The 207,089-nt window shown below is 40.2% G+C and overlaps 12 protein-coding genes across 24 annotated transcripts; 4 read left to right on the plus strand and 8 right to left on the minus strand.

Annotated features, from left to right (window-relative positions):
* Positions 1-4,192: 4,192 nt before the first annotated feature.
* kras (v-Ki-ras2 Kirsten rat sarcoma viral oncogene homolog) lies at positions 4,193-15,709 on the minus strand. 2 transcript variants are annotated; one of them, XM_051382775.1, is made up of 6 exons: positions 15,419-15,709; positions 12,804-12,921; positions 11,368-11,546; positions 10,697-10,856; positions 8,937-9,061; positions 4,193-6,697 (listed from the first exon to the last, which is right to left on the minus strand). In XM_051382775.1, the coding sequence occupies exons 2-5, from the start codon at positions 12,912-12,914 to the stop codon at positions 8,942-8,944; spliced, it is 570 nt and encodes a 189-aa protein (XP_051238735.1). In that variant the 5' UTR covers positions 12,915-12,921; positions 15,419-15,709; the 3' UTR covers positions 4,193-6,697; positions 8,937-8,941. The 2 variants fall into 2 exon arrangements, with proteins under 2 accessions (XP_051238735.1, XP_051238736.1); XM_051382776.1 differs by lacking the exon at positions 8,937-9,061 and having other exon boundaries at positions 15,419-15,705.
* A 3,201-nt stretch (positions 15,710-18,910) lies between these two features.
* LOC127353512 (ras association domain-containing protein 8) lies at positions 18,911-34,863 on the plus strand. Of its 2 annotated transcripts, none has more exons than XM_051382769.1 (6): positions 18,911-19,291; positions 25,445-25,646; positions 27,048-27,850; positions 28,036-28,233; positions 29,843-29,987; positions 32,697-34,863. In XM_051382769.1, the coding sequence occupies exons 2-6, from the start codon at positions 25,544-25,546 to the stop codon at positions 32,813-32,815; spliced, it is 1,368 nt and encodes a 455-aa protein (XP_051238729.1). In that variant the 5' UTR covers positions 18,911-19,291; positions 25,445-25,543; the 3' UTR covers positions 32,816-34,863. The 2 variants fall into 2 exon arrangements, with proteins under 2 accessions (XP_051238729.1, XP_051238730.1); XM_051382770.1 differs by having other exon boundaries at positions 27,048-27,844.
* Positions 34,864-35,868: 1,005 nt separating this feature from the next.
* Positions 35,869-40,256, minus strand: bhlhe41 (basic helix-loop-helix family, member e41). Of its 2 annotated transcripts, none has more exons than XM_051382771.1 (5): positions 39,494-40,256; positions 39,333-39,399; positions 39,044-39,154; positions 38,828-38,939; positions 35,869-38,581 (listed from the first exon to the last, which is right to left on the minus strand). In XM_051382771.1, the coding sequence occupies exons 1-5, from the start codon at positions 39,553-39,555 to the stop codon at positions 37,635-37,637; spliced, it is 1,299 nt and encodes a 432-aa protein (XP_051238731.1). In that variant the 5' UTR covers positions 39,556-40,256; the 3' UTR covers positions 35,869-37,634. The 2 variants fall into 2 exon arrangements, with proteins under 2 accessions (XP_051238731.1, XP_051238732.1); XM_051382772.1 differs by having other exon boundaries at positions 39,044-39,151; positions 39,494-40,252.
* Positions 40,257-41,106: 850 nt separating this feature from the next.
* On the plus strand, positions 41,107-47,785 carry sspn (sarcospan (Kras oncogene-associated gene)). The gene is made up of 3 exons (XM_051382773.1): positions 41,107-41,558; positions 43,343-43,429; positions 45,504-47,785. The coding sequence occupies exons 1-3, from the start codon at positions 41,331-41,333 to the stop codon at positions 45,861-45,863; spliced, it is 675 nt and encodes a 224-aa protein (XP_051238733.1). The 5' UTR covers positions 41,107-41,330; the 3' UTR covers positions 45,864-47,785.
* A 2,825-nt stretch (positions 47,786-50,610) lies between these two features.
* On the minus strand, positions 50,611-108,306 carry itpr2 (inositol 1,4,5-trisphosphate receptor, type 2). Of its 2 annotated transcripts, none has more exons than XM_051382768.1 (57): positions 107,889-108,306; positions 103,487-103,557; positions 103,076-103,194; positions 102,899-102,985; positions 101,589-101,747; positions 100,725-100,823; positions 100,210-100,293; positions 99,922-100,068; positions 98,845-98,940; positions 98,471-98,515; positions 96,409-96,560; positions 95,525-95,624; positions 95,256-95,416; positions 95,027-95,168; positions 94,690-94,848; positions 93,092-93,264; positions 92,000-92,119; positions 91,591-91,773; positions 91,178-91,429; positions 90,947-91,094; positions 90,709-90,856; positions 89,727-89,914; positions 89,497-89,620; positions 89,332-89,389; positions 89,031-89,196; positions 88,557-88,724; positions 87,902-87,988; positions 87,690-87,815; positions 87,437-87,559; positions 87,011-87,211; positions 86,641-86,892; positions 86,375-86,500; positions 86,071-86,199; positions 85,618-85,738; positions 85,131-85,312; positions 84,825-84,967; positions 83,499-83,607; positions 72,253-72,373; positions 71,770-71,954; positions 71,468-71,648; positions 70,584-70,837; positions 70,293-70,493; positions 69,353-69,463; positions 68,799-68,894; positions 68,574-68,693; positions 66,685-66,819; positions 66,386-66,578; positions 66,056-66,181; positions 64,174-64,349; positions 63,898-64,062; positions 63,561-63,744; positions 61,947-62,033; positions 60,678-60,799; positions 60,325-60,490; positions 60,070-60,230; positions 53,739-53,900; positions 50,611-51,985 (listed from the first exon to the last, which is right to left on the minus strand). In XM_051382768.1, exons 1-57 carry the CDS (start codon positions 107,978-107,980, stop codon positions 51,905-51,907), a joined length of 8,067 nt encoding a protein of 2,688 aa, XP_051238728.1. In that variant the 5' UTR covers positions 107,981-108,306; the 3' UTR covers positions 50,611-51,904. The 2 variants fall into 2 exon arrangements, with proteins under 2 accessions (XP_051238728.1, XP_051238727.1); XM_051382767.1 differs by having other exon boundaries at positions 71,770-71,957.
* A 4,026-nt stretch (positions 108,307-112,332) lies between these two features.
* plekhg7 (pleckstrin homology domain containing, family G (with RhoGef domain) member 7) lies at positions 112,333-125,410 on the plus strand. The gene is made up of 17 exons (XM_051381415.1): positions 112,333-112,594; positions 113,266-114,055; positions 114,852-114,874; positions 117,132-117,250; positions 117,948-117,988; positions 118,365-118,466; positions 118,918-119,067; positions 119,373-119,468; positions 120,654-120,752; positions 121,156-121,269; positions 121,698-121,872; positions 123,073-123,188; positions 123,587-123,674; positions 123,760-123,839; positions 123,940-124,093; positions 124,300-124,397; positions 125,129-125,410. Exons 2-17 carry the CDS (start codon positions 113,408-113,410, stop codon positions 125,237-125,239), a joined length of 2,214 nt encoding a protein of 737 aa, XP_051237375.1. The 5' UTR covers positions 112,333-112,594; positions 113,266-113,407; the 3' UTR covers positions 125,240-125,410.
* A 498-nt stretch (positions 125,411-125,908) lies between these two features.
* On the minus strand, positions 125,909-145,792 carry eea1 (early endosome antigen 1). Of its 3 annotated transcripts, XM_051381411.1 has the most exons (30): positions 145,623-145,792; positions 142,616-142,693; positions 142,349-142,461; positions 142,196-142,250; positions 142,036-142,101; positions 141,879-141,909; positions 141,694-141,798; positions 141,290-141,411; positions 140,501-140,656; positions 139,581-139,595; positions 139,186-139,302; positions 137,420-137,758; positions 136,971-137,120; positions 136,470-136,589; positions 135,965-136,168; positions 135,604-135,804; positions 135,348-135,461; positions 135,063-135,218; positions 134,769-134,908; positions 134,241-134,571; positions 133,987-134,088; positions 133,706-133,904; positions 133,328-133,506; positions 132,875-133,060; positions 132,114-132,245; positions 130,960-131,145; positions 130,611-130,849; positions 129,134-129,254; positions 128,890-128,988; positions 125,909-128,797 (listed from the first exon to the last, which is right to left on the minus strand). In XM_051381411.1, the coding sequence occupies exons 1-30, from the start codon at positions 145,644-145,646 to the stop codon at positions 128,675-128,677; spliced, it is 4,203 nt and encodes a 1,400-aa protein (XP_051237371.1). In that variant the 5' UTR covers positions 145,647-145,792; the 3' UTR covers positions 125,909-128,674. The 3 variants fall into 3 exon arrangements, with proteins under 3 accessions (XP_051237371.1, XP_051237372.1, XP_051237373.1); XM_051381412.1 differs by lacking the exon at positions 139,581-139,595; XM_051381413.1 differs by lacking the exons at positions 142,616-142,693; positions 145,623-145,792 and having other exon boundaries at positions 142,040-142,101; positions 142,349-142,440.
* An 88-nt stretch (positions 145,793-145,880) lies between these two features.
* Positions 145,881-159,349, minus strand: nudt4a (nudix (nucleoside diphosphate linked moiety X)-type motif 4a). Its single transcript, XM_051381416.1, has 5 exons — positions 158,880-159,349; positions 153,755-153,865; positions 151,301-151,345; positions 150,893-150,980; positions 145,881-147,545 (listed from the first exon to the last, which is right to left on the minus strand). The coding sequence occupies exons 1-5, from the start codon at positions 158,976-158,978 to the stop codon at positions 147,316-147,318; spliced, it is 573 nt and encodes a 190-aa protein (XP_051237376.1). The 5' UTR covers positions 158,979-159,349; the 3' UTR covers positions 145,881-147,315.
* A 3,516-nt stretch (positions 159,350-162,865) lies between these two features.
* ube2na (ubiquitin-conjugating enzyme E2Na) lies at positions 162,866-169,970 on the minus strand. The gene is made up of 4 exons (XM_051382384.1): positions 169,855-169,970; positions 166,224-166,470; positions 165,625-165,765; positions 162,866-164,821 (listed from the first exon to the last, which is right to left on the minus strand). The coding sequence occupies exons 1-4, from the start codon at positions 169,882-169,884 to the stop codon at positions 164,775-164,777; spliced, it is 465 nt and encodes a 154-aa protein (XP_051238344.1). The 5' UTR covers positions 169,885-169,970; the 3' UTR covers positions 162,866-164,774.
* A 4,796-nt stretch (positions 169,971-174,766) lies between these two features.
* On the plus strand, positions 174,767-177,659 carry c1qtnf13 (C1q and TNF related 13). The gene is made up of 2 exons (XM_051381851.1): positions 174,767-174,882; positions 176,053-177,659. The coding sequence occupies exons 1-2, from the start codon at positions 174,852-174,854 to the stop codon at positions 177,123-177,125; spliced, it is 1,104 nt and encodes a 367-aa protein (XP_051237811.1). The 5' UTR covers positions 174,767-174,851; the 3' UTR covers positions 177,126-177,659.
* Positions 177,660-178,272: 613 nt separating this feature from the next.
* nr1h4 (nuclear receptor subfamily 1, group H, member 4) lies at positions 178,273-191,961 on the minus strand. Of its 7 annotated transcripts, none has more exons than XM_051382784.1 (12): positions 191,778-191,961; positions 191,156-191,203; positions 190,847-191,020; positions 188,805-188,837; positions 186,935-187,312; positions 184,819-184,959; positions 183,427-183,593; positions 183,225-183,323; positions 182,763-182,862; positions 182,458-182,604; positions 179,420-179,533; positions 178,273-179,321 (listed from the first exon to the last, which is right to left on the minus strand). In XM_051382784.1, the coding sequence occupies exons 3-12, from the start codon at positions 190,941-190,943 to the stop codon at positions 179,083-179,085; spliced, it is 1,515 nt and encodes a 504-aa protein (XP_051238744.1). In that variant the 5' UTR covers positions 190,944-191,020; positions 191,156-191,203; positions 191,778-191,961; the 3' UTR covers positions 178,273-179,082. The 7 variants fall into 7 exon arrangements, with proteins under 7 accessions (XP_051238744.1, XP_051238743.1, XP_051238742.1 ...); XM_051382783.1 differs by having other exon boundaries at positions 191,156-191,250; XM_051382782.1 differs by lacking the exon at positions 191,156-191,203.
* A 2,365-nt stretch (positions 191,962-194,326) lies between these two features.
* slc17a8 (solute carrier family 17 member 8) lies at positions 194,327-204,968 on the minus strand. Its single transcript, XM_051381845.1, has 12 exons — positions 204,400-204,968; positions 202,716-202,971; positions 202,447-202,565; positions 201,357-201,471; positions 200,545-200,632; positions 199,716-199,802; positions 198,451-198,593; positions 198,197-198,346; positions 197,960-198,092; positions 196,978-197,088; positions 196,261-196,388; positions 194,327-195,827 (listed from the first exon to the last, which is right to left on the minus strand). Exons 1-12 carry the CDS (start codon positions 204,498-204,500, stop codon positions 195,498-195,500), a joined length of 1,761 nt encoding a protein of 586 aa, XP_051237805.1. The 5' UTR covers positions 204,501-204,968; the 3' UTR covers positions 194,327-195,497.
* Positions 204,969-207,089: the final 2,121 nt, after the last annotated feature.

Consider the following 207,089-nt stretch of genomic DNA (forward strand, 5'->3'; position numbering starts at 1 on the left):
TCCGCCTCCATCCCTCCATTCCTTTATCTCTTTGCCTGTTGACTTACCATCATTACGAGGAGATTGCTGCCTGAACGGAACAAAGGATAAACATTCAACAGCATGCCATTACTGTATCAATCTGTGCTGATGCATACTTTGAAAGATATTATGAACCTTGTTTATCCATCTCGAAACATACCATGCTCACAGTTCAAAGCATTGCACGCTGTTCATTAATTTTGTGTCCAAACATCCCTTGTTGAGTGATTGCGATGCATGCAAGAAAAAAATCCAATCAACTCAGTCAGCCACTCCTCATGAATAGGGTCATTTGAATAAAGAAGGGCATCTGAAATTGCAGTGTTTGTGTCAACATAACAAGTTAATGATCTCAGATGATAATTGGTAGTTGGATGCTGGGGCGCTGTGTTGTGGCCCGTGAGGTTCAGTGGCAAGGACCTCCTGTGATAAAAGAAGCAGCATGAGGGCTTTCAAAGTGGCACGATTGCTGGAGGCAACACAATTCATCACCGCTCCATGAATATTCATCCAGCTCTCTGTTTCCTCCAGGGCTGGTGAAAACACGTCTGTATTAAGTCTCTTCTATGTGTTGCAGTTTTGAAGACACCTGAACCTGCTGGCCTCTCATTACCAGACTGCGGTCTTGCTGCCCCGCACTCAGCAGCCTGCCAGGGAGGGAAGCCATGCTTCATTAAAATAAAAAGGAAATTCTCTCGCTCTGTGCACTAACAAGGCACAGGTCAGACAGTCAGATGATTGTGAATTCACCCCTCTGCACACATTCACAGGGGTCAGGACTGGTGATTGTGATTGAGCTCGTTCCATAAAGTGAGCACAGGGCAAACGGGCAGATGGATTTGCCAGCCTGGGTTGTGTGGTTTCTGAGTGGAACCAGTCTGAGGCTTGTTGTTAGCAATTTAGGAACATTTGCTGTGTCTTTTCCTCCCCTGCCCTTCTCCCTGACAGGAACCCAAAGTGTCACAGATTGGCTTCTGGGGCATCTTTTCAGCGCTTTATCAGACCTGCAGGCTTCTCAGTGCTGTCCCCAGATTACAGTTTAGGGAGGGGGCGCTTGACTGACAGGCCTTGGCCTTGGTGGTCCCTGGGGGGTAGGGGAGGGGGATTTGTGATGGCTGCACTGACTCGTACTTCTCTTACAATTTTCTCCAGGCTGGTTTCAGACTGTCAGGCTGAGAGAAAGCTCTCTCTGCATAATTCATTAGATCTCCTCTCTTTTTCACTCTTGGCTGCTATGTGGCAGGCACCGTAGCCCCATTGTTTAAGAAGACAGAGTAATGGAGCTTGTCACAATATGTTAACATAGTTTATTGTTCACAGCAACAGTTTGGAAACAACTTAACTTCCTTTGAAACAGGCCATTCTGCCTCTCCAGTGTAGCATAATTTGAAGATTCAAATGGGCTATTAAGACAAAACAGCTAATAACACTTGCCACTTTTAATTCATAATTGGCTAACGGCACAAAAATGATTCAATGATGATCATCATAACTGCAATGTCAATAGACAGATTTGGCTATAAGACAGTAATCAAAAACAGGATACAGTTGTACAGGTTGCCTCTTGCAGCCAATTATCCCAGCATTGCCTGTATATGACACATACACATCCCTGTCCTTTTGAAGCTTGTATACTGTCTCTGGTCATGATCTACCAGGCATTTATTTCTTGGAAAATCTGCAAGGGAAAATATCTCATCTTTGATGTTACATGACATTCCCCTTCACAGAATATGACTAAACAAGCACATCCTCCAACAACCAATCCTGCATGTTTAAGCAACTTCTGTCACTGTGACAGTAAATACAGGCTGGTAGGAAGGGACTTCTATGAAACGGTGCCAATACACGAGTCATATTGGCCTCTAAAACACCCCGCGTGAATATAATATGCCAAGAAATTCCACAAATATGTTGACAGTGGTGTTGTTTTTAGATATTTTGTCACTGTGTTGGTATAATTTTGTACATATAAGTCATACAGGGAGTGGTAAGTTTAAATGCAGGTTCAGTTTGAGGTTATAATCAGAATATTCAATGTATGTGTGATTAAATTGTGCAATTAGCTAATTTAGTTTACTTGCTTTTATGCAATTGTTAAATACCAGCTTACTAACAGCTACTAATAAATATAAAGCTATCCTCCAAACCCCCACATATATCCCTGTTATTAGAATTAGAGCCCACAAAAAGGGTCATATATATAAATTTTTTTGCTTTTCTTGTTCTTTTTAAATTTATAATGTGTGAAGTCTTCTGTCTATTTTTTTATCTGTAACTGGTATATTATCTTTCCTGTACTGTTGTCTTCAAGCTAGATGTTTTGTAAACAAACACTTTTTGAAAATCCTAGTATTCCTAGTAAAGATGAATTTCATTAACCATGAGTTATGCTTTGCTTGACAGAAGGGTCATAATGTAACCACAGCCAGCAGTTGAACATTTCATTTTAGATAGGAAAATATGAACAAAAGAATATGCCCCAGAGGAAGTTCTGTACATTTGTTAACATGCAGAAAATAGGAAGAAAGAATTTGCACATTAATAAGAAAGTGAACAGAACTTCTCTCAAGTTTACAGTCTGATATTAGTATTCTGATGCTACTGTGTGAAACACTCTTGGCTTCTCATTCAAAGTTATGGATTACCTTCGCTTGTAGAATTAAATGTCTCTCGAGCTATTTTCTGTGTTGTTTAATGCTGAACATGAGCCTGAGAAGTTTTAAAAGTTGTACAAAATACATTTAAACTATGTCAGTCACAGACAAAAATAAGTTAGAATTAAAGAAATGGAAAACATCAAAAACACAAATAAAAAAGCAAAAATCGAAATGATCCTTGAATTGTCCTTTAATGCCCCTGGTAAGCTGTACTGGTGTTGATTCTACATTTACCTTAAAAATAATACTTTCAGACCTGTTTTAGTCTTGGTTCAAATGAAGTGTCAGGTCAGATGCTGACCCATTCAGACTAACAGCAAATGCAGGTGTATCTCTGCTCACTGCACTGATACATACTTTTAGACATACGTTTCTTAGAGTTGTTTGTACGTTGGATTTTTGGCTGAATTAGCCAATGTTAATCCACTTTGCACTAAACATCTAACTAATAAATATCTAATATATCTTATTCATCTAAAAAGGTATATTATGGCTATACTGAACCTGTGTCATGAAGGGAGAATAACATGAACAGTTCATCTTGTTGAACCTGTGCTATGTTATTCCAAAGGAGGGCAGGGTGCTGGGACATAATATGAAGCAATGATGCATATAATTAAAGTTTCACAATTTCTGACAAGAGCTTCACACCACAAATATTCCCTTAATACCAAGGGTAATTTCTGCAAAACAAGCTGCTAATGGGCTTTTATTTTGAAAGTTCAATATTGCCTATAACTCATTTGCTAAAGTTTAATGATTCACCTTTAAAACCTTTCGTGAGGCAATAAAATGCTTATGACATACTGGTTATCTGGGCTTATCATTTTCATGGAATTTAAGCTCTTACAAACTTAAACGATAGTAATGAAAATTTAAATACCCCGATAATTGAGTACTTTCCAAAGTCAGATCTTTCTCTTTTTGTGAGACAGGAAGAGTGATTTATTTACAATAAGCCACGACAAAACACAACAAAGTTCACATGATTCCTTTCCTCTAAACCTCAAAGATAATCAACTTGACAATGCATGAAATGATTTTTTCACCAAAAGTCACTGCTCATGCATTTTATAAAATGGAGGCATTTCTGCTTAGAATACCAGTCTTTTTTTTTTTTTTTCTTACTGGCTCAAATGAACACATTTAGTCCTGGTTTATTTTGGAAAATATACACAACTTGTAAAAGCTAAATCTAGGTTCAGTGTGGGCAGCTAGAGAATAGCCCCTTCATAGATGTTGTGGTCTTTCAGAATCAGACCTGCCAAAGTGAGTGAACAGTGCCACCTGCTGGGGGAACACTGGTGTGATGTTCAGACATACAGCTAGAAAACAATAAAATACATAATTTCTTAAAAGTGTAAATACAGGTTTATGATAGTGGACAATATAAAAATGGCATCAGTAGTTGGTGCATTATCTATGTGCAATGAGCTAATCTGAGTCTAAAAAAACAGTGTTTTCCATAGAATGAGAAACAAAACAGTTTCAAAAAGAAAGACAAAGTTAAGTTCCTCTTTACTTTGTTCTTTATTACACATTAAATAGGAGTGGTGAGATTCATGGCAAAAAATAGACTCATTTGAGATCAGATCACCACTCTACACTGCCACAACAGGTGTGTTGTAAAGTGGTCATTCATTCACTTCCCTAGACCTGGACCCAGTCACACTCTCTAGTCACATACACAGAGCGGAGTGAAACTCCATTAAAGCAACATTCATTTAGACACACCAACGAAATGAAGCACAATTTACAAAATATGCACCTTTCAGTATCACAACTATACAAAGGTTGTTAAAATATGATCCAGGTATAAATGATACATTTCAGAAATCAGCTGTTGGCACACAATAAAGGAAGAGGAACAGTAAAACTACTTTTGAAACTGTATTAGAGGGTTCCATAATTAAAATTGCATTAACAGTTATTATCTACTTCATGAAAAAAAGAGGTAATAATAAACTGGGTCAAAATTCATTAATCCTGAAAGAAAAATGTATCATGTCTGGATTTTCTGTGTCAATAACTTTGCTCCCCTAAAACAGCATTTTGTGTATTTCTTGAGCACAGAGGACAAAGTAAATGTTGTCTCAGCTCTTTCAACCGTTCAAATTTAGCACCTAATGCAAACATAAAGGCAAATAAAACATCCCCAGGGGAACAGCTTGTAAATATGATGGAAAAGGTGAAATATGGGTTGACCCGAGAGAGCAACCAGGACTTTTTTTTTTTATAAATTCAGACAATTTTCTCTAAAAACCAATTTTATGGCAATTACTGCCTCATTTACAAACATCAGTTCCAGTTACGTCACCATGATACACAAGCTTTGTGAGAGAAAATGACAAATTACTCTGCTGGACAATCATTTCTGTTGAAAGGCAGCCCACCAAATAATTTCTACACTTTAGGAAGTAAATCCAAAAACTCTTTTAAAAAGCTCTGCCAAAGGAAGAATCTGAAAATCCTTTTGGACAACATTTTGGAAAACCTCTGTGACACCACACCAAGAGAAATATTCCTGAAAGCTGCTTAAAAGATGCATTCTGCGTTATAGCCAGTCACAAGCGAAGGAGTCAACAGCTTGGGAAAATGTGCAAGGCATGACACCTCTATGGTCAGCTGGAGAATCACAGGTCCTGATAAAGGGTCCTCATACTGTTTAAACATGAATGCCTCAAATCAGGAGGATGTTGACTGGAGTACTCCATCATTTTGTAACAAACGGCAATGAAATAGTTATTGTCAGGATGAATTAAAAACAATCCTGCAGTCAAGTCTTAAGAGTGAAGAAAAGCAGGAAATATGTGATCAGTAACGAGCTGTTCGACATTAGACTGTGAGGAGGCATGAATCCCTGCAACATGAAATGACTCTGCACAGCCAAAACACAGACATGGCTGCTAGTCCCATTTTATCATCACAAAACGGGTATAAATCTGGATCTCTGAATGTGTCATTAATGAAGCAAAAGGGTGGCTGATTTCTTTCACACAAAAGCAAGTACTGATTAACTTTATATAAACCTGAAAAAACTAGACTGTATGATGTCCACTTGGGTCAGAGTTCCTCGTTGCGGGCTCTGTTAACCGAATCGACCAGAGGCAGTTTGCAATACCCATGTCATCTAGGACACAATGCATGCAAAAAGAAAAAAAAAAAAAAAATAACAAAACAACAAACATCTCATGTAGGCAAGAAAACACTCCCCACACAGTACAAAGCATTGACAAATTTCAAATTAATTAATAGCTAATTAGGGTGTTCAAACATTTGGAGAAGAGTAGGAGTTTGCATGCATACTTATATCAGTGACATAACTAAGTCATACCTAGAGGTCATTAGAGATGGGGACATTACACAGTGGCTGGGACATTGGGATCTCATCTGGCTGAATGTTGGTCCTTTCTTCATATCTGTATTGTCTATAAGAATCGGGATGAAAATTCATTCTTTGGCATCCCATACTTTTTTTTTTTTTTTTTTAAAAAGGACAGAACTTTTGCAGGTCATGACCTTTTAAGCAAATGGGGGGAAAAAAACCAAAAAACCTTTGAATTGTTAATGAATAATTTGTCAAACATGAGTTGCGATGCAATTAGCTCACAGTTCTGCAGTTATATAAAATTATCCAAATCAACATAGTCATCCTATCAAATGAAACAGGCTGTTGGACCAACACATGTGGGCAACTGGCACTAAACTGAAAATAAAGCTTATTGGTGTCCAAGTAGCAAATAACAGAAAGGCAGAAAAATTGGATCAGGCTTAGTATTCAGTATGGTGGGTATTGAGAAAGAGGCTAATAATTTAGTGTAATGTACAAAATGTATTACTTAACTGTTCAACATAGTTCTTTTTTTTTTTTTTAGTCTGTCTTGAAAACGGGTAATAATTCACATAAGTGTACACTTTGTCTTGGACTTCTTTTTCTTCTTTTTGCCCTCCTTGCTCATCTTCTCCTTATGCTTCCGGATTTCTCGCACTAATGTGTAAAAGGCATCATCAACCCCCTGGAAAAGAAATGATAAAAAGAATGCATTATTAGAGTTACAGATTAGCATTTTCATACCAGAATACCAATAACGTTTTTAAGGTTATTGTAGAGCCTGACAAATTAATACCACTTTATTAAACAATTACTTGGGACAGAATAAACGGTTAACGCGCCAATGTTTAATATCCAACCTGATGTGTAGCCTTGACATCTATGGCAGTTGAATTGTCTTATTTCAATTATTTATTCCAATTCAAAACCAGGAATAAACCTAAATCTATGAGAAATAATCTTCTATTTATATCCATTTTAACTAAATGAGGGTGACACACATCAAAGTGCAGCTAAATTCATCAATCCAGTTAAGGCTATATGAGAAGCCGCTGAATAAAAGTGCATCAAACAGAACTGTAATGTAATGTTTTTCAGATTAAATGTCAGCAGTGTTCCCACTGACAACTCGACAGACAGTAGCTGCAGTTACGTGAGCCAATTTATTTACCTCTGAATGCAAACAATCAAAATTTACAACTCCCATGTGTTTAAATGGCTGCTAAATAAAGTGGCAGAACAAGTTGTCCTGTTTATATTCGCAATGGCCTTTATGCAGTCCGCCAACACAAGCAAACGGTTAAAAAAAGAAGGACCTGTACCGAGCGCTTGGCACCGATACTGGTTTACTGCTGTGGGTTAGTACTCAAGCAACAGTTTTGTAAAAAAAAAAAAAAAAAAAAACTCTAACAGAGTTGTTTAACAGAAGGCTCGCCTGCTGTTTATCTCCCTAAAACTAATAAACAAACTATTTGAAGATGGTTTCCCTGGGAAAGATGTAACACTGAAATGGTAGAAAACTCTCATAAGCAACAAATGAAAGAAGAGAGAGACACATCTTCCTCAGGTGAACAGCTTTGATTTAAGCCAGGAAGCAAAGAGTGTAATATTCCAAAAATATTAAGTAATTTAAAACAGTTTATAAAAAGCCAATTTATATTGACTGGGGTGTTTAAATTAGGCTTTTACATTTTAAATTTTTTCTGAGCTCTTCAGATTATTAGTGAATAAAAGGCTCCATGTTAATGCAACTGGTGTCTGAAGATGCCACACTGAGTAAGGGGGTACTGGAACAGATGCAATAAATAGCATATTTAGTGCAATAAATGTCACGTTGAATCTGTAAGGAGCTGCACAGTAAAGAGCCCGGGGTCACTTAGGTTGTGACAAAGACAGCAGGAAAGGAAAGAATAAAAGACTAAAGGGATCTGTGACCACAAGAAAAACTCTCACCCACAAACACACAATTTTTTTTTTTCACGACATATCTGCCAATTTCTTCGACCACATCCTCCTTGGAAACATTTCAGCACATGATTTGGTCCCAGATTCACCATAATCTCCTTTAATCACACACGTTGGCTCCCCAGCCCATACGCCTTCCTTCATTATGATTTCAACAGATTAGGACGCTTTCACACTGGTTGTCAAGTTCTATTCTGGGAACGATTAGACTGGAAATTTTTTTTGTATTATTATTATTATTATTATTATTATTATTATTATTATTATATAATAGCGGTTATTCTGAACATGAATGGAGACCAAGAAGCATTTACCAAGTCATCTTTTTTTGTATTTTACCAAAAGAAAGATAAGATAAAAATACTTGCTGGTGTATGAGTGGAAACTAACAACCCCAAATGTATGCCATGCTTTCCCCTCCTCCAGTAGAGTAGTAGGGGAGCTTGATTTTTGTTTCTCCCCCTCCCCATTTTTTCAGCCCATTAAGATGGTTGCCTGCTTGTACACCAGTCTCTATTTTTTTTTTGCACATATCTAAATGTGCAACGTCATCATTTCCTTGTGGAAACGAGGGTAAACCTTGATGAGGAAAGAACGGAAACGTACCTCCAGATCGGAACAAAAGTAGACAAGTGTCAAAGCAAGACCAGCGGGGTTAGCGGAACGGGGGGCAGGGGCTCAAGTAAACGAAACCCAGTGTGAAAACGACCTTAAACAATAATCAGCCATGATACACAGAAACACTGAAAAGGGAAGAAATCATCAGCTGTTTCAGCCTCCTGTTAGAGCTTCACCACAGCCCCAGTAGAAAACAGCAAGTTAGCTTTCAGAACCCATGAAGCACCAGCTCTCATTGTGTGCCTTCTCTCGACAGTCCCCACTAACAACACACACACACACACACACGCACGCACAAGCACACACACAGAGCTGGTGGGCGCGCGGGTGCATACACTTACCCCTTTCACATCACAACACACTTTTTAAGCTTGACACACCGCGGAGTCTTTTCTTCCTTGCTGAGCTTATTGAGCCGGTACAGCCTGATCTCCCGTACCAGAGTGTAAAAGGCATCTTCCACTCTCTGCAGTATAAGACACAACTTCCCTCAATGTGGAATGAATGAGGAATACAGGAGGACATATGGGTGCATGTGTTACAGCTTACAGATACAAAAGGAACGAAGCAGATTGGTATTTGGAGGTGGGTCTACCTGCAATGTCTGGCTGGCCCTACATAAAGTGGTACTCCACCCGAAATCGATCTTGTGAATACCAAGCACACACCTCCTGTAAGCTTGAAAGGGTTTGCGGTTTCCTTTCCTCTCAATGAAGAGAGACTGCGGCTATATTGAATTCCAATGGTGAAAAGCACCCTTAAAAAGATTAAATTTTCCAAAATGTTGCCAACTACACCGTTTCTGTGCTACACTTTTGCCCTCTTTGAAGCTGTGAGAGAGGCAGTGTATTTAGCTGTACTTGGGCAGAACAATAATTGTAACACACGGAGCATTCGCATGGACAGAGAAGAAGTGGATTACGGTGCAGTAGTGGTCATTGGAATCCATTTAAACTAAACTTTCAAAAAACACTTAAAAAGTGTGACAGTTAAAAGATCAGGGTGGAGTATCACTTTAACTGTATAGCCTAATATTTAAAAAAAAAAAAAGGAGAAGTGCATGGATTAGGAGCATATTTTGATTGTGCATTTTACTTCATGTAGAAGTCAGATGAAATTACTTAGATATTTTGGGAAACACTGGGTGGCTTTGAATGCAAGAGACAGTTGCTGGTCCAACAGCAGTGGGAGGGTATGGATAGTTAATTATTGGTACACCCGGGTAGGAATATAGGTGAACAGAGCTGTAAGAAATCAATTATTGTGTCATTAATTTCCCCGCACCAGAAGAAGCCGTGATTCACCCCAGGTCAGAGAGACCAGGAAAGTATGTGTTTACAGATCACTGCGTCAGCCGGTCAGCCACCTAAGGCCATGCTCACCACACACACACACACACACACACACACACACCACACACACACACACACCACACACACCACACACACACACACACACACACACACACCACACACACCCACAAGTAAGCAGAATCATTAACCACCCTGGTAAATTACCGACACTTTGTCCTTTCATGCAGACTCCTTGACACACATTTACTGATTTGCTTATTATTTATAAAGCAGGATCCTTTGAAGATGACCCTAATGATGATATAATTTCACATATCCATGGCAACGTAGCATGCAATGATTACATTATCATCCATAAATAAAAAATTCAATTAACCGAAGAGGATTTAACGATGCGCAGCGTATTGCCCGAGACATCTCCAAGCAACATTATTACAAAAAGAGACCATTAGAGCCACTGAATGTGACACAAATCAACAGCACCACATGACCAAAGACTTTTTCTTGTGATCCAAGTGCCAAAGATAATCAAGCCTTTTTGCGAGGACATTTTCAAATTTACTAAGAGCTCAATCTCTCTGGAAAAATAAAATTTGATTTTAAAGTGAAATTTATGGAAAAGGACAGCTGTGTCCATCAAGCCAGTACCACTGAGACCACATGCAGCTTCTCACCATTCAACATGCTCTACAAACCTGCAGTGGAATACTCCAGCAGTTTAGTGACAGACTGAAAAGTTAAATTGTTTTGAGTCTTGAGGGTGCGGCCGTCCCTGGCTGGACTCTCACCTGTCTGGTTTTGGCTGAGGTCTCAATAAAGGGAATGCCGTAGCTGCGTGCTAAGTCCTGAGCCTGCTTGGTGTCCACTGTCCGGGACGGGAGGTCACACTTGTTCCCCACCAACACCATGGGGACGTCCTCAGAGTCCTTAACTCGCTTAATCTGTTCTCTGGAAATTGACAGACACAACAGAAATTTTGATTGATATTGGTCACTTAATACAATGTTAAAAACCTTTTATCTGTTTAGAGTAACCTGAAGAGGGTCATATTCAGAGTAAAATTAAGCTAAGTATCTGTGTTTTCAGACCATAAACAAATATATAATAAACTTGTTCTCATTTATTTAAAAGTTAGAATTGTGACCTATAATATATCAATAAGAGAATTTAGTCACAAATTCATAATTTTGCATGTCAACTTTACATATCTAAAAGGCCATCAGCCATGAACAACGTGGTGCAGAGAAGTGAAGTGGCAACAGATTTTTAAGCAGTGGACAGTAGAACACAGGAAATAGAGAACAGGAGTGACATGTAACAAATGTTCCCAGCCGGTCTTAAACTAGTAACATTGCAATAACAGCACCTCACACTCCGAAACGTTACACTTTAAACAGTGATTAAACCACGGCCTTCACAAGGGGACCAAAGACCGCAGAGCTTTAGCCTCTCAGCTCACCTATAGTGGTGAATGTCCTCGAAGGACTTGGTGTTGTTGATGGCAAAGACACAGAGGAAGCCCTCCCCTGTCCTCATGTACTGATCCCTCATGGCGCTGTACTCCTCCTGACCTGCAGTGTCCAGGATGTCCAGCAGACACGTCTCTCCGTCGATCACTACCTGCTTTCTGTAGGAGTCCTGGAGGAGGAAGAGGTCAGAGAACAATCAGAACTCTGGGATTTAGCGGGCCGAGTGTCCAAATAGCAGCTTAACAAAAATAATATGATGGCATTAATTTAAGAATTATTAGTTATTATTTATACATAAAAGGTTATTACAAGTGTGTTTTAAACATCAAAGGGTATAATAATGCGCAACAATTTTTGACACTGCATGTTTTCTTCAACATTCAACTTTTCTTTATTAATAATAATAATAATAATATTCATGGCTAGGTGTTTTGAATTAATGTCACAATTAGTGATAATTAATTAATTGGTTGGCTGATTATTCTGGCCAATTATGTGGCATTTTGAGATAATTGGCATTGGCCGATGTCTGTGCTCACAGGGCCGATACACAAAACATTTCTTCAGATATGTTAGCGTTTTGCGAAGGTGGTGAAAAAGTCTGTTTTGAGCAATGTACTATTACTCTCATACATCCTGCTGTACACACATGCCTGAATTATGTAGAACAAAATCATACATGAATTCTCTTTGTTTTGATATTGGCATTATATATATCAGTCATCAGCAATTGAAAACCCATATCAGTCTGCCCCAATAATTAAAGGAAATGTAGATATTTATAAATAACATAAGAAAAACACATGTTCAACATAGTGGACTGTGGTAAAAAGTAATACCATTTTTAAATTATTAATTCAAAAAGTGTTTACATGGCTTCATCATGACAAGGTTACTGAAAGAGATCACTACATTTAATTATTGCCCTACTCTAGCTGTAGTAGGGCACTCCAGTTTCCATCAGATCTCAAATGATAATGAAGGTCCCAGTTTCCACTGTGTCAAAGCACTCCAGCTTTTCATCACACTGATGGCCACCACTTGATCTGATCCAACACAAATAATTACCATCAGATCCAGTGAGCAGCTATTGTTTCAGATGTTATCTTGTATTCAAACAATCTTTAGTGGAGATCTAACCTGCAACAGCACATCAATAATTGATTGAAATCATAGTGAGACTGCGTTCACTCAGCACATGTCGGCCCCTTGAGAAAGCAGGCAGGCAGACATGGAAAGTTATTAAAAACCTGTTTGGTGTCTTTTTAAGACTTCAACCAGAAGAACCTGCTGCAACTCCTTTTTTCTGAGTTTCTCCTTGTTCTGCTCCCATAACAAAATACACACAAACCATGGACACAGTCACCGACTGTGCACACACACTTTCACACATACATGTACATGCAGGCACACAAAGTTTCTTTACCTCAATGGTGGGATCATATTCATCCACAAAGTGATTCTGGATGAGTTGAATAGTAAGTGCGCTCTTGCCAACGCCACCAGCTCCCACCACTACCAGCTTATATTCTGTCATGATTCACCTGTGGGAGCAGAAAAAAGCACATTATACTAAGATATTTCCACAGATACAGGCAGTCATCTGGCACAGCATCAATTCATGTGGGGCACCATCAAGCCTTAAAAAGACTCTGAATACTGCTTCACTAATACGGAATTGTCGCTTAAAACTATTTTGTCGACTGGCTCTTCATTTCTATCTGACAAGTCGTTGGTTTGCTGGGAAATAAACGTCCTCAGTATTGGCAGAATAAAAAAAAATAAAAAAATTCATGTAACACTTCTAGTCAGTTACTCATACCACCTTATGTCCTAAAAAGAAACTCAACTATTCTTTTAATAACAATGCTGATTCACTGGAAAATTAGATTTCACACCACTGTGTTTATTTTGCTTTTCATTTAGAAAATATCCATTTTGGTAGAACACGAAGCAGAAGAAAGTAAAATCACAAACAGAATATGATGGTTCACCTGCACAAGATTAGGTGTAAATGAGGGAATATAAACAATGAACAAGAAATAGCAGAATAGCAAATAACAGGCCTCATTTCACAAAAAAACAGGTACTGAAGCAACAAGAATATACTTATGAATCACTATTTTCTAAATCCAGAAACACATTCAATTGTGTCACTAGTAGCAGCCACAACACAACAGAAACTAACTCCAGGCAGAAATCTATGACATTACATTTAGGCTCCAAAATTGACAAGCAACTGGGAGACTGCTGTCTGTCTGCTTTGTGGAGGAGCACCCATCAATAGTGGCAGCTGGCCTTTTCAGAAGTTACAGTACATGCTGCTCACAGCTCTGCACAGCCTGCAGACAGGGAGGAGTTCCACTGAATATTATTGCCTTTTCTACACAAACAAAAACGAGAATGTGGTTTGATAGGTATTTGGCCAACAATGGCATTCTTTTATTATGCTCGTTAGTGCTCTCAATACTTTTTTTAAAAAAAGCATCTGCCACATCTTATATACATTACACCCAACACAGTCTGATTTATACACATTACAGTGGGGCGGCCTTGTCCATTAGCAATAGACCATCTTATCTTTACCTGAGCAGATAAGATTACTGAAAATGTGACAGAACATTCCTGCAACACTTTAAAGTTGTCTGTCAGATACTCGGCATGCCGATAGAAATATTATCACTTGTCATCTTATTAGACAGTGAAAGTGGCTTTGGATGACTGAATGTAGTGCATGTGCAGTTAGCTGTCAAGTCTATTCAACAGGTTTATTGTCACATGCAAAGTGGTTTATACATAGAATGAATCCTTTGCTGGACTTACACAACAGTACAATAATAAAGACAAATAAACAACACAAATAGAAAGATTAAATATAACTTAAAGTGCAGAACCGTCAGGGACAAACAGGGATGTAATGGAGAAAAACACCTTATTTATGGTTGAATAATATGTATAAATCACCTTCACTCTCATTAGGGCTGTAATAGAGTTAAAATACAACCCCAGTGTACATTACAGCTTGCTGAGTGTGGTAAACTTGTGATGCTGTGGCATTTAAATGTAAAATAAATAAATAAATAATCATATCATGGAAATACGACTAATCCAGTCATAGTTGTTGTTTCCCCTTCATGTTGACATTTGAATGGCATTGTGTAACCACCTTTATATTTACTACATCACTACAGACAACAACAACATTACACCAGATGCAAAAATTGCATTATTCTCTCTTTTTTTTTTTTTTTTTTTAAACCAAAACAATTTTATAACAATTTCATCGCCGACCCAAAAACGGGTGAAGAGCTACTGCAGAAAATGTGCGGTTTGTTAGCAGCCACATAAACATCAGCTTACTCTCCCAACAGTGTGTCACCTTATGTGAATTAGCCGAGGTTTTAAAAACAGGCCCCACTTTTCAATGAAAGCCCCTAGCGTTGTGTTTTAAAGCAGTCAATAACCACTAGAGCTTAAAACACTGAAAGGCATTAGGTTTAAACCCACTGCTGTGTGTGTGTGCCCCCCTCCCCTCTAACAGGGTTGCCAGATAGGTTGAATGAAACCCCCTCTGAGCAAGTGTGTTTAAATAACCAAGCTACTCGCTGCTGCTCGCTAGCTTAGCATCGGTAGCTCGCCCCTCACAGAAAGTGAGCTAACTAGCCGCCTTGTGCGCTAACCTAACGCGATTCACGACTGTAACTCATTAATGTAGCGTCGTCTGCAAGCCTGTGTCCGGAAAAAAACAAAACACACTCGGTATCATTCATTCAAAAGGGGAAAGGTGCAGATTTTGTGAAGCCGCCATTGACAAGGCTAGCCCAAAAGGTCTGCATTGCAGGGCCAGACGTTAGGTTAACAATTGGGCGTAGTTTTGCACTCACAACGAAAACGAACATTTCCATTACAGGGGTATTGTTCGGTGGTTACACGGCGGACACACTTCACATATCAATTAAATCAGGTAGCACCGCGTTGCGACAAAACCACCCCCCCCTTAAATCGACACACATGTACGAATCTTATCCGTTTTGTTGTTACCTTTTTAGCGAGTGGAGTTCCGCGTCCGAAGTAGCGACCAAATAAGTCAAGCTGATAATCCTCTCGTTTCACACGATCTCTGCATTTCCTATTTCACGCCAAAACGCCCGCATTTAAGGTCGGTCTACCTCGTTTTCCAGAAGCAAGTGGGAACATGCAACAACAAAAAACAAAACAAAAAAAAAAAAAGAAAAAGTGGGCGAATTTAATCGATTGAACTTTCCATTTGATCCAGCGTCCGGCCTAGCTGCTCAGGTTGGCCTCCTTTAAGCGAATATGGGCGGATACCGGGGCGCACTTTACCCAGAAAGCATAGCTGGGGATTTCAACCGGTTTGGGGCATATCTCTCTGCTCTGTGTCGCAATATGGACAGAAATTAATCCGTCTTTTGTCCTCTTATAAACGTGCTATTTGTGTTTTTTAATTCATATATGGGTTATATAAACTGTAAATGCCTCTTTTATTAATGCACACATTCGCTTTATGCTTTTTTTTTTTTAACTCTATTATTATTATTTTAAATTAAATCTAAATTTGAAGACAGACACTGATTCACATTTATGCTTTGGTGATCACAAACAGTATTGTAACTATGTAGGTCACATGGTCGTTGGTTTCAGGACCTTCTCCTTCCACTTTCGGGAGCTCCTGCTGCTGCCTGCTGCAGAGTCAACAAAGCCTAGGGGGCGACTCCACTATATATAGGCTCTAAATATAACTGAATTGTGCTGGAGAGACGTCATTCCCAGGCAAGGAAATGATTTGGCAATCCCTTGTCAGTTTTCCAAAGTGTTCACTAGGCTGCCTCCTGCGCACTTTATGCGCATACAACACAGGAGGTATGGTCTGTAATAAAAAACACGAAACTAGAAATTCAGTTAAGGATTATTAAGGAGAAAGTGTAAATTAATCCACTTTTTTTTTTAATCAACTTTGTAAATGCATAGTTATTTTATTATAAGGATCCGATCCAGGGAATGTCTTTTTTTTTTATTTAAATACGCATTAACTCTATGATTAATTTAAGACATTATCTGAGAACTCTAATAACCTATAGCGATAATAAAGGTGGGAAAAAACGAGTATAAAAGAGTATAAAATATAAAAAGACGATAGAGTATTTTCACTTCATACACCAGACACGCTAGAGGTCACTATTGACTTCTTGTCTGGCAGTTCTCCAAGCTGCACAGCCTCTATTGAGACCACAGCTATGTTTGTGATGTAAAAGGAAGTGAAGGCCAATTTTAAGCCAGAATCATTGCTCTGTGTTGTTTTCATTGAAGAGATCCCACGTCATCCAAATTTTTGGGGAGGCTTGCCCTTATAGGCAGTAATGAACATATCAAAGATGTTGAAATGAGCACCTATTGTGTGCAGAGATTAGTAATCACTGTTGGCTTCCATTTTTGAGACTGGAAAAATCTTCTTTTATCTACAAGGAAATGCAGTGTGCCTTTACCCCGCTGCATTTAGTAGTAGTTACAGAACACAAAAACAATAAATAGTACAGCATTGTTAGAGGTGAAACAGTCCACAAGTATGTGGAACAACCGGTATCAAAAATGATTTTACAGTTAAAGCGTCAGTAATTTCACTTTAATAATGGAAAGTATCATACTATCTACTATCTATAACCACAATATATCGGCCATTAAACACTATATATTTATTTATATCTATATCTCTTTGGATATACAGTTTTATATCACAAACATAATTCAGTGTCAGTTATAGTTTGCAGACGTTAATTTAGTGTAAAGTTAATCTGTGACTCTCTCGTTTCCCCAGTGATGTGTTTGTTCCCTCTGTAGGTTTACCTGATACAACACATCTAAAAGCTTCAGTGCAAGCAGTAAATCTATAAAGTAAGTAAATCTCTGCCTTAGAACAACAGTATTTGTATTAAAATGACTGAAATCACATAAGTATAAAACACTTTCCAGTGACACATGTTACAATATACATAAAAAACACTTTTCACAGCAACCCTTTTTACATGAAATAATAGGGTAAACACAGGTGTCACCAATGATAGTAGTTAAGGCTCTGTTGCAGAGCCTTTTCAGTGAGCCTTAATTAAACCTAACACCTGTGTTTACCCGACAATTACATGTCATAATGCCTGCTGTGAAAAAGGTCCATTGACTTAACAACAGTTGGCCTTTTTGTTTTTTTACAGCAGACACTTTGATACATCCTAACAGGGAAATCACAGGTGTCTCTGATAACAGTAACAATGGCTGTGTTTCAGTAAGGCATGTTGAGTCACTGGAATGGCTTTGTGGGACAGTACAAATCTATCATTAAATCATCATTAGTCACACCTGCTTGTTATAATGTCTGCTAGGAAAAAGGTCCATAGTGGCATAAGATAAAAAATAGTTGTTATGAAATGATTATTTCACTTAAATAAAATGCTTTTTAAAAAATAAAATGAAGCTCATCTTTCAAACTTTAAGAGTCTTCATGTTCAGAGAATAAAACTGTAATCCTGACCTGTAGTCTTCAACCAGACTTGATGACTAAGCGCACTTGCTGCTGATTGCACCACCCCTACGTCCTGGAAACCAACCAGATCGCTGAGAAAAGACCTGACACTTCCAGCTGACATTTTATTATGACAGGAACCTCTGTGCTGTCACAAGAGGGCAGTAAGCCTCCATTTATACATCCCCTTGCCAAAGATCCATCAGCAGCTCCAGTTGGATGGTGCCTACAGCATGTTTTAATTCATCTAATTTGAACAACATATGTATTTTTGCATCAGGCGGAGTGAAAATACTAATTGTTTTTACATTACCTCCTGTGTAAATCCACTGTTTAGTCCACTAGTGTCTAATCTGGGGTGCACAGAGTGAGAAATATAGTAAGCCTGAACTGTTTTCCCTACTTTCTTTAGTAATATCTAATAAAAAAAAACTTTAGATGTTGTTATTTTATATCACTAACCAATACATTAATTACACCAGACACTACTTATATCCTACTTCCAGCCATTATGGTATGTCTATATGATGTGAAATATGTTACTGTGTTTCAACTGCATGGCATTTTTTAGCAAGTTTAGTTGCATGTGCTGTAATTGTGTGTATACTTCGGTTTTTATAAGAGCAGCTTTAATGGTGTTATCCTGCAGGAGCTTTAAATGGACAACTTTAGATTACATTATGATTATGATTTCTCACTACATCTGCATCTACATCTTACTGTGCATTAACACATTGTTTCTATTTCTATTTAATGTTTCTATTTAAATTGAATCAACTTAACGATTTCTTTTGCAGTAAACTTGACCCCGCCTGGCTCACACACACTGCTGAAGTATTGTAGTTGAGGTTATGTCAGTATGTTATTGTTATCTGAAGTATACTGGTCTCATTCTAGTGTTCAGATGTCCTGCATGTGTAAAAGTTGGCTCTAGGTAGCCCCTCTCTTTTACCCACCCCCCTTCAGAGTGTATTGCAGCTTTAAACAGTCCACAATGCCTTGCGGTGTCCCAGTTCCAATGCGATGTATTCACCAGCAGGAGTAATGAAACGGGGAGAGGGGGCATTTTCCGCAGCTTATTGGTGAGACCGCAAAAGACTAGCGCACAGAGAGGACAGACACAAACTTTCGGACAGAGGACCAAAACGTCATTTATCTGTCTTTTTCTCTGGACGCGTCTGCGGCCTTTTTTTTTAAATTTCTATTCCTGTTGTTTATCCAGCAGCCTGAAACGTTACTTTGTCGCAGTTCGTTGGAAGTGATTTACTGGGCAATGGTGAAGGAGGACACATTTTGCGGAATTCACGCCTTTACCTGTGTTTATTCCCTAAACTTCACTCCAGTGAGGGGACACTGACTTGGATCCTGTGTGCGGCATAAAGGTAAGAGCATTGCACAGAGCCAACAATGGCAGAATGTGCCGCAGCTTGAGCCCTGCTGTAGTTGTGAGGCTGAGATAACGGAAACATTTCTGTAGTAGAATAGTTGGGGCTACTCTCTGAAGCCCACTACAGCCCCTTATTATCGCCATTTCTCCAGCCTCGTCCCACTCGACACCAACACTTATGAGGCAGAGGTTGCAGAGTATTACTAAAAAGGACAAATGTGTTATGTCTTTGAGGGTGTTAGGGGCCGAAATATCGAGTTAATGCTGCGTTTAATTGTGCCTTTATCTGTTAATTTGGGGAAATAAGACTAGTTAAAAGCATTTTTAAAAGTCATTATGTAATTATCTTGCAGTATTATCTTTACAGGCCCAGATGTTTTGGAGAACATCCACTTAAGAATGTTGCTGGTCCCCCTTTTCCCCACTGTTGTGTCTAATCAGGTTCAGCATCTTCTGTAAATACAGCGAGCTCTCATGGTCTCAAAAGCCTTTACACCTCAGTCATCTTAACGGAATCTGCATATAAAAACCACTTTGCAGTTCATACTATCTAAAGCCCCACTGCTCTACACCACTTACAAACACCAGGTGTAGCAGAACCAACCTGTGGAGCGGATGCACTCAGCCAAGGTTTTTATGTCTCTCAGTCTTTGTGCTTTGTGATCTGAGAGGAGAGGACTGCTTTAGTCTAGAAATAGAATCATGTAATTTAATGGTCTTTGCTGGATTTAATGCTGTCATAGCACCATGAAGACCAGGCTGCAAAGAACTACCTTACAGTCTGGTAAAATAAATAAGTTTTGCCACTTTCTGTGTGTGGCTGCCATTTCAGCTGCAGCTGCAAAACCCTTTCAGTTCTATAAATGTGATTGTGAAATGAGTGTGATTCAGCACCAGATGATGTTTTACAAACCGCTGTAACATGCAAAACCTTGGCCAGGGGCCTCTTGTTGCCCCCAGTGTGTTGCTGGTGCGCCCCGGTGCAGAAGCCTGTTGCCTGCCCCGCTGGCTCTTCAAAGCTGGCTAGTGAGCAGTGAATATGGCAGGGGAACAAAGGCGGCATTATTGCTGGCTGAACGTGCCGTCCAGATGTTCGAGATCCTGCCAGCACTGACCTCCCAAATGGGGGAGGCTGCTCCAGCGCCTAATAGTTTAATATCAGCCAGGCAGAGAGAGAGAAAGAGGGCGGCTTGCTCCAGGGCAGGGGCTATTGGAGAGCTCTCAGGAGCTGAGGGAGTTTTCTATAGCGTGACGGGGAGTGGGTTTAATCCCAAACACCCCAATCTTCAGATTGTAGCTCGAGTGAAAATTTGGAAGAAGCGCTGGATGATTGTTCCTTCTTTGTATATATTTTGGGGTTTCTTTGGTGCTTTAGGTAGTTAGACTACAACATACTGGAGATATTTTTCAGAGGCTTTACACACACAAAATAAATGTTTAATACAATACATTCCCTTGTGCCCAGAAAGTTTACAACTGTGTTTTAGCCTCTGACTAAGTGGTGGTACAGTGTCACCGTTAATTGCTCGTTAATTAACAGTTCTGTATATTTCAGGCAGCAGGCCTGTCATTTTGCAGAGACTAATGCATTGAAGACACTAAATTAACTGAGAGGGGACATTGTGCACAGCAGTGGCTTTCAGCATGTCCCATTCAGAAAATAATAGAAAACCATTGCAAACTTTTTCTTTTATTCATCTGTTATGTTTTTCATATGTCTCAGCTTAAGGACTGTGGTTATTTCAGTTATACAGAATGTTGCAAACACACTTTTGATGATCTTTTAATGATTATTCAGTTTAAACACATTTTAAAATGGGATGCAGTTTGTTGTAAGTGTCATAGCTGTCGTCTGCTGCATAACCATCAAGATCACAGGGCGGACAGACCCATAGCTTTCTTGTCACTAGTCATGGCCCGTTGCATTCTCACAGCCCAGGAATGCATACCCTGGATGTTATCAGATTCCACTCTACAGGATCAAGGCCTGTCTCTGGCAACAGTCTTTGCTCTGCTCTGTAACGTTTGCATTTGTAGAGGCTGGCGTACTGACAATGAGGAACTTCTTTATCTGGTTCCCACTGCAAGACCTCTTTTAACAGCAGGGGTCCGATCTTGTCACCATGTCTTACATTAATATTATATTGTAGCTACCTACGGGGATTATACTGGGGCTGTATGGAGGAATTGAAAGCAAAGAAAGATATTTCTCCAGTTTGTTCCAGGCGAGTCACCAGTGCCTCCACAATAAACCAGCGCCTGTCTTTGGCTGCTCACAGAGATCTGTTTCACAACAGATCTGTTACCAATTACAGCAGAATATAAATTGCTAGTAATTACATGTTGCACTACAGGGAGTGCAATTTGAATTAAAATTTGGTTAGCAATAGGCAAGGAGGTTTAAGTACTAGAACAGACTGCTGTTGCTTCAGTCTGTCATAAGTATCCCATTGTCTTTAATTTAACAGCAGTGTGGGGGAGTTTTGCATGTCAGAAACCTTCTATAATAAATTGGTTACTAGTTTTAATTACGTAGCTACTTCCTTCAAACTTAGAATGCCTAAACTTCCGTGCTTTGAGAAGTGACTGTATTGTTTTCCACCGTAGTGAACAATGGTCAACAATTTGGGATGTGGTGTAATAGTAACTAGCGTGTTCCTGTGAGATCATTTTTCTCGACTTGGTTGAGTAACTCCCCTACAGGCTTTCTCCTGTGTCAAGCTCAATCTTGATTTAGTTTTAATGTTATGAATGCCCCCATTTTGTTTTCCTCAAATACCCCCTTGTTCAGCAAACTGCTAAAACTGCACAATCCCGAGGCCAGTTTGTGATGCTTGACAGACTGTAAATCCCCAAAAGAAGCGGTGCCATATTTAAGCTCCTTCAGTAAAAACTCCAACAGTATTTCTTCGTGGTGTATGTTACAGCAGTGGGTTGGTTGTGTTGGAACACCCACAGAAGCATATGGTAGGTTGTTTACACCAGCAGCCAGTCGAAGCCTTTTTCCTGCCAGCTCGGTGTGCTCCTGTAGGCCTGGAGAACTGTCATCAGCAGCCAGGGCAGGCAGGCTGCTCAGTGCTGCTCAGTGCTGCTCACACACCTCACCGCTCTGAGAGGAATGCATCTTGAGTCAAAACTACTGAACTAATGTGAGACCGAAACAAACACGCTCTGATTGAGTTCGGCGGTTTGCTGCAGTTGATCATCTCTCAACTGAGCTTAAATAGAATTCAAAAGAATTTAAGCCCTCCTCTGTCTCATAAAATGCCTCTCTGGCATAAGACGAGCTGCACAAATCAGAGAGTGGGCATCTCCCCAGGCTGTGGCTTTGACAGGCCAGAGGAATGGAGCTTGCAGAGCTCAGGATGGCACTCTGCCCCACACCGCTGTGCCTGTATCATCAGTTGGGTTTTCTGGGTTAATGTTAATGAATATAAATGTTACAAGTCTGAACCAGAGCAACTGACATTTATAAGTCCCCCGCTGAGTCTTGTGCTTGTGGAAGGAAGAGGCATTGAATCAGCCTGTTTTATTTGTCTCTTTTGTTGCAACTATTGTTAATGCCAATGCAATATACAGTATTCCATGTAGTCCCTCTGACGCAGTGTTGTTATAGGTAGTATTTTGTAGGGCCATTCCCCTTCCCCCTCCCCTGTATCCAAACCTTTCCCCTGGCTGGTCCACTATTTCTGCTTTGCATCAAGACCTACTCAGTCCCCATTACTGTTTCCAAATCCCCCTCGAAAAGGGGTTAAACAAAATGGTGACAGTGTTTTGGGTCACTGCAGAAAAATCTTGCAGTGTGCTAGTGTGTGACCATTTTTCCTGTTCCTCTCCATCCTTCAGCCCTTAATGCCATTTAAGGGCAGTCTGAATGAAGGACAAAAGCACTTTCCAACCAGCTGTGAATACTCCAAGAATAGAGTGATCAGAGCCAGGTTACAGACAAAGGTGCCATTCATGTACAAATTCACAGACAGTACATGCTGGATTAAAACAAAATGAGACACGCATGCACAGCATTTATGCACTTAACACACACATGAATATGACTCCCTGAATCTCTGATAACTGCCTGAGGCTTGGTGTTGTTTGTTTGTAGAGCTAAAGTGATTAATCAGTTAGGCAATCAACTGAAAATTAGAAAACTATTTTAATACTCTATTAATCCTTTAAGTCATTTATCAAGCAAAATGCCAAACTGCTGATTTCACTTTCTCAAATGTGAGGATTTGCTTCTCTTCTCTGTTTTATGTAACACTTTTGGGTTTTAGACTTTTAGTCAGGCAAAAGAAGCTATTTGAAGATGTCACCTTGGGCTTTTGGGACTTGTGATGGGTATTTTTTTTTCCTCATATATGAGTACAGGGTAGGTCATTCATTTAGGAATCATGGCATAAACATATTATGATATGTCACAGATAAAAAATAAAATTGAAAAAATAAGATAAGAAATATGGGGGGGGGAATCCAGTCTACAGAAGGAAGAAGAAGCTATGCTGTATTTAGACTCTGATTTCTTAGGCTGAGTTTTCATTAGTCCTTGTGTAGGTCCAGAAAAGATCCCAAGAGGTCATCCCATCCTCCGTGTTAGCTGATAGTTTGTGAAGCAGACCCATAAGATGCTGTCTCCACCATTGCATTAGTCCAGTCTTTCAGATTAGGAGAATAAAATAACTCTGGAAGCTGTGACCAAGCCCACCATAATGACAGAAAAAGTTATTTTTGATATATTCGTTATTTGCAATCTGTCCCTTGGTAAACATACGGCAGGAGTCAGGGGAATCACTGAGCCTGACCAGTTACTCAAGAAGTCCACAAATCTAACCCAAAATGGACTCACTAATGCACATTTCCCATACACAGTGAAGAAAAGTTCCTATATCTGTTTTACACTTCCAACACATTATCATTCATCAATTTCATTCATATAATCTCACAGGGGTATGATAATATCTATGTATGATCTTATATTGAGTGAATGTGATGGGTATTTTTGACCTTTTCATAAAATAAGCACTTGATCAATCAACTGAAAAAATTATAGAAAATATAAAAAAAACATTAGTTGCAACTCCATCTGTTTGTCTAACAATACAAAGGCTACCATGCAGCACTGCCTAATGTCTTTACCATATTTAGAGAAGCATTTGGTGGAGGGTAGGACAGGCTGGTGTGGATGACTTTGTGAATGTGGATAGGGAATACGCGGGCTGGGGGAGGTGTAATTGGTGGGGGGTTGGTGGTGGGGCGAACAAAAGGACCTTTTGACTCAGTAGTGTAGGTGCAGTGAAGGTTAGATCCATGGAAAGATGCCATTCATTCTCTCCCAGTACGCTGTCCTTGAAGAACGTTTTGAAGGATCCCTCCCCCTAGATGGGTATTTCATATACTGTGACAGTCAGTAGTTTTTGCATATTTGCATTATTTTGTGTTTTGTAAATCTGGTAATGTGAGTAACCAGTTTTCCTCTTCATCATCATTTACATCACTTTACATGACAGCCTATCTCTAATAGTTTCTTGTATTTATACTTTCATTATAGTATCGACTGATGTCTAATGACTCTGTAGGTAATAGTCCTTCCAGTGTGTCAGTGCACAATGCAGGCCATAACTACATGTGTTACATGTATCAAAAACAAAACCCTACTCTACTCCCACGTGTTACGATTCTTCCAGCTCTCGCTTTTCTTTTTCACGGGAACTTTCATAAATTCTCTGTTTCACTCTCTGTTCCCGTCCTCTCTGTGTCAGTGAGTCTTCCTGCTCTGTCTTCGCTGCTTCCATGTAATTCTCTGTACAAAAGCAGGAACTGGATTTGGGAATGTCTGCTGGCACACTCTTCCTGCACCCCCAACAGACATGTACCTATTCATAGAGAAGAACAAAACAACAGCGTTATGGCCAGCTGGTCCTGGCAGGCTTGGCTGTACGAGCTCGAGAGACTGGACTATCCTTTTCCCATTAGCTGCTGCTGAAATAGTTGACTATTTGACTACTGGTGTTAGCAGAAGTGGAACTGTTTGCATCTCTGTGAGTCTGTTTCTGTGAAGACTTTATCCTTTAAGGCGAGTGCACATTATAACCACAGCCTTGAGCACATCCTGACTAACTGCTTCCTGTTTTTCCTTGTGTTTCCTCCCCAGTGAAGTAGCCAGAGGGGCTTCAGCTGCCCTGCACCACTGGAGCCTTCAATAATGTCGGGGCCAACACACCGCAACCGGCCCCCTCGCTTCTGACCCAACATGGAACTCAAGGTCTGGGTGGATGGAGTCCAGAGGGTCGTCTGCGGGGTCACTGAGGCAACCACCTGCCAGGAAGTTGTGATAGCTCTGGCACAGGCTATAGGTAGATCATTTTCCTACTATACCACACACAAGCACACCTGAGATATAGACAGACCTGTTGGAGAAGAACTACTCTACTCCGTTTATTTATGACTTCTTAATGCAGTGAAATTTGAATGCCCCTCATACCTAGGTGATTAAGTATGATGCATCAGTAACTTGCTACACACTTACATCAAATAGATCCTTCAGCTGGTTTTAGAAATCTTTCTCACATATGAGAATTAATCAGCTCTTTTTGTGAATCCAGAAACCAAGAATCCAAAACATTGGTAGCTAGCTGGCAACAATAAGCAAAACTTCTCCTTGGCTAACAGTGTTGTGTACATGTGGACCCAAGGATTGTATGCTACTGGTGTGTTGGTTTCCCAGGGGACATTAAATGACAATTTCCAAATCTGCCTTGCCGGATTCCTGTTCCAATGCCGTTTTGTCACTTAGTTACTTAGTCACAATGAACTGCTTCTACACATCACATTCAGGGAGTGCTGGTGAAATTCAGCCAACACATTTGGTTAGAAAAGGGTGCAGACAATCCTGGCTGTGTGCATCATTTAAACCAGTGAAAGGCCAAGCGTAGCTCTTGTGTGCTAATGTTAACCCTTTTATAATACTTTATAATACTTCAACCCACAGCTATAATCTATGAGTATATCGCTCTCCAAAAGGCCAAATTGCTTGTTGTTACCTGAAAAGAAGTCCTTATGAAGTAAGTATTTGAGTCACCTGCCTACATGTTAAGCTCCTGCTGAGATGTAGTAGGTCATAGTCAGGCTTTTATTGGTACTTTCTTGGATCTAAGCACCATATGGCTCCTTCAGGAACGGGGGCACTCGAACAGACTGTATTGACATCACTTCCCACAAAGCGCAGGGTAGGAGGAGGAACGTCTGACTCATCCCTCAGTCTCCTGCCAAACTGAGAAAGCAGCACTTCTTAGCCCCTTCCTCCGCCTTTTTTTTCCTATTAAAAACATATACACCACTTTAAGTGATCAGACATGAATATTGATTTAGTACTTTGGCATTTTAGTGTTTTTCTCTACATAAAACTACAAGTGTTGTGTCTAAGTTCTCTCGAAACAGCAGTAAGCAATTGATTTCTTTTAAACATTAAATGTAATGTAATGTGAAAGGGTGACTTGTAGTGCCGAACCCACTTAGAAACACCCAACACTGCAGATCTATGCAGTGTAGCCTCTTTTAGCTGACTGTTCGTTTTCCAGCCCTCGTATTTACAGTATGGTTTAGACTTAAGGGTCTCATCTCACTTATAAAACCACGGTGAGCTGTTTTCAGAAACCACACTCATACAAGCTAATGGAAATGTTTAACTTTTTAATTCTGAGTTGGCCAGAAACGTGACACCAACTGGATGCTAATAAGTGTGTTGGTGTTTGCAGGTCGTACTGGGAGATACACTCTGGTAGAAAAATGGCGGGACACTGAGCGTCACCTGGCCCCTCATGAGAGCCCTGTGGCTTCTCTGAACACCTGGGGCCAGTATGCTGGTGACGTCCAGCTGATCCTGCATCGCACCGGCCCCTCCCTGACTGAACGACCACCCTCAGAAGGACCCCCTCTCAGGGGACCTGAACGTGGACTGCATCGACAGAGCCTCCCGCCCCTTGCAAAGCTGCGTCATCCCAACGATCGCTCCCTCCGACGCCGTGAACCGCGCCGCAAGTCTCTCACGTTCACTGGTGCACCCAGAGGCCTTAGGGAGATACTGAGCGGAGGACGAATTGGCGAGGCTGAGGCTAAACGAAGACTCCTCCTGGGAAACGGTGGAAATCACCACCATGCAGGACCAGCCATCGGGACTGCATCGCCTGGCATCTGGGCCTGTCGCATGGAAGATTTGGTCAGATTGGTCGGTCTGCAGAGAGAGACCCTCAATGTGCTGGAGAAAAAGCTGGAGGCCTATGAGGCTGAGTTGCAGGTCTGGGCTGAAGGGCGAGGGGGGCGAGGTGGAGGGTTCATTGGGGACCCAGGAGGAGGAGGAGGAGGGCTGATAGAGGAGATCCTGAGGCTGGAGAAGCATCTGAGGAAGAACGAGGTGGAGATGGAGGAGGAGGAGTTTTGGGCCACTGAGCTGCAGATTGAGATAGAGAGTGAGAGACAGCTGGAGGAAAGACTGCAGGAGCTACGAGGACGCCTGCAAGGCTGTGAACTGGACATAGAAGAAAAGCTGGCAATGGTACAGGTGTGCTATGTGTGGGAGATTTTTGGGATATAGAATTTTAAAAAAAAGTATTTTAATAGTAATACGTTTTGGGAAAAGATCAAAGTAAAATAATGATAATAAGAAGAATCAAAGAATAAGAATGCCATAGTCAGTTTTTTTTTCATCATTGTTGTTTAGCTACTGGTTTGTCTCCTTCCCTTCAGAGTGTAGAGGCAGGCCTGGAAGAGGAGCGGCTGCAGAGGGAGCGGCAGGAGACCCAGTGGGTCAGCGAGGCAGAGGCTCGGGCTCAGGTCCTCAGAGTCAAAGCAGAGCTGAAAGCCCAGGAGAGACAGGCTGTCCAGCTGGAGAGCAGTTGCAGAGCGGTGGACAGGTCACTTGGACAAAGCAGCAAGAAACTGCAGGTGAGAATACTCATTTTTCATTGCCCTGAGTTTCCTAAAAAAAATAGTACTGTAGGGTGATGTAGTGATGAGGGAGACCATCAATCAGTAAGAATGCATTAAAGCATCCGTCTACTTGAATCGTTCCTCAGCATGGTGCTGAATCCCTGCCAGTTTAAAGGGGAACTCCACCTATTTGTTTTTTTTACACATCAAAGTCTGTTTACAGGACTTGGGGAGTCTGAAGGAGTTCTTGTAATAGATGATTCACTCGTAACTGAAGAAGCTCTCAGGAGACATTGTAGACTTGCACAGCAGTATTTATTGAAGTTCAATTGAGGAGAATAAAGATCAGCAGCACAAGTCACTCTTAGATGTCAATCCAATTCTGAAGGTGGCCTTTTGTTGGGCGATATTTAACTCAAACCTAGACTCACAGGATCTACTATCATCCCCAATGTGGTCATACCTTACCCAAAATGTGTGTGGAGATCCAGTCGGATCAAAACAAGGAACTATGCCCACATAAGCTATCCTAAATCACATTGAATGACACTCATAGTCACTTACAATGCATTGTAAGAAGGAGACATTCAGTGTGTCTATTTAGATTTGTCTCTCAACCTTGGTCTTCTGTAACAAAGTGGAACAATATGTTGGGGGCTCAGTGTTCAACCTTAGCAGCTGCTGTGGGTAGTCGGCCAAATAGTCAGAGAGGAGGCACAGAGTTAACTTATTGCCTTGGAAGAGGCAGAGGCTGTGACCTCTCCACATGACCGTAACTTCACCTGAGGAAACCCTGCGTGATATTACCTTTTAAAGAAGGAAAATTCCATCACATGAATTACTATTGCATATGTGAAAAAAGTTGTATATGCCCTTTGTGACTCCAGAGGGAGCTGTTCAAAACCTAATATGTCAATTGCCTCAAGTGATGTCATTTGAGTTCGTTGGTCGGGTCTGAAGACTACAAGTGAAAATCTGGGGGTGTGGATTTAGAAACAAGTGAGCTTACCAGACCTCCATAGCCCACATCTCTGCTGGAGGCTACATTAGACACTACCAGCATAACAATTTATGGAAAGAGCTCAACAATAAGACAATGCCTGATTGCCCGGGGGAAGAAAACTGCCACTTTCTAACTGATTTCTAACAAATCTTTTTTTTCTGAAAAAAAAATGAAAACATTGAACCCTGATGCAATTAAAAAGACTGATCAGTTTTTGTCCATCATCAGTTTGACAAAGTTATAGAAATATGATGCTAAATCAGTGGAGTACTCTTTTAGTAGTAAATAATGCTCATCATTGTCAGTTATGTGTGTCTGATGTGTTGGCTATATATGAAATGGGGTGTGACAAATAGTGTGGGACATGGTCAGCTTTGAGTAGTCAATCTGTGTCTCACTTTGAGAGGTGGTTAAACAAAATGATGTATGATCATGCTCATGTGTTCTCCTGTAAGATAATAAGGTTGACCTGGAGATTAAAGTAATATTGCTGGTGTTTGGACATCAAAATACTCAAACACATATTATATGATCCATAACCGGAAGATGTCAGTCAATTTCAAGCTGCTGTTAATGCTAATGTTTGCTGAAGAATCACTCTCTCTTGCTGTTTCATTGAAGGACATGCAGCATGAGCTGGAGCAGCTGACCAAGGAGCTGAGGCAGGTTAACCTGCAGCAGTTCATCAAGCAGACCGGCACCAAGGTCACAGTACTGCCGGCTGAACCCACTGAGGATGAAAGTACTCACAGCAGTCACGGTATAGGTAATATCATTTTGTTATAAACATACTAAAATGGGTGCACTTTTTACTTTCGAGATATTATCTTAAAGATTTAACTCACTCCACAGGACAAATCAAACAGCACTCTGCATATAAGAGTACAGTCACATATAGTATTATGTATGCCCAGATATCTCCTTCTGTTGACATAAATGACGAATAGGGAACTGACCTTGTAGGTATAGTATGTAGGCTAGCCAGGGACATAGGGGTCAGGTAAGTCTAATTGATCTGAACTAGTCTGACCCAATACAGTTATTATAACTTAATTATATGTCATAGTGCATGCTGTTGAAGGATAAATGTGGCTTTTTGATTGCCATTCACACTGGCTAATTTGTCTTTGAGCCTGCCCATGCTTTAGTAAAGTCATTCTGTTCCATCAGGGCACTTATTATTTTTCTACCTCATGTCTTAACACCCTGCTGTGAGAAAATGACTCGGCTTTTTTTTTTTGTGTGTGTGTGTGTGTGTGTGTGTGTGTGTGTGTGTGTGTGTGTGTGTGTGTGTGTGTGTGTGTGTGTGTGTGTGTGTGTGTGTGTGTGTGTGTGTGTGTGTGTGTGTGTGTGTGCATTTTTGTTAGCTATTGGGGACGTTTGCTAGTATAAACACTGACCTTGTCGGGACCAGTACTCATGGGGACCAAACACTGGTCCTAACGCAGCAAAACATAATTTCTGAGGTCCCGGTTACGGTTAGGGGTGGGCATGAATTGGTTATGCTTAAGGGGTAAGGGGTTGGGTTAGGCCGTCCATAATGAATGTAATCAATGGAATGTCCTAACAAGGCTAGCTATGCAAACACTGTGTGTGTACAAGGGATTGTAATAGAGAAACTGGCGAGTGGCGAGTACAGTATTAGTTTTTACCCATTCCATTGGCAGTTTTAGTCTCCATGCCAACAGCTGCCTGGATACTGGGAGACCTGGCGTCATTCAATCACCCCACTTTTTCTGTCTATCCATCACACTGCCCCTCTATCACATGCTCAGCAGTTTCTGTGATGGCGTTATTGGACCAAAGCTCTGACACCCTACAGGAGACTAGCAGAGAGCTGAATAATGGGAGGGCTGTCAGACAGAGGCTATCCACATCAACAATCGGCCAGCTGGTTATGAAAAAACTACAATAACGTAATTAGTGACATATAGTCATTAAGATTGACTTTCAGGAAGTTTGAGGTGAGACTAGACACTACATTATGTGCTGTAATCGGGTACATAACCACCAGCTTGCAAAATAAAGCTTGGAAGCAAAGAGCTAGACTTCCAACTTGCAAAACAAAGTTTAATGGCAGAAACCGAAATGTACAAACTTAAAAGAGATAAGCCTGCAAGCACAGAAATGAATATATGATATAAATCCAAAGGCACAAGCATAAACATTCAGTTAAACCTCTATTTTTAAAGCCCCCTATGAATAATTTTGGCATGCTCACTGCCTTAAACTCATTCATTTTTTATGATTTTTATTTCATGTTTGAAATCCAACATAAAACAAGTTTAACTTAGTCTCCTCGTAAATGTAACATAGACAGGGATATTGAGAAGCAAGTGGGCGCAGTAACAATGATGGGTAACACCTCACAGTTTACACCTAAGAGCTTTAATTTTACAGTTAACACAATCTTAACTTGAATAACTCACCTCTCCAAAGAGCTCAGATATTTTTCTGTTTGCAGAACATGTACTTCATCATTGCACTGTTTAGAGCTGTGACTCCCTTTATTGCACTCAATGGTAACTATGTAAAGTAATGAACTGAGTGTACATGTCCTTCTTGTAACCTTCCTGTTCCTGTGTGAAAAATCAGCAAGCACTTTTGTGCCTGGCCAAAAATGTCACTGCGTTGGCAGATTCTCTGCATGGCTCAGTACTGCCCCCTGGTGGCCCCAGAGCCGAAGATATCATGTTGCATAAACAAAGCCCTGTATTTTTTCAGGTGTTAGGTCATTTTATGAAAGCACTCTACCTAAAATGCCCTTTTAATTCGATCAGGGGTTCCAATGTTTGTTTTTTTCATTGAGAGACCCTTTTCTATCTTTTAGTAAGTGACGACCCCGCACTAAGTGACATATTTTATGGATATTTCATATTACATTCAGTGAATAACAATAATAGTACAGGACAACCGATAAACTGTACAATTAACTGCAGGTTTGTGTTTAAAATGAGCAATTTGGATGGATTTTGATTATTTCCTGTGATTACATCAGAGAACTTTTTATACAATTATCTGTATAATATCTTATATTATGTATTTTTTAACAGTCATACATACTTAATAGGCTTCTTTTTGACAAATTGAAATTGAAGTTTCTTTTTGTCCCTGACACTTGGTCATTGTTCTATTACCTCTTTGGTTATTTAACTGCATACTTTGGTCATGCAAGATGTGGCTGTTTAGTGAAGTGTAGGCTCTGTGAAAATAGCTTGTGTTCAGGTCTTCTTAAATAATCATCTTAAATCATTTTTGTCAAAGAATTTTAAAAAATTACAATTTTATAGTCATGGAAAATAACGAAATGCTGAGCTATAGGCCTACTGTGTTTATTTTTTACGTTTTCTTACACATCTTAAAATCAAGAAGGTCTTGTTACCCCCCACAAAGCTATGGCAATGCCTAGTGGTTGGGAACCACTGATTTATATTATGTTTCTAATTTTCTTTCTTTTGTGTGTTTTCATTCTCAGATTTAGTTCCCCTGTCTGGCTCCCTGAAGCGTCCTGTGTCGTCACACTCGTCCACTCACCTCCGGGTCCTCCAAAACCCTCTAAGTTCTGGTCTGAACCCAGAGGGAATCTATGTGTGAGACAATTCTGCTTAGAGTGAACACGTCCTGTCTCCCTTTCAGAGCCCATTTCACCCATGAACACATTTGTAAGTGGATATCTTTGTACAGGATACCTCAGTAGCACACTACTATGCACTGTTGTCTCAATTAGATGAAGGCAACCTTGAGTGTGACAACTCAAACAGAAGGAATGATGCTGATCTTTAAATGGAAGTCATGGAGCACTTGGTGGGATGAAAGATGGTTAGAAGCGATAGCCTGAAGAAACAACACACGGCAGCAGCACCATGCGTCATGGTGCACCGTCTCTGAACATATTAGGACTTTCTAAACATCAAGCTGTTGTGGACTTCTTTTATAAACATATCCACTTAATGTACTTTTACTCTCACTTTATTACCTGCTGAATGATTTATATTGTTTCTCACTAGCATCATGATTCAAAACTATGGCCTTTTGAACAGTATTCTTGAGAATCTTAGTATGTGAATCTACAAACTATATCTCTAAACTCATATGTAATTTCTGCAATGAATACATTTTACCCAGCATAATGACTGGTTCTTATATAATTAATGAAGGATCCACTTGTGTCTATAGTCAAACTGTCATGTTGCATATCAGAATTTATTCCTGTAGCTCTGACTCTCTGTTCATGTTAAAACTATGCACAAATGGTTAATAGTTTTGTTACTGAAGAATGTTACTGTCTGTACGTACCAAAATGATGGCTTATTGTAAATATGTTTTCTCACTTTACAGCTTTATTTAGTGAATTATTATATTTTATTACAAAGCTGTGCATTCACAGTTACACGATGGAGTGCCCTCATTCCCGCAGTAATGTCTGCATAATGAAACAGTGTTATTATCCTCTTAAGCTGATTTTTCTTTTGTATTCTTTTTTTTTATGTTAAGATGCAACACAGTATATTTTTGCCAAATGTATTATGCTTGTTTTCTGGAAGGATCGGTGGCCAAAGATTAGCAGGTCTTTGCATGATTGTGTCGTTGATATAGCCATATCTGGATGTGAAGAGCACCCACAGTATAGTAAATCACTTAGTTGAGTCTAAAAATGGTGGCATGTAATAATACAATGGATAGCTACAGCTACAGTGCGTGAGTCAGTGATTAAAGAGGTGTGTGTGTGTGTGTGTGTGTGTGTGTGTGTGTGTGTGTGTGTGTGTGTGTGTGTGTGTGTGTGTGTGTGTGTGTGTGTGTGTGTGTGTGTGTGTGTGTGTGTGTGTGTGTGCATGCGCGCGCGCGCAGAGTCAGAAGCCCTCGTAGGTTGTAGTTCAGCTGCTAATCACATCAAAGTGCCTTATATTCATTCCACAGTTGGTGTATATAAAATAATGTACAGTGAAGCAATGATCAAATGTCGCTAGATGTATTAGTGCCACATTTCTGCACAGAGAGACATGCCAATAGTGCAGCAACAAAGAGGAAACTATAATTATGTTTTATCTGTCAGTATTTTGCTGAAATGTCAGTGGAAAGAACATTATTGATAGTACTTTCCACTTTGCTACTGTATTATTGTCGCCATAATAATATGAGCTGTAAAATGCATTGACATGTAATCTGATTTATTTCATCATGCAACACATAGCATAGTCACCAGTTTATATCAGTACTGTCATCCCAGAATAAATAGTTGATGTAATACAGAAGGAAAGTCCACCCTGTATGATTCAGTATCTACAAAAACACAACAAAATACATCAGCGCTACAGTGTGTGTCTCTCGACTTGCCAGTTAAAGGAGAGACCTGTTAAAAAAACTCTTAGGGTTTCAGGTCATCGATGAAAGTCTATATATTGGGGTGGATTTTCCCTTTAAGAAACCATTTGTGTGCATTTTCCACCCTGGGATGAGATGTAGCTGTGGTCACTGTTTACAACCATATTATGTTCTAGAGAACTGTAAGATGTCAACTGTACATAACCTGTTTTTATTTTATTTTTCTGCCTTAATATACTGCAAAGTGTTGACAGACGTATGGCTGTAACTGGCTGCTGATATGACATGGATTGCATGATTCAATAAACCATCAGACAAAATTTGATTGTTTGTAACTGTTTGCCTGTGGGTGTAAATGAGAGGGAAATTGTACTGTATTGTACAGTATGTGTTGTAAATGTTTTCACCAGTAGATGGAGACCTTTACTTACTAATGGTAGAAAGCTGGACAAAACATGGCTGAGAGAGAATAAAGGGAAGACCACTTTTTTCCCCACAGAAGAAGGAAATGAAGAAATGTTGTGTGTAAAATACACATTCTTGCCATTAATGGCTAATGTTATTTGGCTTTGTAGAAGGTTTCTTAGAGGATGGTATTTGGTAAAATAAAGGAAAAGTGCATTTTCTCAAGCTTTCAAGTTGCTCTCACTGGTCGATTAAGATACTGACAGAATCCTGTCATTTGAGCTGAGAAAGAAAAGGTAAAGTTGTAAAGACTGTTGGTGCAAATGGGGGCTTTGGTCCATCACTACACTACACCATGACTTTGCTGAAAAAGGGCTGCACCTAATGGCAACATGCATGATCTTTGCTAACCTTGAGAGGCATATACCGTAAATTGGCAGTAATTGGATTTTGTTGTTGCCAGGATCACTGGAAAATGTAAAGTCACACACTGGAGTTTCAAGACTGATTAAACTGTTCATAAAGATTGAAATTATATTGCTCTAAGCCAGTTAATGGTAACAACAAAGACTGGATTTGATCCCGCTTAAAGATTTCGACAAGTTGGGAGAAGGCCCCTTGTTTTTCATCAGCCTGTACAGACTGAGGGTAATCTCACTTCATCATCCTTTTATCACATGACATTTGTTTAAATCCTTGGCTTACTGTACATTCCTCTGTTGTGACCTGTCAGCTGATTAGAGTCTTAGTAACAATACACTTCATCTACTGGACTTCCAGTATTGTTATTAGTACTACTGTACTCTGAACATGTGCGCACATAATTTGGTGTCTTACAGTGTGTGTTGTTTCCCCATGACCTAAATATGTGTTTATTTGCTGGAACACAGCTTGTGTTGTATAAGAAGAAGCCTGCAGAGTTTAGTTTTGATATTTATTTTACAACTCATCAGCAATAATTTAGAACAGCATATGTGTAAAGCATTAACGAAATGTGCAACAGTTGCTCAGTTAAATCTTTTAAAAAAAATCCATAGACTTCTACAACATTGACATAGACAAGTATACTTTATGGTATATTCACAAAAAAAACTATTTACAGATGCACATGCCACTTTATATAACAGTTGATAACAGATTTGAGGCAAAACCAGCTGAAGAAAACTACAAAAGCAATGTCATGTATGCAAAATACAATGAAAGTCTCTTTATTGAGTCACATGTGAAACTTAAAAAAGCTAAACAACACTACACTTGCAGGAATTAATCTCTTAGAAAACAGGCCAAGATAAAGTTAAAGTTGCTAAAATCGTAATGATGATAACTGATGGTCACATGACCACAGCTTCTTCCCCAACTTTTGTCAAATATTTGAAAAGCAAGGTTTTACATAATGATAGCATATGACACAGAATCGGGGCTAGTCTGGCATGGTGTGAGGTTTTCAAATCTGATTATGATTTGAATCATTTTGCCCTGAAAGAGCTAGAAATAAGCTGTGTTTTGTTAAACCAGGCAAACTGCTTAATCACCACTTTACTGCATGAAATCATCACAAAGCATGTGGTGTCTCTGTTCTCACTTTTGAAATGGAGTCTGTTTTTAAGACAACACAATAAAAAGGTTCAAAGAGAATTACAGTGATAGACTTAAGTGATGAGGTGACTGTTGGGGAGGGAGTAAAAGCAGAAAAAAGTGCACTTTACGTCTCAAAGAGTAAAGATCATCCTATACAAACTTTAACAGCTGGGAAAATACAGGTACATTCAATATCAAAGATCTATAAGGTGCTATCCTACAATGTTTCCTGGAGGTACAGGAGGTCACTGCATTTCTGTGCTGAAATGCTTCATTCAGGGGAACGTACAATATGCTGGTCAAGCATCCCCTTCTGAATGAAGGGTTTTTTCTCTCTATTATTCTGAATGATCTCAGTGATTGTTTTTTTCTTTCCTCACATTGAAAAACAAGTAACAAGAAACCAGAGTAAACTCTGCAAAAATTAGTTGAGGGCAATCAGGCATAATGCCTCTCCCGTAATTTCATTATTAGCAAAGTGTAATGTTAAAGTAGGTGATTTTTTTGTATTTGTTGTTCATGATGGAGATAGGTGTGTTGGGGGGGGGTACCAGTCACTTCTTCTCAAGTGGGACAGTAATGTGCCTCCCAATCAGCCTACCCCATTCAAAGACGGGGATGAGGTACAGAGGGCGTTACACTTCCAGGAGCACTTCTTTTATAGGCCCGTTTAGTGCACATTTACATGTTCATGAATCAGACTGTCCAGGTAATAATATTTACAGTCAAGCCAAGCTCTTTATAACCATGGCAGAGGTCAGTTGCAACTTCATACATCCAAAGCGACTCGCTGATTGGGTTATTGCGCACTGTTGTAGTACTCAAAGTTTTGGCACCAATGCTGCCATTTCAAAATATTTTATCAAAGAGGATAAAAAACTAACTCCAGCACAACACCGCCGTGTATTAGTCAATCATTGTCGATAACCATTTAGATTGATTAATCTAGCATAAGTGCAAAAGGCACACGCCGTCACAACTGTCCCCTGTTTCGCCAAGATATTGTACATGTGAAACTCTTCTGTGAAACCTCGTTTTTAAAACTCGCCTAATTAAAAAATGACATACATAAACTCCTAAGAATGCACGGAAAGGTAATACAGACAAATTAGCTCGTTTGACAGGCGGAAAACTGATCATGTGGGCTATTCTTGCTCTCCTGGAACGTATCAGCTACGTCACCCTCCCCGTCGTCACTCGCGGGACTTTCCTCGCGCTCCTCAGGTGAGCCTGCCTCAGCCTCGTGTGACTCGTCGCTGTCTGGACTGTGGGAGTCCTTGGACTGGGAAGAGGCTCCGAAGTGCGCAGACAATCCGGGGAACGCGGCTGCAGCCGCCGCGGCCGCCGCCGCTGACGCGTGTGCCGGGTATAGCCAGGGGAAAGGGGAGGCTAGAGCCGCCGCCGCCGCCGGGTACATGTACTTTTCAACGTTGCTTTTATCGAAAAAAGGCATATAGGACGCCGCGGCCGAGGGGTTGATGAAGTAGAAAGGCATGCAAATAGGCGTCTGCTGTCCCACACTGCTTATTCCCATCAGAGAGTTCATTAACGCCAGATCGGGTCTGGTGGGGTCTGTGCCCCCTAACCCGCTCCCAGGCCAGTTCATCTTTGGTTTTTTGGCAGCGCGATCATCTCCAAACTCTTGCTTGATCTTCACTGCTTTGTGTCCCTGCGCCTTATTGCGCTCACATTCTTTATCTTTGCCGTCGCTCTTTTCAGCCTCGCCCCCGTATCCACTGTCCGTGTCTGTGTCATTCTCGTTAAGCTCCCCGCCTTGGGTCCTCTGGATGACCGGGACACAGTTTGCTTGGCTGTCGACTTTCTGCCCATCCTGTGCGTCCCCGGCGGGTAGCTGGTGCTGGAGCGGCGGCGCGCCAGGCTGGAACTGCGCCAGCACCTTGTGAAGGTGGTTGATGAGCTGCGCGCACCTCTGCTCTCGTGTCGTCCAGTTCTCAAACTGACTCAGGTACTGCAGGACCTCTTTGGCACAGGCCTGGAACCCGGAGTGGAACGCATCCAGATCTGCATGAATAGAAGATTTCATCGACCTGTCCCCTGAAGAAAAATGAAGTTTAAAGATGATTAGATCAGTATTCTGTGTTCGGAATAAAAACGGACACGTCTCAACAGCACGTTTTATTATTCTGTTATATTCTCAAAATGCGCATTATCTCAACACACCATGTATCTGTTCTATTCATGAAGATTTTCTCCATATAGGGACTAATAAAGTTTCATACAATCCAAGCAGTCTAATAATGCCGAATGCTCACTGTAAATAATCAAGTTTGTTCATCTTACCATTCTGCAAAGCAATGATCTTTTGGTGCTGTTGTTCGGTGACAGCAGTCAGCGCGTTTAAATGTTTCAGCGTTAACTCCAGGACAACTGCTTTCTCCAAGTGTCCGAGCGTCTATGGAGAAAAACAAAGGTTCAGTTGGCCGTTCGCGGGATCTCTGTCATGTACAACCAGGTTCGCCGAACAAGTAAAAACTTTTCGTAGTGTCATGATCTCACCGATAGCTTCAGATGTTCGGGTAACAAATCCTTCAGCTGCCCGATACATTCGTTGATTCTGTCTCTCCTCTTCTTCTCTATCAACCGGTGTGGTAACTTGTATGCGTCCTGCTGGCAAAAATAAAAGCGAGTACTGTATTAAAACACAAATATAGGCTATATGTTTTTTTTTTTAAAGTAACTTTACTATACATATGAATTCTGTTGAGTTTCATGAGCACACAGGTTGGTTAGTGACAACAACAAACAAAATATTTAGATTTCCATAGTATAAGAAAACCACGCGCACCTTCCCACCATCCTCTCGTTTTATTCCTCTTTTGGACTTGCACATGTAGAGAGAGGGGTAATCCACCCTAAAGTAAAGAGGAAAGTGTCCGATTATTCACCAGGTTGTCACGACAGTTTATTAGACAGAGTTTGACAGAGTTTGCCAAAAGCGACACTCACCCCAAGAAATCTGCGTGCTCCATGAACTGCCTGTCCTGCAAATGCGGTATTCTTTCATCCATCACTTCTCTGCTGCTTGCTTGCTGCTGTTTGCTTGCTGGTGATCCGCTCCTGAGCTTCTTTGGGGGAAACGTTAGTTATTCCACGACCCGCAGACGGACGGCTGAGGGAGATGATGCACAGTGCGTGTCCTCCAGTGGAGCTGCGATTCAGACTGATGTCTATAGTTCCCTGAGCTGCTGCCACTTCGCAAAGCCGTCGGTGCTGTGGTTAGAGCGCACGCGCGCCTCCGGTAGGGAACAGCTTCCGACTCACGTGTAGCCTGCACCAGCACAAAGTCCGGTAATTAGACCTTCTCTGTGATATAGCAGCTAGCGCCGCTGTTCCTATAGCGATGTAGTGCAAACACTTTCGACCTGGTTGTTGAAACGTCATTCATGCGCAAAATGTAGCAGAGGAAAAGGCGCACATGCGTGAAGAAGAGAGGCAAACAAGCGTCAGTTTACTAACGGTGGCTCATCTGATAATGTGTATCCTAAACTTCGCAACTCGAGCCCGGGTGATAAGTGATAGGCTGTGACATCTAATGTGATAAATAATTAGACAGAAATCCACAGGTCCTAAATGCTCCTTTTAAAAGGCTGTTTTTCCTTCTGTTCCTCCATTTAAATAAAATATATGTTCCGTTAATGTGAAGTAAATACTGAGTGCGTGGGACCACTTTCAAAATATTCAAGGGCGAGTCTGTCACTCCGTGTTGTGGTCCGGAGCAGGGCACGGTAACCTATTCATGCGTCTCCAGTCGTTCAAAGCTGCGTTGTCAGTAACCATGGCACCGGCCCAGCTGTGTGCCCAAACACGTGCACCGCGGTTCTTTATTAATGTCAGCAACAGAGTGCTGCTCTTCCACCTTCACCCGAGTGTCTTTGGGTAATAATGAAATATTAACAGTGATGTGACAAAGATTGGAGGGATAATTGCGTAATGAGGTTTTATGACTGATTTTTTTTTTTTTTTTTTTTTTTTTTTTAATTTGTCTGATCTCTTAAAACAATTGATATCCAAAGAATGATTAAGTTTCCCTAAAATGAGTCACTCAGTTTGTGATGTTATTGCCATATTTACTCGTGATAAAAGTGAGCATGATCCAGAATTTATTCCATTTATTTCCAAGTTTTATAAATGACTCCAGGAAGTTAATCTGATCGTCACTGACACCTGTTCCCCTCTTGTGAACATTAAAGAGCTCCAAAACAGTAAAAATCTGAGCCCCTGTAATGCCCTCACATGCCTTATGATCACATTACTTCTTCCTGTAAGTCATGTGACTGTTTGGCTGGCAGCATATGGCTCTCTTGTGTAACAGTGCTGACAAAGAACGATCCAATCACTCCTGCTCTCAAATGAAATGTGACCTCCTCTGTGCTGGCTTTTCATTAACTCATACCTGCTGATTTGCTTGTGTACTTTCCCTTTCTTGTCTTAAATGTAAAGATAAGTGAGATCATCTCACAGTCGTATGTTGGAATCCCCCTTTGTGTCTTCCTGTCCCCCCCCCCTTTCCCTCCTCTTCCTTTCCTCCACAGTATGCTGCTTGCTCTATATGTGGCACTGGAGCCGCTTTAGGAATCCAGTCCAAATGTTTTCCATATTAGTTCAGAGCCTTCTCTGTTTCCAAATAGCAGCCGAGCAGGGCTTATGGTGAGAGGAGGCCTTGGCAGGGAGGGGAAGGGAAGGGGAACGAGGCAGACGGCAGACAGGCTCATCCACCCCAAACACTGCAACAGTAAAAGTCGAGAGTACAGAGAGGGAAAAGAGTGCAAAGAAAGCAGGAGAAATGGGGCAGGGGCAGAAAGGTTCCTCAGACAAGAAGGAGGGCAAGAAGAAGAGAGATGAAAGCCCAGCGCCAGAGGACGGCCATAAGTGCAGAGTCTTTCGCTTCCCTCTGCTCGTCGCCCTGCTCCAGCTGCTTTTGGGGGTGGCCGTCACAGCCGTGGCCTTCCTTATGTTGGCCATCAGCCCCTCACTCCTGGCCAGGGAGACGCCACACTGGGCTGGGATCATTGTAAGCTCCATCCTTACGCTCTTACATCAGCCACTACATTCACATGTTTGCATGGACCCTGAGTCTCTCATTTCTGGTACTTCTGCATGACCCTCTGCTACATCCCAGCAATATGCGTTGTCCATCTTCACCACACTGCATGTAAGCACTGTCCCTTACCCACCTGTCTCAGCCAGACGGTCACTGTAGGCATGGGAAATCACTGGTATTGTCATGTTCTAATAAATCTCCATCTGTCACATGTGTACACCTGAATGTCCAATCCGTCTCAGTCACTCAGGCCTGCTCGCACCTTCTGTTGTTTTTGTTGTGTGTCCAACAAATCCTCAACATGTGGCCTGATGAGACAAGCCAGCCACAGCGTGCCATACTCTAGCTTGACCTTTGAACGTCTGAGTAGCATCTAAGTACCTTGGTATTATTTGAAAAGGTGCATGCATGCATACTGTACCTGCTTACACCTCGTCATCATTATCATCTGCCTTAAGAATAAAGCACACACATTTACATTTCATCCAAGAGTTTGAATTTGAGTATACACAGAGTTACAGATAAGCTGTATACTTTGATTCGGTTTATGTGTGTAATCATTTGTGTAATTTCAAAACTTACCAGTTACCAGGTCTAAATAACACTAAACTTGAAATGGAAGTTGCAGTTTGTTATAGCTAAAATCATTTGATCAGTTAAACTACTTTTACTTCAATTTAACCACTCAAAGCCTGTGAAATATTATATAGAAGTTAAAGTTTTAGAGTTGAAATCAGTTGTAACTGTAAGCACCGAAAGCATATGAAATTTCAGGTTTAGCCCTCGAAAGTTGTCAGTTTCAAAAGCATCTGAAATGTCAGTTGACATATAAGCATAGAGAGCTGAAAGCAGTTGAAATCAGTTGAACTGTAACCATTGAAAGGAAGGAAGTTAAGTTGTCGGGTGACATGTAAGCACAGAGTGTAGTTAAACAGCTGAGGAGCATTAGTTGAAGTGTAAGAAATGTGGCACTTGAAGTTTACTTTGAAGAGTCAGAGAGTAACATTTAAAATCCAGTTAACTGGTATATCAATTATATAATGAGACAGTTAAATGGTATTTTGCAGGGTGTTTTTTATATAAGTGAATCATGAATCTGTGACTGTCTCTGTGAAATCTGTAATATAAAACAACAAAAAACAAAATGTTCCTTATCACCCTAATTTAGAGTAAGATTTAAGGTCACATTTTGGTGATTGAATAAAAACGTGTTGTTCCTGTTTGGATCCTATCCTAGCCTATCACAGACACCATCTGCTCTCGAAAACATCCCTGGACACCAACATCCCGAGTCAGAGCCTCACGAGATTCATCCGAGAGAAAAACACTGAGGTCATCAAGACTTTTCCAGAGAATCCTGAGCGCTTAAGAACCTGGGAAAAACATTTCAATAAGATGCTGCATGTTAGTCACAAGACTCCAATTGCACTGAAGAGATCGAGTGTGAGCGGGTCCGTGTGAGAGAGAGGGAAAGATAATAATGTAATCAGATGACAGTTTACTGCTGAATCATGCAATATTGAGACACACCCCTGAAAACCTGGACTCAGAATATTTTCTAGAAAAGACTCCTGTTTCTATACTTTCTCACATATACTATATAATAGCAACAAAGTACAAATGTGATAACACAAGTGCATGGCTAGATTGCATTCTTTGTGATACTAAAAAGACTACAAAATGAGGATTATGTTAAAATTTTCATTGTCCTGATATGAGTGAATGTCAAACATTTTTCTGATGTATTGTTGCAGCTGTGTTTAGTTTCCATCATGGGCTTTATCCTGTACTGTGTCACCTACCACCCTGATGAGAGAACGTCTATGCAATTCATTGGCAAGGTGAGTCTACACACATGCTGACATTGTTGGCAGAAGTGAACAGATTTGTCATTATAACACACCATGCCTCTGAAAATTACCAAATGCATGTAGTAGAATTGTAGCTGCAGCAGAAGTATGGTATGATCAGATGGGTCAGTGTATTTTCCAGACAGAGAAGACCTTTGCAGAGAACAATGTTTTACTCACTGAGATGCTGTAATTGTTAGATGGCTGTTCTTGGGGAACTGTAACTGTAAATGGCACACAGAGAGGCATTTAACTGCAAACCTGTTTAAAAGAGCTCTGTGGGGATTCCTATGAGTGGATGAGTGCATTCATTAATGTGACTTGGCTTAATTAGCCTTACAATATATGCAGTTGGAATTTCAAGGCAATTAAAATCAGTCCACCATTGTTTGCAGCTGAGAAGCAGGTCCTTGGAAGCAGCATCTTCTTTTTTTTTTTGTCTGGCTCGTGTGTGCATACCAGAATCAAATATGTACATACGCTGTGTAGAGAATGTGTCAAAACACTTCAATAGTATTTTGCCTTAAGAAGTGCAGCTAATTTGCTAAATGGTCTTTGCAGAAAGGCATGATAAAAAGCCAATTCCATGCATGTCTGTATTGTGTCTCTGAATCGGCAGTCTGAGTCTGAATCACCAAAATGACAGTAATTTTTTTTATTTGCATCTTAATATACAACGTTTTCAAAGTAGACTATGGAAATATTAAATGGTCTTCTAAGAAGTTGTTATCAAAACGATGCATATTTCTTTGTTGTTGAAATAGGACTGTTGTTTAGTCGTACTGCAGTAAATAAATCAACTAAATAAGTTTTGAGGACTGTATGTTAAAAATTCTTTAATTCATTTCTTTCTTTCTTTAATTTTAATTCCTTACTTTTTCAACACTTTCTTATCCATAAATGCTGTTGTATCAAAAGCAAAGCCAAATAAAGTTCTCCTTTATAATCAATTAATAATGTGTGTGCCAGAACAGCGGAAATCTGCTTTAATTTATTAATGTCATTAATTCAAACAGCTCAATGATCTTGTGGCCTTACTATATTCATTATTAGCTAAAGAATTTATGGCTTTATGGTCGGCTCATTTATTCATTTCAATTGCTCTTGGCTCAAGGCGAGCCAGAAGTCGTGTGAGTAGAAAATGTGCTGCGAGAGGAGACATTACTGAAGCCCAGTGTTACTATGTTGTCAGATGAAGGTCCTGGCTCTCTGATAACCCTTTCAAATAATAATCTATTCTGTCAAGACGCTCAGTTTCTCAAATATTGGTTCTTTTAGTTTCTAAGCGTTCACTTAAAAGAATTTCTAGGACACCAGATGGACAACAGTAATTTGAATGTTGACTTCTTGCAGTTTCTATCTGCTTATTGGCTTCAGATCATCAACATTTAGTGAAGTGCATTATGTTCAAGCAAGTTCTTGTTTATGCACTTGCTGTATGTACATTTCTCCCGTAACCAACCATACTCCACACTTCACAGCTGCTCCAAAATTAACATAAATGCCTTTTTAAATCAAGCACCACTCATCACTTGCATAATTCCATAAGCAGCATGTAACTGAGATCAAAATACGCCAGCGAATGAGGGCTCCTGTTATATAACTGATGGATTAAGATGAAGGTTTAGTGTTATTGAGATTGTGCAATTGCATAAACAACACAAAGCCTCTGTCACATTTTACAACTGTATTTTTAGGCACTCTCTGTTGTTCGACATACTCACATAAGGACATGCACTAAAGGTGGGAAGCGGCTGTAGCTGCAGGGCAGTCTTGCATGTGCTGTGTCTCATCTGTGCTAAGAGCTGGGCTCCTACTCTGAGGGTCAGACCTTTCCCTGTAGCATCGTGGGTAATCTCTTTAACTTTCCATAGGCACTGAGCCAGCATGTCTGTTTCTAAGCTACAGTTCTGGCACACTGGGTTAATCATGAGACAACAGACAAAAGCAGGAGCCAGACTTTAAGTAAAAGAAACACAAAGAGTTGGAGATGAGAACATGTTGGTCTGATCAAAGCTTTCAAGGTAAAAGAACACAACCATGACTTGTCCTCTGCCCCCTACAGCTCCTGTACTTTGTCCTGTGTACAATCGGCCTGGTCATTTCAGTGCTGGTCATAGCATTCGCTGGACACCACTACTCACAGGCCAGTAGCTTCAGCTGTGAGCAGGTGGGAGAGGACTGCGTGTGCACACTGGATCAGAAGGACCCAATAGCCCGCACCTTCACCTACGAAGGAGTCAGCGACTGTGAGGTGATCACCGGGACCCTCACACTCTACTTCCTGCTCCAGATCGTGATGAACCTGGCCCAGGCACTCGTCTGTGCCGTCGGTGCCTTCATCATGTGGAAACACCGTTACCAGGTCTTTTTTGCTGGTCTTCAGATTGGTTCTCCCTCTCCCAAGCAGTGGCAGAAGGTTTAATGTGATGATGATGATGAGGATGATGATGATGATGATGATGATGACAGAGTTGATGGGAGGATCCATCAGATGAGGACGGGATGCCCGTGTGATTACACTCTGGACTTGGGGGGTGGGTTAAGTGTGTTTTCTTTGATGACAGTTTTTATTAACATTTTCTTGTAGTTATACCACAATGGCTTTTTGCATACATTTTGTATACCTTATAAGTAACTTTGTTCTTCCAGTGTCCGATGTTATAAAAGAACAAAATAGATGAAGAGGAGCCAAAACAAGTGTCTATTTCTCAAAAAAGTTTCTGTTCCACAATAACACATTTTTCACAGTGTTTCTAATTATCTTGACATTTGCTCATGTGACATACAGCTCACATGCAGTTGCACTACAAATTATAAGCACAATGGTAAAACCAAAATAGCTCAATTGTTTTGCACTTAACTCCAAAAATGTCCATGGTCTTGTAAAATGCCCTTTGGTTTGAGTTATTTAATAATCTAATGATCATAATTAGGTGCTCCAGTGATGCTTTAGATGGAACACTGAATCACTTTATTATCAAATGGTTAGTAAATGTTAAATGACACTGCCTCTAGCTCCAATAAACCTTATAAAAGTCAAATATTGTTGAAATGCAGTGGCAAATATTAGTGAGACATTCTTTTTAATTTTAAGTTAATGAAAAGTTAAAAGTCCAGTTTGTTGCATTTTGAAGGATCTATTTGCAGAAATTGAATAAAATATCCATAGGTATGTTTTGATTATAATCACCTGAATATAGGAATCGTTATGTTAGACTGAGACGTTCTTATCTATAGATGCCGCAGGTCGGCTTCCATGGAGGCCGCCATGTTGAACCACCATGTTTCTACAGTAGCCCACAACGGACAAACCAAACACTGGCTGCAGACAGGGCCTTTCACAGCCACCGTAGTTTATTTTACACACTTCACAGCATGTTCTCATTTACAGGTGATCAAATACCAGTGGTATTCAGTTAGTCGCAATCTGAATCTTCACCTCAAGATGCCACTAAATCCTACACACTGGTCCTTTAACAAATTCTTAATCAGTTTATTGCCTTTCAATCAGAAAATAACATTTTATTGGAGTTTTTAACTATGTTTGTAGCTTTGATTGTCACATTGTTTTTGCTACACAAAAAAAGGTGGATTAATTCCATGAATAACCTCTGTTTTGTTTCTTTAGAAATGTATGCAGCTCTGTAAATATGGCCCACAATCCTCGATGAAAAACAAAAACAAATTGCTTTTCAGCTGATAGAAGTTATCCTGCAATACTCTAAACAGTGCAGTTATGAGCACTAAAAACAAATCCTTACAGCAGTAACACAATCTGGGCAGAGTGCACTTCATGAGACTGGATCCAGACAAAACTGGGCTGTGGCTTGTGAAGGTGGATGCCAGGCCAGTAGCCAGCATGACTCAAACAGCCTGTAGGAGTCAAACTACAGCAGCCACAAAGGGAGGGGAAAGGGGCCGGGGCGAGGCAAGGGGGACTCAGACAGGCAGCTGGACTTCATCTTCATCTCCCTCTGTTTACAACATGTCAAAACAGTTGTTGTCATTCAGACAGGACAGAGCAAAATGCACGAAACAACCACAACATTTTTTGTGTTTTCCTTTGCCTTAGCCTATGCAGGGGTGCAGCTTTATTTTATTCCTATACTTTCATCTCAGGTGCCGACAGGGAATGGTAAACATGAAGCAGTTTCCATAGCAAATTAGATGAAGCATGTGCCCAGAGGGAGAGTGTAATTAGTGTGCAATGTTACATCTATTTTGTCAGTGATGGAAATTTTCACATAAGCCTTAAATGTGTTGTTTGAGGAAAAAAAAGATGCAAACATGCATTTGCTTTTCAAGACTGTTTGTGGTTACAAATACAAATCTTTGTTTCAGTTTTCTGCAGTTTCCTTTTTCCTGTTTTATCACATATGCACTTAATACACAGACAGACAATTTAGACTCAAAATGTCACTCATGTTCAAATGGATGGATTTGCTTTTGGGTTTAATTGCATTATTGTTAGTAAAGAAGGAAAACTGAGCAGAAAGATAATCAGTGAGCATCTCTAACGGCATCCTCCAACCATGTTTATGCTGCACAAAATGCAATATACTTAAACATGAGGCCAGCACATCATGAAAATGAACAACTATATAGTTCTCAAAGTAAGGTAACGCATGACTTATATGTAACATTAGCAAGAGACAAAGTCGCCTCCGTCTGAGCCAGGTTGTGATTTACTTTCATCATAACTGTTAAGTCAGACAAGTTAACTGCTCAAAGTGGTTAGGTAGCCTCAATATCTGTCATGGCAACACATTTAAAATCTTTTCTCAAGAACACATTATTTTTTTTTAGGTGATGATGGAGCTCAGTTGGATAACAATCAAAGCAGGGAAACACCAGGATATTAAAAGAAGCAGTGCATCATTATGGGAATGATTTATCCATTTAGATTAATGGTGCATTTCACACACTGTGGAAGCTCACACTGTACATACTGCATCTACATGTGATGGAGGGCATGCCCGTTTGCAGTATTTTTCCGTGTGCTTGCTCAGTGTTATGATGTTGCATCATGTGACTACAAAGGCTCAATCTCGCAGTCAGACACAGGAAGTCACATGCCAGTTATCACAGGGTCATGTTTATTTATAAAATTGAGGAGGGACCTTCCACCCTCCGCAACTTTCTGTGTAGTCAATTGATCTTTCAAGGCAAAAAAACACTGAATAATATTTGATTCTGGTCGCCACTCTGATGCAGCTGTGAGTCTGTAGAGGAGACTGCAGAAGACAGAAGATCAATATGTGTATTGACACAAATCACAACAACTTGGAAACAACAGACTGAACTCTCAACCAGTGTTTTAATTATGCAGCTAATAATGTTAATTTTACACGTATATACTATTGTATACAGTTTATATTCAGTTAAATAATAGTTTAAAGCCAAATAAACGTTCCTTATGGTCTGGTCCTTTCAGTGCATCGACTCACTCACACTGGGTAAAGCACTGCTTCCAGCCACAGAGGTGTTTGGGACATTGCCTTGTATTTATTGACCTTCTCTGGGTGTTTTCTCACTACTGAATACACAGAGGCTAAGCACGTGACTCTTGACTGGTTTGCAAAGAGGTGACTGTGATTCAAATGTGTAGTAAATAAAAAAACAGCCCACATGCATTTAAAGGGTTATCTGTGTAATGAGAGGATGAAATGAAGCTGACCTTCTTGTGTATTATTCTGGGCTGATTTCTTCCCCAAGTCATTTAAAAAGTTTTTTTGGGAAGTGGACACCAAAGTTGACTGTTTTTTCTCCGTGATCAAAATCTCAGCTGTTTAGGAAGTGATGCAGACTGAAGCAGTGCATGTTTGTCTGGTATCACACTATGGCATTAAGACTTTTGCCAGACAGTAATGATGGTCCTGGTATTATCCTCTCCCCTCCCTTCCCTCTTTGAGTCCAATACATTCCAGTAATGTTGCACTTTACCCTTCTTGTCTACGCAGTGACAGCTGCTCACCATTATGGCACTGCGTGAGCTAATTTTAATGGCTGTCACAGGCAGCAGGAGAAAATGCAGGCCTGCCAGCGTAAACAGCGAACTGAAGCCAAGAAGGATGGGCTTCTCTGCGGAGGGTAAATGACAGAACGGGATAAAAGACCAGTTGAGGCCTTTCTGTGATTCGTTTATCATCTCAAATATGTTACACAAGCACAAACATACAGACAATCAACCAGCCACAGCTTTGAATTATCCATTTTCACAGAGTGCAAAATGTGAATGGATGCGTGGATGACAGGCCACCGATAAATGCATTTAATTTCTTTATGAATAAATGCATTGCATCGCAAAGCACAGCCTTTTTAGTAGACAGAAACACATGGTAGTAACTTAAGATTTCTTTTTTCATCTTCTACATCAGTAGTTCTCAGGTTTTCTGTCAAATGATGAAAATCATCTCAGAATGAGTACCTGGGCAGGTACAAATAGAACAATCACCAGACAGAAAAAACCTTAATATACATGCAACACTATTACATAGTAACTATCACACTAACCATTAACAAACAAATCTACAGGCATACATCAGCATATACATATCAGCACATTTATCCACACACACCAAATCATAATCATGATCAGATTAATGTTGACATGACTGGTTGCTGGTTGTTTGTTTTTTTGCACCATTGGAAAAACAGTTAAAGTCTGTGTAAGTTTAAAGCTTTTCTTCATAACTTTAAGCTATTTCTTCCATTCATTTGGAATTACTGTTCCAGAAAACTTATTTAAACTTATTATTGATTTACTTATTTAAATTTTAAAAAGAGCATTAGGCTCATGAAGTAGACTGATGTAAGAACAAAGGTTAAATTCCAGAGTCCGGTCTAGTCTATGTGCATTATATCAGCTATTAATTAGCTGCAATTAAACGTCAAGATGAGACACACTAAAGCAGCACAGCCACAGCGTGCCTACAGTGTATATGTTAACTTTACTTTTAATATTAGATAACTACTCCCGCTGTATAAGCTGAAATATGACCCTGTCTTCTCATAGGTCCTGTGCTCCCTTCATGGACAAGTACGAGTGTGAGTAAATACTGAGTGGGTGGGTGGGCGGGTGCAAATGGGGTCAGAATGCTCATTCATCCCCAACAGCAACAAGGACTGAGGCAAACATTACTAGAACAGACCCAAAGCACAGCAAGGAGTCTTTACAACGTTATAAATTTATTACAATAGCCAACCACATAAAAGACATTTTACTATACACTTTGTTTTAACAGAAAGTGTCACAGGACAGTTACCATCAAGTGCATGCACTCATAATCTGCCATTATTTTGTGCAAGTTTAAAACACAAGTTCAGACTTAACAATCAGTTGCAGTCCAAGAGAGACTAGTGAGGATGATTTACACTAAGACTTTAAGAGACAGTAGAACACAAAGATGATATGAGCAGATACAGTAAATATTACAGTATTAGCTGACATCTCTACAGACACGAGGATGTTCATATTGTAACAAAGAACTGTAAGCTTACCATCTCCAGTCGAAACTACATTATGTACCAATATAAGATTTAGACTTAAAAGAAATTTCAAGTAAGTTCTCCACGGGTAATCATCATCATTTTTATTCACATTTCTGTTACTTATATACTCTGTAGAAATCTGTAAAAGGGAAACTAAAATGGTGCAGTGAATGCATTTTTTTTAAACACAAAACTTGCAAAAATAATACCCCAAACTAATCAATGTTTTCAGTTACAGGCTTAAATTGTTTACCCTTTTTAAAAGTGCACTTTCAGCAATTGCAATGTATTGTTTATAAAAGTTAAAGAGTAAGGCAGCATGATTCCTTTTACAAAATGCAAAAAATAATACTCCAGTTATGAACCGCACATTTTCTTATAAATACCATCAGAACTCTAAAAGGTAAAAGGGAGAATACTTAATGTTCTTCCCCTGGAGGCCAATTGGTGATGCAAAAAAAAAAAAACCCAACTTCTCTGTTCGCTGCCAATCACTGACCTCTGTGCAGCCAGTCGGTCCGCTCTGGCACATCGGCACAGGCGAGGAATGAAGGTTGAGACATAGTCGTCCACAGACTTGACTAAACTTAACGATTAACCTCACCTTAACATTTCCCTGACACTACACGGGCAGATGTGTGCTGTGCCTGGCCAATTATTCTCAAAGACAAGTTCCTCTGTACGAGGGTGTGTAGAGGCAGCCAGTAAACCATGCTCCTAGTGACCAAGTGAGCACATAAGGCACAGTTTGTATCCCATAAGGCAGTGCTTGTGTCACAGAAAAGGCACTATCTCAAAAATGATGCGTCTACACTTGCTGGCCTCTTGCATATTGACATCAGCAATTGTAAGTGTACTCTGAGTACATGTATTGTTCTTAAGGCAGGAGTTTTTGTGTGTGTGTCTGCACGTCTATCTGGTTTCTACTATGAGCCTGCATTTAGACTGTGATCTGTTTGAGCCTTGAGCCCCTCAGTGGGCCGGGATGTGATGGTTGGGCTGAGGAGGACCCAGAAATCCAAGCCTCTGCTTGTTCTTCCTCTGTTCTGTCATCTGTGGAAAGAGACGGAGAGGAAAACTGATCAACCTGGAGTGGCTTTTAATTTAGCATGTAGCATATATTATTGTTCTAGTGGGCACTTATTATGCAAAACACAACGTTCCCCACTATGTTCATACATAATTATTACATTCCAGAGATGAGTGTTTATCTATCTGAAGTTGGAGTGCAGGTAAAATTATGCTCTAAATCTCTACTCTAAGAGCAAGTAAATTTATTTAGACGAAACAAAATGAATCTTTGGCTCATTACGTTAAGAAATGAATCTGGATTAGCTGTGACAAAAATACTGAATACCACGAAAAGACTTCTGACATTAGTCACTTCAAACACTGCAAACAATTACTTTGTGAGAGTTTTCCTATTTACTTTATATTTTGTATGCAAATCGCTTTGTTCAACCGATGTTATGACTTGAAACTAAACCTCCCCTTGGAGAACTGTGGATGGTGTATTAGTGTGTGTGGGGTGGTGGTTCATGAATCAGACGGTGCTGGTTTCTCACATCAGACATATTTGCAGTGGTTGTCAGTGTTGATGACAAAGGAAGGCCACTGGCTCTATTAACCAGAAGTTGTACATGCAGATGAAAAGAAATCAAGTACGCTGTGCAGAACCCTAAAACCCACACAAACAAATATTAGTGGCACGTGCGCACACACAAACACAAACACACACAACACACACACACACACACACACACACACACACACACACACACACACACACACAATCTCAGCTGTGATAGTGTAAAGTGCCGAGGTCAGCAGAGGTTGTAATGAGGGCGGAGCTGCAGGAGAACTTTCCTCTTAGTCAGAAACAGTGTGAGACCTGCAGGCCTCCTCTTGTGACTGCAGACCTGTGGTTAGACCTGCATAAACACACTCACCTCTTGCGGTGTACACAAAAATTTCTGTTCATCATAAAAGGTGGAGTGACATCCTTACTAACCCCATGACTCCAAATTAGTCATTAGACTGCTGTAAACCTAGATTAGAATAATAAATATCGCCTGCCCTATAGCCTGCAGTTTCCCAAAACTACAGACTACAGAGATGAGGCTTCTGTCTTGCTCAAGGGCACTTCAACATCGCACAAACTTTGTAGTCACAGGGGTTACACGAGGGATCCCGGCCAGCAGGGAGATGTTACAGACTTAAATGTTTACTGAGGTCGACAGAGGTTGTTGTTTTGTTTATTAGAGTGCTATCCTCCCACAGTAGGAGCTGTTTTCACACATCTGGCAGAAGAGGAACAAGGACAGGCCTGTGACTGGAATCACATGCAGGGGAGGCAGGTGATGAGAGTGATCAGTCACACTGCAGCAGCAGAGCTAGTCATCCAAACAGCCAGAGGCTCACTGGCGGCTCTCAGTCCCGTTGATCGCTGACGTGATAGTCACCTGTCGTGCTGAGTTCAGGAGCATCCAGAGTCTGATAGAATTAACCTCAGTACAGAGACGGATAGCTAGAAGAAGGCTGCTGACAACCCTTATTCCATGTGACCTCTTGCCCCCTGCAGGTGTTTTAAGGTGAAAGGACTCTCAAGGTCAGAAAGCACGTGGAGTTAACAGCCCATGTGCTACAGCTGACTAAACAGCAAGCATCTAAATAAGATGTCACTATGATACATACTTTTAAAAACAGGAGGATTTTGCTTTAGATTATTCATCAGGCATTAAGTTCAGACTACCAGAGCTCAGCTCACCCACCACAGCATGAAAAATTCTCATAAGTGCCACTCTACCTGTTCCTTGAGCTCAGCCAGCTGGCCTGACAGCTGAGCCACCAGAGTGACAGTGCTGTCCAGTTTCTCCTGCAGAGAGCGCATCTCATTCTGCTCGTTGTCTCCCTCGCTGCTCACCAGAGACATGGCTCTCATACGGGGGAACCAATCCAAGTTCTCCTCCTGGGAGGAAAGAGGGAGAGATGGGATGTGAGCGGAACAGTGAGAAAGGTGAAAGGCATAACAGGCTGAAATAGAGCTGACTCAGCAGGTCAGGGAGACGGCAGCAACAGTATGTTGGCACAGACAGCGACAAGGAGGATTTGCATAGACATGCAGGGAGCATTACAGAGCTAAAGCCAGACTGCAAGAGGAGAGTAAACAGAGAGGTATTGTAACTGGAGACCGGCATGGAGGTTTAATATTAATCATTCCATCAGAGTAGAAGCTGTTCTCTGTTTTGCACTTGACAGTATAACATTTTTTAAGCAGCACTGCTGCCTCTCGGATACTGCAGATAGCAATTATACACTAAATGAACAGCAACTGGCATTTCAATTCTCACCCACTCCATAAACACACTGTTGATGTGCGGATGAGTCACTGTCGTCTATCGAGAACACAACTGGGAGTATAGTGTTATCTGTGTGTGTGTGTGCCCTCATGCAAAACTGAGACATTTAGTTTATTATCTGTTTTTCCAACAGTGCAGTGGACAGAGCAAACCATCTGCAGTGATGCTATGAGAAAACAGTGAGCAAAAAGAACCTATAGCATTATGTAATGGACTTAAGTGCGTCTGTGTTTGTACATGTGTGGGTGTGTGTACTGTTGGTGTGCATCTGCATGGATATGTACACAGCAGACTGTGAGCAACAGTGTGTGTTTTACAACACGCATGCTCTTGTGCGTCTCCGAGAGTGAGATAGGTTTCAGAGACAGACTGCCATCAGCTGATCTTATGTAATATTCCTTTGCCAGTTCTTCTGATAAAAATTACTTAAAAGGTGCCGAGAGTGGGATTTGACTGGCACCACTATAAGTCCAGTAGGAGGGAGTGAGGTATTCTCCCACCTACTCTTATATAAGAATAGACTACAGGGATAGAAAAACTGATCAGAGTGTGAGACGCTGAAGACAGAGGAGGACATGAGGAGAGGAGAGTCTGAGGGTGTAGAGGAGTGCGGGGTGTGTGGGTTATTTGTTTTTGTTTCTTTAATTAATGAGTTTATCACACTTTCCTGAGTGCAACATTAATGGCAGCAACCATCCAAATATAGATCCACTCTGTCTGTGAAATTCATGAAACGAAGTTAAAAACCAAACAATTCTAATCATTATTGATATCACGTATTATATAATATATTATATAATGACTAGACTGACAAACACTTGCTTATTTTCTAAAATGTAAGTCATTCAAAATCTGGAAAATTGTTTTCCATTTGTGGAACACTGGCTATAAAATACACAGCACACATGCCATATTTAATACTTTGTATATAAGAACAGAAAAGTACTGTAAAGCAGCTTCTACCACTCATTTTAGGTTAAAGGTAACAATTAGGAGGATATATAGGCGGAAATGGATTATAATAGTCGCAGGTTTGTTTTCATTAGTGTATAATCCCCAGAAAATATGAATCGTTGTGTTTTTGTTTCCTTAGAATGAAATTTTTTTATCAACAGTTGCCTTCCATGGAGTCCACCATGTGCCTACAGTAGCCAAGAACAGACAAACCAAACACTGGCTATAGATTGGGCCTATTGTGTTCTTTTAGGCTGAAGCAGAGGAAGGGGCCTTCTGAGGCAGACAAGTGAGGACTGGAGGAAGGAGTGGAAACTAATACAAATACACATATTGTTGTTACTTAGTCGCTTTTTTTGAATGAGGTTCTCTACTACTTTTGCAATTGTTTTGACATATTTAGACCCTCTTTACACTGATAAAACAACCAACACTATGTGAGCTTTTCATATATTCTCAGTGGGGTCGCTTTATGTTGAAAGTTTATAGTCAAGATGCCACATTGGCTATTTTGCAGTTATCATATGTAACCTAGTACATATATATATGAACATCTGACTCAGGTTACTCTGCAAAAATGTCCTTTACTTACTGAGTGTACTTTAATTTTGGTTGTTTCTGACGTAAATACTTTCCATCGCGGGCTACAGGGAAAGCCATTAGACTGATTAAGTATGACTGCTGAGCTACACAGTATGAATCGAGTCATTCTATAAGAGCTTGTGTGAAAATCTTGGGCTAATTTGGGCCTCAGGCATCAAGGGGCCGATAGAATAAAAAAGAATAGTTTCCTTTCTCACAGCTTTGAAAACACAGCGAAGGCTCTGTGAGCTCAAAGACAAAGCTTCAAAATCACTAAAACTGAGAACTATCTGATGCTTGTTTTATCAAGTCATCCATAACTGATGGATTAAGTCGTATCAGTCGTATCGGTTGAAACATCACATATAGATTAATGAGAAGTTAAACAGTGATTGTACAGAATCTGAACTATCCCACTCATGTCTTGTTGCTATTTGTTAGACTGTACAGTGTCCACTGTGTGCGGTGCGGTGCGGTGCGGTCTAAATGAGTCAAGGCTTTAGTGTTGCTTCACTGATCCATTTAAACACCTAAGTGAGCATGAATTTTACAGACATTCATGTGCTCCTCACATTCTAACATATGACCTGTTCTCCTTTTCATACACAGCTTCTAATTCAAATATGTTTGGGTTTTTTCACTGTTGGTCAGACAAAATAAGAGATTTGCAATTGTTACAATTGGCTGCAATAACTCCAGTAGCGGCTGTGATTGTTTTAGACAGTTTGGAGACTGTAAACTGAATTAAATTGAATAATCATAAAATGAATTTACTATGAAATTAGTTATAGTTATAGCGGTATCAGTGTTATGCTTTTGATATTCTCACCATATGTCAAGAAAAAACTTAAAATAACTAATTAAAAATCACATAAACATCACTGTAGCTCCCTGCATGTTGGAATGTGTCCACAGTAATATACAGTGTTTTCCTTATATGCAGTAATGGACACTGAATATAAGCTAAAAATGTCTGGCTGTTGTTCTTTAGTTCTGGTTGTTGAATGATGAGGCTGTACAACCCCTTGTAAACAACAACCACAAAAGATACAAAAGAGTGTCAAGAGGTACAACGACACAGCACACAGAGAGTGTACCAGATGAGTCTGCAGATAGTATCACTTACTACAGTTACCAGACACACATACACCCCCACGTGCAGACGAACACACACAAGTTCTTCAGCTGAGCAGTGTCTAAAAGAGCCACAGTCCTACTACATCTCATAAAGCAAAATCTGACCTCTCCCCTCATTTTACATCTCAAGTGCAGGCTCCTTTTCTATTCACACACCTTTGTTGTTGCTTTTTTTACTGACAATGTGTCACATGTGTGTGGTAAAGTAAATGAAGGGTTGATAATGTGACGGTGACTCAGTATCTGTGTGCGTGTGTGTGTGTGTGTGTGTGTGTGTGTGTGTGAGTGAGAGAGAGAGAGAAAGAGAAAGAGAGAGGGAGAAAAAGAGAGAGAGAGAGAGAAAGGGACAGGAGAGCACGTGCCAGGCAGGGCTGAGCTATTAGCAGGCCACTTGAGATGGGTTATGTAACAGCGTTGTGGCTGCTGCAGTACCTGCTAGGCCTGTAGTCGCTGTCATAATTTTACACACAAACACCCGCACACTGATTCACATCCACATGTACAACGCGCCAGCAGAACAGACACTCGGTGTAACACGATCCTTCTCTTTTGCTTGGCACTGCATCACTCTGTCCTATCTAACCAGATGCACTCATTATGAGAGTTACTGTGTGTGTGTGTGTGTGTGTGTGTGTGTGTGTGTGTGTGTGTGTGTGTGTGTGTGTGTGTGTGTGTGCGTGTTTGAGGTCATCAGGTTTCAGCTCTTTTCCAACAAGGAGTGGGGAGGCCAAAGTTTCTATTAGTGCAGTAGCTTCATGTTGTCGCCCCTAAAACTGCACTAGTGCAGCAGATTAGAATACAGCTTGAGCTAGAGGACCCTAACCCCCCACCCCCACAGCCCACCTCCCACTTACCCTCAAACACACACACTTATCCCTACCTAAACATCAAGTCAAAGTCTACTTTAAACTGCGTTGTGAGGAGGACAGATGGCGCAGGCTACTGCAGAGATCAACATCGCAGACTTCTCTACTTTCTAATTCAGCTGTTTTTCCATTGCAGCTTTCTATCGTTGCACCTAGACTCTCTCATCCAGAGTAACTTGTGAGCAGGTTAAGATCTTGCTTGAAGGTTAACAATTTTTTATTAAATTCTTTTAGAGCCTCCTCTACTTTTCTTTTTGTCAGGGTGCAGGCATTTTTTTTTTCTATGAGTTGTGACTTCCAAAAAGTTGGCTGACTAACCAGAGACAGGATATTTATGTTGCACTTTATTTCTGCCAGCTGCCATTGTTTAGTCATTATTGTACTGTACATGTTTTTTTTGTACTCCACACCATGGAACCATGATTTCAAGTCAATAAAAGTCTGAATCTGAAAAAAGAGAATCGAAACAGCAAAGACAGAGAGTCAGTAATAGGGGCCATGTCTGAAAAATGCTGGATTTCCCCATAATGAAACCGATAACATCTTTTTCTTTCAAACACCACATCCTCACTCTGTCAAACAGGCTTTCTGTTTGGTTGGGGTTTAGGAGTGCTTTCCCTTGTTCATGAACATTGCAAATAGGGGAAGCTTTGGTGGAAACCTCCACTGTGTTGTCTAATAATAGGACAGCTTCTTTAATTCTAATACTTTTAAAATATGTTTTATGGGTTGCAAGGTCCTAGATGCACACAAAGTAATCTGCCAGAGTTGGACCAGTTTGTTGTTTCACATGAGACATTTCTCTCCGTTCTCTCTGTGTTCAGTTATAAAAAAGGTACATACTGGAAAGACACATAGTGCAATGCATCAATCAGAATTTAACATTTAAATCAGAATCTGATTACAGATGTGGGGCTGTTTGCGTCTGCTGCCACTGTCACTCAAATCTGATCACACAACACCCACACTGTCTTGATGAAGCTGACTGTTCTCTTAATAGATAATGACTAACTTTAATTGTTTCTTATTTAGACATGAATATTCATTGTTACTGAGAATAAATTAAAGATTTGGGACCAGATTTTTAGGGGCTTTCAAATGATTTCACCATTTTCAAATCATGCAAGAATATACTTGTATATAATATACATATATGTGCTACATGAAGTAACAAAATGGGAAGAAAGGTGGTTTTAGACCAAGTCTGCTCCTCCTCTGTGTGTGTTTCTGCTCTGCAGCATATTAGAAGGTGTTAATATAAATTCCTGAGTCATCATTACCTCATCACACAGCGATACTTTGGCCTGGCATCACAGAACCGACCTGTTGGAGGACCTGCTGATGCATATTAATTCAAAGTCTGTCACCTGTTTGTTATGCAAATTGTTCATTATAATGCCACCATTCTTATGCCCATCATGGCCAAATGTTAATCACGAAATGTGCCATTGTGCTCTGAGGCTTCATTTGAATCCATTAACCTAACGGGAACACCTTTAGTTGCCCTTACATCCTTCAACTTCTTGTCTCTGTGTCAGTGCAGCAAGTTGGTGCATTGATGATAATAGAGCTGGACTGGGTTTAATTACTATTTAACCACACTGTGTCCCAGCAGGTTAGAAGCTCAGCATAGTGACGACAACCTGAGCAGAGAGACCCATCTCTCTCCAGCAGCAAGGAGGGGAAAGGAATAAATTGGGATGCTTGGCACAGGCCTAGAGGCTCAGTCTCATTTTTTCGATCGCTTGTCTGCTGTAGAGGCTCACGCTTGTCTAGCACACTGTGCAAGTCTGCAAAGTGAGGAAGGCTGCACAACTTTAAGACTCCAACACTGAGACATCTGTATGCTGATTGGTACGGCTCGCCAGCAAAATATGAATTAGGCAGTGAAATGCGCGTGTTTGTTTGTCCATATGTTCCTGGAATAATAAACTAAATATCTGAGGCCTGGATGTGTTTATGTACTTATGTGCCCTCTTAAAACAGTGCAATGCAGTTTCATATTCCTAAAATATTACATTGTTGTATATCTTGCAAACACAAAATAAAAGTGCCTTACTGTAACCTAAGCTTTTGATAACAGAGCAGCTTGTGTGATGCAGCTTTTAAGGAGCAAAAAAGTGCATTACAAAGGTATTGTGTGACTATTTCCTGTGCGTGTGTGTGTGTGTGCGTGTGCGTGTGCGTGTGTGCGTGTGTGTGTGCGTGTGTGTACTGGATGTTTGTTTGGTCTACTGACCGCAATCATCTGGGCCACATAGCTCTCAGGGCCAGTGTACTCGGTCGGATCCTTCACCCTCACCAGAACTAGGAAGTAAAGGTAGTGCCACATGCTGTGTTCGGATTTGATATGTTCCTCGAAGGACACCGTCTTGTTGTCAAATTTGTCTCTTTCCAACCCTGCAAGAGATTAGCTCTATTTAACAGGAGTTCTTACAAAAATTCTGTCAGTCGTTTGCATACAATATTGGGTGAACCACAAAGGTGTACGCACCACAGATGAAACAGGTGGTTTTCAGGATCTCCTCCTTCCTTTGTTTCTCGCTTCTCAAGTCGGCAAAGGTGTCGATGATTACACCAAAGATGAGGTTAAGAACGATGATGATAACGATGAAGAAGAACAGAAGGTCGTAAATCACGCGGGCCGCAAACAGAGGGTCCTGATATGGAGAAAATGCATAATTTAACTTTCACCATAACTACAAATTTAATTTTGAACTGTTTTTCCTTCACACTTTGAAGGGGCAGGTAGAGCGAGGGAGTTGCAATCTGCAACTTCACCACTAGATGCCACTAATTCCAACAAAACGCAAACCACTTGATTTGTTAATTTTGAAACTGTATTACCTCCTTGGAGGGTCTCCTGAGAATGTCGCCCACACCTCCTCCATTACGTAGGCCGTGGTTCAACACTGTGATTATACACATGAGCAGCGTGTCGCACACCCTCTCTGTCCCATTGTCTTCATCTGTAAACACACAGGACAACATGTGAGAATAGACAGAATAGGACAGAGAATGAAAAATATCAATCAAAATCAAAATGATTATTTCAAGAAATTGTATAACAACAGTCGACAATAAGGGAAAATGTGCAGTATTGGCTCCTAAATATTGACATTTGTGTTACAGCAAGTGAACAGCCAGTGAGCAATCAATATCCTTTAAGCTACAAATGACACAAGATTGGCCTGACATACATAAATGTACAACACTTCTGTTGTTGTAGCTCCTTTTCATCACGTAGTTCTCCTTATTTAATGACTAAGCGCTGAATTTAATTCATACAACCCTCATAAGCACAGCATCCAGTTTTATTATTATTACTAATCTGAATTTAACTGAACTGAATTAAATCCAATTGTGTGAAAGGTTTTAAGAACACTCAAGTTATGGGAAAAAAAACTCAATACAGTCTGACCTAATTAAAAACACGACTTTCACAATAAGGTGGTAATAAAACACCTTTTATCAAAAGCAGATAATGGTGTGACTAAAGATCAAATGGATACCTTTAACTCCCTCGACTCCTCAAATGTGAGAATAAAACAGAAACAAAGAAACAAATTAAAGCTCTATAAACTATGAAGAAATGTACTATATTATTTATGTTACATATGAAATGTGTATATGTACAGTGAATCGGAAATGGCAGGCAAAGCTGGTGAGGACAAAGAGGTGGTGAAGGATGTGGATAAGATCACGTGCATGCTCCTATGGTGCAGGTGATCCATGGAGACGCAGGAGTACAAACAGGAGTGTGAGTCACCGCCTCTGCCTCATCAAGTTTCTTTGTATGCGTGCCTTTGTGTATGTGTGTGTGTTTGAAACAGTGTATGATTGCTAGTGTGCATGTCCCAGTGTGTGCGTTTGTGTGTAAGTAACCTTTCAGGAAGTGACTACTGCTGTAAAGGTCACATATACACCCACACCCCGGTCAAACAACAAAATCTTAAAACTGGTCAACTCAACAGTGACTTTCACAAATGGCAGGATTTAAAGTAAAATAAAATAAAATGTAGGGAAATAAAATAAAATAAATTTAATAAAACAAAATGTAATGTAATTTAATTTAATTTGGTTTAAAAACTAAATTAATTTCATTTAAAAACTTACCAGGAACAGATTTAGATGTTGAAACAGGGCAGCTGTCTTTCATACATGAGTCGCCAACTCCTTTATTACTCAATAAATCCTCTTTTCCTTTTCACAGAAAAAAAAAGAGAAAGGGAAAATGTGTAGTCGATTAATGATAACTGCACACAGAATTTAAAAAATGAAAGAAGACGGTTATATTGTGGTCTGGCATTAAAACTCCTTCCAACTAATTCTCATCAGGGCCGGTAAAATCGGCAAGAAAGATATAGTCAGACATTATGTAAACTGAGGCAGCAGCTGCTGGGTGGGCGGTGAAGTGTTGCTGAAAAAACCTGAACAAATCATTTGCACATCGGCAAAGCCCTGAGCAGCAGTGGAGCTGTACTTGAGTGTGATCAGCTCAGGCAGACAGGCAGAAGGAGAACTGTACACCTGGGTCAGAGTGTCACTAAAAGGGCCTTCTTCCTTGACGGGCTGGAGGACAGAAGGCAGGGCTGGGAGACAAGAGCCAGAAGAAGAAAAAGATAAAGAAGAGAGGAGGGGACAGGTGGGGCTGAGACTGGGGGGCGCAGGGGTCACTGCCCAGAGGCAGCAAGCAGTGTGGACAGGCTGCTCCTCAGCTTTGATGGAGCTCCGGTTGTGCCTCGGCTCACCCAAAAGCTAACAGATAGACAGGCGTGAGCCCAGCTGGTTACATAATCCACCACTGCTCTGCTGTGTCTGCTGTGCTCTATCCAGTAAAACACAGGATGGCGCGGCCACCAGGTTATGCAACAGGTGCACATGTGCTAGCAGGTTGTCTCCCTGACCATCAGTGCACTGTGTCGGAGCTAATTCAAACTCCCACGCTTTACACAGTGTTTTAAAAACGTGTCTGGGTATGTATATGCAGTACACTGTACATATTCTACAATTCTTTATGCATGGATGCAAATGATGATTTACAATTTTTATTGAGAAACTGAGTAATCCAAAAAGGTAAAAAAAAAATAAAAAAAATACACACAATACAGTTACATTCAATATGGTGGATCAACGTATGACAGTAAAACCAAGTTGGGTAATGAATTTATTCTGGGTCAAAGAATGCTTTTGGTGACTGTCCTGACGGTTCAGAGGTTATTTTTAACAATGTTGAAGTGTATGATATATACAGTATATAGAGCTACCGACTGCTGGGCCTGCCAGTTATCTTTTATATTGCTTTGAAACTCATTAACTTTTAGGATGTGCAATCTCTAGATTATTGATAAGTTCAGACCAGAAAAAAGAACACACAGACAACACAGAGATTTACGAGAGTAGTGTAAAAGAGTGCAGGTTAGGTCATGAAGCAGTTACAGCATAAAACAAATAAGTTTAAAGTTACAAGAATTAAAAAAAAAAAGAAAACTAGTATTTTAGAGATATTTGATAAAGCATACACCTGACAGGGAATGAGGGGGGAAAGATGAAAGATTACATGCAATAAAGGTTCTTACCCAGACTCAAACCAGGATATTGCAATTACAGGACACCAGGATGCCTCGTAATAACAGACTTTTATTTTGCCAAGACAGGAGTCAAGTTACACGGCCTGGGCCCTCAATGTGCATGGCACAGTAAAATGTGTGTTTTAAGTTAAGTTCTGACCTGGTGCAGGAAGGCGGTCCACCTCCAAGCGGAAGTCGTCCTTGAGGAAGAGGAAGCCAATGATAGAGAAGAAGTAGACAAGAAAGATGGCCAACACAGCTGTCAGAATAATAGAGCGACCATTCCTCGTCACACTTTTAATCACGTTGAGCAGCGTCTCCTCTCGGATCAGCAGGTCGAACAACTATGGAGGGAGATCAACATCAGTGAGACATTAGCAAAATTGATTAATTCGGAAGAACTGTTCTTGCACAGTCAGAGTGCTTGTCTCTAAAGTGCTACGCTGATCAATCAGTCACAATGTAATGCAAACAAAATATGTTAAGAGACTTCTTACCATTAAGCTGTAGAAGAACTCGTGCACGCAGAGGCCCAGGACGCAGATGATGGCATAAGCCAAATGGAAGAAAAAGAGCATGTCCATAACAACTGCTTTATAGCCTCGAGTGAACGTCCCCTGGTTGCCCACAAAACTCACAAGAAAGATTAACTTGTTGAACAGCTGAAAGAGAATAAAAGAAGACTCAGGTATGAAAAAGAAGGCTTTGATGTCTGAAGAGAAAAGAGTGCACATGTCCCTCAACAGCACTGGGTCAAATCTTCCATTACTTACATTGACAGTGCCGAGCAACAACAGAGCAGGACCCAGGCCCATAGTGTAGATGGCACGTAGAATGAGGGAGACCAGGAAGAACAGGATGCCCCACGGCTTTGGTAAGACAGGAAGTAATGTGGTGAACACCCCCAATGCCACCCACAGTAAGATATTCCAGAATGGGGACAAGGTTCCTGCACAGAAGAATAAAGCATCAATCAAGGCACCACACACCAATTCTCTGAAACATTGTGGCATTTCTCTAATGAATTATTCACCGGAGCTAATAGCTTAACTTAGCACAACAAAGTCAGAGGCGACACTTTAAAATGTCAAACAGTGGTCCGTAGGGAGGGACCAGGGCAACTTCTTCTTCAGGTCGCTCTCTAAACCACTGAAGTGAAGCTCACGATTCATTAGGAAACTGCAGTGTTCTGATCATTAACTGATAAAAGAGACTTTCAGGAAAATACTCATGTTCATGTTTCAGTGAGGCTTAAACCCTTTGATCAGACTATGCCTATTACTTTTGTAAACTTTTGATTTGTGACTGATGATGTCTGACAATGTGATTCATTAAAGAAAAGAGAGATGCATGTAAAGTGGGAGAGTAGGAGAAAATATAAACAGCGGACCTAGCTTCTGATTGGACCTCAGAGTGAAGTTGGGTGGAGCTATGCAGGAATTTACATCTCAACATACCAATAAAGATAATTAAAGTCTAAGTTGTCTGACCTCCAGGTGCAACTAGAGCATGATTTCAATGAAGCACATTTTGTCCGATCAGGCAAATAAGGGAAAACACCTGTGTGGGGGGATTGTGTGTGTGTGTGTGTGTGTGTGTGTGTGTGTGTGTGTGTGTGTGTGTGTGTGTGTGTGTGTGTGTGTGTGTGTGTGTGTGTGTGTAGGAGCTTTAAATAAATACAACCTCAGGTGACATAGGACAGCTGTTCAGAAAAACAATTGGTCTTTTCACTGTAAATTTTGACTTGTGATAGCTCAGGTGTTAAGTAATAACATTAACAATGGCACTGTTCTGTTCAAGCGTCCCAGTAAGTCCTGACAGTGTGATATCAGGACCAACAGAGGAACAGAATTCAGCCATTGTTAACTTTATTACGCACACTTGTGTTTTTCCTACTGTGACATATCAAAGGTTTTAATAGTCAACACATTTTAGTTTTGGCCACAGACCAAGTACATCATTGCAGTCATTTATTTGACTTTTTCTAAATTTGCTAGGATATAAAATAGTCAGTGATCCTTCTTTGGAACGTAAGAAAATAATATCTGTTTGTGTTTCACAATTTGTTTTTGGTTGAATAATACTGATGATTAATTGTGTTTACATTTGAATTGAATAGATAAGGCAGTGTTTAATTAAAATGAAGTGGTTATATTTTTCATCTGTGACTTCTTTGTTAAGTTTATTAGATCTTATTCAAGCAACAACTGCTATGACCCATCAAACAGCCAAGACTCGGTGGCTGGTTTCCACATGGCTGTACTGAATATTTGATGGTAATTTTAAAAGTTGAAATGGAATTTAAATGTGCTCAACATTTATATTGTCATATCTACATCAGATTTTAAAACATGTATAAGCTTAGATGTAGTTCAAAAATGGAAAATCATTTTGGGGAAAGTCGATCTATCACCAAGACAAGGAAAAGAATACATGGGTTTGAGAAAGTACGAGACTTATTCAGAGAAGAAGTTACAGCTCTAACAAGCATGAACAATGTCTGTCTGTCTATCAGAACCCAGACTAGCTCTAGCTTCACCACATGACCAGGACAGGTTGGATCCATGCTCACATCTGTAATTCATTCTCGAGTCAGTTTATTGTTTATTGTAACTTGTAGCAATGAAAAAAACAAAAAAATTAAAAAATTCTTACCCTCATCTCCATCATCACCAAAGGGGTAAAAAACAGCCACAGCGATGTTGAGCAGACAGGCCAGGTAAAAGGAGATGCTCCCCCAAAGAGAGATGTGGCGTGAGAACCAGAACAGAGCCTTATTTTCTGCACGAACACAACAGGAAGCATGAGTACATGGACCCAAACTCAGCATACAAACACACAAAGCTGCTGTAGGCCCTTCAATTTATTCTGGAATAACAATAACAGGATACTCTGGGTGATAATCATCATTTACCCTGCTGCAGCCTGCTTCTGCTGCCACCATCATTATTTTCCAAGAGCTGGATTCGGAATGTAAAGACTTACTGCGGATCTTCTTCTGCCACCTCATCTCATTGTAGAGGTTGCCAAACTGCTGGAAGAAGTCGTTAACCTTGCTGCCCTGGTCGTCTCTCTCGGTGGTGGTGAACACGCGCATCTTGGACTCCTCGGTGAGGTACTCGCAGATGTTGGGGACCGGAAACACGATCTGCTCCATGGTGCGGTCGTGACGCACAATCTGGCAAACAGAGATCCAGTAAATGCTCATTACAGGTTTATAGAAAAATGCAATTTGCTTGTTGGATAAAGTTTTAAAATTCAGAGGATAAATTGATGAGGTGTACCTCTATCTGAGCTGTGTGATTAGCATAGTAACGAAGGGCGTCGTCCTTCTCATTGTCGGTGTCCACCCCTGATGCCGACCCCAGCACCGACCCTGGCCTCAAGCTCTGCTGCAGGATCTTACTGTGTCGGGCCAGCTAGGATCCAAAATCATAATTAATTTAATTAATTAACTTACATGGCACTCAAAGAAGGAACTTACACTGGACTTGAAGGAAAAGATTTCTATCAATCCGAAAGCCTTAAAATAATAATGGTAATGGTAATGTGATTGACCCTGAGGGGAAATTCTTCTCTCATCCTGCTTATGATTCCCAAATCTAATCTCAACACAACCATCTTGCGACACAGTGATTTATCAGACAACTTAATGAGAATAAAAACAAGACAATGCAACTTGACAAGACAATAAAGAAGACAGAGGAGCAAAAAAGCCAAATAATGGAGAAATTAACATACTCGCTAACAGGATACAAAGACAAGACTTTACGTGAAGACAATTATGTTACTTATCTATATTTCCACTCTCAGTCCTATGTATATAGTTTTGTTAGGTAATATCAGATGCTTAAACCTGACATGATAGCAAACAGTTGCTTTTATACATCCAGCAAACAATGAAGCAACATTATTATTCATTTGGAGTCTGGCAGATGTTTCTGGCCACCTGGTGAATATAAGTCCAATATTCACGCTGTTTGAGCTCTGTTTTGGTCTCTACCAACTCCTGAGGGAAATACATGGTGCTAAACGCTACCTTATCTTCACCAGCTAGTATTTAATTGTGTCCGTCTGCCGTTTGGGAAGGAGCAAGTAATAAAAACAGCTGCCTGCTGCAGCCGAAAATGGAGCAATGTAAGCAGTGACAAAATATTGCCTTAAATATGTGCCACAGTGCCACAGGAGGAAATTATAAAGGAGAACAATAACAATAGAAATAGTCGTTGTGTCACAGTGAAATATAATGGACACCGAAGTTTGATGAGTTTTGTTTTTCTTCCTTTCTTCTTTTTAAAATTCTTTCAACCTAATATATAAACTATAAACCTCATGGTCACCATTAAAAAAATATTTACAAAACTTTACTTCTGCATTTTTATGATCTACTGTTTATGATTCTTTCATTTATTTAGTTACTCATTATTTATTTATCACAGACACCAATTGCAATGAATGGCAGCTGCCCTGAGGAGCAAATACCAGATAATGTCTTCAATAAGATACTTAGTTAAGCTCATCTCTAAGTTTGTGTGTCATCTGTTGATCTGTGTGTGCGTGCGCTTGTGTTTTCACTTTCTAGGGTTAAAAAAAAAACACAGTCCAACAGTAAAAAAAAAAAAAAACAACCCTTCCTTGTCATGATGAAACTAGTCTGTTAGGTTGGACAAAAATACCCTGTTTGACACATAAGAGGCAGAAGTGAAAACCCGCTAGACTCCGTCTGCCCTCTCCAACTGACATAAACTGAGAAAGGCAGACACACGCAAGATGCACACACACATGCACACTACAACTACTTTTTTTTTTAATGGCACAACACACTAATTTCACTTCTTTACTGTTGATACTCTGGACCAGGCAAACCACATTTGTTTAGTAATACAGTGACTACCGCCTGCTTCAATGAACACCCACGTCTGCAGAACCAGTGTCACATCCTGAAAGCTAATTTTAGAAAACTGGCAGAGCAACGAGTTCATAAAAGAGCAGTCTTCCATCATTTAGCACTGAGGACACACTCCGATAGAAGCATGCATGTGGACACACACGCACGCACGCCAACTAGCACAGTGCACGGCCGTGATGTCAGCAGAAGGTCAGACAGACATAGAAAGAGGAAACACAGTAATGCCTCTGTTCAGACAAAAACAAGCTCAGGCATTTTTATTACCTGGTGAGCCAGAATGTAAATGTTGTGTCCGACATCTTTGGGCTTGATCTTGTCTCCAACGTTGTCCTCACCCTCATCACTCTCCAGACCCTGGGCGTAGGCTTCCTTCATTACATCCACCTGATGCACAAAAGTTATGTAAGGTTATTGCTACTTCCAGTGTATTCACTTGAAAACTGATTTTACATGGGACCTAGCTATACGTGCCGACACACACACACTTACCAGTTCAGTAGGTCTCATCTTGTAGAGAATTTTCTCTGCGTTCTCGCTGTCATGGCGGCTCTCCATGATGGCCAGTAGGAGCTTGGAGGCGTTGTTCTACAACATAAGGCTTCACCAGTGAGCTTTTACATTTTGATGTAGACACTGCAAAACTAAGTAATTAAGAAATCAATGACTTGACGGATGCAATTTTTTTTTAGCACAATCAAACCATTTGATTGCTATAATTTTCCTTATGAGTTGTAAGATTGAAAACCTCAGCAGTCAAACAGCTGGACATAATGTGTAGCACAATAATTGGCAACAATAATTGGCCATCAAAGAAATATGGAAAGAAGAAGAAGAAAAATATGGCTCCAATTACTCAATAAAGCATTACTTTTTTTGCCATAGCTTTTTCTGGGGAACTGTTAAGAGTGCCTCCAGTTGTCTTGTCCTAAGCCTCTAGCACTAAAGTAAATTATTACTTTAAATCTTTAAATTTATACTAATGGTTACAGCCAGCATTAAAAGCGAGCGGCCTCTCAAGGCTTTCAGAGACACCTGCCGCTCACCTTGAGCCCCAGCACCAGGTCCAGCCGATTCTTCCCCAGGGGGTTGATGGAGTTGACAATTAGTGCTATAATAATGTCAATGCCATTTGACTCATGCCTGGCTATGCAGGTCTGGAAAAAAGAGGAGTATGGTTAGAGTGACAGTGAGTGAGTCAACAACAAAATTAATTCAAATTCACAGAGAACAGAATAGTGTGATATGTAATATGTAATATTAAACCACAGCTGAAACATCAGTGCTGTGCATATTGAAGCCAACTGATGGTTTGATGATTCATCTGAGTTTTTAAAAGTCGGTTTAAATGACCCCTGCTTCAAATGTAATGCTTGCTAAATTCATTTTTCTTCTGGGTTTGATTTTATGACAACATAGGTCATGAATGTACGATTCAAATGTCTGATGTTGAAAATCCACAATATGTTCACTAAAATAGACTGTCAATCTTAAGCAAATATGAAGTCTCTGCAAGTTTATTTTGATTACAAATTGGCCTATGACTTCCTGGAAAAACTTAAACCGACATGTATGCTTACTGCTCAGTAGTAATGCTTAACAAACATACACAATGTACAGTAGCACATAGCCTTTGAGTTAACAAAGACAAAATTCATGCTATAATATCAATATGTAGGATACATAATCCTGTTTAATACTTAAATATATTAGCTATACTATAAGGTATATACTAATCTACATAAACAAACAAGGGATCATCACAGAGAACATTAGCTATTTCTATAATTATTCTTGATGCCTGCCACAGGGTTGGATTCAGTCAGTTTCCCCTTGAAATCAATGGAATCAGATGGTAGAAACACTACCTCTTTTGTCCAAAGGGGTCGCCAGAATCAAAGTCAATCAAAGTTCCTTGTAATGGCTTTAATTATTCACTAAACTAAACTTACCATGAACTCTAAACTAACCAATTCTTCCCCCTACCTGGTTTTCATGGCAGGGACCCTGGCAGTATTCTGTGATGGTTTCCAGGGTTTGGCGAACCAGGTCCACATTACTCTCATTTATATAAAGGCCCAGCAGCCCGAGGCCTCCAGTGGTGCTTCCACAAATGCAGTCCAAGAACTGAAGAGTCTCACAAACCAGATTGTAGTTGGTCTTGTTGTTCTGGTTGCGCAGAAAGTTCTGGATTCAGAGCAGAAAAACAACAGCAGTCAATTTAACAGCCTTTGCACTTCAAGATTCTTACTCTCAATCACAAAGAGGGACCAGTACCTGCAGGTCTGAATTATGGTTTTCACAGAGCAGCTGCAGGTAACGTAGGATTGGTTTCATGATGGTGATGGCTGGGCTCATTTGAGTTTCTTCTAAAGCCTCTTCGGCCCCGATTATCTCACTGTTCTGGCCGAGACCTTCAAGGTCAGGATCCAGCTCCTTTCTGAAGGCACAGAAGGCCTTTGAGGTCACTGTGGAGGCCTCCTTCAGTTGCCCTCGCATGTCCTCCCTCATATGAAGCCCAGAGTCTTTCCCTAGAGCAGAGCAGGTATAGAGAGGTACAAAAACAATTCACTGTTTAATTATTGGACAGAACAACAACAAGTTTGTCGGAAATATGCTATAGGTTATGATCAATGGTAGCCTGCACCATGACCTTCTAGACATATTTTTTAAAAAGATTCAGACCCCCCTTGATGAGCAGGAAACTATCGAGTGGGGTTCTGTAGCATGAAAGTACCCGATCTTGATACAATGGCCTTTTGATAGGCTTGTGATGTGGGCCGTCACATGGCCTCTGACATGTGACTGCAGGAACTGGGAACAACAGTCTGCACAGAGGTCAGCGGAGCAACCAAGATCATTCAGAATTTATCCTCCGCTATTGTTTAAACTAAAGGCCGAGCTGAACTTGACATGACCACACATACAAGAAAAAGGTTCTGAAGTTTATATTTTAGCTTATTTTGTAGCTTTGACTCAGTCCAGGCCTGTTTCTATGGAAATGCTCGGCTCTGCTCAGGAGATGACCCCATGAGATGGTTCACTTTACATAAACCCTACTCTATAAACCTTACTTACTTTACTTTCGGCTTTGTTTTGACAGCACAGAAAGGTTCAATTTTACTATTTATCATTTCAAATACATCATTGCTTGACTGTACCTTTCTTGGACCTGATGCTACTGACGTCAGTGTCTTCGTCCCTTTTCCTGCAGCTGAGCTCAAACATATTGACGGACACGGTGGCTCGGATCTCTTGCTGGGCCAAACGCATGCGGTCGTAGAAAACCTTGAAGAACCTCTCTGACTTCTTCTGCTTGTACAGTTGGTTATAGAAGGAGTTCTGAAAGGGAGGAGGCAGAGTAGTAATAAATATAAATATAAATCTGGATCTGTGAGGTGTGTGAGTTTCAGCTGATCAACAGGCACAGAAAAAAAAGGATCTGAGAATCTGTGTCGCCCACCTGTATTTGGGTGTTTCCGCCCTGGAGAAGGGCAATGCCCAGCAGGATGCTTTCCTCAAACACCCGGTCGTTCTTGGTGTTGACGATGAGATCAATCACCAGCTCTGATGCGCCAACATTGTCCAAGAGACACTGGATCTCCACCATACTGCTGCCTGGCTTGTCAGAGTCCAGCACGGGAGAACCTACTGCAGAGACTGTATATTAACATTTGACATAATTGTGCTCTTAACCAGATAACTGCACATTACTGATAATTTTTTATTCTAATCTAGCTATATTTGGGCATAATTAATGTGTGTTTATATATATGTATATTTATGTGGTGGTTAAGGAATCGTTTTGGTCAGATTAAAAAGTGTCAGCAATTGTCAAACAACACTTCTCCTAAGAAGCAGAGTGCTGTCATGTTAGCGGCTGTTGTTTCCTCTGCAGTGAGTAGTTATTGCTGTGTCTACTGGGTTTATTTGGGGTTCTCAGTACCTCCAGATGACGGCTTGACAAAGCCGCCAGATGAGCTGCTTCCACTCCCAAGCTCTGACTTGGAGAGAAGCTTTTGATTTCCAAAGTAGCGTGTGAGGAGAATCTTTCTCAACTCCTTCCCCTGTGGAGACAGAAATCATGATGTTAAATCCATATCACAGTCTGAGAGAGTACTAGCCTCAAACCAGGAAATTCACATTTTAACACATTTTGAGAAAAGTAGCACTTTGTGAGCCACAAACATAAAAATAACATCACAATGAAGGACACGTTAAAAAAAGTTCCCATCCAAGAGAACATTTGTGGTGAGGTGCATTCACTGTAATGAAATTCATCCAATCCTTCAAACAAGAGGGCTGAGCAGATTTCATCTTACACCTAATAGGAATGATCACTGTCATCCCATGATGCATTTCTTTCTTGATGTGAGCGGTGGCTTCCAGGATGATAATGCTCTTATCAACAAAGAAATTGGAGCCTCTCATTGAGGAGCATGACAATAATAGTATTGTCCAATAACAGGATCTGTAACTGAGCATTCATGAAAGATTTGAAGCTGGCAGCCAGGACATAGAAAAAGTTAAGCTAACCTATTTTCATCTTAGGTTTGTTGTAATTACTGGATGTGTCAATGCTGAAATCTTTTATATTCATGTTCTTCTTTATTCTATTTCTTTTTTCTTTATGCTGTCGTGAACATGAGACCATTACAGTTTGATGTCATTGTGAGTGGACAAAGAGCAGTAAATGAACATGAACTCTGTCAAATAAAAAATAAATGCACATACATCATAGACACAGAAGCACTGTAGTGAAAACTAATTTGTGTGACATGATGTTGTATGTATAAGCACAAAAACAATGCATTACACAACACCAGTTTGCTTCTAGCTACACATTTATCCAAAGACTATATTTATTTTTATTTCCATCTCTCACAAACATCTCTGCGTGTCTCTTGTGACATTTGACGCAGACAAGCAGAAATAAGATTAAAGGATTCATGGAGATAATCTCCCTGCGGTGGTTGTGTAATCGAAGTGCGAGAGTGATTGACAGGTGGATGACTTGGCATTGTGCTCATCGCCACCTATATATTTATTGTGGAAAAGCAGGGAGCGATGGATGGATGCCATATAAAGAATGTATGGACACTAAAAGGTGGTCAGCATCAGTTTCTATGGCAACCTAACAACTCAAAATGGCACCTCTCCACCATCATTATTGATCATCAGAGTGGAGGGATGGATGAATAGATGGACAAACAAATTGATTGAAGGGTGGAGCAAAAAGATGAATGAACTAGCGAGCCACCTGTAGTTTCCATGGAAACATGTTAGTAGGACAATCAGACTTCCCATTTCCGGAGATATAGGTGGTGGACACAATAACAGAAACACATGAAAATACTGGAGCTCTGCAGTAAATGCGGTTTTGATGAAGGTCAAACTGTGGTGGTACGGAGGCGTTTCAATTCCATTATGATTGTTTAGGCTGTAGTTAGCTGGGAAGCAAATTACTGCTGAAGCAATTAGTCAGTTCATCAATTTAGTCAATCAACAGAATGTTAATTGCCAGCAATTTTAATGTGACTAAGCATTAAATCATTTAGTCGTTTATCAAGTAAAAATGAGAAAACATCTTTTGGCTCCAGCTTCACAGATTTGACTATTTTCTCTCTTTTTTTTGTTTGCTGTTTGAATTGACAAAATAATAGACCTGAAGATGTCATCTTGGCCACTAGAAACATTAAGAAATAGAACACTAGAAACACTAGACATTTTATAAACAATTTTTTTGTTAGCCTTTATTTAACCAGATTTGTCCCATTGAGATTAATCAATTTATTGACTAATCAAAAATGTTCTGGTCAGATTAATCAATAACGACAATCCATTGTTCCTCTCAGTTAATGCAGTTTATCTGTTTGGTAAACACTAAGTCAAGTTTTTAACCTTTTCTATTTTTTACATTTCATAATGTTTATGCAGTGTTAGCAACTGTCGCTATCTGGCCTCTCTGTCCCTCTGCAAGTTCCCTTATTGTGGTTGTCACACTTCTATTAAAGCTGACACATACTGCTAATTGGTATTCAGCTAAATATGACTCATTTGTGTCGCCTTTGCAAGCGTTGTTTACAATAGTTGCTGCTCACAGTAAATTTCTGGTGCATTGCAAACACTGCAAAACCGGAATGTGAAACTGAATTATCAAACAGAAATAATGGCCACTATTGATGGTATATTTTCAACAACCCTCCAAACGGCTCCCTTCAAAAAAAGACCAGATCAATATTTTGACAGTGAGAGATCACACAAATGAGGCACCTCCGTACCTCGCCACAAAGGCTGCCCAGGTACAGTCCAGCTGAAGAGCCTCAGACTAAGTGCACTGAAGAGTGAAGATATGGAACGAGCACGTGTAGCTGATGCTCCCTGTGTCAGTAAACACTCCATCTCATCTGCAGTCAGCAGAGACACTTGTCTGCCTGCACTGTCTGGCTGAAAGTCACACACACACACACACACACACACACACACACACACACACACACACACACACACACACACACACACACACACACACACACACACACACACACACACACACACACACACACACACACACACACACACACACACACACACACACACTTCTTGAACTGAAGGTGAGCACCCATTGAGCTAGCCTCTCTTATTTCCAGCAATGCACACATATTCTCAGTGCAACTAAAAACTCAGCACTGCACTTTATAAGCTATTCCAATGCACGTTCTTTGATTGCAGATTGAATCATGTTTGACTCAACATTTCCCCTTTTCTGACTGAGGACGTGTTGGTTTTGCGCTACTCTCAAACACTAGTGAAAGAAGCGCTCTGGTGGGGGAAGTTGAAATGGGTGACAGGTTTGTGCTCTTGTTCGCCTCCCTTCTGGGTGATGCAGTCTGCTGGCTAGGTCTGCAGAGAGAGAGTAGAGGAGAGGGGAGGCAGGATGGCGGTAGAGGAGAGTCAGCCCAGCCTGACTCATCTACTTGCTGCTGCATTGACGAGAAAAAACTCCAGTCAGGTGATGTAAGAGCCACGAGAAAGAGAGAGAGATAGAAATAGAGGTAGAAGAATTGACAGAAGTAAGAGGAGGAAGGAGGGAGGGTGAGGAGGGGGGGAGGAGAGGAACAAACAAAACCTAGCGAGGAGCAGACAGTCGTGGTGTTTTAAAATGTGCACCGGCACGCCACACTGCGGCTCTGGTGTCCAAGCTGAGGATGAGCTGCCGATCCCCAGCTCCGGCATCCTCGCACCTCCCTTTTCACCCCCTCCCTCCTCCAGCCACCGCGCAGCTCTGCTGTCTGCAGATCTCTCCGACTCCGGAGAGATGCATGGAGAAAAAGACAAAGACAACAGCCTGCCCTATGCTTCTTTAGGTGGTCTGAAAACTCACACAGGCAGCAGCGGAGGGCAGCACCAGCTGTGAACAAAGACAGACAGTGCCAGGAACGGGCGGGGGGAGGCTTGAGCCGCTCAGGTCAGACAAGGGCGATTATAGAAGAGACTCAGGCCACAGAGGAGAAAAATGTTACCCAAACAAGGTTCAGAACAGGAGGGCTAATAGTTTTCTTTTCTGAGTTAGTTTCGCCCACAACAGAAACCTGAGCGGACTCTGGGTGTGTGTCTTTTGTAAACAGTGGGGAACACTGGTCAAATACACTGTGACACAGTACAAGAGTTTCCCCACGGGCCGTGTCAGGGCTAAACAACAACTTTACCATCAGGAAGCAACCTTTAGGTCCCCGCAGTAACTGACACTCTATCTTGTATTGTTGTTGTTACTAGCACATGATACTAAAACTCAAACTGAAACTCAATCTGAACATGTACAGTATAAAATGATGTTGCATGTTATCTAATAAAGATTCCAGCTGTCTCTAAGGAGTCACTGAGCAGGACTGTAGGGAAAATGAAAAGCTTGGAGCCTTGAGTAATATAATACATATCCATATCAATGTGTTTTGCAAGGCTTTCTCACCAACTGGGTTATTTCATGAATAGGACAAACTCAGGAAATCAACACACATACAGTCACATTATCCTGCTTAGTGCTGACACTTTGGGAACATGAAGTGGGAGAGTGAAGACAGATGTGGGCAGGGCTGTAGCTACCATTCAGGACAATCATGTCATTTGTATTTTTATTTTTGGAGTTTAGATTTTTCACTTAAAAACATTTTTCAGTGTTTTTAGACAAACTTTTTTTTTTTTTTTTTTTTTAAGTATTTTTTGGGGCTTGTATTGCCTTTATGATAGAGACAGCTGAAGATAGGCAGGACAGGGGGACAGAGAGAGGGGATGACACGCAGCAAAGGGCCGCAGGTCGGATTCAAACCCTGGGCTGCTGCAGCAAGGACTCAGCCTCGGTACATGGGTCGCCAGCTCTACCCACTGAGCTAACCGGGCGCCCGACAAACCTTTTTTTAATGACTGAGAAAGAGGACTTTAAAATGGCAATGAGGCATTCACATTTTGAAATAAAGTTGGTTACACTTTACTAAGCAGACCATAATTTCCAATAATTTCTAAGGGAGTTCTTAAATTTCCTGGAAATAAGTATGTAATCTGCTACTAATTATAGAAGACAGGGAAAAAGTTCATGTTGATTTCAGGAATTTTCTTGAAAGAACTGCTCTATTTGAACAATAGAGCAGGTGCGGTGGGGTTGGCTTTGGCTGACGACCACATGATTTCTAAAACTCTGACTGTGACAATTTAGTTGCATCTTGGAACATTTTTTGGAGACAGGGATACTAAATGTTATAACTGGGAGCTCCAATGCGACTTGCAAATATGCTTTTTATCATCGTGTAAAAAACTGGGGGAACGAGAATTGCCGTGTGTGCGTTAGTGGTGTAAATAGTATGCATGCAAACCATGGACTAATCACATAATTTACCAATCATAGTGTGAAACTGTTCTGTTTCAAATATTTTTTTATATGTTTTTTAAACAGCAAATGGTTATTTCTGTAAATTATCATCAGCATTTGTCAGTAATACAGTTAAGATGGAAAAAATATTGGGTGTTACATGTCGATTAAACTGATGCTCATAAATCTTGTGCTGGTGCTCCTAAAATCTTCATTAGGTATCACCAGTGTTACTAGTGGAAAGAGTTAGTCTAGAGCCCTATACAGGTGGAGTAAGAGTTGGAGATATATGCTGCTACTGTTAATCCTGGAGTGAATTATTATTAATGCCCTGGGCTGTGCTATGTTAGGTGATGGTGTTCGATATAGGTAGAGTTAGGCAGACAGAACCATTTCTAATACATCTCTGCTCTCTTCTGTAGGACCCACAGTCACTACAGATGGCTCTGCTGCTTTGTACACAGGGCCAACAGTCTGCCATGGTACAGCCATCCATCCATTCATTATCTAATACCAGTTATCCTTTGCAGGGTCGTGGGGGGCTGGAGCCGATCCCAACCTACACTGGGCGAGCAGTGGGTTACACCATGGACAGGTCGCCAGTTGTTTATCTCAATGTGTCAGCCCTGTGATGAGCTGGTAGATGGTAGATGCATCTGATAAAAAGACACACTCGTGCACGGAGACATGCATCATGTGCCGTCATTTACAATGTTTTCAAGCTGCAATTCCACAGCACATAAAATGCTTTTACCCAACAAACAAGCACATCAGCAAAACAAATTAAGCCCACATGTGAGAGCAATTGGTGAGACTGCTTCAGCGAAATACAAGACCAGCAGGGTAAACAAGCATTCAGAAAAAGGCCAACTGTTAGCCCGTCGGTTCACTGTGGAAGTGTTACATGTGATTCACTAACATTGTTAAGTGCTTATCTTGGTTGTTAGGGAGACTGTAATGTTGAAGATGTTAGCTGACAAGATACAAGCGAGGCCTGTTTAGCATTTATACATGGCGGACAAGATACAAGAAACACCAATAAAATAGATTGAAAAAAATTTTGCTCTAGTCTTGGATTTTAGCCATGTTTGTGGCAAGTGTTAGCCTGTCAGTATGTTGGTCAACCACTTTGGTTCAGAGATAAATATCTCAACAACCAATTAATGGATGAATTCAATGAATTAAATCGATTAATATCCCCCTAAAGAAGGAATTTTAATAATTCAGGTACCTAACCTTTTATCTAGTTCTATGTAAAAAAAATGTATTTGCCAAATACCTGCAAAATAATGACATTCCCATCAGCCTCAGCTGTATTTGTGTTTAGTGCTAATTAGCAAATAGTGTTAGCAATTTAGGATTGTTATTCTGGCCATGTTAGTATGGTGGTGATATTTTTATAAATGCGCTACCACAGCAACAAAAGGGAACTTAGAGAGAGGCCGAAAGGTCAGAAAGCTGTTACCAAAATTGCTAGTGCATCATTTACAAACATTACCAAATTATGTAATGTGGGCAAGTCTCAAACTGATGATGACAGTATGTGTCAAATGCAGGAAAACTGTGTTGGTTAAGAGGAACAATGGTCACAAGTCAACACTGATGAACACTGACTTAAAGACACCAAACGGGATATTTAATGAATTTCACTATAAAACAACACCCTCAGAAATGACCGCCTTGGACAGTATCAAGAAAGATCTATTGTACGTAATTCTGAGGTGTTTCTATTACTTGATGATTACTTGATAATGTGCGTTAGGCATTAGCAAAACTGAAAGCTAGAAGCAACCATTCCAAACACAAGTTGCAATTCATATGATTCATCCTGTCGCCTGTCATGTGCCTCCCTGAGCACAAGAGACCTAACACACATGCAATCAGATTCAAATAACACGCTATGAACTGTGTCAAAACACTGTTCACAATGACAATTAATCTCATTCATAGTGGCCCTAAAGTCAAGGCCTTTTGCATTTTTACAAGTGATTTTTACAGGACGTCTCTTTCATCCGTGGCTTGGAGCTAAAAGAGTTCGGCAGACACCGTGCTCCTGGTTTGAAGGTATTTCCACACAGGGTACACAGACTTCCTGTGCCCAGTCACAGCCAGACCAGACAGACAAACAACATGTGCTAATCCTTCATTGCCATGGAAACCAAAACATAATACTCCTCTCACAGAGACACCTGACTGACGGATCTGGGGAAGTGAAGGATAGAGCAAGGAAATTAGGAAGGAAGGAAGGATGGACCGACCACAAACTTTAATAGTAATACATGATGAACAGATTTCCACACTGACATTACATAGACATGATTTGATGCAGACAGGGCCCAGATTTAGGTTCTACCTTTCCTAACTCCAACTTTCTGACTTGACTCAGAATGCTGTGTCAACCTGAATCCAGCCAAAGGTCAAACTACACAAAGGTATCCATGAGCTCACCCAGCTCTCTGCCTGCCTGCGTGACTAGCTCCCTGTGGATGAACCTAAGCCATGTTCCACTACTCCCATGAGAAGACAAAACAAACAGGGAAAACCCTGCAATGAGCTCACGCAGGGACAGCCAGTGTGGCACTGCATGCCTGGGAGTTTTTTTGTGTGTGTGTGTGTGTGTGTGTGTGTGTGTGTGTGTGTGTGTGTGTGTGTGTGTGCGCACGCGTGTGCATGTGTGTTTGTGTCTGAGCAAAGCTTTCCGTCTACATGCGTCCGTGTGATGTGCTTAGCATTGAGAGGGTGGTAATCTGTAAATCTGCTTTGCCTTGGGCAGGTGGTGTGAAACTTGGCAAGCAAGAAAGAAAGCGAGTGAGAGAGGGACGGGACGGGACGAGAAAGACGGACAGAGACAGTGTGTGAATGACAGGAATGAGTGTGAAAGAGAGGGAGGAAAGAGAGTGAGAGTGGTTTATATTACATAACTGGCTTTTTCAATCCTCTGTAAACAAGAAGACACGCTTACGTGCACGTACACATGACTGCACATTACATACATATTCATGCGCTCAGAGCAAATATCTAATAACAACCCAAATATACACAAGTTTAAAAAAAACACTTGAGCTGCTGTGATTAAAGGATAAGTCTGGTGATATTCAATATTTTCTAATTGTCATCTAATCTACAAAGACAATAAAACCCAACAATGAATTGATCCTGTTATCAAGTATACATTTTTGTCCAAACACTATAAAATAAACTGGTTGACATGTTCCTTTATTCTCAATAACATACAGAGATTACTGTAGTTCATTTTAAGTTTATGCATATTGAGTCAATTTTGCCCAGAACATATACAGTACCTTAAATATACATTCTATGGAAATATATTGGTGGCATTTCTTAAGTATTTTGTGGGGCATTTGTCACTTTATTCAAAAGGTGGATGCTAGAGAGGTGACAGGAACCGAAAGATAAGAGGTGTGATATGCAATCAAACTGGGGACTTTGCAATCATAGTACATTGTATGCATCTTAGTGACTAAGGCCACTGTGATGCTCTGTCCTGGTTAATGTTCTTGAGCCTGACAACATACGTCATCCTGGTGCTTTAAATACTTAGTAGTGCATCAAACATGTATTAATGATGTATGTATTAATTAGGTGAAAATAGTCCCCAACAAATGAATTATTCATTCATGTATGAGTAACATTTGTGGAAAAACTACAGTGCCCAGATGATTTAAGACATTGCATAGCCTTTCTTTAAAAATCAAACTAAATATTTGTGACCAACTTTTAAAGATTTACGTCTTCAGTAGCAACAAATGCGCTCGCAGTTGAGTATTGCAGACAGGGAGGGGAAGTTGGAAAGTATTGATAGATGGACTGATGCATTACTGGCCTGGTTTTTCATTGGATTTGACCATCAGAAAAGTATAGATAAAGCCAGCCTTATCTTTTAAGAGCCAAAGTGCTTGAGAAGAGATAACATTTAAGAAGTCTACAATGGTATTTTCTGCATTTGCCGTGTAATGTAATGTAATGTAATATATGTATACAGTATCAGTATGCATGAAACATTCTTTCAAGTTTTTTCCCCCCGAAAAGCCTCCCCCACCCGAGACATCTTGAGGGCAAGTGGGGAACGCAAACATTTATAAAACTGCCCTTATCTGACAGCCAAAACAAGTGAAGTGCAGCAGTAAGAGCCAACACATCTCTAAACTGTGACTGCTGCAGACCTTCCCCCGCTGCCCAACCAGTGCTCCTGGCATGACCCAGGCAAACAGAGAGCAGGGGCCAGGGTGGGACTGGAGGGAAGAGAGATAGAAAAATAACTCGGGCGGGCAGACTGAATGCGATAGACTGAGACAAAGCGTGGAGGGGGCAAAGGAGAAAGAGAGAGGCAGCGAGCGGACAGAAGAGTGAGAGTAAGGAGGGAGGGAGGGAGGGAGAACGTGATGGTCCACGTGACGCTGGCTCAGCCACTGCAGGCTGTTACGTAAGCGCACCCCCTGCCCTGTCTCCTCATGGACTGAGCAGACTCGCTTCTCTCCAATCCCTCACCCTGCAGCCGCTGCCCACTTTTTTTTTTCCCTTCCACTCACATGGCTCCTCACATGGCTGCTTCCCTCCCTCGCTCCCCTCCCCTCCCCTCCCTCCCTCCCTCGCTCGCTCCCCTCCCTCCCTCCCTCCCTCCCTCGATCACTCTCCCTCCATCTCTTTCTCTCACTCTCCTCCACCCACTCATTGCACCCCAGGGGAGCCACCAACCTCTGCTGCCTATGCTGTCACTCTGTCTCTCTCTCTCTCTCCCCTTCTGTTTTTTGTCTGTCTGCCTCTCCTTCTCTCATTATTTCCATCAATCGTTTCTCTCTCTCTCCCTCCCTCTCTCCCTCTCTCTCTCTCTCCTGTGCAGTGAGGCTGCAGCTCCACGCTCAGGGCTACAGGGATATGACAAAGAGAGGCCACAAATACATGCTTGAGCACACTCATGCACACCTACACAAACTGACATTTCACATATCGTTACCGCACTGTCTGGCTTCTCGAATGCGCTGAGCCGCTTTTAAAAAGTGACTGTTTTTCCACTTTGAATTCCTCTGATCTTGTTCCACACAACACACAACTGTTGAATAATTTGCCTTTCGAAAAACAGCTTGGCTGACTGACACAAGATGCAAACACAAATAGGGAAAACAAAACTCTGACTCCTCAAGCAGCTGTAAGTGACACTGGCTGACATGTACTATATTGAGCAAGGTAGTCTTGGCTGTATTACTAATGCAATTACACTGAAGGAGAGGGTAAAGGCACATACATACACTCTATTTCAACAAATTATGTTCTGGTGCAACAAAAACAGCCTTGAGTAGGATAGCACTGTCAGCCAGAAATTATCATGCTTGCATGAAATCCCACACGGTCAGAGGACAGCCACACATGCTCTCTCCCAATTTACGTCAGAACGTTTAGTACAATAAACTGAGTTCCAAGCCATGCACAACAATGACTCTTCTTATGCACACTGATTAGAGTTTTGACTGGAGCAGAACATTTTCTATTGTCTGAATTACACAACTTCACCTCCTCTCACCACGTAGCTGGAAAAAAACTCTCCTAAAACCATCCGAAGGTGATCACACACCTGACCTTTTTTGTACTTTGGCCTTCCCACTCCATCCCCTTGGTGTGCACAAACACACACACACACACACACACACACACACACACACACACACACACACACACACACACACACACACACACACACACACACACACACACACACACACACACACACACACACACACACACACACACACACACACACACACACACACACGTCTACCAACTCTTATCATTCACTTTGCAAGGCCTCTGGCTGAGAGGGGGTGCAGCAGAAGACAGGCTCCTGCACCCTCCTCACTCGCTGCAGTATTGATTTGTTTGTTCAGTGCTTGCCCCCCTCCTCCTCCTCCTGCTCCCCCTCCCCCTCCTTCCCTTACTTCCTCCCTCCTATTCTCCCTCTCAGTGTGAGTGTGTCCTCAAGTGCCTCCCTGCCTTATGTAACATAGAAAGACCCACAGCATACTGATGAAGGGGAGTCTGGGCTCTGGGCCGACAGACCTGGGAGAAAACAAGGACTACACTGCACTGCTGATAGGAGAACAGCATTGCTGACACTTGAAGACAGGTTTAAATCCACACCAAACTTTTAGATAATGTTACCTAACTAATGTCTTTTTAATGTAATAGTAAGAGATTCAGAGGTTATAACGATTTTCTTGTAGAATCATATATATGTGTACATATAAAAGTGACTAATAACTTAATGAAAACCATGTTTCAGCGACATACTCCCATATATGGGGTCAAGTACTCACAGAGTCCTCAAAGCATTCCTTCTTGTCCAGCATCTCTCGGAGTGTCTGCAGGATCTTGATACACAGCTTCTCCTCTTTGTCCATAAGCTTCTTGGTGTGTTTGATCAGTCTGACAGAGTGACAAAACAAGTGCTTTATCATTTACAGCTGTGTCCTGCTAATGCAGTCACTGGCTCACAGGTAAAACAAAGCAATACATTATTGATCAACACAGGTGAAATCTACTTTTCTGCTGTACGGGGAGGTCAGACAGCAGCAACAGAGTAACAGCACCCCTGGAGGTTTCATGATGTATCTATTTTTTATGAAATATTGAATATATTAGTTTCAGTAGTCCACTGACCAGAGATAAGTAAATTAACTTTTTTCTTTATATACACCACTCAGTCACAACATTATGAGCACTGACAGGTGAAGTGAATAACACTGATTATCTGGTTATCATGGCACCTGTCAATGGGTGAGATATATTAGGCAGCAAGTGAATATTTTGTCCTTAAATTTGTTGTGTTAGAAGCAGGAAAATGGGCAGCGTGAGGATTTGAGTGACTTTGACAAGGGCCAGATTGTGATGGCTAGACGACTGGGTCAGAGCATCTTCAAAATTGCAGCTCTTGTGGGGTTTTCCCAGTCTGCAGTGTTCAGTACCTATCAAAAGTGGTTCAAGGATGGAAAAGCGATGAACCGGAGACAGGGTCATGGGTGGCCACGGCTCAATGATGCACGTGGGGAGTGAAGGCTGGCCCGTGTGGTCCAATCAAACAGACAAGCTACTGTAGCTCAAACTGCTGAAAAAGTTAACTTTGCAGTTTGTTGTGTATGGGCCTGCGTAGCTGCAGACCAGTCAGGGTGCCCAGGTAGTCCTAATGCTATGGCTGATTGGTGTATTTACTATTGTTCATTTCAAAACGCTGGTCTTTGTAATGTTGCTAATTGAATTTTTTTATCTTATCTAATCTTTAAGTTAACATACTGAATGTCAGCAATGTCTTCTAAGAAAAACCCCATGGTGGAAGCATGAATTTAAATAAAGATAATTATACAAAAAAACTAATTGATGAAATGTGTGAATTGTATGGCACAAGTAATACGTTTAAAAAAATAAATAATAATAATAATAATAATATAATAATAATAATAATAATATAAAAATAATAAAATAATACCAACAACTTCTGTCAAAAGTCCTAACTTATCCAATACCAACCTAAGACGTCAGTCATGTCTTCCTTGTAACTAGACTAACACTTTAAAATGTGGCCTCGATGTGTGGAAATTGAGGATTGTGTTCTTTGTTCCATACACAGGTTATGGACAGTGACTTACTTAGACATGAAAGCGCCGCTCTCGCAGCGTAACCGAGCAGCCTCTGGAAACAGCAGCTCGGGGCTGTGAAGAACATCCACTAGCACAGAAAACTCTGCTTGAACCTTTGGACTGAACTGCTCCTCCAGAAGAGACACGACCCCCTGTAGATCACACACAGACCCACATAAAGGCTCGATCAGATGAGAGAGATTGATACTGCTGAAGACCACACTGACTTGGACTCTCCTGTTCAATTGGCATTTAGCCTGTTCAGTCTCAGAGCCACCATGGCTGTAGACTCTAGTCTTGTTAAAAAGTATTAACCTGCAGCTTCTCAATGATGTTCTTGTAGTCGGGGCCACCGAGGGGCTCCTTACGCGGTCGCGTGCGGGCAGAAATCCTCCAGTCTTTGGCTGCTCGCTGCACCATGTTGCTGTGGACCTTGAGAGACAAAGTGTTGACCTGACTGTCCAGGTCCACTGGGATGGCAATGGCCCTTGCCTTAGCTGTGGAACAAATGAACGGTTAGATGTTGGTGTGAGGTGTGCAGCAAACACGACACAGGCACCTAACCAATTGATACAGTAGAGCTTCTCAGTGGTTACTGTGCAGCTCATACTTACACTGTGACAAGAATTTGTGAATAAGTGAGCCATCTCTGAATAAGTACTGGCACAAAACAATCAATACATTTACTATTATATTTATCATTAATTTACATTTTAATAATATATTTTAAATGTATTTCAAAGCTTCTATGTCTGTCATTGTTCAAAAACAAAAGGCTGGACAGCAGAGTAGCAACACTCACCAACGTCAGCCAGTGTTTTGATACAGCTCTCAATATTAGCCTTCTGAGCTGAGTTGATCCAAGTGCAGCTGTAGATCCTAAAAGCAGACTGGAGCAGCTTGATGAAGACAGACTGGTTTGTCTGTGAAGAGAGAGAGCATGGAATACTGTTTCTTTTTGAAAGGGCGTAAGTGTACACAAAGACAGAGATAATCCTGATGGGAACACTTGAACATTGTTTCTGATAGGAAACATTAGTACAGATTTCTGCGTAAAAAACACATCAAGCAGCTGCTTTAGGTACAAATGTCTGCAATGAAACAAGAAGGTTCCAGGCGAACGTGCAGTGAAGGAGGAAGTGTTGATATTTTACTGTAAGGTAGCTAAAAAAGTTGGCAAAGGATTTGGACGCGCCGAGAGTGAGCCTTCCTTCTGCGGGCACATTTCACCTACTTCAGAGCTGAAAAACAATACCTGCAGGTTGGAGTGGTTGACAGAGAATGGGGAGCTGAAGAAACCCTTAACAATGGCCATCACTGTCTCTGTCACATACTTCTCCAGGGCAGGATCGGCATGGTTACGGTCTGTGGTAGTGTTGCACACCTTAAATGCAAAAATGAAAGAGAGGCCCAACCTCAACATCTCTATCATCTTTTCTGCTCATGCAGTGTGTGACTAGATTTAGCATACACGTAAGCCTCAATGTAGCTTGACACTTACACTTTCTCATTAGAAAAGTATCAGGCAGACATATGTGACCTTTAAATCTGAGACTTACCCTGGACATGTCTACCAGGAAGTTGTCAAAGAGCTTCCAGATATGGTTGGAGGTATAGATCTCCTTCATTTCTACCTCTGTGTCCACATAGCAGTGATTCACAAAGTTCACATAAGCAGTTTTCACCTGGGGTATAAAGAAATAAGACATAAGATGCCTAACAAGAGATTGTACACAAAACATTTCTTCAAAATGTATTTATTATTTAGCTACAATATAAAACTCAAGCTATTTTATTATTTCTTGTAAAACTGTGCAGCCTTTACCTCTGGTATACAGTGGACATCTGTGACAACTTTGACAATGTCATCCAGTGGTAGCAGAGAGTTGCATTTCAGCTCAGTGTAGACGTTCTTGCCCTCGGTGCAGGCAGCCAGTAGTTCCACAAGTGTGTTGTGGTAGGCCAGAGCCCCATCTTCATCTGTTCGCTCTCGCTCTGAACCCATCATCTGCAGCAACACTGGGAAGGAGGAGCGGTCATTGTAGAACACCAGCACATCCTCGCCTCCGTTCACCAGCTGGATGTACAAACAGAGACCCAAAGAGTTAGTTACGTGACATAAATTCAGGGTGCACCTGCAGTCCTGCCAAGTATCATGTGGTTTGATGTTACGTGAAAAAAAATGTTATTCATACCTCTGTCATGACTTTGTCCTGACATTTCTTCACATACTTCCCATCAGCTTTCACAATGGTTTCCAAGAACTTGAGGTACTGAACATGTCTCCCATGTGTTTCAATACAGTGGACAAAATGATGGACCACACGGTCACTGATCTCATTGCACAGCTGGAAGTTGTTCATAAAAATGTGGCGCATTGTCTCTGCTTCCAGCAACTGGTGAAAAAGATTATTCAGAACTAGATGAGCTTCATAAAAAACAGTATATTGATTCATTTGTAACACAGGAAAAAAAACAGTAGGACAGCTATCACTTTTCTGCTATCAGGATGCCGTTGTTTTGGAACTTGTATTTTTCCATTATAGGCTAATTCTGCAGACGCTACTGCATGTTCTGCTAGAAAAGAGGACATCCCTAAAAAGTAAGGCATATCAACATACCCCTGGAGTGAGGAAGAGGTTCAGGTGTTTATGTAACAGAACTTGGTTCTGAGGGTTTCCTCTGCAAAAGTTTTGCAGAAACGTATGTGCCAGGGTCATGATCTCATTCATCTTCTCATCAGTCTGTGGAACGACAGAACCAAACAAATAAAAGGAAAGACTATTAGAAAGAATGCAAGACAGAAACCATGTTACATTAAGATTTCACAGAAACATCAAGTGTGACGGGTCATTCAGTTGGCCAGTTGCTTACCTTCTCATAGGGGATCTGCAGCAGGTCCAGCACCACAGTATGCGCCCCCATGTTCTTCAGCAGCCTCTGCTGCTGCACACGACTCTTCTTACTGGGATAACACAGCTTACTGAGCCGCAGTAGGATCTAAATATCAGATACACACGTCTAGTACAGACACACCACAGAACAAAATGACTAGGATAACCTGGAAATAAAGACAAAAAGCTCACCTCTTTGACAATGTTGTAGTTGTTTGCTTTGTTGCTGTCAATTTGTGGTTTATTATCTCCATCCTGTACTGGGCTCAGCACAACCTCCTGGCAAGAGAAATACATGAAGAAAAAACCTTTAGCAACTACATTAAATTATCCATTTTGATTTTATTAATACACTTAATAGCATATTAAGTATTTTAATTGCGGTAAGGTTTTAAAACATTTGACTAAAGCGCCACAATTCTTACACATTCACTCTAAAAATCAACAACCTCCACATCCAGTCTCTAATTTCCAGGCATTTGTCACAGTGTGGTGGGAAAAGTCCCTGCAATGATCAGCATCATTCTTAGCATTGCATTATTGCATCAATAATGATAAAAACACTATATGTTACAGGCTTGACAAACAAAAACTGATTTACAGCCGGTTCCTGTTCCGACAGATATTGTTATATATTATTCCTAAGTACTAAGCTAACAAAACAGCTTTCCATCCGCTTCAATGAACAATAAAAAAAAACCAAGCCATTTACAGTGCAACTGAATGACTGATTGGATGTTTAAGCTAAATATATTAACTTCCTCGGGCAAAATATATATCACACTAAAATCGGAAGCGTGAACTTTTGCTTTTAGAAACTGGATACCATTAAATGATGGTACAGCACCTCAATGTTCTGTTCTTTGCCCTGTCTGACCCCCAGGTCTTCACCACTGTAGACTCCACTCTTCTCCACCCACAGCTCTGACTTCTCGACAGTCAGACGCAGCTGATCAAGGTCTGTCTTGATCTGCTTGTAGTTCTCTACATCCTGCTCAGACACAAGCAGCTGGACCTGGAAAGAACACACACACAGACACACACACACACTGGATGAGAAATAAACCAGACATAAAGGTATTAAAAGAAACAAAATGTGTGTGAAATCATATCTCTGCCAAGAAGTCTCAGTGCACCACTTTGGAAAGTTAGCGCATTGTTAAACTTGGAGTTTGTGCAGCTCTAGATTCCAGCTGAGGAAGCTCTTAGTGAAACAGTTTACAGCAGCTGCTGTTTTTGGAGAACCATCCTAATCCAAACTGATTACATCAACAAAAATCACTTAACTCACGGAATGCCTCATGCCACACTATGTCTCTACCTGTTTAAAGGCCTGCAGCACTTCAGCTCTTTGGCTGAAGTGTTTAAAGATGAGTTGCAGTGAGCCAGACACCAGTGGGGGGTAATCTTGCATGATGAGATGGATCAGAACCCTCAAAAACGTCCGTCCACCTTCATCGTCCAGCTCCACTGCACTTAACTCTGAGCTGAAATCATACATATGCGTGCAGTCAATCCACATGCACAATTACGCTTAGACTGGAGTTTTTAAGCAGGTATTATAATTTCCAAAGAGTGTAAGGGACCAGATCAGCTTACAACTTGAATGTAGTTTCACCTACCTGCCAGCAAACATGCTTTCTGCTTTGGTTGCAATCTCATCTATGTCTGGGTCAGAAGCTGGAGACAAAATAAAGCAGACAGGTCATTACGTATGGCAGGCTGCAGAGGTAAACACATTTACAGTAGAACAGAAAATAAACATATTAAAGAGAATAAAGTCTCACGTGTCATTGGGGGCATATCCGCCAATGAGACGGAGCTGTCAGTTATGCTCTTGTCCCCGAACTCTTTCTTGTAGATGGACAACAAGTATGTGATCCTATAGTCCAACCTCACACTCAGGATGAACTAACAGGGGAAACAAACACCCAAAAATACAATCAAATAGTTGAATAACACCCAAAACATTTTTCTCATTGCATCACTAAAAGCACATCAAGTGGGTGGCGCTCACCTGCAGGATCTCAATGATCTTCAGCTTGGTGTCCATCACCATGACATCCTCATTGTCTGGCAGGAAGTGTCCTTTCCCGTAGCGCAAGGAGGGAGAGGTGTCAGGGAGGCTGTGCGGCACACCCCGACTCATCACCATCTGAGTCATCATTTCTCCAACTCCGTGGATCGTACGCAGGACATTGTTGCCTGAAGGAAACATTCATCTTTACACATTTTGCACTGTGCAGGTGTAAAGTCATTTACATCTATTCACACAGTTGACTATATTTCAGCTCAAGCCCGAGAAAGTTTGACTATGTGCAGTGTCATAAAAGCCAAAGGACATCAAAATGCCCAGAAACTTTGTCCACTTATATTAAACATTTCCAAAAGAGTTTTTCAATCCAATTTTCCTGTCCTGAATTATTTCCAAGAGCAAGATCTGTCCTTTCTGTTTCTGATCTGCAGAAAGTAATTTTTAACCTTATATCGACATGTCTCTAACTTCATATTTTGGTCCCACTGACATCCAGGCTTCTTTATCTGGTCCAAAAAACCTCTTCTAACAAGATCTAAGAACTATTACCCCATTTCTTTTCTCACTCTGCTAGTTCCGTGTTACTTTCACAGCTGAATTCTAAATTATAATGCTTTTATGCGTAGCCTTGCTCCTGCATATATTTATTAACTGCTGCATCCATATTTCCCATCTAGAATTCTGAGGACTACTGACACTGGGCTCAATGCTTCACTTGAAGAAGACAAATAATTTTGTCATATTTTAAAGCTGAATCATTTGTTTTTTATTAACTTGTTTTTTTATTAATGTTGTTACCCAAATTACAGATCAGCCTCCTCACTGCTCAATTATCTTGGTCCCTCAAAGAGGAAAGAACAGTTCTACTCATTAGCTTTAAACTTTCAAGCTGCTGTTTAAAGCGAAAAGCCTTAGTCGACTAGTGCAATGAAATAATGCACTTATACTGTTTAACTGCACTGACCAGCCTCTGGGCTCTTGTTGAGCTTGTTCATGAAGGTGAGTGGGTGCTGGACAATATCCAGGATGGCCAGCAGAGTGCGTGTGAGACGCAGCAGCTCACTAAAGCTGTAGAAACCAAAGTAAACCAGGTTACGAGCCAGATTCACCACCTGGAAGAGAGAAGTAAAGCAAGCACGTCACTGAAATAGCCTAAGTGAGAAAATAAATGTGTATTTGCAAAGATTTTGAGTTTATTATACCTCTAGTGTGAGTTCATTCTTGTCTTTGTCACCAAATGGAGAAGGCTGGCTGACCACATCTCTAAGGTATTCTTCCACAAACTCCATGGTGGGAGCAAACTTCCTCTTCATCTCATCTCTTGAGGTGTCAGTAGACTCATACTCAAACCTGTGGTGAAGCACAATCACAATCATAATCACAACAATCACACCCCGTGCATAATACACGTTATCGAACAGATAGACGCTCACTCATGGATGGTTATCTTGGAGGGGATCTCGGTCCAGAGGCGGGCGTAGCGTACAGGCACCACAGCTTCCTGTGGGTCACGGTCCACGTGCATATGCAGCATGAGACGGCAGAAGGAGGCTCTGAGGTTGTAGGGTAGGCAGTCGTCAAACATGCAGCGCAAGATCAGATCCACAGGTAGCTGACTGGAGATCTGGTTGATGGCTAGGTACTGACGGTCCAGACACATTTTAGCAAACAGGTTGAGCTGGTACCTACAGAGCAAGCAAGGGATATGTGGCAAGAAAAGAAAAAAACATGGGGAAAAGGGGCACAAACATACACTTTTACACTTGGTTGTATCAGCTATTTTTATTTTACTGGGGAAAGAAGGTGTAGAACATTGGGTCACTAAATGCAAGAATCCCACTGTCACCTGTAATAAGTGATGATGTCTACATCCATCTTATGATTGCCCTTAGCATCCTGGGCCAAGTGGCGAATGGATTTGCCATGAGGCTCCTTGTGGCTGTCTATCCAGTAGAGCCAAACCTCCTCGTCCTCTACCTCCTCCTGCAGCATAGATGACTCCAGGGTGGTCTCTGTGTTAGGGATTAGTCTGGGGGGACGGGGGAGCGAGAGGGAGAGAATGTGACATAAAGCAGTTACTAGAAAAATTGCTCACATTACACTCTGATGTAGAGCTGCTGTTGAGGCACACTGGAGGAAACATGCTGTACAGAGTACTGTGTGTGCGTGTTTATACGTGTTTAAAAATGAACGATTGAAATATGACAGGATCAGCTTGGATGTTTTAAATATAGATACCACGGGGTGTGACTCACTTGGTCTGGATGAGGATATCTGCGTTGGTGGGGTTCAGCATAAATTTACAGATAAGCTCCTGTGTGACGGGGATGGCAGTCTTGTTGGACACACAGAGATCAGAGAGATAATCCAGGAATCTGGGAGAGTAGACCAGACATGAATCAACACAACACAATCAATGTTGTACACACAAAAAGATTCAGCATAGGAACACATGAACTGGTTGCACATAAAGAAATGTGAGTGCGTTCCTGCCTATGTAGCATCACTGACTGTTACGTTGTCAAAATGTTTTGGAAAATTCTTCACTCTTCATTATAATTACTCTAATTAGTTCTTTGTATCTTACAGTATACACCGATCAGCCACAACATTATGAGCACTGGCAGGTGAAGTGAATAACCCTGATTATCTTGTTATCATGGCACCTGTCACTGGGAGGGATATTTTAGGCAGCAAGTGAACATTTTGTCCTCAAGTTGATTGTTAGAAGCAGGAAAAATGAGAAGCGTGAGGATTTGAGCGACTTTGACAAGGACCAGATTGTGATGGCTAGATGACTGGGTCAGAGCATCTCCAAAACTGCAGCTCTTGTGGGGTGTTCCCGGTCTGTAGTGGTCAGTACCTATCAAAAGTGGTTGAAGGAACGAAAAGCGGTGAACTGGAGACAGGGTCTTGGGTGGCCATGGCTCACTGATGCACATGGGGAGTGAAGGCTGGCCTGTGTAGTCCAATCAAACAGCTAGTGTAACTCAAACTGCTGAAACAGTTAAAGCTGGTTCTGATGGTGTCAGGACACACAGTTTGTTGTGTATGGGGCTACATAACATTATAACCAACAGGACACCAAGGTGGTCATAATGTTACGGCTGATCGGTGTATTATTTTAAACATTTAAATTAACATTTTTAATTGCACAAGAGTCGGATTAAATAGGTAAGATTCACATATTACATTGGCTAACAGTATTCTGCATTAGACTGTATTCTTGTGATAGTGTATTATGTATGACTACTAATTTTCAGCACATGGTAAGCTTCTTCCAATATTTTCTATTATTATATTGTTCCCTTGGGCTATCTAATCTTTGGGAGGTGTACATGTCTGACCTGGGCTCCCTGTTGCGCCTCAGCAGGCTGACGAAGGTCTCAATCTCTCTGGCTGTGATGTGTTTTTCCAGCAGCTTGCGGTTATTGTGCAGCAGGGCAGTGATTGTGTCCTCAGCCAGAATCTCATACCCAATCTGAGACTGCATGATTGTGAACTTCTTGGCTATATATTCCTACGCAGAAACAAAAAACATATGGTTATAAACACTTTTTATGTAAGTGGTATTAAAGTGAAGTTGAGAGAAAAAGTCTGCATAAAAATGTGCAGAATCACTGAATCTAGTGTCTTCATTCAATCATAATACAGAGAGAACTTGTTGAACAAGATAACTCTTGGAAAAAAAACATCCTGATTTACATTCATGAAGTTGAGTTACACCTGAGAGCTGCCTAACACATTCACAGCCTGTTAACCACTGAGCAGCTCAACATGAGCTATATGTGATTAGTCAAGAGCTGCAAATGATGACTATTTTCATCATCAATTAATCTACTGATTAATCAAGTAACTGATGATTAAGCATCTTATAAAATGTCAAAATAACAAGTACACTTAAAACTTATCGAAGCCCAAAAGTGAGGTTATGCAAATGCTTAATTTGTTAGACGAGCACAAACCCCCCTGAAAAATATTGAATTTGTTATGAAATGAAATTGAGAAACTTCAAATCTCCATATTTTCAAAGGCGTAACTAGCAAATGTTTGGTTATTAAAGCAAGTATATGGTTGTTTTTCTTTACACAAAAACAAATATTGTTGTATTAGAAAAGCACAAGTGATACGAATAACATTAATAACGGCTCTGTGAATGTGTCCCAGTAACAGTGTTTTAATGCATTTTATTATTTACACCTGTGCTTTTCCTTCCGTGACATTTCAAAATATCTTCTGTGAAAAAGGCCTGTTGCTTTAATGAAGTAATTATTAGGTGACATGACTAACACTGCAGGGAACGAGAATGAAAGCAAGGAATTTAAAAAATAACTTCTAGTGAGATACTGAGTGTCTACTTCTTGTTTTACTCACAAATGTTAATCTATGACACGCTAACATGCAGGACGACAGTAGCACAAGCAGAGTCCAACGTCAGTCAAATAACTGCAGATGCAGGTGTATCTAGCTAAAGAAGTTTGCTTAAAAGCTAGCTGGCTAATAGCTAGCATCAGCCGAGAGCTATTAGTCGTACCTGGACAAGAAAGACTGTAGCAGCAAAAGCCACAAGTGTACTGAGCTGAGAATGAGTGCATTAAATAATGCGAAAATTGGTAAAAAAACCAACAAACTTGGAACTGGAAGATTATAATCAACTCATTTTCATCATGAAATCTTTCATGAATTATTTCTATTGATTCACTAATCAATTTAAAAGACTGTTTGAGCACAACATTGTTTCCTTGACCAAGGGCAGCATTACAGCAGCTGTAGTCCCTGAATAGATTTTTCCAGACAGTCTGGCAGGATCTATGCTGATACTGCCAAAAGCCACCTCTCTATCCTTAAACTACCCCACATCCCCGTGATAATGAGCACGTTAATTAGTCTGATGAAAACTCAATGAATACTCAATATCAGACTTGTGTAGAAGGCAGAAACATGCCTGGTTCTTGCGATAGTCCTGTTGAGAGTGGCGCAGCACCCTGTAGCAGAGTCTCAACATGTACTTGAAGTGAGCATAGCGCTGGTCTCCCAAATCCTCCAGCTTTAGCATTGGACCTTCACCCTGATCTGTGAATGGAGCCTTCAGGATGCCAAAAATCTGGAGGAACAGAAAACCTTCTTAATTTGTGGTAATGGTAATGAAAATAGGACACAATCAAACAGTCCTGAACCCTTATGTTAAACTTCAGATCAATCTGCACTCTGTCCAAACATAAAGGACAGAAAGGACAGACAGAAGCATGTATGAGCGTGTGTGTGTGTGTACTAATGCTGACCTGGGCGAGGATGTTCTGTTCCCTCATGAGTTTCTGCCTCTCTCGGTTGGGTGTAGAGGTGACCACTGACAGAACATCCTGGCCATTGTTTGGTACCACACACACAAAGAAAACCAAGTCCTCCAGGAGCTTAGTCACAAACCTGAAATATACAAAAAGTAACATGTGAAATCATAAAATATGCACGCCATCTTGTGCCGCCTGTGTCGTCACGCTCATGCGTCAGTACCTTCTCTCATTCTGAAAGATGTTGCCGTACTGAAGCTTCCTCACAGTGGACTCCAGGACCTTGCTGGCATCATTGGCAAAGTCCAAGTCTCGGACCTCCGACAGGGGCACAGACACGATAGCAAAAGCCTCTTTGTCCTCTTTAGTGGGACAGGTGCCAATCTATTGTGACAGCCAGAAGAAATGTCCAAATAATGCATCCATGTATGTGTATGTGCGTGTTTGTTTGTGTGTGTGTGCATGTGTGTGTGTGTGTGTGTGTCTGTGTACCTTGAGCATAACCGGACGCTCCTCGTCTGCATCGATGGGAACGTTGGTGCTTGTCACCCAGGTGTTGGTGCACAGGTGCCTAAGTCTCACATAGGAGTTTCTGAGGAAGGATGGGACAATTAATTTACACCAAACATGATGTTTAAATGGTTGCATATTTGCTGCCTCATATCCAGTCTTAAAATTATTATTATTTTTAGCAATGCTAGCGGGGCAGCTTTCGGTTAGGTTTATATCAGCAACTATTGGATGGATGCCATGACATTTTTAAGGACATTCGTGGTCTTCAAGGGACAAAACCTAATAACTTTGGTAATTCTCTGACTTCTACTCCACATTACTATTTTTTAACTATTGGATGGGTTACTATGAAATTTGGTGCAGACACGAATGTGCCCCTCAGGATGAATTGTAATAACTTTAGTGATTCACTACTTTTTCATCTAGTCGAATCACCAGGTCAACTCCATCCAAAGCTTTGGTTTATGACCAGATACCTGCAAAACATTCATTCTCCCATCAGCCTTAGCTCTTCTTTGTGTTTAGTATGAACATTAGCATGCATGGTAAACATTACACCTACTAAACAATGAGACACTTCCATTTACTTCTATTTCAGCTGCACTTGTTTGTGAAATTATCCAGTAACAAGTGTCAGTAAATCGTTCTGCTGCAAACAAAATTACATTTAGTTGAAGAAAATTCACAAAAGCAGATGGTTTGGCGTCAAAAGGAGTGACATTATCTCACCTTAATGGCAGCTTTTCTGACAAGAAGTGCTCTGCTATGTGCTGTGAACTCTAGTTAAAAATGCCCCCTGTGTATACAACTACAGCAGATGTAACTTGTTCATTGTTACTGTTGCCCCCATGTGAGTGACTGACCTGGGCACGAGACAGTCTGCCCGCTGCAGGGTGGTTGCATCCAGCTCAAACAGAGAGGCAATGTCATTCCCATGGGGAACAGAAACCAGGGTGAAAGCAATCTTCTCTGCCGCTTGATGCTTCCTCTTGGAGAACACAATATCTGTTTCATTCTGCAGCACACACGCATATGAGAGAATACACACAAAGATTCACACACACACACACAAACACACATGGAGGAAGTAGAAATTAGTGTCAGCAGTCTAAAAGCTTATGTGGCAGACAGTGAAGTCGTTTATCACTACTCACAGTGTGGATTTTATACTGTCCCTGCAATCTTTAAATGTACATACATACACAACACTATATCCCTTTGTGTGTTTAGTCCATATTCAAGTCTATAAAAAGAAAGAGGCATGCAGAGCTTGGTAACACTGTTGCAAGTCAATAAACCTCACTTGGAGCAGGACAATTTGCTTGTTTGGTTTGCAAACCATCAAAAGAGTCAAAGTCTTACAATAAGACCATTAATCAATAAGTCAATCAACAAAAAAAATTAGCTTTTTATATATTTTTGTCTTTATTTATAATTGTCTATGTTATGCACTAATTTACCTACAACATGACGTTTCTGATAACTGATAAACCATTTCACTGGTTCCAGCTACTCAAATGTGCTAATATGCTCTTTTTCGTTGTTGTATGTGATCGTAAAATTATTAAAAATTATCTTTTTTCGAACGGTTGGTTAGATAAAAGAAGCAAAATAGTCACTGTGGGCAATGGGAAATTACTCTATTACACTATGTTCTCACATTTCATAGACAAAATGTATAATTATGAATAATTCAGACTTCAACCAGCGCATATTTGGTATATTACTTTAGATTATGATACTAGACATATAGACCGGTACTGGATATTGTAACACAAATGTTATGATAACTAATAACACTGAGAGGGCTGTTCTGTTGGTTCCTATTAGATTGAGTGAGTGTATATCTTGCTATATTCTAAAGATTCAGCTTCATCTCAGTGAACAAGAATTTCTATGTTGAGTATTAAGTCTATGTGAACAAAAGCTGAGAATAGAAACGTTTATTGTCAAGTTGCCATGACTTTTCGACAAATACTCACATAAATACTGATAAATGAGACCAACTGTTGATAAAATCTATAATTGAGGACAGATGGATGTGAGCCAAACTATACTGTCACAGCTTCTCACACTAATGAGGTATCAAATTACATAGAAATGTAGCCAGAGAGCCATGACTTCTCTGTGTGGTGTGTCAGACACTGCAGTACGTAGGCTGGTACAGTCTGCACTGTGCAGATGCAGCAGATAATGGCGAGGGTTAATTTCTCCCACTGTTCTCTGCATGTCAATGGGAAGCTCCCCAGAGCTGCCTCCACGCCTCAGCTTCTCTATCCTCCCACTCCCCCCACCCCCCCCTCCGCTGGTGACTCACCCCACCAGCTTAGCACAGGCGAGTGGAGCAGAGCAGACAGCACGTCTGCCTCCCCTCCATCCCCTCTCGCAGGGCACCCCCACACCCAGACGTTATGTAAGGAGCCCCCTGTGTGTCTGAAATTCAGCATGTGCATGAGAAAGTGTGTGAGGCTGAGACAGTTTGTGTGCGTGTTCCTGTGCATTGCCAGAATACAAATGTGCAAGGTAGCTAAGAGCTGAAAGAAATGTCTAGATATAGATTCAGAGTTTGTGTGTGCATGCATGTGTGTACAAGCACTCTGTGGGTGTATTTGCTGGTGGTATACCAGGGGAGGGGAAGATGGAGAAAGGCCTGAAGTTGGACAGACAACAAATAACTGCTGAGATAATTGTTCTTTCTAATGAAACACTCATACAATCTTATCTCCTGTTCACTAACTCATTTCAGTCAAGTGCAGGCTGACTCGTCTGTTGTTTAAATGAAAAAAACTATTTGCATTGCTGATGTCTTGAATTATAAATACCCCCTTAGTATATAAAAAAAGGTCAAAAATCTGTCTGTAGTAGCCAGTCTGAGGTTAGGTACATGTGACTTTGCAGCTCAATGTGCTTGTTTTACTGACTTACCTCTCCTTTGGGCTCCACCGTGTTGTCTTTGAATTCAGGGTTCACCTGCAAAGAAACTGAGCGGTCAGTGACCTCAATCTAAAAAGCTCTGATGGTAATCCTGTCATCATCACCCCACATCACCCAAATCCGAACTATTCAACAGCAAATCATGGGCGATAGTGGCCATATCAATGAGAATACTGCCACCTACAGCACATGACCAAAAATCCCATTCAACTGTGCTTATTCAGAAACTGACTGTGAGTGCAAGCCACTTTCTAAAAGTAATTGTAAATGTAAATTCTAAATGTAATTTAACACAATCGTAAGCAGCTGCAAAATGAAATGGACGAAAACAGAAGCAAGAAGAAGTGTTTAAGAGTCAAACTCACCTCAGCCGCGAGGTAATTCCCAGTCGCCAGGTGTTTGAAGCGGAAGAGACTGTTCCACTGGCCGGCTCCGCCTCTACAGGGGTCGTAGTGCACAACCTGAGACAGAGACATGACATAAGGAAATATTTATACACCTAGAGGCATCAGTTTTCATCCATCTTGTTATGAGATTTTCTGTTTCCTGCAAGTATGTGGCTTAATGTCAGACTGTGATCGCCTCCATGGGTCCGATATAGTGCAGAGGGACTTTTTAAACATTATTTAAATATATGTCTGTATGGATATTACAACACTGTTAATTAAGTTTTAGGTTTTGTTTAATAGACATAGCAGCTCCATGTAGGATCGGATTGGTTCAACAGCAGGTGGCTGATTTCTTATTTAAAGTGACAATAATTCACAAATTAAATGAAACGGGGACACGTGGACTTCATTTTCAGCACTTGAAACACCAACGTCAGATTAGCCTATCACTACGGAGTCAGAATGAGTCAGAATAATAGTCATCCTCAGCGCCAAGTACAACAGGAATTTTTTGTTCGTCATTCTGACAAAACAACATGTCAACAACTGATACGGCAACATAAGTACATTGTGCCAAAAGCAGCAGGAACTTCCATTTAAAAAGCTGATAAGAGGAACATACAGTACAATAGACAGTGGGATACAAAAACACTAAAGGTTAAAGTGGCAGTAAAGTAGAAAGTATGAAATATCTTGATCATATAGTTCCCATGAAAGAAGAAATGATGGCCTAAATTTGTGTGAAATGGTCCATAATTATAACAAAACCATACATTTAAGTGCTTACAAATACATCATTTGTTGATTTATGTTTATTTAAACTGAGCTGGGCAAACTTTATGGCTCTTTAGCAAGCTCTTTGTTTTGTTGATGTATGGCTGGCTGTCAAGTAAAAGGGACCACAGATATATTTTCAGTTTAACTTAGTCCATAAACTCCACTCAGGCCAACAAGATATATGATAGAAAAATACTTGTTTCTAAAAAGATTTTAATAATGTAGCACTGATGGTGGTAAAGAGCGATATTGTTCATTCCTTTTTTGTTTTTTTACCTCAATCTCCCAGAGAGCCTTGGAGCTGGTGGCGGAGGTGGCAGACTGCCGCAGTGTGGTCCTGAGAAAGATGTGCTGCTGCTTCTTGTAGTCGTCACAGGTCAGAAACTTCTCCTGCTCAGCGTGAAACAGCCTCACCACATCTCCCTAACAGAGGACAGGTACAGAGCATGAGGCCACTGAAAGATAACCGCATGCTGTTTGCTCTAAATACATGCAAACTACATGCAGCTCTGCTAAAAATCATACACAGAGGAAACAGACCTAAAAGTGATAAAAACAGCATACCCCTTTTAAAACATCTTCCCTGTAGTCACTAAACTTCATGAACAAGGCGACCTTCCAGCTGGTGTTACAGTTAACAGCATTGACCTGCAGCAGGAAGGATAGTGTAAGAGGAAAACACAACATGGTCATGCACATGTTCCAAAGGATCAGATTTTGTTCTGTGTACTAGGACGATATATCAATACATTAAAAACTATTAGATAAACTACAGCGTCAAAGTCAAAGTCAAAGTCAAAGTCAGCTTTAATGTCAATTTTTTCACATGCACCAGACATACAAAGGGATCAAGAGGACGTTTCTCACTCTCCCACGATGAAACAGATAAAGTGCCCAGGCACAACAGATAAGACAAGACATTTCCTAATACTAAAAGTAAACATTCTAAAACATTCCAAAAGTAAACATAGCTTGAAGAGAAGCTAGAGGAGTTTCTTGGTGAAACGTTATAAGTTTTTATCTGATAACAGTAAGACATTCAACACTAATAGAAACAACATTAAATGAACTAGTCCCACCTCTTTGCAGCCAGGGTTGTCCAGCAGCTCGATGTTACTGGCATGAAGAGGCTGCCCTGCGTTCACTGGCATTAGCACCACCTTGTCTCCAACCACCACCTTGAACCCAGTTAGAGACAGTCATACTCCAGCAGGAGACACAGGTTGGTAAACTTCCAGCAGTGTTCAAATGGGACAAACAGAAAGTCAGAGTGTGTCCATGCAAGTGGTTTTCCTAAGGTCTGCAAAAATCCCCTTATTCAAAAAAACAAAAAAACAAAAACAGTGCTATGTGCAACAGCAACAGGCTGAGCTCCATTTGGGAGAGAGTAGTTGAGCTCTGCACGGAAAACAGGTTTATTCAAACTATGGCGAGTGGACATGAATGAAGCATACAGCGATATGGTGACTGAAAAGTATTTCATGTTAACCAGCCACACACAAGCACACTGTGGCCTCGGAAATGGGTACACTAATTCCAATGTTATGTGGGAATATTTGAAAACATTTTGAATACAATGAAGCAGTATCAGCAACACGCGGTAAATAGAAAGTAACAACTGACTGGATGCTTTTAAAGCTCAACCTAACAGCCTACATGCAATGGGAAGGCCGGTGCATCCATGCTTCTTAGATGATATTCTGTGTCTGACTGAATAATGCACAAACACCATGCACAATCAAGAGCAATACCTTTAACCATAGGATGCTAAAGCCAAAGGGGGAAGGACAAAATCAGAAATGTTACTGGAACAGGACAAACAATGAACTGACGGTGTATAGGATGAAAAAGTCGGATCAAACACCAAACGACATCTGCTTCACTTGTATCAGAGACCAATGTCAATTTGTTGTACAGCACTTCCTGTAGATAGAGAAACCTACATTATCTCCTTCACTGCGGAGCTTCCAGAAGGGCTGAATGTAGAACCAGGAGCCCTCATTCCCGGCTGGGTCCAAAGAAACTCGCATGGCATTCTTCTCAAGCAGAGCAGGCAGACGCTTGTTCACCGTCAGGTATTTATTGCTCTTAATGTGCAGGAGCTGAGACAGAAGGATCAGAGTGTTTAGACACTATAAGACCAGTGGTGGAGGAAGAACCTTAATTAAAAGTATTAATACTATACTGTGAAAATACTTCATTAAGAGTAAAAGTCTGTGACACAAGAGTAAACTTACTCTGTATAACTGTAAAAGGAGGATTTTACTGCTGTAGTTGGTTGAGGTGGAGCTCATTTGAACTATTTTATATAGCACTGCAACTAATGATTATTTTTATTATGATGGATTAATATCCTGATTATTTTCTCAATCAACCGATTGCTTGTTTAGTTTGTAAAAGTTCATAAAATTCAGCCCAGTGCCCAAAGTGACAACTTCATAATGCCTGTTTTGTCCAACCAATAGTCAAAAACTCTTAAAAATACATTTAAAATACTTAAATATTTTAAGGAAAAGCAGCATTTTTGCATACAAAATGATTTAAACGATGATCAAAATAGTTGCCCATTCATTTTCTATCAATCGACTAATCAATTAACCGACTAATCCTTTCAGCTGTACTTGTTACTGTTACTGGTGGGTAGTTTAACCTATAACAAAGCAACATGTTTTTTAAGCTCTTCATATGTTTTATGTTAAGTACTTGTAGTGTAAAATGGCATACTCAAAATACTGAGCACTTACAGTACTTAGTACAGTGCTTAAGTTAATGTACTTCAACCACTGTACAAGAATAATAACAGATCCACCTAACCTCTTGCTCGATTTTAAAGAGCTGGTTTAAAATTGTATTCAATTTGACCTCATTAACATAAGTGTGTGTAATACCACACAACCCATTTCCTGATTCATTTAACAAACAAGGACTAAATTATACCAGTATATATCAGGTCAACCCTAACAAGTAGCTTATTGATACGGCCTATTTACTGAAGCAATGAAACAATAGTGACTGCCCTGAAGGCGTTTTGAAACAGCAGTTAAATATGTAGATGATTTTCTCAATTCAGTTCCCTAAAACAAGAGTTTAGCAATCAGCGAAACCAAATACTATCACTGGCTTCGACAACATTCCCAGAGGTATCAGGGATTGAATGACAGTAACACAACCTTGGTAAACAGGAAAACAAAAACAGGCTCCGGACTTAAGACAATCTGGTGCCGCAGGTGTTTGCTGAAGAGATGGGCCGTACCTGGACGACATTACTGTATTTGACAATGTCTCCAAGGAGCTTCTTGTTCTCTGACTCGTTCTGCTTCTGCTCCAGTTCTGCTGCATGCTGAGTGGTGAAACAGAGATTTACATAAGCTTTGGGAATAAAGAAAAATAAGATATAGATGCAGATTGTGATTAAAGAAAACAATTATACCTGTAACTTCTTAAACAGGTCTCCCTGTGTGTTGTTGTTTCCTTGTTTTCCTTGTTTTGCCTTCCAGAACTGCTTCTGGGCCGAGTATCTGTTCATGGGACACATCTTGAAGAGGCAATCTGGATAGGAGGAAAAGCATTCAGGAACATAGGAGTCGCTCTCAGGATGTCAATTCAGGGTCTTAATGTGGTGAAACTAAATTTTTGAGGTTAATGGTTATTTACCCACCAGAGGCCAGTGGAGCCACTTAAACACATGAAAGCTTCTCTAAAACCACAGTGTTGTTTTATATGACATTGGGTGCAAATGATCAGGTGACAGTCTAAAAGTGTGTGTGTGTGTGTGTGTGTGTGTGTGTGTGTGTGTGTGTGTGTGTGTGTGTGTGTGTGTGATTAGTGTATTCCTACACACCTCTGAACTTTTTGGGAGGGTTGGCCAGGTCTCCAGCATCAGGCTGGATCACACACCTGTCATCGACAAGCCTGCAGAGAAGAGCACAAAATGATAATAAAATCGCTGCAGGTCATTTTAGCCTTCATGCAGTGGCTCTGTTCAGCCAGAAAATCACTTGCCTTGAAGGTAAAGATTTACATAGCACAAACTGTAGTCTAACTGTGGTATCACAGTCAAACGCAAATACACAAAGCAGAACCTCTGTCTAGTATTAAAACCAATCATTTGAATACACGGTTCAAAACCACACCGGCTCTACAGCCGACTGGCTACCTGCAGGATGAAATGCTCTGCTGGCAGCACAAGAAAGAGTGACAGCGCTGTTCACCATCGTGTCCATCTCCGCAGAGCTCTCCCAGTATCTGGGCTGATGATCTGAACATTTAGATGGATGAAGTTCATTTAATTTAACACAGCTTTGATCTACACTTTCCAGCCCAGTAGGAAGGAAGGTTTGGGGGCGCGGGAGGTCTGCTCAGTCTTGTGGTTTGTATCAAGATAGATAAACTGGGGGTAACATGACATCCAAGTTTGGTTGACAGCCAAGGTATGTCCTTTCTGGGTAACTGTGGAAACATGGTGGTTCAACCGGGCGGACCCCATTGAAGGCGGTCCGCAGCTCATTCTAAGGTAATGAAAACATATACCTAGACTTTTTATTATAAGTAACAAAAACATCTATCAACATGGTATGTGTAAAATGTTGTGAATTGTGCTTTTACTGTCTGTAGGCACAGGCTGACGTGAGCTGCTGCCACCAGAGGAAACTATGTGGTTTCTGTGCAAGGTTGATTAGAGAGCTTTGGAAGGGTGTCATCCAGTTAATAACTGCCTTGTTTCCCCACATCTAGCCTTTTATATGCTTGTTACTGACTACTGACAGTTTTAGGGAGGCACAGAAGGTGAGTGAAAATTCTCACTGACTTTTGGTTAAACTTCTGAAACCGATGACAAATCTCTAGAACAAATGCTTTGGTGCACAAAAAGCTAAAAGGGATTAATGTTGCAAAAGAACCTTCCTAACACTGTGCAAACGGTGCACATGGTTGGTATTCATATTCATTTCAGCCGCCTCCATGTTAGTAGTCAACGCTGAGAAGACTGAGGGTGATGGTGCTCATAAAAGCTGTAATGGCAGAAAGCCCATTACTTAGTTGAATTGGAGGAGTAACAGCAGGCAAAACAATGGAGACGGAAAAGAGCGGGTTTACGAACAGAATACCTAAACCATTAAAAGCGGTCAGAGGGGGGTCACAGGCTTTCTTACTTGTGACTCAAATGCAAGTCGGAGCTACAGCAGTGAAATCATCTATTCTGCATTTGAAAATGTAGGAAAAGATTAGAAGCCTTGTTTAGTTGCTGCAACTCGTTGGTGTTTAAACGAACCAAACCAATCTATTAATCTGAAGTTATATCTATCTTGGAGGTTTTATTTGAGGCCGTATTTAGTGTGGGAGTAAACTCTAATCCTCTTTCAGGAAATCGGTTTAGTTAAGTCAAGACAAGGCAAAAGCCAGACAGACCATGTCTGAGAGAGCTAATGTGAGACAATCTGGTTTAAAAGTACAATTGAGTTGAGAACTATGTTTGAGTGGAAAACCAGTTCTGTGAGGGCAAAGGTTGCAGTGTTTGAGGGAGTTTTTGTGTGTTCTGTTGACCACATACAGTGTTTGTAGTCTTTACACCTGAGAAAATGTTGTAACTTAAACTTGTTGAAATATATTCTATGACACCAGCTATGAATTTATATATCAAAGACTCCATATCATCCCATTCCCCTTATCCCATTTGCACCAAAGGCCGAGGTGCACAAGCACATCCATTCATCCCGTCCACTGAGGAGAAACATAATGCAATGCACAATTCCACCAATTCATGCAAAGCTGGCAGCCTCTGCTGAAGTGAGCTGAGCCATTTCCTATTTATACCACAGCACCCCATCAGTGTCAATCCAGAGCATGTGTATTATTTCCTCAGACTCTGTATCAGACTTGCATCTAAATGAGAAACAATAGAGGCCAACAGGAAGCAAAATCAAGTGCTAAATGGCTAAACAGGAAAGGATCTCTGGAAAAGTCCCTCGTGCTCATAAATAAGTAACCTTAAGTCCGCAGAGAGCTGGGCTTTAGTTCAAACAGAGAGGCTTTGACGGAGGGTGACACTCACAGTCAGCGCAAGAGTTTGCTCTGTAACCGAGTTAAACATGAACGAACGATATATCTACCAGGCTGGACACAGGCAAGCTAATTTTAGCTCCATTGCTTGTGTTGAGCAGAGTAAGACAACAACGCAGGAAAGAAAAATACAGTATGTAATACAGAGCAGCAGGTCTGATATGTTTCTTCTGTTGAGTGTTATTTTAATAAGGAAAAAGTGAAGGAAACAGTAGACTCACTCATCTGAAAGAAAAGGTGTACATGTGTGAAAGATTTTACCACCAGTCTGCTATTGCATGTTTCAACTTGCATCTAAAGCAGTCCAGTAATCTAACTGAGTCATACACTTCCTCATTAAATGCATCCTATCATTATTTCACTTCTTATGGAACATAAAGAAATGGGAAACTAATAGCCTTCCAATCAATGGATACAGAATCATTTTATATTTGTCTTACTAAAAAGTCAAAAACTTATACCAAAATTAACCTTTCTGATAATCAAAAATGTGAATCGGCACAAGATCCAAAAGGGTCAAGGTCATTAAAGGATCTGGATCGGCCAGAGGACCTCATAAGAAACTCAAAGGTCATTTGAGTGTTTACAATGTAAGGTGTGTGGGGAGATTCAATGTTATCCTAAGCAAACATGGGCATGAGTAGCCTTGTGTAGCCGAGGTTACATTGTGCTGACAGGGGCTGTGGCTCAAGGAGGTTCCTGCAGGGTTTTTTTTTTGCTTTGGATATGGTTGTTCTCTCTGTGGGCCTTGGTGAGCTCTGGCACAGCACAGCTCCTGTCAAACTACATGAGTTATTGAATCGCTGATAAGAGTTTCACTGCTTTGCTTCACAACAACAGGAGCTGTGAACAATCGTCACTCTGCTCTTTTGCATTTTGAAATTTACAGCCCTTCTGTGTATGTGTGTGCCACTGCTGCTTATATTTGCACTGGCACAGCTCTCTACAGTTATGGGAGCATTTTCAGCAAAAGAAAGTAGGTTGGCTGCATGCACTCCTGCAGATAGCGAGGAGGGGAACAGTGTTACATACAAACCAGGTTGTAAGTCAAGGTACTAACTATTACGATCCTCCACAGCACTAGGCATTAAAGAAAAGGTTGTAATATGCCAACTGTGGTTAAGTCACAGTTTGCAAGAGGAATTTACGGAAGAAAGAGTTGAGAAAGAGAGTGAGAAACAGGGTGAGGAAAAGGGAGAGGAGGTGGGTGGGGCAGACTCATTCCTCAGGGCCAGTTGAACTTTCCACGCTCGTTCTGCAGGCTCAGAGGCCAGAGTGCACCCGGAACCACCGAGGCATTCAGTTCAGGAGGAACTACAGACTAACTGCTCATGGCTTAAAGCACTTATGTGTGGAGACACATTAAAAAGAAGTTTCCATCACACCTACACACAGCCGTATATTTGAAGTCAAACTGACAACTGACTGACTGTGTGAGCTAGGACATAAAAACTTCACATTACATTTTAAACGCACCATAACTCATGGATCAGTGTCTTGAAAACCCTCATCACAAGTTAAATATGTGGGAGAGCAGTCTCACAAAACTCCACAGATCATTTCATTGATTAATTATTAGCGACTGGAGTATTAAAGAGAAAGATCAGTAAAAAGTCTGACAAATTTCTTATACATCTTGATGTTATTCCTTCTTTCCTATCCAATTACTTATCATGTGACTCACTGGAGGTGTGCCGACCCCCAGATTGCTTTAAATGGTGGCCCAGTCACTGAATATGGCAGGAACTTTAACGGATTGTGAACTCAAGATCTTTCCTCTCCCCAAATCAAAATGTGTCTCAGATCCCATCAAAACGAAACCTCATCGTGGCTCCCTCTGGACCCTAGTTTAAAGACCACTACCATTTCTCTACCTGGCTTAACGCGCTGCTTTGCATTCCTGCTACATTTGCGTAAACGTGAAGAATTTCCTGAGAAGCTGCATTTAGCGCGCTGACAGGCCTTGACCACAAGTTGCACACTTTAAGTTCAGACTTGAGCAGTTGCCAGTGAACGTGTGTAGATGAGGAGGGTGTGTAGAGGAGGGTGTGTAGATGTGTGTGTGTGGGGGGGTGAGATGAAGAGAGTGGTGTGTAGATGTAAAGTGAAAGTAGTAAGATACGAGGATTAATCCATATGGGCTCCCCAGTGAGTAGAAAGTTAAGAGTCAGACCGGAGGAACATACCCCAAAGTGCTGATGAAGCCATGCACCGAGCCTTCCGCGTAAAGAGACACAATGTCTCCAATGTGAAGAAAACTGGATCTGTGCTCTGACATTTTCACTGTGTAGATGTCTCCTGATTTCCCATTTAATAACCCAATGGTACTTCTCTTCGGGTGAAGTGATCCACGCGTTACAGCGCCTCCAGTTTAGCAGCAGTCCTCGGATCCACCTTCATTCTTCCAGATCTACATTTCAGCAAGTCGATTGAGAAAGTGCACAAAAACAGAAACAAAAAAAACGGTGGCGCTTTTCTCTTTCCTTTTTTTTTCTTTTTTTGAGAGAGAGCGAGAGAGAAAAACGCTGTGTTTTAGACTTATTCAACTTCTTCCTGTATGTCACACAGACCGGAGAGGGCTCTTCTTCACATCCACTTCAGGGGGAGGAGACTGCTGCTGTCAGGGCTGTGGGCAAATTCCGTTCAATGACATGTTTTTGTTTTTATTCAGAGCGCGGCCCACTGAAAAAGTCTTTCACTGATCACTTTTAGTTGTGACTTTACATGGCAATACAGCTATAGTTGTAGGTGCAGACATGTAATGCATATTAAAAATATTATGGATCATAATGTATCATAAAGTCTGCTCAATAGACTACAAGAGGTGAAATATCCTTGTTGTTTCTATTGGAATAGTGCATGATAAGATTTATGTGTGAATATGTGAGCATAAACATTAATATATGTGTCTTTTATACTCCTGTACTAGATAGATAGATAGATAGATAGATAGATAGATAGATAGATAGATAGATAGATAGATAGATAGATAGATAGATAGATAGATAGATAGATAGATCTTGGTAAAAACAACAACATATAACAAACAAATAATGAATCAATCAACAAAACTGAAATCACAACAGTATTTCACCAACTGCAGGAGGTGCAGCCAGAGGACACAAAATATATTAAAGCTGGACACAATTCATGATGAGCATGTACTGCAGCAGACAAAGAAGACAACAGAACAATAGAAATCATAAATCACACATTAATAGCCCTTTTTCACATGATCTGATTTCTTTTCATGACTGTGCTTAGTTTTGGACGCCAACAACAGCCACATAAGGCCAGAGTGGGTCTGACAAAAAAAATACAGACAAGCTAGTAAATGTTTCACTTTACAACAGAACCACACATGGTAGTGGGGTTTCATTCCCATGAGGGTAGGTGTAATGTCTTTGTGTTTTCTGTTTTGTCTATTTTTTTGTGTGTGAAATGTTTTGCACTCCTGGGTCACCATACAGGTTTCAAAAGGTCCACAATCTTCTTTCACATCAGTAGCTTCAAGCCTGAATACACAATCATCATTAGTGGAAAGTAACTTAACACATTTACTGTAGTTTCTGTTACTTTATGCTTCTACTCCACCATGTTTCCATATTCTTACCACACTACAGTACATGTATTTTTTTACAGCTATAGATACTAGTTACTTTTCCAATTAGGATTTTACATATAAAAAAGCTTATAAAAGCTGTAAAAAGCACTGTCAAAGTTAAAACCCTTACAAAAAAACAAAAAACAAATGGGGCTTGGGCTCCCTGTCACCTGATGTCAGATAAGATGTCTCTGAGTTATTAGCAGTTCCACCCAAAGAGACATTTCCCCTCTAAACTTGTCATTTAAAGAACGATTGAACAGCTAAAAGAGCAAAAATTATCTAATGTTTTGCAAAAGGGTAAAAGATTAGAGAAACATCCAAAAAATAAATGAAAATATGTATATCAGAACTTTGCTTTTTCTTCTTTCCTGCCCCATTAATCATCACCTCAGAGGACTCCTCCCCTGGGTTTGGAACCACTTGACTAAACTACTAAACTGCATATAGATCAAAGTAGTTCCACCTTAACCAGCTACAGTTAAATACTACATACACATTGATGTATAGGTATTAACGATTTAATAATGTCAAATATTACTAATAATTAGTCACAGGGGACATTTTTTTGCAGGAGAACTTTTGATACTTTGAAGTAGGAGATCTGAATACTGCTGCCACCACTGACAGTGACTATAATGATGACAATGATGATGATGATGAAAGCGATGATAATTTTTCTGTGGAAACTGTTTTTGGTTTTGAAACTTAAGGCCACAAAACGTACCAATTGCCAACTGTGCACCAGGCAGTGAAAACAATTGAAAGCACCACCATTAATCTAATGTTAGCTGGTGTTTACCCTATTAGTTACCTAATTTATTGGAAACTTGGGATTGGAAAACTAAATGACCTACAGAGAGACAATGACAGAGGCCTTTAAGGAAGAGAGATGTGGTGGTTTTGGACATGTACTACCTGTATTCATACAGTAGGGGTCGCTAGATAGCCTCAGCCTCAGCTGCACTGTCATACAGAGGATCCCATTATCTGACCTATATCGCCCTCTAGTGTTCACTTGTGCTCAACCAACAGGTAATTCTGCTGCTTCCCTGACTTTGTCTGTGTGTTAAATACAAACAAATAGACAAAAGGCTTTTTTTCATACTGGTGCCAACGACTTGTTCCTCAGGCATATAAACAGTCTGCAGGTGAGACCCAGTGACACACATTTAAATCTGAATGGGCTCGTCCACAGGAAGAAACCAAGCACTAAACACTGGTGGATGATTGTAGACCATAGAAATTAAACTAAATATAAATAATATATATATATATATATATATATAATTACAAACTAAAATAAAACCTATATGAATGGTGGAGGATAGGATAGGATACAGCTGCTTAATGTAGACTCATGTCCAGGAGCCCCTGAAGACTCTTCCATCACTGATTACTGCTGACCTTTTTATGCTGTAAAATGATCTACTGTTGCCACACAAACTGGTCTATGTCTGCCTGGAGGTAACTTGTTTACAGCCTCGATGTGCGTAATAATCATTTTGATACAGAAAATAGGAAGTGATGTAGTGTAATTTACAGCCACAATATCACATAAGGCTAAATATATCATAGCTAAGGCTTATACTGCCCTACAAAGCCTAAAATGCAGTAACTACTTATTTATTTAAAGCATAATTAAGACCAAAATCTGATTTATTTAGCCATATAACATTTTTCATAAAAATTCAGCATGTTAATGTGCCGTACAAAGAAAAACACTGCTATATGGTCAACTACACAGCTAAAGAAAGAAAGTGGTATCCTGCTGTGGAGATAACCACAGTGTAGCCTTGACTCAACCCCTCTAACTGTTAAATAAACTGATGAATATATACATTTCGGTGAACTAACAGCTTGATAATTTAGTTTGTTATCCCACATAAATAAGGCAGAAGCAAAATCCAGTCATGGAGAATAAAAATCAGCTAAACCAGCTCCTGTTGAAGAGATAATAGTTATAAATGTTTGCTTAGCAGCGGAGCTGTAACTGCTGACTCAATGTGGTGTAGTGAAGCTACTTTTAAATCACTTATCTAAACATATTAAGGTGTTCATGAATTTATTGTATTAATTTCAAGGTAATTCTTATTAGTAGTGTTAAAAAAAAAAAAAAGTAGATGAGAAGCTGATACTGTGTTTTGCCATTGATTATTTTTCCAAAGCTTTACATTAATTATCTTTTGTTGTAAAATAGAAACAGACACAGTCAGTTGAAAACTTTAAACCCTCTTTCTATTCTAACCCCTTCTGAAGTTACAGCTTTCTGCCTCATAGACTTCAATGGTAGGTGTTGATTTGTTTCCATCTCCTATGATACTATTGTGACAAAAATAGATTGGTACATGTCAGTTAGTTTTATTGAACAACTTAATGTTCCTGTGTGTGTGTGTGTGTGTGTGTGTGTGTGTGTGTGTGTGTGTGTGTGTGTGTGTGTGTTTGTGTATGTGTTGGGTTGGGCAGGGCTGGGAAAAAGAAACAATATGCAGTGTTCACTGCCGAATATGCAAATATGTCCCTTCCTGCCATGCCACTATATATAATATATAAATATATATAGGCAGACAGGTATGTAAGAGATGAGATCAGTGTCAGTAGGTAGAATATAATGTATAATAATGCCCAGCTATGCACAATCCAGTCCATTATCAGGAATTAATAGACGACTGATAATGGACACCTAGCTGGGCATTATTATACATTATATTCTACCTACGGATACCATCTCCATTTGTTTGTTTGTTTGTTTTAAATGACTTGGTTTTATTGAATAACTTGATTACTTCTATACTGTATATATACATATCATCATCATCTATATCATTATCGATTTTATTTTATTTAATTTCTATTCACATTGATTTTTGTCCATTTTTGTTCGTTTTAATGTTGTTAGTATAATAATTGTGCATGTCAAATGCCAATAAAGCCTATTGGATTGAAATGAAAGAGAGAGAGAGAGAGAGAGAGAGAGAGAGAGAGAGAGTGAGTGAGTATTGATGTTACCATGCAGTGCACTTGTACCTCCCCACCAGCTCCACTCCCTCCTCCACTCCGCACCACACAGACCTGTTTCCTCGCTCCGGTGTTTTGACAGAAAACTAAACGCCGTCGGACCGTGTGACTTTCTTTCTCAAAATTTGTGAGCTTTTTTTTTTTTTTTTTTTTAACCTCCTAAACCACAAGCAGGAGCAGCAGCAGTAACGGCACCAGGAGCACCACGACTCTCTCCCCGGGTCACACTTCACCACCAGTCGTTCAGGTTGTCGCGAGGCACCGGCGCATGTAAGTAAACCACATCTATCAAATTTTAACGAGCTTTGTTTTTTTCCTTTCCAAGCACGTGCGGTTTGTGCTTCCACACAGGTGATGTTCAGTACAGGTTGCTTATGGCTGGGGAACTTTAGGATACATGTGTTTGTTACCTTTGTTACCTCGTGGATGTGCCGAGTTAACTGGCTCGCGCGGCTTTGAATAAACAATGGCATGAACCTAATATGGTGGAAAAACAGGGGGATACTAATATCTTTTTAGTGAGGCAACCACAAGAGAAAATCAGTATCAGTGAACAAACACTGGGACAGACAGTAGACTGAGGACAGGGGAGCTCAATAAGGTGCATGGCTTCCTTTAGTTCTTTGTCTCACACCACATTGTCAAGACTTAAATTGGCTGTGCAGTTACTGTACATTATAATGTGTTGTAGCATTATTGTCTTCTTCACCTGGTCTCCCCCCCTTCACACACACACACACACACACACACACACACTCACATAGATGTGTAAATGCACACTAACTTACACTTTTTAATGCCACTTCACTGCCAATAAACCATTTTCATCCAAGTTAAAATCCCCCGATTAGGAGGTAAGTTTGTGCTCACCCTGCTTTCATTTTGCTCGTGGCTATTGACATATTTTCTACTCTTTTTTTTTTTTTTTTTTTCCTCCTCAGAAGCTTGAAAGGTGAACGTGTGAACAGTGTTGGAATGCAACAGGATTATCATCTGACCTTAACTCAGAGGAGACAAAGCAACCAGACCTTTAGATCACACATTTTCTGATCCTTGCTGCACTACAATGCCTTTGAGGTTATAATGTCTACACTGAAGCACGTTATTCTACAGGATAAAGACCAGGATGTTGAGAAGCAGCTGGACTGGAGTTACATTGAGTGGGTTGAAAATGAAGTTGTCACCACAGGTGTGTCGGATGCACAGACACAAACTGACTGTGGGACTTTTGAGCACAAGCAGAGTCAGACCAGCAACCCGGTCATAATGCACATAGATCTCACACGGACACACTCCAAGCTGAGACATTCGTCCCTGGTGGACACCGACGGCTTGGTAGCGCCTCTCTTCCAGTTTGACCGACAGGCCCCTGGACGCATCTCCACGTCTCCCACCTTGAGGAGGATGAGGAGCACCCGGCGTCCTCTGACGGGTACCTGGGATCCTGTCAAAATGGGGAGCACTCAGGAGGAGCCTTCCTCTGAGAGCGCAACCTCCCCCGTAAGCCCCCTGTCCCCGGGACACAGAGTCAAGTCTCCCCTTGCAGCAAACCCGCTCTCTGATGGAGAGACCTGTCAGGATCATCAGCCCATTTCATCCTCTGGCCGACAGAGAACCAGATCACACAGATCAATGACTTTTGACAACGGCATCGCCTCTAAGAGAAAAGAATGTCACAGTGCTCATCCTACTCATTCTAAAGAATTTGGATTTCCTGATAGTGAAGTACAGGTGAGCAGTTTTTTTTGTGAAAAATCAATTAAAGCATGTCTTGTAAACTCATTCTGCAAAACCTCTTCCCACCGATCGCCACCAGTCATGTGCTGTGGTCTGGTGGAGAATTTTTTTTTTTTTAATCTATAAATTAAATGGTTACACATTCCTTCCTTTTGCGGAGACCTTCTCTCCCTCATTCTGCCTTGCCTCCTGTGGTGGTCACTCACAATGCAAGCTTTTGACAGCAAATGAATCAGCAGTTACATGCACTGACAGGTCTGACCAAGCCCACTGCCTGGAGAGCCCTGGGAAGTGCTCTCCTTGGGCCCCTATTCACCGCAGTCAGCAGTCACCCAATAATGGAGGGGTCAGTGAGCGATGGAAAAAGATAATGGGCAGATCTATTCATCAGCTCGTGGCATTCAACCGAGCACATTCTCAATAGAGTCCCGACATTCTCCTCAGATATCAGAGGCTTTTGAATCCAAGCGGCCACTTAAAACACTGACTCAAATTTGAATGTGTTTGAAAGTGATATAGCAGGGGCCGTTATCAGTAGGAGGTTTTTGCACCCTCTGTTTAATGCTGAGTGTACAGTAAGACGGTGCTTATATGGCATGTAAATAGTATGATTATTACATCTGATTTGAACTTCTTTTGATCTATCCTGTAACTCATTTTCACAGAGGTTAATCATCTCAGTGCATTTACTGTATGTTTCCAGAATGCAGTGATGTATTGGTGTATAGAGTAGTTGCAGTTTAAAGTTTTCCGTTGACTGATTCAGTATTTTCCCTTTTTTTTTGTGCAGGAGAAAGAGCATTGCCATAATAGGTGAGTGTACCTTGGACTGTTTTGCATGTTGTCCGTGTGTCCTGTCAGCATAGCCAAAAAACACCTGGACTTGACATTTGTCAGAACATGTTTGCATATCAGGGATTTAGTCAAACTTTCCCTGCGACTGATAAAACTGGACCACTGATCTCACATTTGTTTGTTCTTTTGTCACTATGTTTCATCTCTGATTTCCATATTTTCCACAATATCCGTGTCAGATCATTTCATTAGCACAAAGATTTGAGCTATAACATGTCACTGCCATAAACTCCTGTGCACGCAGGACATTCGTGAGCGATGATGATTGGACATTTAAGGGTTTAAGGAGCCCCATTGTGCATTCATTGTCACTCATGTCTTTGTTAATGGAGCATGAGCTTGGTGAGTTAAGTTTTGAGAGTCCCATGGTTATATATGGGCTAGACAAACCCTCATTAAGGCTGTTTTCTCTTACTGCCACCCACACCCTTCCTAATGGGCTGCTGGGCTCTTCCCCTCACTGGATAATTAGGCAGCTATTGTCCCCGTAATTACACCCTGGCACTGTGCCTCTTACAGTGGCCGGTCCCTGCGAGCCATTGGTTGGGACAGTTTTGTTTTTGGGCATCATTATTTCTCTTGTTGTGCGGGAACAAAACACCCATTTTTACAAGTTCTCTCGGTGGCAGGGAGGCTGACACAGAGAAAGCTTTCTGAGCGGCCACAAAGCAACAGGATGTCATTGTGAGGATGCCGTGGAATGAACTGCAAGGAGGCACTGACCTGGTTTAGAGCAGTAATGGTGCCTTTCTTACTGTCCCATTAGCCACGTATCCTCTACGGCACTCAGGTGCTGCTGACTATTATGTGTTCTACTGTTACCGTTCAGTTGTAGACTAACTTATGCGTTCAGGTCGGCCCTGCAGCCATGTGGCCTACATGTGCATTCCAGTTAGTCTCGTTTGCTGCTGCTTGTGCAACGGTGCAGGCACAGTAGCAGAAATGCAGCTCCTATTTGAGGGGATATTATGAGCTGTAAGAGGAAGAAAGCCTGTGAAAGATCATTCAGTCTTACAAAGCAGAGTTTACGTATAATATTAGACAAAAACAAACAAGTACTAATATTGTTCCTCTTACTTGTACTTCTGCTCCAGTTTTATTGTACTGTTATCATAAACAGACATGTTCGCCCTCATCTGTATGCCAGGCTTCCTTATGGTCTGATCATGTCCTGATAACCTTTTATCAGACAGAAAATGTGTTGTTTGAGCCTGGTGTAATGAGGATTTCTTATTATTTCTCCTTTATCTGATCCTTGATCTGTTTACCTCTGAAAACCATGACCCTGAAATATTTGGAAGTGAAACTGCAGCATGTTGACATGAGTTACTGACCAGCTGTCAATCAGTGTTGGCGTGCTGAAAGTGAACCTCACCTTTGGTAAAACCAGCCTGTCCGGTTGCAGTGCTGCTTATGTCGGCTGGCTGTAACCATATTGAACGCCTTAAAGCACCTTGTTGGTATTGGCACATTTTGGATGGTGACTGTTGGAGTCACCGATCAAGTTGGAATATTTTTACAATATTTTTATTCTTGTAACAATTGAAAACAAATGCGGCCATGCCCTTTTGAGATATTTATTATCACCATCACCCCCATAACAAAAGAATGTCCATTTTTTACTTTTAGCAATAATCCCTGAAGTGCAACAGCAGAGGATAAGTCAAAACACTTGAGAACAGTGGCTGTTTGAGCTTTGCCTGAGGCAAAAAGGCAGGCCTGTGTTTTTCCAGCCTCAGCCATGCCTCAGTTACTAACTATGAAAAGGAGACCAAGAGGATTATAACTGGCTCACACTGACAGCTCGCCTCCTTCCACACAAATAGGGTGATCCATTAATCAGCGGCTATCCACACATAAGCCAGACACATAACACTTATCCTTTATAATTTCAGCTACTCATGTTAATCGCCAATTTGCTGCACAATGCAGATGGTATTTCATTGGTATTTCAACCATGTAAAATTACAAAAGGAATTCTTTTATTTCCTGTGGCTTGCACCAAGTCTATTCTCTTTGTTCTACACTATATTTGTAGTAGAATAATACTGTTTCTGTTTAACAGTGAATCTCAGATGTCCACTGAGGCTCATTTGAAAATGTCAAGCATTGCTTCCAGGTTTAATCTTTTAGTGTGTTTGGCAGCCAACAAAAGTGGAATACCGTCTGAAGACGTTCACCTGTTCACTGTTCACTGTTCAACGTTTCCCCTCAGGCTTCAGGAAAGGAGACGGAGCTCTGTGGTGGTCAGCTTGCCTGGATTGGACGTTTCACCAGGAGACCTTTTTGTATCCAATGGAGCGGCTGACATGTTAAATGGTTCAAACTTCTCTGGTAAAATCCTGCATTATATTTTATATCAAGTTTAACCTCATCAGTGCTGGTGGTCTGACCTCTGTTTTGAGTGATGCTTCCACATAAACTGATTAGTGTGTCCGGCTATCAGTCGCCATATAAATAGCCCTAGTCCGGAAGAGCAAATGTGTTATCATGCTTGGTAGTAACGCCTCCTTGCGTCCAAGCAACAGGTGATCCTCACAAAGCTGTTTCCTACTCTCCGTAATGACAGAAGTTCATTTAGCCAACTAAATATTAGTTATGATGCTTTAATAAACTATTCGCAGCCTGGGTGTTGGATTCAGAATGGTTAGTAACATGGTTTAACTGAACAAAATTAAGAAGTAAATGTTTGTTTTTGCACTTTCTAAATTTCAGCTTATATTATTTTTATTTTTATGAAAATCATTAGAATTTTCTAACAAGCCTGGTTATTCTGGAAAAGAGACTGTGCAACACATCATAGTTGAAGCTAATTAGATACTCTTAGAGTGTCTGTGATGCAAAACCACAAATTAGGTCCAAAAAGTAAAAGGCAGCAACTTTCATACTTGCACAAAATAAGTGAACCATTTGAACTCCCACCACAGTTTTTATCCTAACACACTGTTTTGTTTGTTTGATTCTAATCCCATCTGTACACATTCCTGCTTGTTCTTTTGTAGATAATCAGTATTGTTTGGGATTCTTACAGATACCAAGAAGTCAAAATGGCCTTTTTCGAGGCGTAGTACGGTAGGTTCGTCATTTGTCTGTTAGTTGTTGTTGTTGTGTGTGTGGATGGTGGATGCCAATGGTGTGTGCTTGTGGTTTGTTTTGATGTGCTTTGTTTTAGCAGTGGGCAGTTGGTTTGGACATTGTTCTCTGACCCACTTCTCAAAGCAGATTAATGTGGTTCCTCTTATCCCATTTGGCCCTTTTGTAATTGGTCAATGCTTGAAATGCAGAACTTGAGCCAAACATATTAGTTTTAGCTTTTCTGCATAGTTGTTCGGCGCTGCCATTTGGAGACGTATTTGAGCAAAATAACAAATCTACAGACACTATTTCTGTCTATTTCCTCTTACAAAAGAGCCTAATGTAACCGTGTGTCCTTTCCTTCACCTTACAGACTAAAGGGAAGTCACAGACAGGCACAGCATCAGATATAGAAAAATATCTCTCAACATCACAGATACAAGACTGGAGAAACTCTGACCTTCAGAGGTACAAGGTGAGGAATGAACACTGTCAGCAGCAAAAGCCCTCAAACATCCAGGCTGTTTGTTTTATAAATCATCATTTTAGTTCTGACTCTGCAGTGACAACTAATCCAGGCAAACTCAAGAGTTTGAACAACAAAGAAATCCAGATTTACAATCAAATAGATCTCAGTGTTTAACAAGTGACTTAGAAATAACAGGACTGCAGTTAGAGGGAAGCTCTGCAACGTTTAAATGACACAAGTTGCGCAAGAACCAGAATTTCTTGGCAGTAACCAGACCCTACAGCCTTACATAAACAAACACTGACATATAGTACATTTCAGTGTCTCAGGAGGGTGGCTGGAACTTTACAGTGACATAATGTACAGTTAAAATACAGACACACTTTCTAAGTCACACAAGTCTAATTTCCTTGTTGTAAGTTGTTGTTTTATTTTTCTTATCTGATGACTTGTGCAGGACTACTCTCTGGCAGACTTCCTGCGGGACCAGTCTTCCCAGGTTAGCGCCACCTCTGACCCTCAAAGCTTCAAGAGACAAGAGGCCATCTGGGAACTCTTCACCAGCGAGTGTGTTTACTTCCTGGATCAGCTCATGGTTCTCAAAGAGGTGACTGTCCGTACAAAGCCTCATAATGTGCGCGTATATACACACACACACACACACACACACACACACACACACACACACACACACACACACACACACACACACACAAATAATTAGACCAAACCCAAATGAAACCCAACACCTGCTGTTTTGTTTTTTCCTCTTGTCACTTAATTCCTGTCAGTGAGGTTCGTGTAAAAGTCTCTTTTGGTTGTCCATTCTTTACAGCGGTGGATTAGAAATTTAATGCTAGCACAATAGATATCCTGAGCCTATTCTCTCTCTGACTTCTTTGTTGCTTTTAGGTGTTTTTGGCTACACTCTCAAACCTGCAGATGAGGAACTGCCTGACTGATATCGACTCCTGGGGGCTATTTGCAAACCTCAATGAGCTTTGCCTGGTGAGACATGATGCAAATAAGTAGCACGAGGCCTGCTAGTTTGAGGTGTATTATGTAAATGATTACAAACAACAGAAGCCTTTCATAGCATTATAATATCACTGCTTGTTGTGTAGCATTAAATGTAAAAGACTCTGTCTAACTCCCTCATTAAGTGCACTAAAAATCTCTCTTTCAATAGTGCCTTGGTCAAGAGGCACCAACAGCAAAGAGTGACAGATAAACAACCAAAGACAAATAACACAAGATACAGTTTGCTAGAAAACTGGCACTCCTCTGGCAGTGAGAGTAATCACACAAAAAACACACAAGAATATAAAGTCCACCACAGTGTATTTTACAGTCAGTGCTCAATACAAACTCCACAGTTCAGCTAACAATGAATGAATGAGTCCTCATCTCCACAAACTCTCCTTTGGGATCCAAGGAAGCAAACAAAAATACCTCTTGCATCTAATAAACAACCTTCAGTAGTCCAGCAGGTGCGCTGCTGTTAGCTTCAGGGAAGGTCCAGGCTGGGAGCCGGACTCCACGGAGAAGAACGTGAAAGTAATTGAAGAATAATCTGATTTTGTTGAACAGATGAAATATGGACTTTTTGGCCCGTTGTCAGGGTTTGGCAGTCTAATCAATCACTCTCAGGATGGACTGGGCCTCTTCACCTGTAGATGTGCCCTTACTGGTTTAAAACTCCAGCATTGCTGTCTGATGTAAAATGCATCAATACTGGTGCTCCATCACGGGAAAGTGGCCACAGACACAGATTTAAAAACTCAATGTTCTGCAAAAAAATGTTTGTTTAAATTTAAAAGTCCTGCAGTCCCGCTTTAAAACAATGAATAAAATCTCTAATAAAATTATACAAAATATTTCATCCTGGGCACAACCTACATGCTAACCTAAATGAATTTGCCACAGCCTTGTCACAGTTTCACTTCAGCTACTGGTGAAAACAAAGTAACCTGTGACACTGGAGGATTACATCATTCGTAGTTATACTTACTTATTATATATGGAAGAAATTAAAGAGGGAAATGCATCTCTAAGGGCTGAAATGTTGCAAAAAATAACTTGTTTTACTTGAATTGTGTTCAGTGCCTGAGCTCTCTTTTTTGTTTTTCTATTTTTAACTGTGTGTTGCATGGGTGTGCAGTGACACCTGACACTGAGTGTTTTCTGCTGCAGGTGAGCTTTGGTTTCCTGACCAGTCTCCTGCGCGTCATCAAGGACACATTGGAGATCACTGAGGATGACGGGCCCACCCTGCTGGAGCTGCTGAGCAAGGCAAATGTGACTCGCATATCACAGACACACACTGATTCAAACACACTCTGACTCTGACTGCAGTGTTTATATTTAGTTGTAAAACTCCACTGATAAGATGTTTGACACAAAGGAAACATTTCACACTGTGTCTTCATTTTCTAACTATGGCCTTTCATACTAATACAGAACTTACGTTAAACCTCTTCATCGTAGTGTTAAATTATGTATCACAAGAAGCAGCAGGGAGGAAATAATTCACCTCATGCTAGTCGGAGGGTATATTTGTCAGACAGGTCAAGTTTTTGTACCCAGATTGGCATCTTCTCACCCTTTTTATGGTCTGTTTATCTACAGCTTAATTGCTGATGTGACCCAGCAGTGTGTATCCTGATGTTTGTGTAACACTACTATCTGTTGGCAGGCTTTCCAGGAGAGCATATGCCACTGCCTGCAGAAGTACTGCCTCAACTACTCCACGGCTCTGCTTTATCTGGACAGCCTGAAGCCCAGAGAGGACTTTGGATCTTACGTGAAGGTACAGGAGGGAACTCTGAGAGCAGCTGAACTATGTGTGCGAGTTAGACCGGTGGCAAGAACGCCACATCCCTTGACAACGCGACAGGCAGTGCCAAGTATAAGAGGACACACAGCAACATTGCGGCCTAAACACCAAACAAGCAGCTCAGTGTCGCAGAGGCCTGCCAAAAAGAGGAATGCGACCATTTGTCCCTTGTGTAACCTTCACTGTCATTGTGCTTATGTATTTGTTAGTTGTGAGGCCTTTCATTGTGTTTTGGTCTTAGATCTCACTTCTCTTCACACGCTTTTCACTGACCCTCCTTCACCCCTTCACCCCTCTGTTCTGACAAACACTGACAAGCTCCCCCCCCGACCTCCTTCTTTTCCTTCTTTTTCCTCCTCTCACCATGTCCATTCTCTTTCTTCCCGTTTTTTTGTCCCCAGTGGTGTGAGAGGAACCAACAATGCCGGAGGCTGCAACTGCGTGACCTGTTGGTGGCGCCGTTGCAGAGGCTAACTCGATACCCGCTGTTGTTGCGTAACATCGCGAAGAGATGCCAGACGGAGGTCGAGAACAAAGGCCTGCAGGTTATAGCGGAGCAAGTGGACACATCCATATGTGAGCAGATATACACTGAATTACTGGTCAAAAAAAAACCCAGCGATGTTCTTTACCAGCTGAGCATTTCAGCCCTGCCTTATCAGCAGACTCTCACTGACTGAGTAAGCGTGCTGTTAGTGTGAAGGATTTAGTGGCGCCCAGTGGGTTCAGATTGCAACAAACTGAACACTGCTGGCGTCTGTATATGACGACCTGGGAATGAGAACAGGCTGTGATGTGAGAAGGAGAAACTTTCGATGGCTGCGAAACTGGAGAAAAACATGAGAGACTCTATCTAGAGCCAGTGTTTGGTTTGTCCCTTCTGGGCTACTATAGAAACATGGTTCATTGCGGCGTCTGTAGTTATAACGTCTCATTCTAAGGTAACAAAAACACAACAATTCCTGTATTCATCACACTAATAGAAACATACCTATGAATATTATATCCCAGTTAGAGCCTCCTAAATGTTACACACTGGACCTTTTAAGCTCTTCCACAGATCTTTCAGCTGCTAAAGGCAAGCAGAGCTTCAAGTGTCACTGAGCTGATTATGACTGAAGTGTTTACAAACACACTAAGACACAAGAAGCATGTTAAGCAGATGTATGTGAAGTTATCTCCGTCAACACAAGCAAGACTAGTTTGTCTTTCAGAGCAGTCAGCCTAGGTGTTGGATGGCAGCCAGGAGCCCTGACCATTCATTCCTCACAGCATGCCTGTGCCTGTAGACCTGTTGTGGCGGTTTACTTTGTAACCAGGACAGACTGTGGGAAATGTGCTGCAGAGCTGCACGTCAATGTCATTTTGTTGTGTTGAACAAATAGTCATCCAAAACTAAACGGCGCAGACTCACAGATGTTTTAATGACACGATTACCCTCATAACCGTTAAACAGGTGTGGCAGAGCGGCACAGGTGACGAGCAGTATCTTGTGTAAGGCAATGTCCTCTGGGCGTGGGGGCAGATTTACTGTAATAGTTGAGTGTGCTGTAATCTGTCACGCCTGTGTTTGGAAGCCAACCATCACTATAGATGAAGAGTGATAAGCAAGATAGCAAGATAATAAAGTTGTGCTTTATTTAGCCATGTTGTTATTTAAATTTTAAAAGGGTGTTATTAATGTGACTAAAGCATTTTCCTAAAAGTAATTAATCGTTTAATCTTAAAACTGTGTAGTACATTCCAGTCAGAGTCTTTGTCCCTCTTGATTTCCAGGTGATTTAGAGGGAAAGGTGAAATGGCTGGATAACTACCAGAAGGTGAAGCAGTTGAGAGACGCCCTGGTGTGGCTGCCTGTTTGGGAGAGAGACAAGCGTGCCTTCGTCCCTGAGGTCTGTCTGCTTGTGTGTGGGTGTGGGTGTGGGTGGGTGGGTGTGGATGCGGGTGTGCGTTGGTGGGTGTGTGTGTGTGTGTGTGTGGGTGTGTGTGTGTACATATTCATGTTTGTTTGTTTCTGTGAGAGCTTTGTTAATAGACCAGAGCGTAAAGGTCAGATATGCACCAGCATTTCATCCTCCAATACCTTTTGTGTGCAGATAAGATGATCCAATCATTTATCTGGATGTGCAATCAGATATCATGAAAAGTAAAGAAAACTATTTTAAAGTATTCACATTTTAACGCGCAGTGTGTCATTGGCTGTTGCTTTGGTATCACAAAGTCGGATCAGTTTACATTGTCAAAGGATGAACATGTTTCCTTCTAACCTGTCTGACTGATTGTCTTTCAGAATCTGAAACATCTCTTAAAGGCCGTCACTCTGGAGAATCTCATTTCTCACAGAAGTCTGCTGCACGAAGGGAAACTGGTGCTCACAGGTGTGGTGTAACTCCGACACATTGTACATGCTTAGTACTTCCATTTGAGTTCAAGTCTTACCGTCTTTCTTTGGTTCATTACTAGAGAATGCAAAGCTGATAGATGTTTATCTGTTCCTGTTTGATGAATTCCTGCTGATCACAAAGATAAAGAGAAACAAGAAGGTATGTCACTCTGTTCTCGGCCTGATCTGAACCGCGGTATTGAGTTGTCACGCTGTACAGAGGCGTCATAGCTTGTTGTGTGTCTTGTCCTCCTGCGTAGCGGTCCATCGGCCCAGAGCAGAATCCTCTGAGGATGCCGCAGAACCTGGAGCTGGATCAGCTGCTGAAGGATGGATGCACCTTCATGGTTCTGGACCAGCCCGTCTCTCTGGACCGACTCCAGCTCAAGAACATCGATCAGCTCAATGCCTCAAGTAATAACACTATTTTAGTCATTCTTCATACAACCTTTACATGAATTATTTTTGTTATTGGATTATTTATCAGATATGAGTGGGTATTGTCGAGAGCACACAGCAGAGTCAAAACCTCATGCTGGGTCTTGATAAACCTCTCTCTGTGTTGTGTGTTACAGTTTTGATGTTAATGGAAGAATTGTAATTTTGTGCTTCCTTTGTAGCATCAGGGCTGCCTCATTCTTTCATAATCATGCACCAGAACCGCTACCAGCAATGCATCGGTGCATTCATCCTGCAAGCTGCGTCAGAGACTGCCAAGGTACGTTCACTTTGATTATGAATTTTTCTAATTCATGCAGTCTTCAAAAAGCTGGCAGAGCACTGGTTATATTCTGTTTACGCAACTATTATATAGTACATACCGTACAGATGTGCAACATCATGCGTGGATTGGTTATTTATGTACAAACATTTCTGCTTTCTGTGTAGCACAAGATTTCACTGGGAACAGAGAACCACAAAGAATTCTTTTAAATGTTTTGCTCAAGGCTGAGTTTAGAGGATTTTTTGCTCGTCAATTACACAGTAAAATAGATTTACTTCGTATGCTTGTGGTTACGTACTGATACAGAATATTATTGGGAATGTGCCAGGGGTTTACTTTATGAAAATGGACTTAGTTTATAAAATATACATGCGCTTTATCTGCAAGTTAAGTCTTACACTTTATAAATTGCCGTGCAGTTAGGAATTAGGGATGGGATTTAGAGAAGATAAGATTTTATTGATAGCAATACCATCATCAGTTCTTCTTATCTTTCAGCATTGTCCTTTGAATGTAGGGAAATTGTTTGAGTCACTGGCTAGAGATTATCTTACAGGTATGAGACATGAGCTGTAGCACAAAATGAATGATGAATCAGCAACAAACTTTACAGATAAAGAGTTACACAAATAAGAAACTGAATGCCATATGAGCAAATCCTCCCAAAAAATCTGCCAATTGCTGGAAAGTGAACTTGATATTTCTCCTCATGTGACTTTTTCCAGAGAGTGTGGATGTCAAAGATAGAGGGCGCTGTGACGGCGCTGCTGAAGCTGGACTCTCAGCAGCCGCGAGTCAAGAGCTCCTCACTGTGGCTGGAGTCTTCACAGATATGACCCATCAAACAGCAGTTGAAGCCATCTGAAACGTCTCTGCTGTCAACGTGCACTTCACTGTCTCTTGTAAATGACTGTACTTGGCATTAGGATCATTTTGTAAACTACATGTTTGCCTTTAAAGGCAGCTACAGCAGTAGTGTACAATAAATACCCGATTATGTAGTAAAAGTCGTGCTAGAGTGTTTTTCCTTTTTTAATTAATCTACTTTTTAAAGCTTCTTCTGCTTTTCCATGCATACTAAATCACATTCAAGGACTTAACCAGCTCTATTTAGTTTGATGCTCACATGCTCTTCGTCAGCAAATTGAATTTGCTCAGTTGCCTCCACTTTAAAGCACTTCTCGTTCATGTTGGCTTAAAGATTAAGTATGAACACCCGTAATTGTGTAACAACTGGGCAAACTCCATCTTCTGACCAAGCTCGTATGAAATAGGTTGATTTGCCACCTTTCTGTTTCCAAGGATCAATAACAAATAAACTTTAAATTAAAGGCCTTGCTGGGTGGACAAACGCAAATTAAAACTTTTTTTTTTTACTCCAGAGAGATAAAGCATGTTAATGTGAATTGGTTAGTTGTATTTATCAAAAATATTTACTTTAAAAAGCAAATTAACAAACTTTCAGTACCTGTAAAAAAATAAATAAATAAAAAAACACGAGAAAATAGAAACATACTGTAGGTTTTATTTAGGTTTTGTCATGATGATGAATTAGAAAATCAACTAGTGCATGTGAACAAAAACTACATTATTTCTTTCATCCCTTCAGGTGAACGGAGGTCACCCCCAACTGTGGTAAATACATGGTGCATGTCACCACTAACAGTGAGCAGTGACCGACAAGACATTGGCCTAAGGCACACCTTCACGACCATCAAATATGATGACTCTAAACATGGAGAAAACGTGTGAGCCACAGGCCAGTTAGGTCATCATGCATGATAACTGACAGCAACACGAAGCAAGCCACAATTCAGTGTGCACAGGTCTGTGGTGCCATTTTGTAAAAATGAGTAAGACACTGATGAGTCCACACACATTTTCACTCTTGTCATGTTTCTACTTCCACAAGTGTTATACATTTCCTTTTTCTCTCTTTCATTACAAACATTTACAAAGATAATTATGACAGCCTTAGTATTAATGAGCAGTTAAGTACATCAGGGCTAGAAATGCTGAAGCCTGTATAAAGTTGGTGGTCCTATGTCTGTGGCTGGGTTCTCATACGTACGAGCCCAGAATAGAATAAGGTGCAAATCATCTCTCTAGGTTGTAAGGGACTGTACAGCTTGATAGATTAATCACAAATCCTTGATCAAATGCAGGCAATGACACAATACTTGTGATCTCTATGGTTTAGAAATAGTGCTTTTCCTGTGCCAATCTGAGGTAGACATAACAAAACCAATGCAACACAAAAAGAGACAGGTGTTCTTGGGAGCTTGCAACTGAGATGGATTTTTTTTTTTTTCATACAAGCAGAAAGAGCTAATTTGGTAAGCCAACGTCTGAAACAAGCTGCTTGTTTGCAAAATGCCAGAACAGCCTGCATTGTCACCTGGCTTACAGTGTTTCCGCCTGCTCCAGTCTTTAGACAATTGCACAAAAAGATCTTACCAATGTTTGTCAACAATTATAAATTATACAAAGCAGGAATTAACTTTTACAGTGTCCTCAGCTGCAAACGGGCAGAACAGATAACCGAAGGTAACTGCCGCCACCTGAAAGCAGCACCGACATCCCCGAACAACGTGCCAGAGAGATACTGAGGTTCTGAGCAGCCAACATTCGTACAGTGCGTCTCAGCAGACAAACAGCAGGCCTAAAAACACTAAAACACACACTCTGTTACAGCAACGTCACACACTGCCACATTTATTGCTTCAAACGCGCGCACACACACACACACAGACACACACGGCTCCAGCAGTAGTCAGTGCTGTTGAGCGGAGATGAGCAGCAGGAGAAAAAACAAAAATTAAAATAAACATGCAGGCATCTTCAATGACTGCATCACCAGTCTGCAGAAAGCACCAAAATTTGCAGAAATCAACATGCAAAGAGAAATGTGGCACAGCAAAACAATAACTGACTGTACATAAAAAAAGCCTCTCATGTCATCATACATGCTGTGTTCAAGATAAAAATGTAGGACCCTGTCATTTAAAACTGAAAAGCTTTCAAAGAGACACTTAGAAAAATACTGAAATATGAAGCAAACTCTGGGTTTTCATCTCGGCTGTATTCCTGCTGCAGACATTCTTTGGTCATGAAATTAGGCTAAAAACATTAATTTCAACAAATAACACAAACACGCTGCCGCACAAAGGAAACTGCAGTAACTGATTTGACGTCATGGTTGATCTCAAGTCCTGTACAGATAATCGCTGGTGCATAAATCCACTGATGAATTGTTTACAGTTGAAGATTTATAATACGGGAAATGACGCTTGACCCTACAATCTCAAGCTGTGGGTACCTTTCTCTGTATTATACTGATAACACAATTTTAACAATAAAGGATCTAGTGCCTTTTACCAGCATGGATAATATAATACATAATACATATTTTTTAAATGGAAAATCTCCACTTTACAGCTGCGTTAGTTGCCTTGTTTTGGGGCCAAATGAACTGTCGACCAAGTGTAATTCTGTTTAAGCACAAATAATGAGTTCCTGTAGGCAAATTTGAAGCAGGTTCCTGAAAAATAAAATTTTTTTAACACACCTTTGTGTTCACAAATCTGCATTACACACATTAAATACAGTGCATCAGTTAAACTGAAAGAATATCTAAAAATATTTTTGTAATTACTGATTCACTTTCTTGCTATAAAAATCTAAACTTGAATTTCTGACTGATCAGATTGATGTAGTTATACACAGAAAATATGTCACTTTGACAAAATAGGTACTTGCATTTACCTTTGTAGGGCGGCAGTGATTTTCAACATCACTTTTACAATATTTACTTCCCCAGTCACTCTGACCTTACACCTCCTGATGCCAAACATATTACAACATACAGAGCAACCACCTTGCAATTGCTAATGATGCCAAACAACAATGGAGAATGTGAATATGAACCTAAAAGAGATGGATGGTGTTTAGTTCTCACTGTCTCCACTCTGGCAGTCCACAGGAGTAGCAAAGGCACAAAAACAGATACAGACAATCCCAACCAATCCCACCAAATTCCCATCACATGACTCTGGAGTCTTCATTAAAACCTTTCCAGTTATTTCCCTCCACACCAGAGCCAGGAGTCACATGCAGGTGGGAGGTTTTGCACTGGGTCTGTCCTTTATAGTGCACATTAAAATATGACAAAGACACGCCTTCTTCTGCCCGCTGGAGTAAGGAATGGGGAGGGAAAGGGAAGCAAAGAGCAGGGTTGGTTTTGGGAGAGGGAAAGGGATGGGAGCGGGCAATCAGCCTTGGAGCTCCTCGAAGCATGTCTCGCAGACCCGTACAGGCTTTTTAGAGGACGGCGTGAGAGCGTTCCTCGATGAACACTCGGCGCAGAAAATGTTTCCGCAATGTCTGCAATGGTGCTGGATATTCACAGAGGAGGAGGAGAGAGACAGTGTATGTTACAAAGTTAGACAATTAAATGTGAGTCCTGTTTGTCCTAAGTCATTCTTACCTTCCTGATAGTAACAGAAAAGCCCTTCCCACAGGCCATGCAGTTCTGTACTTCGTGATCCTCGGCCCACTTTCTGGTCAGAGACTGCGACTGCTTGATCTAAAAGCACCAAAATCAGAACATCTAACTTTATCTGCACTATAATGCAAAAAAAAAACATCCCTAAAACAAACTGCTGACAAATGTTTGTACACCACTGGCAGACATAACTGAGCTTTAAGACGTCTGGTGTTTCATGACTGACCTGGAGCGACTGGTTCTCTCTGCCGAGCTCCTGCATGGCTGCCGTCGTGTCGTCCACCTTCCTCCTCAACTCCACCACCTTGGCCTGCAGTTTCTCTATCTCCCCTTCGCCCTTTACACACCTGAAGCACAACCACAGGACACTGATGATTTCTGTGTTCTTCATTAATTAGTGGCTCGGGAGAATCTCCCACAACCACTACCACTACTTGTCTGGCTGCATAATAGGTTTGTTAATTAATGCGTAGTGTTTAGAGGAATTACAGTTGGGTCTTTTTTATTTACATCTCTGTGCCAAATTCCAATTCCATTTCATTAATCTCACTGCATCCCTCTCCTCTGAATGCAAACCTCTGCCATCAAGAAGACTTTGTGTGGCAAAATGAAGCTATCTTGTGTCCCAGCCTCCATCAAGTGGTTGAAGTGGTTAATATTAAACCTTAAACCTTAGTGCAATAAAGAAATTTGCAATAAATATAACAGCACTTTAACACTCCTTTTAATCCGCCGTATTGTCAGTGTTAAAAGTATAGTGAAATGTCTCTCTCATGTTGGTTTTGTGATGTTTTCCATATAAAGCAACAGATTGTAGTATTGTGCCTAAGACAAACTGTGCAGCGCCACAGTCTAACATACACTGACATGCAAATACAGACTTGTGTATTGCGTATAGCATGTGAAGCATATAATAGACATGATAAGTGATAAGTTAACAGTACAGAACAATGACATTCCCTACATTTGGAAGACCACAGCAGCAATTTGTTTAAGCGATCAGACATATATACAGTGGAGTTGAATCCGCTGACTCACATTTAGTGTCTGTTCACTCCATGGTCTGCTACTTCTGTGTCTAATGGATGATTTCTTGCTTCAACATTTTCCTTTTTACTTTGTGAGTGTGCTGCAGTTGGCCTATAAATGACCTAATACATAATAAATTTCACATGATAATTTTAATTATCATTTTTTATGCACGAGGAAATGAAGTTCTTTAAAAATTGAGACTCTAAATGAGTGAATTTAAACTTGTAGGAGAGATGGGGACTTAACTAACCCTGAAGCACTGTTCAGCAGTGCAGAATGACTGGCAATGAAATAATCAAAAGATTTTAATTAATGTATTAGACAAAATTAGTTTCACACAGCCTAATTGGTTCTTTTTCCTAGAACAGAAGGCAAATGCTTATTTTAAATGGAAATGTTAGACACATTGGAAAACCTCCTTCTTAAAAAGCTCAACATAAGAAAGTCCTGGTGACTTCAGAGGCCCACACTGGATGCACATGGTTTTAATAATTTAAATTAAATTAATTAATTTAAAGCCATTCCTCTCTTTAATAACCCCTGATACTACTTGTTACTTTACTCAACATACTTCAGTGATCTGCAAAGCCAATCAAGAACATTCAAAGTCCTTTTCAAAGTCATTACTTGCAGGGCGACATGTTCGTAAAGGGAAACGATTATTAACTCGCCTTTCTAAAAGAGCCCGTCTCTCGTCCTGGTTGTTCTGGACGGTGGCCTCCAGGACAGCGATCTCTCCTCTCAGCTCATCTATCTGCTTCTCCAGCTCACCGACTCTCCGTTGGCTGCCCTGCCACTCTCTCTTCAACGTGGCCACGTTTTCATTCAGAGCCGTCACCTGCACACCCATCTTCGCTTCCGCCTCCTCTCCACGCTTCACCTGCTCTTCTCTGGCTCGCTTCTCTGCCAACTGTGGTAGGAAGCATTGATTGTGTCACCAAATGTGATCAGAAGTGGGAGTGAACGACATTTAATACACTCATTTAAAATTATTTGGTGGGATTTGCCATGTGGGCCTACCAATTTATCCTGGAAATCCTTGGTTTGGGCGAGAAGCTGCTCCTCTCTCTGGCTCCTGCTGTCCCTGGTGGCCTGGTGCTCTTTCTGCTCATGCTCGAGGGCACTCTGTGCTGCCTCCACCTGACCCTGCAGCTCCAGTTTCTGCTGAATCAACAGCTGTTTGGCTTCCCGCAACTCACCTAGCTCCTGAAAAACAACAAATACATAAGTCAATGCGCAATATTTGGTTGTTGAAGCTGGGGTAGGCAGTTTTAACGCACACAATGCACAATCTTCTGCCTCTCTCTCTGCTGCTTGTATCAATCTGCTAAGCCCTTCCCACCAAACCCAGAAGTTAAACGGCAGCAAGGAGCCAGTTGCCCTCCAAAAACCTGCTGCATGCTACGGTGTGAGCTTTGCCAAGACAACTGTCCCCCCCTTAAAAGTTATTCCCCACTGTTGCATATCATTATGCCTCTGTGCCATTCATCAATAAGAGCACTATGGCACTGAACATAAGCTGAGACAGGAGCAGGATTTTCCCCACTGAATCAAGCTTTCATAGCCACGTTCTCCAGCAATGGTACATTAAATAAGGTGTCCTTTATTGATCCCCATAGAAAAAATTATTCTCTGCATTTGACACATCCTGCCACTGTGCGACGCCTGGACCAACTCTGATCTGACCAGTGCCTTGGTGGAGGCTCCACTGACTGGAGAATTAGCCTTCGGAGATCTAGCCTACGCAGCACCTAGAGGAGGCTAATAAAAACCTAATTTCTGAAAATTAGATCACAGCTTAACCTTTCAAAGGCTTGAGCAGGTTTGAGCTTGGAAGGTTATTGCTTCGACAACAGCTTCAGATCAATTTTAAGACAGCTTTGAATGACTGAAAAATCTAGGCTTGTGTCGAATTGTCGACTCAGGCACGCTAAGTTAGAACTTTGAAGAATGTGGCCCTGATGACCTGTAGTATCCCTGAAGTAAGCTGTTTACATAAGACACAAGCATGGGAAGCAGGTCATGTCAACCAGTATGGGATATACAATGGCAGTCATTAGCTCAGCCTCTGACACTTGGTAGAATTACCCTGAGGTACATTACAACCTCTCACTTCACCTTAAACTCACAACAAAGAAATTGTTAGTTGTTGATTCTTATGAAAAGTGACTGACCTTCTCGCTCTTCTCTGTGAATACTTTTAATTCTGAAGTCAGCCTTGTGTTGTTCTTTTCCAGGACACTCTTGGCTTTGTTCAGCTCATCCACTTTACTCCTCTCTTTCTCCAATTCCTCCTTTACTTGACCCTGGATGAGTTAAGCACAGTTTAATGTATATGTACTTCAAGTCAAATACACCAAGCAGCCATAATAAATAACACTGATCTCGCTATCGTGGCACCTGTCAGTGGGTGGGATATATTAGGCAGCAAGTGAACATTTTGTCCTCAAAGTTGATGTGATAGAAGCAGGAAAAATGGACAGCGTGAGGATTTGAGCGATTTGGATTTTAAGCAAGGACCAGACTGTGATGGCTATACGACTGGGTCAGAGCATCTCCAAACCTGCAGCTCTTGTGGGGCGTTCCCGGTCTGCAGTGGTCAGTACCTATCAAAAGTGATCCAAGAAGGAAAAGCAGTGAACCGGAGACAGGGTCATGGGTGGCCATGGCTCACTGATGCACATGGGGAGTGTTCGCTGGCCCGTGTGGTCTGATCCAACAGACGAGCTACTGTAGCTCAAATTGCTGATAAGGTCAATGCTGGTTCTGATAGAAATGTGTCAGAACCCACAGTGCATTGGTTTGTTGGCTGTGGAGCCGCAGACCAGTCAGGGTGCCCAGGCGGTCATAATATTATGGCTGATGGGTGTATAGTAAACTGGATATCAAGTCATACAAGTGTTATTGCCTGTGTGTGTTCATCTGTTTGTCTGACCTGTTGCTTCTGTAGTTCCTTCAGGGTTTGCTCTTGCTGTTGGAGCTTCTGGTCACGTTTTGCCAGCTCCTGTTGCAATGAGCCGTGGCCCGTCTGCAGTTCTTGGATCTGGGACTCTAAACCTGTCTGATGGGTTCGGTTAGCAGCCAGCTCTTCCTGAGCCAGGTTCAGCTTCTCCTCAGATGCCTACGGAGAAAGGTCACAAGTCACATACTGAGGAGGGTCACTAAAAAAAACGGAGGGACCATGGGAACAGCTCAAAGGAGTGTGTGATCATTTGATTATCAGTTGGCAAGTCCAGATTCAATCGACACCCCTTCTTGTCCTTAATCCATCTCTGAGAATTAGTTAAAAGTCATGCAGCATCACAACTTCTCTGAAAACGTTACATAACCTCTTAAAATGAAGAAAAGATTAGTCTATACTCCTCCAGCCCTTCCTGCATAAACCTACCTTCAGGTCTTGACGCATGGCAGAGACTTCAGATTCCTTGCCGTAGAAGTCAGACTGAAGCTTAGTGAGGCTTTCTTGGCTTTGCTCTAAGGCCTTCTGTACTTCTGTCGCCCGACTCTTCTCAGAGGCCAGCTCCTGGCTGAACCCTGACACCTGCGCCCTCAGCTTACTCTCTTCTTCTGCCTGGAGATAAAGAGACAAATACAAACATTCAGAAACTTAGGACACAAGACTGCCACTGCATTTTAAAGATTTCTTCACAACAGATTTCTTCACAAAATTTCAATCCTCTCAAACTATAGTAAGATTAACTATGTGGTTAAGTAGGAAAACAGTTGCAAAGGTATGCATGTCTTTATTTTTATGTAAAAACACTACTTGCCTTCTTGACATTAACTTCTTGTAACTTCATCACTTGGCTGTTCAGTTTCTTCATGTCCTCCTCAAAGGACCCCTGGGCCGTCTTTAGTTGTGCCCGCAGCTTCTCCAACTGATTCTCTTTTTCCTTCAGTGCCTCCTGAGTCTTTGAGTTCTGCTGCTTCACTGTGGTCAGCTGCGCTTTCAACTTTTTCTCTGCCTGACATTTGTCAACACAACAGGTCTTTAGGTTACATTCGAAACAATAATGCTTGATCTTCCTTATTTTTCCAGAAGCTTACCTCTATCATCTGCTCCAACTGCTCTTTAGAGTCTTTCATTGCCTTGGTGATGGCCTCGTTATTCTTAAGAAGCTCCTGTTTGGCCTTTTCATTGGACTTTTCCTAAGGATTAAGACAGATTAATGTTGTGTCCTGGTGTTGTAATTAGGTGGGGGGTTTTTTGTTATTCTTTAAGACAAATTACCTAAAATTTAAAAATATAAAAATAAGTGGTCTAAACTGATTTGTTCTTGATTGCAGCTTACGGGACCTACCTTCTCCCCCATGGCGGACTTATGGTTCTTCCTCTCTGTGTCCAGCTGACCTTGACACTCTTTCAGTGCCTTATTAGCCTTTCCTAAGTTCTCCTGGGTAGTGGCAAGCTCCTTTCTTTGAGCTTCTTTCTCCTGTTGGGCCTTCTGGAAGTCTGCTGCCAGGCTCTGAGCTTTTCTGTCCAGTTCTGCATGCTTAGTATTTCCCTCCTGGGTCACCTTGTCCAGGTTCACTTTCAGAGCCACTTTGTCCTGCTCACTGCGCTCCAGCTGAGCCTGAATGTCACTTAAAGCGGCTGCTTTTTTATTTAGTTCCTCTTGTAGTGTTGTAGCCCTTAACGGTGGAAAGTCATTTATGTTGTATTAGGGGTAATTAATTAAAAAGCAGTGGAATAAAGTCAAAAAACTAAAAAATAAAGTTGTGCCATCACTGAAATATAGTTATAGAGGTTATAGATTAGTTACAGTTGTATTTACATGCATTTATTACTTACTTATTACCTAATAAAGCTAATGCACAGTTTATCTCACCCTGATTTCTCTGTCTCCAGCGAGCGCTGCAGCTCCTTGGCTTTCCGTTTAACCTCTGACCCCTCCTTCTGCAGCTTCTGCACTTCTTGTTGCACCTGGTCTCGTGTCGCCTGCAACTCCCCAACCTGTGACTCCAATTTCTGTCAGATTATATCACAGCACCAGATTAATTAAAAAGAAACAACATGCATGTATACTGAGGACACTAGAGAAAGGACAGAATTATGTCTAAATTTAGTCCTCTTAGAGTCCAATATCACATACTCACAATAAAGACTCAATAAACTCACAAACCTTATTGAGTCCCTCCAGCTGCTCTATGCGCTGTTCTGAGGCCATTAGTTTGTCTTTGCATTCCTTCAGACTGGTTTCTAGCTGTGTGCTCTGCTCATGTCTCTCCTTGAGCCTTTGGGCCTGCTCCTCGACCTTCTTCTGGACTTTATTCAGCTCCTATAATAAGATGGTGGGAGAGGGTGCAGGATATGGGGGGGAAAAGTGAGTAGAGTGAAATGAGTGACAGATATTTCTAAAGGAAAAATGGTACATTACAAGGGATGCTGTGCATTCTAACATTCTAACCTGCTGCTTGTCCTGCAAAGCATGCTGAGCAGTCTCCAGGTTGTTCTCCAGGTTAGCCTTCTGTGCAGCCTTGGCTGCTTCTGCAGATAACAACATCTCTGTCTTTGCCTTCAGCTGAAGAGAAACAGACCCACAGAAACTGTTAAACTCTGCAGGACAACATACTGTTTTTGCTATTACTAACTGGAGAAAAATACGAATATTATTAATATTAGAATTATTATTATTATATGTTATTAAATCTACATTACATTACCTGAGCGTCCAGCTGAGCTACTTTCTCCTTGCTGTCTGCGAGGTGAGCGGTGAGTTCAGTGACTGAGGTCTCCAGGGTGTGGGCTCGGTCTTGGGCTGAACGCAGCAGGGTCTTTTGCTCCTGGACCTGCTCATGGAGGTTATCCTGGGCTTGCTTGTTGCTCTCTGACTGGTTCTTCAGCTTGTCTGTCAGCTGTGTGACCTTTAAGACCCACATAGACCCAAAGGTTACTAGCTCAAAAATGACGAATCATTTCCTGTCATTATTGTACATTATAGTATACATCTTAGTTCATATCACTTTTGCACAACTGACTGCAGCATGAAAGTGGACTTTTGAGAGTGTTCGTGTGTGCACTCACCTGTTCTTGTAGTGCATGGTTTTTCTCTTTTAGCTGGTTGAGCACAGCCGTCTCTCCTTCCCCAGCCTGGATCTTGGCACACAAGTCCTCTCTCTCGGCTTCCAGCTGGCTCACAATGTCCTTACTTTTCTGCAGCAGAGCCTCCAGATTCTGGATCTTCTGGTCCTTATCTCCAATCTGACGCAGCACCTGCTCCAGGTCATTCTGCAGCATGAAGGCAAGTTAGCATAGCAGAAAGGTTACAATAGGTATTTGGAACAGGTAGGCTTGTTTATTCATTTCATGAGGTATACATTAAGATGTACTGATAACCACACCAGTTTTCACACAGGTATACTGCACCCGTTTTTGTTTGTGAACGGACAAAATGTTGTGCCACTCAAAGTTATATATAAAGGCAACATTGTCGTGCCACTTTTGTTTTGTTGCAGTAAAATAATATTTAACAGAGCAATAGGTATGCTTTCCAATATTGTTACCAGAGGGTTCTTCTTGTGAAAATTACCTGAGCCTCGCGGAGTTTGCCATTGGTGTTTTGCTGCAGCGCCTGCAGCTCCTGGTGCTGCTGCTTGGCTTTCTCCAGCTGGTGCTGCAGGTCTGTGTTCTTACCAGCACTCTCCTTTAACTAAAGAAGCAAAACCCAGAAGCACTTTTATTTCTTTTTTTTACCATAAACTTAAATGCATTGTTAATTTCATTTTGTGTATCTTACTGTTCCCTGGTTTTTATCTTGATGTGTTTGCCTCAATGAGGTCATATATTATCTCACTTTTTTTTTTTAATCTCATCTGCACAGATCATTGATTCGCTTGTGTTTTAATCACTCTGCTTCTCTGTTTCAGCCTAATAAATAAACCTGAAGCTACACTTGCATATCTTACAGCATACATTATATGTCAAGACGCACACTCAAGGATCAGACACATTTATGTACAGATGTTCTTTCTGTTCTATTACGCTAATTATTTTTCCCTGTAGCGAAAATTAAGTTTAATCTGATGCCTACCTGTTCTTCTGCACGGGACAGTTTAAGCTGCAGGTCGGCTGCTTGCTGCTCGCGGTCTTTTAGCTTCTCCCCAGACAGCTGCCTCTGTTCTTTAAGACGACCTTGCACCTCGCCCAGCTGCCTCTCCGCCTCCAGCAGTTTGGCGTGCAGCTAGGAAGAGCGCAGGGGGAAGGAAGATGATTAAGATGGAGAAAATAGCAAGAAATACAGGAGATACTGTATGAAGAACGTGGATGCCTGGAATTCTCTTTGACTTTGCTTTTTAACAAATTACTGCAGAAATCTGTTTTTGCATCCAACATTTATTAAATGATGTAAATGATATGCTATGACCCTCACAGTCACCAGATCTAAACCCAAATGAACACCCAAGATTTTCTGTTAGACAATGCACTCATCGTCATCATCATCAAAACTGCAGTAGTCTCTGAACTTTCTGTCCTACTCACCTGACTGATCTCAGTCTGCTGCTGAGCACCGTGGCTCTCTTTTTCTTCCTTTTGCTGCTCCAACTGTTTCCTCTCAACCTTCAGCTCTGCATGCTTCACCTCCAGGTCTCCAATCTCACTCTTCAACTTCACAACCTCCTCAGTCCGCTCTCCAAGCTCTGCCTGGGCCTTCTGCAGGGAGGCCTCGGCCCCTGTGGCCCGAGCCTGGAGCTCTTGAACCTCCAGCTCCCTCTCCCTCAGGCTGCTTTGAACTCCCTTCTTGGCAGCCTTCTCAGCTCCCAGACGCTCCTCCAGCTCCTGATACTCTTTCTCCTTACGTGCAAGCTTTTCAGATAGGCTCTGTGAGAAGAGGAGAGGGCAACATAAGAAAGATGATCACTGGTTGCTAAGAGGTTTGGGAATTACGAGGGTGAAAGATGTCCCTTAGGAGTAGGATTAAAAACCAGAAAGGCAAATAGGTGAAAAACAAAACAATAACAAGTAAAATCATCGTTTTCTGCCTGCTTGAGGGAGCAGGGTCTGATGGAAAACAATACTGACTGACAATGTTTGAGAGGTTAAGCGGTACTGTTTGAGTCATTTATTCTCTTCTAAATTGAAACAGTGTGCGTGATAAGAGCTGCAACACGGCACAAACACACATGCCTCATGTGATATAAGCTATGGAAAAAGGACACCCAGCTGTCAAGAGTAAAGTCAGGTATGACATTCCTATAGGAAGGTTTATGACACAGGATTTGGAATACCATGTTCTGTGTAGAGCACTTTCTCCAGAGCTGGCAGTAAACCTGACAACAGGGTGATAAAGAACAAAATGCTGTTAATAGTGGAGTGTGCTGCTAACTAGGGAGTGTGACAGGGCACCTGGACTTCATAGACGTTCAATAAGCCTCTGCAGGACACCACAGCAGCTGGTCGACATTAACAACCGTCTCTAAACACGTTCTTCTTTTTGCCCACCCTTTTTCTGTTCAGCTCTCTCCTTCTCATGGCCTTGATGCCGTCCTTCTCTCGTGTCATTGTCACAGCTCCCTGCTGGGTCTCTCTTCTCTAATCCTGGAGTTACAGACCAATGAAACCCCTGTTGTTGTTCACCTGTCTGTTCTTAGTCCTGATCCTCTGTGTCACACTGTCTGCTCCATCACTTTTGTCTCTGTTCTCATGAGACTAGTATCTGTATCAGGTCTCAGGGTATCCTGTTGCGTGGAAAAGCATGGGGCGGGGGGGCTTCACACTGGAGACCCAGCTCTGTGATCCTCCTCTTACCCGGAAACCTACTTGCCTGGGCGGGAATTTACGTGCCTGATGTGGGAGGATTAAATCTCTGGCAGGAACCCTGTGCCTCCACTCCCCAGAGCCCATTTCACCAGCGCAGTTACCTGTGATTGTATTTCACCTCGAGTGTTAGAGCTGGCACGGCAGAGATCCCCCCCTGCTGGTTTAATTATAGGTCTGCGTGTGATTTTTTTTTTTATCAACATGTCTGGGTTGCCAAAGAAGGCTGGTGACAGCAGGTCATTGTGACAGGGCCTGATGCCGAGCTACAGAGGAAGGTTTACAGAAACTGAGATGTGCTTTAGGAGCAGCTGGCACAGCTCGTTAACATTAGTGTAAAAATAAAAAAAGTAAAAGCAAATCCTACACAATCTTATAAAACGTGGCAGACCCTGTAGCAGAGATGTCTTTGCCTGCAGTAATCTAATTTGATCTCTAATCAGAATGTTGCAAGACTATAATAATTGTTTGGTTCTGGTGGTGTGTGTTACCTGGCTTTGCTGCTGCAAATTATTCAGATTGCTCTGCAGCTGGTGGATCTGTTGTGTGTAGACGGCTGCTTCCTGCGGGCCCTTCTCCAGCTCTGCTTTGAGTTGGGATATGGTCATCTGCAATAACATTACACAGACTTGTTACTCTTTTTGCAAGCCGTTTATTCTACATTCAAAGAACTGAAGCACCACTGCGAAGGACTGACATAAAAGAAGATAACAAACCAACATGGATTAGTAACAACCAGGCATCAGTCACGCAAAAACCCAACAAAACATGAAGAGGTGACACAAACTGTTACAAAAAAAAACTTTCTGAAAACCTTTTTCAAACTTAGAGACACTCAAAAGGATGAAACCAAACTTTGGGCCCAACTTGAAACAACGTGTTTTACCTCAAGTTTACGAATCTTGAAGAAAGAGTGAGTGTTGGAGGATACAGTATGTGAGGAGCAGAAGAAGAAGGGGAGGGAAAGAGAGACACAGACAAAAGGTAAGTAGTAGCACAACAGCTAAAGGCCAAACTGCAACACAGAGCAAGCTGCTGCTGGGGTGAGAAAATAAATAATCAATTTATCACAAATTTACCGCAGTTCATTGTCATAACATCCTGGTATGGCAGCATTAAGCAGAATAGTCTACGCAAAAAAGGGTTTGGTTTGCTATGTACTTAACATAGGTACGTAATTAACCTAAATGTAATGTTAAATGATGCCTTATATTTTAGGCGCAATCTTAACATTTCGCTGACCGACCTGGAGACTGGTTGCTGACCCACAAAACCTCCTACAAGTTCACACTGTAGAACTTAAACCTCAGTGAATTACAACTGTTTTCAGATATATTGAGAATGTGGTTCCTCAGTGTGTAAAAATGGGAAAAAACTATCTTCTGAGATAATTTGCAGAGATGTGCAGAAGGAGACTTTCAGGGTCTGGTGCTGCCTGACAGCACCCTGGATCAAAAATGCAGGGGATAAGGCTGAATTATTCACTGGGCATTAATTAGTGAGAATTAGGCACAAAGCCATCTGGTATGACAACTTATTTCAGAGCTATTTTTGAATTAAGAATCTTAAGGGCTGTTTTTTTTGCCAAAAGAGCGTGCGAGTGTGGTCTGAGCACACGGCGGGTGAAATGGAAAGAGGGTAAAATAGCTACACTATATTTCACATCAACACTACAGTCTTCTAGGTGATAATGTAAACTGTGAGAATGTTTATGTGCTTATAGAAACAGAAATACAATTTAGTGGTGGAAGAGTGGGGCTTGTGTTGCAACACGCAGGGGAAAGTTAGGTGTTTTGTCCCCCTCACCTCTGAGGTAGTATAATTAGCCTGCAGCTCCTCGTAGTGGCTTTTGAGGCGTTCAGACTCCTCCTCCCTCTCACGGGTCATACTGTCCATCAGAGTCTGGACCTGCACCAGCTCCTTCTGTAGTACCTCCACATCCTCCACTCCCGGTCGCTGCAACTAGGGGGCAGAACAGAGGCACTGTGGTAAAGCCATGAGGCAGAAGGTGAGGACAACAGGCCTTTTGGTATTAATTTTGATCAAAACTAGATGTCATTAATAAACACTGTTTGTGTATTTTAAATGGATGTCTCCAGCTATGTAAATTACAGGATGTTTAATATTTGAGCAATCACATCTATGTTGTGTTGCGCCTGGAGCCCAATAAATCCAAGACTAGTTTGTAAAAATGTAGCAGAGGAGACGTCAACAGAAGCTGCTGCCTCTCTGTGAAGCACCAAACCTGTATCTGTATAAACCAGAACAGTAAAAAAAAAAAAGTAAGGAATCTTTTCTTACGTTTTTTTAAATAATAACAGCAGCCGCACAACTTTAATTCAAAGTACACTTTAGCTCTTTTGATATAAGTTCTGTTTTGCATTTCCATAACAACAGTAAAGGGATTGTCTGAGTGTGATCTGCTTTGATTCTTCCACCAAACAGCTCAGAGCCAAACGGATTTCATGGTGTCGATTCAACATTATTCTTTCAAACTCCAAAGCATTCATGAAAGGTCTATACAAAGTACAAAGTATGTCTCAAGCCTAGTCGGAAGAGAATAAATACCAACAGAAACTTAGTGTGTTGCTGTACCAGTTCTGTTTGGAGTCTCTCATTCTCCTGCTTCTCCTTATGTAGCTGTTCGTTCAATTTGGCGAGCCTCTGGTCGGCAGCCTCCCTAAGGCTCTTCTCCTCATCATAGCGGGACTTTAAGTCTGTAGGATTCAACAATTCAAAATAAAGTTTAATTATATCTAGCTATAAACAACACAAATAAATCCGTGTGATAACGGATTCGAGGAAAACACTATCAGTGTAAAATGCCTTCAGGCTGTACCAAACAAATGTTGAAGAATGAACAACTTAACAACTTACGCAAGATAAAACACAATGGATGGATTGAGCTTAACATTGATCTGGTAAAAGAGTACTTTAGTGTTGTTAAATGATGCAGACCCACAAACACAGGCCTCCCAGTTCCCTGGACCCACACTAACCTACTATCTCTGTGGCCAGCTGGGCAGCCTTCTGCTCAAACAGGTCTTTCATCTGCTTGATGTTGAACTTTTCAGTCTCCGCTTCATTCAACTTCCTTTCAAGGACTGAGAAAAAGAGCACCACATATTAGAGATTGATGTTTGGTATCTTTTTCACAGGGATTTCAAACAGAACATCCCCCTACCTGAATCTTCTGAGTCCATCTGTCCGTCGTTCTGTGGAATCGAGGGAAAGAGAGAAACATGTACAGTAAGAGTAAGCATTGCAATCATCATCATTAAGCAGTTTTACATTCAGAATATGATTGTTATGATACATATTAAACATCTTGAAGGAATTACTTGCTTCAGTTGTCCTTGGACTTTGTCCAACTCCTTCTTGAGTTCTCCGGAGAACCATCGTTCCTCCTATTTAAATTAAAACACACAAAGACACACAATCAAGTCTTTGTACGAACAGACCTTTTACGCACCTCTGTTTGGTTCAGGAACTCGACTATACCTTGAGAGAAGCATGCAGATCTTGAACCTCTTGCCGCAGCATTGTCAGGTCTTCCCTAAAAGGAGGGAAAAGAAAAATCCACAATGTAAAATTCTGTCAGTTCCACCATGGGTTCAAACTTCAGTCATAATGAATGCAACATTAATATCTCACCGAGTGGGGGCCACATGAGCGGGCAGGTCTCCAGTATCGTGGAACAGATCATAGTGCTTGAACAGCTCCTCTGCAGAGTTGTGAGACTTCATGCACTGAGGACAGATGAAGCCCTGAACACAGAAACACACAATTAGAATCAACCATGAGATAATAACTTATCAGACAGCTGTAGCTCTGCTTGCAGGGTAGAAGAAAAAAAAAGGCTACCAATTAGGATAAACTATTGACAGTATATATAAACCATAAACCAAGCATCCACGTTACCTCAGACGTCTGATCATGGTTGAGGTCTGTGCTGGGCTGCTCTGACTCCGCGTTCTGGGAGCCTCCCTTTCCAGGAGTCTGAGGAAGAAAACATATACTTGATAAGTCTGACTTTATAAAAGCACTCTGTACACAACAAATGGTGGGAAGAAGATTTATATCCTTTTTTTTTTTTTTACAGTTTTCTCTAATAAATGAACTCACTTTATTCCAGAGAGACGTTTGAATGTTAAATATACTGTACACACCTCTGACTTTGATGCACGTGGTCTTTACTTGTATTGAGTTCTTGGTATATGTTGGATCAGGTGAACAATAATTCATTTCAGAAAGGAAATGCGAGGCTTCCAAGAAAAGAGGCCTTACAGCAACAAAACAACAACGCTAGGGTGCGCCTTATTAGCCTTGAATTATATGTGAATAATTAGCTCTTTCCTGGAATGTTTTTGTATTCTGCTTTAGAAAGGATGTTTAATAACGACTGTAACGACAGCTGTATCATGAAATAACACTGTAGTATGTGGTCACACCAGTTCCTCCAGCTGCTGTATAAAGCCTTTGACTTTTTCCAGGCTTCATTGCTTTACAACTTTAAAACACAGTGAATGTAATTAGGTTTTACTGACACTGAACAGGAGACTAATACATTGGCACCTTTGGCAGTGATTAGAGCCTTCAGTGTATGTGGATATTTGTGTGTAAGCTTTTCACATCTGGTCAACTTTTCCTCATTCTTCTTTGCAGAACTGCTAAAGCTTTGTCGTGTTGCATGGACGTTGTGAGTGAACAGCAGTCCTCCACAACACTAACATTATTGTTTTGCAACTGCAAGATGTCTCCATGATTATTTTTCCCACTTCCATCACAACCATTTTTGGTGCCGCCTGCAGAGAAGCACCCCCACTGCAAGATGCTGCCACCACCGGGCCCAATGGTGGGGATGGCGTGGGTCTGGTGATGTGCCAAACATTCAGTTTGACGCTCAAATTAAGATGTCATCAGACCATAGACCTTCTTTCACTTTGTTTCAGAGTCAAGACAAACAGCCCAGATGTCGTATGAGCATCCCCCCCCCCAACAGCCACAAAGCACCCAGGCCAAAGTATGTGCAGTGTCTCCCCATCTGTGTGTCCGCAGGCCTCTGGTCAACCTCACGCACAAGCACTTCTCACAGATACACTGTATGTGAGGTCAGCCTGCTTGGGACAGATTTATAGCTGGGTCATATTCTTTTTTTCCTCCACTTTCTATGATTAACCTTATGATAGGGATTTTCACTGCCTTATATCCTTGTCCTGACTTTGCTCCGTGTGTTACTGTCCAATAACGTTGTTGCATATATGTTTGTTTTCATGATACAGCTTTAGAAATAGTCAGCTTTTGGACCTTCCAGATTACTGTGCACCGAACCAAAGGTATTCTCTTTGTGGTTATCAAACATTATTATGACTCAATGAATACACTGCCTTTGTCTTAGTATGTTATATATAGAACACATAATACATAACACATGAATTACCATTGCCCCTCTAAATACTATGTGGTCAAGTGACAAGGTTATGTTAAAAAAACACACACCCTGTAAATTAGACCACTGAAGGCTGAACGTGTGACTGATGAAGAGGCTGCAGCACAAACATGTGAAGTGGATGTGCCACTGGTGGTCCATTCACAAAAAACAGTTTGCATGAATGAATCAGGTGAATACGTGGTGTGTGTGTGTGTGTGTGTGTGTGTGTGTGTGTGTGTGTATTGGGGGGACTTTGAACTGAGTCATCTCAGAGGCTATTGGAGGGCTGACAAAACACATGTATCATGACACAACTCACACAAACTGCATACCTAAAACAGACTCTTCACCAAAATAAAAGTATACATCACAACTTAACTATTTTTTTTTTTTTTTGGGGGGGGGTTATTTTACAGTCTTGAAATAGACATTACGTTTATCTCCTTACTAAACCATTAAGCCTTTAAAAAGAGCTGTAAAAATAAGGCACATTCTGGTCAAAGGTGAGCAGGCGCAGCTCTGGCATGAAATGATAGAGCCATAAATTGCATTGTAATCATTATCTTGTCACTTCTGAGTGTTTGACAAACTGCCAGTGGTTGCCATAGTGTTTCATACAGAGGACATATTCACATTAAAGAAAATATTCAGATTGTTTCCTATGAGCCTGTATTAATATTGATATGTATTTTTTTTTTTACTTCGTTTGGCGTCTTAAACCTCTTTAACACAATCTTTTGGAGGTTACAGGTCTAAATGCACATAGATGTGAACACAACGATATGCCGTTAACGTTCGCAACGCCCCATGGGAAATGTAGTACCACATTAGAAGCGAGCTAGGTAGCAAACCTACAGTACACCCACTGGAGCTTTAATGGCAAACTAATCACAACCGTGTCACTATTTATATTAAAGTGAATCAAAGCGCTTGTGTTTCTCTCGTGTTGCGGTCAGTCGTCGGACACACTGGGTTCCCCGGTGGTCAGTCTGTGAGCTAACGGCAGCGTTAGCATGTGATGAGTGGACGATGAATTAACCCACCGCTATAACGTTAGCTTAGCTGAGCATGAAACGGAAACCGTTAAAAATAAATAAATAAGACGAGTCAGTGACCAAGCACTGAGCAGGCTAACCCCGGCAGCACGGACACGCTAGCCAACCGGTGTTACCACATTAAGGAGGTACTAGCTCGCTACATCTCTGTCAACAGTAGCATCAACCCACAAAACCAAGTGTTAGCATTTAACGGCTAGCTGTGAAAGGAGCGCTTGATATGTCCACTGCGATCGGACGCGGGAGCGGATATTCTTCCCGATCGAATCACTCCCGTCGGCTACGAACAAAAACCCCGCCCACCGGCAACACTCTGTTTTATAAAAGGTGCGCCCCCACCATGAAAACAGACAAGGATAGGCCCCTGTGTCTCCCGAGGAGAACGACTCGTTTTAAGCACACAAAAGCGACACGGCTGGCTGTGGGACACCATAACGCTTACCATTTGAAGTATCCGTCTGAGCATGGCCTTAACTGTGTTTGTCCGGACACCAAATCCAATCAGTTTGGGGTTGTTGTTTTTTTTTTTTTTCCTCCCTCAAATGTAAAGTTTACGTCGCTGTACAACGAACACCTGACCAGGCTCCGGAGGCAGCGGCGGATGGGCGGGGTCATGGAGGAGGAACCAGCCTGGCTACATTCAAGATTAATATACTGCACTTATTATAAAAACAACATGTGGCAATGAGGATGATCAATAAACTGTTTTTGTTTTTTTATTTTGCGGTTTTTATATACAAACATGATGGTGCACAGCAGACTATTACAGTCACACATGCAGAAATAGAAAAAAAAAAAAAATAATAATAATAATAATAAGGGTTAATCCGTTTTTGTTTTTTTTGCCAAGAACCAATGATCAATAAACTGAATTTATCACATCATTTGCACTTTCTGCTCTCTACAAAAAAAAAGTCAGGCCTGCACACTGACCATGACTTCCTGTCATAGTTTCCGGTTTATGATGGGAGGAGGGACGGGGGGGGAATCCCCTCCATGAAACATAAATAAATAAATTTAATCAATACTAAATAATGTACATTTAACTGTAACATTGTTCTAATCTTACCACAGCTGAGTAAAACAAAGGGCTGGTTTTGTGTGTGTAAGGCAGATTGTACTGCAGGTGCAGTGTCCAGAAGATAAACACAATTTACTAATGTGTTTGTGAAGGCACTTCGAGGTCTCTGAATAAAACACACTGTAATCTAAAACCTCCTTATTGTAGCCTTGGACATTAAAAAAGGACTTTGTCAAATGCACTTAATATGGTTCTTCTTGTAGTGCTGAATAATGTCTTTCTTTGGCACTATCGCAATTGTTATTATTATGCAGTTCTGTTCCACTATAAGAACGCTGATATTTATCTAACTGTGCCAATATACTGTAATTTACTCAGCCGGACAACATTAAATATATGTACAAATAAAACAATGTTTGAGGAAGGAGTATTTAAGTCTCCATTTCAGTGTCACCTAGGCTTTATTACAGTGTTACACTGTTGCTAGTGATTAGAGATGATACTGTATGTACCTTTAAGGTCGTAATTACAGGAGGAGAAATGTTGTTCGCACTCGTTGCATCAAAGCAGACTTTGCCCTCAGCTCTCTTTAGGCAAAATACCTCACCAAATCTGAGCTGTAGTGAAGTGACAGTAGCTTTACTCCCAAAAAGTGCCCTAACAATTCACAAAAGGGCATTATTTGGCACTGAGTCACTGTGGGGATATGACTTCCTCTAAGAGCAAACACTTCCCAGTACTGGCCTCCAGGAAACCACCCAGACACTTGGTGCAATGCAAGGCAAATATTCAGCACGTAGGGCTAAAACGGACCTTTACATTGCATAAGTAGCACATTGACAAAAACCCACCTAAAGCTTAACACTTTACATGAACACATTTGCTCTATTAGCTGGTGATGGTTGTTAAAAAATATCCTTAAAAAAAAAAAAATCATAAATATATACGTGGAAAACATTTTAGCAACTCTTCAAGCCCACTCGAAATCGCTTTCAAAATCCCATACTGTACATATTAAGAGGCTGCGTTAGTAATGCAAATCAATGCAGAAGTCTTTTTGCACATGATATGTCCGTCCTGGTGTCCTGCTTGCTGCGGGGGGGGGTTGCGGTCCCTATCTGTTGACTAGATCTGAGCCCTGTGTGGAGTAAACAACATAGTGAGGTGTGTTGTTGTCCATCACTTGGGAGCTTGGGGTGTTGCCGTTATTAGTCGGGCTGCACACAGGACCGCAGGTGGGGTTACAGGTGTTTGTGAGTCTGCGTAGGTACTCTGCGTGGACAGGCTTGTGGCTCTGCAGGACCCTGATGGCTTCGTCAACTTTGAACCACATCCTCTTCCTCCCTGTGTAAACATTCAGAGAAAAAAGACAAGGGCAGGTTGTTGGCATATGGCTCACACACTGATCACACTGTAGATCATAACCTCCCAACAGTCCCGTTTTTTCCCCAGGATTTTCCCGTATTTCAAGGCCATCTCCTGTTTTTCTCCCATAATTTGCAGCATTGCTCTTAAACTTTATTATGAATAATTATTATATTAAGAGTTTGTCTGACGTCACTGAAGTTGTCTAACACAATGTACACTGTGTACACACACTAGATACAATTCAACCTGTCTATCACCACATTTACAGTAACTTAATTAACAAATTCAAGACAAGTTGGACTGAACGGTTTCAATTTCCTGTCATTGCTGCTTTATTGCTTTACTGTGAAGAAGACAAAAAACCTTGTATTTGTAACATAAATGTTGGCAGGTATGAGGCAGATGTTTGTTGCTGTAATCATGGATTACACTGAGCATACTGGCCATTGCTGGGATTGACCCTGACTGTGACCTTGGGGTTTCGGGTCTGTCCGAGTGTCAGCTTTGCAACAGCTGTAGCGTTCCCGTATTCCGACATCGGACAGGTGCGGGTTTCGGAAACTGTGCCACAAGCCAACAAGCACTTTGTTTTAAGCATATTGGCCCCTTTAAACTAGGCCTCCACCCTGCTGATAAATATATAACGGATGGTAATACATGGATATTAAAGGTCCAGTGTGTGATATTAAGGAGGATCTTTTTGCAGAAATAGAATCTTATATTCATAGGTATGTTTTCATTAGTGTATAATGTAGTGTAAAATAAGAATCATGGTGTTTTTGTTAACTTAGAATCTACAGAAGGAGCAGAGGCTGCAATCTTGAACCGCCATGTTTCTACAGTAGTCCAGAACGGACAAAACAATGCTTTGAACATAATAATCAGTAGATACAGTAATCTGCAACTACACTGCTAGATGGCACTAAGTCCTACACGCTGGACCTTTAAAGTTTGACACAGATAAGCAAGAAAACAAAGTATTTCTTATAGTCACACCATGTCTTACAACATAGTATGTCAAGTGGACTTGCCTGAAGTCTGCTTTGAAATCAATGAGGTCATTGGTTGTTCAAGATTGTGATTTCCTTGCATAACACATCAACACGGTGCACTTCCATTTTTTAATTTTCTTCTATTTGAGTTGATCTTGTTTGTCTTCCATCTGTGGGGTCTTTCTCCTTCTCTGTCTGCTACTTGCACTCCTCCCTCATTCAGCTTTGCAAACACTTTGATTTGTTTATTTAGAGAGAAGCTTGGTCTTCTTGGACATTTTAATGAAACCAAGATGAAACTGCCAAGGACATTCTTCACTAAAAAGATCTTCAGCAGTGTTATTGTATGCCTTACTGAGTGGGGAGTAAGATTGCTCAACAGGTAAAATAATTTGCACAAGTAGCACAACAATTAAACTGCTAGACCACAGTATTATAAAATATAATGTAATGTAAAAGTGCAGCACAAAAGTCAAAGTGGGGCTGGACATTCCTAACCTACCTCAGTTAGTGTTTATGAAGCCCTCATGTCATCAAACCTTCCTAAAAAAAGCACCTTCCATAAAAAATGATCTGTCCAGTAACCCGTCAGCTGGGAGTGATTTATACACAACTTCAAACCTATCATCTCCTCGCATTCCACACAGCATTTTGGTAAAAGGACATCGGCGTGGCGTGTGATCATCAGAGGGTGGTGTAAAACTTTATGTTGACACCCCGAAGTACACCACCGCTGGCCTTTCAGCAGAGGGGGAGAGTGAATTAAACCAGCACCACCGAGCTCTTTCCGCTCAGTCGCAGCCCTCGCGCAGGGCATGAGAGGACAAGTAAGGAGGGGGCTGTGGTGAGTGATGATAACTGAAAAACAACTGGGCACAGCAAACATTCCTCCCCCTTGTGAACAGGCTGAACTCTATTTCTGTGGGTGAAGGGAGTAAATTATCACGACCACTTTTTTTTTCTACACCAGTTAGAAATAGTTTAAGTTTCGAGTTACAAAGTCCCCAGAGAAGCATTAGATTTAAAATACCAAATGTATTCAAAACCAATAGTGATCACATGTCAGTGAGTCATCCAGATTACCGGCAATGGGGCAAAAAAATGAACAAAGGGGGGGAATTAATTAATTTAATTTTAGGGCTGTAAACAAATGATTATTTTCATTAGAAATCAGTCCAGGACAACTTCTTCAAATACCTTGTTTTGAAAAATTATAATAATCAATTCATCGACTAATCATTTTGATAACTGTTTTACTGTCTTTCTATTTTAGGACTGTAAACGGTGTAGAGCTTTGACTTAATCAATAAGTATGTGTCCCAGTTTCTCAGCTTACAAAGTGACCACTGGAGGCCTCAAAAGTCTTTCTCAATGGATTCCCCTTTATGGTTTTTACCCTTACTCAATATTCTGACCAGCGATCTAATTAATAAATAAATAAATACGTTTTTTACTGTCAAAAAGACAACAAAATAACTTAAATTAGTTTGAAGAGTCAGAATATTTTCTGTATGCCATTATAATTGTCACAATATTATTATCTGTGTAATAATGTGATTTATTCACAACTGTTTCAATTTGCCATAAAACCCTTAAAAAGTTACTCTGCTGAGTGTTTTGACCAGTCCTAGCGCTAAGGAATGGTGTTTTTGTGGGTCCCCAGTGTGTTTGTATGGCACAGCAAGAGGACACATACTGTGTCCACCAAATTAGCTCTGGTTCTCAAACCTTGGTGTTATCTCCCGAACCAGCCGAAGTTGGTCAACAGCCATCAACAGAGGCAATAACGTGTAGAAAACCTGATATTTTTATATTTTTTCGTTCCACCTGGGAACCAACTTTTCAGGTTTCTAACTAATTTATTTGTGGCCAAAATGCTCTGAACTGTTAACATGTAGGTGCCCGAACTGGAACGGAGCCGGTTCCCTGTTGGTGGAAAAGGCCTAATAGTGACAAGCATGTAAGCGAAACATCCTGCCACTGGTTTTACACCAGTCCACAAATCAACAGTTGGTGGCTCTAATATGCAAAGAACCAACAAGGGCGAGGAAGAGAAAGACATGAATGTCAACAGACTGTGATGGTACCTTTAATTTACCTCTATGGATGAGGGGCCCTAATGATTTAACAAAGAGTGAAAGAGTCTCATGTGAATAAAGTTGTCTTACCCAGAAAACCAAGATATATGGGTTTGATAACTTCAATAAATTCAGGTTACTTTCAATAAACCCCCTGGGACAAGACTCGTTCTTGTACTCGTGTGGGTAAAAACCTGCAACATGATTTATGTAACACCATCGGTAATATGATGACAAAAAACTGGAGGCATACCAATGTTGACAGAGTCCTCCCAGTCTTCCAGTGTCTCCGTCACTATGAGGGTATAGACGTACGTCCGGTGCTTTCTGTCTTGATTGTGCTGCAAAGGTTTAGATGAAGACATTACTTTAGATCATTGCAAAAAGCTGGGGCAATGAAATGTATGCAAAGCTTTCATATACAGTAAATAAAGGATGTTAACTGTGATTAAATTTAGTGTTTTACAACAAGAACAAAACATCTTAACACTCTCGCCGACTGAGGACTGGCACATAAACATTAGGCATGCCTATAAAGGTATTCTAGGCACGATAGTAGGGTTACCAGTTAAGTTGATACAGAATTTTAAACAGTTATATAATGTATTATATGCCAAGTGAGAATTTATTACAATTTTCCATGACAGTTTGACAAGCTTACCTCAAAAATACCTAGTAGTCTGCCAAGCTTTCCCTTCACACCAGCCTGCACACACACGGAGAAAACTAATCAAGAGTCATTCAATACATTTACATTTGAATGACCACACAGTGTTGTATATCACCAGCACTGAATATTACATGTTACTCATTAAGTCGATGTTCTGTTTTTATTAAGTTCATAGTGACCTTCTGACAACAAGTAAGCTGAATGAAAACAGTCACTGTACGACATTTTCATACAGCTGAAACACAGCGAGGAACGCGTGACCTGGTATTAGGAACAGCTTGTCTCTGTTCAAATGTGTATGCACAGTCTCAGTTGAACATTCGTCTCATTTAGGACAGGAAACCCTGTGGCTTAGTACCATCCCAGCATGGCCACGTGCCTGTAAGACAGCATGGCAGAGATGACCAGGTAGACCTAAACATAGTGACAGCATGACGAGACAGAAGGGCTTAAGTAGTGCACGAATAGAGATCCATTGCTGCTTATGCACGGTTTGTCACAAATTTACTTTTAGAAGACTTCAGCTGTGGAAACGTCAACTCACATGTGTCCTAGAGCAGTGATTTCCAAGCTGGGGGTCGGGACCCCCCCCCACACACAAGAAGTTCCAAACTTAATGAGGTCGCGAGATGATTAGTGGGGTAGGAAAGAGAGAAACAAAACCAGCTTTAAAAAGTTACGTTTAATTTTCAGAAAGCTTTTTCTTGTGAAATCTCATCATTCTTTAGTTTAACTAGTCACAAACTTATAGAGAAACTACTCCCCGAGATGTGTAGGGGCTCGATCCCAACCTTCATCATTATATTAGAGTGAGTCAGTAAAGCTAGGCAGCTTGTGGAGCAAGTCAGCGGATACTAATGGTATGTACAATCGACTTTTTGTAAAAATAAAAAAAATAAAAGATTTGCTGGCTGGGAGACACAGAGAGGCATTCCAGGAACATGTTTCAGACTTGGCCTCTCTGAAGCCCACAACAGACACAGACAATTATTCCATACTACATACGCATTCTACTGAATACAGTATGTGCTATTATACTTAAATTTATAGTATTTTGTTTTTGAAGTAAATATACAAATAACATTCTTTAAGCTTTCTTTCTGGAGAGGTTTAACCACAATTTGCAATTTATTTAATTTTTTGCAGCTGCACGTAATTCTAATTTTCCTTTGTGCGTAGCATTGTGGTGAAATGCTGGAGAACAGCACACTCAGTTATTTTTCAGTTTGGATGCTGTCTTTTGAGCATAATTATATAACTGTAATTTTGTCACTTTTGCATGGTGAACCCATGATGTACTCAAAGCCTGCTAAGAATTAGTATGTAGTATGTAGTATATAATTGGGACAGCACTATTGTGTATAGTAAGGGACAACAAACTGCAAAATCACTGTCATGCTTGAATTTGTAGTGATATTTCCCAGCATTATTATCTTTCATTGTTGTATACAAAAAAAGACACTACAATTAAATTTGAAATCTCCCATTTGCAAACATTTAAACCTTCACGTGGGGCCCTGAGGGTGATGTGTAGAACTTGTCAGCAGGGTATTAAACATGACGTTTTGAATTGTTACCTCGCCACAGTGGTTGGTTTGCAGCTCATCCATATTCAGATACATGTCTGGTCTGAGAGGCACAAGATGTGGGTAACTGGAAACCCTTCCCAAATGTCACTGCCATACTTCAAAGCTGTCAGCACCACTACTGTCCATGGCAGAAGCTCACCGCTCACCCCACGCCAAACACTCTGGCCAACTACCAGCAGCCTCCTTCACTAAACCACAGAACAATTAACTGGCCATTTATGCATCATTGCCAAATATTTCTATCCAGGCCAATGCAGGCCTGGGCTGGGGTTTTTCTTATTGATGCGTTTAATTTCAGTTCAAATTCCAACATCTGAGTGTTGTGGAGTTGGCTTCCACACCAGAGACCCTTTGAACAAATGAAATGACCCAGTTCACGACATTCTTTTCACAATATACATGTTTGCTGATTGTTTATCTTCCACTTCCATTTTATGACAACATAGCTTGTGAAAGCAACGCTGGTCATCAGCTGACTCTCACTTGTTGGAAATTCCCACAGCGAGTTGAGCAAACATGAAGTCCTACTTTTACCTGCATTATCGTGCTACAGTATTACAACTTTGACCCCCCCTTAAGAAATAAATAAACCAAGTCCAAAATGTCTTAAAGTTTTTTTTTTCATATTGTACTAGCAAAAACAAAACAGTGGCTCCCTCAGAGGAAGAAAATCCTCCAAATACATACAGTACACTCTGGAAAATGGTCAGCAGTACTGCCAAGTGTATGCAATCTGTGGTTAAACAAAATCACCCCTATGTACATTTGATGGTTTTACTATATAGTGCTAACAACAAAATGTAAAAGAAGAACAATTACATGATGTAACTGTGTTTTCTTCATTTTTTCAGCTCACCTCTTCATACACCTCCCTGACGGCGGCTCCACAGGGCTCCTCGTCAGGCTCCATTCCTCCTCCTGGCACGATCCATTGGTCTGGATGTCGACTGCTGCTCACCAGCAGCACCTTCCAAGGAGAAAAGGCCTTCGTCAGATCTCTGCTGCAGAGTTCAGATGGTGCCAAAAAACACGCCAACGGCATGCCCAGGTTTAGAGTCCCTCACCACTAATAGGTGTCTGGTGGCGACTGAGTGTGGTGCTATTCATTCAGCAGGAAGTGTATCGAACATCTCACACGTAGTTCCAGTCATTCACTGCGTTTCCTTAATGCAATATGAGCGTGGTGCAGATTAGGCCGCTGAGCATGACACACTCTTTGCCACATAATTCAAATAGGTGAATGAGAGTAACTAGTCAGCCTGATGTTCAAAGTGTATGTTCCTGAATTAAAAAACATTATTTTGGATATATGTTTAATTGTCCAACACTTCAACTTAACTCACTTTTCCTGCCTGAGATGTGACCACAGGGGGAAACAATAAAAGCAACACCTGCCAGGAATACCTCATATTTTAGGCAGACTACGTAATATAATGCAAAACAATGAAATATGAACCTTAAAATTGAATGCAGTTGAAAATAAAAAATAAAAACCTAGTGGGGTTTTTTTAAACTGACAATGATAAAATATTAAAAGCTGAAGGAGGCTATAAAACATGACAGAAAAATATGGCAAATCAGCAGTCTAATCTGAAATAATCAACCTAAAGCCCACACACTATGTTTAACTGACCTCAAACACATGCAGTTTGGTCTTTTTTGAGCGCGGTGGCCCTCTGGAGAAGCACTCACTTGTCACTTGACCTTAAACCCTATCAGGCATCACACTGACCCACATTAAGTTCACGTGTGAACGCTTTTTGAATTCTACTGGACGTGTGCTGCCACTACGTCCCTCCCTGTAATAGCTCTCTTGACAGCAAAGATTGGCACCAAAAGTCAGCTATTTGCATATCAGGCACTGCAGGCAAACACAGACCCATCTGAGGTTTCCCAACGTTAAGATGTGTCCACATTCCTGCTGAGACCTGATAGTGGAAGCATGGCAGTTTTGTGAAGAGCACTAATGACAACATCTTCCCTGCCGTCAAAGCTGGTCTCGATTGCACAGAAATGACTGCGATGAGTGAAACTTCACGCTGTGTGGCGGTTGGCTGTAACTCACTAACTTGTACGCGGGTCAAGAGTAGAAGAAAAACCCAGAAGAAATCTCAGGACATTCTTGCTGTTAACTGAGCTTATTCAGTCATCAACTTTGTGAATTGCAGCACACTACAAAACTACAACTTAAGTAACTTTGAGTTAACTTAATTAACTCAAAGGGGGCTCATGTTTACCTGTTTACAACCTTTGGCTCTAGATATAAATGTTTAAATGTGTGTGGGAGTGTCTCTGTCCTTGCATTGACAAGCTCTCAGGAGACTGTATGATTTATTCTTAACACACACAACTCTGTCTCATATTTATATATGAATTACAGGCCAAGTTATAAGATACAAGTGAAGTGGCTGTCATGCAATTATCACATTCAGTGATATTGAATCTGCAGTAGTCACTTACTCACTAAAACATGCAGAGTTTAATCTTTACCTCACCGATTCACTGGTCCTGGGGATGTAAAGATGTATCGTGAACCAGTTAAACCGTGATGCAAATATGTGAGGATTAAAATCAGTGAGATGAAAAATTATTTGTAGTATCAAGGGGCAAAGACGAGAAAGAGGAGAGGAATATGCATTGTTTTGCACAGTTTGTACCCTACCTCATAGATACAAAAGGCTCTAAAATTGGATAGATTTTGTCTTCTTTTGCAGTCATAATTTGTCTCCCATCTCATTTTGTTAAACAAATTGTTAGAAAATAATATCTTGAACCCACTATTGTGAATTATATCCAATTGTAAGTTCAGAGTATTGTTATATCCCTTACTAGTCCTACTCTTATATATATTTAAAGAAAATACAAAATATATATGCAAAACAATGGGGCATCTTCCTGCTTTGAGTTATTATTCAAATCAACAATGTTTTTTATATAATGAATTTCTTTCAGCTAACCAAGAAACAGTGCCAATGAAAAGTATGGTCAGTTGGAAGTTTTTGTGTTTTTACAAAAGGAGATTTCAGGCTCCGTTCACACTGCCGACGAAAGCGGCCCAAATCTTTTTTTGCCTTTATGTGACTCAGTTCCGATTATTTCATGATAGAACAGCACAAATCACAAATCTGATCCCTTCAATTTTGAGTTAGACCGCTTTCATGTGTGGTCCAAATCAGGTACAGGTCTGATTTTTGCAATGCGAATGCGACCTCAGTGTCAAAAGCCAGATCAGAATGAATGTGACTTTTATGTGACTGACATAACGCAGGTCACTTCAGGTCAGTGACCTCTTCACACTGGACTCTAATGTGGGCCACATTTTAAAAATAATATGAACAGCACAGCAAAAATATAAAGGCTCTAGGGCTTCAACTGCTCTTGACACCTCGTCAAAGTGATCTACAAAGTGGTCTAAATTAATGAAAAATATAGGCGCTGTAGTAATTTATCTAATGTCCGTGTATGTGTCACATGGTGGAAAAAGTTTGCTGCGTGATGACTGATGATGAGGTGGTAAATTAATAGCTGCAGAGGAGGAGAACAGTGGTGAGTCTCATTTGAAAGTCTGCCTGTGCAGGGCCCTGAGGGCTGCTGAAACACTGGCAGCTGTCTCACTGACACAAATGCACACAAACACACACATGCATGCGCAATTTCACACAAACGCCACGTGAAACACGTAGGCACTCAAAAAACCACTGGATCAGCAGTTGCCTTTCTGTATGAAAACAAAAAGAGCTTAGCGGAGGAGGTTAACGACCCCGAACCGGCTCCACACAAACACCTCAGTGAGGGTGAGGAAGAGCTCAGAGTGCGCGCGTCCACATCCGCACAACAGCTTCACGGTGGTCAACACCTGATTACCATCCAGCTACAGATATTACACTCATACTAAACCTGATGAGGCAAGAAGGTAAAGCAAGAACACATGTAGGGGTTCTGTTTCTTTCAGATTATTATCATTTCTGGTGCTGCAAGTATAAAGTGACTGGATACAATAATGTAAACTCCTGTCTAATGTAATGCAAATCAATACAGCAGCATTACTACAGATACTCTCCTCATGAAGCTTTCAGTATAACTTTAAATTGTTTGATGCAACTGTGTCACAGATAGGCAACTTTCAGCAAAAACAGTGTGATAACATAAACATTTTACATAATTCCAATTAGTTAATTGTAACAATAAACTTGTTTTTAGGATTTTACACTGTGTATTGCCATATTGTGATACTGATTTCAACCTTATTGCCCAACTAAAATCACAAATTTGATTCTAAATTTGGTTTTTGTACTAGATTGCATTATCCTGTAAGACATATTTCTTATTTTCCAGGTTATTATTATTAAAAACACACTAGATGCCAGTTACACAAACATTGCATACCTTGTTTTCAATGGGTGAATTGTGGGGGGGATAAGGGTGGATGTTGTTGACCAAATGAATCCCCTCCCCCCTGCATTGATAAATCCACACTATAGGGTTAAGGTTAGGGCCATCCCTCATGTTAAAAAAATAACAAATCAGCCACTGCTTGTATTGAAAGGTAAAAAAAGTTTTGTTTAAAAACATTATTGTTCAGAGTACAACCAATATGAAGTCATCCTGTCCAGTATATGTCTTCCTGGACTCCAGCTGACACGCTGAGGAAGTGACTATAAACCAGGCATGCAGACAGGACGGATAGTTTACCACCTAATATACAATCAAAAGGAAAGACAGTGAGAATGACAGACGAGATCAGCATGCCAATGGACATGAGACCATTTAATCATCCTCCACTGCAATAATCAATAATCAGAGTAACTTTTAACATTAAGGCAGCACGAGGAGCAGGAAAGCAAATCTGTCAGGGGGACAGCAAGTGCCTGCACCTTGTTTCTATAAATTGCAGCTGATAGGTCACTTGGTGTTTAGCACACAGTGTAACACACACAGCCCCCAACCAGGCCCCTACGACCCCACTCCCCCTATCACATGTGGTCCTGAGATGGGTTGCCGTCACTGGGCAGACACGTTGTGATCTAGGGCAGGCCCTCCCGCCCCCAGTGTATAACTTCCTCCATATTAACTCTCAATTATTACCCCAAACAAACAAAAAAAAATTAACTCCAGTAGCATCAAATGAAGATATTATACTACATACATATATACATAAATATAGATATACATATTTTAAGAGTTAATGTTAGCTGCAGAATGAGTGTAATGAGAGACATATTCAAACCTCTGTAACGTCATTATTAGCCACATCACTACTTTTAAACATTTATGAGCCGGTGTGTGCAAACTGAGTAGGTGTGGGACTACTCTGATGTGCTTTTTTAATGATGTATAATTGAATACAGACTAAATATGAATGAACAATACAATGCTGCAGCACCACATTGCAAACATAGTTCAGTTCAGAACAAGCAAACAGGTTCATTACTCAGCAAAGGATTAGTGATAACAATGATGTGTTGATATGGAAATTACCTGAGCAATAAAACCACATCAGCTGACTTCAGTGTTAGAAAACACAACAACACCTTGCAGGTGAGTGAACGTTGATACAAGACTTTAGAAAGACAGGTGGTCTATTTAAAGGGTGGCACTAAAAGCTTTATGAGAATTAGAAACATGTAATCAAATAAATGTCAATGATTATTGACTTCATCCAGGGACATAGCGAGGAAGCCTTGTCCCTATGAATTATGAGTTCCTCCTGGACAGGAAATGAAAATGATGGTCTCCTGCTGGGAGCTGGTTGCAGTGGGTGCCAGCTTGTAAGACCCCCCCTCCGGTTGTTTAATAGGTAAAATATTTGGCCCTTCAGCCAAGTCCACACACACACACACACACACACACACACACACACACACACAGTATTAAACCCAGTCTGTGTGTGTGTGTGTGTGTGTGTGTGTGTGTGTGAGAGAGAGAGAGAGAGAGAGAGACAGGTTAACCCTCAGCTGCAGCCGTCGACAGACACATCTTACCTCCTCCTCGGTTTCGTTTTTGAAGCACAAACACGCCGCTCTTCTCTTGAACCCTTCCCCGTCGTACGTCCTGGTCTGGTTGGGCTTAAACTTCATCATTTATATCAGCAACTGTCGAGTGTATAAACGGGGGAGGAAAAAGAAAAAGCGACAATCTGGATTCAAACAAACAGCTGAAGAAAGTGTCTCCCGGCTGTGCCACAGAGTTTGGTGGAGGTGGAGGTGGAGGGAGGGAGGGAGAGGGTGAGAGAGAGCAGGAGCGGCTTAATCTTCCGAAATCTTCCCACACTGCTTCTTCAGATAGTCCCAATCACCACGTGTGAACTCCATTCATTCCCGGGCAGTGTTAGACCAGATCTCGGGGGTCCTACCATGTACCTACCATGGTGGATTTAGTGCTGCTGTCATCAACCACGCATGTTTCAACAAACTGGCTCACATCTGTGGTTTGTCCTCGGTCCTCCTCCTCCTCCTCCTCCTCCTCCTCCCTCCTCTGAGAGCTGCGCAACAGGCTGCCTCCTGTCGATAGCTTCCTGTTCATCATTAACGAGGCTGATTGATCCGGAACACGGGGATCAGATCAGGTCTTTTTCTGTGTATTTGTTACAGTTACTCAAAACATGTAATGTATTACTCATTAGTGTTTTAAGAAGTCATATATTTACTTTACTTATTACTCCCTGCCAACAGTAATTAGTTACACTACTAGTTATATTACTTTTTCTGCTACTCCCCCCACAAAATTGGTAATTGTGCCCCAATATTCAGACTTAAGACAGTTAAAAACAATGTTAAAATCGATGTAATGTATTTATTTCCATCTTTCAAACAAGTTTCCTCCACGGTTACAAAAATAAATTCAAGGATGAGACTGAATTGTTGGATTTAAAATCAGTAGAGGGTGACAAGAAAAGTAATATTGTAACTAATTACTTTTTGAAGTAATTAAAAACAGTAAAAAGTGTAATAGTATTACTGTTACACTACTAGTTTCTGGGGAAAGTAATGTTTTTTACCGCAATGTAATATTATTACTAGTAATGAGTTACTAAGTGACATATTTTATGTTTATTTTATATTATATTCAAAACTGTTAACAATGAACCCAACAGTGAGCTCAGTAACTGCAGGAAGTTTGTGTAAAATGAGTGATCTGGACCCATTTTGAGCAGATTATTTCCTGTTTAGGGAACTTTTTATTCAATTCATTGTCTGTAACAATCATACACACCTGATAGGCTTCTTATTTGACAGATTCAGTGGTTTCTTGTCCCTGGAGCTTGTTCATTGTTCTGTTAGACAACTTACTTAACAATTTACTTTACATTTACTTTTCCTCACAGAAGTTAGTTTACTTACACGCATTAAAATCAAGAACTGAACTAAGGTACTTGATAATTTGAGTGGTTTTTCAACAAGACACGCCATTGTAAACTGACTATTTGCGATGAGGTTTTATGTCACAAATTATTATTATCAGCCGACATCCTTGATCCCATATTTTATCATATAAATCTTACAACAGCATTGATATTCCACACTTTTATTTCTCTTTACCAGGGGCATTTCCAGACTTTTTTGACTCAGGGGTGGTACAAGTGGGGCACTGGCTTAATGCAGGGGTGGCTTGAAGTATGTGTCTCAGTTTTCCAGTCATTCCCAATGTATGCAATCAAAATTTAGGGACCTCAGTATATTCAAATACACTTGGCAAAAATAACACATTTATACCACATGCAAAATAACTGCATAGGATTAGCATAACGTGGCCATGTCTACAAAGGGAAACTTGTGGTTATCCATAGATCCCATTTTCATTCAGATATCTTGAGGTCAGAGGTCAATGGATCCCTTTGAAAATGGCCATTGCTGTCTTTCCATCGGCAAATTTGAGCCTAACTTTGGAGCGTTATTTAGCCCCCTTTCTGACATGTTAGTGTGACATGGTTGTGTGTATGCATTAGGTCATGTAGATTCATATGATACCAGTATCTTCACAGCTTTAAAACAGAGCCCACTACAGCCTCTGAACGACAGAGCGGAGTGGAAGAGCTAAGGATAATGGCGGGGCACTTTGAGAGGCCAATCAGAATTCAGGGGTGGCTACCCCAGGACCAGAATATATAGAGAATTAAATTATTCTTCGGGGGGGATGGTAGGGGATCGACAGTTTCCTAATTGACACCTACATAAACAAAAACAAACAAATACACCTGAAACAGATGACAAAACACAAATAAACTCTACTCTTTACCACCATGTTGAATTACATTATAATTATTGAGTTGCTGCCTTTACTCAAATCTTGGCAACTCAGGGTACACGTGAGAAAAACTATCTTTACTAGTTTGGATTCTCACCCAACTTCCCACAAGGAAGTGTAAGGACGTTCCCTGCTGTTCTGAGGGCAAGTAAAGAAAACAATGCCAGTCTGAAACCCTGTTCAGTTCAGTGGAGCCACCTGGTAATACTCTCACAGGTTTATTTACAGCAGCATGCTTATTGGGTCTGTAATGTACTGCTGAGTATAGAATTTACAAGGCTCAGGGCTTCCCTCTGGTGGATGTGGATGTCTTTAAACCACAGGATGCGTTCAAAGGTGGAAATGTTCAGAGGTGTTTAAAATGACAATGCACGATTAGTTGGATGTGTATTCTTTATTGTAGACTGTTTAATCAGGGATATGGACTTTAATAACTGTAGGACACTAATATCTGACAGCAACCAGAACAAGAGAAGAGCCTCTCTTATATGAATTAATGAATGAATCCTGACCCACATCCAAAGCAGCCCTATGGCTCACATGAGGAGTACAATGTTTGGGAAAGATCAAGGACCATACCATGCTCTGCAAAGATAATTGCTAAAATCAGGGGCATGGGAGCATGCAGGCTTCAATTTTCCAGGCCAGTGGGACAACTCTGAAGACCCCTTTGAACTTCTTTAACTTAATCTGACTGAACCAGACCCATGTGCCCGGAGAGGACACACAGCTCCGATTTATTCTGTTAGCTGTGTGAAGGTTTAGGCACCAACTTTAGGGACCAGGTTCAGATAAGTGTCTTTCAGTGCACAGAGGGAGAGTTTGTAGTTTTTAGATGGTTTAAATCAGCAACATTGTGTGTAATTAAAGGACCCACAATGGACCCCCAGGACACACCTCCAGTATCAGACTGTGTGTCCTTAACCTTCACACACTGATTAAATAATAGTCTACCTTGAAGGAGGGAGGAAACAACTTGTAGCTAAATAGTTAATATTAAAGTTAAAATGAATGTTCAGTACAAACTTAAAGAAAACTCGCTATTTACACAATAAGCAACTTACATTGTTCTGAATAGTATAATCTAATTGATAAATTATAAATGGTAATTATTAATCATAATAAATGTATTTTGTATTTTATAGATCCATGGATGTGCAGTCTAGAATAAATATACCTAATAATAATAATATATGCTAAATCTTAGTTAAGTTATAGCATTTTTCAGTGGTTGAAAGTACATTTAATCAAGTATTGTACTTAATTATATTTTATTATATTTACTTGTACTAGTATTTAATTTTTTTCTATTTACTAATTCACAATTTTGTACTTTTAGTCCACCAAATTTAACTAAAGTTACTTGTTTAATTTTATACATATGATTAACTTACAAAGTCCTGCACACCCACACAGATGTTTACACTTCTTGTGGTTGACTAGACTTATAGCTGCAGTTGAGCTATGACATGAATTATGTGGTTACCAAAATCTATGTACTAATAGGCGATAAAGGTGTAACCTATCCCCCTCTGTACCAGTCCTGACCAAACCGGAGACCTTTGTGGTCCCTTAAACTATCCAGCAATTTCTTAAATAATATAAACTGGCTCCACGTCAATAATATAATATACAATAACATTACCATTCTTAAAAACTCCTCACAGCATTCACAGTGGTATCTACCACACGTGTCCCATCAAGAATGACACCCAGGCAACTGTTTATTAATCAACAGATTTTATTTACAGAACATAACAGTATGCAGGTGGACTGTTTCATAGTATTCTGAAGGCAGGTTCACACCTTGTTTGGTCCAGTTGAACCGAAACCAGGAGCATTTACCCCCCAAAAGAATCTGTTTGTTTGGGTTGGTCTGAATGCCGGACTCAAACTCTGGTGCAGACCAAACCTCGGCCTTCCGGTCTTGGACCGCTTATGGAGTGAACCCTGGAGCGGTTAATTTCTGGTGTGAACACTATTCGAACATGTGTCATTTAAATGATTAAAAAACATTTTTCACTTCCTGCTTTGGTGAACTAGTATCCAGTCCAGTTTGTTGTACTGCCCCCCCCAGTATTCTGTGACCTGTAGTATTAAACCAAAGTGTCACATGCATAATACCACCAAATCTGGTGTAAGTTCATAGACTTTTTCCTGCCAATCAGGACTGAATTCTCTTGAGTTTCTTTTCTGGAATTACAAATTTTAACAATCACTCCTCGGTGAGCTGCCTCCTCAACAATCAAACACTTCCGCCACAGGTCTTTAGTTTGAGTTTGGACCAGTTGTAAACAGTTAAACGATGTATCATCCCCGCACTGGTTCGATTCAGGAACCGGACCTTTCGGTGTGAACCCGCCCTGAGAGCAGGAAAACATTTCCTCCCCAGATTAATAGAAAGAATGAATTTACAAACAGTGAATTGAATACAGACTTTTTCAGCCAAAGACCAGTCATGACAGAGACAAAGCCTCCATTGATCTTCTGGAGTTTGATCCAGCATCTCCTGTCATACAGGTCACCAACCCCCACCCCTCACATCATCAAACAACCGACTGCTGAAATGTAACCACAGCCTTGTGAAATAAATGCCATTGGAAGAAGTTAACCCCAGAGTCTTGTAGCATTAGACTGTGATGACAAAGGAGGGGGGGAAGCAGAGTGGTTAGTATGGCAACTGCAAGAAAGATTCACATATAAAAGACTGGATACGGTAAAAAAAAAAAAAAAAAAAAAAGTCTAAAACTAAGGAATGGTCCACAATGTCCACCTTACCCTCCACACTCTCTCACAACATCCACAATCCAAGTTTCCACTGAGAGAGGTTGTAAAAGGTAATGTGACTGTGACAGGCTCAGTTTAGTTTTTAGTCATATTTTGTATTTACTGCAGCCAAATGTGACTTAAAGAGGAAGAAGTATTGCTAGGATTGTTTAGCGTCCTGCTCGGCCATCTACGCAGGACGAAACACTGGTCCGCCTCCAGGTGAGTGTCTACATACAGTGGGCTAGTAGTAGTTAGCTGCTTTTAATAAACAAACAGCGACATGAGAAAACAAAGTTAAAAGATATAGTATAGAATATTGACCACTTCTAGCCAGTGTCTCCTCCACACCCTACTCCACAGCTCTGGAACGCCCCCAAAACCCACCAAAAATGTGGGATGGAGGTCCCTCTTTCCTCCCCTAAAACGTGCTTGTAAGCAGCAGTTGGCGAAAGCCTCCCAAAATCAATGGACAAAGAAAGCCAGGTGAGAAGATCTAAAACCTTTGCCCATGCATTTAAACAGTAGTGAGTTAGGACAACGACGAGTGATTTCATTACGAGTGTGCATTTAAATCACCAATTGTCAGCAGTTGTTCTTTTTTCCTTTACAATATATTCATGTTTATTTCATAATATATATGTGTATATATATATATATATGTGTGTATATATATATATATATATATATATATATATATATATATATATATATATATATATATATATATATGTATATGTATATATATCAATATACATATATTTATTTAAGACTGTGTCCTTTAAATGCAAATGAAGTTGGAAGAGGTCTTGGCAGAACGTGAGAAGTTGTGTTCACACTTCACTTCCACTTGTTGTTAGGCTGCTCTACACTTCGTTTTTGCTTCCAGCATAAAGCCTGGTCCATGACTTGGCTGTAAAGTAAAGCAAAAAACATAAGTCATGTAAAAATTTACCAACGTGGGTTGTTACAAACTCGCATTAAGAAATGTGTACCATTTTTCATCATGAAAAAACTCAGATGAAAACCGCATCAATCAGGATGGTTTGATATGCAAAGGATGCAAAGCATTTACAAAAGGTCATTTATTTCTGATTACCTGATATATCAATAGATATTTTTATACATTATGTTGATGAAAGAAGAATAAATCGTTTCAGTATTGTTCTTTTTTTATCTTGAAGGTTTCACCAAATGTAGGCCCAAATAACTTAACTCATCACATCACATTGATTTTATCCACTATACTATAAAACTACTTTCATCTCTTCTATAGTTTGTTTAAATTCAACCAAAAACTGCTGTAATACGCTTTGTCATGAATTTAAATCCATCAAACTGAATGATACATTCTTGTCCAAAATGATGCACACTTAAAACATTCCTTTTTCCTTTCCCCCAACGTAAAACACAAAGAGAGACGAAAATGTTGTGGGGAAATAGAACTGCCTTTTCCGAAAATGTTTTGGTTGTAATTTTAATGTTCATTAAACAATGTTGGTGTATTGTAGTTTCATCACATTTCTTTAACTTATATATTGTATAAAGTGAGGATGCGTTATAAATAATTAGCGCCAAAAAACCACACCTCATAATGTAAAATAAACTGTACATAGTGTTTTTGTGTATTTAGGCCAGATGTTCCTTTAATTCAAACGATGGAGGGGAAAGGCAGCAGACTAGCTGAACCCAGCCAGGTAATACAGTAGCTCTCACCTGTTTCTATGGCTTCAGCTTCACTGGACTTCCACTTCTCTGCAACGTCATTTGCTAGGGGATCGTCAGGGTTGGGTGCACTTAGTAACGCCTGGATTGAGAGCAGCACTGTACGAATCTGCAGAGCTGGCGACCATTTATCTAAAAAGATGACAAACAGAAGGATTGCTCAGACTTAAACAGAGACAAAAGAAAAGCAGAGGGACAACAGAGTGTACGTCACTGAAAAAGAAGAAGTAGTTTATACTACAGGGGCAGTGAAGAGACAGTTATGATATGCAATATTAGTGGTACAAAACTCCAGCTGGGGGTCACATGTGTAACATACGAGGCCCTTGATCTTTTGAGCAAGATGAAATTGGCAAATCCCTCACTTCATTCACAGGCCGAACATCACAGGACACAATACATATAGGCTTTGCAACAGTGACAGGCCTGACTGAACGGACCAAAGACAGTCACTGAACAGATGCAAAAAGGCTGTAAAAGCTCACGTTAAACAAATTTTCAGCCAATGCAAAACATGTCATGTAAAGCACAATGCATACCACACATAGCTGGGCAAGAATAAACTGTGACACTCTAAAGCACCGACTTACCTTTCAAAATGTCTAGACATATTCTTCCCAACTTGTCTACATTGGGATGATATATTTTGGTCATGAAGCGTACTTTAGGAGCTGCCATGGGATATTCCTCTGGTAAAAAGAGTTCAAGTTTAAATGTGCCCCCCTCGAAAGGCGAGTCCTGAGGTCCAGCAATGACCACATGAAAGTAGCGGGCGTTGCCTTCATCTGGCTCTGCCTTGATGCCTGGGACAGGCTCTGCCAGCAAACGCTGAGTTTCCTGGTACAGAAAAAGACAGAAAGAAATGAACTATACATTACTATATACTACTATAAGGCCTCTTTCAGACAAAGATGTGCATGTTAGGGGAAATATTTCTGTATATTTCAATACATAAAGTGTTTTTATGTGACAATTGTTAGACATTTTTATAGAATAAAGCTATTTTCTAACTTTCTGTGCGTTTGTGATGACTGAAAGAAGCAGACTGTCATCCTTTGATATAAAGCAAAATCAAGATGTGCATTACATGTTTTTCACACTTTGAATCTGGGTGAAAGTATTTTATGTTACTCCTTCAGTGACTGCAGACACTTGGAAACAGTGTAATACTTACTTATGACAGCTACAAATAGAGCAGTGATTTAAGGACCTGTACCAAACATTACAGTTAAAATGTTGGTGGAAATTACACATCACACTTAATGGGGGAATTTTCATTTGACTTGTTTATTATTATATGAAAGTTAGTTGTGAGTCATAACTAGTCTAACAACGGAGATGGTAGGCAGAAGGTGGACTGTAGTGAGCTTGTTTTTTTATCATTTAACACAGAGGGGAGGGAGGCTGTGGCTGCAATATTGGCTCACTGCTGTAATCCTGAAGACTGTGTGCAGTATATATAACTGTCTTTTAGAGGTGACACTGACTCAGCCACCGCACCACAGGACACCATTACTTCCATCCCCATCAGCTACTGCAGCAAGGCTTCTCCGCAATCATAGTGACAGCAAAGTGACTAACAGAAACACACAGCGTTACTGAGAAAGAGGAACAGATATCTGACATCTACTGAGGCATGCATTAACAAGAAAACTACATTTAAGTTCAATGCTATGCACATCATTATATAAACCAGAGTGTTCATATATTGCACTGTACATTTGTCTGCATTCTCCAAACTGATAATACAGTAAACCACCTCTATTAGGCTCTGATTATTTTCATAATCTAAAAAATATATTATATATCCTGTCGAACTGTGTGCATCACACTTGACAACAACGGAGCAATAAATAAATAACAGCATAACTATGTATGAAATCAAGTTAAGCTTGCCAACGGCCGGCACTCGGATGCAACTGGGAGTGAGATTCCTGAAATGTTTCAGATAACCCACAGACAAAACCGTGCAGTGAAAACACAGACGGGAGAGGGGCTCCCAGTCGCAGTCACACGCTCTGAGGGCTCAAGGGCTCGGTCCTCTAAGTACTGTTCCCAGCCCTGCCACCTCTCCCCACCAACACTAAGTCTGCAGTCTGCTTACTCGCCCACCTGTGCAACCTTCTCTTCTACACCTTTCTTTATAAAACTCAGACTACGTACTACTCCTTTACAAATCATAAGCTCTAATTCCAGTAAATCTGGTTAATATACACAAATACACAGAATTAATTACTTTTATTTGCTTACTTACAGAGATGCACTGTGAAAGTTAATGGCTTCTGTGAGGTTTGACTGTTACCACCAAAGCTAAAGTAATAAATTGATGATGATTCGTTACTTATTATTATTATTATTATAAAGCCTGATTAATACTTCTGTGTCGAGTCGATGCAGGTTCACAAATACAAGACTGAGCTTCTCTATGTTTCATAAAAGTATAAATTAAATACTAATATGTAGCTGCTGGTCAGACGCTGAAAGCAGTTTCAACACATCATGCTGGTGTCTGGGTACTTAAGGTGTTTGACATTTTACAGTCCAAATTATTAATAATTGAAGAGTTTAATTTCTTTTAATTAATTTAATTAATAAATAATGAAAACAGAAATTAAACTGAACTTCATAAGTAATCAGAGCCCCTCGTAAAACTTGGTCCACTGAAATGTCATGATGATATAGACATAAAAATGTATTATTACTATACTATTTTTGTCATTACTTAAGAAGAAACATTTTTACTGAGGACAACCACTCTACCCAGCTTAATCTTTGCTAAGGTGCACACTTAGATCCATATAATAAATAACTTTATTAAGCAAGCTTTGGGTCTATCTGCATGGTAAATCATCAAAACATACAGATATTGTGATATGATTCACGACTAGAGGGAATGATTTAGGATTTCCTTTTCATTGAAATAAAAACCCAATTAAAACTATGGAGGATATGACATTTATATATGGAGAACAAGAATTGTGGGCCAAGGCATCTCTTCAACACTACAATACTATATTATAATACTGTTTTGTCACAAATTCTACCTTTATCAATAATTATTGTATTGCACTTGGTCATATTGTGATTTTGATTAATTGTGCAGCCTTAATCAGAGCCTATAAAATACAACTGGTGAAAGGAAATGTACTTATAATTGAGCACATAAAAACCTACCATACCACACAAGGCGTCACTTTATACTACTATAAGGCCTCTTTCAAACAAAGATGTGCGTGTTAGAGGAAATATTTCTGTATATTTCAGTGGAAGGTGTAAATAAAAAGTGCATAAAGTGTTTTAATGCGACAATTGCTAGATATTTATATAGAATACGGCTATTTTCTAACTTTCTGTGCTTGTCTATAATAACTGAAAGGAGCAGACTGTCATCGTTTAATATAAATACATTTTAATAACACTAAAACACTATATCACAACACTGTTTTATCACAAATTCTACCTTTTTAATCACATATTGCAATTGAGGAGGCCCTGTACACAAAACATAACTGTCAGGTGTCTCAATCATTACAATTAATGATATTGATCTCCAAAGCGCTGTAATTATGGGTTTGCGGTGACAACACTGTACCATAATTGCCCCTCATATAGTTTAAAACCAGGTGGGAGCAGCACAAAGTGATTTCTGATCCAACCTTTCCCCCCCGCCACTCTTTTTGATGGGTGTGTCAGTTGCTAAGTTACCGCAGTTACCATAACAACTGTCGTTACTGGCTCAGAGGCGGTTAACTTAACTGACGAACGAAATTAAGAGAAAGCGTGTAAATAATAAACAAATAATGAATAAATAAACAACTATAAGAGGGCAAAACATCCCAAATTTAAGCGTGCTTATGCTTCAGTTAAAAGTATTACTCTGGGTGTGAAGCTAACAGGCTAACAAACTAGCCGGGGAGGGCGGTTAGCGTCGTTAGCATCGTTAGCATCGTTAGCATCTAGGAAAAAAACACAACACAGCAAATTTATCCGCCATTTTATTTCCCTTTTTCTTTTTTAACAAACCGTTGGTGTATTTTTATTTTTTTTAACCCCCATCTGGTCACCGGGAATAATAAAAACGGAAGTTAACGTTAGCGGGCTTTAGGGTTTAGGTTAAAGTGTTCAACCACACACACACACACACACACACACACACACACACACACACACACACACACACACACACACACACACACACACACACCCACACACACTCATTACCTTTATGATCCTGCGGGGCAGTCCGGTCATCTTGTCTTCAATTCGGGCTTTTTAGCTCTCGGTGCCTGCTCTCTGTCGCTGGAACACTTCCGGGTTCTCTGCGTCATGACAGCGGATGGAGGAGCGTTTAATACATAGATATAGAATACATAGATATACATAGATATAGAATACATAGATATACATAGACATAGAATACATAGGTAATATATATATACATAGATATTATACTATACATAGACATATATATACATAGATATACATAGATATATTATACATAGATATTATACATATATTATACAAAGACATATAATACATAGATATACATAGATATAGAATACATAGATAGACATAGATATAGAATACATAGATAGACATAGATATATAATACATAGATATACATAGATATAGAATACATAGATATGTAATACATAGATATACATAGATAAAGAATACATAGATATACATAGATATAGAATACATAGATACATAATACATAGATATATTATACATAGATATAGAATACATAGATATACATAGATATAGAATACATAGATAGACATAGATATAGAATACATAGATAGACATAGATATAGAATACATAATACATAGATATATAATAATAGAGATACATAGATATAGAATACATAGAGATACATAGATATATAATACATAGATATACATAGATATAGAATACTATATTTATTACATAGATATATAATACATAGATAGACATAGATATATACTACATAGATATACATAGATATATAATACATAGATATACATAGATATATAATACATAGATATACATAGATATAGAATACATAGATATACATAGATATAGAATACATAGATATACATAGATATATAATACATAGATATACATAGATATATAATACATAGATATACATAGATATATAATACATAGATATACATAGATATATAATACATAGATATATAATACATAGATAGACATAGATATATAATACATAGATATACATAGATATATACTACATAGATAAACATAGATATATATTATACATAGATATATAATATACATAGATATATAATACATAGATATACATAGATATATAATACATAGATATACATAGATATATAATACATAGATATACATAGATATATAATACATAGATATACATAGATATATAATACATAGATATATTATACATAGATATATAATACATAGATATACATAGATATATAATACATAGATATACATAGATATATAATACATAGATATACATAGATATATTATACATAGATATACATAGATATATAATACATAGATATACATAGATATATTATACATAGATATATAATACATAGATATACATAGATATACATAGATATATAATACCTAGATATACATAGATATATTATACATAGATATACATAGATATATAATACATAGATATACATAGATATACATAGATAATACATAGATATACATAGATATATAATACATAGATATATTATACATAGATATATAATACATAGATATACATAGATATATAATATAGATATACATAGATATTAATTACATAGATATATTATACATAGATATACATAGATATATAATACATAGATAATACATAGATATAATAAATATATAATACATAAATATACATAGATATACATAGATATATAATACATAGATAGACATAGATATATAATACATAGATATACATAGATATATTATACATAGATATACATAGATATATAATACATAGATATACATAGATATATTATTCATAGATATACATAGATATATTATACATAGATATACATAGATATATAATACATAGATATACATATATATATAATACATAGATATACATAGATATATAATACATAGATATACATAGATATATAATACATAGATAGACATAGATATATAATACATAGATATACATAGATATATTATACATAGATATACATAGATATATAATACATAGATATACATAGATATATTATTCATAGATATACATAGATATATTATACATAGATATATATCATAGATAGAAAAAATACATAGATATATAGATATACAATACATAGATATACATAGATATATAATACATAGATATACATAGATATATTATACATAGATATACATAGATATATAATACATAGATAAACATAGATATACATAGATATATAATACATAGATATACATAGATATACATAGATATATAATACATAGATATATAATACATAGATATAATAGATACCTAGATTATAATATATACATAGATATACATAGACATATAATACATAGATATACATAGTATACATAGATATATAATACATAAATATACATAGATATACATAGATATATAATACATAGATAGACATAGATATATAATACATAGATATACATAGATATATTATAATACATAGATATACATAGATATATTAATACATAGATATACATAGATATATTATTTATATATTATACATAGATATATAATACATAGATGTATTATACATATATACATAGACATATATATACATAGATATACATAGATATATTATACATAGATATTATACATATATTATACAAAGACATATAATACATAGACATATTATACATAGATATATGTTATACATAGATATATTATACATAGATATATATATTATACATAGACATATAATACATAGACATATTATACATAGATATATATTATACATAGATATATTATACATAGATATATTATACATAGATATATTATACATAGACATATTATACATAGATATATATTATACATAGCTATATTATACATACACGTATTATACATAGATACATTATACATAGGTCGAGACAGACGACCACCCACCTAGAGCCGGAGGATCTGTCCTAGGTTTCTGCCTTTTAACAGGCAGTTTTTCCTTGCCCTTGTCGCAAGTGCTTGCTCATGGTGGTACTGTTGGGTCTCTGTAATTAATGTTAAAGAGTTCGGTCTGGACCTGCTCTATTTGAAAAGTGTCCTGAGATAACTTCTGTTATGAATTGGCGCTATACAAATAAAATTGAATTGAATTGAATTGAATTGAATAGACATATTATACATAAATATATTAGACATAGATATATTATACATAGACATATTATACATAGATATATCATACATACACATATTATACATAGATATATTATACATAGACATATTATACATAGATATATTATACATAGATATATTAATGTAAAGGGGGGGAGGACCAAACAGATAGATGATATTATAGCCCTGCACATAATTTGTCACAATACCAGAGAAATGTGTTTTAAAGGTGCAGTTTGTAACATTTAAGAGGATCTATTTGCAGAAATAGGAATATAGTATTCAAGATTCAAGAAGCTTTATTTATCTCGAGGGAAGTTACTGTGCAACCGTTTCAATACAAAGGTGGTAAAGTAAAGTACTACAGGGTTAGAGTAACAATAAGGTAACATAAAATAAAATAAAATAAAGGCTAACATAAAATAAATCAAACAATTAACTAAATGCAACAAAATTTAAGCACTTAGAGGTAACATAAGTAGAAAAGAAGAAACAAGTAACTAAATGTGAGAAAGTGCAACAAAAATTGCAGTTAAACGTAGATATATACAATATACAACAATACGCACCGTGCAGTTTAGCAGCATAAATTAAAATAAATGTTGAACCGCCATGTTTCTACAGAGACAGACAAAACAAACACTGGCTCTCATTTGTCCTACACCCGCTCTCATTCACAGCTCGTCAGACACAGATACAAGCAGTGTTCAATGAGTTGCAATCTGCACTGCTAGATGCCTCTATAAGCTGCACGCTGGTCCTTTAAGATCATACATTTAATTTACCAAACAAACCAAATTAAAGAAATAGAGTGACATATTTGGATTTTGTGATATTGGTACAAACTATGTGAGACAAAGATACATTTACAGATTTTAGGAAAACCATATTGACTGTAGTCATGTTTTAATTTAGGATATTGAATGTAAAGTTTTATATCCAAAAGCTACATGGACACAGTAAAAATAAAAGTATGTGTCCCCGACCTTGTCCTTGTTTATCCTTCAGGGTTTTGTATGACTCACCAGTGTTGGGCTAGTTCACTCAGTGTAATTTATTACTCATTACTCTTTTCAAAAGTAATATTATTACTTTACTTATTACTCCCTGTGAACAGTAATTAGTTACACTACTAGTTATATTACTTTTCTGCTACTCTCTACAAAATTGGTAATTGTGTCCTTTCTTCCCAAAATTCAGACTTACTTTGTTGGTTAAAATCACAGTAATAGAATATATTAAGTGTTATCTAAACTAGTTTCCTCCACAATTAGTAACTGAGTAGTAACTGTAATATTATAACTGACATTTATTAGTAATTAGTTACACTACTAGTTACTGGTGAAAGTAATATTATTACTAACTAACTGGCTCCAACCAGTTAAGACACACATGATCAAACATTTGGGAAAGACGAGTGAGAAAGTTCTTCTTCTTTATTAAGATTCTTAAGATTATTTTACAGCCAATATTTATGTTATAGTAGTATAATAGTAATGAGTAGTGGTAATAGTATTTAATTCATACATTACAGCACCTCATAAGAAGAATTATATGGCAGTGTGTTATTTAGCAATTTCATTCATTTTTCTTGTGCACTTTTCTAGGACTTGTTCATCAAAATTGACTTTGTGTCCTAAAACAACTCCACCTGATTTAGACAAAACAAAGCCTGAGTTAGACGTAACTTTCCCACGGGCCAATAAGGCTGTACGGTACAGCTGCATTTCTACTCTGCAGCCTGAACGGGGGCGATAGATTTGAGGGCGTTCGGGGCTCCTCCTCCTGACATATCTACATGGACAAAAAGCATTGTTCCTTTTGGTGTCAGGCCATGTCAGACATGGACATTAGCACTGCAGCAAACTAAGAGGAACTTTATTTTTAAAAAAGCTGACTAAGAAGAAGACATCCAGCATGCAATTTCTGTCTCAACGTAGCCCAGCAGGTGGGTTTGATATTTCTGTAACTGGTTACTCTTTTGTACGTAAAAACAGAAGTTTAATAAGAAAGAAGTATGTTCAGTTTCATCAGTCTCCAGACACTATAGAGATTGCTGTTATATAGGTGATTGTCTGATCTTGTTCATTGTATTCACACTTTATTTTACAGTATTGTTAGACAATCATAAAGTCTACTCAAAAAGAGCACACTGCAGATTGTTTTGAAATGTTAAAACATTTGATAACTTTATTTAAACACTGACTTTGGCATTTCCACCACAGTTTAGGGCTTAAGATCTATGATGAGTGTTATATGTATATATAGATGTATATATAATATGTATATTACAGGCAACAGAGGAAACAGGGGTAAAATCTAGTCTGGATTATGGAAGATATTCAGACCAATATGACTTTAAGGCATTTTAAATTGATCCATATCTGTGTTTGTGTATATGCAAACATTTAAAAATATTTTTCTAATATATTGATTTCTAATATATATTAAATTTCTAATATATTATGGATTTCTAATATATTGAAAAAAAGTTGAAAAACTATAATTTCCATAAAAAATAATAACTAATTTTTTGCAATTTATCCACTTTCCGCTTCAAAGTAATGTTTCATTGACACTTTGCAGAGGTGTCTTTTAGCGTTCTACCCTGCCTCACCTCACCAACCCTCCAAAAAATTTCCATTGTTCAACACACACAGGAACAGATGAACCAGCACCTAATCTAGTCCCTTCTCTCAGTGCACAGAGAGAACAGACAATATCAGCCACATTAGAGTGCTTGATTTGAGTGGCAAGAGCAATCTCGACAGGGCTCAGCCAGACTTCCTTATCAACTTGCAGTATTTTATATAAACAAAAGGCATTATGGGTTACACTTAGTTGGCTACACAAAGACTGAATCTGAGTCTTTTTCTTTGATATTGACAGTAAAAATGAAGCCATGTTTACTTGTAACCCGTTCATCAACTAAATTAGGTTTATAACCTGTTCACACTGGAATCTGATATGGGCCACATTTTAAAAATAATGAGAATAAAATAAGAATAAGAATGATTAGAACTGAGCGCTAAGGCTTTCAGTGTGAACACAGACTAATACTTTAAGTGACTTTACATTTATAAATGTAAATGTGATTTCTTGTAATTTTCTCTTTTAGCTCAGCCGAGCACACATTTCTTCCTGGCATGTGTAGTCATCATGATCGCATGCTCTGGACCAGTTTCCCCCATTCATGCTCCTCCAGTGATGACGGGTCTCCGCTCTGCTTTCTCTGCCACCCGAACCAACAATGTAGTGGGAGGCAATCAGAAAGCAGTGACCTTCAACCGGCTCATGGTCAACATTGGAGGGGACTTTAATCTAGACAGTGGTCACTTCCGCTGCCGCATCCCCGGGGCTTACTATTTCTCCTTCTCCGTGGGGAAATTTCCAAAGAAAATGCTTTCTGTGATACTGGTGAAGAATGGAGAGGAGGTGCAGGCGATAGCGTATGATGACTACCGCAAGAAAGGGAGGAAAGTTCAAAGCCAAAGCATAATGATCAGTTTGAAGGAGATGGACACAGTGTGGTTGCTTTTACAACAGAGTCCTCAGTATGCTTTGTACAGCAATGCTGGCCCTTACATCACCTTCTCCGGTTACCTTGTCTATCCTGACATCTCCCCAACCAGCTACATCACCAACCACCTGTCCCCATCAGGCCTATCCTACCCAAACTGCCCCCCCCAGGCTGACTCCTGGGCCAGAGATCAGACATCAGAGCCACCACAGTCTGCCTTCTCTGTGGCACGGACATCCACACTCATGGGTCAGAGTAGCAGGCAGCAGGACAAGCCACCTCTGACCTTTGATGTGGAATATGTCAACATCGGAGGGCATTTCAACAAAACCTCAGGCTTGTTCACGTGCCACTTCCCGGGTGCGTACTTCTTCGCCTTCACTGTGGGGAAACACCCCCGCAAGGCTGTGTCTGTGAAGCTGATGACCGGGAAGGGTGAGGTGCAGGCGATGGTGTTTGATGAGGACACGTCGAAGAGACGGGAGATGCAGAGTCAGAGCTTGCTGCTGTCTCTCCGCCGGGGCGACAGTGTGTGGCTGTACAGTCAGCAGGATGAGCGTTATGCTGTCTACAGCAACCAGGGGAGGTACACCACGTTTTCTGGCTTCCTGGTTTATCCTGATGCAGAAAAACTCCCACCTCCCACCACACAGGACAGAACTCATATCTAAATATCTTAATGGTGTCCTTTAAAACAAAAAAAGTTAACAAAAAATCTGTGGTCAGTATAGTGTACGTACATGTACTTTGCTTTGTTTGTTTTCTTTTTGTTTATTTTTTTACAGTAAATAATAATAGGGATAACGTTTCTTGCCAAATTACTCCACAAGATGGTGCTGTGATACAATTATGGACACCAACCTGCATGCAACATTGTTATTTTTGTCCTTAAAGTGTAATTAGCTATAAGGTATCACAAACTTCTTGATTAAGTAATAGAATTGGGTTTTTGTTCACAGATTACTTTAAAATTGTTTGTGTTTAGAAGTTTTAAAAAGCATTTTTTACATGTAAAAATGATTATTGCATGGCAAGGATGATTATGTAAATGATGTATAGTTTATTAACATTTACTTACTGTAAAAATTTGATTTAGAGATACATCATGGTCATGTTATGGAACTTTTATATTGTGGATATATATCTGTATCTGTTTTTATGTTTCATGTGCATTTAATGAAAATAAATTCATACACTTGAATGAATTAATGTTTGTATTTCTTCTATTAGTCGAATGCTAGAAGAAGAAGCAGAAAATTTACTTTATTAATCCCAAATGGGGAGTTCTTTTTTTGCACATATTGGACTGAAATACAATCACACACACAGGCCTTATAAACATACAAATGTGGAGAGATGGTGGAGTGATAGGCTGCCAGGTAGCGGTGCCCTGGTAGCAGTCAGGGGTTTGGTGCCTTGCTCAAGGGTGACACAATGTATTGCACTGAGTACAAGCTAGATTTACTGCCTGTTAAGTTTATATTGTCAGCACCGAAGTGTGGGGTAACTGATGACATCTTCATTACTCCAATGAATGCCTTGTCTTTTACTGCAAACCAAATCTACCTACCGGTACAAATAAAGTAACCTTAAACCTCATTAGTACTACTGCTACTCCAGGTGATGGTGGTGCTGCTGCAACTAGTAAAGCTTCTGCTACAGATCCATTGTAGTGCAACAACTACGGCAGTAATAGCAGTATACAAGAAGAAAGAAGAAAGGAAGAAACAGCTTTACCAAAAGGGAAAATGGAGGAACCAAACATTCAAAATTCAAACCAATTCTCAATTGTAATGGTGTACATTAAAATGGTCAAGATAAATGTTAAATATTCTTTAATTACAGAAAATGGGCTAAACATGCAAAAAAAATTAAATACTAGCAGATGGTTAAACTTAGATAGAAACAAGACAGAAAAAATACTTGTTTCTGTTGTTGCAGCTTGTACAATGAAGCTCTCTATTCCATCAGGAAAACCCAGACATTAATAGACATTCATATTTTAATATCTATTCAATATTTTTTATAATTAACTTGAACATGTTACAGTTGAGTTTATTGTAGTGTGTACCAGCTTCCTCTTTGCTGACTACAGGTATGAAAATAAGCATAAGAATAGTCCAACATCAGCCTTTTTCCTGTTAATCTTGTTATTTATTGAGGCAGAACATACAACATTTGAGTATTTACAGTAAGCACTATTTGTTTTACAAATAAAAAATAAATGAACCTATTATTAAACTCAATGTCATCTAAACTTTACACTTCTAATGAGCACCATCTTTGCTTTGAATAATTTCCAGTGTTCACGTTGGGACACAATAAAAATAAGCCATTTCAAATGTCTCAACAATGATACAATCTCAAGACTCACACAGTAAATAGACATGATGTTGTGAGTCATAAAAAACTCCATGAGCAGAATAAACACAGACAATACTCCAAACCATTCACAGAGTCAATACACGACTAACAAGGCCACACAGAGGCAAACATGTTGTGCAAGGATTTAATTCCAAATTGTCAAATCATCCAATATAAATATACAGTTGAACCATGACTTTGCCTTGCAAGCTGAAATGTCCATATTATCATCCATATCTTCCCACCCTCTTCACCTCTGGTGTGTCACTGCACATCCCAGATCTCACAGAGCAGCGGGGTAAATTTGTGGTCGTTCACTCTCCAGGATGTGAGCATCTCCGCGTGGTAGTGGCTGAGCGTTCTCAGCTCCGTTAGACGACCCAGGAGACGAGCAAAATACTGCGGCTCCTGTGGATGCTGCAGGACGCACAGCTTTCTCAGCACGTCCAGTATGGTCTCCTGAAGTCTCTCAACAGCCTGCTGATCCTTCACATAAGGCCGATCTGGAGAGGAATAGAAGGAACCATGAAGATAAATTAGCCTTTCAGAATATCCACACAAAATACTTGTGGATCATAGGAAGCTGTTGAGACTGGCTCACCTGGTGTCAGGATGGTTATGGTGGTGAGGAGAGCCTGTTCCTCCTGCATCATGTGGAGTTCACCAATGCTTTTGTAAAAGTTGAACATGGGTGTGATGAATTCCTCTGATATACCTGCAGAAAAAGATATGTTCAGTTTTCAGGAAATATCAACAGTGAATGGGCACCAGCAAGCTTACCTTAAAAACTCTCTGATAAGGTGAAGTTAAGAACAGACCTTGGATCAGTGATAACATGAACAAAATAATGAGCTGTCTTCTAAGCCTTGGTTTAATTAGAGTTGTTTCAGAACATACAAAGTACCATATTAATAATGCCCTAGTCTACATAAAAAAATATGTGGTTACAACACACACAACAGCAGGAACAAAACTTTAAGGGTAACTTTTGTTCTTATCAGCGATGAGTTTCTACCCGTTGAGGTTAAATATTACAGTTTTAAATCTGTTGTCATCTCCCAGATGAACAGCAATCTATTTTTTTAGATGTATATTTACTAGAAATCTTTCTGATATCTGATAAGATTACACCTGAAAACTATAAACTAACTTTCTCACATGATTACCTTTCAAAATAAGAAGTGATCTGTTTCTGTATGCAGATGATGTTAGTCTGTATAGTGCAGCACCTCATGTGAACTATCTGATGCACAATGGAGCAAATACTGTGTCAAAGGCAAAGGTGGGAAGTAATGAAGTACAAATTTTGTTATTGTACTTTCTGGTATCTGTATTTTATTTTTTGTCGGTGCATATCACGCATGACAGATGTAACTGCACAGAAGTGTCCTTCGGAGACCACAGTATATTTTAATCCACTTTTTTCTGAGCAAAGAAGTTGAATCAGTAAAGAGAGCCTTCTGTGCTATTTGTACTTCTACTTGAGTAAAGGATGTGTGTACTTTTGCCACCTCTGGTCATAGGTGGTGCACAACAGTTAGAACACTGCTAAGAACAAGTATAATTTTATCTGGTAAAATGGATGTATAGAACAACACAGAAGGAAGAGCTTGTCTTGCATAAGAATCTGCACTTTGAGCCAGGACAGTTATTCAACAGTCCTCACTAATCTGCATTATTGTTCACCTATACAATCACCAAGACAATAAACTCTTCCTCTCTGTGTCTTGCAAACGGGGTATATTTCTGAGCATTTCTGTACACCTATCATTGAAACAGTACTAGTTGTGTAAGTCATTTGACGGCAGCCAAATTTCATCAGACAAATTATCATCTACAGTACTTTTAATTGCCAATAAATGTCTTTTATGTTTTACTGTGTATATATTTTGTTTACATGGATAACAGAGAAACACTGTGTTCAGATTCAAAGGGCTGTCAGGCACAATAAATAAAACTACAATTAATAGATTGCTAGGCTGATTGCTCAACAGTTCAAACACTAACTGAGGGTCAAAGGTGTGCAGTGTTGTACTGTATTGAGGACAGTATTAAAGATGAACTGGAGAAGAAGAGGAGGGAGGGGGAACAGTAGGAATACATGTAAGAGGAAAATTACAAAGGGCAGATAGAAAGAACACAGCGCAATATTCTTCACCATGTTTATGAATTGAATTGATTAAATAAATTGTACATTATATTTACAATACAGTCTCATAGAAATGATAGGTCTATATTAATCAATTGTTTTCATAATTAGGTTGTGGTGACAATATAATACTTGCCCGGATTATATTCAGAGACAACCATGTGTATCTATATTAATGCAAAATACTAAGTCAAAGGAAAAAAAGAAGTGGATTTGAGAGAGATAAAATTCATTTGTAACTGTAAAATGTATAACTGTAACAAGGAGTCATAATTTTAAAATGAGGGCTTGGATCAGTATTATAATGTACATCATTGCACAAGAATATTGCAGCTGAAGTCTTTTGATCATGTTTCCTGGTAATACACTTATAAAAATACAGTAATTTCAATTTGGTAGGATGAGGATCTGCCTCATTCATCCTTAAACAGGAAAAATGTATGAGGACTCCTTTAACATATAACAAATAAACTTCTCTGCTTTTCTTTCTTTAGGTAAAAGGTTGTTTCAAACTGCTCTCTATATAATTTCAAATGTTTGCGTTCAGTTTGTTCTTGCACAACAGTTCCTACTCTCGACGCTCCTCAAACTAGCAGAGGGTGTCTGTCTGCTCGGACACATCATCAAGCATTCAGAAATGCCAGTGGGGCTCAGAGGGAGAGAAGTGGACAATAGCACTCTTGATGTTTTGATAAGGAACAATGGTCTCTTCAGACAGCTTTGCTCCCTTATTTTCCCAGACTGGCCTTTAGTGTGAATATCTCTTATCCCCACCATTCACACCAGAGCTCCGCTGAGGGACCCAGTGACTCACACACACTCCTGCCATCACTGCTGCTGTCTATCTAACTGTCCAACCTGGTTGACATAATGACACCCCACATACATATAGATGATTTTTTTCAAAGCCATCAAGCAGGAAACTGTTTAATATCTGATATATTTGTAAATAGAGAGGCTGCAAAAACAACTTAAATATCGGTATGTATGTTTTAATAAATCAAACCCAATGCCCCTAAAGAGCTCGGTTTGCTCCCTTTTACTTGTCAGCATGCCCACACACATAACTTAAACAGAGTGAAACTGTACCCAGTGAGGGTTTGTGTGCATGTGTAACCTAAACCCAGCAAGAGATCAACAGGTCAGCACACATCACCTAGCTGCATCACACACAGATCAGGCAGATCAATTATTAAAGGTGGATCTGACTAGACCAGGCTGCTTGGCTGCAGGTGGAACTACAAATGTCATGATGCGGCTGGTGGAGCAACAGATCAAGACTCCTGAAGGTCACGAATTAGGTGTTAAGATACTCTAGTTCCACACTTTTAGACACAATTACATGGATCATTTTGGGTGATTAGAGTTTAGGAGGCCATAGTTTTTACTATAACTACATGGATTAATGTAGCTGAGCACTTTGAATACCATGAAGTATGTTCTATGAGACTGTGCATTACATTTTTATGCATCACTTCATGTTGACTCACCACTCTTGCGTATCCTCTCCTCCAAAACCTCTGTATGTCCGTTGGGCATCTTTCTGCTGAAAACCTGAGCTGAGCGCAGAAACATGGCTTCCACAGCTGAACCCTTCAGCAGAGCGATCTGATCCTCACGATCCAGAGTGAGAAACCCTGCCAGAGGCATCAAACTGCTCGTTACATACAGCAAAGAACACTGAGGCATTTTAGTTTTTTGTATTTGTATTTACACTGATATCTTGGTCTCAGCGTGGTATGTATCTCTATTTCCTGTCTATATTCTATAAGATTTGCAAAAGAAGAAACAATACCTGGAATATTTTTTGTAAACTCCACCAGAACTTGAACTTGACTTGTTGCCATTTCCGTCAATAAGAGGAAGTTTTCCTCTGCGCTGTATTGGTCTTGAAGCTGGAAACAACAAGTAAATACAAGTAATGCAAGCTGCATAAACTCCACCAGCAGTATGTTTTACTACATTTACTAGCGATTGTAGCATCAGAGGTCAAAGCATGTCATCATGGGAACTTTAGTAGTGGAAATTTAGGTATGGTCCGAGTGGGGCATCTTTTTGTACTGGCTCAGTGTATAAAAGCTGCACTCGCCAGTTTTAAAGAACTCATCTGTTGGATCTTTTAACGTCGATAGTTGAAATAATACCGTACATGGTACCAATAGTACCAGTGTGTAGGATTTAGTGGCATCTAGCAGTGACCTCAGCACACTGGACCTTGTTGTTGTTACAGAAAAGTAAAGTTTGAAGTGATATGTACCAATTTTTTGGCCATATCTTGAGGAATCTGATGTCTGTTGTAAGCATCTAGGATGACCTTCATGAGTGCCTGCTGCTCTTTGGTGATTTCAACTTTTTCCTGGATACAGACAGAAAACAAAAGCAACACATCATTACGTGGTGGCACGTTTCTTAGAGTTTATATAAAATAATTTTATATTTTGGAGAATAACTTTGATTACCTTTGACAGCTTGGTGGTTGAGGTGACCTGTTTGTTGTCTGTGTTGTCTGCCCCCTCTGTCTCGTCTCCCGTCGACTGTCCCGGGGAAGCCTTGGTGTTCTTTCGCAGCCTTTTAGATTTACACTGGATCTCTGTTAGCAGGCCTGCCAGCGGTGATGAAGGCTTCACTATGTGTGTTAAATACCTCACAGCGCTTTATTCAACAACATTTGTTAAATGTCCATTTTCATTTATTATGAAGCCGTATTAAAGTTGTAATTAATATTAGCACCAATACTAATAGTGAGAATCCTAATTATTTGTAATTTTCTTCTTATTTTTAGACCATATATGATATCCACTGTAACATGTCAGTGATCCTTAAGTCACAGTTTACATTTAAATCTCTGCATAAATGTTTCTGTTACTTAATTGATTTATTGTCTTCCATTTTATAGTTTAGTTTGATTATGTGTTTATATAAGTGCCTTTTTTACTTTTGCTGCTGCAGTGGCGACATTTTCAATTAACATATTTTCACTTTACCATCCTTATCATGATAACTTTTTCCATCAATAATGCATTCATGTAAAACCTTGTTATTTATTTACATTCCTTTTTGACTTTGTAAGTCCAATCAAAAAAATTAATGAATTAATTTTCTTGAGAGGACAGGAGAGGTGAGTAATCAAAGAAATCAAACAGAAATCAACCTCTCTGGTGAATTAGCATCTGTCTTTTCACGCCATGACCGAAAAAGTCGTATTTGTTGAGCTCTTATTGCACCAGCTGGGAGAGTCATGAATGCCTGCCACCCTGCAATATTCATCACAACTACCCTGCACTATTTATGAGCAACAGGAGTCCAGTCTGTTCTCCTGCTCTTTTCAACAGACAGCTCTTAATAGACCCAATAACTAATAATCCTCCGAAGACTCTAAAAGTACATGTTCGTATTTACAAGTTCTGTCTTCACATTGAGGTTTGCTCAGCTTATTGAAATACAGAAGACTATTCCCAAACAGCCAAAGGAGCATAATGACACTTTGAAGCTGTTCATTTTTCCTAATGAAGCTTAAGGTGTGTTTAATTGCTTCTATTCCTGTAACAGTAACAAAACCTGGACCTTTCTATTGTGTGATATGTGACATTCAATCCCCCAGTAAAATGCAACAGGCCATGTCAGAATGGAAAATGAGGGATCACCACGGCAGCTTTTGACACACTCTCTTTACTCCACTAAACAGCCAGTGTGTGTGCATGTGGACGGTATAAGTTTTTTTTTTTTTAATTGATGCATGATAGTAAGTAGAAACATGCCCACAATCCATTCCCTCTCCATCTTATTGACTGCTGATTGTTCCTGTCAGCAGGAACAGGAACCAGAGTCTCTTAACGATCAGTGATACTCACATTCAGCCAGCATGCCCATCTGCTTGCACTTTCTTAGCCGACACTCCTGGCATTTCCTGCGCATATACATGTCCATCTCACAGTTTCCGCCACTCTTGCATTTGTACACGGCGTTCTTTGTTATGCTCCGTCTGAAGAAACCTGAACATGGTTGACAGAATAAGGCATTATCGTGAGCCAGGTACAGAAGATGGTGATACACAAAGCCAAGACATTTTGGACTATAGATATGGAACAACATGCAGTGTGTTCTGTTGGGTCACACTACAATAAAGTGGTCAAAAATATCTACGTATATTCACTTAAGTACTGTATTAAAGTCATTTTTTCAAAGTACTACTACTTAATCATTTCCATTTAATATTACTTTATACCTCTGCTCCACTACTACTTTTTACACATTTTTCTAACCACATTTAATGCCAGTTATAGTATAATAGTAACCCTGCAGATTAAGTTTCTACAGAAAAACACATTTATCTTATAAATATGATGCAATCTCATAAATTCAACTATATAACATTATAGAAAGTCCTGTAAATTATCTCCACCTCAACCAACTGCAACAGTAAATGGCTGCTTACACAAAAACATATCAGGGATAATAACAGTGATACAAATATATATTATAATACAGCTGCTGAAAGAATCCATTCTGGATATTATATATATAGATCAGTTTTGATACTTAGATCTGCATTAACGGCGAACATGTTAGGAATGTATTTGTGCATGTACATTCGGCATACACAGAGCAACATTATTATTCAATTGAGATATGTCCTGACCACCTGATGAATGGAAGTCCGATATTTTGGCTCTGTAGCTGCTAAATTCTCCAATATATTAACCAGCTTGTCTCTAACTGAGTTTGTTTGTCTTTTGGTGCTGAGATGTTAGTGTACAGGGGAGTTAAAGACAACGCTGATGAGAGCGGTGTGAGTGAACCAAAACACTAAAGTCGCAGGCCAGGAAACTAAAACAAGACACTAAAATGCTCTGTAGCACTAAGGGGAACAGCAGACATTACATAAAGTCATTTGAGTTAAATACACTTTGCAGATAATCCTTTTGCAGTTTAACTTGAGCCAAACTTCGAATTCAGGACTTTCAGGAGTTTTGGTGCTACTACTTTTACATAAGTAAAGGTATCTGAGCTTTTTTAACCAGAAAGGATAAACGACAAGTTGATAGAAATGAAATTTGTAGGTTACACACTGTTCTAATAATGTCACAGAGAGAACCCAGCTGGCAACGTTACAGACAGGGAGAGCAACAGAGCAAAGCACACACACACACACACACACACACACACACACACACACACACACACACACACACACACACACACACACACACACACGCAGCGAGCACAGAATAACTTTGAACGGTTATTAGACATTCTGACATAGAACATCAAGCAGAATAGCATGCATTAGCGTAACTGAGCTCAGGTTGCTCCTGCATTGTACAGCAGAAAGCTGAGAGGGAACCCAATCTGGCAGCAGTACCATGTAGACCTGAGCCTATTCTCAGTCAAATGGCAGTACAAGCCAGCTGCTGCACTCCTGGCATTGTCCAGCCTCACAGTGTGGAATTACACTCATACCCGTTCACCCTGTGGTTTGGCAGGAATCACAGCAAATTCACCGTGCCATAAAAACATGGGGAGAAGCTGCTAAAGGCCACGACTCCACTGTCAGCAAGAGGATAATCTTTACATGGAGAAGGGTTGTAAAGCGTAAAAGATTTCCTCATATATCCTTTGTTCTCTTTAAATCAGCCTCAATCTTTTCTTCGGCTCAAGAACTCCGACCTGAGCTTCACATACTGCATGATTGCACGGATTTACTGCACCTTATTAAATATGGGATCAACGGCATTGCCCCACAATGCACAGCAGTAGTAGTAATAGTTAAAGTAGTAACAATTAAAGAACCAGTGTGTAGGATTTAGTGGCCTCTGGTCTGTGAAGTTTCAGATTGCAACAGGCCCCTATCTACAGCCAATTGTAGAAACATGGCGGTTCAACATGGCGGACTCCACAGAAGGCGATCCGCGGTGTCTGTAGACATAAACAGTTAATTCTAAAGTAACAAAGGTCATTTTCTCTCACCTTTACATCCCTCACAGGTGAGAGCATTATAGTGATATCCAGAGGCCTTGTCTCCACACACAACACACAGTTCCTCCCCTTTGACCCTTCCAGCCTGCGACATGTGCCGGGTCCTCTTGCACACGGCGGGCACCACAGCGGTCACCTCCTCCATCTCAGCATCATAGCTGACCTCCAGGGGTCCTTTCCTCAGTTCATAAATCCCCGTGTGTGAGTACCATTCGTCTCCGTTGTACGAAGGGTAGTAGTTCTGACTGGAGTAGTATGGTGTGGAAGACATGGTGGGCTCCATGGACATGTACTGCATGCTGGGATAGCTGTTGAAGGGCAAGATGTCAGGATCCTGAAGGAGAGGACTGCCTTGGTCTGCCAGAATATCTAGGATAGGAGAGGGATTATAAAGCATTTTAACATGACGAATGGAGATGTGGAACCAAATAATGACAGAATAATCTCCATGTCTGAGTCTGTCTGTCTAATCACCTTAAGAGGTTGTTATGTTTCTGGCCAGCTGATGAATGATAAGTCCAATATTCACTATCTCTGAGCTGTCCAAGGGAAATATCTGGCTCTTTAGCTGCTAATAGACCATTTTCATGGAAGCCATTTCGGCAGAATAATGAGGTAAACTCATGTGTCACCAATGATATTTTACTTTTTGATTAAAGTCTTGTTCCATTCAGGTCTAATAGAGTGCTGCTATTGTGCATGTTGGCTCACTGTAAAGGCTCATTAGTACCATTGGTAACACCTGAGTTTATCCTACTACTTCATGTCAAAATGGTTGCTGTGAAAATGCTCTATTGCTCAGTATTGTAAATTCAGTCGTTAACTTTGTCTGCTGTTTTGGTGCTGGGCAGGTAGTGTGTTTGTCATTGCCTTTTAGCTGAAACAATAAGCCTGCTGCATCAGAGCAAAGAGAGTTAAACCAAAACAGTAAAGTTGGAGGCCAGAAAACCAAAAGACAGTGTGTAGGATTCAGTGGCATCTAGCAGTGAAGTAGCACATAGCTGAATACCAGTTGTCTCTCAAGCATTTGGAGCGTGTGAAACTCATGAAAAAGGCAAAAGGCCCTATCAAGTACCAGTGTTTGGTTGGTCTGTTCTGGGCTACTGTAGAAACATGGCAGTTCAACATGAAAAAGGAACCGCTCTCTCTGTAACATAAACATAAGTATTCTTATTTTCAGGTGATTATACACTAATGAAAACATACCTATGAATATTATATTCCATTTCTTCCAATAGATCCTCCTAAATTTTACTCACTGGACCTTTAATAGTGAAGCATAAGTGTCAGAAGCAGTAAGTTACCAAAGGAAATCCACTTTGAATAATGTCAAACCAAGTTCATGTACCAAAATCACACATTTGAATCCGGGGGCTTTACAGTCTGCAACATGATACCTCCTGTCATTAAAGTGCGTTTCTGATAAAGGAAAAACTTTCAAGTGCTTCCTGGGAGTAGCTTGTTAGAACAGAAACTTGCTCAGCTTTAGTTGGTAACCCACACAACACATACTATAAATCCATAAATCATTAACGGTTCGCTTGCACAGAGCACACTGTGTCTTTTAGAATAACATGTAACTCCAAACAAAACAAGTTGACACTTTTGAAACAGAGTGTTTAACAGGGATTACACTGTTGTTTCATCATGATTTCCAGAGCAAGTGTGGTATATTTATAACTTCTTTTTTTTAAAACAGCAAAGGGGTGATGAGTACCAGATCAAACACCACGTGTAGTCCACAAGAATAATCCCTCAACTGTACTGAAATACTGTCAGACATTCAAATCTGTTATTAAAACAAACGGACACACTCAACACTCATGCAACATCTGTAAAGTACAGTATACGTAACACTGACCTCTTGAAGACTTGGTCTGGACCATAGCCATGTCTGTGTGATCAAACACACAAACTATTCAGATAATTCACTCTCTGATCCTGAAAATCCAGCTGTGCTTTGTAGCTCAGTCCTGAGGCGTCTAACTAACGAATCATCTTCCATTTATGTCTTCTGATGGGAAACCTTCCTTTACAGACGTAGATCAAGAGCTAAACTACTTGGTGGTTGCTTGAGAAATCCCAAGGGGGGGGCAAAGGTTGCCCACAGCTACTCATTAACCACACAGTCACATTTCTTTACATCATTACAAGTAGCTGGCTAATGTGTGTAAGTAATTTCCAGATCTGGTTCCAGCTGAGTGCTACTGTGTGGTTTTGTTTAGGTATCTGAGTGTCCAGACATGGGGGTGAGGTTCATGCAGTTACCTGGAGGTACATGTGCATCCTTGCATGCATGCTTGTTTATATTTTCTTTAAGATGTAAGTTTTGATTTGTTACAGTAGATGAACTCTTTGTAGATATCAGGATTTATGAATAGCAGCAGTTAGTAAACTTCACATAAGTTAACCCCTCCCCGTCACCAATCATTATATTCTAAATGTATTTAGTTGAATTGATTGTAAAATTAATATTATTTAACAAAATTAAGTGGATACAGTTATAATGTTTTCAAACATGGCATACAGGGATCCTGGAATTAGGTTATGGCTCCTTTTTTATATTTCCATTTGTTGTTACAACCATTTGTGGTGACAGAAGCTGACATTTAAATAATGTACCTGTTATATTTAGCTTTCTATTTCACTTCACCGCTTGCTTATTAACTAGTTTTTACTCTCAAGTACAACACGTGTTGTTTCAACTCACTCAGATCAGGAGGAGTGTCCTGTACAATCAGCTGGTATTTGATTGGTTGTTCTGACAATAAATATGCAGATCAGTCTCACACCACACTGTAAACTGTAATCATATCTGCATGTTTATATTCCACAAAACACAAATATATTATATTATAAACACAAATATGTAAATATAAATCTATAAATTCTTTTACCTTTATCATAATTTATAATTTTTTTAATTCAAATCACTGATCGACGACACTCTAAAACTGCTGTTATGGGATTAGTTTTTCTCATTTCTTTTCGTTTGGTAATAAGGTATCAATGTGTTTTTTGTATGTTTGCTTTTCATTTATTAGGTAACTTAAAAACATGAATATAGCTAATAAAGTAATGTTGGTCCAGACTTAATTATCTCAACAAATGGATGGGCTACCATGACATTTGGTACAGGTATTTATGGCAGCAGTGCTGTAGTACTTGAGTGCGGATTTGAGTTGAATGTTTTTTCTATTGTCTCACACTAGTTGGTATTTGAACTTGGACTCGTCTTGAACTCGGCCATTGGTCTCGCAAAATGTTCTAGAGTGCAGAAACATATGATATTTTTCTGAAGTAACTTCCTCCTTCAAAACAAAACCATTGATGAAGCGCTCTTGTTTCAAAAACGGGTATTGGTTTAATTCAACATCCATCTAGAACTGCTGACCAATCAATGTCACTTACAATTGTTTATCTGGCTGCAAAAATGCATCTCATTGGCAAAAGCATACATTTTTTTCTTTCTCGTCTTGACTCTACCTCTCTCATTTGGACTTGGTCTTGATTAGTCCCGGTCTTGAACTGGTGGTGATCTTGACTACAGCACTGCGCTCAGGATCAATACCTGTTTTAATAACTGTTTAGGAATCACTTCACTCTAGCACCATCAACAGGTTCAATTTGTCCAATTCTTTGGTTTATGCCCAATAGCCTACCTGTAAAACAAATGACATTCCCATCAACTTCAGCCATGTTTAGTACTAAATATCAGCTGTTCACATGCTAACGCACTAAATAAATCTAAGATAGTGAGCGTGGTAAGCAATATGTCTGTTAAACATAAGCATGTTAATGTTGTCTGTCTCTGTGTCTGTGTGTGTAGCATTCTGCTCACAGCACCACTGTGTGGCTCTTGTTATTTCTTTCTGTGAGCTGGTTCCTGCCATGTAGACTTACCGAACAGGTGGGAGCTCTCTGAGATGGAGAATTCATCGCTGGGTGGGATTTCCAGCGGTCCCACCACATTGATGTCGGGGCCCACCCAATCATTCATTCAGGAGGGTCGTCAGGCACCAAGTCAGAAAATGGGTTGGACTGGGCCACAAAGTTGTAGCAACCCTCTGTTTATGTCTGTAACAAGCATAAAAATAGTGTGATTTGTGAACTTGAGGATCTCTTGAACGCCAGTGCAGGTCTGCAGGATCCTCCGAAACCTGCACCACAGTGTAATTAAACATCAGCACGGGAGTTTCTACATCAACACACCTGACAGGTCTTCTCTCCCACACAGGGAAGATATGTTCAGTAGCTTTCCTGCAGGGATATGAGGCATGAAGGTCAGGCCACAACAACAAGGCCTCCTGAAGAAAAAGTCATGGGAAGAGTCTTTTTTTTCTACCTCCTGTCAGAACAGTTATTTCATGTCCTCCTGTGTTGTTAGGGGGTGACTTGACCGGGTGTATATTCAGATCAGTGTTGTTTTTCTTAATGTAATTTTACTAAACACAATATATGCAAGCTTCACTCTTAGATTTAATGATATGGATAAACCTTTCTAGATGAGCTTGGAGGTATCTCATGAATAACAGACACTTTTTAAAAAAAAACCTGTACATTGCCTTTCTGGTGTCAAGGCCACAAAATGGGTCACATGTGAAACATAACTTTTATAGTCTTCATCGGCCACATTTTTGTAATTAACTCAGCGTAATTTCCCCTGAGACCCAAAAGCAACCCACGAGGACTCAGAAATGTCCAGCCGCCTCTCACAACCCACACAACAGCCAAACATACCTCAGACACAGTGGCACACCGCGGACTCATAAGAAAGTCACCTGTACACCATGTGAACGTGAAATGTGTCCTGACTTGATCTCATAATTCTTACCTTATATCCTAGTCAGTGGATGTTGAATTCCTGCCTGCTAACTTTCCTCTTTTTCAGCCTCGATTCGGAGATCCACACTGTGAGCTCAATCAATATTTGCTAATGAACATTAAGCTGCTTGTGTCTGGGCTCCAGAGAGAGCATGTGTGACCAGCTGAGGTCAGGGAGAAATGGATGGTGGTTATTAATTAAACTGTCCATTCCTGTCCATGTCACACACCCCCCCCAAAAAATCCCTCTTTATCTCACCAAGACAAGAGGCTGCCTCATGAATTCTCCAGCAGAGTAAAAATCCCACCCACATACACACACAAACATCACACATAGAGCATACAACCAGTCATTAGCAAATAGTGCGAGCCAGTGGAGTAGAAGTGTTCAGTTTAAATATTCTTTTTATCTTTTATTGAAAACAGAGCATCGTGGTGTTTTTGTGTCTTCTACACTGACTTTTGTATAAGTAGGTTATCATAGAAGAACTCTTAAAGCAGCTAATTTAATCCGTTTTATCATGTCCCTGCATGGTGCAGGATACACCAGATTTGTGTATGTTAGCACTTTCATACCTCAGTGTACCTGCTCTGCTGTCTTTACCTACTCTAGGATGAATAGAAATCAAATTCTTCTTGTCTTTATGAGCCTTAATTTGTTCAAAAACCAGAAGTTTAATCATTGATGGGATGTTGCTTCATCTAAAGAGGCCCTTCTGAGTCAACAGACAGTCTCTCTGAAATAAACAGAACCTTTGCCATTGGCTGCCGGCTGTTTGTGGACTATCTGGTCTGTGTTTGAGAGCATGTAGGGAACGAGCTGGCAGCCTCTGGGAAAGGACGGACACAAGTATTTAACAGTTACATGTACAGTAGTCAAAGTACTGATCATTTCATTTAAACCTATTTTACATATCTGTCTTCATGTGAGAACAGATATTGGATGTTGCGTTTCACCTTTGGTGTTTTGTTACTGATTCCAGACTGACCTTATTGTCAGTGACGTACGCATGAAAAAACAGAAACACACCTTGGAAAGTGACATAATCGCCCACATGTTCTCAAGGACTTGTAGCACTGCGAGGACGACCGGCGACAAAGTCCATAACCTTGAAACTTTTCATCGCGTGCAAGAGGGAACAATCATTAGACTTTTCATAGATCAACAATTTGCACAAAAGGCATCGGTTTGAAGTGTTAAACATCTATTTCACAATAAAATGACTCCTTCTAGCTGTTATCTTTTCAAGCTGCAGTTTTGGAGAAGTGAGTCTGACACTGGCGAGGAATATCCTGTCCAGTAATTATCTTCCGTGGTGAAAATGAAGCAGGCGGGTGAAGGCAGATAAGACAGGATGTTTACCACATTGTGATGGGAAACAGAGCAGTCTTTGGAATATTTAAAAGTGTCCAATTTGAGCCCACTAACATAAACACGCAGCATAAGGACATCCTATTCTGACAAGTAGTTACAGAAGACTTTGGTAATCCCCTGACTTTTCACCGCCGCAGCAGCAGATTGGCTTTTCTGGATTTGGGTGAAAGCTCTTGACAAATATTGAATGGACTAAAATTAAATTCAGTCTAGATATTCATGTTCACCTATGAATTGTAATAACTTCATCTAGAACCATATCAGTTTAAAGTTTCAGTTGATCCAGTACTTTGGTTTAAATGAACAGAGTTGGGAAGTAACAAAGTACAGATAGTGTGTTACTGTACTGTTTCTTTCAGGTATCTGTATGTTGTTACTTTAGTTTTGATGCATTTGATTTGATTTTCAATTAGTAGTTTGCATCATTGCACAGCTTCCCAACAATAATTCATGCATGACAGACGTAAGTCGAGGGAGGCAGACTCAACCCAATTTGAAGTTTCAATTAGCTTTGCACAGAAACAGCCGGTAGAAATGTCCTTCAGAGAAAGCAAGAGACTATTTTTACTTTTACATTTTGAGTACATTTTGAGCCTGTACTCATTTTTACTTGAGTAAAGAAGTTCAATCAGTACTTCTACTTTTACCAGAGTATTTTTTTACACAGGGGACTGTACTTGAGTACAGAAGTTGTGTACTACCACCTCTGAAAATTAATTACATTCCCATCTGCCTGTGCTGTCAGGTGTTTAGAGTGAATTAGCAAACGTTAGTATGCTAACTAAACTAAGATGGAGAACATGGCAAACATTATACCTGCTAAACAGGGTCCAAAATACGGGGGAGCAAAGGAGAGCTTGGTTCCTCTAAAAGACTCATATGAGAAATTCAGGGGGAGCTCAAAAATGTTTGCATTTTTTTCCTGTACATTCATATTTTCCTGTACATTTATCTTCCTGAAATAAATAATACATTAATTTATAAACATTTGTGTCTATTAAACAATGCTGTCAATTCCTGTTGTTACATACTGGGTATGTTCACGATTGGGAAGCAACCTATGGCTGTGGACTCATCTGAACAACTTACAATTTGATTATAGATTAGTTTTATAATTTTCTGAATACACAAAGCAACACGAAATGTTGAATAACCTCATGCAAAGTACTCAATAATTCAAAATCTTCAAGCTCTTCAGGGATTTTATGTTTCTAAACAATCTTAATACAGAATGGAAATGTAGTTAATTACATTTCCAGTGTGTTCAAGTAAAGTGCAAATCAAATCAATGGTTTCTCAAACAATAAGATAATTTACTGTACAAAACTGATGTTCTATTCTTTAGCAGTAATGATAAATAGTGAGTGTAAATTTGCCCATACTCTTTTATGATTAAAGCGAAACATTACAGTACATTATTTTTAGAAACAAACTGGGTCTCCATGTATCAAACATTGAGAAATTGTAACAACAAAAAAAAAGACAAACACCAGAAGAATAAATAGAGTTACACTAAATGCTTCATGGAGTAACGTCGGCACTGAAGTCACCATCCATTTCATCCCATTATGAGCTCAGAGCACAACAAATGATGACGTAATGCTGGAAGAAGTGCATTACAAACAGATGGTGAACAAAGACCGCTCAGACAAAGGAGAGCGAGCTAAGCAGCAGACAGAGTGCAATCATTTAGCAACAGCAAATACATACAAGCAAAAAAGAAACAATAAGCCATTACATTAACACTGTGGTCTGCAGTCAAACCCATTATTACATTCCAGAAGCAGGTCTCTTTTCACGTTGCATAGCTGACGCAAAACATTTCAAGAAACTGTGCACATTCAAAGTAATCTAAGTAAAAGTTCAGTCGACGTTTGCTCGCACAGACGGAGTACGATCAGGTTTGAAAGTTGATATGTGTTTCTGATGTTCTTTTAGCACAGCACTAGTTGGTTCATGAATGGTCTGTGGTTTAGTTTCCATTGTACTATTCATACTAGTAGTCTACCGTATATGTCAGTGTAGATTAAATTTATAGTTCAATTTCTAGTTATATATTTGTTTATATCTTTCTCTTGTTTTGCTCCAGTTCTGATAGAAATTATGTTTGATTTTAGCAGTTTTATTTTAATTTTTTTCTTGTTTCCAGATGATTTTGTTTTGCGAACGTGACAGTACACCACAGTTAAACTGGAGTACTGACCAAAACTGAAAAAGGGGCCATCTTGAGGTACATAATGATGCTGCTGCTTCTGTCACTTCTCCGATGTTTCTGACACCTCCACAGGTGTGAAATAAAACCTTCAGCCTTGACCAGATTAGAGTGATTGGAAGTTCTTCGCCCCACAGGGCATCTCACTGGTACTTGTCTTGGTAGTCGCCATTCCCATAATGTTCCTCCTCCTCTTGCATGGTCACCCCTCTCTTCTTTTTCCAGCCCTGTTTTCGACCAGATGAATTGTCTGTGGTTCCGTAACTCTTTTTGGGAGCAATCATGGTCTCGCTGTTGAGCTCCGACTCTTCAGCCAGCTCGTCCTCATCGAGAATGCCACATTTATCCTCGCTGGTGCTTTCAGGGTTGGCCCATTCCTGCTGCTCTCCCGAGGCAAAGATAGCGTAGAAGATGACCCCTGAGTAATGCACCATGGACGCAATAACAAAGACATTCTGCCACTCCAGGCGAGTCTGTGGGGAGATGAATAGAGTCAATGAATTTACTGTCAGTCATGTACCACTGAGGTAACACTGTAAATCCACTGCCTGTGGAAGAACTACAGCTGCAATGTGTGTAATAAATTTTATAGGGCTATAAATTATAGGTGCAAGATTACACACTGTGATTCTGTGACTAAAAAGCAAGCCTGATATGTTTTATACATACAATGAGGGAAAAGCCTCTGTGAAGACACTCTTTCTGAGTTCCCTTTGATATTTTATACACTTATAATTAAAAATAAATGAAAGAATTTCAACAGAATATGAGATGATCGAAGGACCTAAGCACTGATCTTCAGTTATAGTTAAGACAACAGCAAAAAGATGAATAAGTGGTAAGACAACTAATCAGTGTATGAATGTGTATCTACAACAGTTAGTGTTAGGAATCAACCTGTTATACCTTGTTTTTAGTCAAGGCTCCGACAATCAAAGGACACACCATTCCAGATAGCGTTCCCACCCCGTTAGAAATGCCCATCAGGATGCTGGCATAGCGAGGAGCAATATCCAAATGATTGACATTGAAACCTGAAGACACACAAGAACATTTGATTATGAGCAAAGAGTGATCCAGTTACAAAATTATTTCCATTGATTGTTTTGCCTTTTTAATATTTTGTTTTAGATCTACACGCTTGTTTTGATTTTTTTTGGTTGCCTGGACAACAGTCTATAAAATATTCAGCAGAAGTGCCTGTGCAAAGGCCTGGCAGGCTAATGCATGTATACTGCATCGCACCCAAAGGAAAAGTAGTACTGCATTTCATTTTTCAGACAACTCTTTCATAATTTAAAAGATAGGAGAGCACAGAGAAAAGGAAAAAAAAAGTTTATCTGCAACATCCTGAGCGTTGTGTCTTCAACTGACACAGTCGTAATGTTTAGTGTTCAGTCTACTAGAAAACTAAAAGTATTCAATTGCAGGTTATACGCACAATTAATCAAAATATTACTGAAATCCCAATTTGGCCAAGTGCAATATGTGAAATTTATTGATAAAGGTAAAATGTGTGACAAACAGCATTATAATGAAGTACTGTAGTTCTGCAGATGTAAGAAAACGTGTGTTTGGTACAGCCCTGACGCAGGTGTTTCTTTGGTGCAGATGTGGTAATACCTGAGATGGCGAATCCACTGAACCCCACAGCCAGAACTAAGAAGGAGATGGCGACCCCTCGAGTGTGAGAAAAACCAACCACCAACAGCAGAGTAGCCTCCATACCAAATCCTGTGAAAATACAGGACCAGAGAAAGTGAGTCAGTAGCTCATTTAAGAAACAACATACAACATACATATACATACACATTTTTAAATCATCTGTGAGAAAAGAGTTACAAAAAAGGTCCTGCAGGGTTCTTTTACAAATGAAACATGTTAATATTAACATTAACACTAACATTAACATTAACATATACAGCTCCTGAAATTTAAACAGAACGATAAGTTGACGAATAAATCTGAGTTTTTAAAACTGAATTGATATGGCTTCTCTTTTTTAAACCAATAGAAATATTTTAGCACCAGGTGAAGTTAAGAGAGCTCAAGAGGCTAATTGCTATATGGAGCTTATGACATGATATAATGTTACTTAAGTGTTTAAAGCTGAAACAATTCAAATCATAATATATATATAATACTGTTTGGTGGTAGAAATGTCTCCTCAAACACACTACTTGATTTTGTTCTTAAAGTCAGTCCCTCCAGGTAACTTTTCAAAAAAATTGCAATGTTTTAGGCATTTTTTGCCATAAAATTGTGGGAGAAAGTGAAAATTTGTAGAAAAAAAAAAATTTTTTTCATTTTATTATTATTTTTTTATTTTATTTTTTGTATTTAAAAGCAACTTGTTCCGGCGAGAATAAAATGTTGGTAAATACTAGTAGTTTGGTGACATGTGATTCAATGTTTGGCGCAGGGGACTGTTATGATTGGTTATAAATTGGTGAGACTTGCAAGAAACTACAATGATTGGTTAGTTGGATCGGTTGAATTTGTGATCACAACATTGCAACTTTCTGGAGAGACTGCATAATACAGTAAAACCAGGGCTTCCAGTATCAAGATATAGAATGACAAGATCTAGTTCACCGTGACGTACCTCCACAGTTCATGAGTTTCCTCACATTGGTGGTAGACATGATCTTGTTACTGCGTAAGAAGTCCGCCAGCTGTCCTCCAATAGGTACTACAATTGTCATCACCATGTGGGGGACAGCAGACAGGAGGCCCACCTGTTGGGAGACCATTCATTCAGGAAGCCATAATGTAAATCAGTCCAATTATCTTTATGGATATTTGTCAAATAGAATAGCTGTAGTGAGACTGTGAGGCCAACCTTGCTGATGGGGAAGCCAAAAACTTCCTCAAAATACGCCGGCTGGCTGATGAGGAGCAGGTAGAAGGTCCAGCTACGGCAGAAGTTTGCCACGATGATGGCGTATACGGGCATGGAGGTAAAGAAACGACGCCACGGAGTCTTGAATTTCTGTGATTGGGGAGACAGTCGACGTCAATGCACCCAGTTTATACTGTGTGTGTTTGTTTGTGTGTGATACCCTGAAACTGGCTGCTTTCTTTACGCATACACACCTCAGTCGCACTCAATTGCTTGATTGTTTCACCGATGGTGGTCTCGATGTATATCCTCTCCTCCTCAGTGATTGTGGGATGTTCAGCAGGACTTCCATATGCCAGCAGGAGCCACATGACATACCATAGGATCCCAAAAACACCTTTTAATGAAATGACAACAATAGAAAGTGAATTAGTTCCTTTGTACATATACACTTGAAGATGTCTATATTTGTAGTCAAGAATTTGTGGGGCGTTGACAAGCAGCTTGAGGACAGGACAGACTAATTAAGACAACCCCTGACTTTCTCTGGACCACAAGAATTTCATTATTAAAATGAAATGAACAAGGTATGAGTCACAGAGCCCAGACAGGATAATGCTAATTTACATCAATAAATCATGAGATTATATCGCAGCAGAAGCAGAGTACATTTTTATTAAAACACGTTTGGCAAAGTATGAAATTTATGTCAGTGTTAATCATTTTAATCAAACTCTAAGGAAATTCAGATAACCCTTTATTGTGCAGAGCATACGAAGTACAACCACCACAGAGCAGCAAGCCTGTCAAGGATTGTGAAAACCACTTTGCACGTAAGGAACCTGACACCCAGAGTATTTAATGACTCAGCGCTTGACGAACATCCTATATGACACTGTTTGAATAATATATGTTTTCTTATTCACATAAAATGCATGTGATACTTTGAGGTTTACATCCATTTGTTAAAATGACAAGAAACTTGAATGCAAGGTGTTGAATTATTGGCAAAACAAAGAGACTGTGCAGATTTCAACTCCCTCACTTCACCATCCCCTTCCAAGCCCTTATGATAAACTATAGTGGATGTAAAATGCGCTAACATTTTGGGAAATATTAGAAGATCTATTTCACTTTTATGTGTGTCTGATAAACAAGAAGTTACTGCTGGCAGATAGCTTATCAAAAGCTACCCTGGCTCTGTCCAATGGTAAATAAAAGATCCTACAAACACCTCTGAAGCTCAGTGATCAACATGTGGTTTGTTGCTCGTTTAAACTGTACAAAAACGGAAGTGTATAAGCGGCCCGTTATTTATGTGGGGTTATGTGCTGTATTTTTTAGATTGCCTGTACATAAAACAAACAGAAGTATATTTTGGTTTTATTCCAAAAAGCCATAAAACAGCCAAGGTAAGATCAGTGTTTTGCACCTTTACATTGTTTTTTATGAGAGTGAGTGATTGATATGTTTTTTGTGATTTTATGTTTGTGATGTTCATTCAAGCAATCAGTCTTACCATAGATATAGAAGACCGAAGACCAGCCGACATACTGAACAAGCACTCCAGCTAAAGGCATGGCGATCACTGCTCCTGCATAGGATCCTGAGAACATCAGATTTTAATGTCAGAATATTATTATATCAGTAATAACATCAGATTTTAGGGAAATATATCAAATATTCGCACAAAATTGTTGAGTTGTCTCTTAACTATATTTCAAAATGTTTTAATATTTTACAACACATATTTAACTTTATATCGATACAGTGCAGTAGTAATGATACAAAAACAACCTATACTGTATAATACTGTCCTAATAAAAGCAAAAACATATAAAAACACAATAGTTTCATTGAATAAATGCTGTCAAAATGGGTCATTGGCACTGCTGTGACAGAGAGGGTGTTTTAATGTGTTTTCTATTATCAGACAGATTCATGAACACCGTTGTTTTGAATAGAGCAGGGAGCATGAGAGTGCTTTTGGTCAGTAAGCAATGTGACACTTCATTTAGGTGAATAGAGAGAGAGAAGCTCCTTTAGTGTACGCAGGTGAGCCGTGTTCATTTACAGACAATGTCAAGAGGGTTTTGATGCATGGGTTGTCATGGTATCAGTATAAAGTGCAACATGGTTATTTTAATTTCGGTAGAGGCAGCAGTGGACGAAATCTGCAAAACAAAATAAGCTCTCTCGCGTCCATTTGCTGACCGGTCCCGCTATGACTTATAAGGTGGATTAAACTGGAGAGAAATAGATTTTCTATCAGTGGAAAGCTTTGTGTTGGGGAACGTTCATTGAGTATTTTGGAGCATTTTGACTGAGGAGGCGGAGGCACTGCTCACCACAGAATGACGTTGTGGCCAGTCGACTCCGCTCAAGAGGTGGCGCCCATTTGGACCACATCCCATGGCATGCTGGGTAGGTGACACCCTAGCAGAAACATGCAGAAGATTGTCAAAGGTTGTAACCTGAGATTCATCTGACAAAGTGGAAATGCTTTAAAGGACCAGTGTGTAGGATTTAGTGGCATCTAGTGGTGAAGGTTCAGATTGCAACTAACTGAACACCACTCGCAGGAAATGAGAACAGTCTGTAAAGTCTGTAGGAGAAACTACAGTGGCTGCGAAAGTTGCAAAAAAAGGTCTTATCTACATCAAGTGTTTGGTTTGTCCCTTCTGGGCTACTGTAGAAACATGGCTGTTCAAGTTGGCAGACTCCGTGGAAGGAAACCTGCGGCGTCTGTAGATAAAAACAGCTCATTCTAAGGTAATGAAAATACAACGATTGCTACATTCAGGTGATTATACACTAATGAAATCATACCTATGAATATTATATTCCATTTCTGCCAATAGAGCCTCCTAAATGTTACACACTGGACCTTTAACCTCTTGTTGAGAGTTAAGTGAGACGACTGATACCGCTCTGCAGTAGTTATGATAAATATGAAGCTATACTGAACTGAACCAGTTGGCTTAGCTTAGCCCAGAACCTGGAGACAGTTAGCCTAGCTCCTATAAAGATTACTAATTTACATTGATGTCTCAGTTGTTTAATCAATATAAAACAAATTAAAAGTAAAAAACAAAGTAAACAGGAGGTTATTTCCTACATCCAGACCCCTTTTTTGTCCCCCCCCCACTTTTTTTCTTACCTCCACTAAGCCCTGCAGGATGCGAACAAACATGACACAACCGTAGTGCACCCTCGCTGCTGATGGGATGAACATATTGAGCACTGACGTCAGGAAAATAGCAGCCCCAAACACCCTGCAGAAATACTGAAATGTCAACATATTGTGTGTGTGGATAACAGGTGGAAACATTAATGCCCATTTGAATCACTTATATTACAGGCTTGGGGGGCGGGGCTATGTAATTTCATATTGATTATAGGAGAAATAGATAATACTATAATACTACACAGAAGAAAGAAACATCCTTAGAAATGATCAGGAAATTATAACCTTGACGTATATTGTGACATTTTGTCAGATCTGTCAGTGACAGGTAAAAACAAACACATGCTATTCAGTGTCTGAAAGCTGGTGTAGATGTCTAATATTGGCAGGCAGTATATCTCCAAATATCTCACAGTCAAAGCATCTCAGTCAGCCTTATAATGAGACAGATCTCACACCTCTGCCTTTCATACGCTGAGATAAAGACATCCCATTTAATCCAAAAGTTTCTGCTTCATCACCACGGCGCCGCTTAGCTCCCTTCTCTTTTCTCCTTCACCTCATCCCCCCTTCCTTGTCTTTTTCCAAAACAGTGTGTAAGTGACACTTGTAATATTCCAGTGGCTGGTGTTTCAGAAAGAAATCAGACGCAGGATCTTTCATTATTAACTCTGTCAGTGGCGTGTCCTCTTTTCCTGTGAAGCTTTTATTACAGGACTGCTATCTGCTCCATCAGCACCGCTCACCACACCGTACAGCTTTAACCCTTTAACCACACAGGCTGAGGAGAGCCCCCCCCCGACCACCACCACCACCAAAACCATTCATGGATAAATATCAACAAATTACAAAAACTGATCTGTCTCTGCACACCTCACATGAAAGCACCAGCTTATGTCTCATGTGCAACAGTATCAGTTGTCTCTGCACTGTATTGAGGGCTGCAACTAATTGAATCCTTTGATCTATGAAATGACAAGCTTGATCAAATTTCTTACAACCAACCAATAGTCCAAAATCAAAAGTTTATAATACAGTGGAAATATTGATGAGTGTATGTTACCTGTTGGCAAACAGCTTGTTGGAGATGAAACCTCCAGGGATTTGAGTTACAATGTAGCCCCAGAAGAAGGAGCCGTGGATCAGCCCCACTGTCTCTGGATCCCAGTTAAACTGAGCTCTCTGGAGAGGGAGAAAATACAGAAACAACCCCCATTCATTCTATATAATCTACCTGGCATATCCCTAAAAGAGTTGATTAAAATGGTTAAACTACAATTGTAAAAAACACACAGATTATACAAAGTCCTCAAAAGTCAACCACCCAGCTACCTGAAGCACAGGTGTCCCATTGATATAGACAGTGTTGTTGTTAACCATCTCCACAATGGCCACGCCGAGGTTGCAACGGATGCCGAAGGAGATGCAGAAGCCAAGGCCGCTGAGGATGGCGATGATGTACCGCTTGGGCAGACCGCCACAGCTACAGTCCAGCAGTGGTGCAGGACGTGGTGCTGATGCCACGGGACGCCCATCCTCTGTCAGTTCAATGTTGTCCTCTTCTTCTACATTGCTACCATCGATTTTCCTAAGAAGCAAATATCAGTACTAGTCAGTTAATCTGTTACAAGTACAGGTAAGAATATTTGTCTTTATCCATATTTTCCTCTTCCTCAATATCCCATGTACCAAAATTATGTGGGGGGCAGTTTTGGGAAACATTCACATGACTTTTGTTTAACTTTATAAAAATGTGACAACAAAAATAGTACAGTAACACGAGTCTCTCTGCTCTCTTACAGAGGGCAGGAGGTGAAACCAAGACACACGACTAAAAAGGTCACAGAACTGCTGTTATCAGGTTGCTTTCAGGTGCATTACTCTCCACACCTGTTCCACTACCCAGAATCTATCTCTGTCACTGTCCCCCCGGCTCCCATGAGCTACCTGCAGCAGATCTAAATATACTGCACTTATCCCCCAGCAAGACAGCAATTAATTAGAAACCTGGATCAGTTTTTGATATCAAACACTCAAATCCTCATTGTTTTACAGCTGGTTTGTCCTGTTGTATCATGCATACTTTACTGTATTGTATTGTATGATTTATATATATATATAAATGTTAGATGAGATTTATTTGTGAATTACTTTACTATGTTTATTGAATTTGCATAAATTAATTAAGGGTAATTACCTATAAGCATATTTGTATTCTGTTCTGCAGTGTAGATGAGAGACTACATAAGATGCATGCTACCTGGAATGTTATCAATGGTTAAGATTGGCGGAGTGATATGATGAAAAGTAGTGTTCAGTTGTCCTACTGTTGAAACGGACATTAAAGTGGATCGAGTACCCAAGATGAAGTTGTCCCCGTGCTCTTGCTTCACCCACGACCCAAAAAGGTAGTTAATATAGTAACTATCAAGTTATAGTTAACACTAAGAGTAAAGAGCGTTACATATATATATAATTTTGCAAAGAAACTGAACAAATTAGATTTATTATTTTCCTCTCTTATATCTATAATGATCAACAGTAAAGACTAAAAATATTCCCATTTTCCATATGTTGATTATACATGGAAAAAGTACATGCAGAAAAATTTCAGGAAATTGCCTACTTAGTGCTCTTTATCTCTTAAAATGACAACAATCTTACATATATACAGGGGCACCACACACATCGGTATCAGATATGAAATATGTATTCATGTCTTAAAATAAAATCTGTGACTACATCACTGACATAGCCTGGCAAGCACAAGAATCAAATATTTATTTATCGTCAGGATCTCTGAGAACACGTTGGGCTTAATGTGCTCGCTTCAAGGCTCTCCACACATCTCTCTGACAGTCACAGCCATCAGCCGAGGCGTTCTTACAAAGTTATTTTAAAAATTAATCTCTATTGTGAATATATGGAAAATGAGCCTCTAAAAAGCATGGAGTATGGATCAAACACCACAGTCCTTATGCCTATTTCCCACCACTCTCCATACAAACCCTCTCACCTTTGCAGTTTTCCTAGAGAGTCCCCCACTGTGTTCTTCACTTCCTCCTTCCCAGGCTTAAGCACCTGTTCCTTCAAACCTGCTAACCCACCAAAAGGCATTTTTCTCCCTTTGCTTTCTCTTCCCCTTTTATCTCAAAATAGTGTCTTGATACCTCACTTGCACTCGTTGATCTGAGAAGGGCAAAAAGAAAAAAAAAGAAAGAAGAATCCACTAGAAGCAGTTCTTCATCCTTCCTGAGTTTGTGGTTCTGGGGTTTGGCTCCACCTTTCAGTGGTGCCACAGGTCCGTCAGAGGTAAGACTGACTTTTCCTCTCCACCTTTTCTCGTTGTGAGGAATCAGAGAAGAAGTGGAGGGGTGGTATTCCTCAATGTCCAAAGCAAGATGCAACCAAAGCCACTGGAACTTGCTTCATCTCCAAAAGATCCAGTTGAAGGAAAGACTGACAAAGAGAGGAAATTAAAGTGTAGAATCCCGGTTTTAGTCTCTAGGCATTGTGAGCTCCCTTTTGTGTGCAGCTGAACTGAATGGACCGCTCAGATCTCCTCTCCATCTCATAACTCATCCATTCCTGGTGAGGAGGGGCAGGTGTAGCTGGTTGTCCAAAACCCAACCCCTCGCTTGCACATGATCATCATCATCATCTCCCCAGCACCACCCCTTCAGCTAGTTAGCTTCATCTGATAGCAGTCCAGTGGACCCAACAATTAAATATGCATGTGCTTGACAAGTTGCACTGAGGAGAGACAGGAGTAGCTGGACTGCTGTGGTGTAAAATGGGAGCAGGTGAAACCGAAGACAGAGCCATCAAGTTCCAGGTTTACACTCCAGCTTTTCCATGACTGCTATTTACAATGTCTGCATTCACGAGGGAGTGACAGAAATCATAACTGGTGCCATAAAGCTGTGTCGTTCGTGGGCTAAGCAACATATCTCTTATCATTTGACACTGATGGGCATTTCCCTGCAATGCTTATTTTGCCAGCTGGGTGAATCATTTTCCAGGGTTAGATAATGAAATATGCAGCTTTTAAAAAAAATTTGAAATTAAGATTTTAAAATTTAAACAGTAGACTCGATGGTATGTGGCCCAAGAGTCTGTTTCAGTGATGGGCTGTAGCAGAGCAACTACTCAGGGTGGTGCTAGTTCTCCAGCTGCATATAAGTAAACTGAGGGCTCGTTCCCCAGTGGACACTTTCAATAAATAGTTATTTTTTACCAAAAATATCATAGCTGAATTACAGGAAACACTTATTTTTTGTAAGGATATTGTACAGCATGAGAATCAGACACTACTTTGGAAATTAGACTGTTAGATGTACTTGAGTGATCTAAATATCAACGCACATTGTTAGCAAAATAACATTTTGAAGAGAGAAACAAAATAATCAAATTCAACCAGAAAAACTGCTTCAAGGATTGCATTTTAATCTGAGCTAATGAATAATAATGAAGTGGTTATAATTGCATGGCAGTGTGGTATAAGCACACACATTTCAGTGGCAAACAGGAAGGTGTAAACACCTCTAGAGGTAACTAAATGTGTATTGAGCTTGACAGTCTTCTTGTTTCTGTTCAACTCTGCTCTACTGCATCACAGGAATTGTATATATATCACATTTAAAACAGCCACAGTTGACCAAAGCACTGAACAAAAAACCTATATATAGAAGTAAATAATAATAAGTAAAAATAAGAAAAAGACAATAAAACAATCAACAAACAATAAAAATAAGCATTTTAAACAGGCAAATAGAAAATATCAATGGATTTATGATGCAAATATTCTTCTGAATATAATACTGTATCTTAATATGAAGCAGAGGGCGCTCTGAACAAGAAATGTCCCCCAGTCTTTCTGTAAGTAAGTCATGCATACCATCTAGTGTTTGGAATGAGGAAGTGACTCCTGATCATCAGGTGATTTTTCTGTATGTGGAACTAAAACTAAAACTTAAAAATGAATTGGCTTCGACATGAGTCTGGAAATCAAACACAGTGTAACACGGATCAACAGCATCACAAACTTCAGCCTCAAAATTAACCATAAAGTTGAATCAACAACTCAGCAAAAACCTTATAACCTTAATGAAGGTTGGATTTAATGCACAACTCATATCTGTTATTGTTTTAAAGGTGTACCTAATATACATAGTTTTACTGGATGATGTGTGATTAAAAAAAAAAGACACCTAGTGATAAATAATGGATTTTATCTTGTTTTTATTTGAATGCTCCAACCTATACACACAAATTGTCTCTCTGACTATTCAGGATTTCACAAATTAGTGTGATTTTTTTTTACATAAGAATAACCACAGAATTAACCTTTTATATTATTTGATCTGGTGTGTAAAATGAACCCAGCATCAGTGCTGTTTATATCTGTAGGAGTGGGGGAGTGCGACCTGATTTCATGTTTCTACAGTAGCCCAGAACAGACAAATCAAACTCTGGCTGTAGATAAAGGCCTTTCATATTTGAATATATGTACAACAAAGAAGAAAGAAAGTTGGGAAATAACTGTGTCACATTCACACCTGATTCTCCAGCTTAACTATATGCACTTCTTTCAATAACACTAAATGCCAGAACTGCATGTTTATACTTATCACAGTCACATAATGCTTTAGATGAGGATAAAATGCAACAAGAAACTACATTATGGCTCCAACAGTGTGTGTGTGT

Source organism: Dicentrarchus labrax, unplaced genomic scaffold (assembly GCF_905237075.1).
Source record: "Dicentrarchus labrax unplaced genomic scaffold, dlabrax2021, whole genome shotgun sequence".
In the NCBI taxonomy this organism is placed as follows: Eukaryota; Metazoa; Chordata; class Actinopteri; family Moronidae; genus Dicentrarchus; species Dicentrarchus labrax.

Bases quoted from the DNA above. Each gene is read 5' to 3' on its own strand.
- kras (XM_051382775.1), bottom strand. From the start codon at position 12,914: ATGACAGAATATAAGCTGGTAGTGGTGGGAGCTGGTGGCGTTGGCAAG. The intron at 11,547-12,803 runs GTAAAGAAACTT...TTCCTCCTCCAG, and splicing joins AATATGATCCCACCATTGAG to GACTCCTACAGAAAGCAGGT. The intron at 9,062-10,696 runs GTGAGAGTCCAG...CTTATACTGCAG, and splicing joins CCTCAGCCAAAACCAGACAG to AGAGTGGAAGATGCCTTTTA.
- LOC127353512 (XM_051382769.1), top strand. From the start codon at position 25,544: ATGGAACTCAAGGTCTGGGTGGATGGAGTCCAGAGGGTCGTCTGCGGG. The intron at 25,647-27,047 runs GTAGATCATTTT...TGGTGTTTGCAG, and splicing joins AGCTCTGGCACAGGCTATAG to GTCGTACTGGGAGATACACT. The intron at 29,988-32,696 runs GTAATATCATTT...TTTCATTCTCAG, and splicing joins TCACAGCAGTCACGGTATAG to ATTTAGTTCCCCTGTCTGGC.
- bhlhe41 (XM_051382771.1), bottom strand. From the start codon at position 39,555: ATGGATGAAAGAATACCGCATTTGCAGGACAGGCAGTTCATGGAGCAC. The intron at 38,940-39,043 runs GTGAGATCATGA...TTTTCTCCATAG, and splicing joins CCGAACATCTGAAGCTATCG to ACGCTCGGACACTTGGAGAA. The intron at 38,582-38,827 runs GTAAGATGAACA...ATTTTTCTTCAG, and splicing joins GATCATTGCTTTGCAGAATG to GGGACAGGTCGATGAAATCT.
- sspn (XM_051382773.1), top strand. From the start codon at position 41,331: ATGGGGCAGGGGCAGAAAGGTTCCTCAGACAAGAAGGAGGGCAAGAAG. The intron at 41,559-43,342 runs GTAAGCTCCATC...GTATTGTTGCAG, and splicing joins CACACTGGGCTGGGATCATT to CTGTGTTTAGTTTCCATCAT. The intron at 43,430-45,503 runs GTGAGTCTACAC...TGCCCCCTACAG, and splicing joins CTATGCAATTCATTGGCAAG to CTCCTGTACTTTGTCCTGTG.
- itpr2 (XM_051382767.1), bottom strand. From the start codon at position 107,980: ATGTCAGAGCACAGATCCAGTTTTCTTCACATTGGAGACATTGTGTCT. The intron at 89,390-89,496 runs GTGAGACTTTAT...TTTTGTCTCCAG, and splicing joins GGATATGCCCCCAATGACAC to CTTCTGACCCAGACATAGAT. The intron at 63,745-63,897 runs GTAAGAAGTCTC...CTCCCTCCATAG, and splicing joins AGTTCTTCTACAGCTTAATG to TTGTTCGACCTGCTGATCCG.
- plekhg7 (XM_051381415.1), top strand. From the start codon at position 113,408: ATGTCTACACTGAAGCACGTTATTCTACAGGATAAAGACCAGGATGTT. The intron at 114,056-114,851 runs GTGAGCAGTTTT...TTTTTTGTGCAG, and splicing joins TTCCTGATAGTGAAGTACAG to GAGAAAGAGCATTGCCATAA. The intron at 123,840-123,939 runs GTATGTCACTCT...CCTCCTGCGTAG, and splicing joins AGATAAAGAGAAACAAGAAG to CGGTCCATCGGCCCAGAGCA.
- eea1 (XM_051381411.1), bottom strand. From the start codon at position 145,646: ATGCTCAGACGGATACTTCAAATG. The intron at 141,910-142,035 runs GTAATTCCTTCA...TCGATTCCACAG, and splicing joins TCCAAGGACAACTGAAGCAA to AACGACGGACAGATGGACTC. The intron at 134,089-134,240 runs GTAGGTCCCGTA...CTTAATCCTTAG, and splicing joins AGTCCGCCATGGGGGAGAAG to GAAAAGTCCAATGAAAAGGC.
- nudt4a (XM_051381416.1), bottom strand. From the start codon at position 158,978: ATGATGAAGTTTAAGCCCAACCAGACCAGGACGTACGACGGGGAAGGG. The intron at 151,346-153,754 runs GTGAGCTGAAAA...GTGTGTGTGCAG, and splicing joins TCAGGGAGGTGTATGAAGAG to GCTGGTGTGAAGGGAAAGCT. The intron at 150,981-151,300 runs GTAAGCTTGTCA...AAACCTTTGCAG, and splicing joins GACTACTAGGTATTTTTGAG to CACAATCAAGACAGAAAGCA.
- ube2na (XM_051382384.1), bottom strand. From the start codon at position 169,884: ATGACCGGACTGCCCCGCAGGATCATAAAG. The intron at 166,471-169,854 runs GTAATGAGTGTG...TTTCTGTACCAG, and splicing joins TGCCCCGCAGGATCATAAAG to GAAACTCAGCGTTTGCTGGC. The intron at 165,766-166,223 runs GTAAGTCGGTGC...TCATCTTTTTAG, and splicing joins ATGTCTAGACATTTTGAAAG to ATAAATGGTCGCCAGCTCTG.
- c1qtnf13 (XM_051381851.1), top strand. From the start codon at position 174,852: ATGCAATTTCTGTCTCAACGTAGCCCAGCAG. The intron at 174,883-176,052 runs GTGGGTTTGATA...TTTCTCTTTTAG, and splicing joins GTCTCAACGTAGCCCAGCAG to CTCAGCCGAGCACACATTTC.
- nr1h4 (XM_051382782.1), bottom strand. From the start codon at position 190,943: ATGAATGATTGGGTGGGCCCCGACATCAATGTGGTGGGACCGCTGGAA. The intron at 188,838-190,846 runs GTAAGTCTACAT...TTGATCACACAG, and splicing joins AGAGAGCTCCCACCTGTTCG to ACATGGCTATGGTCCAGACC. The intron at 183,324-183,426 runs GTAATCAAAGTT...GTCTGTATCCAG, and splicing joins CAACCACCAAGCTGTCAAAG to GAAAAAGTTGAAATCACCAA.
- slc17a8 (XM_051381845.1), bottom strand. From the start codon at position 204,500: ATGCCTTTTGGTGGGTTAGCAGGTTTGAAGGAACAGGTGCTTAAGCCT. The intron at 199,803-200,544 runs GTGAGCAGTGCC...TGATGTTCTCAG, and splicing joins GGCCACAACGTCATTCTGTG to GATCCTATGCAGGAGCAGTG. The intron at 198,594-199,715 runs GTAAGACTGATT...TTTCATTAAAAG, and splicing joins TTCGGTCTTCTATATCTATG to GTGTTTTTGGGATCCTATGG.